The sequence below is a fragment of the Lissotriton vulgaris genome, chromosome 6, assembly GCF_964263255.1.
Source record: "Lissotriton vulgaris chromosome 6, aLisVul1.2, whole genome shotgun sequence".
In the NCBI taxonomy this organism is placed as follows: Eukaryota; Metazoa; Chordata; class Amphibia; order Caudata; family Salamandridae; genus Lissotriton; species Lissotriton vulgaris.
Genome location: NC_141694.1, coordinates 1806025703 through 1806314060, shown reverse-complemented (window position 1 = coordinate 1806314060; position 288358 = coordinate 1806025703). Strand labels below are relative to the sequence as shown.

The following is a 288358-nucleotide window of genomic DNA, read 5'->3' as shown; positions in this document are numbered from 1 at the left end:
TGCAGCCGGTCAATCAAGTATTGGGGCGCTCCAGCATAGAGGCTATTAGCATAGTCCAGGTGGGACGTGATGAGGGCATGGGTAACTGTACGGCGGGAATCCAGAGGGAGATAGGGGAGGATTTTTCTAATCATGCGCAACTTCAGGAAGCAGGCAGAGGTCACTTTTTTAATCTGAGTCTTGCATGAAAGGGAGTCGTCAAACTGAAAGCCCAGGTTACGGGCCGAGTGGACGGGAGAGGGAGCGGGATCGAGTGCCGTGGGCCACCACCAGGAGGAGGGGATGGGGTTTTTCTGGTTAAAAAACAGCACCTCTGTTTTGTCTGCATTGAGTCTTAGATGGTTTTCGGACATCCAACCACTGATGTTGTTGAGGCACAAGCGGAAGTTGGAGAACGCGGAGTCAGAGTGGTCTCTGAAGGAAAACACTAGCTGGGTATCATCAGCATAGGAGACCACCCTGACTCCGTAGGACTCCACCACGCCGGCCAGTGGGGAAAGATAGATGTTAAAAAACAGAGGGCTGAGGGCCGAGCCCTGTGGCACACCGCAAAACAGGGGTTTTTCCTCCGATTTGAAAGGCCGCAACAATACCCTCTGACTTCTTCCTGAGAGGAAGGACTCGATCCAGCTAAAGGCAGTGCCGCCAATGCCAGTCTGTTTTAGTCGGTCAAGGAGGATGGGGTGAGATACCGTATCGAATGCAGCGGACAGGTCGAGGAGGACTAACATGGCCTCCTCGCCCCTGTCCACGCACTCCCGGATAGTCTCCGAGACTTCCAGCAGAGCCGTCTCCGTACTGTATCCCGCCCGAAATCCAGATTGTGAGTCGTGCAGTAGTGAGTTGCTTTCCAAGTACTCTGTGAGCTGCAACTGCACGGCTTTTTCCAAAACCTTTGCAGGTTTGGGGAGAAGGGAAATGGGGCGGTAGTTGGAGAAAACCGTGGGATCAGCATCTGCCTTTTTTAAAATGGGGATCACCAAGGCTTCCTTCCAAGTGGTAGGGAAGAAGCCATGGTGCAGGGAGGCATTCCAGATGGAGAGGAAAGAGTCGGCTAACGACGGGGCCAGTTCACCCATAATTTTGGCAGGAACAGGGTCAGAGGGTGCACCAGACTTGCAATGGATAAGTAGTCTGATAGCATCCTCCTGGTTGAGTTTATTAAAGGCAAGAAGGGACGGTAAGGCAGAGGGACTAGTTGACGGAGGCCCGGGTATTGGCCCTTTAGGGAAGGAGATGCAGAGCTTATTGATTTTTTCGAGGAAGAAGTCCGAAAGTCCTTCGCACAGGGTCTGGCTAGCTGAGTTCTGAGTGGTCCTGGCCGGGGGATTAATGAAATCTTTAACGATGGAGAAAAGGATTTTTGAGGAGTTTTTGGCTTTGGCAATTTGGAGCGAGAAGTGATCTTTCAAGGCTATTTTTTTATGTTTGAGAAATTTTTTCAGGGCATCCTTGTAGGCAAGCTTAGCTTCAGGGTCGTAATTTAGTCTCCACTTCCGTTCGAGTGCTTTGCAGCTGCTTTTTTCCTCACGGAGAGAAGTGGAGAACCAGGGAGCGGAGGGGCGAGATCTAGTGGAGGCAATGATTTTCTGGGGAGCAATGTGGTCAATAGCATTGATGAGGGCGGTATTAAGCCTGGCGATATTTGCGTCAATATCAGGGGATAAATGATCCGTCTGGAAGTGGAATACCGGGTCCAGGGTTGCGCATGTGACTTTGTGCCACTTCCTTCCCAGCTCTTTCCTGGGCGCAGGAGGGACAGATTTCCGGTCTAAGGCCAGAGAAAAGGGGATGAGGTAGTGGTCGGACCACGTAAGGGGAAGGGAGGGGGAGACGGTGATAGTGGAAAAATTAGCAAAAATAAGATCTAAGGTGTGACCCGCCACATGAGTAGGACCGGTAACTAGTTGAGTGAAGTTAAGGCTGTCCATGATTTCCAGCAAATTATTCGCTTTTGCGCAGAGGGGGTTGTCAACGTGAAGGTTAAAATCACCTAAAACTAGAAAGTGTTGATGTTTAAGGGATAGATCTGCCAACTGGTGGGTGAGAGCGGTAAGAGAAAGGGAAGCAGCAGTGGGGGGGTTATAGATTAGTGAACCAGCCAGTATAACAGCCGCAGAATCGGATACAGAGAAGTATAGGGCTTCAATGATACCAATATTGGTAAGTTTGGTGGTGGTCAGCTGAAGATGAGATTTAAAGATGACTGCTAGTCCGCCTCCCGATTTACCCCCAGCCCGGTTAACACATTTTATGTCATAGCCTGAAGGGATGGCTAGATAGATGTCCGGAGCGGAGGAGTCAGTTATCCAAGACTCAGTGAGAAATAAAATATCCCACTCCTCGGAGGAAATCGACATCCAGATGTCATTGGCATGACGGGGGAGAGACCGGCAGTTGACCAGGCCTGCTTTCAGCATCCGGTGGTTGGATGCTGGGGGCTGCGGCGTGGGATAAGAAAGCAAATGGGAAGGGTAGGGCGGGAGAGTAAAGTTGCATTGAGGGCAATAAAAAGGAGCGGATTCTAAGTGGATAGGGTTGCAGGGGGTTGTGGCCGCACAGAGGGAGGGATTGAGTAAATGAAGTTGGGTGTTGGTCCAGCACCTGTGACCAGAATTAGCGGCACAGACAGGGGGACTGGCCCTGGGCCCAGTCCAGGCCCGGACGGGCCCAGACGGGCTTGCCTTTGGCGCGCTCACGGCGCGCCCGCTGCGCCCGTCCGCTGCGCTTCCTAGCGAGGCACATAGTTTATGCCTGAGGGGGAGGGCGTCACGGGGGCGTGGCCAGCTGAGGTGGGCGTGTCTAAGGACGCGCCTCGCCCTCGGTGATGGCAAAGAATGGAGATCGTTGCAGCGCTGAAGACGCTGTTCGAGAGCAGGGGTGAGTAGGTAAATTCTAAAAACACAGTGAATCACAATCAATTTTAAAAGAGCAAGGTTCACTCCCGGCTTCCGCCTCAGGAGACTCGTCGTTCTATTGTGTCGCGCTATCAGCTGCGCACACTTTTGTAGTCAGTATCAGGGGGCGTGGCCAGCTGAGGTGGGCGTGTCTAAGGACGCGCCTCGCCCTCGGTGATGGCAAAGAATGGAGATCGTTGCAGCGCTGAAGACGCTGTTCGAGAGCAGGGGTGAGTAGGTAAATTCTAAAAACACAGTGAATCACAATCAATTTTAAAAGAGCAAGGTTCACTCCCGGCTTCCGCCTCAGGAGACTCGTCGTTCTATTGTGTCGCGCTATCAGCTGCGCACACTTTTGTAGTCAGTATCAGGGGGCGTGGCCAGCTGAGGTGGGCGTGTCTAAGGACGCGCCTCGCCCTCGGTGATGGCAAAGAATGGAGATCGTTGCAGCGCTGAAGACGCTGTTCGAGAGCAGGGGTGAGTAGGTAAATTCTAAAAACACAGTGAATCACAATCAATTTTAAAAGAGCAAGGTTCACTCCCGGCTTCCGCCTCAGGAGACTCGTCGTTCTATTGTGTCGCGCTATCAGCTGCGCACACTTTTGTAGTCAGTATCAGGGGGCGTGGCCAGCTGAGGTGGGCGTGTCTAAGGACGCGCCTCGCCCTCGGTGATGGCAAAGAATGGAGATCGTTGCAGCGCTGAAGACGCTGTTCGAGAGCAGGGGTGAGTAGGTAAATTCTAAAAACACAGTGAATCACAATCAATTTTAAAAGAGCAAGGTTCACTCCCGGCTTCCGCCTCAGGAGACTCATCTGCCTTTGTCGACCCTTCCCCTCCTACCGTTCAATGTCATCTTACCTCCATTCCCCCCCTCACTGAGGAAGTATTCCCCAAAGTAAAGTCGGGTTCTCCGGCATACATCTGTCCGGCACGAATCCTGCAACAAATCTACTCCTCTTGTCCCGAACCCCCCATTACTTTCCTCAATAGCTCCCTAGCGCAGGGAGTAGTGACCCATGCGCTCAAATCAGCCACCATAGTGCCCATTTTAAAGAAGCCTGGCGCCGACCCGTCCATCTCAGCCAACTACCGCCCCATTTCCCTGCTGCCCTATCTGGGCAAGGTGCTGGAGCGCCATGTCACCGCGGTACTCAGCGCCCACGTAGAGGTTAATGGGGGCCTGGCCTCCCGCCAGGCCGGCTTCCGCCCTAGGCAGTCGACTGAATCAGTTGTGGTATCGGTCCTAGACAACCTCAGGAAGGGTATGGATCATAACAAACACCAGGCGCTGGTACTCCTCGATCTCTCCGCCGCCTTTGACACGGTGGACCATACCATCTTACTGTCCCGTGTCAAGGCGGCTGGAATTGAGGGATCAACCCTGGTCTGGCTTTCCTCCTTCCTGAGGGACCGCACCCAGGCGGTCCAGCTAGGAGACTTCACGACCACCTCACTCTCCGTCACCTGTGGTGTTCCCCAGGGCTCTTCTCTTTCCCCCTTACTGTTCAACCTTTATATCTTTCCTCTCATTTTCACACTTCAGCAGCTGGAGGTCACCGTGTACAATTATGCAGATGACCTCCAGCTCATCTTTGATCTATCCTCCTCTCCCCTCTAACTTCCAGTCCACAATGATATTCATCAGGGACTGGATGAACCACAACCATCTCAAATTGAACCCGGATAAAACCGAGTTGGTTCTTACCGGTGGTTCCTCCAGTCCCTGGAACTCTCTCTTCTGGCCCTCCTCCCTTGGTCCCGCCCCCACTCCTTCCACCACGGTCAAAACACTGGGTGTCAAAATGAACAACCAGCTCACCCTCCATTCACAAATCAGCTCTGTAGTCTCCTCCTGCTTCCTCACCCTCCGAACCATCCGTACTGTCTCCCGATTCTTTTCCCCCCAGGCACTCAAGTTGATCATGGCGGCACTGGTGATATCGCGGCTGGACTATGCCAATGCCCTTTACAACGGCATCCCAGCATACAGCCTGCGGAGGCTCCAGTTGGTCCAGAACCAGGCGGCCCGGTTGGTCTATGGTCTCCCACGTTACCACCACTCCACACCCCTCCTCAGGGAGCTCCACTGGCTTCCTGTTAAGGAACGTTCCCTTTTTAAGACCGGCTGCATGGTTTTCCAGGCCCGCCAAGGCACCGCCCCCGCTTTCATTTCCTCGCTAATAAATGAATATTTTCCCACCAAAGAGCTTCGTTCTTCTTCAAAGTCTCTCCTTCAAATCCCACGCTTCAAACGTAAAAAGTGGGGTGGGACCAACTTTTCTACCTTAGCTCCCACTTTTTGGAACTCCCTCCCCGACCACCTTCGTTCTGCCACTCATTATGTTTCTTTCCGCAAAGACCTAAAAACCTTCCTTTTCAAACAGGCCTTTTCCGTGTAATCTTCCCCTTCGTGCTCTGCGACAGGTTTTATTTTGCCTCTGTTGCCGAACACCCCACTAGCGCCAAGAAACCGTACGGTGCACGTTGCGCTCTATAAATGTTTTAAATTGGAAATTGGAAATTAGCTTCAAATCTATGATTGAAATACCTGCATACATTAACAGGATCCAAAGAGCACAATTCTCCAGGTGTCTTGTATTCAATATTTAGTTTATTTTGATTTGCCTCTTGAAGAAATTGAACTAAATCATCCCAAGCATATTCAGCATAGCTTAGAGTAAGGAACCATGTAGGAGTTCCTAGGTTCCTTAGCATACATTTAAGTTCTCCATGACGACGTTACCAGTTCTCATTAGTACCACGCTGACACGCCATGAGATTACTTAGCTGAGATTCCAAAACATTATCTTTCTGCACTACTTTATCCATGAATTCCTTTGCCGAAATATTTTCCAGATGTACACCTGTTTTCAATATATGGTTTACTGCATAAGAAAGTCCAGACAAATCACTCTCAAACAAAAGATTAAACAAATACGGAATAAATTGTCGAAATCTTGGATCTTCTGCATATAATCTTGATGTCCGGTATTTAGATGCAGGAATCTGCACAGGTCGGTCAGCATATCGTCCTCCTTTTCCTGTGGGAAACAATTGTGGGAAGCAATGAGCTTCTAAGCTTTTTTCCCATACACTAATGGGACTTCCTTTGGCTTCTTTCATTTGGAATAACTCTATAGTATTCCCCATCACTTATTTAGAATGCAGTGAATGAATACTATAATGTTCGTAGATTTCTTCAGTTCTGGACACATCCACTTTTTCAATTTGTCCAAATGGCAAGTAACTATCTTCTTCTACAGTTATTTCTTCTTCTCTCACATACAGATTTCTGTAATATTCATTATTTTTTACCAGATACAACGTTGCCTTTTTCACTTTCTTAACATCCACTAATTCTTGCCAGATTTTCTTACTCTTAGTAGGAACGCCATTAACAAGAATAACTAAAGGCTCATCCTCTACATTTTCTACACCAATTGTTTCAATATTGTTCTTTAAATCTAGAGGCAAATATACAACTCTTCCCTTTAATCCCCTCTGTAAATCAGAAGGAGGCAATTTTCCTGTCTTAGGCTCCATACAAACAGTAGCCTGAAATGGATGCACACATTGAATACGAATAGATAGGTATTTAAATCCATAAATTCAGAAGGAATATTTACCAACTGAAGATTTTTATGTGGAGATGAGGCAAGCTAATGCCCAGAGCCATCCTCTGCTTCCGGGTCTGCCGCCTCTAACCAGTGAGCCACACCACTCCACTAACTCCATAATATTACTTATAAGAACAGAGGGACGATTATGACGAGAAACGTGAGAAAATTAAAGTACTTACAACAAGAGAGGAAGAAGTATGAAACAAGGGAAAATATAACAAAAAAGGGGAGTATAAACAGACACTGCAATATAACCGTATAAAGGAAGTATGAATAAACTGGAAAGTATCAATAGGTAAGGGAGACTATGAAGAGAAAGATGGAAATATGAGGAGAGAAAAAAACACTATAAGAATAAAAAAGAAACTAAGAAGACAGATGGAGCACTATAATAAGACAGAGAAAGACTCTAAAGAAAAAAGAAGGAATATGTGAAAAGACACGCAACTATAAAAACTAAAAACGAATACTAGCAAAGGACAGTGTGTATAAAGACAGAGAGAACAGTTCCAGAAGAGAGCACGAAGAATGTGGGGAAAAGTGGAGCGTAAGGAAAAAAGGGATGTACAAGAACAGAGGATACAGTCTGAGGTGAAAAGAATGAGTACAATCAGATGGAATATTATGAAGAGTGAAAAGTGCATTAGGAAAGTAGCAGAAGTATGACAAGAGAAGCAAATATAAACAGAGAGAGATCAGTATGAACACACAAAGAATATGAGGAAAGTGCTGCAGAGTGTATGCAGGGAGTCAAGGAGGGGTAAGAGAAGAGAGCAAATAATATCAACAGATTTAAAAAGTATAAACGGAGATGACAGAAAATGAAAAGAGAAAAGGAATATGAAGAAAAAGAAGAAAATATGAACACAATTGAAGCCCATGTTAGATGTGAAGGACATCTAACATGGGCTTCAATTGGAATTCCATAAAGCATATTATCAAGCCCATTATCACCGCTTTATCTGCTTTATCTGCCCCTTGATGCCCCTTGGGGCTAAGTTTTGCCCGGTATAAAAATGCCATTCATTCATATCTGCAGTTTTCTGCCGATAAAGCGGCGAAAATGTTATCACCTGTCTTGATAATATGCCCCATAATTCCTTAATGTACAAAGATGCACCACACACATTCCCATACAAGTTAGCAACTCACCTTTCAAATTGATTTCCAGATTGAGACGAATACCACTCACACAGTAGATATTCTGTTACAGAATCTCTCTAGTTCACTGTTTCCATCAAAACCACGAAATGGAACATGTTCCCTTTCATTTTACACATACATACATATAAACAACCAACTAACATCCTTCACACATTAATTAAAAACGAAAAACACACATTTCTATTGCTTGAACATTGCACACCTTTCCAACTGACATAACTTTCCAACCTACCCCCAACAGATCATGCAAAAATCAACTGTCAACAGAGGTCAAAAGTTCAGCACTGTATAAAACACTGCTCCTCAGCAATTTTAGACTACGCATAAGCACTTACTTATAAGTACCAAAAAAGGGAAAAGGTCTCATTACAAGCAACCAACTTATAATCACATAAACTTGATAGATATCTGAAACATATATATTTTTTATAGATTACGTACACTTATGTGAAATGACTTTCAGAATTTGCACAGTACACATACACTAAATATACTGCAAAAAAAATAAAAAGTAGCATCTATCACTAATTGTTTTCAATCCCCGGGGCTCAAATATAACGTTCATGACTGTGGGGGGAGCCCCAAAACCCCCACGTCGAAGCCGGCTCCCTGTGTCCTTTGGGAGCCGGCATTGCTTTTTGTCAGAGAGGTAAGCTTACATGCTGCTCTCTCAGACGAAAAGCAATATGCTATCCTACTTGAAAGAGAACTCTCGCCCTACCATAGCAAACAGCAGTGTCCCAGGGATAGACACCCCATAACACTACAGCAGCCGGACCTGTTAGGTGGTCATCCCCACACCAATCAAAGGCTTAACAAAGCCCATCCAAAACTTTGACCTTGCAGATCATTCTAAACTCCCCTAAGCAGTCCTAGGGAGACTGGAAGTCCTATAGCAAATAACAAACTTTTCCTGTCAATCTACAGACTCAATCTACACACATATACAAATAAATAACAAATCACATGTATTCCCCCATTAAATCAAAACGAAATACACTTTTATATGGCTTGAACTTTTGCACCCTTTCCAACTGACAAAACTTTCAACCCTTCCCCCATTCCACAATCTGTCATTTGCCATAGAAACACTTCAGAAAATATCTAACTCAGCACGAAGGTGAAAAATTAATCATACATTGTTGCAAATTAAAACAGCACATGTGCTTGACTTGAGAATATACCAGCTTATCTTATGTAATGTTCATTTCTATCAGTTTTTCTAAACCAATAAAATCAGGCTTTTAAGAAACAGAAACTTGCATCCTAGCTTAGTGTAGAATATTGTCAAACAACCAATCATTTCTTTTCTTTTTTCAAAACTGTATGTTGTCCACCATTTTAGAAAAATCTTACTTTTCAAACTGCCATTTCATTTACAGTCACCTTCAGAGTGCATCCAGATCTCTCTTCAAGATGTTTACAGTGTGGATTGTGGGACACAGCTATATTTTCTGGAGTCAAAGGTACGCAAAACAGAAAAGAATTCCCAAAGACCTAAGTTTACCAAATGTAGACATTAAATGGATTGAACAGAGAGGATTAAAGTGGCATCAATTGATGCCATTGGTGAAATCTTTTTTACATCTCCAACACCCTGACCTCATAATTGTACACTGTGGTGGCAATGGCCTAGGCACTTTGACTGGGGTAGGTATGGAAATGCTTATGAAGGACACCTTTCATCAATTGATGACACTGTTCCCCAAATATATGCCAAAGGCAGAAATGGAAATGGTCCAACCACTATTGTCCACAGTGTAGGAGAGTAGGGTCTGCTATCCTATGGTCACCCCACATTTTTGCTTCACTGGTTTATGACTTAATGTGGCTGTGGACCTGCTAATCAGACCAACAGCCTGCTGTTCTCTCTCTAAATTATATGCCAATGCACTCTAGGTGCATTACAAATTGGATCTGGTTCACCTTATAGACCCCTGTAACAGTGTACCCCAGGTACCCAGGGTATAGGTGCATCCAAGGCCGACCAGGGGCTGCAGCATGTATTATGCCACCCCTGGCCTGGCCTCCATATTTGACACATTTGGCTGATACATCAGCTGGGGTAAGTTGGTGTAATCACCTCTTACTTAGATATAGAATACCTGTATCTAACCTATCTGGACACATGTTAACCTATAAGCCACTCCTATGGAAGGCCTCGACAATCCTGGAGGCAGAGTGCGTGGTTTCATGTGAGATGGTGCTCTGGCACGAGCTGAGCCCATCTGCAGCTGTCGGGAACAACTCCCTTAGCTGTTCCTTGATATTGCCATACCATATACTCTTAAGTGCATTATAATGCTTGCGGTTACTTGCTAACTTTGGTTTGGCTTTATCAAAACATGTCGAGTAAGGTGTCATACGAATTGGGATACTACCCCCTTGCCAGTTCTGGCAACGGGGGTAGCATTCCACCCTTCTAGAGGGACACAACATGTACATAACCTGAACCCCCGTTAAAGTTAAACTCGAGCCTCAGCATCACAAAATGGATGCTGCCACCACAGACACAAGTCTGACCTCCTGCTGCTGTGAGTCCTTCCAGCAAGGGAGGCTTGGACAAAGGGTTTCCTGCCTTGGGAGGTGCGAGCACCACCCCAGACAGGATTTTGTGTATTGGATAGGACAGGGCTGAATAGAATAAGACATGCCTGGGGTACACAAGGTGTCCCCGTGCATAAGCCAGTTCAAACCGGTGCTGGGGCTTTCCAGCCCCAGTCCTGGCACAGAGTTGGACAAAGGGAAGGGGGTGTAACTTCCCCCCTTCATTGTCCCACCCAGAGGAGGGACCTAGCAGGTGATCCGGCCCCCAGATTAAGAATAAGAGTAGGAGCTGTGTCCCAAGACTTCAGATCATCCTGAACTCAACTTGAAACTAAGAAGAAAACTGGACTTCGACATTCTGCTGCACAGAAGACTGAAGAGCATCTCCCTTGTGGCCAAGGAGTGACCACCCTGTGAATACAGGCACCATCCAGCAACTCAACGTCTGCTTTGCCGCCACCTCCCACCAGAGACTGAGCCCAGAGCCCAACAAGATCCAAACTCCCAGACATCTCAGAGCCCGATGCACTGTCCCTGAAAAGAAAAGACCCGTGGATGTACTGAGAGACATGGGACCGGCCATCTCGAAAGACTCACGAGAAGCTGACTGCACAGCACCCGAGGCACCCTCGATGCTGTGCTTTGAGTTTTGAGAAGCCCGTCCACCGAGCAGCATCTGCACCGAAGATCAGCCCCCCAGCATCTCCACGATCTGCGTGGGGCCCTTTTGCATTTTGCCACTCGACGCCCCATCCCGGTTACTAGTCCGTTGCCTAGTGGCCATCTTGGCAACAAAATCCAAAATCTACACCACTGGTCTGGTTGCTCCAGACTGGCCCTCGCTCCTGTAAAAAGGAGCACCCCCTCTGACCTTGCTGGTCCGAGTGAGAAGCTTGCATCATTTCCTGCGTGGCTTGCATTAGCCAAGGCCTGTTTGCTCCGATCACAAAGTAAACACCACCATCAGCTAGAGCCTTCATAAGACAGCTCGTGGCGGATGCCTGGACATCCTTGACCTCTTCATGTCCACGTGGCTGCAGAGACAATCTTCACTTCTTCGCCTGTTTGCACCCGACATCGCCTGGTTCCACCGACCCGGGAAGCTGTTGCAGTCGATTGTGAAGGCTCCTAGTGACACGACCAAGCCAACTGCTGGCGCGTCTTATCAGAAAACGTGGATATTGTTCTCCGCCTCATTGTTGAAAATACTGCCTGGATTTATACGGAACGACGAGTTCCTTCACGGATCTTGACTGCAATCGTGTTTTTATTTACCTTCTACCGGCCGTCACCAACAGCGTGCAAGCTGACTATCGCGGCTATAATGGCTAGGAATAATTAGGCTTTATTCAGTCCTGATGATGATCCCTGTAACCTTTTAATGGGATCGAAACGCCGTCGACAATTACTACACCATATCCTGTGTTGTGTATTAATTACTGTAATTTCGGTAATGGTGTGAATGAAAATTCTGTTATTGTTATATTACCGAATATAATAGCTCTAGCCTAAGAATCTTGCTCTATCTTCTGTCCACTCTGCTAACCATGGCAATCTGTAAATATTTGGGTACAGGCTTGTGCCCATCTCAAAGAAATTGTTGAAGGTATTCTTTCTGGATATTGTTGTTGAAAATTAAATATTGGACCGCTGCCCGGCTGGGCAAGTCAATATATAATATAGTTTAAATTGTGTCTGTATTGAATCTTGCTTTGAAATTCCTCCATGCATGGGACCACTGTTGCTCACACTATTGCATTAGCCAAGGCCTGTTTGCTCCGATCATGAAGCCAACACCACCATCAGCAGAGCCTTTGTAAGACAGCTCGTGATCGACGCCTGGACGTCCTCGACCTCTTTATGTCCACGTGGCTGCAGAGACAATCTTCACTTCTTCGCCTGTTTGCACCCAACATAGCCTGGTTCCATCCTGGTTCCACGGTAGTCACTGGCTAGTGACTTTGAACATTGTCCCCTCTGCTTTCAGGTCTTCACCACTTCAGATCCACCCTTGGATCCACCGGAACTCTCCTTGACAACCCGCCTGCAGCATCTTCATCGACAGGCTCCATAGACCAGCGCGACAAAACCCGACACACTTTGAGACATATGCACCCGCTTCCGGTGGGTGAGGTAAACCTGGCACTCCATTGCTCCTGTGTAGCAATACACCTCTAGTGTCTATGTTCCAAGTTGCTAGGTTCTAGGTCATCCGGAAGGTTCCCTTTTCAGTAGCTTTGTAACTTTTACGCACCTTTGACTTTACATTGGTGCATGCGTGTGCTTTAAGCGCTGCTCCCGAGTCCCACGGGCCTTTCCCGACTTCTTCACTGTTAGTCCAGGACAGCTCCAGCGATTCCCCAGGCGCTAGGCCTACTTCCTTTTCGATTTGTGGTACTTATACCACTATTTTAGTATATGGTTTAGGTGGCCCCTAGGGCTCATCCATATTGTGCAACTTTTGTATCTTTAAACTGTGTTTTGTTTTAACGCATTGGCTTCGATGGTCTTAAAGAGTATAGGGGATATTTGTAGTAAATAAATATATATATATTTAATATATATCTGTGTGGTGTCCTTTCATTTGGTATTCAAGGGGATTGTGTATGGTAAAACAGCTTGCTTCACATACCTTTACAGAGTTTAGCCTAGGACTGCTTTATCCACGCTACTAGGATAGCTGGTCTATAAGGTTGACTTACAACCAATCATCATAAGGGTTGCTTGGCATGGTACAAGGTGATCACTAGAACTAGTGAGCATCATATACCAGGCCAACTTCTCACACACAGACTGAAAAAGTTAGGAAACATGTGAATAAATCTGTTTCTGCCTTTCTCCGAGACTATAGATTGGGGTCCATCTACCACAACAATCTACGTTTCAATATGGATGGCATCTATCGAAGAGACGGTGTACATTTTACAAAAGAGGGAAAAAGTGTATTCTTCTTGAACTTTAGGCTCTGCATTGGTACTTGCTTGTAGGTACTAAAATCTCCCAATAAACAGAAGGGCTCTGTTTAGAGCCACCCAACATCTAAACACATACACTTCATAAAGACCTGAAAAATATTCTTCTTTTTCTTCCTTCAGTACGCTTATGGGACGACTTCCACTCTTCGCACGGTACGTCGTACATACGTGCTTGGTACGCGTACCATAAATCAACCATTAAAAAACAGCCTTTATCGCTAATTTTTCATAAATCCAGATGACCCCATCCCCCGGGGCTCAAATGTAACCTTGCGGACCGTGGGAAGACCCCAAGGCCTCCTCGGACCCAGCCAGCTCCCCACTTCCTGCGAGAATTGTCATTGCTTTTCATCACAAACTGCAGCTTATATGCTTACATTCTACCTTCAAAGATGATTTCAATACTTACACATTTTATAAAATAATATAGTACTGCATGCTAAAGGAGAAAAGTCAGCACAATTATATTAGAATAGAAAATACAAAAAAGAAATACTTCCACACTCAACAAACTCATAAGCAGACTTCATAGTTTAATTTAAAAGCACGCTACCACAACTAGTTTTTGAAACACATTATACAATAAAATACGTCACAAAATAGGCTACATACATGGTGACTGTATTGTAACATCACATACAAAAAAGAAAGCCACTCCTGCGCTATCAGGAAAACACTACAACACTATAAAGCCCAAATTTCCATTGTAGTGATTTCTTAGTTGCAGGTCTAGTTGTTGGATCGACACACACACTCCCATATGACTGGTATACACCCACACCACACCCATTCAGCGTATCTGTCACTACACACATGACCCTGTGTATAAAAAAGACGGAGCGCACGTGTTGTACGCCATTTTAGAGTTGTTCCCAAAGCACCAAACAAGGGGCCCACTACTACATGCGTGACCTCTTTGGTCACTGAGTTAGTGATGCCCGAAGCACTGAGCAAGTGAAGAACCTGTGATGATGATAATGGGAGCACAAGTATGTTGTTAGCCATAGAGATATCAAGACTCTGCACCATATATGAGACTTCTTTGTTGGAGAACGGGACTACTTCATGCAGAAGGTGTCTTTTCCATGAAAAGGTAAGCAGTGAGGCTTGACTATGCATCGGAAGGAGTCAAAGGGTTGTAGCTGACTACATATAAAAATGCGACTTAGTATTTTAGATGAATGCACTCCTACATAATGTATTAATTGACATGTTTATTTGTTTTTCCCAATAGCAGTTAAGTTTTTATAATCTCTGAAATGTCTGGAATACATTCACAATCCAAACAGTTCGTAGAAATCTGACAATCAACGTCTATAAAAGCGTGATATTATCTAACTCCAAATTAATATAGCAAGAATTACCAATAATAAGATCTTTCTTTTAATATCTTTTAGATCAGAGGTCTTCAATCTGTGGGGGGCAACCCCCTTTGGGGCCATGGTGTAATGGAAGGGGGGTGCGCATTCCCCATGGATATTCCGTGCATGTGTACTCCGTGACCTTCAGCAGAGTCTTCGCCTCTTGCTGTGTCTGCACGCATACGGGACAGGGAATCAGTTCTAAAATTATTTTAATTAACCTTTTTTTCTCTTCATGAAAAATTGTTTTTCTTTGACTTTCCTTCCTACAGCTGCCTGTGACAGTGTGAAATATCTGTACACTGCCCATGCCTTGAGCACAAAGTTCCCCGGCCCTTGGGATGGAAGTGTAGATGTCCAACCAAGTGAGGGTCTGCATTCCACGGTATAGTGCCTACAAGCTTGTTTATGATCGTGGGCCTGGGTCTCATGTTTATATGCATAATTCTTACATTAACTTCCATCATCCAAGCGCTTTATATTCTGCTCATAAAAAGAGAAAATTCAAACATGAAAGAAAAAAAGGTAATGAAAAAAGAATAGCAATAAACCATTACGAATAACCTTTTACCAGTAAAGAGAAAAAAAAAACATAGCTTGAAGTGATAGCTCACCGATACTTTAACAACATTTAGAGAGTAATAGCTCAGCTTCTTTAACATCAGTAAAGTTGTATGTATGTCCATCTTTAATTACTTTGAGACGTGCTGGTTCCTGAAGGTATACCTGCCCACCCGCCAATTTGAAAGGGTCAATGAGTTGACGCAACTTCCATCGCTTATCCAAAGTAGCCTTACTGAGGTCGGATCTCACAAAGAATGTTACATTTTCTATTGTCAAAGTGGAATTAGGTCTTGCTTTAATAGATACTGCCTGCCTAAGAAGGAAATTGCCAAATAAATCAAAAAGGGGCGAGGAAATGTACTCTCTTTGTTTCTAATAATTATCTGTAATCTGTGCACTCTTTGAAGTTGTGAGTCCCAGTCCCAGTCGGCCAAGTCTGGAAAAGCCCTTTTGAATATTTTAACCACATATTCACGAGGGTCCGATCTCTCTGACCCTTCTGTAATGCCAAAAAGTCTGAGGTTTTGCCTCCTTTGTCTGTTTTTCATGTCTTCCAGTTTGCTTTGAGGGCCTTGATCTATGCTTCATGCTGATGAGTTGAAGCCTCTGTGTGAAAGGACAATTCCTCAACACCAACCACCCTCTGTTGAAGCACTTCGATTTCTTTTGTGACTCCTCCAAGCTTGCTGGTCACCTCTAGTAGACAGTTCTGCATTTTATTATTATCCTCCCTTAGTTGGAGAAAGTGCTGCTGCGCTTTCTGCCGATGTTCTGTTAGGGTTTTCAGGATTATAGAGAGTGATGAGGACTCTGAAGCAGCTGGAGGCATCGTGCATGATATACTAGCCGTGTCCTCTACTGCCGAAGTTAGAGATATGTACGAGTTCAGTGTGCATGTTTCCGAGCATGATTCATTTGCTGCTACTGTTATTACTGATGTGATTATAGTGTTATCATTTTCAAGTTGAGGCTTAGTCCCAACCGTAGAAGTTGTATCAGACCTGACTGATGCAAAACGTCCTGCAGGCAAAGCCGGGGAAGGAGCGTTACAGTCAGCAGACTTATAGGAAGCTTTCAAGTTTTCCCCATCAGTGGGGCTGGTCCCTGAAGAGCACAATGCCATATTTTTACCCCCCTTTATCTTGTATCCACTTTCGCAGAGGGCTCTAATCTCTGATAGACTTTCCTTGTGTGTTTGAAGAAGTTATCGAAGTAGAGATAACTGAGATATTAATGTTCTTTACTTTCTTCAATTTGTTTTTTGCCTCAGATCTTCCTTATTTGCAATCTGGTTGTTTGGCCACATCAGCGGGAGATCCATTTAGTTCTTCTTCATCTTCTACGATCTCTTCATACTCATCATTAGAGTATTCCACAACCCTCTCAGGGATATTAATAGCACTTTTCGTGATACTGACCATACCATCCGTCGCTCTTTCAGAGTGCTCAGAAGGAACAGCTTTGGGTACCTCCGAACTAAGGTTTGCAAGGACTACCCCCGGTTCTGCTTCTTCACCATTCGGCAAACTCTCAGCGCTCTCTAATTTCTCCGGAGCCAAATTGCGCTCAAGCGCTGTCTCACGGCTCAGTAATTGGCCTGTATTACAGCTGCGAACGTCAGCAAGTTCTATATTCAGATCATTATCAATACCCCCTTAATTATCATTATCGACAGCTGCAACATTGTTATGTGTTCCCAACATACTAGAGGTAGGTGCAACATTGTTGCCCGCGTTATCATTAATGACAGAGTCAATCTTTACTTTAGCCGACAGAGTCTTATCCAGGGCAACAAAAAGAGGGCGACGAATTAGCTGCTGCTTACCGACCTGTGGGTCCAGATTACCGGGCTTCCCAAGCTTCTCAGAGGTAGCAACCGATAAGTGAACCGCACCCGCTGCTGCTGTTTTTCCAACTACATTGGCCTCATTATCAATTCCTTCAACCGTCGCTGAAGCTTACGTCGGGGGTCCTCTCCCGGCCCGAGTGGACCTGGGTAAATTTTTTGGTGCCATTCTATTGGGAGTCAAACGGGTTTCCTTCTCCGCAGCACCCAAAGCGTTTGATGCGTTTGACACGAGTGCAGCCTCTGAGAGTATGGGTGGCCCCAGACCAGAGCAGCCGAGCCATGAACCAGGCAGCCTCCTAGCACAGCACAACGCCCCTGGAGGTCGGACGCCTAGTCGTTTCCAGCCATATCGGGCACGCAGGAGCAGCAGCAGCAACATCAACCAGTTGGAAGGAAGTAGAAGTAGGAGTTTTCAAATCCGCTCTTCTTTCACTGAGTTCCTTTTTGATTATGTTTCTTAAAGTGTTCTTATGCGTTCTCCTCGAGCAGCCATAAAAGGGTATTCTTCTCTATTAACATCGAGGAATTAGGGAGACCTTGCAGGAGCTACCACTCCGCGGCGTCTTCAGTCCGCCATCTTGCTTTCCTCCATCACTAATCATAATTTCTATGGCAAAATGAAGCCCCTCATTTTGTTCCTTTACAAATTAAATGTTTTAAATGTTACCATTTTATTCCAATCAAGATGGCTTCAGGTGTTCCATAGTTTTGTCATAACTCAGACTAATAGTGATCTAGTTGTTTTTTCGAAAACTCTGGGACATTATGCCAATGGTCTATACTGGGGCTACATCGGGCTGATATTTGTGCTACATTTGGGCTCGTTTGTCTCTGGTGGCCATCTTGGGAGACTTATTTGTTATGAAGTTTCCTAATTTCCTCATTTACTACAGTCTCCTCAGAAGGAAATACTTTCAGTATTTTACTTTGGTTCCATCAAGACTACATTCAGGTGTGTCAAACATTTGCCATAAATTCTGAATGTTAGCACTCTAATTGCTCATTAGATCACTGTAGTAAAGCTACTGCTCACCAGGGAAGTCTGCTGCTGGTATTCAAAGTGCATATTTCAGTCTGCATGTTAGAAGTTTTTATGAAATAGAAGAGGATTTGAGAAGTCAAAATGTGCCCTAATTTTTCTTTCTGAAGCACTAATCATAATTTCTATGGCAAAATGTAGCCCTCCATTTTGTTCCTTTGCAAATTAAATGTTTTAAATGTTACCACTTTATTCCAATCAAGATGGCTTCTGGTGTTCCATACTTTTATCATAAGTAAGACTGTTAGCATTCTAGTTGTTCTTTAGAGCACTCTGGGACATTCTGTCATTGGGCTATACTTGGGGTACATCTGGGTGATATTTGTGCTACATTTGGGCTCTTTTGTGTCTGGCGGCCATCTTGGGAGACTTATTTGTGATGAAGTTTCCTAATTTCCTCATTTACTACAGTCTCCTCAGTAGGAAATACCTTCAGTTTTTTACTTTGGTTCCATCAAGAAGGCATTCAGATGTGTCACACATTTGCCATAAATTCGGAAAGTTTGCACTCTAGTTGCTCATTAGATCACTGTAGTAAAGCTACTGCTTTACTACTTTCAATGCTGCAGGTATTGAAAGTACATGTGTCAGTCTGCATGTCATAATTGCTTTTAATGAAATAGAAGAGTCACTCAAAATGAACCCTCACTTATCTTTCTGCAGCACTAATCATACTTTCTAGGGCAAAATGAACCCCCTCATTTTGTTACTTTTTGAATTAAATGTTTTAAGAGTTACCACTTTATTCACATCAAGATGGTTTCAGGTGTGCTATACTTCTGTCATAAGTAAGGCTGTTAGCAATCTAGTTGTTCTTTAGAACACTCTGGGAAGCTATAGTAGAACACAAAGGAATCAACTTACAGTCTCTGCCCTTGTTGGATGTGCATGTGTTACTGAGAATGTCAGACTTCATTCTCACACGACTGAGAAAGATAATGTGAATTTACAGAAAATATACTCTCAGTTCAGCTTATAGATCACCTTCGAAACCTTTGTGGGAAAAGCATGAGAAAATAGTTTTCTCTCAAACATGATTCATGATATCCGAGCAGAAGGCTTTTCCACATGGTAAAATCACCTTAGAACACACCACAATTCTTAAAATGTGTACGGTACCATCAACAAATGATTTATAATGTAACTAAAGTGTTAAAACCTTCTATTAACTGCAATACTTTTTAATGAGGTGCTATCATGTATATTGGTTCCAAAAGGGCTGCCAACACTTCTTGGATGTAGTGTATTCCTCAACCCTCTCAGGGATATTAATAGCACTTTTCGTGATACTGACCATACCATCCGTCGCTCTTTCAGAGTGCTCAGAAGGAACAGCTTTGGGTACCTCCGAACTAAGGTTTGCAAGGACTACCCCCGGTTCTGCTTCTTCACCATTCGGCAAACTCTCAGCGCTCCCTAATTTCTCCGGAACCAAATTGCGCTCAAGCGCTGTCTCACGGCTCAGTAATTGGCCTGTATTACAGCTGGGAACCTCAGCAAAGTTCTATATTCAGATCATTACCAATACCCCCTTAATTATCATTATCGACAGCTGCAACATTGTTATGTGTTCCCAACATACTAGAGGTAGGTGCAACATTGTTGCCCGCGTTATCATTAATGACAGAGTCAATCTTTACTTTAGCCGACAGAGTCTTATCCGGGGCAACAAAAAGAGGGCGACGAATTAGCTGCTGCTTTCCGACCTGTGGGTCCAGATTACTGGGCTTCCCAAGCTTCTCAGAGGTAGCAACCGATAAGTGAACCGCACCCGCCGCTGCTGTTTTTCCAACTACATTGGCCTCATTATCAATTCTTTCAACCGTCGCTGAAGCTTACGTCGGGGGTCCTCTCCCGGCCCGAGTGGACCTGGGTACATTTTTTGGTGCCATTCTATTGGGAGTCAAGCGGGTTTCCTTCCCCGCAGCACCCAAAGCGTTTGATGCGTTTGACACGAGTGCAGCGTCTGAGAGTATGGGTGGCCCCAGACCAGAGCAGCCGAGCCATGAACCATGCAGCCTCCTAGCACAGCACAAGGCCCCTGGAGGTCGGACGCCTAGTCGTTTCCAGCCATATCGGGCACGCAAGAGCAGCAGCAGCAACATCAACCAGTTGGAAGGAAGTAGAAGTAGGAGTTTTCAAATCCGCTCTTCTTTCACTGAGTTCCTTTTTGATTATGTTTCTTTAAGTGTTCTTATGCGTTCTCCTCGAGCAGCCATAAAAGGGTATTCTTCTCTATTAACATCGAGGAATTAGGGAGACCTTGCAGGAGCTACCACTCTGCGGCGTCTTCAGTCCGCCATCTTGCTTTCCTCCATCACTAATCATAATTTCTATGGCAAAATGAAGCCCCTCATTTTGTTCCTTTACAAATTAAATGTTTTAAATGTTACCATTTTATTCCAATCAAGATGGCTTCAGGTGTTCCATACTTTTGTCATAACTAAGACTAATAGTGATCTAGTTGTTTTTTCGAAAACTCTGGGACATCATGCCAATGGTCTATACTCGGTCTACATCGGGCTGATATTTGTGCTACATTTGGGCTCGTTTGTCTCTGGTGGCCATCTTGGGAGACTTATTTGTTATGAAGTTTCCTAATTTCCTCATTTACTACAGTCTCCTCAGAAGGAAATACTTTCAGGTTTTTACTTTGGTTCCATCAAGACTACATTCAGGTGTGTCGAACATTTGCCATGAATTCTGAATGTTAGCACTCTAAATGCTCATTAGATCACTGTAGTAAAGCTACTGCTCACCAGGGAAGTCTGCTGCTGGTATTCAAAGTGCATATTTCAGTCTGCATGTTAGAAGTTTTTATGAAATAGAAGAGGATTTGAGAAGTCAAAATGTGCCCTAATTTTTCTTTCTGCAGCACTAATCATAATTTATATGGCAAAATGTAGCACTCCATTTTGTTCCTTTGCAAATTAAATGTTTTAAATGTTACCACTTTATTCCAATCAAGATGGCTTCTGGTGTTCCATACTTTTATCATAAGTAAGACTGTTAGCATTCTAGTTGTTCTTTAGAGCACTCTGGGACATTCTGTCATTGGGCTATACTTGGGGTACATCTGAGTGATATTTGTGCTACATTTGGGCTCTTTTGTGTCTGGCGGCCATCTTGGGAGACTTATTTGTGATGAAGTTTCCTAATTTCCTCATTTACTACAGTCTCCTCAGTAGGAAATACCTTAAGTTTTTTACTTTGGTTCCATCAAGAAGGCATTCAGATGTGTCACACATTTGCCATAAATTCGGAAAGTTCGCACTCTAGTTGCTCATTAGATCACTGTAGTAAAGCTGCTGCTTTACTACTTTCAATGCTGCAGGTATTGAAAGTACATGTGTCAGTCTGCATGTCATAATTGCTTTTAATGAAATAGAAGAGTCACTCAAAATGAACCCTCACTTATCTTTCTGCAGCACTAATCATACTTTCTATGGCAAAATGAACCCCCTCATTTTGTTACTTTTTGAATTAAATGTTTTAAGAGTTACCACTTTATTCACATCAAGATTCAGGTGTGCTATACTTCTGTCATAAGTAAGGCTGTTAGCACTCTAGTTGTTCTTTAGAACACTCTGGGAAGCTGTAGTAGAACACAAAGGAATCAACTTACAGTCTCTGCCCTTGTTGGATGTACATGTGTTACTGAGAATGTCAGACTTCATTCTCACATGACTGAGAAAGATAATGTGAATTTACAGAAAATATACTCTCAGTTTAGCTTATAGATCACCTTCCAAACCTCTGTGGGAAAAGCATGAGAAGTAGTTTTCTCTCAAACATGATTCATGATATCCGAGCAGAAGGCTTTTTCACATGGTAAAATCGCCTTAGAGCACACCACAATTCTTAAAATATGTACGGTACCATCAACAAATGATTTATAATGTAACTAAAGTTTTAAAACCTTCTTTTAACTTCAATACTTTTTTATGAGATGCTATCATGTATATTGGTCCCAAAAGGGCTGCAGACACTTCTTGGATGTAGTGCTGACAGCTAATCAGATGTAATGATGAGATGTGTGGTTAGGCTCAGCACAGAAATATATATATTTTTTTCCTTTAATATCTACAAAACTACTGAACAGATTTACACCATTTAACAAAAATACAGCAGTTCGGGCTGTATCTGCGACTAAAAGTTCCTATGGAAAATTGCATGGGTAAAACACATTTTGGGACCCACTTTTTCCTCAGCCCCCACTTGACAAATGCCCCTGAGACTTTCAGGATACGACAGGTGCAGAGAGGTGCTCCAGGCCACCCCCATTTTTTACACCTCTCTGCAACACAGCCTTATGGCACTTACTGGAGGTACCTGGTGGGCTAGTTGGACTCCAGGGATCCTCAGGATTCAAAGGGACCCCTCAACTTAAAATGCACCACAGGGTGCATTTGTACAGTGGACTGGTGAAGGTAGGGGACGGGGCCTGAGGTGATATGTGTGCAAACATGCCTTGTCAAACGTTTTAGCGTTTTAAGTTAGTGAAATAATTCCTCTTCAATCCTGAGGTCCCCTGGGTGCCAACTAGCCCACCAGGTACCTCCAGTAAGGGCCACGGAGCTGCGTTGCAGAGTGTTGTAAAAGGGGCATGGCCTCTGAACACCTCTCTGCAATGCAGCTCCCTGGCACATACTGGAGGTACCTGGTAGGCTAGTTGGCCTGAGGAAAATAAATTTTATATGGCCAAGAATGTCCCCTATCGTGTACCCCAACGTTTAATGTATGTGCATGATATCCATGCATTTTCCCTCTATGGCCGAAATGATGACGCCTCTGTGTTTACATTTGCGTCCAACGTTAACATGTCAGTTACCAGGCCCTCCATGAAAGAAAGGATAATTCTGCTTTTAAGCCTATGTTGCAAATGTCTTTACATGGTGCACGTTTAAAATATCAAGAAGCACCCATTTTGAGGCTCCGCAGGGCCAGGACACGAATCCAGGCCTAAAGCCTCCTGAAACACTCTGAAAACTGCAGCCCCGCCTGCATCCCTGACCTTTCCCTTATTTCCTGCTCAGCCGAGAGGTGCCCGGCGCAGCCTGGCCTGGCCTGCGAAGACAGTGTTATGCCTACAGTTATCTGTTCTGCTCCACAGAAACACATTCCTGCCTAATGAAAAGGAGAAACATATTCTGCCTGCAGAAGATAGAGTCCAGTCTTTCTGTCTCCATGCAAGTGATTTACTGAACCAGTTTCCATAGAAGATCCATAGCCCCACGCAATACATAAAGAAATATATGCATACACCAGCCTTTAGTGATGAGCTGCCTTTGCCCTGATGGCCTTTAAATCAAGCAACATGTACTCCAAACATAAGATACCAGATAATGCCAAAGGTACAGGTCGCTCTGACATCCTAGACTCTCCTCCTAGTGCTAGAAGTCAGCGCCCCCCAGCTCTCCCCAGTCACACGTCATGACCAGTTTTGCGCGCATAAGTAGGTTAAAGGTTCCAGCTGCCCATGCAACCCCCTCCATGTATCCACCCACTTATGACACCTCCATGACATCTCAAGTGTACGCCCTCATGCACGCCCACATGCTCTTATCTCTTTCTCTTTCTCTGCCTGGAGCGCTCCTCCTTCTCTATGTACGAGATTCAATGTATAAATATTGTACCCTGTGAATAAAGTTCAGAAGACCCTTCCTGAACCTTAGTGGTGATGGAACAGATTCTCCGCTAACCCGGGTTATTGTAAATAAAGCCCCTTTGAATCAGGACACCACAGACTCTGCTTCTCATTTAATGCATGAACTATCCTTTAAGTATAGAAATTATGAAAGGGTAATATTTATTTACCACAGGCCCCCAGGGGACCTCAGGATTGAAGAGGTATTAATTCTCCAACTTAAAACGTGCAGACATGTAATCTCAGGCCCCACCCCCTTCCTTTCTCCATTGTGCAAATGCGCCCTGTGGTGCATTTTAAGTTGAGGAATTAATTCCTCTTCAATCTTGAGAGTTCCTGGGGGCCAACTAGCCCACAAGATACCTTCAGTATGCGGCAGGGAGCTGTGTTGCAGAGAGGTTTTCACAGGCCACGCCCCTTTTTACACCGTTCTGCAACGCAGTTCTGTGGCACTTACTGGAGGTACCTAGTGGGCTAGTTTGACCCTAGGGACCCTCAGGATTCAAGGGGACTTAATGTCCCAACTTAAATCCTGCAATGGGGCGCGTTTACACACTGGTTAAGGAAGGGGCCCATCCATCCCTGAGGTGACGTGTGCAAACACGTCCAGTGGCGTGTTTTAAGTTGGGGAAAGATTTCCACTTTAATCTTGAGGGATCCTGGGGGCTAAGTAGCCCACCAGGTGCTTCCAGGAAGTGCCACTGCGCTGTGGTGCAGACGGTGCGCCTTTTTTCATCGCTACGCAGCTCTAATGGGCTAGTTGGACACTACAGACCCTCAGGATTGAAGGGGAATTAATTCCCTAACTTAAAACTGGCCACAGGGCAAGTTTGCACAGTGGTGAAGGGAGGGGATGGTGTAGGAAACTGGCTCTATATGTACTGGACCAAAGTAAAATCAGCCAAACGACGAATTCCGATTTACTCACCTATTATCAGGAGAGACCTCAGTGCTGCATCTTTGAGCTCAGTACTGGTCTTGAAAAGTAATTCTAACCGTACTTATCAGTAACTTGAATTTCCTTCAATAGGCTAACATTGACTGGTTTCATTTGGAAATTCTTCCAAGTGTGAAGTTTTGGAATTTTAAAATATTAATCTAAAATCAGCCGAACTATGAATTCCAATTTACTCACCTGCTATCAGGAGAGACCACGGTGCTGTATCTTTGAGCACAGTACTGATCCTGAAAAGTAATTCTAACCGTACTTACAAGTAACTTGAATTTTCTTCCATAGGATATCATTGCTTGCTTTTTGCTGAAAAAGTTTCTAAGTTTCGATTTTTTACACTTACAAATATTTCTCTATAATCAGCCAAACTACAAATTCCGATTTACTCACCTGTTATCAGGAAAGACCTCAGGGCTGCATATTTACTGCCAGTACTGATCCTGAAAAGTAATTCTAACAGTACTTACCAGTAATTTGAATTTCCTTCCATAGGCTAAGATTGACTGGTTTCACTTGGAAATTCTTTAAGTGTGGAGTTTTGGAACTTACAAATATTCTTCTAAAATCAGCTGAACTACGAATTCCGATTTACTCACCTGTGATCAGGAGAGACCTCAGTTCTGCTTCTTTAAACCCAGTACTGATCCTGAAAAGTAATTCTAACCGTACTTAACAGTAACTTGAAATTCCTTCCATAGGCTAACATTGACTGTTTTCACTTTCGAAATTCTTCCAAGTGTGGAGTTTTGGAATTTTAAAATATTCCTCTAAAATCACCCGAACTATGAATTCTGATTTACTCACCTGTTGTCAGGAGAGACCTCAGTACGGTATATTTGAGTACAGTACTGATCCTGAAAAGTAATTCTAACCGTGCTTACAAGTAACTTGAATTTTCTTTCATAGGCTAAAATGGACTGGTTTCACTTGGAAATTCTTCAAATTGTGGAGTTTTGGAACTTACAAATATTCCTCTAAAATCAGCCGAATTACGAATTCCGATTTACTCACCTGTGATCAGGAGAGACCTCAGTGCTGCTTCTTTAAACCCAGTACTGATCCTGAAAAGTATTCTAACCATACTTAATAGTAACTTGAAATTCCTTCTATAGACTAAGTTTGACTGGTTTCACTTTGAAATTCTTCTAAGTGTGGAGTTTTGGAATTTTAAAATATTCATCTAAAATCAGCCGAACTATGAATTCCGATTTACTCACCTGTTATCAGGAGAGACCTCAGTGCTGCATCTTTGAGCTCAGTACTGGTCTTGAAAAGTAATTCTAACCGTAGTTACCAGTAACTTGAATTTCCTTCCATAGGCTAACATTGACTGTTTTCACTTTGGAAATTCTTCCAAGTGTGGATTTTTGGAATTTTTAAATATTCATCTAAAATCAGCCGAACTACGAATTCCAATTTGCTCACCTGTGATCAGGAGAGACCTCAGTGCTGCTTCTTTAAACCCAGTACTTATCCTGAAAAGTAATTCTAACCATACTTAACAGTAACTTGAAATTCCTTCCATAGGCTAACATTGACTGTTTTCTCTTTGGAAATTCTTCAAAGTGTGGAGTTTTGGAATTTTAAAATATTCATCTAAAATCAGCCGAACTATGAATTCCGATTTACTCACCTGTTATCAGGAGAGACCTCAGTGCTGCATCTTTGAGCTCAGTACTGGTCTTGAAAAGTAATTCTAACCGTAGTTACCAGTAACTTGAATTTAGTTCCATAGGCTAACATTGACTGTTTTCACTTTGGAAATTCTTCCAAGTGTGGATTTTTGGAATTTTTAAATATTCATCTAAAATCAGCCGAACTACGAATTCCGATTTACTCACCTGTGATCAGGAGAGACCTCAGTGCTGCTTCTTTAAACCTAGTACTGATCCTGAAAAGTAATTCTAACCATACTTAACAGTAACTTGAAATTCCTTCCATAGGCTAACATTGACTGTTTTCTCTTTGGAAATTCTTCAAAGTGTGGAGTTTTGGAATTTTAAAATATTCATATAAAATCAGCCGAACTATGAATTCCGATTTACTCACCTGTTATCAGGAGAGACCTCAGTGCTGCATCTTTAAACCCAGTACTGATCCTGAAAAGTAATTCTAAACCTACTTAACAGTAACTTGAAATTCCTTCCATAGGTTAAAATTAACTGGTTTCACTTGGAAATTCTTCAAAGTGTGGAGTTTTGGAACTTACAAATATTCCTCTAAAATCAGCCGAAATATGAATTCGGATTTACTCACCTGTTATCAAGCGAGACCTCAGTGCTGCTTCTTTACACCCAGTACTGATCCTGAAAAGTAATTCTAACCGTACTTAACATTAACTTGAAATTCCTTCTATAGGTAAACATTGACTGGTTTCAATTGGAAATTCTTCTAAGTGTGGAGTTTTGGAACTAACAAATATTCCTCTAAAATCAGCCGAAATACGAATTTTGAATTTACTCACCTGATATCAGAAGAGACCTCAGTGCTGCATCTTTAAGCGCAGTATTGATCCTGAAAAGTAATTCTAACCCTACTTACCAGTAACTTGAATTTCCTTCTATATGCTAAGATTGACTGGTTTCACTTGGAAATTCTTTAAGTGTGGAGTTTTGGAACTTAAAAATATTCCTCTAAAATCAGCCGAATTACGAATTCTGATTTACTCACCTGTGATCAGGAGAGACCTCAGTGCTGCTTCTTTAAACCCAGTACTGATCCTGAAAAGTATTCTAACCGTACTTAACAGTAACTTGAAATTCCTTCTATAGACTAACTTTGACTGGTTTCACTTTGAAATTCTTTAAGTGTGGAGTTTTGGAACTTACAAATATTCCTCTAAAATCAGCCAAACTACGAATTTCGATTTACTCACCTGTGATCAGGAGAGACCTCAGTTCTGCTTCTTTAAACCCAGTATTGATCCTGAAAAGTAATTCTAACCATACTTAACAGTAACTTGAAATTCCTTCCATAGGCTAACATTGACTGGTTTCACTTGGAAACTCTTCTAAGTGTGGACTTGGAACTTACAAATATTCCTCTAAAATCAGCCGAAATACGAATTCGGATTTACTCAAAGGATATCAGGAGAGACCTCAGTGCTGCATCTTTGAGCTCAGTACTGGTCTTGAAAAGTAATTCTAACCATACTTAACAGTAACTTGGATTTCCTTCTATATACTAAGATTGACTGGTTTCACTAGGAAATTCTTTAAGTGTGGAGTTTTGGAACTTACAAATATTCCTCTAAAATCAGCCGAATTACGAATTCCAATTTACTCACCTGTGATCAGGAGAGTCCTCTGTGCTGCTTCTTTAAACCCAGTACTGATCCTGAAAAGTAATTCTAACCGTACTTAACAGTAACTTGAAATTCCTTCTATAGACTAAGTTTGACTGGTTTCACTTTGAAATTCTTTAAGTGTGGAGTTTTGGAACTTACAAATATTCCTCTAAAATCAGCTATACTACAAATTCTGATTTACTCAGCTGTGATCAGGAGACACCTCAGTGCTGCTTCTTTAAACCCAGTACTGATCCTGAAAAGTAATTCTAATCATACTTAACAGTAACTTGAAATTCCTTCCATTGGCTAAAATGGACTGGTTTCACTTGGAAGTTCTTCAAAGTGTGGAGTTTTGGAACTTACAAATATTCCTCTAAAATCTGCCGAAATATGAATTCGGATTTACTCACATGTCATCAGGACAGACCTCAATGCTACATCTTTGAGCTCAGTACTGGTCTTGAAAAGTAATTCTAACCGTACTTACCAGTAACTTGAATTTCCTTCCATGGGCTAACATTGACTGTTTTCACTTTGGAAATTCTTCCAAGTGTGGAGTTTTGGAATTTTAAAATATTCATCTAAAATCAGCCGAACTATGAATTCAGATTTACTCACCTGTTATCAGGAGAGACCTCAGTGCTGTATCTTTGAGTACAGTACTGATCCTGAAAAGTAATTCTAACCGTGCTTACAAGTAACTTGAATTTCCTTCCATAGGCTAACATTGACTTTTTTCACATGGAAATTCTTCCAAGTGTGGAGTTTTGGAACATACAAATATTCCTCTAAAATCTGCTGAACTATGAATTCCGATTTACTCACCTGTGATCAGGAGAGACCTCAGTGCTGCATCTTTGAGCTCAGTACTCGTCTTGAAAAGTAATTCTAACCGTACTTACCAGTAACTTGAATTTCCTTCCATGGGCTAACATTGACTGTTTTCACTTTGGAAATTCTTCCAAGTGTAGAGTTTTGGAATTCTAAAATATTCATCTAAAATCAGCAAACTACGAATTCCGATTTACTCACCTGTTATCACTAGAGACCACAGTGCTGCATCATTAAGGCCAGTACTGATCCTGAAAAGTAATTCTAACCGTACTTACAGTAACTTGAATTTCCTTTCATAGGTTCATATGGCCAGGATGCCCGTCACCCCCTCCCAACACCATCCCCAAGGATGGGAAGTCGGACACAGGCTTGAACTTCTGGAAGGCGGGAGGGAGTCACCCTCCCGGCCGTATTTATTAAAATATGAAACAAAATTTAAAAGATAAATAAAAGTTTCATAATCATGTACAATTTTACATTTATTACATTTCGATGAAGACATGTTCTTTGGCTAACCTTAACAGATGTCTAATACAAAGGTTTCCTAGCCGAGTCTAACATCCTGCAAATGCAACCATTCTAAATTAAAATTGTACATCCTAGCATTAAGGGCCAACGGCAAGGTCTTAACCGGTGTCAGATCCCTACTACCAAAACTCTCACCCTCACGGTGTGAGTGGCGCATGCGCAGAGGACTCTACCCTCATTGCCAACTGTAACTTCCCTTGTCGTGGTGGGGGCCCCCTTTCCACTCGACGCCATCTTAAAGGTCGTCCGAGTTCCCGTGTGAGGTATCTGTAGGAAGGACAGCGTGGACTCCCCCCCCATCCCCACACTCTCTATCCACCGTCGCGGATATCCGGCCCCCGGGAAATTAGTAGGAGGGGCATATAGCCACCTCCTCCCCTGGGAGTGGCCTATGGCCGTCTCCCCTTAGGCGACCCATCCTTAGTGGGTGCCGCCTCCCCCCGGGCGCTCCCATCCATTCTGGGTGGCGCCCCCCTCTAGGGACCTTGAAATTACTGCTCACCGATCATGACCTTACCGCCCGACCAAAAATAAATACGACAGTTGTTCACCTACTAAGGAAGTAAAAATTCAGCATTGCCTAATTGTATCATCGACTGTTTACTCCTAAAAAAGAAAAACAGTATCCTACAGACAGAAGTCACATCCTTAACCTAAATATTCCTTACTTTTCTACAAAGGAAGAAAGGGGCCTAACTCAGTAAAAAACTTTATTACAAAACAAACATTGCCATAAGGGGCTGGTGGGTGGGTCAAAATTGCTGCTTGTTCCGTCGAGGGCTCACGAGCAACGGGTGGGTGCAGCCTTCAGAGCACAGGAACAAGAGGACGCTTCTTCAGATTCCCGCTCTATTTATTCTTCTGCGGGAGGGCGTGTACCCTCCTCCGGTACGCCTTCTGGGCGTGGTCATCGGTGTAGGTGTCTAGGACAACCCCTCTTGGGCGGGAAAAGGCACGCCCCGGCTACGCCACTTCGGGCATACCAGCCGAGACACGCCCCACGTCCAAAATGGTTTCCTGGGAGGATCGGGGCACCCAACCATACGTTCGGGGGGACCGAGTGGTCGCCCCTTTCCATATGGCCGGGATGCCCGTCACACCCTCCCAACACAATCCCCAAGGATGGGAAGTCGGACACAGGCTTGAACTTTTGGAAGGCGGGAGGGAGTCACCCTCCCGGCCGTATTTATTAAAATATGAAACAAAATTTAAAACATAAATAAAAGTTTCATAATCATGTACAATTTTACATTTATTACATTTCCATGAAGACATGTTCTTTGGCTTACCTTAACAGATCTCTAATACAAAGGTTTCCTAGCTGAGTCTAACATCCTGCAAATGCAACCATTCTAAATTAAAATTGTACATCCTAGCATTAAGGGCCAACGGCAAGGTCTTAACCGGTGTCAGATCCCTACTACCAAAACTCTCGCCCTCACGGTGTGAGTGGCGCATGCGCAGAGGACTCTACCCTCATTGCCAACTGTAACTTCCCTTGTCACGGTGGGGGCCCCCTTTCCACTCGACGCCATCTTAAAGGTCGTCCGAGTTCCCGTGTGAGGTATCTGTAGGAAGGACAGCGTGGACTCCCCCCCATCCCCACACTCTCTATCCGCCGTCGCGGATATCCGGCCACCGGGAAATTAGTATGAGGGGCATATAGCCGCCTCCTCCCCTGGGAGGGGCCTATGGCCGTCTCCCCTTAGGCGACCCATCCTTAGTGGGTGCCGCCTCCCCGTGGAAGGGGCCAATGGCCGCCTCCCCCCGGGCGCTCCCATCCATTCTGGGTGGCGCCCCCCTCTAGGGACCTTGAAATTACTGCTCACCGATCATGACCTTACCGCCACAAGCCGGATAGTTGACCGACTATCCGCCCCCCCCTACTCCTCCTAAAGGTCATGCTTCCTCAAACCCCTTAGCCATGCTATGAAGTCTCCTATGAGTAAATCATTCCCCTCCCTAGACAGGTGAACCCCATCATTCAGATACATGTGATCACCCCGAATACACCCATGAGGAATGCTATGCATCTGCGAAGAGCGAAACAATCTACCAATTTTATTGTTAACCCTTTTCACTGAATGGTTCAGAACTGACACCGAAAGGCCCCCCCGCCATACCTTCCTGGGAATCATGTGGTACCAGGCAATCATGCACCCCGGGATTCTTTTAGCCAACCAGCTAACAGCAGACAAAACTTGTTCAAACAACACTCGTCTACCCAGTGTCACAAAGTCATTGCCCCCCAGGTGTACTATGACTACAGATGGCGGTGACCTTTGCCGCCCTAAGAGACCCTCAAAAAATGACTCGAATTGGTCAAAACAGAGCCCGCCCTTCCCATGGAAGGCCACTCTGTACCCGTATTCCCCAGCTGCGTGAGTCGCGTCACCTGCTTTGAATACATCCCCGGCGCGCCTCACATATGAGTGGCCCACGACCCATACCACTCTCTCTCCAGACGATGATCCTTGACCGCTGGTCTCCTGGTGCTGGGTCGACTGCAAATTCCGCCCCGCGTGACAGGCTCGCGAAACTGTAATTCAAACAAAAGACAAGAAGCGTGAGTGCATGTCAATTGATCTTTACAACATGTGCAATCGCACATACCTTTTGAAGCAATTCGAGGACCATCGTCCCAACTGTTTCACTTCCTCCGCACTCTGACCCCTGGCTGTAGCCTCAGTAGCAGCCCCTATCCTAAAGGAGTGGGTCCCAAAATCGCACGGGTCCATGCCCGCAGCAGCGATTGTCAGTGCTAGCACCCTCTGGACCTGAAACCTCGTCAGTGGGGTGCCATCCTTGTGCCTCAGCAAACTCCCCCCCCATGTAGCCGCCCTTAGTGCCAAGTATTCCTCTATACACTTTATCGGGCACGTGGGGGACCCTCGCGCGCGCTGCACGACAACACTATTTTCCATAGCCCCCTGGTCGGTCTTGGACCTGGCTATCGAGACCAACATCGAATCACCCCTCATTTGGACATGATCCCTGCGCAAGCCTCCCTCAACGTCTTTCTTATTCCTTGCGACCAGTTCGCTCACCCGCATAGCCCCATGGAACGCTAATGCGAAAGCTGCCCGGAACAGAACTGCTTCGAAATGGGAGGAGCATGTCTCGTCTAGTTTCGCTAGAGTAGAGACAACCTGTCTAAGCCAATCTGGCGCCTCGCATCTTGCTTGCGACCCTCGAGGCGCTGCCAGCCGCGAAGGGCCTTCTTAACCAAAAAGGAACCAGTTGGGTCTTTTATGCCATGCACCTGCGCCATGAATGAAATCGCCGCCTTATGCCTACTGGCCGTTGCCGCTGATCGGCCTTCTCTGTGCAGCGCTACCAGGAACCCCAGGAAGGATTCCTCCTGACCCCAGTTCTGATTCCCTGTCGGACCCAAAAATGTGCAATAGGAACAAAACGCTCCTTTGTATGCCTTCCTTGTCCTGGGGGCTAAGCTTGCTGCCACGAGGTCTTGTAATCCGGGGCACCGATTAGCCAAAGTGCTTCGGGGAATGGTGCCGCCACTAGGTCCGCTGTAGGTAGATAACCCCTGAACGCCTGCATATGTGAACGAGAGAGTGCATCAGCTGCATGATTCAGTACACCCGGCACATGTTTCGCCCTGAACTGTACATTCAGTCTCATGCAAAGTAGCACAACTTCTTTCAACAATCTCAAGATCCATTTGCAGCGTGCTGCCTGTTGGTTAATGCATTCGACAACGGTCATATTATCAGACCAAAACACCACTGAGCGGTCCCTGAAATCGTCTGGCCATGCCATCAGAGCAACCCAAATGGGGAATAACTCCAAGAACCCAATGTTACCTGTGAGACCGCTGGAGTGCCACCATGTCGGCCATGTTTGCGCCGACCATCGATTACCAAAAATGGCGCCAAATCCCACGCTCCCCGCTGAGTCAGTCCACAGACCTAGTTCATCTGAAGACGCTGGCGGCTTGTTCCACACGACTTGACCGTTGAAGTCCGCCAGAAATGCCAACCAAATGCGCATATCCTGGCGAACCTCTGCAGACAGTCTCGTACGGTGGTGTCCCTCTTTGAGACCAACCATAGCTTGTGCAATAGAGCGTGAGAAGGGGCGGGCCATTGGTATCACCCTCAAGGCAAAGTTCAGCTGACCCACTGTTTGTTGTAACTGGTGCAGGGTCACATTCTCCTTGCCCAGGCATTGCATCAAGGAAGCCCTAAACTTGGCCACTTTTTCCATCGGTAAACGGAAACATCCCTCCACCGAATCGAGCTCGATTCCCAGAAACTCCAGTGAAGTAGATGGTCCAACCGTCTTACCTGGTGCCAACGGGACTCCAAACTCCCTCATGAGGTTGCAGAAGTCATGCAGCGCCTGCTCACATTTCGTATCGCCGGCTGCTCCTAAGAACAGGAAGTCATCAAGATAGTGCATAACATGCCTATGCCCTGTGGCCTCGGTGAATGCCCACTCTAAAAAACAGCTGAACATTTCAAAATAGGCACAAGAAATGGAGCAACCCATAGGCATGCATTTGTCCATGTAATAACTCCCTTGAAATGCAAAACCTAGCAAGCGCTGATCCTGTGGGTGTACCGGGAGCAACCGGAACGCAGATTCGATATCTGATTTCGCCATCAGCGCCCCGGGGCCCAGGCTATTTAACATGGCCACGGCATCATCGAACGATGCGTACCGCACTGAACAAACTTCTGGGTTAATGGCCTCGTTCACCGAGGAACTTCTCGGAGCAGACAGGTTATGAATAAGTCTAAACTCCCCTGGGTCTTTCTTCGGGACAACCCCTAACGAAGAACAGATGAACTCCGCCACCGGCGGGCGATTAAAAGGCCCTGCCACTCGCCCTAAGCTGACTTCTTTTTTAATTTTTCTCTCTGCCACGCTTGGGTTGCGCTGTACCGATAACTGGTTTCTACAAAAGGAGTCCCCCAGAAAATCCCCCGCCGGGATGTGGAAGCCGTGTAAGAATCCCTTCCTCAACACCCCAGCGGATACATGATCAGGGTATTTGTTCAACCAAGGAGTCATAGCCATGAGATCAACGGGTGTAGGCAATCGGTCACAACGTTCTACCTCACTCCTGCTTGGACCCTCCTTTTCCTCCCGTCCCGCTATTTTTAGATCTACATGAACTCTCCGGGTGTGAGGAATTGCCACAGCCCGCACATACATGCTTGAACCTACATGTTCCCTGCGGTCTGTTACAGTTGCCTTGATTGAAGCCCCAACAGACCCCCTGCTTGCCGCCATTCCCGACGGTTTTTTGCTGGTAATCCCCACCGGTGCCCGCTCGAAAGGGCACCGTGGGCTTTTGGCGGGCGACCCCTGACCCACTCCCACCCGGCGAGGATGTACCTGCCGCCCCTGGCAGGAGCTGCTTGTGCCATGACACAGAGTCGAGGCAATCCCATGTCAGAGAAGCATCATATTCTTTCGCTTTCCGGAATTTCATGTCATAACCTTTCCATTCCTCCCCCTCATACATTGCATAAAAGTCCATAATACGATTTTGATAGCAAGACAGTTCAGTTAACGCCTCAGGTTTACGTTCCCCCATAACTGCAGTAAATATAGAAAAGGCCTTAACCCAATTCGTTACTGTCTCATCCACCCTGAATTCCGCCATCTTGGCGCGCCACACGCTCGGGTGCCACAAATCCTTCTGGGTTTTAGCATATTCCATCTTGCAATGGTCAGTTAATAATGAAAACATGTTGACATATTTGTCTCCCCATATTAACTCTTTCGTGGCCATAGGGATGTGCTGTGCCACCTTCTCCCGCCTTGAGGGTAATGAACCCTCCCCTGCCATTGGCAAAGCGAGCTTACCCGGTTCGGTCGTTGTTCCCGCTGTTTTCTCGTGACCAACTGCAGGTCCCAACGGTGCCACCTGTGGGGAAACAAGAGGAAGATTCGCCTTTGCGGCATCTCTCGACTGCCGCAATTGCTCGATTAGTAGCTTGGCCTCTTCGGCCGTGTTTCCAGGTGCCACTGCACCCCCTGCCTTCTTATTGAGCCATGCAGCCAAATGGATGGCCAATTCGGGAGGCATTTCCTCATCGTTAGTGGGAGTAATCACTACCGGGATCGGCTGACCCGCATCTGGGATTGGTACCGGGTTGTCTGCCGGTGTGACAGGGGCGACTGGGGGTACCTCTGGGACCGGAACCTCCCCTGAAACCGCCCTCTTCTTGACCCGCTTCCCTCTACCCCCGGGGACGACCCTCGGCAAGGCCGGGCCTATTACCTTCTTAGGGTTACTGGGATTGCTCAGTGCAGCCAGCTGTTTTTTGACCTCCGCCAAACCTCGACCGATCGATTGGACTTGTCCGAGTTTCCGGTCCATGCAAGCCATCCGGTTCGACAATAGGCGTAGCACCTTATCCGTCTCGGAACCCTTTCCTGCTTTCTTGCCAGCCATGGTTTCGAGTATCTGCTCCTAGCCGATCAACGAGGTCCTGGACTCTTCGACTCCAAATAACTGAAAGAGAAACAACTAGATTACAAGTTCTCAAAATTGCTGCTTGTTCCGTCTAGGGCTCACGAGCAACGGGTGGGTTCAGCCTTCAGAGCACAGGAACAAGAGGACGCTTCTTCGGATTCCCGCCCTATTTATTCTTCTGCGGGAGGGCGTGTACCCTCCTCCAGTACGCCTACTGGGCGTGGTCATCGGTGTAGGTGTCTAGGACAACCCCTCTTGGGCGGGAAAAGGTGCGCCCCGGCTACGCTGCTTTGGGCATACCAGCCGAGACACGCCCCCCGCACAAAATGGTTGCCCGGGAGGATCGGGGCACCCAACCATACGTTCGGGGGGACCGAGTAGTCGCCCCTTTCCACATTGACTGGTTTCAATTGGAAATTCTTCTAAGTGTGGAGTTTTGGAACTTACAAATATTCCTCTAAAATCAGCCAAACTACGAATTCCAAGTTACTCACCTGTTATCAGGCGAGACCTCAGTGCTGCTTCTTTAAACCCAGTACTGATCCTGAAAAGTAATTCTAACCGTTGAAATTCCTTCCATAGGCTAACATTGACTGGTTTCAATTGGAAATTCTTTAAGTGTGGAGTCTTGGAACTTACAAATATTCCTCTAAAATCAGCCGAAATAAGAATTTGGATTTACTCACAGGTTATCAATAGAGACCTCAGTGCAGCATCTTTAAGCCCAGTACTGATCCTGAAAAGTAATTCTAACCATACTTACCAGTAACTTGAATTTCCTTCTATAGGCTAACATTAACTGGTTTTACTTGGAAATTTTTCGAAATGTGGAGTTTTGGAACTTACAAATATTCCTCTAAAATCAGCCAAACTATGAATTCCGATTTACTCACATGTCATCAGGACAGACCTCAGCGCTGCATCTTTGAGCCCAGTACTGATCCTGAAAGATAATTCTAACCGCACTTACCAGTAACTTAAATATCCTTCCATAGGATATCATTGCCTCCCACCCCTGTTCCTGTTTAATTGTTTAATAGTACTCCTGTGAGTCATTGAGCTGACGAGCTCTTGGATGAAGCACCCACATGCCTGTGAGAGCTACCTGACCTGAGAAAGATGTTGGCAGCCTACTCGGCAAACCCCAAATTTCAAAGACTGTAATGTCTACTGATGACAGTTAAAGAACCAGAAACACGTGTCTAGAGATGAGCACTATATGCACCAACTGTGGTGAAACACTTGAACGCTCTTGAAGCAAGCAAGGGGCGAACCTTGCTGGGAGGTGAAGTGGTGTGCTCACACCCCTGTTCCTGTTTAATTGTACTCTCGTGAGTCATTGAGCTGATGAGCTTGTGGATGAAGCACCAACATGCCTGTGAGAGGTACATGACCTCAAAAAGATGTTGCCTCCTACTCAGCAAGCCCCACATTTGAAAGACTGTAATCTCTACTGATGACGGTTAAAGATCCAGAAACACATGTCTAGAGATCAGCACTATCTATGCCAACTGTGGCAAAACACTCGGACACCCTTGAAGAAAGCAAGTAACTGAAACTGCATTTACCACAATGCCAGGGGCGAACCTTGCTGGGAGGTGAAGCGGTGTGCTCACACCCCTGTTCCTCTTCAATAGTACTCTTGTGTGTCATTGAGCTGACAAGCTCATGGATGAAGCACTTGCATGCCTGTGAGAAGTACCTGACCTGAGAAAGATGTTGGCAGCCTACTCAGTTTACCCCAAATTTCAAAGACTGTAATCTCTATTGATGTTGATTAAAGAACCAGAAAAACATGTCTAGAGATCAGCACTATCTGCGCCAACTGTGACGAAACACTTGAACACTCTTGAAGCAACCAAGTACCCAACACTGCATTTACCACAATGCCAGGGGCGAACCTTGCTGGGAGGTGAAGCGGTGTGCTCCCACCCCTGTTCCTGATTAATAGCACTCTCGTGAGTCATGAAGGCGACCAGCTCGTGGATAAAGAACCCTTATGCCTGTGAAAGGTACCAGACCTGAGAAAGATGTTGGCAGTCTACTCAGCAAACCCCATATTTCAAAGATTGTAATCTCTTCTTATGACTGTTAAAGAACCATAAACATGTGTCTAGAGATCAGCACTATCTGTGCCAACTGTGGCGAAACACTCAAACACTCTTGAAGCAAGCAAGTAACCAAACCTCCATTTACTACAATGCCAGATGCAAAGTTTGCTGGGAGTTGAAGCGGTGTGCCTCCACCTCGGTTCCTTTTTAATAGTACTCCTGTGAGTCATTGAGTTGGCGAGCTGGTGGATGAAGCACCGGCATGCCTGTGAGAGGTACCTGACCTGAGAAAGATGTTGGCAGCTTACTCAGCAAACCCTAAATTACAAAGACTGTTATCTCTACTGTTAACAGTAAAAAGAACCAGAAACACGCGTCTAGAGATCAGCACTATCTGTGCCAACTGCGGCCAAACACTTGAACACTCTCGAAGCAAGCAAGTAACCAAACCTGTATTTACTACAATGCCAGATGCGAAGTTTGCTGGGATTTGAAGCGGTGTACTCTCACCCATGTTTCTGTTTATTAGTTCTCCCATTAGTCATTGAGCTGACGAGCTCGTGGCTGAAGCATACGCATGCCTGTGAGAGGTACCTGACCGGAGAAAGATGTTGACAGCCTACTCAGCAAATCCCACATTTGAAAGACTGTAATCTCTACTGATGGTGGTTAAATAACCAGAAACATGTGTCTAGAGATCAGCATTATCAGTTCCAACTGTGGCGAAACACTCGAAGACTCTTGAAGCAAGCAAGTAACTGAAACTGCATTTACCACAATGCCAGGGGCGAATGTTGCAGGGAACGGAAGCGGTGTGCTCACACCCCTATTCCTCTTCAATAGTGCTCTTGTGTGTCATTGAGCTGACAAGCTCATGGATGAAGCACCTGCATGCCTGTGAGCAGTACCTGACCTGAGAAAGATGTTGGCAGCCTACTCAGTAAACCCCAAATTTCAAAGACTGTAATCTCTATTGATGATGATTAAAGAACCGGAAAAACGTGTCTAGAGATCAGCACTATCTGCGCCAACTGTGACGAAACACTCGAACACTCTTGAAGCAACCAAGTACCCAAAACTGCATTTACCACAATGCCAGGGGTGAACCTTGCTGGGAGGTGAAGCGGTGTGCTCCCACCCCTGTTCCTGTTTAATAGCACTCTCGTGAGTCATCGAGCTGACCAGCGTTGGATGAAGAACCCTTATGCCTGTGAAAGGTACCAGATCTGAGAAAGATGTTGGCAGCCTACTCAGCAAACCCCACATTTTAAAGACTGTAATCTCTTCTTATGACTGTTAAAGAACCATAAACACGTGTCTAGAGATCAGCACTATCTGCCCCAACTGTGGCGAAACACTCAAACACTCTTGAAGCAAGCAACTAACTAAACCTGCATTTACTACAATGCCAGATGTGAAGTTTGCTGGGAGTTGAAGCGCTGTGACTCCACCCCGGTTCCTTTTAAATAGTACTCCTGTGAGTCATTGAGTTGGCGAGCTGGTGGATGAAGCACCGGCATGCCTGTGAGAGGTACCTGACCTGAGAAAGATGTTGGCAGCTTACTCAGCAAATCCCAAATTACAAAGACTGTTATCTCTACTGTTAACAGTAAAAAGAACCAGAAACACGTGTCTAGAGATCAGCACTATCTGTGTCAACTGCGTCAAAACACTTGAACACTCTTGAAGCACGCAATTAACCAAACCTGCATTTACTACAATGCCAGATGCGAAGTTTGCTGGAAGTGGAAGCGGTGTACTCTCACCCATGTTTCTGTTTATTAGTTCTCCTGTTAGTCATTGAGCTGACGAGCTTGTGGATGAAGCATACGCATACCTGTGAGAGGTACCTGACCGGAGAAAGATGTTGGCAGCATACTCAGTAAACCCCAAATTTCAAAGACTGTAATCTCTACTGATAATGGTTAAAAAACCAGAAACACATGTCTAGAGATCAGCACTATCTGCGCCAACTGTGGCGAAGCACTCAAACACTCTTGAAGCAAGCAAGTAACCGAAACTGCATTTACCACAATGCCAGGGATGAACCTTGCTGGAAGGTGAAACGGTGCGCTCCCACCCCTGTTCTTGATTAATAGTACTCCTGTGAATCAAGAAGCTCACAAGCTTGTGGATGAAGTACCCACATGCCTGTGAGAGGTACCTGACTTGAGAAAGATGTTGGCAGCCTCAGCAGCAAACCCCATATTTAAAATCCTCTAATCTTTACTGATTACGGTTAAAGAACCAGAAAGACGTGTCCAGAGATCAGCACTATCTGCGCCAAATGTTGCGAAACACTCAAACACTCTTAAAGCATACAAGTAACAGAACTGCATTTACACAATGCCAGGGGCGAACCTTGCTGGGAGGTGAAGTGGTGTACTCCCACCCCTGTTCCTGTTTAATTGTACTCCCGTGAGTCATTGAGCTGACGAGCTTGTGGATTAGGCACCCGCATGCCTGTGAGAGCTACACGACCTGAGAAAGATGTTGGCAGCCTACTCAGCAAACCCCACATTTGAAAAACTGTAATCTCTACTGATGATGGTTAAAGAACCAAAAACATGTGTCTAGAGATCAGCACTATCTGCGCCAATTAATGGCGAAACACTCAAACACTCTTGAAACAAGCAAGTAACTGAAACTGCATTTACCACAATGCCAGGGGCGAACCTTGCTGGGAGGTGAAGCGGTGTGATCCCACCCCTGTTCCTGTTTAATGGTACTCCTGTGAGTCATTGAGCTGACGAGCTGGTGGATGAAGCGTCCACATGCCTGTGAGAGGTAGCTGACCTAAGAAATATGTTGGCAGCCTACTCAGTAAACCCCAAATTTCAAAGACTGTAATCTCTACTGATGACGATTAAAGAACCAGAAACACGTGTTTAGAGACCTCGCCTAAACTAATCTTCAAGGAACACAGTTGACCAGCTGTATAGTTGTCATTAACATTTGGGGGTGTGGCATATACTTTGGAGAAATGATCTTCCCTCTGATTACTCGGGATAGTACAGCTAATTGTAGATAATTGGTTTCCCATATTACGCATAGTTTTCACTGCAGACCAGACAGTCGTTCCATTCTTCCCTACTGCAGAATCAGATAACTCCTCCCAACGCTCTATCAAAATCGCTGCCTTACGATCCCCTATTGTGGATTTGTACTTCTTTCTTGCCACCCTGACCTCCATTTGACATCTGGGTTTTGCACTCAGTGCCTTACATAAAGCCCTGTTAGCAGCTGAGCAATTACTATCAAACCACCAGGGATCCCGATCTATTCTTTTGTTGGGGACGATTAGAAATGACTTCATAACTGAGCACAGATTGGTAAAGTCTGTTATTACCCTTAGATTATTCCCATCTGAGAGTGTGCATGAGTCGATCAGATGCTGATGCTTGTTTATAACAAGCTTGACTATGCTTCCACTATCGACCCCCCTCCATTTCAACCTCAAGTTATTTGTGGCGGGGGTGATATCTCTGGCACCTAGTGTGCGAGCAAACACTGGGGAGGGACCCAATCTAATATTCACCACTAGTGCATTATGATCCCCCAAGGCGGTTTCTAGAACTTTAGCCATTGTAAGACAATCAATTAACTCAGGTGACATAAAGATATAATCAATGGTGGTAGAGTGGTCTCTGCCGCTGAATGTCGGAACGTAATTGATTGTAGGGGTAGGGCTTACGTCCATGGCATTAGTTAAAATATGCTCACGGATTAAGCAATTCAAATCTATACCCCTTTTTACTGCTCGATCAGTTTGGATATTTACCTCATTTAATCCAGAATTTAGAATCTTTGCATTAAAATCCCCGGCAAGGATAATCCTAATACCCATACTTTTATCTAGTGAGTCGGTCACATCAGACAGAAATGTAAAAAGTTCTATAACATTTTTATTTGGGATTTAATAGAAGTCATTGTTATAAAAATTAATCACATAAAAAGGGACCTTTCTTTTATATTCAATGAACTGAATATTCGGGCTTTTAGTTGGTATTGTCTTTATACTGCCACCTGCAGTTATCCTAATGCCAATTAGTAACCCGCCCGCGGGCCGACCAAAGTCAGGCTTGGTTGCAATTACGCTGTTACAGTAAAAGCCATCCATATGGAGATCGGTAATAGCCCATGTCTCCTGAAACATTATTATGTCTTTATCAGATAATATCTTTAACCAGTCTGGATCCGATAATCTCGGTTCCAACCCTGCAACGTTCCAGCTAAGGATCCTAAGGTCATTTTTAGTTGACTTATTTGGACATGATTTTCCAGTTTTCCCATTTATAGCTGCCTCTTTTAAAGGCCTATATTTAACTGACACGCTATCTACACCACTCCCAGGGCTTTCGATTGCTGCAATCTCCATGCTATTTATCCCTATAACTGTTGGGCGCTGTGTGGTAAGCGCTGCAGCTACATCTACTTAACTATCCTCAGGAGTGGGCTTTGGGTAACTGTCGACCATCTGATTAACTCTTCCGTTAAACTTTCTAGACCCCTCCCGATCTCTGTTGGGGAACCCAGTTGGTACTGTCTGTCAGTCGACCATCTCCAAGCAGCTATACCTGTTAGTGGTCGGAATCCCCTGCAGGTTTCCATAAATACTCCATCTCTGCTATGGTTCCCTCCCCACTCTCCCCAGACTCCTCCCCAATCCCAGTGGCCTATTCTGCTCCAGTTCCCATCATAATCCGGCCCAGCATGACTTCCAGGGGGATAGAAGAAGGAGAGTTGTTTAGTTTCAATACATTCATTACACCCTTGAGTTCTCCATGAGCATATATAATCTGCTGTGCGTGGATCCTCAAAATTGATTATAACACAATCGCCCTGGGTTCTTTTCCTCTCTTGTCCCACCTAGGGCACTCTACGCACCATTAGTATCCTGCTTGACCAATGATGAGGAAGAGGTCGGTTAATGTTGAGCCAGTGTTGGACTTTGTTCTTTAGTGACCAACTAGGTTCATCCATATGATCCGCCACCTCTGGCACCCCAATCATGACCACCACGAATGGGCTTGCTTCTGGATGCAAGTTAACTGCGAGTCTGCCCTCTTTTACTCCCCTATTCCAGTCCCTTGTTGGGAGTGAGGTGGAGGCCTTAGGTGTATTATCTTTCTGTCTGGTAAGCACAGTGGGGTTTGCCGGTTTGTCTGTCGTTTTCTTAACTGGGGCCAGCGGAGTCTTTGGCTTCGCATTTATATTTACCACTGGGGCAGGTATTTTCTTAGCTAATGAGCTAATTAATTATAATATTTTCTTAGCTAATGAGCTAATTAATTATAATATATTAATATTAATTAATTATAATAATTAGGTTTAGACCCCCCAGCCGTTAATGCCCCATGGATGGGAGGATTTTTGGGGAGGGCACTCAATTCGGCCAATTGTTTTTCTATATGTGTAAGTCTGGTCTCTATTGGAGACAAATGGATATTAAAAAGCTCCCACATTTTTGCTAGCAATTGGCTATTTACTTCGCAATTGTTACATACTCCGCCCAAAGTATCCGAGCCCTCTACACTTCCTGTGACTAAGACCTCATTTGTCACATCTGAGTGTGTTTTTCCATTGCCATTCTTTGGGAGGTGGTCTGGTCCTTTCCCATGCTTTTTCTTTAAGGCACAGGTCTCCTTAACCTTTGGTACATTTGTTTGTTTCACTTGTTTCCGTATGGCACCCTCCCTCCTTCCCCTTAACTGCCTCGTACTTATGTCATCTGGTGAGAGATTGATAACTAATTCCAGGGACCTTTCTAGTGCCAAGCTTAGTTGTGAGTCTGATAGAAGTTGTGACGCGGACAAATCAACCTCATTTGGCATGCTATGCCTGTCTGCGCGATTATCTACTGTGGGGCCTGTATCCTTAGCCTGTACTGGGGTTTTGGCTAGCGCAAGAGATCCCAAGGATGAGCGTTTAGCCAGAGCTAAATCTTGGGAAACTCTGCGCTCCAGAAGGATGATACCTTGATCTATGGCTTAATTTGCCCTTATAATAAAGTTGTCTAATGGGCCTATCAACTGTGCTCCACCAGCAGCCGTTTTGCTTCTGCTACCCCTTGTAGACATAATACAAATAATTTAAGTATACGTTTCACAAATCTTAGCTGTTAATATTTAAATGGGAAGAGCATCCGTACTGAATACTAAGTATGTACAAGCAGAAGTAATGAAGAATAAAGAGAGGGGGCCCGGTCCGGTCTTAATCGGTCTAAAACAGGCTTAAACTGGCCTGCCCTTGGCCCGGGCTTAGCCCGTGGCAATCCTGCGTGCTCCCGCGACGTGGGGGATGGTCCAAGAATATAAACGCCTCCTGGCGCGATTGCTGGTATGCGACTTCCGGTCGCAGGGGCAGCTGGGTATGGTAGTTTTCAGCCCCCTCTCGCTCTCCCCCACTCGGCGGCGGCACTCGAGATGTGGAAAGTGCGGCAGCGGAGGGAGAGCAGAGACAGCAGCGCAGAGCAAGGCAGCACTTCGAGCCTGGTGGCGGCCCCAGAAAGAATCAGATACAACTGTAAGTGTGTCACCAGTTCTCACAAAAGAGTCCCTGCTCCACAGGGAATGGTCCAAGAATTTAAACGCCTCCTGGCGCGATATGCCGGTATGCTACTTCAGGTCGCAGTCGTAGCTCGGTATGGTACTTTTCAGCCCCCTCCCGCTCTCCCCCACTCGGCGGCGGCACTCAAGATGTGGAAAGTGCGGCAGCGGAGGGAGAGCAGAGACAGCAGCGAAGGGCAAGGCAGCACTTTGAGCCGGGTGGCGGCCCCGGAAAGAAGCAGATACAACTGTAAGTGTGTCACCAGTTCTCACAAAAGAGTCCCCGCTCCACAGGGAATGGTCCAATAATTTAAAAGCCTCCTGGCGCGATATGCCGGTATGCGACTTCTGGTCGCAGGGGCAGTTGGGTATGGTAGTTTTCAGCCCCCTCTCGCTCTCCCCCACTCGGCGGCGGCACTCAAGATGTCGAAAGTGCGGCAGCGGAGGGAGAGCAGAGACAGCAACTCAGGGCAAGGCAGCACTTCGAGCCTGGTGGCGGCCCCAGAAAGAAGCAGATACAACTGTAAGTGTGTCACCACTTCTCACAAAAGATACAGATATTCACATAGTTTAATCACTATCCAATATATTTAGTGAGACACTTTAAATTAGTCACTTAGACAGTCAATCACAGTGCTACTAAATTCTCCATCCAGATATTTATAATGATATTTCCACTCATTCTCAAGGCAGATTGCTTTATATATATAATACATATTTAACTAACGAACCAAACCACATTCACTGGATGATGTCATCATTGATGTCATTTGAGATGTCTTCAGTGATGTCATCAGTGATGTCACTGACCATGTCATGAATGATGTAATATGTGACATTATCAGCAGTGGATTGCGGGCGCCCGAGTTATAGTGAGTACAACTAACTTTAACTGAGGAATTTTAATGGTTTTGTACAAATGAAATGTCCAGCTAACTATAAGAGCCCTGAAACCTATGTTTTTTTCAGTGTTATATATATATATATATATATATATATATATATAAATGGCTTCCGGAACAAGAGCATTCCGCTCGAAACGCGTATGGCACAATTACCGTTGTTGGAGTGCTGGTATAATGCTTGTGCAATCCCCAGATTAAAAGGTGACAACTCGACATGTGTGGCTCCTTCTTCCGAGGCAGCTCTTTCTTTTGCTACTAGCGGCTGCCTGAGCTGCGAAGGAGCCCCACTGCCTATCATAGCAGGTCTGCAGAGTAACGAAGATAGACATCAGCAGAGCATCGAGGCCAATTTATTGGATGTAATACTGCCAAGACTGAAACAAGGTTACTTTTCAACATCCCACTTGGGTAAAGAATTTTGTGGTATGGTTGCGCCCATTGGGGAAAGTATTTTAAGTGGACTGCATCACCCAGGGTGCACTAGCAGACTCGCCCATTGGGGCTGAACATTTAAACCTTGGTGCAGGGCGCTTACTCCATGCTGCCTATGCTCCTGGTACTCCAGTGAACAAGAGCATTCCGCTCAAAATGCGTATGGCACAATTACCGATGTTGGAGTGCTGGTGTAATGCTTTCGCAATCCCCAGATTAAAAGGTGATAACTCGACTTGTGTAGCTCCTTCTTCCCAGGCAACTCTTTCTTTTGATACTTGCCGCTGCCCGAGCCACGAAGGAGCCCCACTGCCTATCATAGCAGGTCTGCAGACTCAGGAAGATCTAGACATCTGCAGAGCATCAAGGCCAATTTGTGGATGTAATACTGCCAAGACTGAAACCAAGTTACTTTTCAACATCCCACTTGGGTAAAGAATTCTGTGGTATGGCGGCGCCCATTCGGGAAAGTATTTTAAGTGGCCTGCATCACCCAGTGTGCACTAGCAGACACGCCCATTGGGGCTGAATATTTAAACCTTGGTGCAGTGCGCTTACTTCTTGCTGCCTATGCTTCCGGTACGCTAGTGAACAAGAGCATTCCGCTTGAAGCGCGTATGGCACATTTACCGTTGTTGGAGTGCTAGTGTAATGCTTGTGCAATCCCCAAATTAAAAGGTGACAACTCGACGTGTGTGGCTCCTTCTTCCGAGGCAACTCTTTCTTTTGATACTAGCGGCTGCCCGAGCCGCGAAGGAGCCCCACTGCCTAACATAGCAGGTCTGCAGAGTCACAAGGATCTAGACATCTGCAGAGCATCGAGGCCAATTTGTGGATGTAATACTGCCTAAACTGAAACCAAGTTACTTTTCAACATCCCACGTGGGTAAAGAATTTTGTGGTATGGGGGTGCCCATTGGGGAAAGTATTTTAAGTGGACTGCATCGCCCAGTGTGCACTAGCAGACACGCCCATTGGGGCTGAATATTTAAACCTTGGTGCAGTGCGCTTACTTCTTGCTGCCTATGCTTCCGGTACGCTAGTGAACAAGAGCATTCCGCTTGAAGCGCGTATGGCACATTTACCGTTGTTGGAGTGCTAGTGTAATGCTTGTGCAATCCCCAAATTAAAAGGTGACAACTCGACGTGTATGGCTCCTTCTTCCGAGGCAACTCTTTCTTTTGATACTAGCGGCTGCCCGAGCCGCGAAGGAGCCCTACTGCCTAACATAGCAGGTCTGCAGAGTCACAAGGATCTAGACATCTGCAGAGCATCGAGGCCAATTTGTGGATGTAATACTGCCTAAACTGAAACCAAGTTACTTTTCAACATCCCACGTGGGTAAAGAATTTTGTGGTATGGGGGTGCCCATTGGGGAAAGTATTTTAAGTGGACTGCATCGCCCAGGGTGCACTAGCAGACACGCCCGTTGGGGCTGAACATTTAAACTGAACATTTAATCCTTGTTGTAGACAAATTCATTATAAAAATCAGACCAGGTTAGTTGATCTATATGTAAATAGTGAGAAGGAGAATAATAATCAGTAGAAGGAATTTGCAACTTATTTGTTGGTAGAGAATTGTTTTGAATTTGGTTCCGATCAACGTATTTGTAAATATTGTTATTATAAAGTAAATGAAAACAAAATGCCTGCTAGAGCTGTACATAATAATCTTGAGTTGGTAAATATTCCTTCTGAACTGATGGATTTAAATACTTATGAGTCTATTCTTATTCAATGTGCGCACCCATTTCAGACTATTTGTTAATATGGAGCCTAAGAAAGCGAAATTGCCTCCTTCAGACTTACAGAGAGGATTCAAAGGAAGAGTTGTATATTTGCCTCTAGATATAAAGAAAAACATTAAAACAATTGGTGTAGAAATTGTGGAAGAGGAACCTGTAATTATTCTAGTTAATGGCGTTCCTACGAAGAGTAAGAAAATCTGGCAAGAATTAGTGGATGTTAGGAAAGTGGAAAAGGCAATGTTGTATTTGGTAAAAAATAATCAATACTATAAAAATGTATATGTACGAGAAGAGGACAGTGATTTGTCAACTGGACAAATTGAAAAAGTGGATGTAAAAGAAAGATACTGTTTCGGAATCCCAGCTAATTAATCTTATGGCATGTCAGCGTGGTACTAATGAGTATTGTTACCGTTGTCATGCGGAATTGAAATGTATGCTAAGAAACTTAGGAACTCCTACATGGTTTCTTGCTCTAGGCTGTGCAGAGTATGCTTGGGAAGACTTACTTCAATTTCTTCGAGAGGCAAATGCAAACATAGAAAATATAGAATACAAGACACATGGAGAACTGTGCACTTTGGATCCAGTTAATGTATGTAGATATTTCAATCATAGATTTGAAGCTATGATGTCTTTTATCACAAACAAAATAAATCCTCCTATTGGAGAGGTTATGGATTTCTTTTGGAGAAAGGAGTATCAAGCAAGAGGTGCTCCTCACATACATATGCTGCTATGGATCAAAGATGGCCCAAAATTTGGAACAGATTCAGATGGCACAGTGATGAGTTTTATTGAACAATATTCTACATGTGCTGTACCAAAAAGTACAGAACAAAAGAATTTAAGACATCAAGTCTTACGGTTTCAAACCCATTGTTGTGGAAAATACTGTCGTCGAAAGTACAAATCTAAGGATAAGTTCTACACAAAATGTCGATTTGGATTTCCACGTCCAGTAATATCAAAAGGAAGAGTGAACAATTTTATGTCATCTTTGCGACATACTTTAACAAGAAAATCACTGAAAAATACCTACAACTTTAGAAGAAATGAAGAGTGAAAATACATAACTGACTATAACCCAGTTGTTTTATCCATGTGGAATGCTAACATGGATATTCAATATGTTGCAGACAACTCCATTGCTGTGGATCGATATGTAACATCTTACATTACTAAATCTGAAAAATTGGAACTTCAGGAAATGTGGGAAGAAATTTCTAATGAAAATAGCCTAAGTAAGAAATTGTACAGCTACAGTTTGAAGATGTTGTCTCATCGAGAAATTGGAGCATATGAATGTTCAGATCGCTTATCATCTGCAAGTCTATACTCCAAATCTAGAACAATAATTTGGGTGAGTTCAGGTCTTGCAAGAACTCGAAACCGAGTTTTGAAATCCGTACAAGTAATTGAGCATTTAGAAGAGAGAGAACCAGACAGTACTGTCATATAGATATATTTTGCCTATATGCTGTGTTAAGTTAGCATGAGCTTATTAGGAGTTTAAATGCCATTTTACCTTTCTGCTGCTTCTGCACACAACACATTTCTGTTGCTTTAGCTTTGAGCCTAGTAGAATGTTTTGATTCACGCGAGAATAATATGTTGTTACTCTGATATCAGCCTTGCGTGGTGAGCTGTGTCTGTACAGTGAGTGCTGAAACCTTCAAGGATATCTCAACACAGTGGTTGTTGTAACGTCTGATCTTCGCACTTTCCTGGACATAACATACATGCAGCTGTGGCCATATTCTGGCTTTAGATGAGTTTTATATGGCTTTGCACAGAGCATACACACACACACTTGATGGTGCTTCGCATGCAGAGAGCTGGTGGAAGATGATGTGATCCCTTACCACTAGGATCTGAGGTATGGGCCCGCCCTGCTAAAACCCAAAAAGACCTTCTTAGGTATAAAATAATATACTAGCTAGGGAGGGTGAGAATAAGGTGTTAGTGAACCCTATTCGTTTTAGATATTTTACCATGCTTTCACCTTTTGTGTTCTATGGACTAGAGACTATGCTGATTACTTTGTTTCTTATAAAATGTTTGCTTGTATTAGCTAAGATACTGCACTTGAGAACACTGCATTAGTAAATAAACATTTCAAATGTGCACGCGTCCTCATTTACTCCTTGTTCTGGATTGAAATTATTGTATAACGAAAGAGTGTTCATGTGTTCCACGTTACCTGAGGTGTACTAAGTCCATGTTCTGGTTTGTCTAAGCATTGGGAGTCTGTGATAGCCAATGAGACACTGTAGCTAGTCTGGTAGGGGATTTTGGGTACTAAGGTGAGTTTTGGTACACCCTAATTCACTGAGGTTCCAAGTCTTTATGTACAGTTCTGTATGAGAACGGAATCCCTGCGACATGGCGCCCAACGTTGGTTGTCTGATAACATGACACTCGAGTAGTGCGGTATTCAGTCCTTAACACCTTCACCATTGTTTCCGGTTAATGGTGGTGTTGGACAAACCTACCTATATTTGTATAGCTCTTTTCAAGCTTGAATTTTTCTAAACGGTTTCCTTGAATTACTACCCAGTTGTGCTACAAGGTTTACTTTGTACCTCTTTCTTTCTGTGTCACTATGGCCGCGGTGAACATTCCGCAACATAGTCGCATTGCAGTGCGCAATCATTTGCAGAATTATAATATTTCCGTGGATGGCATGGCCGTGATTATGGTAGTGAGTGCAGAGGTGGCTTACCCTTACGAAATCTTTTATTCGTGAGTGACCTTCCCGACTGTGAACCCAAATACTAATGTGTTCGACACGTACACTCCCACTGCTGTGCCACAGGAATATGCTCCATATAGGGCACAGGAGATTCCTATTGATACTTGGCAGCACCGCATTTGGTTTGATGGCACCCTACCCCATTCTTTGGCAGCTTCGAGGTTAGGTCCTTTGTCCATTCCAGGCACAAATTCGCCTGTTTTGGCTGGATTTACGCCTCATCCTCAACACGGCGCATGTTCCGTGGTTGAGTTAAGACGACTACATCTAGTCGCAATTAGCGTGATTAGGGGCCCCGGGTGGTGCAGCGCTTCCTGCCGGACAGGGTGGAATGAAGTTCAGTCCCGTTATGGTCAACGCTGTGAAGGGCAAGCGTCCCCAAGATAAGGATGATTTTCCTTTCTGGCTTGCCGAGAAGTTTGACCAGCTAGAAGCAGTATTTCCTAACACGACTCCTGGTGAAAAACACAGGATTCTGACAATTAGCTTACCGAAAGACTTGACCCCTGAAATTGGTGACTGTGAGGCCTGGGCTAAAACATTTGTGGCGGTCTATACGAGGTGTTACGGCTCTCCATCTATGACTGTCCTGCCGACAGTACTTAAACGTGTTCAGGATGAGCACGGAGCTGAGGCTGCTGTTGAATTGGGTATGCGCCTCTGTGGCACCTGCGATGTAGTTTCCGATCTCATACTTGCTAATGTCAAGGGGGATGCGGTAAACTTTCAGGTGGCCAGTGCTTTGCAGGCCATTCCCGATAAACCCTGACAGTTGGCGAGGAATATTGTGGCGGCTTATAAAACCGTGGGCCGCAATAGTAGGGGTCTCAAGCCTTTTTCTACTAAAGAGAAGAAATTACCCCAAGGGCAGAAGTCAGAAACTGAAGAACAGCCCAAGACCAAAAAAGAAAATTGGCCGAAAAAACAGAAACAGGGAAAGCAACAACAACAGAAACAGGAGTCCTGCGTCTCCATTGCCTGCGCCCCCAGAACGTATTTATGACTTGCGCAATCGCGCGATGATAAAATCACTTGATCGATTTAAGGTTTCTGATCAACGCTCTCCTTGTTCTTTTCAGGAGTCATCGGCCTCATCGACCGGTGGTGGTGGAGGAGGTGGCAGGCGTCAGGGTGGCCAGAAAGACGGTAAAGGCAAACAGGACGATTCTACACCTAAGAAACCCCAGTTTCAGAAAAATATGGTCGTCGCTTTAACAGCGAGATATGCCACAGATAGTGAGAACGCAGTTTCGGAATCAGACATGGGCTCTGCCTTGCTGGAAGCGCGGCGGAGATTACCATAGTGCGAGAGGCCCTGCGTCCACTACTGAAGGTGACAGCGACTGCCCGTTATGTTGTTGTGGAGACAGCTGACACTAGAGTAGATCCCCCTGACCGACTTTATTAAATACTCTTGTTCATTGAAGGTGACATACAATGTACCATAAAAGGGGTCTTTTGGGAAAATCTTACAACTACCTATGACATTTTGTTAGCGGAGGTTGACTGGCCCCCACCTTTTGTTCTCGCAGCTCCAAGAGAGTAGGAGGGGATCCTCCCCAGTTTCGCGCACACGGTCTCGAAGGAGCATGCGCTGAATTTTGCAGAAGAGTGGGCTAGAGCCCTTGCAGCGGCTTTGTACCGTACACATTGTGGATGGGATCAATTTTCCCCGCACCACGAGATACCTTTGCGGTCGCAGCCACAGCCTCAACCTCAGTACCACTTAAGACGTGAAGCTAAGGCTTTCGTTGCGGAGATCCTTGAACAATTGGAATATCAGGGAGTGATTGAAACTTGTGTGTCACCAATGAATAACCCTCTTTTCACTGTGACCAAGCCTGACGGTTCATATCGTTTTGTATTGGATTACCGGCATTTAAACTCACATTGCCGTACTTGTGCAGTACAGAATACTCACGGCTCTATCTTAGTGGATAGGCTTGACATTTCCAACGGTTTTTATGCCCACCATTTGGATGGTCTGAGTTCCCAATGGACCTCCTTTACTTGCGGCGGTGTCCAAAAACAATTTTGGCATTTACCAATGGGCTATAAAACAGTCTAGGGGTATTTGCTGCCCGCATAGTCTTTCTCTTGGAGAGAATCGACCCTGATGCATGCTCGTATGTGGATGACATTTATCTCACAGACGACAAACTTTGGAAGCATCTGTGTCGAGTTAACCGCATAATTTGTAGCTTTGCAGACTTACAAATTCAACTTTGCAAAGTCGCACATTGCAGAGTACACAGTGTTGTTTCTGTGCTACGAGCTCAACAATGAAGGTCGAGGATTGGCTCCTCACTTCTTGGAGAAATGAGCACAACAGCACGCTCCGACAACTCTGAAAAAATTACAGTCTTTGCTGGGTTTTTTTAATTTTGGAAGGACATACATTCCGGAATATGCCCAGCGTATCAAACCTCTGTATACTTTGATACAACCTACTTTTACCAAATCGTGCTGCCTGCCAGAGCACTCGGCTATACTGCAATCTTTGCAGGCTGATTTACTCGCTTCTAAATACTTATTGACTTGTGACAACCACACCAACCTGGTGAAAAGAATCATCCCTGGGACGGTGGGTTTCACATACCTTACTTTTAACGAAGGAGACACAATACCTATTGCCTACAAGTCACACTTGTACACTTCGGCTGAAATGCGATTTTCCACTGTGGAGAAAGTTTTGACGGCTGTGCAGATGGTGATTCTTAAGGAATGTGCACTGTCACAGGGAAAAAGCATGTTGATTGGTACCCCGTGTCCTGCTTTGGAGGCAGTTACGAAAGCCAGTGTTCCTAATCCTAAACGTTTGCACCCTTAGTGGATACAATAGGCTGCTTCTTTGACATCTCCAGATGTCACGTTTATTTTTGATGCCTCCTTACGGTCGCAGGACTTTTTGCAGTATGAATTTGTTCATCCTGCTCCGTTGGCTATGCGGCCTTTGGAGGAGTTCCATTGCATCATATACACTGCTGATTCGGTGCCGGTTGCTCATGGTTCTAAACACGCCTACGTTTCCGCATGCGCCATTGTGGTAGGTGCCATTGTGAACGATGAGTTCAAGTCCAGAGTTGGCACAAGCAGACACTAGGGGACTGCGCCGCAAAATTAGCAGAGCTTCATGCGCTGATGCTTGCATTGGAGTACGCTGATCCTAGTGTGACGACTCTGATTGTGAGTGATTCTTACTACTGAGCTTAAAGAGCAGTTGCCACTGGTGTTTGTAATTCATACTCTTGGTCATCGGCGCGTTTGAGTACGCGCTGTTGGCAACTCGCTTGCTGATGAAGCAGCAAAATCAGCAGTATTGAAATATTTAATTGTGTCAGGATTCAGCGCCTAGCAGCAACATGTATTCCCCAGTGTAGAGAGAGACCTGGAGTACAGGCTAGGGTTAGACGGGTGAATGTGTGGTTTCCTTGTTAAGGCTATTAGGGAATCGTGTTTGTAAATAGTCCTGAAGTGATTACTGTTCTCATATAGTATTTAGTTAAGTACAATGTCAATCCTGTATGGGCGCTCCTCCTAAGATGGCCGCCGTTCCGGGGCGCACAGTTGCTTTAGCGTAGTCTTGCTCTAGTTTACCTGTGGAATTGCACGACCTGCGTGTGGCGCACTTCAACGAAGATTCACCTGAAGAAGCACCTGTTTCCTTTGACTCCGCGTCTATTTTCACGGCGGGAGTTCTGAGGAAAATTCTTAGTTTCCTAGTTTTCGTGTCTCATCCAGAGAACCGTCGGTCCTTACCGAGGACAAAACAACTTTGGCAGAATTCGTCGACTTTCTGAGGAATATTGACAGACTTGCATTGTGTGAGCAGAAAATTCCTCCAACGTCAAGAAAGACTTCCACAGAGGAAGCAGTCAGTGGCAACGAAAGGCCTTCAGGAATTCAATTCAGTAAGACCATTGCCTTATCATTGCTGCGACAGTTGGCCTATTACCTCCCTTGCACTTTTCCTCTCCTTTCCTACCTCTTGTTACTACCTTGCTTCCTTTTTGCGCATTGAAGAATTCTCTTGGCCAGCAGCTAAGTACTTGAGCCTTGTGGAACTGTATAACTGCCAAGAACAGAACCCCCTTATGCAGCTGGAGTGAGAGAAACTCAGGTATTTAAGTTACCATAGGAGAGAAGGAGTAAGAGAGAAGTCCTAAATAGTACAGAGAGAGTAATTGAGTTATTCTTGTCTTCCAGACAAAATTCATTGAGTTTTCTCACACAAGAAGAGTAGCGAAAACCTTGCGCTCCACTGGTAGGATAAGTTTCTTTATTACATACAGTGTAAGAATAAGTAGACTGTAGTGGTTGTTTATTTCTGTTCTCCCATTTCTGTGCATTAGGCATTCGAGGAATTCCAATCAGAAGACGCCCGGGGTTAACCAGAGAGTGCCAGTGTAGTCCCAGTGCAGGAAGTCTCTTCTCTTCCACTTCCCCTTTCCCCTTCTTCCCTCTGTTAGTGAGTCCTGCTCTTATAGCGGGGTCACTGGTGGAGGGGCGATTGGGACTAGTCTTCTATGCTGCTTTTGCGAAGTCATTCTGGAGGATTCTGACAGTTTGAAGTGCCCAAGTATTTTTCTTCGCCCGAGCAGTATGGCTGAAGGGGTGGATATGAAGACCCTGGGTGACATACTAGAGGGAATTCAAAGAGAGTTAGGCGCAGTTCGTGAGGAGAATAGAGTGCTAGCACAGAAGGTGGATGGTTTGGTTATGGGTAATCCTACTCAGAGTATTCCTTTGCCCAGTGTCAGTAACCCCAGCTCTAATCCTAAGACCGTAGCACAGGTTATTCACTCTGTTTCTCCGTTGATACCGTTAGCAGCTCCTGAAAGATTCACAGGGGATCCCCAGAAGGCTCAGCTTTTCCTCACTCAGTGTTCCTTACATTTCATGTGTAGACCTACTCTTTTTCCTAATGTTCAATCCAGGGTTGTGTTTATCCTTTCCTATCTGGGTGGGGTTGCAGCGAATTGGGCTATGCCTTTGATTAGTAAGGATGATCCCCTACTTAGCGATTTTGACCGATTTAAGAGTGAATTCCTTAGAATCTTTGATAGGAGAAGGATTTCCCAGGCCACCGATAATGAACTGCTAGAACTACGTCAAGGATCTAAGGATTTGATTTCGTATCTGACACAATTTAATAAATTGCTTTTGGAAACTAATTGGCCAGAAGAAAAGAGAGCGGCGCTATTTTACCGAGGATTGAAAGACAAAATTAAGGATACTTTAGCTCAGGTTCCAAATCGCCCTACTGAATTGTCTGCATTGGTGGATTTGGTTTTAGAGTTGGATTTCCGCCAATCTGAGCGTAAGGGTGAAAAAAGGAAGGATTGGAAGGCTCCGATACCTCGCTTCGATCGAACTCGGTTAGAGAAAGGTTCAGGAGGATCTTCAGAGGTAGAGCCGATGCAGATTGGTGCGGTCAGAGGACCCTTGAGTCAAAAAGAAAAAGAACAGAGAAGACTAAAGAAATTTTGTTTGTATTGTGGTGGCGCTGGTCAAGACCCACCATCAGTAGGCGGAGTCGCTCTGGTGGTAGAAGAGGATAAGACGGCTCCCGTTTCTCATTCCATTTTGAACACTTTGCAAACCTTGACACCGCATGTTATCTTACAAGTGACCATTCGTTTCCGAGAGACACAGATTTCAGGAGTGGCTATTATGATTGACTCAGGGGCTACTGGAAATTTTTGCGACATCAAATACGCTCGTAGGATGGGTATTAAAGCCATTCGCAAGGAGAAACAAGAACCAGTGAGAGCAGTGGATGGCTCCAATTTGACCTCTGGACCAATCACCAGTCATACCGAAGAAATTACATTGATTCAAGCTGATGGTCATTTGGAATCCCTTCAATTCAATTTGATAGACGCACCTCAGTTTCAATTAATTTTGGGTCTACCTTGGTTGACTGCACACAACCCCACAATTGATTGGGAGAGGCGTACAGTAAGCATGCAATCACCTTTTTGTTCTGAACATTGTTATGGGCCTCATGAACACGTAGAAAAACCCACTAAGGCATCTCTTTTGTCATTTGGAGGACAATCTATCAGAGTGATCACCTCTGTTGATATTCCTATAGAATATCGAGATTTGGAAGCCGTGTTTAGTGAACAAGAAGCAGAAACCTTACCTCCTCATCGCTCATATGACTGTGCCATTGGTTTAGAACCAGGGGCCAGCCTCCCTTGTAGTCGTATCTATGCCTTGACCGAAACAGAGAATGCTCATCTCAAAGAATACTTGGATCGATATCTTGCCAATGGATTCATTCGTCCCTCTCAGTCGCCGGTATCTTCCCCTTTGTTTTTCATTCCAAAGAAGCAAGAGGGAGGCCTGAGAACTTGCATTGATTATCGAGCAATGAACAAGGTTACCATCAAAAACAGATACCCTTTGCCTTTGATTTCTGTTTTGCTGGATCAAATTAAAGAAGCACAGATTTTCACAAAACTGGATTTACAGGGTGTTTACCACCTTGTCCGAATGAAGGAAGGGCACGAGTGGAAAACTTCCTTTTGCACCCGTTTTGGTCTATTTGAGTATTGTGTGATGCCATTTGGGTTGTGCAATGAACCAGCAGTTTTTCAGCATTTTATAGACGACATTATGAGTGACTTGATTGATAACATCGCTATCATCTATTTAGATGATATTCTGATTTATTCTCAGAATCCACAGGATCATATGAAACATGTAGGATTGGTGCTGGAACGACTACTTGCCCATCATTTGTATGTGAAATTGGAGAAATGTGTCTTCCATGTCAGTAAGGTGGAATTTCTTGGATTCGTCATCTCTCCTCTTGGAATCGTTATGGATCCTGGAAAGGTGCAAGCAGTAGAAAAATGGCTAGCTCCATGTAACATCAAGGAGATCTAGAGATTTTTAGGATTTGCCAATTTCTACCGTCGCTTTATCCAAGGTTTTTCTCAGTTGATCTCCCCACTTACTCGTTTGCTTAAAAAGGGAATAAAATTCAAGTGGAATTCGGAAACTGAGAAGGCCTTCTCAGATCTCAAGCAGAAATTTGTATCAGCTCCTATTTTGCTTCACGCCGACCCGGAGGAACCATTTTTCGTGGAAGCGGATGCTTCCGATCAAGCATTGGGAGGAGTCCTGTCGCAGCGGCATTCAAGAACTGGTCAACTAAACCCAGTAGCATACCGCTCAAGAAAATTAAATTCTGCTGAATTAAATTACATCATCATGGAAAAGGAACTGTTAGCAGTAAAGGACGCTTTTGAAGATTGGAGGCACTATTTGTTGGGGGCCAAACACAAGGTGACGGTATTCTCTGATCACAAAAATCTTCAGTTTTTGAAAACAGCTAAGACCTTGACACCTCGTCAGCTTCGTTGGTCTCTTTACTTTGCAGATTTTGACTTTGTAATCACGTATCGTCCAGGTCCCAAAAACGGGAAGGCGGATGCCTTGTCCCGTTTGGATACTGAAGATTGTGAACATGCAGTGGAGCCGCAACCCATCATTCCGGGAGCCAAGATCATTTGCACTCTTTCCATCCCAGACTTCCAAGAAGAAGTTCGTAAAAGTCTGACTCAGGAGGAAATTCAACAATGGAGCTCGATTGGAAAAGAGAGACACTGTCAACAACAGTTACCCTATTTCAAAGAAGCACAGTATGTTCCCACGACGGCTCTTCAGCAGAAAGCTCTGCAGCTTTGTCATGATCACCCCATAGCTGGACACAAGGGAATATCCAAGACTCTGGATTTGGTGCAAAGATACTTCTGGTGGCCTGGGTTGTCCTCTCAAGTCAAAGAGTATGTGCAGTCTTGTGGTTTATGTACCCAAAGTAAACCCAGTAGACAGTCTCCTCAGGGGTTTTTGCAGCCACTTCCCACACCACCTCATCCTTGGCATACTATCTCCATGGATTTTATAGTAGATTTACCTGTCAGCAAGGGGTTTGATACCATTTTAGAGGTAGTAGACACATTCTCCAAGATGAGCCATTTCATTCCTTTGGTGGGGGTTCCAACAGCTCCAGACTTAGCCCGGGTTTTCAGTGAGAACATTGTGAGACTCCATGGGGTTCCCAAACTAGTGATCTCTGATCGAGGCCCTCAATTCATCTCTCATTTTTGGCAAGCTTTCCTCAAAGGCCTAGATGTAGAGACTAGACTTTCCACCAGTTATCACCCAGATTCCGCTGGCCAGACTGAAAGGGTAAATCAAGAGTTAGAGCAATACCTCCGATTGTTTTTGATCGATTAAGGTGGCGATTGGGCAGAACGGTTGTGGATGGCAGAGTTTGCATGTAATAATGCGAGGAGTGCATCAACTGGCTACTTTCCGTTTTATTTAAACTCTGGTCGTCATCCTAACCCCTTTGTAACTAGAGACAAATTGCAAGTACCTGCTGTTAAGAATTTACTTTCTGACATTCATTCATTGCACAAGTCTGCAGAACAGAATTTAGTTAAAGCTAAAACGTCTTATAAAAAGTTTGCTGACAGGAGTAGACGAGCTCCCCCACAATATAAGGTAGGAGAGTTAGTGTGGCTATCTACCAAGAACCTCCGTTTGAAAGGGAATAGGAAATTCCAACCAAGATTTGTGGGCCCCTACTCTATTGAAAAGGTTTTGAGTCAGCTGACTGTGAAATTGAAATTACCTCCTACAATAAGGATTCATCCTGTATTTCATGTGTCCTTGTTGAAGAAATCTAAGCCACAAGTACGTTTAACTAAACCACCAGAACCAGTACAGATTCAAGGTCATGCGGAATATGTAGTCAAAGACATTCTTGACTCCAAGTTTAGAAGAGGCACTCTTCATTATTTGGTGGACTGGAAAGGTTACGGTCCTGAAAAAAAATCGTGGGAACCAGATTCTAATATCCATGCTCCTCACATAATTAAAAGATTCCATGCCCGTCACCCCAATAAACCAAGACCGATAAATCGGTTGTTGAGAGGGGGTACTGTCAGGATTCAGCGCCTAGCAGCAACATGTATTCCCCAGTGTAGAGAGAGAACTGGAGTACAGGCTAGGCTTAGACGGGTGAATGTGTGGTTTCCTTGTTAAGGCTATTAGGGAATCCTGTTTGTAAATAGTCCTGAAGTGATTACTGTTCTCATATAGTATTTAGTTAAGTACAATGTCAATCCTGTATGGGCGCTCCTCCTAAGATGGCCGCCGTACCGGGGAGCACAGTTGCTTTAGCGTAGTCTTGCTCTAGTTTACCTGTGGAATTGCGTGACCTGCGTGTGGCGCACTTCAACGAAGATTCACCTGAAGAAGCACCTGTTTCCTTTGACTCCGCGTCTATTTTCACGGCGGGAGTTCTGAGGAAAATTCATAGTTTCCTAGTTTTTGTGTCTCGTCCAGAGAACCTTCGGTCCATACCGGGGACAAAACAACTTTGGCAGAATTCGTCGACTTGCTGAGGAATATTGACAGACTTGCAGTGTGTGAGCAGAAAATTCCTCCAACATCAAGAAAGACTTCCACAGAGGAAGCAGTCAGTGACAAAGAAAGGCCTTGAGGAATTCAATTCAGTAAGACCATTGCCTTATCGTTGCTGCGACAGTTGGCCTATTACCTCCCTTGCGCTTTTCCTCTCCTTTCCTACCTCTTGTTCCTACCTTGCTTCCTTTTTGCGCGTTGAAGAATTCTCTTGGCCAGCAGCTAAGTACTTGAGCCTTGTGGAACTGTATAACTGCCAAGAACAGAACCATCTTATGCAGCTGGAGTGAGAGAAACTCAGGTATTTAAGTTATCATAGGAGAGAAGGAGTAAGAGAGAAGTCCTAAATAGTACAGAGAGAGTAATTTTGTTATCCTTGTCTTCCAGCCAAAATTCATTGAGTTTTCTCACACAAGAAGAGTAGCGAAAACCTTGCGCTCCACTGGTAGGATAAGTTTCTTTATTACATACAGTGTAAGAATAAGTAGACTGTAGTGGTTGTTTATTTCTGTTCCCCCATTTTTGTGCATTAGGCATTCGAGGAATTCCAATCAGAAGACGCCCGGGGTTAACCAGAGAGTGCCAGTGAAGTCCCAGCGCAGGAAGTCTCTTCTCTTCCACTTCCCCTTTCCCCTTATTCCCTCTGTTAGTGAGTCCTGCTCTTGTAGCGGGGTCACTGGTGGAGGGGCGATTGGGACTAGTCTTCTATGCTGCTTCTGCGAAGTCCTTCTGGAGCATTCTGACAAGTTGCAGCAGTTACACGGTCCAAAAGTAAGACTGATGATGATATCTTGGCAGCTGTTGCTGCCACTGAGAATGGAGGTAAATATCCTAAGGGGTTCCCTTCAAAGTACTCATACCACTTAAGTCCCCATAAATTTCCCTATGTGAAAATACCTGAAGTTGGGGAGAGATTGATTCCCAATTCGGATCGCAGAAATATATTGATCACAGCGGCCCATGAAGGAGTTGCGTCTGCGCATGCGGGCGTTTCAGCCACTGTGTCTCAATTGCAACAGCGTTTTTGGTGGAGGGTGTAGGAGAGTAGGGTCTGCTATCCTATGGTCACCCCAAATTTTTGCTTTTTGCTTCACTGGTTTCTGACTTAATGTGGCTGTGGGCCTGCTAATCAGACCCACAGCCTGCTGTTCTCTCTCTAAATTACTGCCAATGCACTCTAGGTGCATTACAAATTGGAACTGGTTCACCTTATGAGCCCCTGCATAAGTGCACCCTAGGTGCCCAGGGCATAGGTGTATCCAAGGCCTACCAGGGGCTGCAGCATGTATTGTGCCACCCCTGGCCTGGCCTCCATTTTTGACACAACTGGCTGATCACTCAGCTGGGGTAAGTCGGTGTAACCACCTCTTACTTGGGTACAGTATGTCTGTGCCTAACCCTAAACTGGACACACATGTTCCTATCAGCCACTCCTATGGAAGGCCTCATCAATCCTGGAGGCAGAGTGCTTGGAAATATGTGAGATGGTGCTCTGGCATGTGCTGAGCCTGTTTGCAGCTGTCGGGAACCACTCCCTAAGCTGTTCCGGGATATTGCCATACCATATACTCTTAAGTGCATTATAATCCTCGCGGTTAAATGCTATCTTTGGTTTGGCTTTATCAAAACATGTCGAGTAAGGTGTCATACGAATTGGAATACTATCCCCTCGCCAATTCTGGCGACGGGGATAGCATTCCACCCTTCTAGAGGGATACGACATGTGTGTAACCTCAACCCCGGTTAAAGTTAAACAGAGCCTCAACATCACAAAATGGACGCTGCCACCACAGACACAAGTCTGGCCTCCTGCTGCTGACCGAAACTCGGCAGATGGTGGCCTGGACAAAGGGTTTCCTGCCTTGGGAGGTGCGAGCACCACCCCAGACAGGATTTTGTGTATTGGGTAGGACAGGGCTGAATAGAATCAGACATGCCCGGGGCACACAAGGTGTCCCCGTGCATAGGCCAGTCCAAACCGGTCCTGGGACTTTCCAGACCCAGGCCTGGCGCGGAACTGGACAAAGGAAAGGGGGTGTAACCGCCCCCCTTCCTGGTTCCTCCCAGAGGAGGGACCTAGTAGGTGATCCACCCCTCAGATTGGGAATAAGAGCGGGAGCAGTGCCATTGCACAGCAGATCATCCTGAAATCAACTTTAAACAAAGAAGAAGACTGGACTTCGACATTCTGCTGCACAGAAGACTGAAGAGAATCTCCCTTGTGGCCTAGGAGTGGCCACCCTGTGAACACAGGTACCAACCAGCAACTCGACGTCTGCTTTGCCGCCGCCTCCCGCCGGAGACCGAGCCCAGAGCCCAACAAGAACCAGACTCCCAGACCTCTCAGAGCCCGATCCACAGTCCCTGCAAAGAAGGGACCCGTGGAGGCACCGAGTGACGTGGGACCGGACCTCTTGGAAGACACTTGAAAAGCTGACTGCGCAGCTTCTGAGGCATCCTCGACGTTGTGCTTTAGGGATTTAGAACCCCCACTACCGAGCAGCCCTTGCACCGAAGATCAGCCCTCCAGCATCTCCACGATCTGCGTGGGGCCCTTTTGCATTGTGCCACTCGACGCGCCATCCCGGCCACTAGCCACGTGGTCAGCGGCCATCTTGGCGACGAACCCGAAGATTTACACAGCAGGTCTGGTTGCTCCAGACCTACCTAAGCTCCTGTGAAAAGGAGCACCCGCTCTGACCTTGCTGGTCCGAGTGTTAAGCATCTTTCACCTTCTGCCTGGCTTGCCTTTGCCAAGGCCTGTTTGCTCCGATCGAGGTGCCGACACCGCCAACAGCGAGAAGCCTGCGTGGGACAGCTCGTGACCGACTCCTGGACATCCTCGACCCCGGGTATCCACGTGGCTACAGAAAGAAGCTACCCGACAACGCCTGTTTGCACCCAACATCGCCTGGTTCCGATCTGGTTCCACGGTAGTCACTGGCTAGTGACTTTGAACATTGTCCCCTCTGCTTTCAGGTCTTCACATCTTCAGATCCACCCTTGGATCCACCGGAACTCTTCTCATCGAGCCGCCTGCAGCATCTTCAGCTCCAAGCACCATCGACCAGCGTGACGAAACCCGACACTACTTCGACCCTGTGCACCCGCTTCCTGTGGGTGAGGTAACTCGGCTCCGCCGGTGCTCCTGCACTGGTACACATCCCAAGGGCCTGTGTTTTAAGTTTCAGCTCCGTAGGTCACTCGGAAGGTTCCTAACTTTCTAACTTTGTGCTTTTTACGCACCATAGACTTTGTATTGAAAAGTGCGTGCACTTTGAACACTGCACCCGAGTCCCGTGGGCCTTTCCCGACTTAGTTATTTCCAGTCTCGAATAGCTCCAGCGATTCCCAAGGCCCTAGGCCTCTTCACTTTCCTATTGGTATCTCTTATACCACTTTCTTAGTATATGGTTTAGGTGGCCCCTAGGGCTCATCCATATTGTGCAACTTTTGTGTATTTTAAACTGTCTTGTGATTTAACGCTTGTGCTTCTGTGCTCATAAAGAGTCCAGGGGATTTTATAGTTAATAAATCAATATATATTTTCAATATATATCTGTGTGGTGTCCCTTTCATTTGGTATTCAAGGGGGTTGTGTATGGTATAACAGCTGGCTTCACATGCCTTTCAGAGTTTAGCCTAAGACTGCTTTGTCCACGTTACCACTAGGATAACTGGTCTACAAGGTTGAATTACAACCATCATCATAAGGGTTGCTTGGCATGGTACAAAGTGATCACTAGAACTAGTGAGCATTATATACCAGGCCAACTTCTCACAGAGGGGACTGTACAAACAGACGCGTGATTATGTCCTTCAATGTGACATTTGCCAGCAGATTAAGCCTTCAACTTCTGCGCGTCCACCCCAAACACAGTTGTTCATTTCTAATAAACCACCAGGTTGTGTTTATTTAGATCACTGCGGTCCTTTTTCTTCTGATACTGCATATAAGTACGTCTTAGTCGCAGTTGATTCATGCACACGCTTTGTGGCCTCACCGCAGCTCTGATTCACAGACTGTCATAAGAGAATTGCGTGTCTTTGTAGGGATTTTTGCCTGTGGTACTTTCCATTCGGATCAGAGTCCTGCTTTCGGCTCTAAGGCGTATAAGGATGCCATGGCTTAGATTGGGGTCCAAGTCAAGTTTTCGTCTCCATACAGACCTGAGGGTAATAGTGTAGTGGAACGAGTGAACTGTGACTTAAAGCAATTATTGACGGCTCGAGTTATAGGCACTGGCAGGAACTGGCTGGCCGATCTCAATGGCATGCAGCGTGCTCTTAATAATCTCCCTAGAAGGTCTCTGCATGGGCGGACCCCATACGAAATGCTTTTTGGTATCAAGATGTATGTACCGGACCTTGACGGTCTAGACTCGGTGGCTGTTGCTTGACGTAGGTGAACATTGCAATGTTTTACAGACTCTACAAATGACAAGAGACAGTCTTGCAAAGGAACATTTTCCCTCCACTTCGGATGATGCGTTGCAGATCCCGGTAGTTGGCTGGCTGCCCCAAGTTGGAGAATTGGTTCAGGAGAAGATCGATAACAAGAAAGAATTTGGTCCCTCTTACCGAGCTCCAGTTCCTGTGTTTGGAGGGAAGGGAACAAGAACAGTCATTTTACAACCACTTCCAGGTCGTAAAGAAATCAGGTATATCTCCATTGACAATGTCAAGAGACACAGAGTGGCTGATTCTTCTTAGTATGACACCAGCAGTTTCCTTTCCTTCTATTGTGAGAAATTCTGTGTTGACCACTGCTTCTGATCAAGTGCCTGAGGTGGCTCTCGAGATGCCTGCAATTTCTAGTCCTTTATGGAGTACATTGCCTGGTACTCAAATTGATGAAACTGATTAAACTTATCCAACTGACTTATTGATGCCTGATTTGCAAACTCGTTTGGCCACTGAATCCAGATTAAAGCCCTCAAGGATTAGAGTCTATGCAACATTATTTAAAAAAACATTTTTTGATTCCCCCTTGGACATCTATTTGGCTGGTTCTTTTTTCTATTTACCTTTTTATGTCAATTTGTGTTTTATTTTTTACGAATCGTGAATGGACACTATGTCGAAGAAAGAACGTGCATTCGACATCTAAATGGAACATTAGCACTCCATTCCTCATCACAGACTGCACACAGGTAGAAGAGAGACTTGGCTTTTGTTAACATCACTGCTTGGCCTGTTCTGGATGGGATTGTATGGGATGCTGTTAAATTTCAAATCCATGGCCCCACTGAGGTTATAAATGTCCTTTATGTTTCTTAAAGTTAACATGGGGGATGTGGTCAAACAAAACATACGTTCTGATGATTGGGATGTTCAGGCCGTAGAGCCTTTGTTTGCTGATTTGAAATATTATGCGGCCTTTGATGCTGAAGATTTATATTTAGAATCTGCTAATTATGGTGATTTGTTTTGTTTCAAACATTTTGGCAATCACTACCTACATAAAACTAATTCCAGGAGGAGTACTGTAAATTATACACAGTGGGGGAATTTCCCAGCTCCTAAGCGAGGCAGCTTGAGTACCTTTTTGTGTCAGCACCTCCCTCCGTGCACGTAGCGGCACCCACGCAGAGGGTGCGGCAAGGCGCGATGGCAGCTCCACACAGTCCTCAATCCTCCTCAGCAGGCAGAAATGAACAAACGGGCTCCTCCTCTAGTGCCCAGAAAAGTAAGTGTCCTAGGGAATGAGGTGAAGATGGGCGATTTAGGTGCCAATGGTGGCCAGTGGGCGGGGCAGGGCACGAACGCTGACCAGGTGTTGCGGGTCACGCAGGGACTCCTGGCAGATGGAGTCCCTGCAGCGTTCCAATGGCCGACACCAAGCACGATTCACCCCCACACCACACCAGTGGCTCCAACAGTGTCAGCACCTCCCTCGGTGCGCGAAGCGGCACGCGCGCAGCGGGTGCGGCAAGGCGCGATGGGCAGCTCCACACAGTCCTCAATCCTCCTCCGCAGGCAGCAATGAACAAATGGTCTCCTCCTCTAGTGACCGGAAAAGTACACTTATTTTACTGATTTTAATCAGTCCGATACCGCTTCGTTTTATTTTAGAATGACCAAAGTTAGACTTACCAATACTAAGTTATTGTACTTGAAGTACTTTCTAGACCAGCTAGATGTTAAAGGCTACGAGTTGTGGAAGGAATCAGTTGACCTTAAATCTGTTTGGGGTTCTAAAAGTTGGCAGGTACAAGGCACTGAGGCTTTGAACCATGCATGTCTCATCCTAAATCATATGTTATTTTTGAATTCTACCATTTCACACACAACATGCTTTGTATTGGCTCCTTCTAAAAAATTAAATACTCCTTCCTTCCCTGATTTGGAAGAATATTCTGGTTGGGGTAATACTACAACATTTTTGATTAAAGAGTTGCAAACTCTATTGCAAAATTTGTCCTTTAACATATCCAGTTTGGATCCCAAGGGCTGGTTGCTGTGGCACAGAAGTGCTGACTCGGGCCAACATCGTTTTCTGGGTATTACTGATGGCTTTACACAGGTCAGGTTAGATCCCCGTTTTGAGAGTGACCATTCTGTAACTACCTATTCAGTGGGCAACTTATGTCAGAATTGGCTCAAACATTCTACCTTGGCGTCAGTTAAACTGCATTTATCTAAACTGACTGACGATGTTGATTTGACTGATTTCATTAAATGCCCGGCTAGAGGTAGATCTAGAAGATGGATATATGCAGTTTACAATGAAATCTGGAAAACATCACAGATTGAGGCGGCTACCCGCCTTAGGGCTATTGATCAAGCTAATTTAGAAAAAGTGCTTGCAGTTGTGGATAATAGCATTAACACGCTTTCTTCCCGCATTTACATGCTGGATAATATTGTGTCATCTGTTGATGATATTGTGCAAGATGATGTGTCTGTATTATAGCATGGTCAAAATCAATTGCGTTCTGTTAAGCAGTTTGCGTGGACCCTGCAGACGCTGAAGGCCGGGAAGGTGCATTGGAATTACATGAATGTCTTGTCTCTTTTTGGCCCGTTTAATTTGACTGATAAGCAACGTTTGATTTCAATGAGGGATGCATCTTTTTCCATGTTACACATTGAACGATTGGAGTCTTTACCTTTCTCGGTGGCGGAGGCCACTACTGCAACGTGGCTTATCCACGGATTAATAACTTTACCATTTGCTCTATTCAAATTTACCTATTGTATGAAATATTTTGCCATTGGTAGATACGAGCCTCTCGGTAGTTCCTATCTCCATGAAGCTTGGTTGCTCCCTTTTACGTACAGATGCCTTAGGGAAGGGAAGGAAGTTTATCTCAACGGTGAAGAGTGCAATGAAACACCAGATCACTCATTAATGTGTAGACATATACACGGTTCTGGCAATCAGGAACAGCCTAATTTAGCCTGTGTTTTAAAAGGTACCCCCGTGCCCGCTATCGTCCCCACTTTCACATTGCTGGCAAACGGCAGGTATTTACTTTGAAATAATGAAGATTGCTGTGGGTTATTAAAAGGCATTGCTTATGTGGTTATAGTCAGTGAACGTGTGGTTTGCTGTAAAAATATGTTGTACCACCCACGCATGGGAACTTGGATGTTTCCATCTGGCCGAGGATTCTGACCTTGACGGCAGAGTTCAATAAGATGAGCAGAATAAGAGCCCTATTGTCACAAAAAGAAGTTGCCCTGACATCTGCTTGTGAAACATTTGTCCTTCACGTAGCTAACACCCGCACAGAGGTGCATGCTTTATTAAATACTGACCTACCATTACATTTCGGTGAGCTGATTCATACAATCTTTAACTCATCCTCCACATCAGGGCTGGCACACTTTTTTAAAGTAGTAAGCAGTGGTTTTGTGACTTCTTTCCAAAAGATATTTGGAGTCATTCCTGCTTTCTTCAATTCAATCTTTTCCAGCCTATTTGGTGGATTCCCCGTTTTGCTGGCGCTGGCTGCAGGCTTTCTAGTGCTATTTTGTTTTATTATAAATGGATGCACGTCCTGTGTTCCAAGACAAACTGTCGCGGTTGGCACTGTTTCGCAACAGGATGCTTGAATACTATGGAACGCTGCCACTCGCCACCTTAAGTGCAGCATATGGATTATCATTTCAATTTTCCTATTTCATTTGTATCCAGCCTGTCTTTCATTGCCTGAGCTGCGATTTCGACTGGGCCCTGGATTTTTGTCTCTGCAATATGGTGAATTTTAAACAGCTCATGAGCCCCTTAGTTGCTCATGAATTGCTTTGTTCTGACGGAGGGATTATGGCCTTTGCAGCGATGCATAGAATACTGGGTCATTGGAATGTATTCGCAGCGGTGCAAGATTTCTTGGCACACAGCTTCATTGTGAACCCGCTGAGTTGTCCTCTGTTGGTACTAGAGGCTCCGGTAATTGAAGAGCATGTATGATCTTTCCAGCTATTAAATTGGATGGCTGAGTTATTTTCGGATGATAACAGTGACTTCCTTTTGGAAGCAGTTGCTGCTTATTTTGCATACTCGGTATTAGGCTGGGACGTATCCAGGCCCGTGATATCATGGAACGTTTTCGTTAATAAAAAAATGATGATGAACCTTTTCAGTCTCGGACCTATTGACTTTGTTTAAAGTGAACACTAAATTGTCATGCTAGTGAGATTTAACTTTTTTGGCTGACAAAAGTATTTTTCCTCACCTACTCAAATTTGAACCGATTATTTTATTGAACTCTGCATTTCAACATTGAGTACCTTATCTTATCTTATCTTATCCTTGCTCGGATAATGGGAGGGTGTCATATAGATATACTTTGCCTATATGCTGTGTTAAGTTAGCATGAGCTTATTAGGAGTTTAAATGCCATTTTACCTTTCTGCTGCTTCTGAACATGACAAATATCTGTTGCTTTAGCTTTGAGCCTAGTAGAATGTTTTGATTCACAAGAGAATAATATGTTGTTACTCTGATATCAGTCTTGCGTGTTGAGCTGTGTCTGTACAGTGAGTGCTGAAACCTTCAAGGATATCTCAACACAGTGGTTGTTGTGAGGTCTGATCTTTGCACGTTCCTAGATATAACATACATGCAGCTGCAGCCATATTCTGGCTTTAGATGAGTTTTATATGGCTTTGCACAGAGCATACACACACACTTGATGGTGCTTTGAATGCAGAGAGCTGGTGGAAGATGATGTGATCCCTTACCAGCAGGATCTGAGGTATGGGCCCGCCCTGCTAAAACCCAAAGAGACCTTCTTAGATATAAAATAATAAACTAGCTAGGGAGGGCGAGAATAAGGTGTTAGTGAACCCTATTTGTTTTAGCATTTTACCATGTTTTCACCGTTTATGTTCTATGGACTAGCGACTATGCTGATTACTTTGTTTCTTGTAATATGTTTACTTCGCAGTGTGTAGCTTAAAGTCTCCCCCCTCACCCCAGCCTTGAATGCATCCCAGATCATGTTGACAGGTGCTGAGTTCCAATTGGTCTCCCAGAATTGAGGAATCCATTCTTGCATATGCCTAATATATCCTGGCTCTCTCAATAAGCTCCTCTCAAATGTCCAAGTGCTACTTTTGCCCACACCCCTATTGATCAGCGGAAGACTTAGTATAAGTGGATTATGGTCCGAAACTAGCCTTGGCAACCTTTCTAAATGGGACCCACTCACTATTGAGCTTGAAGTAAGGACATAATCTAGCCTTGATACCATTCTATGTGGGGCTGAGTAAAACGTGCTCCCTGTCCCTATGGGATTCTTTTTCACCCAAACATCCACCAGAGCGTTATGAGTCACCATATCATGTATAGCATTATACGTTCTCCTCTTTCGACCTGCATAACCTCCTCCTTTCAAGAATCCCACCCCATACAAGCCATTAACATTAAAATCCCCACAGCTTATTATAGGCTCCGGCCACAGTGCAAGTTCTGTATCTAAATATTCAAACATTTCAGGTTCATCATCATTCGAGCCATACACTGATACAATTGTAAAACACCCAGCCAGTGTCTCTACCTCCGCTATGACCCATCTTCCATCCTGGTCCTCCTTTTTTCTCTTAAGTTGGACTGTCCCCTTCTTAGCTAATATTGCAACTCCTTTTGTTCTAGTTTCTTGTTTTGTATGTGCAAGAACGTCAAACCCCATCTGCTCCAACAAGAATTTTTCTTTTCCAGGAATGTGTGTCTCCTGCAAGCACATTATTTCTAGCTTAAGCATTCTTAATAATGCAGCCACTTTCTGCTTTTGTCTCCATTATTCAGCCCACATATGTTCAGGGAGATAATCCTTAATGCCATTTATGTTTTCTAGCATTTCCTACTTTTCCCCCCATCCACAGGGTCCTAATCCTGTGTTTGTATACTGTTGTCAATACTACTTTCTTTCTACTTTTTTGTGCTTTTGTCCATTTGTGCTGTTTTTTCCTGTGTATCACCAACCCTCCTTCCCCCCCCCTCTACCCTCTCCCAGCAATGCCCCCACACTCCCACCCCCCTTCTACAGGCAAATAGGTCAAGCATGACCTATATGTGACTGCTGTGTGTTGTAGAGTCGCCTCCCTCTCTTCCCTCCTACTCATCCTCCCGCACCTCTGCCCTGATGCCCAAAGCTTATATAGCCTTCCGTCTTTCTGATGCTGTATTTAACTTTTTCTAAGTTCTGTCTATTTCTTTCCTCTCTCTTTATTCAGCTCAGTAAGATCTGATAGATATTTTCCTGCTTTTATTTCTGAGAAAAACATCCTAGTAACACCACCTGTGATAATCTTTAGCTTTGCCGGAAACATTAAGTAGGCTTCTGCCCCTTGTCGCTAGAAGGGCGCAGTTAGCTGTCTGAGTCGCCACCGTCTCTCCACAGTGACGCGGCAAAAGTCCGGTCGAGCAAAAAAGGTTACTCCCTGAGCTGATTTTTTTGATCTGGTCTGTCTTTTTCAATAATTTCCTGTCTTGCCAAAAAATTTCCGCAAAATACCAGCAAAGGTCTAAGCAAATTATCCTGTCTACAATCTTGTTTCTTTTTGTTTATCAACGGGAACCTATGTGCCCTTTGCACCTCTAGCACCCATTGCCATTGAGCCTCTGGGAAGGCATCTTTCAGTAACTTAATGACAAAGCCCCTTGGATCCTGTCCCTCCACCCCTTCCTCTAGTCCCAAAAGTCTCACATTATTACGCCTCTGGCGATTTTCAAAATCCTCCATTTTCCAATGCAAGTCCTCCGTTATTTTCGATTGTTCCATCATGAATGTCTGCCAGTCTGTGACCTCGTCCTCTAACCTGTCTGTTTTTTCTTTGACTTGAACTACCCGCTCTTCCACCTCCTCATACTTTTTGTTCATTCTTCTTATTGATGCCTGTAATTTCTTAGTATCGTGCCTAGCTCTCCGACTCTCCGCTCTGGCTTCAGCCTGCATTGTTTTTAGTTTATTATACAACATATCCATTGTTATCTGCTGCGGATTTCTAATTTTTGCCCCTCCTGTAGCTCCAGCCTCTCCTTGAGTGCCCTCCTGATACATACTGGAGGTTGCCGAGTAGTCCCATAAGAGTTTTTTATTCGTTTTATCTGGAGAACCTTCCCCTCTACCTCCTCGTCCTGCCTGCGGTTTCCTCCTTTTTTGTGTATTTTTACCCTCTAGCCAACTGCTCCCTTCCGTATCAGTACTCATTTCTGTGGAAATTCCACCTTCCTCCTCACTTGAGGTGGAGTCTGTGCCCTCATTCACAGAGAAGAATTCACCTTCCCGGTCTTTCTGTGAGTCAAGGCTCACCAGACTCCCCCATTTTGCACCCTGTTCCTTAATCACATCTTTCAACATTTATTCCTCAACCTGGAGGAGTGCATCCAGCAACTGGGCATTGTTAGAGCCCCCTGCCCCCTCTGCTGCGCTGCTTACATGTGCTTCAGCACCCCCGGCTTACCCGTTGTAGTTGCTTACTGCTTGCGTCCTCTGTCTCTCCCATCTCTGCTGCTCTCGCCGGGTGCACGCAAGCAGAGCTTCCTGGTTGCCCAGCAATCGAGACGCTTACGTCGTCGAGGACGGCTCCCACTGCCTTCGCATCTCTGTCAGCGTCTGTATCGGGGATTTCGGCCGGCGGCTGTTTTACCGGGTTCCTGGATGCCAAAGCTTTCGTTCCAAATGCTTTGGTTACGGTAGGCTGTCTGTAGCTGAAGTCTTTACTGTCTTTAGTAGCAGCTGACCTGCTATTCCGTGGCAGTGGGCCGTGATCTTTATTTGGTCCTTGAATTGACAGCGGAGCTTCGCTCGATTGTGCCGGTTTGTATTCAGGCGTTTTTTCCCCCTTCTCAGCTTTCTTCTGTTGTGATCTTGAAGGTCCGGTAGTCACCCCTTTTGGTTAATGTCGGAACTTTCGGTATTGTGCCTGTTCCTAGCGTTTTAGACGCGCTGCCTCCTACTAGCACCATCTTTTCTTTCTCAGTTCTGCCCTTTTGTGCCATTTTAAGGAGGTTGCTGCACGTCGCTTCCCAGTGTTCTCTTAATGTTCTAAACACTGCTCGGGCTCGATTCTTCCAGCTTGTTCTGACTGCCCTTTGCAGCCCGTCTCTATGGCCGTCTGCTATCCACAGGATCACCTGCATATCCAGCTCTAGTACTCCATCAAGGTATCAGGGTATCAGGGCTTCATCCTTCTCCTGCTAGTTGGGAGAGGGAGAAAATGCGACTGTGCTCTACAGCCCACTGGCGGCCATCTTGCCCTCTTCCTCCTTCATCTATCCGATTGTCAGGAATTTCTAATGTATATGCTTGTTGTATTGCAAGATGAAGGTATAGATATTGAATTTTTTTGGGGGATTTCTTATAAATGGCAACATGATTGTGACAATTGTTCGTTTTCATGTACTACTAAAATAGACACTGAAAGATTTATATCTTTGACTTTACCATACTGCAAATCAGTGCCTTTCAATAATCTAGTTAGAGAAGCAAATCAAAACATGGTCTGTACCCAATGTAACTACCAAATGTTATCAACATTATTTTTACAAAGATATGGACAGTATGTCATTTTAATGCTGCAACGATGCAGACCTGATGGAAGAAAACTGACAACTTTAATAAAAAAAATGTGGCTTCTCAACTATAAATATCAGGAAGAACTTTTGTAACTGTAGCAATTATTTTCCATGATGGTTCTTTTACAACATCAGGACATCACACAGCTTATTTAAAATGTACAAAGGCTGAACTCATTGTAATGATACTCAATTGATTTTTAAACAACGTTTGCCTTATGGCTTACCAAATTCTTACCTAGTGTTTTTACAACCAAAATTTTAGGGAAAATAATTGGCCTGGGAAAATTACTGCTGTTAAGAAAAGGTAGTCTGGTGTTGAAAAGTACTTTGTGAGTGAGGGTGATCAAGTTAAAAAAATTCTTGTAGTTGACGTAGAGGTAGTGTAAGTGTATCAGATAATGGGTGATGTGGCTTTCACAGAAGATGTTGATCATCAGTGAGGCAGAGGTGTTTTAGATTTGTTGTAGTTGGAGATGTTGGTGACATTTTGTATTCCCTTGTAGAGGTTTCTTTTAATGGTATACAGCTCCTTGCTAAGATAAAGGATGAGCAGAGTGTCATCGGCATACCAGATGATGTTGAGATTCTGATAGCATGCTAGTTGTTTAACCCCTTTGATGCTCATGATGAGCTCAGCTCGTCATGAGGTATACCTCTAGAATGCGCACCCATTAACATTATGGCCCAGCACAGGAGGAGATTCTCTCAAGCAGCCAAGGTGTTAAGGTTCTATGTACATGATAAATAGCATCGGGTGGAAGTATAACCATTGTTAGATGGTACAAAAGATATTGGTGCTTTTGATTGAGAAGGTTGGGAAAAAGAAAATTAAGAGTACTATTAAGTATCTTCCAAACTGAGGATTTTACACATACTATTTGGCCATGCGGAAAAGTATCTGAAACAAGAAATGACTATTTCGGGTTAATGTTGTTTGCATATGTTTGTACATAACTTTATTTAGAGTGTATAAAAAAGAAGTAATAATGTTTTGTTACTTTGTGATTGTTAGAGATTTCCCATATTTACGTAAGAAATTTCCGTTTGCAAAAACATTTAAGATATGTTTTTTTCAAAATTTTACATTATTAATGAAAATGTTGAATGGGTTTTTTAAAGACAATCTTATTGATTGTCTTTTTTTTTGCCCGCTGTTATATGATGAGTACTATTCAACTCACTGTTTTCAGTGAAATTCAATATATCTGAGAACAGCAAAATAAGATACAAAACATATTGCACAAATTATTTTGTATTGTGAAATATATATTATAACTCAATTTTTTCTTCTCTTCCACAGATACTATATTTATAAAAAATACATTATTAACTTGTCATTACTTATAAGGTAAGTATGATAAACAAAAAACACTTTTTCATCAATCTCTTACTTCTCTTTCCCTCTTTCCCTATCTTCACTCTCTCCCTTACTCCCCTTCCTTTACTCATCTTACTCCCCTTCTCTCACTCTCCTTACTCTCCTTCATTCACCTTTAAACTACTTCTCTCACCATCAGTACCCTTCCCTCACCCTCACTCACCTTCTCATGTTCCCTAGTTCCCCTCTGTGTCCCTCACTTCTCTTTCCTTTTTTCTTCCATCACTACCCTTCTCTTGCTCTATCCCTCACTCTCTTCTCACTACCCCTCATTCTCTTTCCTTCACACCATCCCTCACTCACTTTCACTCACCCCCCGCTCACCCGTTGTAGTTGCTTACTGCTTGCGTCCTCTGTCTCTCCCATCTCTGCTGCTCTCGCCAGGTGCACGCAAGCAGAGCTTCCTGGTTGCCCAGCAACCGAGACGCTTACGTCCTCGAGGACGGCTCCCACTGCCTTCGCGTCCCTGTCAGCGTCTGTATCGGGGATTTCGGCCGGCGGCTGTTTCACCGGGTTCCTGGATGCCAAAGCTTTCGTTCCAAATGCTTTGGTTACGGTAGGCTGTCTGTAGCTGAAGTCTTTACTGTCTTAAGTAGCAGCTGACCTGCTATTCCGCGGCAGTGGGCCGTGATCTTTATTTGGTCCTTGAAGTGACAGCGGAGCTTCGCTCGATTGTGCCGGTTTGTATTCAGGCGTTTTTTCCCCCTTCTCAGCTTTCTTCTGTTGTGATCTTGAAGGTCCGGTAGTCACCCGTTTGGTTAATGTCGGAACTTTCGGTATTGTGCCCGTTCCTAGCGTTTTAGACGCGCTGCCTCCTACTAGCACCATCTTTTCTTTCTCAGTTCTGCCCTTTTGTGCCATTTTAAGGAGGTTGCTGCACGTCGCTTCCCAGTGTTCTCTTAATGTTCTAAACACTGCTCGGGCTCGATTCTTGCAGCTTGGTCTGACTGCCCTTTGCAGCCCGTCTCTATGGCCGTCTGCTATCCACAGGATCACCTGCATACCCAGCTCTAGTACTCCATCAAGGTATCAGGGTATCAGGGCTTCATCCTGCTAGTTGGGAGAGGGAGAAAATGCGACTTTGCTCTACAGCCCACTGGCGGCCATCTTGCCCTCTTCCTCCTTCATCTATCCGATTGTCAGGAATTTCTACAGTATATGCTTGTTGTATTGCAAGATGAAGGTATAGATATTGAATTTTTTGGGGGGATTTCTTATAAATGGCAACATGATTGTGACAATTGTTCGTTTTCATGTACTACTAAAATAGACACTGAAAGATTTATATATTTGACTTTACCATACTGCAAATCAGTGTCTTTTAATAATCTAGTTAGAGAAGCAAATCAAAACATGGTCTGTACCCAATGTAACTACCAAATGTTATCAACATTATGTATACAAAGATATGGACAGTATGTAATTTTAATGCTGCAATGATGCAGACCTGATGGAAGAAAACTGACAACTTTAATAAAAAAAATGTGGCTTCTCAACTATAAATATCAGGAAGAACTTTTGTAACTGTAGCAATTATTTTCCATGATGGTCCTTCTACAACATCAGGACATTACACAGCTTATTTAAAATGTACAAAAGGCTGGACTCATTGTAATGATGCTCATTTGATTTTTAAACAACGTTTGCCTTATGGCTTACCAAATTCTTACCTAGTGTTTTTACAACCAAAATTTTAGGGAAAATAATTGGCCTGGGAAAATTACTGCTGTTAAGAAAGGGTAGTCTGGTGTTGAAAAGTACTTTGTGAGTGAGGGTGATCAAGTTAAAAAAATTCTTGTAGTTGACGTAGAGGTAGTGTAAGTGTATCAGATAATGGGTGATGTGGCTATCACAGAAGATGTTGATCATCAGTGAGGCAGAGGTGTTTTAGATTTGTTGTAGTTGGAGATGTTGGTGACATTTTGTATTCCCTTGTAGAGGTTTCTTTTAATGGTATACAGCTCCTTGCTAAGATAAAGGATGAGCAGAGTGTCATCGGCATACCAGATGATGTTGAGATTCTGATAGCATGCTAGTTGTTTAACCCCTTTGATGCTCATGACGAGCTCAGCTCGTCATGAGGTATACCTCTAGAATGCGCACCCATTAACATTATGGCCCAGCACAGGAGGAGATTCTCTCAAGCAGCCAAGGTGTTAAGGTTCTATGTACATGATAAATAGCATCGGGTGGAAGTATAACCATTGTTAGATGGTACAAAAGATATTGGTGCTTTTGATTGAGAAGGTTGGGAAAAAGAAAATTAAGAGTACTATTAAGTAACTTCCAAACTGAGGATTTTACACATACTATTTGGCCATGCGGAAAAGTATCTGAAACAAGAAATGACTATTTCGGGTTAATGTTGTTAGCATATGTTTGTACATAACTTTATTCAGAGTGTATAAAAAAGAAGTAATAATGTTTTGTTACTTTGTGATTGTTGGAGATTTCCCATATTTACGTAAGAAATTTCCGTTTGAAAAAACATTTAAGATATGTTTTTTTCAACATTTTACATTATTAATGAAAATGTTGAATGGGTTTTTTAAAGACAATCTTATTGATTGTCTTTTTATTGCCCGCTGTTATATGATGAGTACTATTGAACTCACTGTTTTCAGTGAAATTCAATATATCTGAGAACAGCAAAATAAGATACAAAACATATTGCACAAATTATTTTGTATTGTGAAATATATATTATAACTCACTTTTTTCTTCTCTTCCACAGATACTATATTTATAAAAAATAAATGATTAACTTGTCATTACTTATAAGGTAAGTATGATAAACAAAAAAAACTTTTTCATCAATCTCTTACTTCTCTTTCCCTCTTTCACTATCTTCACTCTCTCCCTTACTCCCCTTCCTTTACTCATCTTACTCCCCTTCTCTCACTCTCCTTACTCTCCTTCATTCACCTTTAAACTCCTTCTCTCACCATCAGTACCCTTCCCTCACCCTCACTCACCTTCTCCTGTTCCCTCTTTCCCCTCTGTGTCCCTCCCTTCTGTTTCCTTTTTTCTTCCATCACTACCCTTCTCTTGCTCCATCCCTCACTCTCTTCACACTCCCCCTCATTCTCTTTCCTTCACACCATCCCTCACTCACTTTCACTCACTCCCCTTCTCTCACTCCCCCACTCCCTTTTACTCACTCCCCTTCCTTTATTCCCTCCCTCACTCTCCTTTCCTCAATCCATCTCTAAGTCTCTTCCTCTGTCTCAGTCCCAAAACTGCCTCACTCCCTCACAGTCCCTCCCTCTCCCTCTCTTTCTGTCTCTCACTGTCTCCCTCTCTTTCCACCACTCTTCCTTTTCTTTCCTCTCTCTTTCCATAAATCTTTCTCTCTCACTCACTACTTTTTCCTGTCTCTTACTATGCTTCTTTTTCCCTCACTCGCTTTCCCTTACCCTCATATCCCTTCCCTCACTGTCACTGCCCTTCACTCAATCTCACTTTCCTCTGTCTCACTCAGTCTAACTGCCTCACTACCTCACTACCTCTCAGTTCTCTGCCCTTCGCTCACCGTCACTCCCCTTCCCCCACTACACTTCCTCCTGTCTGAATCTCACACCCCTTCCCTTTCCCACTCCGTTTCCCTCACTCCCCCTCACTCTCCTTCCCTCATTGAAATCCGACTCCCCTTCCCTAACTCCCCTTCCCTAACTCACTCCATCCCCTCACTCCACTTCTCGCTCCCTCACTCCCCATCTCTCACTTTCCCTTACCCCCCTTTTCTCATCCTCATACCCCTTCCCTCACTGTCACTCCACTTCTCTTACCTTCACTCCCCTTACCCTGCTCTACTTCTCCCTCTCCGTCTCTTACTCCCCTTCCCTGTCTCCGTCTCCTGCTCCCCTTTTCTCATTCCCCCTCCCTCACTTTCCTTTCCTTACTGCCCTTTTCTTACTCTTTCACTCCCCTAATCTCCCTCCCCTACCCTTAGTCCCCTTCTTTCAGTCAATCTTTGACTACCATTTCCTCACTCACCATACTCCCCTTTCCTCACTCATTCCCTCAGTCCTTTCCTCCCCTTCACTTAGTCATTTCAGTCATACATTTATACACTACACATTAATTTGTAACAAAAAAAGTAAACAGGTAACCAAAAACTGCTCAACAGGAACAGGAACAAAAATAATAAAAGAAAAAAAATAGTTGCGGGGGCATGTGTGCTGCCTCTTCTTTAGCCCAATCAAGTCGATGCTCTGCTCTCCGTAACACAAGATTTTGTTGCAAAAGTTGCAACGTACGTGCAAGTCTGCAAAATCCAGCCAGATGTCTAGAGCACTTGTAGACAGAGATGCGTCCGAAGAAGATGCACTGGGGACAGCAGCTGCAGGATTGTCTCTGATATGCTGAGTTGATATCCAAGCATAGTTGTTAGGATGAACATTTTTTAGATGACGCACCATAGTATGAATACTAAAGGAATAATGTTTGGTGGGATCACCTCTTGATAGAATGGAGACACAGATTTTGCAAGTAACCTTTGGGGCATTTACCTTTTTTTGCTTTTCTGGGTATGTAAAACATTTCCAAACAAAAGACTCTTGTTTTCTTCACCTTTGGTTGTTCAGTTAAATACTCCACATCAGAGTCCGAAGATTCCTGTGGCTGCTGCTGTTCTGCCATTTTAAAATCTTGATGAAAACACTGAAGATGCTTCTCCGAAGAAAGTGAAACAGATTGTAAGGGAAGTGGGTGGGGCTTTTAAGGATTTGGAAAAGAAACAACTATAAAGCAATAAAAAGTGTTGTTTTCAAGTCACATGACTTTACGTGCGCGCAAGGTGCGCGCAAGTTGCGCGACCGGGGCACGCACGAGTCGGAAATTAATGACGTTTTACCCGATTTTCGTAAATGCTTTTAAAGCTAATATACGGTTCTTAAAAGTCAAAAATACTATTTTTACAGTTATGTCACAGAATGTCTTGGGTTATTATGTACATTACATTAACAGAAATGACTTTTTGGAATGAAATTTTTTTCGCGGGGTGCGTGCAGCGTGCGCGCATGCGTGCAAAAATCATGCGTGCTCATTTAAAGCACATAAAAAAAAGATGGCCAGAATCATTTAAAAAAAATAAAAAAATAAGTCAATAAATACATAAATAAAAATTAAAATTTAAGTATTGTAAAAATTATAGAACATTTGTATAATGGCAAATAAATATAATAATTGATAAATTTTAAAATTAGCATTTAAAAAAACCTTAGAAATTCACTTTAAAAACGACAGGTTTCAGGCACGTTATAGTAAGGAATTACCATTTAAAAAACCTTTGAAATTCACTGAAAAACCATAGGTTTCAGCCACGTTATAGTAAGGGATTAGCATTTAAAAAACCTTGCAAATTCACTGAAAAAAACATAGGTTTCACACACGTTATAGGTAGCTGGTCATTTTACTCATACAAAACCTTTGAAATTCCCCCTTTATAGTTAGTTCAGCTAACTATTACTCGCGCGCCCGCAATGCACTGCTGATGATGTCACATATTACATCACTCATAACAAGTCAGTAACATCACTCATGACATCACTGATGACATTTCAAATGACATCACTAATGACATCATCCTTGGGAAAGAGTGGCAGACCTCCTCTCACTCTGATATAACCTTTGATACATACATTCAAAAATAGAAACAAAAATGTTCAAGAAAATGGAGATACCAATACCAGTTACAACAACCTATTCCAACATCTACTCCCACATCCACTCATTCACCAACAGTTCTATATAGTCACTCATACATGTATTCAATCATCATACGTACTCATACACCTATACATCCTGGTACACACCGATACTCATCCATAGAGTTACTTACACACATACTCACACATGCAAATAAACATCAATTTACTTGCATATACAGCTATACACATAAACATACACATACTGACTCTTTTAAACGATCACTTATAGAAACACATACTTAGGTAGTGTAGTTCCTATATTCCCAATGGGCTCTGCGCATTGGAATAACATAAACAATAGTTTAGACGTAGGACTGAGGTTGACTAGGTCTCTATTGAATATGTTAGACGTAATTAGGTATGCCTGCTAGCTCAGAGGTCTCTAGAAACTTTCTCGAATGAACAGGAAGGAGTTAACTTTCCTGATTAGACAAGAAGGGATTAGTTTCTGACAACCGCATAAACGTGACAACTTTGCTCCCCCTAGAACAAGGAGTATATCTCCAGAGTTGTGTGAAAACAATAGATAGCTATTTCACTCAGTCAATCGTGCATGCATAGTTTCACCAGAGTGCAGAGAAATAGAGAAACAGGCGTTTTTAATAAAAGTTGTTATTTATTGAGCAGTCTTCTTTCTCATGCAAGAGAAATTAATTGCCACAATTGCAATACTTATCATGAAGTAAAGTGCGTACAGTAAAAGGAGTATTATGAAATAATACTGTAAAAGCATTTATATAGTTTCTGAGCCATATGATACTTAAAACGGATAAAATATATACAATACATACAATGATAAAAGTTGACTAAAAGTACTCAACTGGTGCTTCTAAAATACGCCTACCCAGGTGCACCTAACCTAAGCCTAGTAAGTGGGAAGGAGTAAGTGAGCTGCAGTTTAAGTTAAGTTAGTTTTTGCCAAGAATCTGAATCAAGAATTCTTTAAGGATCTAATCAGCTCCCTACCTTGGTTTGAGAATGAAGGAGGTCTTGTATCTCTTTCTCAGGACTCGATCTCCCAGCAACCCGCAAGGGTGACTGGAAACACCGGAGCTGGATTCCTCGGCAGGAGAAAAGACAGTGTCTCTCTCAGTACATTAATGGGAGGGTCGGCTTCCTTCGGCACTCGCATCAGCTGGGCTTTGGATAAGTAGATAGCCGATCTGCTCCAAATCACCGTGTGTTTGCTTAAGGAAAATGGTGGTATATTTATACCTGGAAGGTGCCGTGTTTGACGTAAGGTTGGACATAAGATGTCACTAAGAACTGTCACTAAGAACTGGCAGTTCTTTCAGGACTCTCAGGAGTTCTAGGACAAATCAAAACAGAAGCAGGAGGAATTCCCGGGCTGTTGGACGCTTGGTTTGTTTAAAGAACGCGTTGTACTTTCTAGGAGTCTAGGGAAGTAGCCTTGCCGTATTTGGACTGCATTGGCTATGACTAAATATGGATTTGATTCTTATGCCTTTATAAGGATATGATTTGTTATAACCACATAAGGGCATGAATCAGGAATATTTAATTAGGGTGCTAGATACATTCACAACACCCACTCCACGTATAATGTCCATCATTACTAAATACTAAGCAATATATAAACATATAAGTATGCATGTGTTTTCCAGCCCACCCCAAAATACATAGAATGCATTTGAAATGGTATAGATACACGAAAAATGAGTATTATACTGTACGTTTTCAAGCAGTGGTATCATTCAGATAACATTTTTGTAGTGCATTATAATCTTCACTGAATGAATCACGAAATGTACATTTATGGAATGGCTCTTAATACAGAAGAGAAGGTCGAGACCATTTCATCACATATTTATACAAGATTGTACATGTGCCAGAGGCTGATTCAAAATATTGTCTCTAGAGTCTCTAAAAATAGAAGTTCTGTTCTCTAAGAATAGTTTTACTTTAAGCAGAGTACCATGTGCCAAAAAAAGGTAAATATTTTGAAAATTGGAAAAAATAATTTCGCTTTCATGGGAAAAACAGTTCCAAATGTTTTCACTAGTGTTGTTTATAAAAAACTGAAGGCCGAATTCAGGGTTCAGGGATTGCTGTGTGCTCGCTGTTTCAAAAGTTATTCTCGTTGTTAGGAGAGAACATCAAATCAGATAGACTGGTGAAAAATTCATCTACAACAGTAGGTGAAAGTTCTACCAAGTTTGAAAACGCTGAAATAGTGTATATGTGAGAATCATTGCCATAATCGATTTCTACATCAGCAATGCTCACAGAAGGTTGTACTTCACCGCCACCTAATCGTACTGGTGAAGTCTCAACGAATGCAGTCATCAGAATAGGTAGCCGCTGGGGACAACACGTTGCATGAGCCGTTACCGAATCAAGCAAAGCATCGAAATCCATTGGTATGCTGATGGTAGTGTAAGACAGGCATCCAACATGCATTCTTCTCCGCATAGCAGACATCGAAGCACAGGTAAGATGCAATCTTGCCAGATTGGTCTGAATGAAAGAAACCAGGTAGTATTTAGATCTCTTAGCTGGGCCAATCCGAGGAATTTAGTGATCCGTTCTCGGTATCGTATTGCTAGGACCATTTCTTCCATCGTAGCCTGAGTTTTGTCTGTGACTTGGCTTGCCATATCGGAGCAGAAGGAACAAAAATAACATTCTTGCTAGGAGTCCCAAAATAAGAGGCAGGCCACCAAATAGAGAATGCACAAAATTCGGGAAGATGCCCAGAACTGTTTCAAAAGGTGCTAACAGTCCCAAAAAAATTGCCTTAAATTCATGTGCGATGCCACTGGTATCTGACATGTTTAAGATTTGCCTTAACATTTCTATGAAATGCACGGGGCAATTTGTCGATAATAGGGTATGTATCTCTGCCGTTGTCCTTGCAACTTGCAGATCATACGTCTCTTTGGACGAGGTTAAAGACACAGTTGTCTGTAAAAGAATAGACTTCATTCTGCTTAAAGTATCAATTCGAATAGAAGAGATATTCACATAAGGCCATATTGCCGCCTCCATGTCCGGATTGTTGTTTGGATACAATACTTGCATACAACAAATGACCCTGGAAGTAACGCTCACGAGATAGGCTTTTCCTGGCATCATGCCACAACAGCTGTGGTCACTTATTATAACGTAGCTACATTTGGAAAGTTGTCTGAAAAAGTGCTCTATCTGTGTAGCAGGGGTGCTGTGCAGATGACATGAAAGGTTGTTTGATGAACCTTTGCAGGCTCCATGCAAGTTAATTCCTTGACACAGAAGTGTACCGCTTAGTCATTTTTTACAATTGTTATCACTAAGAAATACCTCTTTTTTCCCTCACTATAACATCTATGTGTATAAGGTAAATTCCAGGTTGACTTGATGTATCCTTTACCCAACCTTTCATACAGGCCTGCTGGTATATACTTTTGGCAGTATTGAAACTGAAAAGTTGTTATCGGGTTGTAATGGTGCCATGCATTATCCATTCAATGACAGGTCTTTCTGACTTTGTCAATGGTAATATTTATATTTTTTCAACGCTCAGCACCGTATAGTCTGCTCCTTTTTGTGCCAAACTGATTTGTTTATCAGTAAGGTTAAAGATATAAAATAATGACGTTATGTTAATTAGACGACATGGCACATAGCCTGAACGCAGGTTTTGCAACGTCCAGCCTAGCTGTACAATAGAACGTAATTGGGACTGGCCATGTTGTAACATTAGCATATCCTGTTCTATTATATCAATAGCAGATGATACAATGCTGTCCAGTGAATAAATTCTGGAGGACAGAGTCGTTAACCCATTGTCCACTACAGAAAGTGATTTTTTCAAATGAATACGATCAATTTCTCGTATTTTTTCTGCAGTTTCAATTTGTTTTAATTTCCAAGCTTCATTATAAGCTGCGTATATACAGGCGTACATGAAACGTTTTTGACGCTGTTTGCAAGGTCCCATTATGAAATCTCGCAAGTCAGCACCTTCTTTAAGTAAAGTCAAGTGTTGCTTAATTTCAGGCAGTGTGGATTTCTGTAGCCATTCTAGGCAAAGTTTTCCTACACTGTATGTTGTAATTATCCCTGGATGTTGTCTCTGGGAATATCTTGAGTCTGGCCTATTCTGTTTGAACCCCTGTATTTTGTTCAGGAATTTATCTTGACAGTTATTAGTATCTGTGGGCCAGATCAACCACTTGTTCCAATCAGGAATAGTTCTATTTTGTTTTAAAATATAGGACAAGTCTAACCCCTCATCTGTAGTGGTGTTTCTATCAGGCATAGTCTTTGGTATAGACAAGTTGTTTAAATCTTTTATCTTGGCTAGTCCAAGACAGGTTGTTTGCTGAATGGTGTCATTCAGTAACATTATTTGTTCTGGGATCATGCAGGCTTTAAATAATGATTCTAAACCTTGTACCTGCCATTCTTTTGTACCCCAGACAGTTTGTCTCAATGTTGTTTTTCCAAAATTCAAAACCAAATGTAGACATTTTTTCATAAAATTTTTTACAATGAATCAGTTTAGTATTTGTCAACATGTTTTTCGTTCCTGTCTTATTTAACATTTTGAAATAAAACATTTCAGGATCAGTGACATTAAACCCTGAGAAGTATGGGATTTTTTTTGAACTGCCTTTTGGTGGAGTTGGACAATGTTCCCACTGATTATAACTGAATACATTTCTAGGATTAGCAGATTTATGCAAATAATGATCCCCAAAGTGATTGAAGCAATACATTTCCTCATAATTTGAAAAACCCTGTAAATAATCATGTTTTGTAAATGTTGCTGACATTTCTAAATCTGAAATCATATTATTAATATTTTCAAAGTCCCAATCATCAGAGAAAGTAATAGGTGATACAAAGTCACTTAAAGAAATCTTGAACTGGTGTGGATATTTCAAGAGTTCAACCGGGCCATAAATTTCGTAATCAGATTTGTCCCATGCTTAACCACTAGGTATAGGCTTTGCTGTAATGTTCACTGATGATAGTTCTCTTTTTTCGATGTGAGAAGATCTGTGAGGCTTTAGGACAAACTTGATGTTCTGACTTGCTGTGTCCATTGTTCTATATTTTCCATCAATACATCTACCCAAACTTAAAACCAAGATGAACCAGAGAAGGAGGAAAAGTACACCTAACACAATCCATAGTTCAATCCATGGTGAAATCAGATATGTTTCTCCAAGTTGATGAAAGAGTTCTGGAATTTTTTCTTTGAAAGTTTTTGTTGCTGGTTTGTCTCCATGTTCACTTGGATCATCGGAAAAGTCATCGAAGTTGATAAAGTAGCCAGATGCAGTTCTGTCAATTGTTTGGATGGCATCAGGATTGTTATTAATCTTTGGATTTGTTTCTGTTACATTAGTGCTACATTGTTGTAGACAGGTGTTTCTGTTGCAATTTGGGTTTCAAGAGGCACAAGTTACATGGCTCTGTTGCATAGTCCTTTTTTTATTCACTGCAGGTTTATCAAAAGTGATAAGTCTTTCAATTTGAACCTCTTGGATTGTAGCAAGATTTGGTCCTCTGCTATTTCTTGGGAGTCCACTGGGCCTTCTACTTATTATTGGCCACATGGTTGTGGTTTCACCAGGTCGATTGATACAACTCAGTTCTCCTTTTTACCAGAAAGTGGCGGTAATGCTACTGATCTTGTTCCGCTGACAGCTTAGACAGGTACTGCTTTTCTGTAAGAAGGTCCAAATTCCTTCTTCACCGCGATCTTTTCTCTGACCAGATCCCCAATCTTTGGAATCCAGACAGGTCTTGCTGGGACAGGTGTTTTTTCTTCAGTGGTCTTTGGCTTTAGTTTTTCGTTACTTAGACTTCTTCTTGTTTCTTGTTCCTGTAAAACAGCCAAAGGATCTTTGATATCAAAGGTTTTTTGTTTCACCACTGAAGTGTGACAATCCAAATCCTGGATGATCATTCTAGTACCAAGCAAAAGTTTGTACGGAGTGATACCTCCTAGAGAATTTCTTGGCAGATTATTAAGACTACGTTGGACACTTATTAGATGTTTGACCCACCCGTCACCCGAACCTAATACCCTTGCCATTATAAATTGCTTTATGTCACGATTTTTTCTCTCCACTACCACATTTCCCTCAGGATGAAATGGACTAGAATACCGCAATGCAATGCCCATGCAGGCCTTCGCCTCCTTGTAAGCCCGAGAGCTAAACACAGGACCCTGGTTAGAATGTAGCATGCCAATTGTGTATGTGCCGATAAAGGCTCGCAAATCTTTTATAACAGTTCTGGTGTCAGACGAGCGCTGGGGCCACATCCAAATGAATCTCGTACAGGAGTCCACTGCGACCATGATATATTTATAGTTTCCATCCCTTTGTAAGGGACCACAGTGGTCCAGGTAAACACATGCTAATAGGTTATCTGAGATTAGAAGGGGCGTCTGTGCTGGTCGTTTCACTGTTGATACTTTCATTTTTTGGCATATTTCACATTCTAGAACATAGTTTCTAGTCTGTTTTCTCATGCGTGGCCACCAATATCTCTGTTTTAATAATGATACTGTGGCAGAAACACCAGCATGTGCAGAAGCTAGCCCTTCGTGTGCCGCTAGAATTAGTCCTAACCTGTGTTCTGTGTTTAGAACTGCTCTATCCCCCACTCCAGGGATTTGAGCAAACGGAACGTTGTTTGCATCTGTTTTGTATGAGTACTTTACTGGAAAGCCTTTCGGGAGTGTCTTACCACTTTCTTTTACTGAAGCACTGACAGCTTGCATTATCTCGCTGTCTATTTTTGTTTTCGACCGAGTAATGGCAGCTATGGAAGCTGTTTGTACAGCTGCTTTCGCGGCCTCATCAGCCAATTAATTCCCTGCAACGTGATGACTCTGTAAAAGAAATACTTGTTCCCAATGCATTTTATGCTTGATTGTGCCACCTTTTGCATCTTTGAAGTTGTTTTGAACCCAGTTCTGCAAGTATTCATTGTAAGACTGGACACAGTATTAAGAATTGCACACTATTAGTGTGGGGAATTCGCGATGGGTATTTTCAAGTGTCATCTTAAAAGGCTGTAGTTCAGCTCGCTGAGCTGTACAGTCCCAGAGTGATTGAGTTTTAGTGACCATCGGTCTAAATTTTCCTACGTGCCAATGACCTTTGACAATCGCGCACGCAGCACTATAAGCTTGTTTACCCCCAACTGCAGGTTGTACTGAGCCGTCTTATATATATTATACAGCCGTAATGTTCGAGAGGCAGGATTTCGGTCGGCAGAGGACATTCATATTCGTATTGGAGAAATTCTTGTGTTTTTAAGTTAGGATCAAATTTGTATACTACGTCTGGTGCAGCAAGAGAATTAACCCATTGTATCCATCTCGGATGTAACGCTTTAGCATTTGGAATGCCTGCTCTTGTTACTGCTTCTAAAGCAGGTACAGGTGTAATGATTATTATACGTTTACCTTGTGCAAGGGATCTTTCTTTTGCTACAGCAGTTTGAACCGCAGTATGAATTTTTTTTAGTAGAACTGAATTTCATTTCAGCTTGTGTGTACAAGTGTGATTTGTAAGCTATTGGTACCGTTTCTCCCTCATTAGAGGTCGGGTATGTGAATCCGCATCTTCCTGGGATGACTTGGATTACAAGGTTGCATTTGTTTGCGCGTGTTTGAAGTTTTGTCTTAGTTAACATGTCTCTCTGTAATGATCTTAAAATTTCAGTGTGTTTTTGAGTCCAATTAATTGGTTTGAAATCCGTTTTTTTAATTCGTAGAGAGGTTTAACCCTCTCTGCATAATTTAGAATGTAAGTTCTTCTGAAATTCAGGAAACCTAGAATTGATTGTAAGTTTTTCAGCGTTTTTGGAGCTTGGAGTACTGCACACTTCTCTAAGAAGTTGTCTGCCAGGCTTTTGCCTTCCCTTGATAATTCATATCCTAAAAATAGGACAGTTAAATGGGAAATTCATGATTTTTTAAAGTTGAATTTGAACCTTCAGATGCGAATCAAAGTATAATGGTGTTCACTCTTTTCAAGTGAGTCTACAGGTCATCGTCTGTGAGATAGATGTCGTCGACATAAGATAATGCCTCATCATCATATATTTGTAGTAACTCCGTTACCCTGGCTAAAAATAATCCTGGGCTATTTTGGAATCCCTGTGGGAGACAACAAAATTGCTTTTGTGCCCCCATGCTGGAGAAAGCGGTCAAATATCTTCTTTCTGGTGCTATGTTTTGACAGAAGAAACCATTTGAAATATCTAATGTTGTTTTATATTTTTTGCGTACAATGTTATTCATTAGTGCTGCACTGTGTGAATTTTGTACTTCAAAAGTTTTACAGCAGGAGTTTAGGTGTCTCTAGTCCAAAACTAGACGATATGAATTATGTGGCTTGGAGACAGGAAACAAAGGATTGTTCATTTGTGATGTGCATGTTTCAATACCCCCCTGATATTCAAGTTGATCTAAGATTTCTCTGACTTGTTTTTTAGCTTCTTGCTTAACAGGATACTCCCTCTGTGCAGTAGGTGGATTTTTAAATGGATTTTATGGTGAGGAGAATCCTCATCCCATCCTATATGATTTTTATATAATGCAGGTGCTTCGGCCCCTGCCCATTTTCTAGCAAATGTGTATTTTGTATGAATTGGAATGTGATTTGAGAAGGCAGGCATAATAATTTCTTCGCCATGTGGGCACTCCCTGAAAAACTCTGGTGGCCAGTCTTTCTCTGCTAGAAGGATATCATAGCCTTTAGATAGATTCTCCCAAAAGAGACCTCTTATTTTCCTCGTTTTGTCCCCCTCTATACGTAATGTTATTTCATATAGTTTATGGGGCACACTAACTCTGGTGTCTGCTGTTTCTACTTGAATGTATTAATTCGTGTCCACTGTCTCCAGAAGATTCATCAGGATCTTGCGAGCTATGGTCACTTCTGCTGCCCTGTCTAGCATTGTCTGGGACCACTCTCCTTTTTTCAGTTGTGTCCTCAGAATTCTCTGCATGTTTTAATTTAATACTGGCTACCTTCTTTCTGGGAAATAGCAATTTTTTACTTTGATGAGCATGTTCCTTGTCTTTGGACTTGACGTGCTCTTCTTTGTGTTCTGACCGTCCTCTTGTTTCCTATTTCTGTGAAGAAGTCTGAAAAGATCGAGAAGGACGTGTATCAATATCTTGATATCTGTCAGGTTTTCTTAAATTGTCCCTATTTCTGAGGTTGTATCTTTTTTCAGAGGGCTCCCTTTGGGGAGACTTGCCTCCTCGTTCTGGAAATCTATCTCTCCGTTGGGGAAACCTTCCTCTAGACTGATCTGTTTTTCTCTGGGAGTGGTTTGTTTATTACCCTCCCACTTCTTCTTTTGAGTAATTAGATAATTTTTAATGAAAGTCTTTTCAGGATTTTCTGTTAGTTGTTTTAGTCAGTAGGTTGTAATGTCAGCTATTAATTGAACTAAATCTCTATATGCTTTTGTTAATTCTTTTATTTTAACTAAGCGTTCTTCGCTTGACATTTTTTCAATGTCTGGATGTGGTGTGCAGCTGGCTAGAACCGGCCATGTGTCTCCTGGTCTACCTAGTGGACCGAGCCTGGTAATGTGATTTTGATGTTTTAGGGCGCCATTTAACCAAAGCAGGTGGTCTTGGTATGTTAGTGGAATTTCAACGTCCTCGAAGGGGTCGTATTCCTCTGGGGATTCCTCTATTTTGTTATAGTGGAACTCGCATGTTACAGCATGTGCTGCTGGAAAATGTATCCAGGAAATAGAATACCTCTGTCTGCCGATATTCATGGGCCTCTACCACAAATATGACTGTACCACCTCTTGGTGATAATCCATTTTCTATACGTTTCATAGTTATAGTTTTTCTTATATTGACTGGGATGATGATAGCATTCGGGTCATCATTTTGGAGACTTGTGTCTTCCGCTAAGAGTTGAGCTGCTAATTTAACTCTCTCCCTTTCTTCCTCACTATCTGACATTTTTACTGACTGAAAGTTTGCAGAGTATCTTTTGAGGAAACAAAGATTAGGTGCACAATATTTTGGAACACTGTATCCTTCAACGTTCAGGTTGAAGGATACAGATGAACTTTCAGGTTGGTGGCAGCTCCTGAGGTTCGCTGGGGGGATTCTGTGTCAGTGTGCACTGTTTTATCGCTTTTACTGCCAAAAGTATTTCTAGCGCTTTTTCGCTCTTCTTGTGGCCTCCCTCGCCCCGTTCCACCACGGCTGACTTTGCCGTTTATGTGGAGGGCGAGGCGCCATCTTGGGCTGTGTTTTCCTGGAGCGAGGCCGGAGTTAGTGGTCTAGCTCATTTGGGGAGGCAGGGCATAACATGACAAGCAGCGCTGGGCTCGTGGTGAACTTTCAGGTTGGTGGCAGCTCCTGAGGTTCGCTGGGGGGATTCTGTGTCAGTGTGCACTGTTTTATCGCTTTTACTGCCAAAAGTATTTCTAGCGCTTTTTCGCTCTTCTTGTGGCCTCCCTCGCCCCGTTCCACCACGGCTGACTTTGCCGTTTATGTGGAGGGCGAGGCGCCATCTTGGGCTGTGTTTTCCTGGAGCGAGGCCGGAGTTAGTGGTCTAGCTCATTTGGGGAGGCAGGGCATAACATGACAAGCAGCGCTGGGCTCGTGGTGAACTTTCAGGTTGGTGGCAGCTCCTGAGGTTCGCTGGGGGGATTCTGTGTCAGTGTGAGCAGCTACACCTTGGAGCTCGCTATTAACAGCAAAGCTTGTTCAGCTATTTCAGAGAGCGTGGGCATGATTTAGATGGTGGCGCCATAATAACTTTTAAAAAACTGTCACTCACCACTCTGTGCACTGTTTTATCGTTTTTACTGCCAAAAGTATTTCTAGCGCTTTTTCGCTCTTCTTGTGGCCTCCCTCACCCCGTTCCACCGCAGCTGACTGTGCCGTTTGTGTGGAGGGCGAGGCGTCATCTTGGGCTGTGTTTTCCTGGAGCGAGGCCGGACTTATCGGTCTAGCTCATTTGGGGAGGCAGGGCATAAAGTGAACATGTATCCCCGGGAGCGCAGCAGGAGTGACGATGGCGCGCCAAAGCTGCGCCTAAGGTAAGCCTGTCTGCGCCCGTCCGTGCACCGGCAGCGCACAGTGCCAGATTTTCTGTTGCTGCAGGGACTGATCCTGGGGGCTCACGCATTACCTATAGAAGAGAGTTACTATATTCCCTTAATAAATACTCATATTGCAACATCTTGCCCTGGAATGTACTTCACTCTATGGCACAGACTTGCCCAGCATGCCAGTTCCAGTTTAGAAGCTCTACATCTTCCTCAACCCCTCCTGTTGACACTGACCCTCACTCCAACATTCACGCTGCACTTATTAATGCTCGCTCACTAGTCAAGCACACGGAGGAGGTCCATGAGCTGATCATAGATGAATCGCTTGACCTCTTATTTATCACAGAGACATGGCTTCGTACTTTCTGCGCTCCAGTGATCGAGCTTGCCATTCCCCGGGGGTTTAAGATAACAAGGCTTGACCGGTGTTCTTGCAGAAGGGGGGGTCTAGCAGTGATTTACAGGGACAAATGGTCTTTGATGAAGGAATGTACAGGGGTTATTGTTGAAGGAGAAGCTCTGGAATTTTCGATAGCTCTTTCTCCGCAATTTACCTTGGGTGGGATGTTGATCTATCGCCCCCCAGGTCCTCCTGGCTCCTTCATTAAATCACTAGAGGAGGTGATCAACCCAGAGAGCACTGAGGTTCCCTAAATTTCTACTACTAGGAGATTTCAATATCCACGTGGAAATCCCGACAGCCCCAAGGACCAAAGATCTGAGGGACCTCTGTGATTTTACTAACCTAATCCAGCAGGTTCATGACACTACCCACTTAGGAGGCCACTGTCTAGATCTTGTCCATTCCAACTTTAATATAACATTAGAAACCCCACGCCCAGTCACTTGGCCTGACCACTTTTTGATTTGTTTCTCATGGGATATTGAAAGCGCCCGCATACGGGGACAGGAGTATCATTGCCCCCTCCAGCCGAAAATTAGTATCCCTGCCTTAGCAGATGCACTGGCCCACACTCACACAGCCGAGGACCATAATATAGAGGAAGCAGTTGAGAACTTCTCAACCTGGATAAGCTCCACTATAAACACTTTGCTCATCCATCAGGGAATAGTCGTTCTAGAGCCTCTCCATCCTCTCCCTGGTATACGGAACATTTAAAAACTTTAAAGCTTGGTTGTAAGGAGCGGGAATGGGCCCGGCGGCAGGAATACTGCCCTGTAGCCAAGGCGGAACTCCGAGCAGCGCAAAAAGAGTACTATCCCGCCATTAAGTCCGCCAAGGGTGACCACTTTACGGCTAGAATTAGCAAGGCCAAAAACAATAGTAAAGAAATCTTCGCTATTGTGCGGAGTTTTACGTCCCCGGTGGCAGAAACCTCGTCGGCCCCTACATCTGCCGGCTGGTGCGAGAAGTTGTCCACTTTCTTTATAGAAAAAATTCAAAAGATCCAAGCCAGCCTTAAGCTTCCCGCTCTGGTCTACCCTCCTCCCGTTCCGGTTGACCAGGACCATAATGAACCATTCCAGCTCCCTACCACTTTTAATATTGCGGAGGCGATGGACGTGATGTCCACTTTTAACATTGCTGAGGTGAAGGATGTAATATCCATCTTAAAAGCACTTAAGACCGGTTCCCCTGCGGACCCTTGTCCTGCCAGGGTTTAAAGTGGAGTGGCGGAAGTAATTGCTCCTATGGTGACAACCTTGGTTAACGATTCTTTACAATCAGGCGTGATGCCTCACCAATGGAAACACGCAAATCTCCTCCCTCTGATTAAAAAACCCTTGGCAGATCCTCTGATTCCCTCCAATTACCGGCCCATCTCCCTGCTCCCAGCTTTAGCTAAGGTCTGTGAGAAGGCTGCTTTGAGACAGCTGGAGAAGTTCGTGGAGTCCTCTGGGGTGCTTCACCCTGCCCAATCTGGCTTCTGAACTTCTTTTAGCACCGAGACTGCGCTCGTGGAGGTCACTGAGGCCATTAGAGAATGTCTGGACGGGGGCGGCAGGGCGGCTCTGATTTTATTGGACCTCTCTGCCACGTTTGACACGGTACCCCATTCCCAGCTCCTCTCCAGGCTGTCGGATGTTGGCATCACGGGCGCGGCCTTAAGCTGGGTTAAATCTTTTCTCACAGACCACTTCCAACAAGTATGGATGCCCCCTCCAACAAGTATGGATGCCCCCCTTCCACTAATCCAATAATATGGTGAAAACAGGAGTCCCCAGGGGTCCACCTTGAGCCCCCTGCTTTTTAACACCTTGGGTGCTAAGGGTTTTCCCCCTCCGGTGCTGGATTCCCAGATTCCCCATTGTTCATGACAAGGTCAACTCGTCATAAGCACAGGGCAGGTAAAACCCATGACGAGTTGACCTTGTCATGAGCACTGAAGAGGTTAATGTCTATATGACCCCTCTCATCTACCTGGCGGAGAGTTTGGGTACCAAAATAATGGCCTACGCCGATGACACCCAACTTCTCTTCACAAGGGATGATGGTGACCTTCATACGGAGGGTGTCCAGCAATGCCTGTCCACGGTATTTGCATGGCTTGCCCGGGCCAGCCTCAAGTATAATGAGGAAAAGTCTGAAATACTCTTTTTCGGCCTACCACACGTTTTTCAAACAGAGGATATTGAGGCAAATGTGGAGCATACTCTCTTCTTAACCTATTGTATTCTTTGACACAATCTAGATCTGCACAAATCTTTGTCTCATCACACTCAATCAAGTACAATCCTGATACAGTTCTGACTCGTGATAATGCCACATATGCCATACCCTCTTTAAACACAGATCTTCCAATGTTCACCAAAGCACTATCTACACTTAAACCTTGAGATTTATGATTTATGATTTGTCATTGCGTATGCCAAACAAACAGGAAACTGTTTTCGGCGGACATATAAGTCTTTTACAAGCAAAAATCTAGCAGAAAAACGACTGATTTGTTGTACTTGCTCAATGCCATCAAATTTTGTTTTTAAAAATTCAATTCCATCTCTATTTCTATAATTCACAAAATCAACAACATAACCCACTGCTCTATTTACCAGACCTCTTTCAACATTTAAATTCCTTCTCAAAATGATACGACAATTTAAACATACATTCAAAGTCTTTTCAAAACCAGCTGTTTTAGATATACTTTTTTCTAATGAATCCAATTTTGTTTTCAAATTTTCTGACAAAACAATTGTTGCACCCATATGCTCTATTTTATATATTGCTTCCAGTTTCATAATCTCTTCATTTTCTAACTTTAACATTTTGTTGTTGAAGATGGAACATTCTTGCAGAGTTGGCATCAAACATATCCCAGATTTCTTCTCAGTCATTTTTTAAAAAATATTCTCTGAAAGAATGTTTTCATTTGGATACAAATTTGAAATTAATCGAGCATGTAAAGCTTCTTTCCCAAGCTCACTTATTTTTCCGATTCTTACATCTTGTAGAATATTTTTTAATCTTCATCCTTTGCCTGTCACATATTTTGATGCAGTTCAGCATATTTAAAATGTAACCATATATTAACGTTCCCAATGCTTCCAAGGGACTTCCTGGTATCTTCATGCATGAGCATTTTAAACACTGGTTGTCCTTTTACTGGAGTCAACTGCAGTAGATCTCCAAAAACAATAATGTGTTTTCCTCCAAATAACAGATCATACTCTGTTCTAAGAATTTCTTGCATTCTCAAATGCACAAAAGCAAGCATTAGATATGAGACCATGCTTACTTCATCAATGATAAGAAGTTTCATTTTCTTCAGGAGTCTGGAAACTTCAGAACATGCATCTCCAGATAGCTTGTTGTAATGCAATTTATTATCATGCTCATTAATGTTATGTGCTGCCAGTCCAGTTGGAGCGGTTACAACACAAGACAGCGGTGATTCAGTCCTTTTCTGCAAATAAGTTGCAATGGCTTTAATCAGAAAACTTTTTCCTGTTCCCGCTTCTCCACTTACGTACAGTCGAACAGGCTTAAATGATGTACATGAGCACACTTTTTTCTCATGTCTGAATCCATGTTCAATCTGTTCTGTGACTTCATCATATATCTTTTTCTGCTCAACGTTTAGTTGCTTTACCAAATCTTTTAAGTTAACTACATCCTCTTGAGCTTGTTCCATAGCTCTTTCCACCTCATCCATGGCAGTTGCAGCTTCATTTTGGATAATTGTTCCTCCTAGTGGATCCTGACTCAATATAGTAGAACTCTGACTGTGTTGAGAACTGTCTCTAGCAATCTCTTCAGCAATTGTGGTTTCTTGCTCTATTTCTTCGTTCAACATTTGCAGATAATTTGGAAAAACAGGACATTCTATGGTATCCTTAGTTGCATTAAAAGAGTCTACATAACAGAGAAAATCTCCAAGTAGTTCCTCTACTGTACGCCATGGCTTAAAGAGTTGCAAAAGAGCTAAATAGTAAAATTCTCTTTTGTCTGGAGCTTCACAACTCAATTTTGGATGACTAATCAAATGGCCTTTTCTCTGCTTCACTAGACATCCTTCATACCCAATGACAGCATATTTTCCATTATTGATATCTTCTGTGATGTTCCTCTTATAACTGTAGTTTTGCAGAACTTCATACAAACAAGTGTTCTCAAGGTGAGTATTTCTATTTGGATAGTATGTATCCAACATGTTTGTCCTCAAAATATCTGTACTGTTTAGTTCTTTCTCCGCCAAATATTCAATTTCTTGGACAGATTTCAAAACTCGGTTTCGTGTTGCAGCAAGACCTAGACACACCCAAATGATTGTTCTTGATTTGGCATAGAGACTTGCTGATGATAACCGATCAGAACATTCATATGCTCCAATTTCTCGATGCGACAACATCTTCAGACTGAAACTGTATAATTTCTTGCTTAGACTCTTTTCATGTGAAATGTCCTCCCACATTTCCTTCAGTTCTGTCTTTTCTTTTTTTGTGATGTAAGATGTCACATATCGAGCCACAGCAATAGAGTTGTCAGCAACGAACTGAATATCCATGTTAGCATTCCACATGGACAAAATCACTGGGTTGTAGTCGTTGATGTACTTGGACTCTTCGTTTCTTTTTAAATTGTATGTATTTTTGGGTGATTTCCTCGTCACAGTATGTCGTAGAGATGACATCAAATTATTTACTCTTCCCCTAGAAATCACTGGTCGTGAAAACGCAAAACGACATTTCGTGTAGAACTTTTCCTTGTTTTTGAATTTTCAATGACAGTACTTTCCGCAACAATGAGATTGAAAATGTAAAACTTGTTGCCTTAAACTGTTTTCTTCAGTAATTTTTGGAACAGCACATGTTGAATATTCTTCAATGAAACTCATCACTGTGTCATCCGAATCAGTTCCAAATTTGGGTGCATCTTTAATCCATAACAACATATGTATATGAGGAGCAGCTCCCGCTTAATATTCCTTCCTCTAAAAGAAATCCAAAACCTCTCCAAGGGGAGGATTTTTTTGTTGGTACTAAAAGACATCATAGTTCAAATCTATGAATAAAATATCTGCAAACATTCACTTGATCCAAAGAACACAGTTCTCCAGGTGTTTTCAATTCTATATTTTGTATGTTTCCATTATCCTCTCATAGAAATTGAAGTAAGTCGTCCCATGCATACTCAGCACAGCTAAGAGTGAGGAACCATGTAGGAGTTCCTAAGTTTCTTAGAGTCCATTTCAATTCTCCATGATGACGGAACCAATACTCGTTTGTTCCACGCTGACATGCCATGAGATTGATTAGCTGAGATTCCAAAATACTGTCTTGCAGATTGACTTTCTCAATAAAGTCCCTCGCCGAAACATTTTGCAGATGAGCTCCACTTTTCAGTATATGATTACCTGCATAAGAAAGCCCAGACAAATCACTTTCATACAGTAGATGAAACAAATATGGAATGCATTGACAAAACCTTGGATCTTCAGCATATAATCTTAAAGTCCGGTATTCAGCTGCAGGAATTTGAACTGGTCGATCGTCATATTGTCCACCTCGACCTGTTGGAAATAACTGTGGAAAACAACGAGCTTCCAAACTTTCTTCCCATACACTAATAGGACTTCCTTTTGCTGCTTTCATTTGAAACAAGTCAATTGCATTCCTCATTACTTCTTTGGAATGCAAAGGATGAACAGTATAATGTTCATATATTTCTTCACTTCTAGACACATCAACTTTTTCAATTTGGCCAACTGAACAATCACTGTCTTCTTCTGTAGCTGTTTCCTCTGCTCCAATACTTACATCTTTATAGTACTCATTGTTTTTGACCAAATACAACGTTGCCTTTTTGACTTTCCTAACATCCACCAAATCTTGCCAGATTTTCCTACTCTTTGTCGGAACCCCATTAACTAGAATAACCAGAGGATCCTCTTCTACTCTTTCTACACCAATTGTATCAATATTTTTCTTGACATCTAGAGGCAAATAAACAACTCTTCCCTTTAATCCTCTTTGTAAATCGGTAGGAGGTCATTTCCCTATCTTAGGCTCCATGCGAACAATAGCTTGAAAAGGATGGACACATTGAATCAAAATTGATTCATAAGTATTTAAATCCATCAATTCAGAAGGAATATCTATCAACTGAAGATTATTATGAGCAGCTCTAGCAGGCATTCTATTTTCATTTAATTTTTTTAAACAATAATTACAAATACGCTGATCAAAACTCAAATCAAAAGAATTCTCCACCAACAAATAACTTACAAAATCCTTCCATTCACTATTATTTTCCAATTCACGTTTTGCATATAAATCAACTAACCTAGTCTGAATCTGATAATGAGTCCGTCGACAACACACACAAGTTAAATTAGGCCTTTCACTAGATTTCACCTTAAACTTGGTAATTTCCTTGTCAAACTTTTCTGTACTTGAAATCTGTACATTGACTTCCACATTAACATCCAATACTATATCCATTTCTACACTGTCCTCTTTGTTCCCAAAATAAAAAAACTCAATTTCTTCACAAATAGTCTTCACATCTACTTCAGATCCATGCAAAAGAACAATGTTTAACTGTTTAAGCTTAAGTTCTTGACTTTTTGCATAATACAACCTTCTCACTAATTTCCTCACCTTATTATGATGCACTGCTAACATCCTAAAATGATGAAAAACACTCTGACATACTTTTCTAGAAAGACAAGCCAGTTAATACCCATGCAAACCTGTGTTTTCTCTCACTCTGCAAGGATCTAACTCTTGCAAGATCTTCATTTTTTGTTTTAGACTTTTCTTACTATATGTACGTACGAGATTTCGAAGCAAATCGATTGAATCCTGTCGCACACTACAAATACTACTGCACTTCCATGTGTACACTGGACCCTTAGTACGTCTCCCTAAAACTTCATCAGCTAACACCTCTTCTGCATCTCTAGACACAAGTTTCTCTTTTTCCATCACACAACCATCTTTCACCTCATATGCACGACCACTGGTGTCAACTGCATGCACCAAATCATTTTCCTGAAAGTAACTCTCCTCGTTAAAAAATGGCTCAGAACTTGAACTATGCATCCATTCTCAAGAAAATACTTCACAAAAATTAGTCTGATTGATTATTCTTTTCCATCTACTGTTCGATTTGAAAACATCAATTGCCTTATTAAGTATCCTAATTCTATTAATTACTAAAATAAATAATTTTTTCTTAACTTCAAAAGCCTGATCAACAATCTTCTCTACACTTTTCTTTTTCTTGAAAAAAGCAGCTCTCTGTTTACCTTTCTTTTCATTTTTTAGCAAATTTAAAATGACCCTATTGCGAAACATTCGTCTACGAATGTCCCTAAATTGATTTAGCCTTTTATTGCTATCCATGTTCTTCTCTCCTGCTAAAATAGAGACATTTTTTGAGGGCCTCTCCTTCCTTTTCAAATGTGCTCTCTCCTTCTGGATCTTCACATTACCGTTAACATTTGTTTTTGTTTTACATATGTTGCGAACAAAAGACTTAGTTGTCTTACCAGGACCTTTTTGGGTGTTTTTTGAAGAACCTGTTGTAGAGGATTCCTTTAATTCAGTTGCTAATTTTGTTATTTTCCATATGGTATTTTTTCTTCTCCTTTGCCCTGACGGCATTTTTGTTTTCTTTCGAAATGTTTATTTCAATCTGTGGTAATTAAAAAAATAACACATTATAGACCACTATTAGCAAACAACAAAGCGATCACAATAAGCAAACGATATAAACACTAATTTGCAACATATCTAAGTTTATACCACAGCAACTGTATAACTAGGAGTAAGACAAAGAAAAACAGCTAGAGGGAGTAACACAAAAACACAGAGAGACTCAGACAAAGAAACAGGTAGAGGGAGTAAAACATACAAAAGGACTAAGACAAAGAGAGTGTATAATATGTTGAAAGACAGAAAAAGGATGTAATAGGGAAAGGGAGTAAGTCCAAAAATGGGAGTAAGTCAGTAAAAGGATGTAACAGGGTATAAAACAGAGAGAGGATTAACAGGAACTAACACAGAGAGAGGGTGTTAGAAGAGAAAAGGTTGTAAAAGAGACTAAAACAGAGAGAGCCTGTAAAGGAAGAGACAGAGAGTAAGTTTCAGAGAGAGTGTAAGAGGAAGTAAATCAGAGACAGGATGTTACAAGAAATAGGACAGACAGCGGATGTAACAGGAAGAGAGAAAAAAAGTCAGAAAGAGAAAGAGAGACGGTATAAAACATCTTTTTAGAAACACAGCGCAGGACCTATGTACAAGCATTCAATTTCACTACTGAAACCTCACTGTTTCCCAAAATACAAATCCCCTATCTAGCAAATGTTCATAGCAAGCATTATCAAAAAGCAAGACAGAAACCAACAGCAAAGAAACTCAGAGCCTTATTTATGAAGGCCTTGCGTCACGGGTGCGTCACTTTTTTCCCATGTTAAAAGTGACGCACCGGCGCCACAAGGCAATCATAAATAAGGCCCAAATGTAAATACTATTGATTTGCCCCCAAAATCATTTTTTGAATAACATTTTAGAAATACAGCGCAGGACCTATGTACAAGCATTCAATTTCACTACTGAAACCTCTCTGTTTCACAAAATACAAATCCCTTATCTTGCAAATGTTCATAGCAAGCATTATCAAAAAGCAATACACAAACCAACAGCAAAGAAACTCAGGGCCTTATTTATGAAGGCCTTGCGCCACCGGTTCCTCACTTTTTTCCCATGTTAAAAGTGACGCACCGGCGCCACAAGGCAATCATAAATAAGGCCCAAATGTAAATACCATTGATTTGCCCCCAAAATCGTTTTCTGCATAACATTTTAGAAACACAGCCCAGGACCTATGTTCAAGCATTCAATTTCACTACTGAAACCTCACTGTTTTACAAAATACAAATCCTCTATCTTGCAAATATTCATAGCAAGCATTATTAAAAAGCAAGACACAAACCAACAGCAAAGAAACGCAGGGCCTTATTTATGAAGGTCTTGCGCCACCGGTGCATCACATTTTTCCCATGTTAAAAGTGAAGCACCGGCGTCACAAGGCAATCATAAATAAGGCCAAAATGTAAATACCATTGATTTGCCACCAAAATCGTTTTTGGAATAACATTTTCGAAACACAGCGCAGGACCTATGTACAAGCATTCAATTTCACTACTGAAACCTCTCTGTTTCACAAAATACAAATCCCCTATCTTGCAAATGTTCACAGCAAGCATTATCAAAAAAGCAAGACAGAAACCAACAGCAAAGAAACTCAGGGCCTTATTTATGAAGGCCTTGCGCCACTGGTGCATCACTTTTTTCCCATGTTAAAAGTGATGCACCAGCGCCACAAGGCAATCATAAATAAGGCCCAAATGTAAATACCATTGATTTGCCCCCAAAATCGTTATTTGAATAACATTTTAGCAACACAGCACAGGACCTATGTGCAAGCATTCAATTTCACTACTGAAACCTCTCTGTTTCACAAAATACAAATCCCCTATCTTGCAAATATACATAGCAAGCATTATTAAAAAGCAAGACACAAACCAACAGCAAAGAAACTCAGGGCCTTATTTATGAATGCCTTGCGCCACCGGTGCGTCACTTTTTTCCCATGTTAAAAGTGACGCACTGGCGCCATGAGGCAATCATAAATAAGGCCCAAATGTAAATACCATTGATTTGCCCCCAAAATCGTTTTAGAATAACATTTAAGAAACACAGCGCAGGACCTATGTACAAGCATTCAATTTCACTACTGAAACCTCTCTGTTTCACAAAATACAAATCTCATATCTTGCAAATGTTCATAGCAAGCATTATCAAAAAGCAAGACAGGAACCAACAGCAAAGAAATTCAGGACCTTATTTATGAAGGCCTTGCGCCACCGGTGCTTCACTTTTTTCCCATGTTAAAAGTGACGCACCGGCGCCACAAGGCAATCATAAATAAGGCCCAAATGTAAATACCATTGATTTGCCCCCAAAATCGTTTTTTGAATAACAATTTAGAAACACAGCGCAGGACCTATGTACAAGCATTCAATTTCACAACTGAAACCTCACTGTTTCACAAAATACAAATCCTCTATCTTGCAAATGTTCATAGCAAGCATTATTAAAAAGCAAGACACAAACCAACAGCAAAGAAACTCAGGGCCTTATTTACGAAGGCCTTGCGCCACCGGAGCGTCACTTTTTTCCAATGTTAAAAGTGACGCACCGGCGCCACAAGGCAATCATAAATAAGGCCCAAATGTAAATACCATTGATTAGCCCCCAAAATCGTTTTTGGAATAACATTTAAGAAACACAGCACAGGACCTATGTACAAGCATTCAATTTCACTACTGAAACCTCACTGTTTCACAAAATACAAATCCCCTATCTTGCATATGTTAATATCAAGCATTTCCCAAAAACATGCCACAAACCAATAAGAAAGAATCTCAATCTGCTTCCAAATCTGAGGTAATGCAAGTGACATCATTCTAAAAGGTTCAAATATATTTATTTAATGAAGTAAACACTATTAATTTCTTCTCAAAAATATAAGCCATCCATTTACCCCCCAAAAAATTTTAAATAACTTTTTACAAACACAGCACAAGTACTATGTACAAGCATTCAATTTCACTACTGAAACTTCACTATCTGCTTTCAAACAAGTCTCTATCTAAATTAAATGAATCATTACTTACCTTTACAAATGCTTTGGGAGATTGAGAACAGTGTCAGACACACACACCAATTTTTCAGAGCAAAAGGTGTGCACTCAATACACTAAAACCAAGACTGGCACAAAAAACCTCTAATTCTACACACATATGCCTCATTTCAACCAATCAAAACTCTTCCCTCACTATTTTCAAACCAACACCCTTTCCCCTCTCAAACCTTTCTATCTGTTACCATAGCAACTCCCTCCTAACTGAACTCCCAGGTTCAAAAGTTTATTCTACAATGTTGCAAATTAAGTCAGCAAGGATGTTTGACCTCTCAATACACCCGCTTATCCAGGGCATTATTGCTTTTATTGACTTTTTCTTAACCATTCAAATTGCTTCTTTCACACAACACAACCATACACCCTAACCTTCAGTGTTCAACTATCTGAATCCACCAATCATTGCTTGTGATTCAAGAGCAGGGAAACTCCACAATTATTTTTTTGTAAACTCCTACTGTTCCAACTGCCATTTCATTCCCACACTTCATCTGACTGCACTTAACCTTCTCTCATCATGTATTCTGTGTGGATTATTGGACATAGCTACATCCACTGGGCTCAAAGGTATGCAGCTAGCGGAAATTTTCACAACCTTGATTTATCAAATGTGGAAATCAAGTGGATTGGCCAGAGAGGATTGAGATGTCACCAATTGATACCATTGGTGAAAACCTTTTTGCATCTGCCAAACCCTGACCTCTTAATAGTGCACTGTGGTGGAAATTACTTGGGCACTATGACTGTGGTTGGTCTGGAAATGCTTTTAAGGGACACCTTTGATGAATTGATGACACTTTTTCCACAAATTGCCTTGGTATATTCCAATATATGCCAAAGACAGAAATGGAACTGGTCCAACCAATTTTGTCCACAATTTGAGAAAGCACGGAAACATGTGAATAAATCTGTTTCTGCTTACATGAGAGACTATGGAATGGGTTCAATATACAACAATAACTTGCGTTACAACATGCAAGACATTTAGAGAGGAGATGGTGTGAACTTCTCAGATGAGGGGAAAAGAATATTCCACCTGAATTTAAGACTGTGCATTTGAACCTATTTGTAGGTACTTATATCAGCCACAGAACCCAAAGGCTCTTTTCAGGGCTACCCTACCTCTGATCACTCATAATGATTTTCTTTTTCTAACTTTTTTCACTATTTTTCACCAAAGTACGCTCCCCGGTACGCTCCCCGGTACGCTTCCCGGTGCGCGTACCGGGCGCTCCCCCGTGAAAAATTTAAAAATGTTTTTTTGGGGGGGATATAAATGGGCCTCCTAAACCCCCCTCAGAAAACCTAGAGGGTCAAGAAGTGTCTACCGCGCCCCCTTCTACCTATTCCCAACGTTGTTTGTCCTCCATCTTGTGTCTCAATTCTACCGAAACACACGCGTACCGGGGCGCGCACCGGTACGCGTACCGGAGCGCGCACCGGTAAGCGCTCCCTAAAAAAATGTGGGAAAGTAATTTACATAAAAACCACTGGAGACACTTACACCAAATATACAATAGGTCCTACTACATAGCAGTCCCTACCATTTACCCAAATTTGGTGGTATTCCATTGAGCCATTTGGGCTGTAGCCCTGTCTAAATATCCTGAGGTAAATTACATGACAAAAACATATATGAAACTGTTTGAATTTTCAACCAATTAAAATGTTACTTATGTGCTGACATTTGATTAGTTAAGTACATGAATATATATGAAAAATGAGAGGGAAACACAGCCACTACCTAAGGTACATTTGGAAATAATTTTGACAGAAAACTTCAACTACTTTGAAATAGGTAAGTTGTTAATTTGAAAGGAGAACTATGTTATGCACTTTAAGGTAATTTGGGAAAACGTTTTCTGATATTCATATACTGTCCCTCTGTAAGAGTTACAGATTGAGATAGGCTTCTCTGTAATAATTATGGATTGAGTTCGGCTTCTCTGGTATAATTATGAATTTACTTAGGCTTCATCACAGTCACTTTTTAATAGTTCTACTTCCTGCCTGAAACCATAAACTGCCCAAAGATAACTTCACTGTTAAAAACTCACAAGTACCTGTCTGAACTTAAACCCAACAGTGCCCTATATCTACTGATATATTTATTTTTTATGCAATTTACAGCAAGAAAATGGAAGGAGAACAAAATAAAAATAATATTTCATTTGAAATTAATATGGAAAACAATCCTAAGGAAGACATTGATGAAATAGACTTTTTGGATCACTCTCTGGACCAAGACTTACTTAATTGCGTAGAAGAAATTGAATCATGGAATCCAAATGAGGACATACCTGACGAATTAATGTTGGAAATTCTTTTAGATTTTGAAAAATCACAGCAATAAATTTTTATTTAAAAATTAAAAACTGTTTGAGACATTATTCTTTTTTATATGTAAGTTATGAAATAGTACCAAAACAGATATAATATAAAGTGAGACTTAAAATATACTGTGCAACTTTTTTATGTTACATAGTAATTTTGCTCATAGTTACTTCCATTCTCCCACTATATTATCTCCAATGTGTATTTAACATCTCTTTATCATCTCCTGCCTCCATGTTGTTTCTGCTTTCCTGACAGACTATGGTTTGAATTCCATATACCACAATAACTTCTGTAACAACATGCAAGATATCTACAAAGGAGACGGTGTATATTAAATTTTAGACTCTGCATTGGTATCCACATGCTGGTAGTTAATTAAAAAAAAAACAACAAAAAGAACAATTAATAAACATACAATTTTTGAAAAGTCTGTCATTCTTTTTTCCCCATGGTACATTCCCTGGTGCGCTCCCCGGTGCGCGTACCGGGCGCTCCCCCCGCGCTCCCCCCGCGCAAAACGAAAAAAAAATAATAATTTTGCCCCGCGGGGCCCTATTACAGCCCCCACATCAAACCTAGGGGTCAGGGGGTCTACTCTGCCCCCTTATGGTCATTTCCCCCTTTTTTTTGCCACCTCTTCTGTCTCGATCCTACCGAGACACAAGATTGCGGCTGCTCCGGACTGTTTCGAATGTTAACAGACAACTGTAAGCCAATCAGCTTTCCACGCGCAAGTCGCGTAGCGGGCCCGGTGTTCTCCCCGGTGCGCGTACCGGGGCGCGCCTATAGATATATATATTTTTTTAACCTAAATTACTCAAAATCCACTGGAGCACATATCTTGAGACATAGCAAAGGCACATCAGGCTACCAGTCCCAACTATTTTGCCAAATTTGGTGGAAATCCATTCAGCCGTTCGGTCTAAAAGTGAGTTTGAGCGCCCTATGGAAATTAACATGGGGAAAACATGTTTTGGGACCCCCCTTTTATCTTGGCCCCTGCTTGACGAATCCACCTGAAACTTTCAAGGAAGAACCGGAGCTCCGTGAGGCAGATTTGAGGACATTTTCAGGCAGATTCGTCAACCGGCGCCAAAGTAATTCCAAATAGAATTTTGAGATTTTGCATTAAAAAAATCCTAACTACCTAACTATAACTACCTACTGGCGACCGCCATTAGGTAATATATATATATATATATATATATATATTACCTACTGGCGATAGCCAGTAGGTATATATAGTTAGGATTTTTTCTCTATGGAACTTTTGAAAATTCTATGCCTAATAACTTTGGCGTTTGTGGACGGAATTGGCTGAAATTTTCAGGAAAATGGCACATTTTGTTTCTGAGCAGCTCCTGGAAATTTGGGGGGGGGTTCGTCAAGGGGGGGCTGAGAAAAAAGGGGGGTCCCAAAACACGTTTTTCCCATGTTAATTTCCATAGGGCGGTTGGCCTCACTTTTAGCCCGAACGGCTGAATGGATTTCCACGAAACTTGGCAAAATTGTAGGGACTGTTAGCCCGATGTGCCTTTGCTAGGTCTCAATATATGTGCTTCAGTGGATTTTGAGAAATTAACGTTTAAAACAAGATATATATCTGTAACAGCGCTCCGGGCAGCGCTCCGGTTCGCGAACTTTTCGCGTATCGGAACTTTGCGAAGCGAAGCTGATTGGCTCTCCGGTGTCTGTCAACATTCTAAACAGTCCGGAGCGGCCGCCATCTTGTCTCTCGGTAGGATCGAGAGACAAGAGGAGGCCAAAACAAAGGGGGAAATGAAGGAAAGAGGGCAAGGTAGACTCCTTCTGACCCCCTAGGATTGATGAGGGGGATATTATAAAGCCACGCGGGGCCAAAAAAAAACCAAAAAAAAATCCGATTTTTTCGCCGTAGAGACGCGTCTTGGTACGCGAACTGGGCAGCTAACCGGGCAGCTAACCGGGAAGCTAACCGGCAGTGTAACGGGAGTCTGAGGAGAAGCTGATTGGCTGTTATCATTGTAAACAGTCTGGAGCGGCCGCCATCTTGTCTCTCTGTGGGATCGAGAGACAAGAGGTGGAAAAAAAAAGGTGTAAATGAATGAAAGGGGTAAGGCAGACCCCTCCTGAACCCCTAGGATTGATGAGGGGGCTATTAAAGTTCCCTGGGGGGTGAAAAAAAAAAATTGCGATTTTTCGCGGTAAAGGTGCTTCCTGGTACGTTAACCAGGCAGCTAACCGGCAGCGTAACGGGAGTCCGACATATTGTGTTTTTTGAACGTTTGTGATATGTGCACGTGTGGATTTTGTTTAATTAAGGTTAAAAAAATATATATATATCTTTAAGCGTGTTCTGGCGCGCTTACGTTTTGGGTTTGGTTTGCGCTGCAGAGACGATACGTCACGGTTATGCGATGCATCATGAGGCGTCTCACGGGCTACGTGATACGTCACTTAATAAAGAATATATTTTACAGCTATAGATATTAGCTTTTAAAAAACCAATGAAATTCACAGAAAAAACCATAGGTTATAGACCATATATAGTTAGGAATTTGCATTTACAAAACCTTGAAAATTCACTGAAAAAACCATAGGTTATAGACCATATATAGTTAGGGATTAGCATTTAAAAAACCTTATTTTATTTGCACAAAACCATTGAAATTCCATATATAGTTAGTTGCACTAACTATATATCGCAGACCCGCAATCCACTGCTAATGATGTCACATATTACATCATTCATGACATGGTCAGTGACATCACTGATGACATCACTGATGACATCTCAAATGACATCACTGATGACATCACTGATGACAACACCCAGTGACTGTATGTTTCTGTAAAGTTAAAATATGTCTTACATATTGAAGAATGAGTGGATGTATAAGTGTCTGGATGAAGGATTTAGTAGGTGCATGACTGACTGTATGAGAGAATGATTAAATGTGTCTCACTGAGTGCATGGGTTAGTGATTAAAGTGTCTTAATTTGGCAATCATTATTTATGTTCTTCTGTAAACTGCTGCATGTTTAAATCAGTAGCTATATCAGTAACTATATGGGTTATTGAATGGTTGCCCAAGTATTTGTATGGGAGACTGAGTATGTGTGTGGGTGGCTGGGAGGTGTATAACTCTGTGCATAGATGTGTGAGCAGTTGATTCCCTAGGTGTATGGGTTCAAAAGTGCATGTAGAAACAGCTGTATGGACAGTTGACTGTGTGCATGAGTATATTGGTGAGTGAATGGATATCTCAGTTCTACATGTCAAAGTAAGTACATATGTAAAACACACTCCATGTGAGAGTTGACATATATAAATAACTGAACATAAGAGCCAGTGAATGTGAGAGTGGCTGTATGAATCATTGTGAACTTGTATCAAGGATTGTATACGAGAGTAAATATGTGTTAGTATATGTTTGAATAAGTAAGGTGTGTATAACTGTATAGTTAAGGAAATGGAGATGTGATTGATTCTTTGCATGACTGACTAGGTGTGTGAGTAACTCCATGGATGTGTGACAGTCTGTGAATGCCTGTTTACACTGAGTGTATCTAAGGTTATATTAGAGTCTGAAGATGTATTATCACATAAATGATATCATCAGTGATGTAATCAGTAATGTCAAATGAGATGTCAGTGATGTCATCAGTGATGTCATTTGAGATGTCATCAGTGATGTCATCAGTGATGTCATTTGAGATGTCATCAGTGATGTCATCAGTGATGTCACTGACCATGTCATGAATGATGTAATATGTGACATCATTAGCAGTGGATTGCGGGTCCGCGATATATAGTTAGTGCAACTAACTATATATGGAATTTCAATGGTTTTGTGCAAATAAAATAAGGTTTTTTAAATGCTAATCCCTAACTATATATGGTCTATAACCTATGGTTTTTTCAGTGAATATATATATATATATATATATATATATATATATATATATATATATATATATATATATATATATTACCTACTGGCTATCGCCAGTAGGTATATATAGTTAGGATTAATTCCCTATGGGATTTTTGAAAATTCTATGTCTAATAACTTTGGCGTTTGTGGACGGAATCAGCTGAAATTTTCAGGAAAATGGTACATTTTGTTTCTGAGCAGCCCCTGAAAATTTGGTGGGGTTTCGTCAAGGGGGGGCTGAGAAAAAAGGGGGGTCCCAAAACGCGTTTTTTACATTGAGTTTTCCATAGGGCGGTTGGACTCACTTTTAGCTCGAACGGCTGAATGGATTTGCACGAAACTTTGCAAAATTGTAGGGACTGTTAGCCCGATGTGCCTTTGCTAGGTCTCAATATATGTGCTTCAGTGGATTTTGAGAAATTAACGTTTAAATCAAGATATATATCTGTAACAGCGCTCCGGGCAGCGATCCGGTCCGCTTACTTTTCGCGTTTCGGAACTTTGTGCGCAGAAAGCTGATTGGCTCTCCGGTGTCTGTCAACATTCTAAACAGTCCGGAGCGTCCGCCATCTTATCTCTCGGTAGGATCGAGAGAGAAGAGGTGAAAAACGAAGGGGGAATTTATTGAAAGGGTGCAAGGTATACCCCTCTTGACCCCCTAGGATTGTTGTTGGGGTTATTAAAGGGTCCCGTGGGGAAAATAAAAAAAAAAAAAATTTTCACGGTAGAAGCGTTTCCCGGGCCGCGAACTGGGCCGCAAACTGGTAGCGAAACGGGAATTCGCCATTTTGTGCTTCGTTTTAATTGTTTAGAGACAAAAATTATCGCCGCACATCGGCCACAATGCATGAATATCGTTGAAAAGTCAGCGATATTCATGCATTATCCAGCAAATGCTCTTAGCCGTGTTATCCACCTTCCATTGGATAACATGGTTAAAAACTGCTCTGTCCGTGAGCTTTTTTTTTTTTTTTTTTTTTTTTTGGCTGCGTGACGTTTGTTAACGTTCGATTCGATGAAATCAGGAAGTGTTGACCACCATTTTGTCACTGCGAGTAAATATTTTGTTATAAATGAATCCTTATTGATAAACATTGTCTGCGCCATCTTGCGTTTTGTCCAATGCCACAATTTTGTCGTGCACGGCAGCCATTTTAGATGCCTTGACCAGGGCCACTCTCTGCACGCCGCCGATTCTCAGCATGGCTCCCCACCCTCGCACGCATCTCCCCCACGCAATGGTCACCCCCGCTCTCTCTCTCATGCATGGGCCATATACTTCCCCCATCTGCGCTGCTCTTCTCTGAGAATCACACCCTGTGCCCGCTCGACACCTCCCTTTCACCCTATTCACTACCGCACCCTCTGACACTCCTCTTCCTCTGTGTCCGATTGTCCAGGCCGGACCTAGGCTATCACCTAGCCCTGCGGATGTAGTTTATGGCCCCAGCTGTAGAGTATCCAGACATGCCAACCCTCCCGATTCAGGCGTGAGACTACTGATTTCAGTGCTAGTCTTTCGCTTCCCGATTCCTGCAAGGAAAAACCCGGGGGTATATTACCAACAACTAGCGGTAATTTTTGTCTCTAACTTGTTTAGAGACAAAAATTATCGCCGCACATCGGCGAATTTTATCGCACATAAACCTTGCTATTAGCAAGGTTTATCGCAAATGCGATAAAAAACGGCTGCAATGCATGAATATCGTTGAAAAGTCAGCGATATTCATGCATTATCCAGCAAATGCTCTTAGCCATGTTATCCACTTCCCATTGAACAAGCGCATGGTCTTTTAAAGATGTGTGAAGTACTCGGGGCGGCGGTGTGTGTGTGCCCTCTTTCAGGAGCGGGCGGGGGGGCACTGCCAGCAATTTGCAGGCCAGGCAGTGTTCAACACGTGCATCACCCTTTCTCTGCCTGCTATTGCGCTCCATGCTTCGGAAAGGTAAGAAAAAGAACGTGCATTTGAGTTTGAAATGTCCGATCTTGTAGCAGTACACTTGCAAAGCCCACACATGACAATAACCCGATTCAAGGCCCCATTCACCCGATTTTTTAAAAAAATATAGTACTCCAAGACAGTTACATTTTAAAACTTTATTAACATTTTAATATAACGAACGCAACAAAAACTGTAAATATATTTAACCATTTTTTTAAATTAACCTGAACTATAACGATAACAACAACATCAACAATAATATAACTTTTATGCCTAAATTACGCAAACATTTAGCTAATCTGCTAAAGGGGGGAGTCGCAATTTCTTTACAATAATCAATAATGAAAAATCCACATCAATAGGGTTGCCCGTTTTCTCGATGCAGCACTATAGTGCAATATACACAGCACCTGGGGTGTCAAGAGTGAACAGGTCTTTCTTTGTTCCTTAAGATGTTATCTCCGAGAATGCTGATGCATTGGTGTCTGTACACTTCTTTGTCAATTCTGTCAAGATGATAACTGCTTTATAAACAGACGATATCTTTGTTTAGTCATTAGTGTTAAGTGTGTCTGAAACTACAGTGCCCTTCTGTTTTTTTTTCTTCAGGCTCTACAGAGTTTTGTGTGTTGTTCTTTTGAGCGACAATTATTCCAGAGGTTTCAGGTTCACTTGTTTTGTCCTGCAGTGAGTTAACAGCTTTAGAGAGTTCATGTTTATTTGCTATGTCCTGCTGTTCGTCAACTGCTTCAGAGACGTCAGCCTCATTTTTTATGTTTCAGTAGATCCTGGACCTGCCCGGCCGCGCCCAAAATGGCGCCGGTGTAAATGGGACTCGTAACTGCTTGTTCTGTACTGGTTGCCCAACCTTGATATCACGAGATACATATGCAGTTTTGAAGCACATGGCGGAGGCTTGTCTGCTGTAGTGGGGCGCCCCTTTATCGTTTCAGTCGCCATTCCGCCCGCTTTTGCTACACTGTGCCTTTTCCGCCATTCAGCTGTTTAGCGCCCGCTCTTACGGCTACAGCGTCTCGCTCACCATGTAGTTGAGTTGCTCCCACTCTTGCGGTGCAGCGATAGGCGGCTGCCACAGGACTCTTAAAATGGCAGCCGGCTCTTCGGATTTGGGCCTGGTCCAGTAAAATGGCCCTGGGACACCTTGGAACTCGGACGCTTGTCTGCCAGGGCTTGGGTTCCATTCTCGAAAGCGTCCCCTCAGCCTTGAAGATTGTACAAAAGTCTTGGGGGCCCTCGACTCCCGCAGGCTTCCCGTGGGGAGCGGCTGCCATGATTGCTTGCGGAATGGCCATGACGGAGCTACGAGATGGTGGTGCTCTCATGGTGACGCCAGCTTCAGTCTGAAACATCCAGAAACAAGGTGGGGCTTTCATCGTTTGGGGAAAAAAAATGTTTTAATCCAATGAAAAATGTTATTTTTAGGTCACATGACCTAGTCTTACATAATTAGGAAAAGAAAAGTAAAATGAACCAATGAAAAGTTTTATTAACAAGTCACATGACCTGTTATGCTTACGTTACGCGCTGCGCGGCGCGCTCTGGATCGTTTCCGGGAAGCTGCGCCTTGCGCACCGGAGCACTTCCGGGTGCGCTAACGCGTCGCGTCATATGACACATTACGCGACAATGCAGGTGCAGAATATAGTCAAAATGTCTCCACCAACCAGCGGTCGGAATACAACCGCTTTCAGCAGTCCAAAAAGTTCGGTCAAATCTTAAGAGCGGGAGCAACTCAACTACATGGTGAGCGAGACGTTGTAGTCGCAAGAGCGAGCGGTAAACAGCTGAATGGCGGAAGAGGCACAGAGTACCAAAAGCGGGCGGAATGGCAACTAAAACGGTAAAGGGGCGCCCTACGACAGCGTGTCTTCAGGTGAAACGGATTGTGGGACAAGGTCCAGAATGAAAGATTCTTCAAAAGGGAAAAAATTCCGCCGGACCCCGGGAGCCGGCCGCCTATGCCGGGGGCGATCTCAGGCCTCACCAGGGCAACACGACTTGGGGAGGGGGCAGGAGCCAAGCGCCCCCTCTCAGTCCGCGCCATCTCACCGCCCCTCGGGGGCCTCCGTCAAGCGGTTTAGGGAGGCACCGTATCACATTGTTTTCCAATGCAGTCAGGTCCACAAATGGACCCCACTTACTTTGAATAGTGAAGCTGCAGCAGGTGCAAATAAGGTTTAAACAGTGTTACAAGAGCTGCTTAGAACTCTGAAGTATGGCACTCTACAACCAGGACATATGCCATTTATGTAAGGCAGTGACATGGAAGCAAGTCAGGGACAAAAAGCATGAACGAACATTCACGTATGAAAATCTTATTTGGAGAAGGGGTAGAATCCAAACGCCCCCTGCCAGTTCGCGCCACTACACCGTATGTGGAAAATCTGAAGCCATCATTCTACAAACTCTCAACGCTTGTTATCAGTGCATGAGTTTCATGCTCGATCGATTGAGCTAGCCGGATCGGGCAATAAAAAGTATAAAATAGTTATGTAAATAGTTATTTAATAAAATGTTTTACTCTGTTTCTTTGCTGGTGTGTTGTGTATATTTATAATATTTGCATAGGGTTTGCCGTTATTTTGGGCGGTGTGGGTGGCGGAGTCGAGCTGTTTTGCAGCCCTCATGGTGTGGAGCTCAGTTCATTTCACTATTTTCGTATTTCTCATGAAGGGTTATTCCTAATGTTTGTATTTTACCGAGGTCAAAAGAGATCGAATTAGTGGTCTACTGATTTTGCTCGATTACTTTTATTTTTTTACACGATTTTTTACTATCTGCAAAGACTAAACAGAGTATTGCGACTTTGTGCTTGTTTGTAAATAGAGAATGATCCAACGAGAACCAATTGTAAAACAGTAAATGCTTGAATAATAATCAATCAAATGGAGAGACAAGCAGGTACGACGGATTACAACAGGGGTAAAGGTCTGAGTTAACTACCGTTCACTATCTGCAAAGAGAGAGTACTACTAAGAGAAAAGTGGGGAGTGGGGGGGGGGGCAGCGTTCAAAGCACATCAGCGTGCATAAACACGAAAACGTTTTTACCTATCACGTACTTGACATTTGACAGCTTTTGATATTTGCTATTAAAAAACCATTGAAATTCACAGAAAAAACCATAGGTTATACTCCATATATAGTTAGGAATTTGCATTTACAAAACCTTGAAAATTCAATGAAAAAACCATTGGTTGTAGGCCATATATAGTTAGGGATTTGCATTTAGAAAACCTTATTTTACTCGCATAAAACCATTGAAATTCCATATATAGTTATAAGCGCTAACTATATATCGCGCACCCGCAATCCACTGCTGATGATGTCACATATTACATCATTCATGACATGGTTAGTGACATCACTGATGACATCACTGATGACATCTCAAATGACATCACTGATGACATCACTGATAACATCTCATTTGACATGACTGATCACATCACTGATGATATCATTCATGTGATAATACCATGAACCTCTTCAGACTCTAATATAACCTTAGATACAATCAGTGTAAATAGACAGTCACTCATCCATGGAGTTACTCACACACCTAGTCAGTTATGCCAAAAATTAATCACACCTCCATTTTCTCAACTATACAGTTATACACACCTTACTTATTCAAACATATACTAACACATATTTACTTTACTCTCTTATACAATCTCTGATACATGTTCACAATGATCCATACAGCCACTCACACATTCACTAGCTCTTATGCACAGTTATTTATAGATGTCAACTCTCACATGTACTGTGTTTTACATATGTACTTAATTTGACATGTAGCACTGAGATATCCATTCACTCACTAATACACTCATGCACAGTCAACCGCCCATACAGCTGTTTCCACATGCAGTTTTGAATCTATACATATAGTGAATCAACTACTCACACATCTATGTACAGAGTCCCAGCCACCCATACACACACACTCAGTTTCCCATACAAATACTTGGACAACCAATCAATAACCCATACAGTTACTCATATAGCTACTGATCAACATATGCAGCAGTTTGTAGAACAACAGATATAATGATGCACAAATTAAAACAGTTTAGTCACTAACCCATGCACTCAGTGAGACACATTTAATCACTCACTCAATCAGTCAGTCATGCACCTAGTAAATCCTTCATCCAGACACTTATACATGCACTCATTCTTCAATATGTAAACCATGTTTTAACTTTACAGAAACATACAGTCACTGGATGTTGTAATCAGTGATGTCATCAGTGATGTCATTTGAGATGTCATCAGTGATGTCATCAGTGATGTCACTAACCATGTCATGAATGATGTAATATGTGACATCATCGGCAGTGGATTGCGGGTGCGCGATATATAGTTAGCGCTTATAACTATATATGGAATTTCAATGGTTTTATGCCAGTAAAATAAGGTTTTCTAAATGCAAATCCCTAACTATATATGGCCTACAACCAATGGTTTTTTCATTGAATTTTCAAGGTTTTGTAAATGCAAATTCCTAACTATATATGGAGTATAACCTATGGTTTTTTCTGTGAATATATATATATATATATATATATATATATATATATATATATATATATATATATATATATATATATATATATATATATATATATATATATATATAATACATATGCCACAGCAGGATCCCAGGGGTGCCACCATCCAAAGAAAGATATATCCACTCATTCTTCAATGCAGATTGCTATATATATAATACATATTTAACTAACAAACCAAACCACATTCACTGGATGATGTCATCAGTGATGTAATTTGAGATGCCATCAGTGATGTCATTAACCATGTCATGAATGATGTAATATGTGACATCATCAGCAGTGGATTGCAGGCGCCCGAGTTATAGTGAGTTCAACTAACTTTATATATTAAAATTAGATATGAAAACTCACTCCAGCGTTTTTTTTATAAAGGATGAAAAGAAATGGGGCCAGGATCTAGCCCTGGTGGACCCCTCTCTTCAAAGTAAAGTAATGAGTACCTCATCCATTACACCATATCAAACTGAAGCAGTAAGACCATCATGTAAATCAGGCAGGACGGCAACAAGAGTGGGCTCAACCCCTATAGATCCCTGCACAGTCCAGAGCTTAGCTCCATCAAACCAATCAAATGCTGAGCTGAGGTCCTTAAAGGCCATGTATATTGCACCCTTGTATATTTAGAGATTTTCAAATGTAGATTCAGATTCTGTTCAATAGTTCCCCACCCTGGCCTGCAGCCATATTGAATCTCAGATAAAACCTTCTGTTCTTTTTACCAGGTAGTAAGTTGTCAGGTAACACACAGCCTATGAATGTAATCACCATATCTACCAAAGAAATAGGTCGATAGCAGGTGGGGTCCATTCTATTCCCTGTTTTAATTTTAGGAACTGTGGAAGGAGAGATGCTTCAAACCACCTGGCGCTTGTGGCATGTGGCGTTAGGGCAATGGGGCCGAGGACTACACGGCCCACAACACCGTGAGGGAACCAGCGAGAGCAGCAGCCCCTCCCCTCTGACACCGGAAGATTTTTCAGCTCTTCGTGCCTCCTGCTCCGCAGGAGACGCTTCAAAACACCCGGCGTGTGTGACTTGTGGCGGTAGGGCAGCCGGCCGAGGGCTACACGGCCCACAACACCGCGAGGGAACCGGCGAGACCAGCAGCCCCTCCCCCAAGACACTGGTGGGGTATTAATTCAGAAGGAACAACAAAATAGAAGGGGGCTCCATAAAGGGTTCTTTTTTTAGGATGCTGGCAGGAAAACAGGGGGAAGAACAGTAGAATAGAAAGCAAGAACTACCCTGCCAGGGTTAATTGGACGCTTCAGAGCCGATGATACATCAAACAACTTCAAGTTGTTTGATGTATTGTCGGCTCAGAAGCGTAAAATTGTGTCACCCCCTCCCTTACCCCCTGGATCCTTTGATGGGACCGTCCAATTAACCCTGGCAGGGTAGTTCTTGCTTTCTATTCTACTATTAATTCAGAAGGCCCATCCCGCCCGCGGGACGCTCGCGGTCTGGCGTCAGGCTTAGCCCGGGCAAAGGGCAGGCCGTCTGTGGCCGTCAGAGGCCGAAGGAGGTCTGGCCGGGCCACCCCTCTAACCAAGACAATGGGTAAGTGAAAGCAGCCCAGTAATGGGGAACAGGAGGGTAAAAAGGCAAAGGTGCAGAGAAAGTCTGAATCCATTATCCCCTATTTAATGTCAGCAGTCGGGGTTTTAAGTAAGGAGATTGCAAATGCGGAAAAGGAATTGGGTCTGGATCTCCCCACTATAGAATGTGATGACTCTGATATTACGCTGCCCATGCCTGTGCCCAATGTTCCCCTGGAGCCCGTAGTTGTGATCACCCAGCCCGCGCTCCATCCTACGCCTGTGGTTGAGCCTATAAGTGGCTCAGCATTAACGAAGGTTATAGACTGTTCTAATGACGGAAAAACATCAGCCCCTTGTCACTAAATATTTCGGGGAACCGCATACGCCCAAAGAAGGCTTTTAAACAAACAAAACGCGTACTCTTGACTAAAGGTGCTGATATAAGTATTCCTGAACATTTGTCTGACCTAGTGGAAGAAATGTTTAACACGCGACTGGAGCCAGTGCTTGTAGGCACAGCCAAGGACATTGTGGACTCCCTTAATACCTGTGTTGCTGGTCTGTTGAAAAAATTTGAATATATTGACCAATTTATCAATGAGTTTAGAGGGCAGAAAGCTCTGGAGAGAGAGTCCCAGGTGGATTATATAGTTAACTCTAAGGCAAAGAATGGTCAACAAGGTACAATAAATCAACCACCCATGACAGTGATACTAGTACTCAGTTCAATGGGAGAACTGGGACAACTGGTACTATTCACCATCTTGCAAAAGGTAACTTACCGCGTAGAGAATTCCCACGGGTAGGAACAACTGATATAATCAGTGATATGCCCGCCAGGCCTTCTTCTGATATTAAAAGATCTATTCACTCACGTGGTACTACCCTGGATCTCCCTCCAGAAGCTGCACCTCTGGTGGCTGTACTCACAGGGGTTCCCCCGCTAGATGATAGGGAGGTTGAAACAACCCAAGACCTCCTTAGGAAGTCTAGACACTGGTGCAATGAACTTAGCAGCGGTGGCCCAGATATCTTTACTAGTATCAACATGGCTAGACGGGTGGGCTGGGTTGGGCGCTGCACAAAAAATATTGGAGGGGATTGTATTGTAGTCAACTTCAAAAGGAGCAATGTGGCTGATAGGCATAGACCAATACCATTGGGTTATTTCTATTGTCCATGCATTGCACATACAAAATCTCATGCCATACAACCATTATTGCCTCCCCAGTTGAGTACACTATGTGGTCCCAAATATAATTACGATGTTCCCAGGAGTAAACTCGCACGAGGGTCCTCATTGAATGATGAGTGATCTGTATCTGTTCTTCCACAAACTACTGGTAATCCCTTAGATCATTGTGACACTGATGTAGCCCTGGTAAACCATTTCTCCCCGTTAGCAAATCTGGAGGACAATGATTGACTACATGTCCCAGCCTTACATTTGAATGATCAACCTATGGTATCAACTAATGTAACTATATGTACATTTATAAGCTGAAATGTTGTTGGTATTAGACAAAAGAGTAGTGATGACATCTGGCTGGATTTTATGTAACAATACCACATAATTGGCCTCCAGGAAACTTGGGATACATCTAAGTTTTTTAGTATGGATGGCTTTATAAGCTTTGTTGTTCCAGCAATTCCGGCACTAGGGGGTAGATCAAAAGGAGGTTTAATCCTCCTTATTTCATTAAAATTGAATGGTTCCCTGAAAACGCTGGAGTCAGGCTCGAGTAACATTTTAATTGTTGAATGGGTCATCCCAAATCGGGCTGATATTTTATTAATTAACTTTTACAATGCCAGTGAGAGCGAGATAATTAACCAACATTTAGGCTCCCTGGATGGTATATTAGCAGACTATAAGTCAAAACGTAACACTTTATTCGAGATAATTATCATGGGTGATTTTAATATTCACCCATGTAAATGGGACTGTGTTTTAGATAATTACCAAGGGCCCCCAGGCATTGCGGTCCCACACTTTAACATAGTAGGCAAGGTGTGGCCCAGGAGGACCTCCTAGCTAACAGTAAGAGCCCCCAGTCATCTTTTTGAAGCAGGTATTAGCAAGGGGGAGGAGAGGGTCCCCACATTTGGAGGCAAAGACCCTGGAACTGTCATTGATTATATTTTTATATCTTCTGGTATGATAACTAGGGTCTTTTTGTACAAAGTAGTACCATCTGTGTTCAGTGACCATAACCCGGTTATTCTGGAGCTGGTTATGGATGAAGCTATTGATCCAAGAGCTATGGAGCATGTAGAGTTGAGTGATATAACCACAATGGATCAGGGCAGAAGGTTAAAATAGGACAGGGTGGTCCCTGAAGCCTTCTGTGAGGATATTTTTATTAAGGCTGAGGCTAACCTGGCCTCTTGTCTAGATAGCACTGCCCCTAGGGGGGAAATTATTGATGCTTACGTCTCCATATGTGCCCAGATCGCAAATGATCTAAAGGATAAGCTCAATGTTAAGCCTGTTTGGATTCAAAGATGGTTTGATACTAGTTGCACCAAAGCCCATGGTGATCTTCGTCTAGCCTTGAAGAAGAGACCTAGAGATAGGGACTCTGTTCGCAGGCTGAATAAAATGGCTATTACTACTCGTAAGCAGGAGATCAAAGATGAGGCGTAGAGCAACATTTTATCCACTGATGTTCTACGGGACAGTAGTAAGTTTTTGAAAACTATCAACCATCCTTTTTATTCGGGCTGGATAACCCAATCTTGGATTGTGTTATCCCTGATGAACATTGGCTCTCACACTTTAGTGAGATTTATGGTAATGTGGGCCCAGCATCTGTAGAAAATCGTATGGTGTTTAAGCAGTCATCACCCCTTCCAACATTTGAAGTGGATGAGGTACAACAGGCAATAAAAGAAATGTCTAAAAATAAAGCCCCAGGCCCGGACGGCGTCCCTGCGGACCAATATAGTACCTACCCTAACTTCTGGAGAAAGATCCTTACTAATGTTTACAATGCCTCTAGTGAAAAGGGGCTTCCAACATCCTGGGCCACCTCAATTATAATCCCGGTATTTAAGAAGGGACAGAGAGGGAACCCCTCCTGCTATAGACCTATCTCTCTGATAGACTCTGCTGTTAAAATTCTGGGCAGAGTCGTTTTACATAAACTGGGAGATTGGCTAGACGAAAGAGGGGTCCTCTCCAATCTTCAATATGGCTTCAGGGAGAAGAGAAGCACATTAGATCAATGCCTGAACCTGCATCCCCTGATAAATAGATATACATTGGCCAAAGAGGGATCCCTTTACATGGGGTTTATGGACCTCTCTCCGGCCTTTGATCTGGTTAACCGGGAAAAACTCTGGACAATTTTGTTGAACCTAGGCATCGATCCACCCTTGGTCAATTTGTTCGCTGTTTTACACCAGGGTCTTTTAGCTTCAGTCAGGGTTACACAGGATGGTAGATGCACCAGTCATTTTAGCTCAATGAGCGGAGTTAGGCAGGGCTGTATCCTGGCCGCCCTCCTTTTTACTTCATATAATAATGCATTGGAGAAATCTCTAGAGGGGGCCTCTTTGGACATACCGCGGGTAGGAGACTCGGTAAACCCGGTTCTTCTATACGCAGATGACGTGGTTTTACTGTCCCGTACTGGCCTTGGCCTCCAGAGGTTGCTTGATTCCTTTGGGGATTTTATGGGATCTTTGGATTTGAAGGTTAATAGTAAAAAGTCACACGTTATGGTGGCTGGTAAACGTCTCAGGAGCCTAAAGCCACGTCCCTTTTTTGTAAGGTGCTGAGGTAACCAAGGTCCCTGTTTTTAAATACCTTGGGGTACTTTCTGATGAAAAGGGTACCTGGGGTCCTCAACAGATTACCAAAAGTAACGCTGTAGCTAAGTCTACTGCAGCATTGATGGGTTTTGCAAAGCGGTTAGGAGCAACACCGATGGAGGCACTCTTGAATGTTTATAAAGCTAAATGCCTGGCCATAGCCACATATGGCACCTCGGTTTGGGGTTACACATCCCATGAGAAGATCCAAGTGGCGGAAAATAAATTCCTGAGATCCCTGTTGGCAGTCCCCCAATCCACCCCTACATTCTCGTTGCACACGGAATTGGGATTGGGCTATGTAACAGATCAGCTGAAAGTTGCCCCACTGACATGTTGGCTAAAGACATGGTTGAACCAAGAAATCACACTGAATCACCAGATTATAGGTGACTGTCTTTCTCTGGATAGGGCTATCAGGATGCCCTGGCTAATGTATATCAAAGCAATGTTTACTAAACTAGGGCGTCCCGAGCTCTACACCTTACCAGCCTCTATTAAGGAGGACATAAACTGGACTAAGAAAAACTTCTTATCTTTGTTGACATTGGAATGTGAGGAGTTGGAGTTAAAGAAACCATGGGTTAAAGCTAACTATTTAATTTTAACTTCACCCTCACTTGAGCCATATTTAAAAATTGTTACCAGACCTTTCCATCGCCATCTTTTAATTAGATTTCGGTTCAACTTAATCCACTTGTCCCTTGGCGTTTTCCAATTTGGTGTAAACCTGAAAACAGCAACACTTGCAGTTGTGATAAGTTTTCTAAACAAGACACAAGGCATTTTATCATGTTCTGTGACTTCTATGCAGAGATCCTTAAAAAGTTTTTTATGCCAATTTTCAGAGAGGCGGGCTTCATACAAGTTAGGCCAGCTCTCACTTTTCTCCAGATGCTAAGCAGTACCCAAGTTATTTTTTCTGTTGCTAGTTTTCTGGTGGCTGTTGTACAGATTAATAGCAAAAGATCAACTGTAAAGAACAACCCTGCCTGCCTTTTATCAGATTTTTATCTGATTTGTATCTGATTTGTATCAGATTTTAAATTGTTTTCTGTATAATGTTTGTTATAATCGACTGATTGTATATACTGATATGATTGTTTTTACATTGTCTTTTATGATTTTAAGTAATCGAATAAAGTTTTGTGACTGACTGAAATGTGGAAGGTGTTTTATTAGTAGGTGTAGTTAGATACGTACAGCCACAGTCACAATAGAAGAAACATTCAAGTTATCAATAAAATACTCCCTTGCTCAAAACCTTGGTACCCGGCTGCTAGCAGGCAGGCTAAACTTAGGAGACAGGTGTGTAAAGCATGTAAAAATACCAATAAGTTAAATACGTGAGACACAATATAATACAAATTCCACCACCAATTTATTAACATAGAACATCATTTTTTAAATAAAATGACTCCAAAACAGCAACACCCCAATGTAGGGGGCTGGAGATATACATTTTTAAAGATTAACAGGCACATGCATCAAGCTAAAAAGTGCTCGCAAAAATAGCGAATAGCTATTTGCGAGCGCTTTTTAGCATTTTCCAATGCATCAACCAAAAATCCTCAAATTGAAAAATAGAGAGTTGCAAAATTAGGGAAACAAGACATTGCGATTCCTTAATAGCGATAAACCAAACATGCGATCGCAAATTAAGAATCGCTAAAATAAATCGCAATACTATTCATGAAAAATCGCAAATAGCGATTTTCTAGCAAATTAGCAAGTGCAGATTTTGGGGAATCACAATCAGCTGGTATTTAAACTGACCCATGAGGCCATAGAGGTCTTTCACAACAGTAGCACTCTACGCATTTGCGAAGAGGATGAGGATTCATGTAGCAGGCCAGGCCATAAGGAGAATACAGGGGGAGGATCTTCCGACAACGCATTTTTCAGGGACAGACAGCAGAGGCAATATATGAGAAGTGCAGGCTGAATGCTGCAATGATTCATTACGTAATAGCTAAATTGGAATCACTAATGCAGCGCCAGGCACTTAGGACCCATGCCATCCAAACTCATGTCCAGGTGCTATGTTGCCTGCACCTACTTGAGTCAGGCAGTTTTCAGGGGGTAGTGGCAGTAGCTGGAGGGGTATCACAAAGCTCCTGTTCACGGTTCTTCAAATCCTTCCTGGCAGCCATGATGAGTGTGATCCACAACCACATCACCTTGTCAACAATCCACCAGGAATTGAGCCAAACCAAACTCGTAGCACAGTTTCCACATGTGATCGGATGAATAGATTGCACCAATGTAGCCGTATGTCCCCCAGCAGAAAATTAGTATATCTTCCCGAACCAGAAATCGTATCACTCCATCAATGTTAAAGCAGTGTGCAATGCGAAAAACATCATAACCGACATTGTAGCGCAATACCCTTGAAGCACCCTGGAAGCACCCGTGATTCATACATCTTTTGACATATTGGCATTCACACATGTCTGCTCAGGGGTGAATTTGGCGAAGGACACCTGCTAGATAAATATAAATACTTATTCACATTACTAAAGTATGAAATCGCAATGCATACCTGACACTAACACTTTGCTTACTACCCTGTAGGTGACAGTGCATACACAGTGAGGAACTAAATCATGACTCCATACTTAAACCCAGCCACCAAACAAGAACAGCACAACGCAGTACACATCAGGACACGTAATGTGATCGAACAGACATTTGGATTGCTCAAAAGTCGCTTCCACATCCTGCATAAAACTGGAGGAGAAATGCTGTACCAGCCAGAAACCTGCTGTAGGATAGTGGCTGCTTGTGCAATGTTGCACAATATAGCAACATGGAGGGGTATCCCCATAGAGGTGTCTGACACGGAGGACAACCAGCCCCCGGCACTCCCACGACAGGCACATTTGGCAAGTTCAGCGGACAAAGGAAACGTGCAGACATCACACAACATTATTTCTGGGGTATGTAATGATGAGACACAACACTTAATTGCAGGGAAAAAAAAGTCTTTACTAGCATGTGAACTGGTACTGGTGTTTAGATAAACATAGATGGTGGGTATTAGCACAATTACTGCATGCACTAGAGGACAAATGAGACACACAATGGACTTGATACTCAGTCACTATGAATGTCTTGGACATGGTTACGTCACCATGGAAAAATCAGAAAGTATAATTCTGTTTAGCGCTTCCTCCTTCGCACACCCAAACTTCTCTCGCCTGCATCTGCATCATCACTCATGGATGCAGCGGTAGGTGTTGATCTACGGGTACTGCATCTCCTGCCAGACTTGACTGGCGCAGACATGCTGCTAAGGCTGGATGCCTCACTACCCTCTTCCCCTATAACATTGCAGTGCTCACCAGTACCAGCCGCATCTGTTCAACTGCAGTGGTTATTTGGCCAAGTGCTTTGGCCACATCCCCATAACAATGGCCGATATCTATTTGCATTGCCACCGACCTACGTGATAGCAGTGCAGTGCTGTTGCATAACTTGTTGTTAGACCTGGTATAGCCAGCCAAGCACATCATGCACTGGCGATGCCTCCTCCTCTGTGTGTTGTGTCCCTCCTGCATCACACAAACCAGCTCCTGCTTTTTTTTGTTTTTCTGTCTGTTTCCTTCCACAACTGCTATAGTCAGTTCCCCCACACACGCTGCCATGACTGATATGTTCTCATTCATCTTAGTAATTTGCCGATTATATCTCCCATATGTCTCGCTTGCAGGCGCTGCACCCTCATCATCTGGAACTCCACGCCACCCCACAGATTGGGAGTTTTTGCTTCCTGTGCCCCGATGCGGGCCCTTGACCTGCGTCTTCGAATCATCCGGACATTTGTCTGAGGTTCAGTTGTGGGGCTCACACTAGGCTGGCTTGTCTCAGGAGCTGTTTCATGATCCTGATCTGTCTCCATTGGCTGCAGAGGTGTGACTGTGGCCCTGCGTCTTGGCGGGTCCTGGGGTATGCTTGGTGTTGTCACAGGTTTCTACATGGCAGCCTCTACAGTAGCATGTGTGCTGTCTCCACATTCACTGTCATCAGTGTCTACTTCTGCAGCATCTGTGGTGTGAAACAGTGCAGAATTAGTTTGTGTTGGTGCTAATGTTGTGCCACAATAAATTACTTTACATTTAGGCTCTCCCAGTCTCTAATCACTGACTGTAAGGCATTTCTGTGACATTTAGGCTCACAATGTTGATTTTGACTACCAATTTGGTTCTGCAGCTTACAAGTCCCATAATGTAAATGTAAATGTAAATGTGTTTGTATTTATATAGCGCCTTCTACCCAGAGGTCTCGTAGCGCTGTATTCATACCGCTGTGGAACCCTTCCTGGCTTTCCTGTGAGATGTCCACTCCTGGGCACCCCCAAAGTGAAGCCAGGCATCCAAGCGCTGCTGGGGCCGTTGTGGAGATTAAGCAAGCTATTGCCCAGAGTTGCAGAGTGGGACCCATGATTAGACTAGGCACCGAGGCGAGAATTACCAGGTCCGGGGAGATTGAGCCCACGAGCCGCCGAGGCGGGACTTGAACCTTGGTCCCGGGCCAGACCTCTGCATCAGGGTCTGCCACTCTAACCATTGAGCCACACTTCTACAATGCATTTGGGTCCCTATGTAAAATGCGGACTGGAGTTTATTACTGTAATTTTGGTGGTTACCTACAGATTGGGCGCAATTAGTAAGTACATTGATTTGTATATTTGAATGCATCGTACCTTGTGTACTACTGGCCACCCCAGATGTATCCAGCTGCGATATTCTCACCACTGCTTCTGGCTGGATAGTGCCCTCAACCAGGTCTTCAAGGGCTGTGTTGTCTGGGACTGTTGAAGTTCCTCCTCCGGTCCCCTTGTCCTCCTTCAGCCTTTGTGCTATCTGATCCTTGGCACGGCTACGCAGGTCGTACCATCTTTTCTTTAAGTCTTCTATGCTGCGGTGTGTCACCCCCACAGCATTAACTTTGTTCTTGATCCTGTTCCATATTCTTTATTTTTCTACTTCAGGTACTTTTAGTGAGAGCTTATCAAGGAGCTTATCATAGCTCTTTGCCACCTCCTCAACGAGGTACTCGAGTTCCCCCTCACTAAACTTTAACTTTCTCTTCCTGGTCACTTCACCTTCGTCTGTTGTTGTTTGGGACATGTTTTCTTTCTTCAGCTGTTAGCAAACCACAGTTTGTATTTTTAACTCTCTTTCCCAGCACCCTGCTTCTGGCTCTCACTTCTTCTGTGCACAGAAAGCAGCATGGGCTGATTGACTTCCTGGTTGTGAGGTCATCAGCCTGCTCCCAATGCAACTCTGTCTCTCCTTATTAGCGAGATCGCACTTTGCGATCTTGCAATTTGCGATCTCGCTAATTGCGAGAATATAGGTGTTCTACATTTGCGATTCTTTATTTTGAAATCGCTTTTGTATTTAGCAATTTTTGCAGATTCGCTATTTTCTCGTAATCTGCATCATGCATAGGTAATAGCGAGTCCTTATTTACGATTCCTTAAAAATCTCAAATAAGGATTCTCTATTACTTTACTTGATGCATGTGCCTGTAAATGTGAACATTTGCTTTTTAGTTTTTAAAAGCAAAAGTGCCACATGGGGACATCTGGTCATGCCTGATTGGGATAAAGTTACAGACCGACTGCTATGGAGCGCAGCTCAGTACAATGATCGGTAGGGCCCAGTCAAAATTTTACCTTTGCACTTATTCATTTTTTTGCTTCTTTTTGTTTCAACGTTGAGGAGCTCTCTTCGGGAGGCCAGCTTTGGGTTTGAATATGGTGGCTGCCTCAGCGGGATGCTGAGGTCAAAAAGCTCCAGAGCTTCAGCGGGGCAAACCTGAATTTCAGATTGGGTAACGGTTCAGCGTCACTGGCTTGACTCTTGATGGTGGGTCAGTCAACTTATGAAGCTTTTTGGTCAGACTTCTCCAAATGATCTCAAACCTCTGGAGATGCCTTTAGTAGGTATTTTGGGTTTTTGACGGGTCCACAATACCAGTCACAGTTTCAGAAGCTCCGAGTTCCCCCTTGGAGAGTTGGGACTAAAGTTCTCACAATGCACCGGGCCAAATACTTTAAACACAGCGGAAGGTGGTCAGCTGCTTTCTTCTTGGTGGATATAATAAAAGGGGAGCTTTTTAAATTGTTGCTTTGACGGAGTTCACTTCTTAAACTCTTTGTGCCAAGCAAAGTTCTTCTTTTGCAGTAGTTCCAAAGTGTGTAGCAGGTGTAGTCATTTGAAGTGCAGTCCTCTTGGTGCAGGCCAGGTTTCCAACAGGGCAGTCATTCATCTTCTTGTTTCTTCAGGCAATGATCTCAGTTGCTTGGCTGCTCTACCATATTGATGCGAGCTTCTGGGCTGGCAAGGACGGTGGTACCCCTGACCAATGGGGTGTGGTTGCCACCATTTCTGGTGACCTCTTCCCGTGAAGTGTGGCAAATTCTTGTCCTAGAAAGCACTGTTCATATAAGTCTAAAATGGAGACAATGTCTCCTGGAGCATTCAATCTGGCTAACCCAACCTACAGCTGTGGCTAATATTCCTTAACACGCCCCTTCCAGCCCATCTGCTAATTAAATTACAGGTGCTCCTGGCTCCTGGCTGGGGGTGCAGGAAGTTGGGGTGGGCCTGGCTTGTGGCCTTACTGTCATTCTCTCTTTGAAGACCAGTTTGGCTACCAATCCTCCTTACTGCCCTGTGCTTGGCAACAGCAGATCTCCTCCCACGGGCTGTCTCATTGTTTTCTTTCAGGCCACTTCATACCTCATCAAGTAGCTTGGCTCAGCCTGACAAAGGCTGGCCAGTCAGGAAAGACTACTTTAGAGCTGGATTTAGTCACATTAGAAAAGCAAGTTCTGTAACTTCTTTTCTGTCATGGTTATAATGTCGAACCTTGGCAAGCTGTTAGATTTGTTTAAACTAATATTTATCACTTTGAAATATTTTTTTTGTTCTCTCCTCTTATTAGTTAGACTTTACTAAAGTTAAATAAAGTCCTCCCATGTTAGCCTATGCAGCTAAAGCACTACAATTGGGAAAAATGAAATTGTCAGTTCACCACAGCATATAAAACTTGTTTTGTAATGTACCTGCTTTCAGTTACAAGGCACCACACCCCCAGACCCCCTAGCGGATACCTTATGGGTAACATATGTAAAAATAAGGTATTATAAGACTTTTGAAGTACCTTTAATTCCAAAGTCGATATTGTAAATACGTTTAATTTAAAAACAGACTACAATCCAGGGCTGACTTTACAAATGACAGCACGCAACACAGCAGTACAACCTTAAGTGCATTAAATCTGCTAGGCCTCTAAACCTACATGCCCTAACATATTCTAGGGACTTATAGGCAGGTTGTCAGTACCTATTGTAATTACACCAAATTGTCATCTACCATTTAATCGGAGAATGGGCCCTGGGCCTGGTTAGCAGAGCCCAGGGTACAAACAGATTCAGTAACCACCTGTATCACTCAAAAAATGGGGGTGATCATCGCAAAAGGGATGAATTTCTCACATTTCAATTGGCCCTTAAGATGAGAAGGGTCCACTCCAAATACTGGGGTTCACTCCAGGTTGAGATAATTCAGTAGTTGGGAGGGATAAACGCCTGACCCTGGAAGGGACGGAGGCAGAATCCCATTGCAGACATCCTAAACACCTCTCCAGCTTTGAGAGGTCAAAGAACTTTCTTGCCTTTGCAGGGTCGAAAGACTTTCCCTGATACATGCTCCCCTTAAAGATGTAGTGGCTCTCCCTCCCCTTTTTGTGCAGGTTTTTGTGGGTCTTGTGAGGACTCTTTGTTTTTTAATCGTGTTTGTCCAGGCCTTTCCCCTGGGAGAGGACCTGTCTGTCTTTATTTTCTTTTGATCACCCCCTGGTGTTGATTGCTACTATTCTACACCCTCGGACTCCCTTTAAGAGGGTGGGAGTGGGCATGATTGATCACCTAGAATCACCCACAGCTTCAGGAAACAGATATATTTTGGTGGTATAGGACCATGCCACAAGGTATTGTGAGGCTATACCCATCAGGACAGTCATTGTTCCTTCAGGGACTTGGGCCCAACTATATTCACCAGATTGGGTTTCCCAAAGGGCGTGGTTTTAGATAGAGGCACTAATTTCATGTCTGCATGTCTGAAAGCTAGTTGGGATGAATATGGTGATATGTACAAGTTCACCACCCCATATCATTCCCAGACTGATTATCTTGTGGAAAGGTTCAATAAGACTCTGAAGGGCATGATCATGGGTTTGTCTGACAAACTCAGAAGGAGATGGGATATTTTCAACCCATGCCTACTGTTGACCTCAGGCTACTGGCAGATTTTCCTCAGTCAAGGAGCAAAGGAGAGGTCAGTATTCTCTACACCAGAGGGACATTACCAGTTCAAAGTAATGCCTTTTGGTTTAAAGAATGCCCTGCCACCTTCCAAAGGTTGGTAAACAGGCTCCTGTCTAGGCTGGAACAGTACAGTGCAGTTTATCTGGATGATATAGCTGCGTACAGTTCCACCTTGGGATTTCACCTGAAGGGAGAGATGCAGACCCCTTCAACAGGCAGGCCAGACTATCAAGCCCAGTAAGTGCAAAACGGGGCAGAGTGCAGCGGTGTACCTGGGTCACCTTGTAGGTTGAGGCAACGGACAACCATTCTAACCCAAAATAGAAACTATTATGGATTGGGTAGCCCCAGCAACCCAGACACAGGTCAGGGCTTTCCTTGAACTAACTGGGCACTATTTAAAATGTATTCAAAACTATGGTGCCACTGTGACTCGACCGGCCAGAACTCACTCCAAAAAGCAGCCCAAGAAAGTAAATTGTACTCCAGAGTGTTAGAAGGGCTTTGATATATCGAAAGGCTATATGTTCCGCACCAGTAATACTGCCCCTGACTACAAAAAGGAATTTATGGTTCAGACAGATGATTCAGAACAAGAGATTGGGGCAGGTTTGGCACAAGTAAACGAAGAGGCCCTAGATCAGCAAGGTGCCTTCATTAGCAAGCAACTTCTCCCCAGTGAACAAATATGGACTGGCATTGATAGGGAAACCTTTGCTGTATTTTGTTCCCTGAAGCTGAAACCATACCTGTTTGGTACTCACTTCCAGTTTCAAGCTGACCTCTTAGTTTCTTTTTTGTTTAAATATTTTATTAATTTTTAGCATAAACGCACAGCACAGTACACAAAGAAAAAAGGAGAATGAAAGCACACATTTAAACTAGACTACAGTAAATGCAAAATACAACAAAAGAAGCAAAGACTAAGAACTACTTATTGCGGGTTCCTACACACAACATAGAACAAAATCAAAAAAGAAAGACAAAAAAAGGACAATAAAAACCAATCTACTAATCTATGTATTCAACTCCCAGACATACCCTTCTTCCAAGTCCGTATCTGTTCCAAGATTTTCTTCCCTAACATCCTTGCCCTCCTCCCCCTTCTGGCATATATGACTTTTTCTAAATTATAGACCTCCGGGAGGGTAGCCAGCCACTGTTGCATTGCCGGTGGCATTTTATCCAGCCAAGTCCTAGCTATCGCGAGTCTCAGAACTCCCATGGCAACAAACAAAAATTCCCCATGCATACTATCCGAATCTGTACTAACGGCAAGTAATATCAAAGGTGGTGTAAGGGTGTTATTAAGCCCAAGCGAACGGCCCAGGAAACCTTCGATGTCTTTAATAAGTGTGTGTAGCTGTAGAAAATATATGTATAATATCTGCCTCTGGTGCATTACATCGTGAGCAGGTGGTCCCGGCGGTTCCTCTCCACTGGGCTATACGTGCCGGGGTATAATAGAGACAGTAAATTGTCTTGTAGTGCTGAGCTTGTAAAGAGGCAGAGCATAATACTGAGCACCCTAACTCTAGAGAGTCTTGAAAGCAGTCTGCCTCGATGTTGAGTTTATTTGCCCACTTATCTCCTTGCTTTTCCATATCATCTGGTTTAACCGCTTCCAGGGCTGCATACAAGCTACGGATTGAGCACTCCCCACCGCTCTCTATGGAATCCAAGATGACATTTTTAGCAAACCCTTCAGCCCCTCCCTTCCTTTTACTTAAAAAGCTCTGAATCTGAAGGTATTTAAAGAAACTCCTCCTGTTTATGCGAAATTTAGCCTCTAAATTAGAGAATTGAAGAAAACCCCTGTCTGGTCCCAACAGGTCCCCTATCTTCACGATCCCCTTACTTAACCAATCTGCCATTGTAGAATCAGCAAATATCAATGGAGATAAAGTTCTATTTTTATAAAGCCGCATATAGCTATTAAACCTCCCTATGCCACATTTCTTTAGAAAGGCAGTTCAGATATTATCGTCAGCTCGAATGTCTTGAAACTTGTCCTTTTGAAGTAGGAGTAGTCGGTGGAGCTAAGAAAGGAGTTCTCTGTGTCTGTATCAAGAATGGTTGCATATACCTCAGTAGAAGTGGATGTAATTTTAGGGTCTGTCCCACAACCTCCCACCAAACCTTGCATATACTGCAGTGCTGCTGCCCAATAATAGAGTCTAAAGTCGGGGGCCCCCCAACACAAATTGTTGGTGTTAGTTCCCCATGCAGTAGACGCTCTGCTAAACCAAACGAAAACCCAGTACTTAACGAGTGCACGTTTAACAGGATATGAGCTAACACTGTTGGCGCCACATATCACACTGAAGAGATGTGCTACTCTGAACCCTGCTACTTTATTGCCATATCCAGTTGCTGAGGGCCAGGAGGAAGAACACCATGATTGTGTTTTCCTGACTGAAGAACAAACAAAGGGTCGTGTTGACCTACAGGATATGCCACTTCCAGATGTGGATGGGGAACTGTGGGTTGATGGATCGTGTTTGAGGCTGCCAGATGGTACAACTTCCGCAGCATACGTGATCACGACACTTAAGACAGTGGTAGAAACAGCACGAATACCACAGAAATCAGCCCAAGCAGCGGAATTGATAGCCCTAACAAGAGCATGTGAATTAAGCGCTGGTTTATGTGTGAACATTTACACTGATAGCCGGTATGCCTTTGGACTAGCGCATGATTTTGGCCTACTCTGGAGAGAGCGAGGATTTTTAACTTCACACAGAGTGCACATCATGCACGGAGAACTAGTGAGTGATCTCCTGAATGCGTTACTATGTCCTAAGAAAGTGGCGATAATTAAATGCAGTGCACATAAGAAAGTGACAGACAAAGTAGGACAAGGAAACGCCTTTTCAGATTGCATAGCGAGGGAAACTGCTATGTTACGCAATGCCTATGTAGTGAAATCGCAGGCTGAGCGATGGCATGATGCTAGAGAGGAGATATTAGACATTCAGAAATCGGCATCTGTAGCAGAACTCGCAACGTGGGCAAAGGAGGGAGTGTTGGATGACGAGGGTTGTTGGAGAAGCAAAGATATGGAAATTGCCTGCAGCTTACTTGCAAGTAATGGTTCAAATGACACATGGATTGGCACATGTTGGAGCTCTCGCAATTACTAAATTGCTTACGCGAGTCTGGGAGCATCCTGAGATTGCCAATACGGCCAAAAGAGTAGTGCAGACCTGTCTGATATGCTTGCAGCACAATCCTGCTAAAGGGACGTATACTCCGAAAGGAGGGTTTGTTCCACCTACTGCTCCATTTGAAGTGCTACAAATGATTACATCCAGCTTGAGCGTTGCAATAACCTTAAGTATGTCTTAGTGGTGGTGTGTGCTTTCAGTAAATGGATTGAAGCCTTCCCCATGAAAGATAATACAGCGCTGACAACAGCAAAGGTGCTGCTCAAGGAGTACTTCCCGCGCTATGGTGTTTGCAAATTTTTGTGGAGTGATAATGGTCCTCATTTTGTTGGGAAAATTGTGCAATACGTCATGAAGGGATTAGGAATTCAGCAAAAATGTCATCCTGTATTCCATACGCAGTCAGCAGGTCTGGTGGAAAGATACAACGCTACTTTGAAGTTGAAGCTAGCAAAGATCGTGGCATCCACGTCTTTGAAATGGCCGGATGCTCTGCCTCTGGCATTGCTATCTATTAGATAAGTGCCCCATTCCCGAACTGGCCTTACACCTTATGAAGTGGTGTTTGGAAGGCCTATGAATATATGGGGAGTTCCTAAGCCTCGATTGTTACATGATGTGCCTTGTATAATGATGAACGATTATTTGGCACGATTAACAAATGATTTACTTTCTATTCATCAACAGGTTCGAGAAGCGCTCCCCGACAATTCTATTGGAGAGGCTCACAATCTTTGTCCTGGCGACCACGTGATGGTCAAGTCCTTTGAGAGAACAAGCAGCTTGGAGCCGAGGTGGCGTGGCCCCGAGCAAGTGCTTCTAGCGACTCGAACGGCTGTGCGAATTACAAACAGGAAGCGATGGGTGCATTCGACTCATTGTCGTCGTGTCTCTCCGGACCTGGTGAGCCCAAATGTACTGTCTGATTATTGAAACATCTTGGACGAGGAGGAGAGCCCAGCTATTACGTCTACTGAATCGGAGGGAGCCTTCCCGGACCACACAGTCTCTGGTAGAGAGAGATATAATCTACGACCAAGAGAAGCAGTTGTTTTGTGCGAGACTGGTTGAGTTACCGCTCCAGTTTTGTGAAACGGAAGCCGGGAATATCAAGGGGGGGGGGATCAGTTCTGCCAAGTGTAGCGACACCCGTCTTGAATCTCGGAGAAGAAACCAACGGCTACCTCGGAGCTCAGCACTCATATTTTTATTTTTTAGTTGCTTTTTCTTCTTTTTGAGACATTTGTACTTTGAACTATGGCATCTACTACAATGCGAAATAAGAGACTTCTTGGTGCAGTACGTTTTGTTCTGACAATTGTGGTGATAGTAGTAATAGCTTTGGTGGTAGAACTGCTGGTGCCGGCAAGAGAACATTTATTGCCTACTACCCCAATTCCATATGAACATTTTCATTTCACTTTGCCCTATCATGAAGAAAGACATAGACAGACTTATCTAAATAACAGTTTTATTCAAATTTTGCATCATACCCATAATATGACAAACACTTCGAACTGTTGGGTCTGTGGAATGTTGCCTGGACATCAAAAGAAAGGAGGCACTCCGCTTATTCCTCTCCCTTTTTCCCACAATGGTTCATGTAATGCTTGGTATACTCTTTTGTTCACTTTAAGATGGCCGACAAAAGGTGGACTACTTTTCCGACTCAACAAGGTCTGTTTCAATGATCGAGATGGTTATCCACAAGCTAAAGGAACTAAATTTGAATGGGAAAAATATCGACCAGATAATGTATCCTCGCCACGTATTTATACTAACCAAAGAAATGTAAATATGTCTAGTCTGTATGTGATTACAGTCATTGATACAAAAGCAGAGCTATGCGTTCGAAATAAAGGTACAATCCCAGTAGGAAGAAGTGAATGTAACACTACTCTCACCTTTGTGGCTTCACAAAATACTTACTTTATTTGCGGAAATAAAGGTTATCACTGTCTCCCTATAGGATGGTTAGGAACATGTCATATATCCTTTGTATTACCTCCTGTGTTTATTGCCCCGCCTATGTATCATAATAAATATGTGCTCTACCACGATTTTATATTGAATAGAGTAAAGAGAACATTAGCCCTCCAGGAGATTGATCAGACCAATACTTCTCTGCAGCAGTATGTCGATTTTAATTTAGGCCTCTTCTCATTCGTTGGTGCTGCCTTAAATAGCAGAAAAATTAGATGAATGACACGTGTTGTAGAAGCTGTTGCTAATGAGACAGTTTTTGATTTAGGGAACTTAACTGAGGAACTTCAAATTACCAGAATTGTAACGCTTCAGAACCGAATGGTTCTAGATGTAGTGTTAGCTGATCATGGGGGTGCATGCCGCATTATCGGAAGTAGTTGCTGCATGTATGTACCAGATAATTCACCCTCTGTATATGATGCTATTTCTAAGTTACACAAGATAGCTGCTGAAATACATCCTGATAATGGCACTTGGACACTTTCGGGTTGGTTCTGGACACTGCTTAGTACCTGGGGTTGGAAATTGTTAACTATCTTATGCGTAATTATTGGAATATTATTCTTCTTATGTTTATGTATCCAGTGTGGCCCTATGTTATGTTCCTTGTGCCTTTCTGCTTGCATTTCATCCAAACGAGCTATTGTTAAGAATGAACAAATGATTCATAAAGAAGTAGCAAACATAATGGCAATCAATAATGATGATGAATATCCCGATTATGTCCACTTTGAGGTAGCTTCAGCTAAACGCTAAAAGGGTCGTCTGTCGTAATTTGACGGTGATCGGGTTAGCGTTTTAGCTTTGCTACACAAATTTCCCTTATCTTGACTAAAGTGTTCGAAGCTATTTTGAGAACACTGGCGTCCATTTTAGATGAACGCGCTGCCTCATGGTCAGCCTGCCCTTTTGTCCTTTCTCTGTACCACTGACCACCTAACTTGCCCAGCAACAGGCTATTTTTAGAACTGATCAAGCTTGCACATGCGTAGTCAAACCCTCTGTATTAGTAGACAGTCATCACTTAGGAATGTCCTTTCAAACTGACCAGTGGTGTTGTAACCCCTCCCATGAGTTGGCTGTGTTCCAAAAATGACCTCATATGTACCTAAACTGAGCAAATGTGTTCCGCCTACTCTTTTTATTACTGTAAAACTGTATAAAAGATGTCTCGCACCGATGTTCGGTGTGATACTTCTTGCATTGCCGAAGGGTGTTGTAGGAATGTACCACCACCCCATGGGGTCTTAATAAACTTGTCTTTTGCATTTTCCAGTTTCCGTGCCAACGTCTGTATTATGGTGTAGCGGGTTTTGCGGAATATGTAGGCCTGGAGAACCCAATACCACAGTGTTCTGCCTACATTTTAAAGAGTTTCTGGTCTGCACAATGAGTAGGATCCATTTAGGTAGAAATGATCTATGTCCCATGTCTCTTGACAGCAAATGAGGTCATAGTCATTCACAAAACACAGTCAATCTAGGTTTAACAGTTTTGAGCAGATACCAGCAACAGCCCATGAAAGCAACCTAATGCTGTGGTATAAAGGAACACTAATTATGGGTGGAGATGAAATTGACAATCGGGACTTGGGTTGGACTTTGCAAGCAAAACACCTTAGATTCCCATATGGTGCATGGAATTAGGGATACCAGTATAAACCAGTCAATCTTTTTATCGGGTTGAAGCAAGAAATTTGTATTTGTTGCTTGTTTGTATTTTGTATATAATTGGGGAATTAACACCAGCAACAAGAAGTGATTCAGAGGGCATACAAAATTTCTTTTAAAAATTCCCTAATGGCAGAGCTTTGTTGAAACTGAGTTTGTAGGCTAATGTAGACAGGAGTTGAAGTAAAATTCTCACAGCAATAGTATGTTTAAAATGTATTTTCACACAGTTCCCTGGTTATTTCTTTGCATGATTGTCAATCCAAGGGGTCCTTTTAATGGAGAGGATGTTTGCAGATGGATCATATGTCCTCTGCGAGTTCTTTTTGAGACAGTAAGCAGACTTAATTTTTAAAGCAAGATGGTCTTTCATCTGTAATTGTGCCAGCATGGGAACATCCTTCAATACAATAACATAAGGGGTAAATTCTTGGGGGGAGCTGGAGGTAGACACTGCTCACTGGATTTTAAGGACAAATCAAGTGCAGTACAAGCCCTCATAACAACCTGTTAATGTCAACCTAGAGATGACAAATTCATGGCATTTACACCTTGTGCTTCGGGTGCAATTTGTACAGTTGTGCCCAGTTCTCTAGGTGCAAGGGCTGAATAGTGCTGCTCTTGTGGGGCTTACTAGTATCACAGCTACGTACTTTAGAATCATTGTTTAATTTATTGTCGATCAACTCTAATTTATCTAGGAGTACTGTGCAAGACCCTCACACTTTTCAAAACATTTGGAACAGTATTCTTTTAATCTAGACTCCAAGGCTGCCAAATCCATTGAAGTAATGTTCCCCCAGGTTCTAACTTGCATCTTGCGGCAATTTCTGGTATCGGCCTACAACATTTCTGGGTTTTGACACCATGGAAGTATAAGAGAGTCTTTTCGTTTTAAGAGGGAATGAGTTGGGTAGTGTGGTGGTTGCTGTTGAAATATCTGTTGGAGGTTCAAGTATTACACGAGGGTTCCATCTATTAAGTATTTGAGATCTTTTCTGACTCGCCCTTCTTCATTCCTGGAGTTTCCTATATCAATGCCTGGATCTTCTGGTTTCCCCGTGCTCTCGATGTAGTGACTTGTGTTTATAAGCTGTGGCTCGACAGACAGTTGAGACAATTGTTCTTTAACAGTGTGCGCCCTAACCTCCTCCAGCTGAATTCAGTGTTAATAGCCCACAACACATAAGTCAGATAATTAGTAAATGACTCAGTTGGTGTGATTTGTTGATGTTTTCTTCCCAGGGAGTAAATTGATGTTTCTCTTACCCATGATTAATGAATCATTTGATCAGGAACAAGAGGACTATAAAAATAAAGGGTTACCTATGAACTTGATGTGTTTTGCTCTTATCAGACCTCTTTAGAGAGGCTCCCTTGATTCGTTATCATGGGTAAAAAAATGTAGTGTTACCCCTCATTGACACCTGGAAAGAAAAACAAACTCTCAAGGTATGGGGATTATTAGTTTTTTTAGAACAAACTCCTGCTTTGGGAGTTTGTTTCTAAAATACATTTTTTTACAAGTTTGGTGGATGGCATCAAACCGATGGCGGACATTCGTCAAACTATTTGTACATTGACTTTGACGATGGTCCCTTTCAACATACAGAGGTGACTGATTGGTGGACGGACATCTCTAAATTTGGGAGACAACAGACTGTCAGGATGGCAGAGGTAATGCACTCCGCTAACTGATACTGACGGAGTACTGTCCTTCAAGATTTAAACCTGGCCAATAGTATTCCCTCCCAGGCATGTGAGTCCAACAATGAAAGCAAGTTCACCAAAACCCAGAGAAGTGTGAAGGTGCTCCACACATTTCTACAATATTCTGCATAAAGATTTCTAAAAGGTTATTGGTGGGTAAGTTTGTATTTAACGGTTCTTCTTTCCACTTTTCCATCTATCCTCTAAACCTGATGATCTCATAATACATTCCCTATCTTAATGAGATATAACTTCAATATCACTTTCTGTGGAGCTTGACAACAGGCCTCTGCTACAGGCTTTAGGAAGACCTGACCAGATGTAGAATGCCAATATATAGGTTCATTACAGCTCAATGATGAACCTGTCATTTGAAATGGCCATTTTTTGAGTGGCTGCCACCTTTTTTAAACAGTAATATTATTACTGGAAAATATTAAAATAAAATGAATATTAGGCTGACTGTATTCTGTCAGGCATTGTTCTCTGATCGCTAGCCCGTGAAAAGGTGTGAGTTAATTTTTTTCTAAGTAAAATATCTGTAGCAAGCTTTATTGGTTTTACGCATGTTGTGCAAGTCCCAAAAAAAGTATGCAATATGTGTAATCTCCATGTGCAATTCACAGCACCCCTCTTGAATACTTGAGTATTGCACACAATCAATCTTTAAGGAAAGTATTAGGCCATGTGATGGGAGGGTGGGTTGGAGAAAGAGACATTGCTCTCATCTCTTCCTTCTCGAATACTTACTGGCTAGGGTGCAATCAGTCATTTAAGATGAGTGCCTCTGCAAACCAGTAGGTCTCGGGCAGAGTCACATACGCATTTGTGAGGGGTATGTCAGCAAAGAGAAAAAGCAGCTATACAAATATGGAGTTATGCAGATGTTGAATAAATGTCCCAAGCTGTCCTGTGGTGCTAGGGCAGAGTCACCATGAGGGAGGTAGGCTTAGCTTGGTGCAGGATTACCCATGTCAGTCCACTTTCCTCTAGATTAGTGCTAGGTACCCAAACTGGTTTTCCTGCCAGAGGCACACAACTCCCCACACCACCCAAGCCTGTGTCTCTGTAGTGGGAGCAGTTTTCACACTGGGCTTCAGCTGGATTGCTAATGAAAATTTGCCTCCAGGGGCATCAGGACAGGGTAACTTTTTAAAAAGTTAATTTTCCTTAATATTAGTCACCCTGAGCAGGTATTTAGTTGGGTATGAAAACAATATACCGGTCTGTGCAGGATTGCTCATGTCCGGACAATCCCTCTGGACTGCTACTAGAGCTTGGAAAATATAAGTTGCATTATATGTTGTTGTCTCTGACAGGCTATTTCTTTGAAAAGAGTATATGTTATACACAGCCCCACACAAATGCATACATATAAAGTGAACAAGAGTGTAAAAAGAAAGGGACTTATTAATTGATGATGATGGTAGTCCATCACAAGTAATATTTTCTCTATCTTGTTAGGTCAAGTTAAAGGACTCAGTGGTCTAAACTTGAACTCAATCCATGGTAGCAATAACACAGAGGAGGCATGCTGTACTTAGATAAAACAAGTAAAGCATTTAGGAATATCAAAACAGTTAAAAAGTAAAAAACACAACATAAGAAAAATAGTGTATAATGTAATGACCAAAATGACAAAAATCCAATCAGGTGAACCAGAGATATGAATTGTAGAAGATTTAACTAAAAATAGTGCCAAGAGGCACAAAGCACCAATGCTCTGTGGTCACTGCAGACTGGGACGTTGGTTTCTCCTCTGACATCACAATTAAGTGGACTTTTAATAAATATTAAAAATAGTTGGTCAATCAGTTATTTAGCAGGTCCCTAACTGGAGAAAGGAGAATGAATATTTAATACTATTTCCTTAGTGTTTCCCTATGTGGCTGCCAGCCTCACAACACTGAAAATAGCTTTTGGGTGCGTGTCACAGTAAGGCCATGATAATGTTACATTTCTACATGTCCTTCATTTAACTACCATGTAACCTGCCTTGTGGTTTACAAGGCCTACATAAAGGTGACTTATTATCACTAAAAATGAAGAGTTTCTCCTGTCAAAAAGGGATATTTTGGCAGGATGGGCTGCAGTTTTTTAAACGTCAGTAGCCATGCTACAGTGGTAAGCCTGACGTCATGTTTGCATGATCACACTATTGGATGGTAAAGTAGTTCTGCATTCTATTTTACTTTCCATGCCTTGGAAAATTGTGGGCTACACAAACTATTGCCTTTCAGGAGAGTTATTATTATGCCAATGATGGCTCAGCCAATTTGACACTTTTTGTGGGTCAGAACATAATCTCTGGACAGAGGAATCTCAGTGTGAAGAGTCTAAAAACAAACAATAAAATAAAACAGGCAAAAAGGGAATGTCACTCTAAAAGGGCCATTTTCTCACATCCAGGACAAGACAAATAGATTGTGATTCTGTTAACATGTATTACCATCTAGTATAGTCACAGAAAAAGTGGTGTTTTAGGGGTGGATTCCGAATTGGGAAAAACCACTCCGAATAGCCGTTCGGAGCGTTTTTCCCATACGAATCTTACCCTGCAAAGTCCCCCGTACGTACGACGAAGTACGATTCGTACCAAGAGCTGGACTCCGTACAAATCGTACAGAGACCGTATGAATCAAATCCCCGTACGAATCTCCCTCGGAACCCGCTGTACGCGTCATCTGGATGGTTCGCGTCTGCTTTTTCCGACCCGGCAAGTACGATTCGTGTCGGGTACGCACCGTACAACCTTTTTTCTACGGGAGCTGAAAGCAGCCGTAAAAGCAGAGTTCGCCCCGAAAGAGGTACAGAACGCCCCCCCCCCCGGATACGGTGCGTACACCCCACGATCACGGGGTGTATGCACCAAACGCTGTGATCTTGGGATGTACGCACCGTACCCCATGTTCGCTGGGTGTACGGTGCGTACACCCTGCGATCGCGGGGTACGGTGCGTACACCCCAAGATCGCAGGGGTACACACCGTACCCCTGCTATAATGGGGTATACGCACCGTACGGTGTGTAAGTGATTGTGTGCTATTCTGTATGAATCGCCCTTACCTGACTTGGACTGTAGGAATCGCGTCCTCATACCCCGGTCCGGATCGTACTAGTCGGGTCGTACGGCATGTGTACGAGTTGTACGTTTCACTGTTTCAGCCTTGCAATACGTACGGATCGTGACGATTCAGACGGATTGACGGAATACGGATCGTACTACGTGACTTGAACGGATAAGTATGAATCGTATGGTGATGGCTCCGGATAAAAATCGTACTGACGTTTTTTATCCAGTACCGGAATCGGTACCTGAGTGTCTCAGTTTTCTTTCAATTTCTCTATTCAGTTTGTGCTTACATTATGAATACATGCATTACATAATACATCTAATACAATGGAAAACCCTTTACAGCTATATATTCATTGAATTAAACTGAAAGAAACATTTCAAAATAATTTTGAATCAAATTAAAAAAATGAAGAATATAGAAATGAATAACAAATATTTTAGTGCGGTAATTTGAATTAGCAGTTTGTTTCAGCAATTGCAGAACAACTCATGTGTATTCAATACATTGATTCAATAACTCACTAATATGCAATTTTCTGTGTAAGTGTCATTGAATATAGCTAATAGGGATTTGATGAAATCTCTTTAGTTGCCTATATTTTGTGATTCCGGTGTACCAAAGACCTGTACTTCACAAAGCGTGAGGAACTCCTCTCGGTTTCCTATAAGGATGTTCACATAACGGCCCACCATTCCATTACATTCAAACGTCTGGGTACTCCCAGCTGGGATACTGGAAATGTAGCTGCACCTGGGGAAACCAATAAAAAGGCAAATCTGAATTAACCTTATTGATGTTTGAAAAAATCTTCCTTCCTGTGTTTCATCAATTTATCCAAAAGCTGTTTGAGTACAAGCATTGACAAAGAGTTTATGCTTGATTTTTGGATTGTTCATACAGAGTGACACATGACATACATGCACACATAGAGCAGGCACACGTCCATAGACTGACATATGTGAATCATTTTCTTCAAGTTCAAGTGACATCAGGGTCAAACTGTGAAATATATAGGCACAGGCACCAAAATAGAATTGATCCGCCATTGATGAATTAGAGAGGTAAAGAATTTGGCCCACGTTTGTGTAAATTGGTGCCGTTTTGAACTTGTAAAGACATGCTGTGTAAGTGTGTCGCATGGTAAGCAGGATTGCATGGATTTGAGCTTAATACAGGCAATGTTTCTTTTATCATCAGGAAAATCAACAGTAAAACATTGGCCTAGCAGACCACAAAACGGGTCCACAATAAACAAAACAAGCATTGGAAATTTCAAAATGTCTGTCTTAAAAGAATGCTGTATGGTAATGTGAAGAATTACAAGTAAATTGCATCGCAATTCATATGTATTTGTGTGGAAGCAAAGGACAGTGAAATAATTCAAGGGTTTGGTTAAAAGGCCATGTGAAAGTTGCATTGTCAAGCCAGACCTAAAAATCCATGTAGGTTAAACACTTCTCTCCTCCCATCTGTGGTGCTGCCAGAGTACAACAACTTCAACTATCTAGTTATCTAAGACACTTTAATAGCATTACAATGGTATGTGTGCCACTGAAAGTCCAACTGAGGCTTCTGGATAAATCAACAAAAGGATCACAGCTATCTTGTGGGCCTGCACTTTTTTGTTGAAGCACATAACTTCTGTCCAACCAAAACATGCACTCCTGGCTCCCAACACATGGGAGAAGCCAAAACCCCTCTCTAGTAATTCTCAGCAGCGTTGTCATGCCAGACCATACAAACCAGCCCACACACTGACATGTCAGACCAACCGATTGGGCATTACCTGGTTGCCCTATAGGCCAATACGACCCTCACTGACATACATTTGAAATTACACACACACAAGTACATTTACAGGGGTCAATGCAAAGAGACCAATATCCATAAGTAATCCTATAAACCTACATAACTATGCAGCTAAAGAAGTGCATCAGCAAAGCATTGCATGATGGGCAGTGGAGACAAGTAAGATACATAAGGGGAGTTGTGGGATGTGCAGCAGTGCAGCAGAGGGTCACAACAGGTGAGCAGAAGGGGATGTACAGCAAAGCTTTGCTGTAGAGGCATCTGAGAGGAGAACTAGGTGGTGTGATCTAGAGTAACACGCAGCGATGTGCTTCAGGGGAGCACTGTAACTATTTGGTGCCACATGGGCATGTCAGGTACTGTGCATCAAAGGTCACTAAACTTCAAATAGGGCTCACTGGGTTTTTTGCATCAGAGGAGCACTGAATGATGTGATGCAATGTGCTGTAGAAGCTCCTGGTGAATGTGTATTGGGGTTGAATTGTGATGTAAAATTTAGATACAAGCTATTGAGCAAGTTACTTACCTTCGGTAATGTCTTACCATAGTAGAGACTCTAACTAGCCTCAGATCCCTTATTTAAAATATTCCCCAGGTGTCAAACTGAATCCTAAAAAACTTTAGCAGTCCCCATGCACACCTGTAGGTGGTGTCTTTCGGCTCTGCGTGGAATCGTCACCATCATCCATGAGGGAAGTGACATGCACGGTGACTAAATAATCCCCACTCCAGCATGCTGGCCTCAGATCTTGACTGTTTTTCCGCACCACAAGCTAAGACCAAACTGAAAAGAAATGACTAGTGTGCCAGTATGAAGTCCAAAAGCATCTCTTAAGTGTTAGATACACAGTTCGCAGAACAGGGAGGATGGGAGAACCGGCAAGGAATTTGCGGCTAGATAGTCTCTACCAGAAAGGCATTACTGAAGGTAAGTGACTAGTTCATCTGATAAAGACTTCTAGCCACAAATGTCTTACCATAGAATAGATACCAAAGCAATCTCTCCCCAGAGGTGGATCTGCTGACTGTTTTATTAAAAAGTCCTGAAGGACCGAACGGGTAAGTGTTCATCACGCTGGACCTGACTGTCTAAGCTTTAACGTTTGACAAACGTGTGCAGTGATGCCTAAATGGCTGCTTGACAGACGTCCAGAACAGGAACTCCTTTTGCTAATGAGTGGTTGCAGCCTTAGATCTTGTTGAATGAGCGTGCATGCCCACATGGTGTTGCTTCTTGGCCGTGGTGTAGAGAAGATGATCCATCTAGAGATGGTTCCTTTGTGAACTTCCTTGCCTTTCTTCATACCTGAAAAGTCCACAAAGAATTGAACGTCCACCTGGAAGTCCTTGGTTTAATCAATGAAAAATGATAGCACCATTGTTGGGTTCAAAAGGTGGAATCCCTTGTCTTCCTTGTTGGGGTGAGGGGGAGCAAAAAAGGTAGGCAATGTGATGGTCTGACACACATGAAAAGGGGTAATCACCTTTGGTAAACAAGTGGTATGGGTTCTAAGGACCAAATTGTCTGAGAAAAAGGTTGTATACAAGGATCAACTGAAAGAGCCTGCAACACACTAACCCTGCAGTCAGATGTTATTGCAACATGAAAGAGGGTTTTGATGGTCACCAGTATAGGAAGGCAGCTGTGCATAGGCTCAAATGGTGAACACATGAGAAAGGTAAGAACTAAATCAAGATCACATTGGACAGAATGAAGGACGTTGGAGGAAATGTGTTGTAAAACCTTTAGGCAAAGATTTGCGACAGGTGACTTGAACAGGAAAAGCTTTTCCAGCAACCACAGGTAATTGGCAAAAAGGTACCCTTTAACTGTGCTCAGAGCAAAGCCTTGACAGGTAAAAGATGGAGCAAACAAAAGGACTTCTGACAAGGATTTAGACAGAGGATCAACAGGTTTGGTACCACACCACAAGCTACAAATGTGTCCCATCAGCAGGTGTAAATAATTTTCCATGGTAGAACTGAAGGATGCCAGGATAATATCACTCACCTCAGGAGAGAGATCAAACACCCTCAGCTGTTGCTGCTCAGTCTTCACACATGTAGGTGGAGAGTGTGCAGGTTCAGGTGCAAGGCCCTGCCCTGTTCCTGTGAAAGGTGGTGAGGCAGAATATCAAGTCAAAAATGTCAAATTAACCATAATATCGAGTAAAAAATATTGTGGAATGGAAATATTGAGTGCAAGAATATTGTTGTCAAGAATATCGATTTTAGGGTAAGTAATATTGATAATTAAAATATAGAAGTCATTAATATCGTTTGAAAATATAGTTGTTTAAAATACCGTTTTTTAATTATTATTTTTTAGTATGTATTTAAAAGTATATGACATAATATTTTTGTTTAATTATTGTTTGCTTCTTGCTATATTTATTGAATTTTTTATAGTTATAAAATGTTATATAATTAAAATGTTGTGTTTTTAGTTCTGTAGTGGGTTGTGGGTTTTATAGGGTGGGAAGTCATTTAATTATAATACATTCATGATAATTTTTTCATTAATATTATTTAATTGATATTTAAGTTTGTTAATTGTGTACATTTTATTCATGTAAATGTTTTTTTAAGGGTTGTGGTGTTTATAGGGGTGAAGGGTGGAAAGTAATTTCTTTTTAATTATGTATTAATTAGTTGTAAATGAATAGTAATTAATTAATTGGTAATTTATTGTTAATTGTGTAATTTTGTTTATTTTTAGGTGTGGGCTGTGGGGTTATAGGGTTAAATGGTGGGAAGTAATTTATTTGTAATTTATCAATAATTAGTTATTAACATAAATTGATTATTTGACAATTAATTATGCTAATTGTATAAATATTTATTTTAGGTGTGGGGTTTATAGGAATAAAGGGTAGTAAGTGATTTATTTTTAACAATTAATTAATTGTTAATTAGTAGTATTGATAATGTTGTTAATTGTTTACATTTTTTAGGTTTGGGTTCGGGTTTCAAAGGGTGGGGAGTAAATTATTCTATTTTATTTTGTTAATTACTTTTTAAATATTAATAATTATTTGACTGTAAATTAATTAATATAATTCTGTTAATTGTTTTTTAGTTACATTTTAGGTGGTGTATTTGGGGATAATATGGGTAAAGGGTGGGAAGTGAATTAATTTTAATGAATTTGTATTTTGTTTGTCATAAACAATATTTGTTTAATTGATAAATAATTATGTTAATTGTGTAAGTAAGTCTTTTTTAATTTTGGTGTGGGTTGTGGGTTTTGTAGGGGGATGGGAGGGAAGTAAATTTATTTTACATTTTTATATTAAATATATTAGTATTTGTTATTCAACATACATTTTATTTTATTTTTTAATATTTTCATTTTGTTTAAGATATTTCATTTGTTTTTCATGTTTTACTGACTGAAGTGGGAATTGTAAGTTGTACCCCTTCACAATCCAACAGTCCTTTACTGTTGCACTGACTGGAGTGAGAATATTACATTTTACCCCCCGCAATCCAACACTTTCCCTACTGTTGCACTGTAGTGGGACTTTTATTATTATTTCTATATTTATTTAGCCCAAACATTTTTTTTTATGTAGTGGCAATTTTATTAGTCATTTATTTTATGTTGTAATTTATATAACTGATTTATTATAATAATATTACAAAATGTCAATATTTTTCGTTTGTAAATTATTTGTAATTAAATTGTTATGATTTTTAAAATTGTATTACATTTTAAACTATTAGTTTATCTATGTGTTTCTATGTATGTTCATATATAAATATGATATTCACTGAAAAAACCATAGGTTATAGACCATATATAGTTAGGAATTCGCATTTACAAAACCCTATTTTACTCACACAAAACCATTGAAATTCCATATATAGTTAGTTGCACTAACTATATATCGCGCACCCGCAATCCACTGCTGATGATGTCACATATTACATCATTCATGACATGGTCAGTGACATCACTAATGACATCACTGATGACATCTCAAATGACATCACTGATGACATCTCAAATGACATCACTGATGACATCACTGATGACATCTCATTTGACATTACTGATCACATCACTGATGATATCATTCATGTGATAATACGATAAACCTCTTCAGACTCTAATATAACCTTAGATACAATCAGTGTAAACAGACACTCACAGACTGTCACTCATCCATGGAGTTACTCACACACCTAGTCAGTCATGCAAAGAATCAATCACACCTCCATTTCCTCAACTATACAGTTATACAAACTTTACTTATTCAAACATATACTAACACATATTTCCTCTCTTATACAATCCCTGATACAAGTTCACAATGATCCATACAGCCACTCACACATTCACTGGCTCTTATGCACAGTTATTTATATATGTCAACTCTCACATGTACTGTGTTTTACATATGTACTTACTTTGACATGTAGCACTGAGATATCCATTCACTCACCAATACACTCATGCACACAGTCAACCGCCCCAACAGCTGTTTCCACATGCACTTTTGAAACCATACATCTAGTGAATCAACTGCTCACACATCTATGCACAGAGTCATACACCTCCCAGCCACCCACACACACACTCAATCTCCCATACAAATACTTGGGCAACCAATCAATAACCCATATAGTTACTCATATAGCTACTTATCAACACATGCAACAGTTTACAGAACAACAGACATAATGATGCACAAATTAAGACAGTTTAGTCACTAACCCATGCACTCAGTGAGACACATTTAATCACTCACTCATACAGTCAGTCATGCACCTACTAAATCCTTCATCCAGACACTTATACATCCACTCATTCTTCAATATGTAAGACATATTTTAACTTTACAGAAACATACAGTCACTGGATGTTGTCATCAGTGATGTCATCAGTGATGTCATTTGAGATGTCATCAGTGATGTCATCAGTGATGTCACTGACCATGTCATGAATGATGTAATATGTGACATCATCAGCAGTGGATTGCGGGTGCGCGATATATAGTTAGTGCAACTAACTATATATGGAATTTCAATGGTTTTCTGTGAGTAAAATAAGGTTTTGTAAATGCGAATTCCTAACTATATATGGTCTATAACCTATGGTTTTTTCAGTGAATTTTCAAGGTTTTGTAAATGCTAATTCCTAACTATATATGGTCTATAACCTATGGTTTTTTCAGTGAATTTTCAAGGTTTTGTAAATGCTAATTCCTAACTATATATGGTCTATAGCCTATGGTTTTTTCAGTGAATATATATATATAGACATACATATATAAACATATATCATCTGTATATCTATATAAATACAAACATAAATGCATGCATACATATACTTATATGCATACAGATGCATGTTATTTACATGAAAGTTGAAAAAACACTAATAAAAGCAAAGCTAAAAAGCCACCTCATTACAAACAGAATGGCTTTAACTTAAACGAGGGCGAGATCTATTGCATTTTCAATGCTTGTTTACTTTGGTTCCATCAAGAAGGCATTCAGATGTGTCACACATTTGCCATAAATTCTGAATGTTAGCACTCTAGTTGCACATTAGATCACTGTAGTAAAGCTACTGCTCACCAGGGACGTCTGCTGCTGGTATTCAAAGTGCATGTTTCAGTCTGCATGTCACAATTTTTTTAATGAAATAGAAGAGGATTTGAGAAGTCACTCAAAATGATCCCTAATTTTTCTTTCTGAAGCACTAATCATACTTTCTATGGCAAAATTAACCCCCTCATGTTGTTCCTTTTTAAATTAAATGTTTTAAGAGTTACCACTTTATTCCCATCACGATGGCTCCAGGTGTGCTATACCTTTGTAATAAGTAGGACTGTTAGCGCTCTAGTTGTTCTGTAGAACACTCTGGGACATTCTGTCATTGGGCTATACTTGGGCTACATCTGGGTGATATTTGGGCTACATTTGGGCTCTTTTGTCTCTGGTGGCCATTTTGGGAGACTGCATGTCAGAATGTTTTAATGAAATAGAAAAGGATTTGAGAAGTCACTCAAAATGTGCCCTAATTTTTCATTCTGCAGCACTAATCCTACTTTCTATGGCAAAATATACCCCCTCATGTTGTTTCTTTTTAAATTAAATGTTTTAAGAGTTACCACTTTATTCCAATCAAGATGGCTTCAGGTGTGCCATACCTTTGTTATAAGTAGGACTGTTAGCGCTCTAGTTGTTCTTTAGAACACTCTGGGACATTCTGTCATTGGGCTATACTTGGGCTACATCTGGGTGATATTTGGGCTACATTTGGGCTCTTTTGTCTCTGGTGGCCATTTTGGGAGACTGCATGTCAGAATGTTTTAATGAAATAGAAAAGGATTTGAGAAGTCACTCAAAATGTGCCCTAATTTTTCATTCTGCAGCACTAATTATACTTTCTATGGCAAAATATACCCCCTCATGTTGCTTCTTTTTAAATTAAATGTTTTAAGAGTTACCACTTTATTCCAATCAAGATGGCTTCAGGTGTGCCATACCTTTGTAATAAGTAGGACTGTTAGCACTCTAGTTGTTCTTTAGAACACTCTAGGAGGCTGCAGTAGAACACAAAGGAATCAACTGACAGTCTCTGTCCTTGTTGGATGTACATGTTTTACTGAGAATGTCAGACTTCATTTTCACATGACTGAGAAAGATAGTGTGAATTTACAGAAAAATATGCTTTCAGTTTAGCTTATAGATCCCCTTCCAAACCACTGTGGGAAAATCATGAGATATTAGTTTTCTTTCAAACAATATTCATGATATCACAGCAGAAGGTTTTTTCACATGGTAAAATCACCTTAGAACCCACCACAATTCCTAAAAAGAGTATGGTACCATCAACAAATGATTTATAATGTAACTAAAGTCCTAAAACCCTCTATTAACTACAATGCTTTTTAATGAGGTGCTATCATGTATATTGGTCCCAAGATGGCTGCCAACACTTCTTGGATGAAGTGCTGACAGCCAATCAGATCAGATGTGTGGTTAGGCTCCGCCCAGATATATATCTTTTTTTGAACCTAAATTACTCAAAATCCACTGGAGCACATATATTGAGACCTAGCAAAGGCACATCGGGCTACCAGTCCCTACAATTTTGCCAAGTTTCGTGCAAATCCATTCAGCCGTTCGAGCTAAAAGTGAGGCCAACCGCCCTATGGAAATTAACATGGGAAAAACGCGTTTTGGGACCCCCCTTTTTTCTCAGCCCCCCCTTGATGAAACCCCCCCAAATTGTCAGGGGCTGCTCAGAAACAAAATGTTCAATTTTCCTGAAAATTTCAGCCAATTCCGTCCACAAACGCCAAAGTTATTAGACATAACATTTTCAAAAATCCCATAGAGAAAAAATCCTAACTATATATACCTACTGGCGACCGCCAGTAGGTAATATGTATTATATATATGCATTTACATTTTTTTCATTCAACTCTTTAATAATTTAAAGACTAGAAGGAGACATATCGTGTACACAGCAAGCCGCCTAAAACCCTACAATGGGCCGGCCGTGGAGTTTGATGAGCGTTCAATATGCATAAGAGAGACATTATAGGACATTGCATTAATATTGGAGTACACAGCAAGCCCCCTACAACCCAAACAGAGCCGGCCGGGTCATGAAATGATCGAATGTGGTAGACACAATTTTAGAGCTCCTTCATATAATAGGACCAACAGAAAACAAATTACTGCCAAGGGAGGAAGATATACAGAAGAGAGGAAGAAGAAAAAGAGGGTGGGCACAGGGCCACCTGGGAGCCAGATGAGAGAGAGGTAGGGGGAAGAGACAAAGCATGGGCGGAAAAGGATTTTGCTTATTTTCTGTAAATTTGCAACCGCGAACTCTCGCAAATTTACCGAAAATCTGCAAATTCGCACGCAGCGGATTTTTTTTCTTGGTGATACAATATTGCGGCGTGCGGCGTTCACTTACCGTCATTCAGCATTTGCCGAGTTGTTTTTCCTCGATATTTTGCGAGTGCTGCACCATTTTGGATCTTTCTGCGGGATCCCACATGAGTTTGGCGACGCATTGCGAGAGTTCGCTATTGCGAACATGTAGGTGCGCCGGGCAGCAACAATCTCGCACTAGCAAAATTACAAAATTAGCAATTCTGCAAGCAGCATAGACCTTCTGAAAATGATTTTTATCAGAATAACTCCTCAGGTTGACATTTGCCTGCACTTTTAAGGATTTGAGGCCTTTTGACTTTCTTAGGATCACTTTTGGATTAGAAATCAACTTTCACAAGTAAGTTTGTTTGGGGCATTACAGTTGCTGTTCTGCAGAAAAACGAGTTTTGCAAAACTGAAAGCACTCAGCAGGTGCAAAAGTTCACTCATCATTAGTAACCATTCCCTGTAGTACTTCCTGAGGGGCCCCTCCAGAGTTCAGTTGCCTATGTTTGTTTGGGGCATTACAGTTGCGGTTCTGCAGAAAAACGAGTTTTGCAAAACTGAAAGCATTCAGCAGGTGCAAAAGTTCAAACTCATCATTAGTAACCGTTCCCTGTAGTGCTTCCTGACTGGGGTCCCTCCAGAGTTCTGTTGCTAGTTGCAACAATTCTATGACCCTGCTCTGACCCTCACAACAGGCTCATAGAATTGCTACAAGTAAGCCACAAAGGTCCAGGAAATTTTTTTTTCACTGCAACAGAAAGCAAATTACAGATAAGGAAGCAGGTGCCAGACTGGAATTTTAAAACAGTGACACATTAATAAATCCACCCCAAATTAATTCATGTCAGTTGAAGCAGGGCAGGTGTGCTTGCTTTTCCCCCTCATAATCTACAGTGATGAACCAGAGGGTGGCATTGATGTACCAGAGGGTGGCATGGGTGAAACAGGGTGGCAGTGGTGAAACAGAGGGTGCTGTGAACCTGTGATGATGAACCAGACGTAGAAACACCACAGTTGCGAGCCGACAAGTAAGTTCGCAATTGCGAACTGGTACAAAACCCTCGCGAACTGGCAGAAATCCTTGCGAACACACAAAAAAATCTGCAAATTCGCGAGATATTCGCGGATTTTGCGGATTGCAAGTTCGCAAATATGCAAATTCGTGAACACCAGATTCGCAAAATTCGCCCATGCTTAGAAGAGACAAGCAGATGAAAAGGGCACAGAGTAGGGAGGGGATAGAGCCCAATGCATGATCTATTGTGGTATTTAGCTGTTTGTTTCATCTTCACAAAAGGCAGTGGGACACCACTCGTGAGCACGGCATGCCGCTTATAACCCTTTGGTGGGCCGGCCGCATACATCAAACAGCTTATCGAAGAGCAGCCATAATATGCCCAACCAAGCAACATGGCAACAGGGCTACACAGCTAGTCGCTTCCAGCCCATAGCGGACAGGCCACAAAAGAAAGCATTCACATAATCAAGTCCCAAATGTGAGAGGAGCAAATAGCAGGCCTAAAGAGGAGAGTGAGAGATAGGTGTCCTGATAGATAAAGACCTCACTCTTGCCCCACAGATAAATCAGGTGTCTTCAGCCTGCTTTTTCACTCTGAAGGTCCTTCGGAAGATCCTACCCTTTTTCCCTTGCTCCCTGAGGAAAACGGTGGTCAGAGCTTTAGTGCTGTCGAGGTTGGATTATTGCAATGCTCTACACTTGGGAGCTTTTCAAACCCCAATCTCTTCAAAATGCGGCCGTAGGAGTATTGCTCAATCTTACAAAGCACTTTAAGGCCTTGTGCATAGTCCACAAAGCCATTTACGGAGGAGGGGCTTATGATTTACAAGCCCTCTTCCCTTGCTATGATCCATCACGCTGTCTCAGATCCTCAAACACTGGATTGGTACTCTGCCCCAGGAAAAACAGAGTAAGGTGGCGGGGAGTGCTTTTCACACCAAGCAGCTAAATTGTGGAATCAATCAATCAATCACAGACATTTCTATGCGCGCTACTTTCCCGGAGGGTCTCAAGGCCCTAGGGGGGGGGGGGGGAGAGCTGCTACTGCTCGAACAGCCAGGTCTTGAGCTTCTTACTGAAGGAGAGGTGGTCTTGGGTCAGGCGTAGGTCGGTCGGAAGGGAGTTCCAGGTCTTGGCGGCCAGGTAGGAGAAGGACCTTCCTCCTGCTGTCGTTCTCCGGATGCGGGGGACGGCGGCGAGGGCGTGGCTGGCTGATCGGAGTTGTCGTTTGGGAACGTGGAAGTTGATGCGGTTGTTGAGGTAGCTAGGGCCTTGATCGTGTAGGGCTTTGTGTGCGTGGGTGAGGAGGCGGAAGGTGACTCTTTTGTTGACGGGGAGCCAATGCAGGTCTCTCAGATGTCCGGAGATGTGGCTGTGTCGTGGGATGTCGAGGATGAGTCTGGCTGAGGCGTTCTGGATCCGCTGGAGTCTCTTCTGGAGCTTGGCGGTGGTTCCGGCATAGAGGGCGTTGCCGTAGTCCAGTCGGCTGGTAACGAGGGCCTGGGTGACCGTCTTCCTTGTCTCTGTGGGGATCCACCGGAAGATCTTCCGTAGCATGCGCAGGATGTGGAAGCATGACGAGGAGCCGGCGTTGACTTGTCTGGTCATGGTGAGGGAGGAGTCCAAGATGAAGCCCAGGTTGCGTGCGTGTTCTGTCGGTTTGGGTGCGCTGCCCAGGGCGGAGGGCCACCAGGAGTCGTCCCAGGCGGAGGGCGAGGAACCCAGGATGAGGACTTCCATCTTGTCTGAGTTCAGTTTCAGGCGGCTGGTCGTCATCCACTCGGCTACGTCTTTCATCCCTTCGTGAAGGTTGGCTCTGGCGGCGGCGGGGTCGTTGGTCAGGGAGAGGATCAGTTGTGTGTCGTCAGCGTAGGAGATGATGTTGAGGTTGTGTAGGCGTGCGATGGCTGCGAGGGGGCTCATGTAGACGTTGAAGAGGGTGGGGCTCAGCGAGGATCCTTGAGGGATGCCGCAGAAGCCGCAGAGAGGTCTAGGAGGATGAGGGCCGCTGTTTCTCCGTTGTCCATCAGGGCTCGGATGTCAACGGTGGCAGCGATGAGGGCGATCTCGGTGCTGTGGTTGGCTCGGAAGCCAGACTGTGAGGTGTCGAGGGATCCATTTGTCTCGAGGAAGGCAGCCAGCTGCTTGTTGACGGTCTTCTCAATGACTTTGGCTGGGAACGGGAGGAGCGAGATGGGGCGGTAATTCTTGAATTCGGTGGGGTCCGCTGTAGGTTTCTTTAGTTGGGCGCTGAGTTCGGCGTGCTTCCAGCTCTCAGGGAAGGTGGCGGTGTCGAAGGAGGAGTTGATGATGTCCCGCAGGTGGGGTGCGATGACAGCGTCGGCCTTGTTGAAGACGTGGTGGGGGCACGGGTCGGTCGGGGATCCGGAGTGGATAGAGTTCATCGTGCGGATGGTGTCTTCGGTGCTGATCGGAGTCCAGGTGCGGAGGGTGGTGGTGGGGGGCGGTGGTTCGGTTGTGGCGTGCGTCAGTTGAGTGCTGAAGCTGTTGTGTATGTCTGCGATCTTGTTGTGGAAGTAGGAGGCGAGGGAGTTGCAGAGGTCTTGCGATGGGGTGATGTTGTTGTTTCCGGCGTTGGGGTTGGAGAGCACTTTCACGATGTTGAAGAGTTCCTTGCTGTTGTGTGTGTTGTTGTCCAGCCGGTCCTTGAATGCAGTTTTATTAGTGGCGCGGATGAGTTGGTGGTGCTTCCGGGTGGCAAGCTTGAGGGCGGTCATGTTGTCCGGTGTTGGTTCCCTTCTCCAGGCTTTCTCGAGGGCTCGGCAGTTCTTCTTGGAGCTCTTGAGTTCGTCGGTGAACCAAGGGGCCTTCTTGCTGCCAGGTCTGCTAGGCGGGGTCCTCAGTGGGGCGAGTTCGTCCGCGCAGTTGATGATCCACTTCGTGAGGTTGTCGGCGGCCTGGCTGGGGTTCGCTGACCTGGCGGGGGGTGCTGGCTCAGGGAAGCGGCGAGCTGGTCGGCTGTGATCTTGTTCCAGCTTCTTCGAGCAACCGGATGCTAGTGGTGGTGGATCGTCGTTCTTCTGAAGGTGAAGTGGACGCAGCTGTGGTCCGTCCAGTGGAGTCCAGTGGCGTGGCTGAAGGCGATGTGTTTGCTGGATGAGAAGATGGCGTCGAGTGTGTGTCCAGCGAGGTGGGTGGGGGTGGATACCAGCTGCTTGAGTCCGAGGTTGGCGAGGTTGTCGAGCAGGGTGATGGTGTTGCAGTCGTTGTTGTTCTCCAGGTGGAAGTTAAGGGTCCCCCAGGAGGATGTAGTCAGCGGAGGGGAGGGCATGCGGGCTGACGAAGTCGGCGATGTCCTTGCTGAATTGTGTGCATGGTCCCGGGGGTCGGTAGATCAGGGTGCCTCGGAGGGTGGTCCTCGGGTCGGTGCCGATCTGGAAGTGTAGGTGTTTTCAGGGTGTCGTCGGTGTTGGTCGTGATGTGGATGGTGTCCCTGTGGATGATGGCGATGCCTCCTCCAGTCTGTTTGACGCGGTCTTTCCGGGTGATCTTGTAGCCCTCTGGGATTGCGATGGCGATGTCGGGTGCTGAGGAGTCGTTCATCCAGGTTTCCATGAGGAAGGCGACATCAGGAGCTGTGGTGTCGAGGAGGTTCCAGAGTTCGATGGCGTGCCTGTGGACGGAGCGGGTGTTGATCAGGATGCACTTGAGGTGGTTGCTGCTGGTGATCGGCTTGGCAGGTGCTGGTGTGGGGCAGGTCCGGATGCAGGTGAACTTGCAGGCGTTGCAGCTGAAGGGTCCGTGGGTGTGCTTCGGGGTGGCTCGGTAGCATCCAGGGATCCTGCCGGTGTTGAGTGTGATGAGTTTGGTGGCGTTGTAGGACAGTTGGGTCGTCATCCGTCGGTGGAGGCCGGGGGTCCTGGCGCTGGGCGCGGTCCAGGCGCGGACGGGCGCAGACGGGCTAACCTTTGGCGCGCCTTCGGTGCACAATCGGCGCTCCCGCTGCGCGTTCGCACGGTCGCCATATATGGCGAAGTGCGAGGGAGGGCGGGGCAGCTGGGAGGCGGGAGCGGGGAGGGTACAGAAAAAAAAAAAGGGGCGTGGTCAGCGGCGGTGGCGGGAAGCGGGAGGCGGGTAGGGAGGAGACGGGGGAAAAAGCAGGCAGGATTTACAACAGTGAACAGTAAATACAAAGAAATACTAACAGTGCAGAGGGGCTACGCGCTACGGGGGCAAGACAGGCAAGCAGGCAGGATTTACAACAGCAAAAACAGTAAATACAATAGAGTAAAATACAAGCAGTGCAGAGGGGCAACGCCGTGGGAGATCGCGCCGCTCGGTAGCAGGGGGCGCGGTCACGGAACTGTCTTCTGCCACCACTCCGACTTCAATCTAGTAAGACACTTTTCAGGAAGCAAGTAAAAACATAGATTTAGAAATATTAAGTCAGTCAGTCAGAGATGTCAGACACAGAGGCAGGCACCTTCCTGCCTATCAGGGCGTGCGAGATAAAGACGTGGTCAATACGTGAGTATGAACGATGTACATGCAAATAGTTGAGTAGAGTGAGGTCCACCAATTGCTTTTTCAAGGCGGAAGACATAGCCACCGCCTGGTGGAAAGATCCATCACTAGGATTCAGGTCGGCATCCCACACCAGATTAAAGTCGCCTCCTATGATAAGAGAGGGATCCACCTGCGGCACGTGTTCCCTCAGCAGAGCGCGATGGTAGGGGTCTTGTGCTTGATTAGGCGCATGTATATTGCACAGGGCGAGGGACTGATGCCCCACCTGAACCCCTACTTTAAGAAAGCGACCGTTGTGGGTGCGTATAATTTTAGATTGCCCCTGCCCGATGCCAGATCCACAGAGTATTGCCACACCAGCTGTTTTGGAGGAGGCCGATGCCATCGGGGATGAGCCATTTGGGGTACTTCACCTTTAATCAGGTATGTCTCTTGAAGGAGGATTATATAAGGTTGCCGTTTATTAGGAGAATTAAGCCCCTTAACTTTGAGGGAAAGAAGTTTCAGACAAGGGTTGAAGGCAAGCAATGGCGCAAGCAATAGTGCCCCAGGAGGAGGTGGAACAAGACATTGGTGAGAGAGGGGTGGATTAGAGGACCACTGCCCCAGAGAGCAGAAGTAGGACCACAAGATCCCTCCCCGCCCACCACAGAGAAAAGGAGAAGACAAAGAGAAGAGGTAGAAAAGGAGGGACAGAAGACAAAAGCGCAAAGAGGAGAAAAGAGCAATATACACTAAAAAATACAACATTGGCCAACACTGCCACAGTATCCTGTTCCAGTCAAGAGGTAAACTTAGTCCTAGGGCATAGATCATACATGAGAAGTCTATCCTTCAGGCTTCAAGCATGGGGGCAAAGGAGGCATGCCATCAAAGTGAGGGGCCAGGAATTCGCCTGGCTTGGGGTGGGGTCACAGGTCATCGGCCCCAGGCCTCAGGTGTGGACAGTGTATCATTGCAAAACAGTTGCAAAGGCATTTCCATGCGATCATGGTGTAGGGGAACAAGAGACAGTTGAAGAGCGACTCTCTTCCATGGAGCGGATGTGCTGCATAATTTCCTGCTTGGCTTGGGAGGCCAACTGCTCCCCCGAATGGGACGCTCTCCTGTGACCGTGTACCTGGGACCAAGACAGCTTAGCAGGCTCCTTGATACAGGAGGACATGCGGGCTGGGCTGGGCAGCAGTGTAATGGAGATGTGCAAGAGTTGTGCCGTTTCTTGAAGGGATCGTACCATCCGGCGTATAGACTCCCATTAAAAAAAGACTGTGAAGCGATGGCCCCATTGATACTGGATGTTCAGGCTCCACAATTTGTCTGTTACCGGCTTGAAGTCTCGACGTCTGTGCAGCGTGGTAGGGGCAAGTTCCCGGAAGAGTTGTATTGTGGCACCTTTGAAGGTGAGTTCCGGTTTAGAGCGAGCTACCTTGAGAATCGCCTCCTTCTCAGTAAAAAAGTGGACCCTGGTCAGGATGTCAGGGACGGACCCGAGACTCGTGTGCTCATTCTAGGGCCAGCAGGGAGGCATCATCGTTGCCCCAGATTTCATGTTAACTGCAGGTCGATGTGCTGCTCTTCCAGGGTGGCCAGTCACTGCCAAAGCTGTTCTTGGTCTTCCGTTCGGGCATCCGACATCCTCATGAGGCCCTCTACTTACTCTCCTAGGTCGGTAACCTCTTTTCTGAGTTCCCGCACACAGGAGTGAACTTCTGATCTCAAGGAGCCTATTTCGGACTTGAGCTCCGCCATGCAGTTCGCCATGATGGTTTGTGCGACTGGCGCTGAGTCATCACCGGCCGGCACCGCCATAGCACCTGAGGTACCCGGGCCCGGCTCGTTCCAAAGTGCAGCAACTGTGTTGTCCTTCTGGAGTGTCACCAACTCCTTCCCCGGCTTAGTGCGAGTCATCTCCCCCTGGGATCAAGCATCCCCCAGGCTCCGATGAAGCAGCAAAGGCAAGCGAGTGGAGACTCTGAAATTCGACCAGGGAGGGCTGAGGTCCCCGGGTGGCAAGTTGCAGTCCGCCGCTAATGTCACTGCACTCAGCAATCCACTGACTATGGAAAGGAGAGGTGGATAGACAATATTGCAGAGGACAATGCTACCACAGAGGTCTTGTCACCATGTGTTTCCCCTGCTACGCAGTCAGAGCATCGAAGCCAGGGTCGCCAGGGTTGCCAGGTTCCACACCACGGGCAGCTGTAGGAAAGACAGCTGCAAGTTAGGGGCCCAAACCATGCCACAGCACGTGAGATGGTGGGTAGTCGGCAGTGTTAGAGTCACTAGTTGTTGAAGAGCGGATGATGTATCCACAGCGGCCTCTAAAAAGCGGGAGGCTGCAGGGAGTGTTGCCAGCGGTCACACCCCAGGCTAGACGTTGCCCGTTCAAGCCAAGGGTCCATCCACCAAGCACTCCAGTGATAGGATAGCACACACCAACCAGAAGGAGCCCGTTCCCGGGAGGTCGGAGCTAGAGGGGGTAAATCAGAGGACTTTTGGCAGGGATCTCTCACCTCCGAATGCCTCCGAATGCCTCCAAGTGCTCAGATGCACAGGGTCTGGGGTGACACCGGGCCAGATCTCAGGCAGTGTGCAGCTGCATATTGACACATGCAGTTGGCGGGGGACCAGGCCCCAGTAGTAGCATGTAGGACCCAGCCCCAGAAAACACCTCCAGTTGGGCCACAGCATACAGGGACATCCCCGCCCCCATACCTCACCTGCACAGAAAGTCAGCCTCCATGGGATCCAGGAAAAGGGCGGTGTGGGTGAGGTTGGATGCAGCACATCACGTCCCGGCCACAAATCTGTCAGGCCACACAAAGGCCCAACCCCCACAGGGCCACCCTCAGCCCCTCCAAGGGAAAGAAGCCACCAAGTCTCCTGCCAGGGCACCACCAGGCCCCTGGGTTCACCAGTTCCCACAGAGGGGTGCCGCAAGATTGATATGCTGTGGCCGTTGGACAGGACATGGAAGCCGCTCTGGAGAGGAGCTGGGTGATCAAAACAGAGGCACCAGGGCAGCCCAAAAAGCAGCCCCAATCTCGTTTTAAGGGCCCCCACACAGGGCCCCCTTCCACTGGTGGCAGTACCAGCAAGGCCAGAGAGGGCTAGCAGCGGCGTGCAGACAAAATGGCATCGGCAGCCGCAAGAGGCCAAAGGTCCACGCCTCAGCTCCAAGGCAGCCCCGGTCCATGTCTGCTCGCCAGGGGTACCCCAACCGTTCTGCTGTCCCCACGCCCCGAGTTATGGCGCCGATCACGTCTTGGCCCGCTTTCCAGGCAGCTTAAGGCAGTGGCTTATGGGACCTTCCTTGGCACACGTTTCACGCCATTCGCGTCGAGACCACGCCCCCACATTTACATTTTTAAACATACATTTATTTATTATAAGTGTTAAAATATACTTCTAAATATATTTTATTCTGATAAATTAATGTTAGTATTTAATACATGTTTATTTTAATATTTTAAACTATATTTATTTAAAAATCGATATTTAAAGCAACTATGGTGCATATTAACAAGGTAGATGCGGTCGAGCCGGGGACCTTGAGGTTTATCGGACAGAGGGCAGATGAGATACGGTCTACAGGCCCCTCCACCCAGGCAGACCATGGGGCATAATATTGCTACCTAATAAATACAGCAGAACAGCGTTAACCGTATATATGGTTGAAAAACACACACATTAGGTGTGTTTTGTACTAAATATTTTTCTTACTACCTAATTTAGGTTCTTTCACAGGAGTGGTACACTTGAGGCTGGCTAGGTCAGAATCTCCTTCAGTTCCCAAGGTGATACCCACTACCCCCTTGGTTTGTGGACCAGCACTGCTAGCTGTACTAGTGGGTGCAGTTGCCTTAGGGGCTGCAGTGCTGGGGGCTCCACCCTTTTTACACTCACTTGTCCATTGAGAGGTGTTTTTACAAGTTTTACACCAGGGTTTCTTCTGACCTTCTTTCTTCTTCTTCTTGGAAGTTTGGGACCCACCCTCTGTATCATTTTGGGGCCCTGTTGAAGACTTCTGGTCTTTAGCTTGCTGCTCCCCACCCTTCTGGTCTGTTTTCTTCTGGTCACCACCCTGGTTCTGGTTCTGGTTCTTTTGCTTAACTCTGGTTCTTACCCATTTATCTGCCCTCTTTCCCAATTCTTTGGGAGAGGTCAAATCTGAGTAAACCAAATGTTGATGCAACTGCTGGTTCTGAAAATTATTTAAAATGTGTTCTCTCATCAGCAAATTATACAATCCTTCATAGTCTGTAACCTTGCTTCCCAGCAACCATCCCTCCAGAGCCTTAGTGGCACACTCAACAAATTCAGACCAGTCCTGAGTCTGTGTCTTCTGGGTGTCTCTAAACATTAACCTGTACTGTTCTGTGGTTAAGCCTAACCCATCAATCAGAGCACTCTTCAGGACCAGGTAGTTTCTAGAATCCCCATCACTAACTGTGAGGAGTCTGTCTCGGCCTCTACCTTCAAAGGAGAGCCACAAGATTGCTGCCCACTGCTCTTGAGGGATCTGCTGAACTCTGCAAGCTCTCTCCATTGCAGTTATCCATTTATGGATATCATCCCCAGCTTTGTAGGGGGGCACAATCTTACTCAGGTTTCTGTTATCAAAAGACCTGTCTTCATCCTTGTGGATATTGCTGCCACCAGTGGGTTCTATTACCCCACTCTCTCTAGGCTGTCTTGCTCTAGCAAGTTTCTCCTTGGCCAGGGCAACCTCTAACTCTTGCCTCTGGATCCTAAGCTCAGCCTCTCTCATCTTGGCCTCATGTTCCCTTCTCTGAGGGTTAGTCATCTCCTTTCTGGAGTGACCATGAGAGCCTCTAGAAGCATGGGAGTTGTTAGAGTCACCTGAGTGAGTCCTTCTCCTCCTAGGCTTCTGGTTAAGTCCACCTGGGGGTCTGAATGGGTTGTTACCTGATTCAGTCCCAAATAGGCTTAAGTTTGCCTGGTTAAGTCTACTGACCAGCACCTGACTATTTCTGTCATCATCTGACTCAGTGCTCCCCCCTTGTGTCTCTTCTTCCTCTTCCTCCTCATCTACCTGATGAGCTCCAGTGATGGGGGCTTCCTCATCTACCAGGATGATAGGGACAGGGGTGTCTATAGTGTCATCCTCTGAAGGATGGCCTCCTTCAGCATCCCCTGTGGGGTCTGCCTTAGAGTTCTTTAGAGTCTCAGACTGATCCAAGATCTCTCTAAGGTGGTCCGTGGTAGGGGAAGGCCCTGTCCTCAGACCCCTTAAGACACAAAGCTGTCTTAATTCCTTAAAGGAAAAAATAGCAAATTTGGATGGTGCCCTTGGAGGGTCACTCTCAACAGGGATGTTCCCAGTGGAACCCTCTGCTCCAGACATTGCTCTAGTGTGGGTGGATGTGTTGCAATCTACCTACACTGGTGTTTACCTACTAAACCTATCTAGTAGTTGTAGTCAGGGTGTGCTACTCCCTTTGCTCTACAACAACTAAGTTCAGTAGAACTTAAGTATACTAGTCTTAGTTTATATGTACCTAGCAGGTACCTGTATGATCTTTCAAATGATAATCTCAAAGATTGTAATGGTAAAACAACCGCAAGGTCAGATCCCAATCCGCTGCTCACCAATGTGAGAAGTTGGCCTGGTATATAATGCTCACTAATTCTTGTGATCACTTTGTACCATGCCAAGCAACCCTTATGATGATTGGTTATAAATCAACCTTGTAGACCAGTTATCCTAAAGGTAACGTGGACAAAGCAGTCTTAGGCTAAACTCTGAAAGGCATGTGAAGCCAGCTGTAATATCAATCAATCAATCAAGACATTTATAGAGCGCACTACCTACCCGTAGGGTCTCAAGGCGCTTGGGGGGGGGGGGGGGTGCCGCTACTGATCGAACAGCCAGGTCTTGAGCTTCTTCCTGAAGGAGAGGTGGTCTTGGGTCAGGCCAAGGTCGGCCGGGAGGGAGTTCCAGGTCTTGGCGGCCAGTTAGGAGAAGGACCTTCCTCCTGTAGTGGCTCTACGGATGCGTGGGACGTGGCTGGCGGATCAGAGGTGGTGTTTGGGAGCGTAGAAGTTGATGCGGTTGTTGAGGTAGCTCGGGCCTTGATCGTGGAGAGCTTTGTGTGCGTGGGTAAGGAGACGGAAGGTGATTCTCTTGTTGACCGGGAGCCAGTGCAGGTCTCTTAGGTGTCCGGAGATGTGGCTGTGTCGTGGGATGTCGAGGATGAGTCCGGCTGAGGCGTTCTGGATGCGCTGGAGTCTCTTCTGGATCTTGGCGGTGATTCCGGCGTAGAGTGCGTTGCCGTAGTCCAGTCGGCTGGTGACGAGGGCCTGGGTGACGGTCTTCCTGGTCTCCGTGGGGATCAACCAGAAGATCTTCCGAAGCATGCGCAGGATGTTGAAGCACGAGGAGGAGACGGCGTTGACTTGCCTGGTCATGGAGAGGGAGGAGTCCAGTATGAAGCCCAGGTTGCGTGCGTGGTTCGTCGGTTTGGGTGCGGTGCAAAGGGCGGGGGGCCACCAGGAGTCATCCCAGGCGGAGGGCGAGGAGCCCAGGATGAGGACCTCCGTCTTATCTGAGTTCAGTTTCAGGCGGCTCGTCGTCATCCACTCGGCTACCTCTTTCATCCCTTCGTGCAGGTTGGCTCTGGCGGCGGCAGGGTCGTTGGTCAGGGAGAGGATCAGCTGGGTGTCGTCGGCGTAGGAGATGATGTTGAGGTTGTGTTGGCGTGCGATGGCCGCGAGGGGGCTCATGTAGACGTTGAAGAGAGTAGGGCTCAGCAAGGATCCTTGAGGGACGCCGCAGATGACTTCGGTGGCCTCTGACTTGTACGGTGGTAGGCGGACTCTCTGTGTTCTTCCGTCGAGGAAGGAGACGATCCATTCCAGTGCCTTCTCCTGGATTCCGACGTTGCTGAGGCGCTGCACTAGGGTGCGGTGGCAGACCGTGTCGAAAGCCGCGGAGAGGTCTAGGAGGATGAGGGCTGCTGTTTCTCCATTGTCCATCAGGGCTCGGATGTCGTCGGTGGCGGCGATGAGGGCGGTCTCGGTGCTGTGGTTGGCACGGAATCCGGACTGCGATGGGTCGAGGGATCCATTCGTCTCGAGGAAGGCAGCCAGCTGTTTGTTGACGGTCTTCTCAATGACTTTGGCTGGAAACGGGAGTAGAGAGATGGGGCGGTAATTCTTGAGTTCGGTGGGGTATGCAGTAGGTTTCTTGAGTAGAGCGCTGAGTTCGGCGTGCTTCCAGCTCTCGGGGAAGGTGGCGGTGTCGAATGAGGTGTTGATAATGTCCCGCAGGTGGGGTGCGATGACAGCGTCGGCTTTGTTGAAGACGTGGTGAGGGCAGGGGTCGGTCGGAGATCCGGAGTGGACGGAGTTCATCATGCGGACGGTGTCTTCGGTGTTGACCGGGGTCCAGGCGCGGAGGGTGGTGGTGGGCGGCGTTGCTGCGGTCGTGGCGTGCGTCGGTTGAGTGCTTAAGCTGTTGTGTAAGTCCGCGATCTTGTTGTGGAAGTAGGAGGCGAGGGAGTTGCAGAGGTCTTGCGATGGGGTGATGTCATTGTTTCCGGCGTTGGGGTTGGAGAGCTCTTTCACAATGTTGAAGAGTTCCTTGCAGTTGTGTGCGTTGTTGTCCAGTCGGTTCTTGAAAGCCGTTTTCTTGGCGGTGCGGATCAGTTGGTGGTGTTTCCGGGTGGCGAGCTTGAGGGTGGTCCTGTTGTCCGGCGTGGGTTCCTTTCTCCAGGCTTTCTCGAAGGCTCGGCAGTTCTTCTTGGAGCTCTTGAGTTCATCGGTGAACCATGGGGCTCTCTTACTGCTGGGTCTGCTGGGCGGGATCCTCAGAGGGGCGAGTTCGTCTGCGCATTTGCTGATCCACTTCGAGAGGTTGTCGGCGGCCTGGCTGGGGTTCGCTGAGCTGGCCGGAGGGTGCTGGCTCAGGGAAGCGGCGAGCTGGTCGGCTGTGATCTTGTTTCAGCTTCTTCGGGCAACCTGTTGCTGGTGGTGGTGGATCGTCGTTCTTCTGAAGGTGAAGTGGATGCATCTGTGGTCCGTCCAGTGGAGTTCTGTGGCGTGGCTGAAGGCGATGTCTTTGCTGGATGAGAAGATGGCGTCGAGTGTGTGTCCGGCGAGGTGGGTGGGGGTGGACACCAGCTGCTTGAGTCCAAGGTTGGCGAGGTTGTCGAGCAGGGTGCTGGTGTTGCAGTCGTTGTTGTTCTCCAGGTGGAAGTTGAAGTCCCCCAGGAGGATGTAGTCAGCGGAGGGGAGGGCGTGCGGGCTGACGAAGTCGGCGATGTCCTCGCTGAATTGAGTGCGTGGTCCCGGAGGTCTGTAGATCATGGTGCCTCTGAGGGTGGTCTTCGGGTCGGTGTGGATCTGGAAATGCAGGTGTTCGGCGGAGGGTGGGGTGTTGTCGGTGCTGGTCGTGATGCGGATGGTGTTCTTGTGGATGATGGCGATGCCTCCTCCCACCTGGTTGGCGTTGTGGTCCCTCCGGGTGATCTTGTAGCCTTCTGGGATGGCGATGGCGATGTCGGGCGCTGAGGAGGCGTTCATCCAGGTCTCCGTGATGAAGGCAACGTCAGGGGCTGTGGCGTCTAGGAGGTCCCATACACAACCCCCTTGAATACCAAATGAAAGGGACACCACACAGATATATATTGAAAATATATATTGATTTATTAACTATAAAATCCCTTGGACTCTTTATGAGCACAGAAGCACAAGCGTTAAATCACTAGACAGTTTAAAATACACAAAAGTTGCACAATATGGATGAGCCCTAGGGGCCACCTAAACCATATACTAAGAAAGTGGTATAAGAGATACCAATCGGAATGGGAACAGGCCTAGGGCCTTGGGAATCGCTGGAGCTATTCGAGAATAGCAGTGACTAAGTCGGGAAAGGCCCGCGGGACTCGGGTGCAGTGTTCAAAGTGCACGCACTTTCCAATGTAAAGTCTATGGTGCGTAAAAAGTACAAAGTTAGATAGTTAGGAACCTTCCGAGCGACCTAGAATGCTGAAACTTAAGACACAGGCCCGTGAGATGTGTACCAGTGTAGGAACACTGGCGGAGCTGAGTTACCTCACCCACAGGAAGAGGGTGCACAGGGTCGAAGTAGTGTCGGGTTTCGTCACGCTGGTCGATGGTGCTTGGAGCTGAAGATGCTGCAGGCGGCTCGATGTGAAGAGTTCCGGTGGATCCAAGGGTGGATCTGAAGATGTGAAGACCTGAAAGCAGAGGGGACAATGTTCAAAGTCACTAGCCAGTGACTACCGTGAAACCAGATTGGAACCAGGCGATGTCGGGTGCAAACAGGCGTTGTCGGGTAGCTTCTCTCTGCAGCCACGTAGACACTGGGGGTTGAGGACATCCAGGAGTTGGTCACGAGCTGTCCCACGCAGGCTTCTCGCTGTTGGCAGTGTTGGCGACCTGATCGGAGCAAACAGGCCTTGGCTAATGCAAGCCACGCAGGAATCGAAAGATGGTTAACACTCGGACCAGCAAGGTCAGAGCAAGTGCTCCTTTTCACAGGAGCTTGGGCAAGTCGGGAGCAACCAGACCCGCTGTGTAGTTTGTCGGTTTCATCGCCAAGATGGCCGCTGACCACGTGGCTAGTGGCTGGGATGGCGCGTCGAGTGGCACAATGCAAAGGCCCCACGCAGATCGTGGAGATGCTGGGGGGCTGATCTTCGGTGCAAGGGCTGCTCGGTGGTGGGGGTTCTCAGTCCCCAAAGCACAATGTTGAGGATGCCTCAGATGCTGCGCAGTCAGCTTTTCGAGTGTCTTCCAAGATGTCCAGTCCCACGTCACTCGCTGCCTGCACGGGTCCCTTCTTTGCAGGGACTGTGGATCCGGCTCTGAGAGGTCTGGGAGTCAGGGTTCTTGTCGGGCTCTGGGCTCGGGCTCCGGCGGGAGGCGGCGGCAAAGCAGACGTCGAGTTGCTGGTTGGTGCCTGTGTTCACAGGGTGGCCACTCCTAGGCCACAAGGGAGATTCTCTTCAGTCTTCTGAGCGGCAGAATGTCGAAGTCCAGTCTTCTTCTTTGTTTAAAGTTGATTCAGGATGATCTGCTGTGCAATGGCACTGCTCCCACTCTTACTCCCAATCTGAGGGGTGGATCACCTACTAGATCCCTCCTCTGGGAGGAACCAGGAAGGGGGGCGGTTACACCCCCTTTCCTGTGTCCAGCTCCTCGCCAGGCCTGGGTCTGGATAGTCCCAGGACCGGTTTGGACTGGCCTATGCACGGGGACACCTTGTGTGCCCCGGGCATGTCTGATTCTATTCAGCCCTGTCCTACCCAATACACAAAACCCTGTCTGGGGTGGTGCTCGCACCTCCCAAGGCAGGAAACCCTTTGTCCAGGCCACCATCTGCCGAGTTTCGGTCAGCAGCAGGAGGCCAGACTCGTGTCTGTGGTGGCAGCATCCATTTTGTAATACTGAGGCTCTGGTTAACTTTAACCGGGGTTAAGGCTACACACATGTCGTGTCCCTCTAGAAGGGTGGAATGCTATCCCCGTCGACAGAACTGTCGAGGGGATAGTATTCCAATTCGTATGACACCTTACTCGACATGTTTTGATAAAGCCAAACCAAAGATAGCATTTAACCGCGAGGATTATAATGCACTTAAGAGTATATGGTATGGCAATATCCCGGAACAGCTTAGGGAGTGGTTCCCGACAGCTGCAGACAGGCTCAGCTCATGCTAGAGCACCATCTCACATATTTCCAAGCACTCTGCCTCCAGGATTGATGAGGCCTTCCATAGGAGTGGCTGATAGGAACATATGTGTCCAGTTTAGGGTTAGGCACAGGCATACTGTACCTAAGTAAGAGGTGCTTATACCAACTTACCCCAGCTGAGTGATCAGCCAGTTGTGTCAAATATGGAGGCCAGGCCAGGGGTGGCACAATACATGCTGCAGCCCCTGGTAGGCCTTGGAAACACCTATGCCCTGGGTACCTAGGGTACACTGTTACAGGGGCCAATTAGGTGAACCAGTTCCAATTCGTAATGCACCTAAAGTGCATTGGCAGTAATTTAGAGAGAGGACAGCAGGCTGTGGGTCTGATTAGCAGGCCCACAGCCACATTAAGTCATAAACCAGTGAAGCAAAAAGCAAAAATTTGGGGTGACTATAGGATAGCAGACCCTACTCTCCTACAGTGAGCAAATATCCTGAGTCGATTCTGGGCCGCGAGTTCGCAAGTGCCTTAGATGTTTATTCAATTGATTTTTTTGTTTCCTTAAACTGTTGGTGAACCACCCTACCCCTGCTGGTCTGCCTGCTTTACAACCATTTTTTGAGAATTCTTTGTTTAGGTCTTGAGCAAAGATTTCCCAAGCCTTTATACATGATGGATTGACCTTAACCCCTTCCATGCTGATGACGGCCCGCATCCGTCATGCATTACAGTGCTCGTGTGCTGATGACGGCTGGGGGCCGTCATAAAGCCATTGATTCTTTAAAAGCCTAGCACACGAGGAAAATCGGCCCAGCATGGAAGGGGTTAAAAGTCTGGTTGATAAATTCCATGAAATCAGGATCTTCTAGTTTTGAGCATAGGCCATTTACATTCCAAGAGCAAACATTACACCAGTGGTCCTTTGTTTTAACTTTGGATGAATTTGTTCATGCCGTACATTGGCAGGTTATGGCTGTGTTCAGTTTCCTTTGCCCTGTGTGTTTTCCTGCTTCCGGATGGGCGAAGGTTATAGTGATTTTCCTCCCCTCTTGATTTTTGTCAATTCTTGGGCTTTGGTGTTCTGGGCCTTTCGCGCCTCTCAACAAGCCCTCTGATGACTTTGATTGTTGAAGTGAGGTTGGGTAGCAGGTGGGAGCTGTTTTTTTTTATTCTATACCCCATTTGGCAAATGAAACCTGCTGCTGCCAGATTTGCTCTGTGATGGAATTATCAACAAAGTTTACTATAGTGATTTCTCGACTAGATGGGTCGGGATTTGGTCTATATTCAACGCTTTCAAGATTGCACTTCTCGATGTGATGCAGAGATGGAAGTGCCTCGAGCAGTTTTAATATTACGCTTCTATTAAGGATATCATGGGTTCCCCTCGATACGAAATGAGGGATGAAATGCAGCTTGTTGTTGTAGAGATTTGTGCTGTCAGTGGAGACCAGCTCGATGTCTTGGCTCATTTTAAGTTCTTTTCCCTCTAAGGGTTGTCCCGTGGTGGTTGGGCGAGGATTCTGAGCGTTGCATACAGTGTTATGATCAGGTGTATCATTGTTCATTGCAGTCGTTGGAACACTGTTTTCCATGTGGATCCTGTATGTTTTGTCGGCGGAGCTCCCGTCCTTGCTGACTCCCTCATTGGGCCAACTTTCGTCATTTAAGCTGGTTATAACAGATTCTATCGTGTTGCGTCTGGGAGTTCTTTTTGAGTGCGCTGAGATGTTATATGCCGATTCTCTTTCTTTTCCACTGGTTTGAATATCTTGTATACGTTTGCTGGCTGTGAACGTTCCGTTGTTGGTTGCTTTTGAATTGCTGAGGTGGTAAGCTAATTAGTAGATGGGGTCATGTTGACCTCAAGGCTTACTTTCTCAGTATTTAATATTGGTGTGTCGTCTTCACTTTGGGTCACATTTGGTTCCGTCGTGGTGCCGGTTACGCTTGGTGCATGTCTTGTTTGTTTTCCCTTTCTAGCCTTTCGTAGGCTTTTTCTCTCCTGTTTCGATTGTGGGGCTTTAATATTTGCTTCTTTTTCGAGTGGCTCATTGCGATGGTCAACTGACGGACTAATTGAGACGCCTGTGTTGTCCGAAACGGTTTTTGATAGTAATGTTTTTGTGCTTTCGGGTGTTAAAGCACTGTTAGGACCCCCATCTTTTACGTTGTGCTCTTTTGGGGGACTTGGATGAACCTGATCCATTTCCTGCTGGGTTTCTTTGAATTTCTTCGTCGGTGGATTAGTCTGTGTTGAGGTGTCCCGGGCGACCCCCAATAGTTCAGAAATTAAGTTTGGAACTACTGCTAGTTGATCTATTATTTGCGTGCAATGGCAAATGGCTATGGCTTATTAGGTAACTTGTTTCTCGATCTTGCTGCACCCTCTCTATCATTTCATTAAGGTTTTGCAGCTTTTGTTCCACCCCCTGAACGTGGATAGCTAAGATGTTTAACAGATCCACTTGAGCATCTAGCTTGTCTGCATGATAAGTCATTGCTTTACTGATGGTGTCCAAAGTGTTTAGCAAATGGGGCAAGACTGCTGAGGGCGGTGAGCTGGCTGCCTGTACCTATGTTGGTGAATGCTCTGGAGAAAAAAAGTCAGGAGAGGCTGGAATTTCGTATATTTTTTCCCTGTTTTGCGACTGCGGCACCGTGGGAGAATTTGAGATTTTTTAGACTAAAGAATGAGTCATTAAGCTGCCTAGAGGGTGGTGATTTTTTACTGCTTTGATGGACAGAATCCGATAGGTAATGTAGCAAGGCTGATTGGTCTTGCTTGTTGGTTTTTGCTTTGACTGAGTCGTTTGTGAGTAGGGCCAGCGGGCAGCATTTGTATGTTTCGTAAAGGGCTTAGAATGCCCGTACTTATCTGATGTATTGAGATGACTTCTTTGTTACGGTAAAGACCATTGTGGCTGAGTAACAGTTATTGTTGCCCCTTCGGCTGTGGTTCTTGGAAAAGCGGATGATGGTGTATTTGTGCTTCTATGGTATTGACTTTGTGGGTATGACCACCTTCCAAAAGGGGTTGTATTTTTGGGATTTGGGGGCCAAGGGCTTCGCCTTTTAATGAGTGATCCAGATCTAGTCCAGTTACCCAGAGTTCTGCTTTTTCGTTTTCGCCACTCTTGATGCACTTATCGTGAAAGATATTCGTATCGGCTTCACTTAGTCCATCAATTGTGTCAATGCTAAGACTGGTGTCTTGAAAAATGTTGAGCTGTTTAGCGTCGCCGCATTCCTGGTTATTTTTTGCTGTTTTTGTTTTTGTAGCCACTTTTAAGAAGTCGGTGATCAATGTCCGTTTGCTGCTATTTGGGCAGGAGTAGTGCCTTGTGGGTGCTGATGGTATGCCCTTCTTGCCGCCTTCATAAGTGACAGGGGGGCTGTCTTTGCGACTTTTTTGCTAACAGTTGATTTTACGCTTGAGAATCCAGGGGAAACTACAATGCCCTGTGTTACGGCTTCCGTCGCATACTGCTTGTCGCTATTTTTGGGATTCAGTGGGGGGCAAGTGCCTTCTGTCTAGTTTCCCGTCCTCCGGTTTCTTCTGTGTAACAAGTGCATGCATGAATTTAATGACGCTCCCTTGGGCTCGCTTTAAATGGGCCTGCCTCCAGGAAACCAGTGCTTGGTTTCTATGATGGTCCCTTGCCTTGGGATTTCCTCTTCCTGTTTCCTTACCTTGTTCCTTCTTTAGCGCGGTCCACAGCTGTTGTCCTCTGGCGGGCTGGCTGCTAATATCCCCACCTTCCCTCTTTTATATTTGTTTTCCTTGGATTTTTAGTTTTTCAGAACATTCGGTGGGGACTTTTTCTGATAACGGGTGAGGAAAGGGGACACGCGGCTGCGTGTTCCATCAAGAGCTTGGTGTATTGACTTCCTTGTCTTTTGTAGACAAACAGCCTTGTTGTGTATCTTTTGAGCGGTTTCACGAAGGAGCTGAACAACGGCCGTTTTTTGTGCTACCTTCGTGTTTTTAGAGCACAGGGGTTTTTTGGGTGTCTTCCTAGTTGTGTGGATACCTTTTTTCCCCTATTTCTTTCTTTCTCTTGTTTATGCAACCCCCTTTGTTATTCTCGGTGTTTTCCGAGGGGGCGTGGTTGGTCTGGGTTACCAAGTGGAGCAACTATTGGGAAGAACTGAAGTTTTGTTTCCTGTTTTGTTTAAGCTACTCCTGAGCAGTGACTGGGGTAAGCTAGGAAGTAGGTGGGTTCTTGTGTATACTTGGTACGTATTGGAAGGGTTAGGTGTGTCTAATCTTGTTCACCTTTATGTTTAAGGTCTCAGCTGGGGTCAAGTGGTCCACCACCGAGGGATCCGAAGAGACACGCTGCATTCCCCAAGATCTGGTGTTTCCCTGTTTTGTTTACCCACCCTCTCCCGGCGTCGTGGTTTCCATCACCTGGAGTAATACCAGTGGGTGTTGGAGAGTTATCGCGGGGGTAGGGGATTTGTACATTCTTCACTCCTGCAGTGTTTGGCTGATTGGCGGGCGGAACAGCTATTTGTTTGCCTTGGCTCCGTAAAGGACATTCCTCCCTGCACAGTTCCTTATGTGGTGCTGTTGTCCTCCATGACCAGCGCCTTCGTGACCTCCGATTCTGTTTCTGATTCCCTCCCCCTTTCTTTTTTGTTTTTTTTGGGATTGGGTGGTGATTTTGACTCCCCCCCCCTCGTTCTTCCGGACCTCATGATTGAGTTGTTGCCCACCCATCTTGCAACTTGGTGCTGTGGCGAAGATTTTTTTTGCTTAAGTTGAAGCTGCAAATTTTTTCAGTTTTGGGGAGGGTCGTTAATAATATTATTATTTTTATTTTTTTTTGCAAATTGTTTAAAAATTGTGTTTTCAGTTTGTTTGTTGTTTGTTGGTTTATCTTTGTTTGTTTTATTTTCTGTCAATTCGCCCTGGATTAGTCGCTCGCACACTCAATGCAACACTCCACCCAGGTTGATTAGAATACGCGGGGGCGCCAGGATCGTCAAACTGCCAAGACGAACTCAACTGACACAAGGTGTATTCCAGGGGTCTTCTTCGTCTGGGATGACAAAGCAGGGCTACACACTGCAAACAATGAAGTGCTCCTGTAGTATGCAAGACTTTAAAGTGCTCCCAGCTCCGTCCGCACACCAAGCTGAACAGTGAACCGGACAATGAGCTGCTCATCTATAAGGACAATCTTTGCGGTGCTTGTGGTGCTCCTGGCTCCTGCCACGCACCAACATGAAAGACAATAATGAGGCACGGCTGCTGAAGGCTGTCCTATTTTAAAATAGTGCCCGCAGAGTCTCACACACGCTACCTACAGGTAAGTCCCAATTAAAACTGCAGAACAACACTTCAATAGTGTTTTCCGTGCTCACGGCTCCTGCTGCGCACTAAGACGGTTTATTAATATGGCTAGACTGTGTTGTTGCTTTTTCGGGGCTAATGCGGTGTTCGCACTCCTTCCGCACCTCAAAGAGGTGTCAGTCAGCACTAATTTGCTCGATCTCTGCAGGTATGGCAGGAGATGATGGTGCTTGCCGTGCGCTGTGTGCTGAGGGGGAGGGAAGTGCTCCTCATGGCACCTGCAGCTCACGGGCCGCTCTTCGCTCCCACAGCTGCTCGCCTCACCTCCTCTCACGGTGCCCGCAGCTGCTTTCTCCTAACCGCAGCACTCCTCCACACTCTGCTCGCGGCTCCCGCAACTCGTTACCTGCAGGATAACAGGAATGGCAGGACTGGCGGGAATGGTGGTGCTTGCTGCTCCCGTCGCCCGCACCACACGCCGAAGGGGAGCGAAGTGATCCTTGCGGCTCCGGCACACACCAAAGAAGGGAGAGAAATGCTTGCGGCCGCTCTTCACTCTTCACTCGCGGCACCCGCAGCTGCTCACTCCTGGCTCTCTCCCAGCCACAACACTGCTCCGCTCACAGCTGACTGCTTACCACGGGGGCTCTACGGCAGCTCGAGGTGAAGTCTACCTGCAAGAAGCAGTGGAGCAGCCTCCTCCACCTCCTTACTCGAGTAAGTGGCTGGCTGGCTGGCTGACGCGATCTAGGGATCATATATGGATTTTTGTGCTGCATATTAGCAAGGGCCATATCACCGCTTTAGCTGCACTTTTTGCTGCTAAAGCGGCAATATTTTTATCGCCCTATTAGCAAGCTGTCGCTAACAGCAGTTAGCGACAGCTTTTAGGCAATAGCAACCGGTTTTGGGGCCCGCTTTGCATGTCAGCAATATTTATCGCTAATGACATGCAAAGTGGGCGTACCCAAACTGTCAGCGACTGAAAGCAGTCGCTAACACAGCCATCGCCTATTAGCAAGGCAGGCATAGCGATAAAAAAATCACGCTAAGCGCATGCTATGACCTAACTCCTGCTAAAAACATGACTTACCAGCTTATCCAATGGGAGGTGGATTCTCAGGTTAAGTCCCCATTGGCGTTAATGAATGAATATCACTGGATTTCCACGCATTTCGCAACTATTGCTGGATATTTTAGCACAATGGAGATAATAGCAGGTTTTCTCCGATAACATATCCAGCGATAGGCAGTGATAACAAAAATGCGCTAAGGACATTTAGCGATAACTATCGCTATTTCTTGCTAATATGCTCATCTATTTTTTAAAACAATATGCTTTTTTAGATCTTTTGTACTTACCTTTTTAAGTATAGACAATCGATATTTTTGTATCCTATATTTTTACCTCTATTATATGTCACTGAACTCCGGCGAAAGGAGATCCTCCCGAAAGGGCAGCTTGAGCAGTATAGATCCTCATGCTCAGGAGTTCAGGATCCCAGACTCTGCTTGCCCAATCCAGGGCCACTAAGATGACTTGGGCCTGGCCTTTCTTGAAATTCTTGAGAGCTCTGGATAGGAGTGGTATTGGTGGAAAGATGTATAGGGGTCCTGAGGTCCACTCAAGACAAAATGCTTCTCCGAGCAAGAGCCTCCTTGGAAACTCCGGCGCGCAGAATTGCTAACATTGCACTTTCTCAGTGGTAACACACAGATCTAACCAAAGTTCCCTCTAATCTTTAAAGAGACCTTGAACCACCTCGGGATGAAGACGTCATACATTATCCATCAGGCATCAACAGCTGAGTTTGTCTCCTCTGGTGGTTAGGAGGTGGCACTTACTATCCTTAAATCATCAAGAGCCAAATCCGCCTTGGCACCAAAAGAGATAGTCCCATCCAAGGGCATGTCCGTAAGGGATGCCTAGAGATCTTCCAAAAAGCCAGTTGTGTTCAACATGCATGACACTGAAGCACTACCATGGAAGCTCCAACTCTATCCAGCGAGTTGGTTGTATGCAATCCACATTTGATGGCGAACTTTGTCGCATCGCGACGGACATCCTTTACGTCCGCCTGGAGATCGCGCTTAATTGCAGCAAAGTCTTCACAGAGAGAAGAGGGATTCCAGAAGGAGCAGCTTACCGGTGCCCCGGGGCCCTCATTCTCTGAAGTGCCATCCGTGCGTCCCGGGTCCGCCTGGCTTCTGGGCTTTGGGATAGGCTTGACAAGACATCCTTCACAGAGCAATCCGTTCTGCCATTAGGGACATAGCAGGTGCACGTTCTGGGCTTGCCGCGTGGATGGGAATGGAGTACACACAGGGGGCTGCAGGGAAATGCCAGGAGTTGGCTACAGTCCATAGGAGCGGACTGTATGGTTCTACATGCAACCTTGCAGGGGCCCCCACCGGCCCGCGGTGCCCCAGGTGCGGAGAAAAAGGCAGGAGCGTTCTGAAGTTGGTACTAGAGGCCTGGACGCTTGCACTGGTCTCTCACCGTGGGTGGGCAGATGACCCCCCAGTGGAGATCTGAGTTGCCACCTCTGGCCAGGAACCCCTGCAGCCGAGTTGGGCCGTGCGGCAAATGGGTCAGGCCATGCTACCGGGGCCACCAGGACACTGTGAGCAAAGCTGACTGGCTAGCACTGTGTGCTGGTCTGCAGGATCAACGGGCGCTGTCCTACAACCCCCTCAGGAAGCTTGTGCTGACCAGCAAGCGGGGGACCCTAACATGACACCGCCACCTTGTGCGCTCACCTCCCATAGCCTGAGATGCCAAATCCAGAACACAGGGGCCTACCAGGCAGGCAAAGTAGAGCGTGCCTTCCCTCTTTCTGCTGCCACCCACCAGGATGTGCCACACTGCTCAGGGTCCTCCAGCTGCTCCTCTTGTGGGCCCCAAGCAGGAGGTGCTGTCCACTGTGTCTTGGGCACCGGAACCCATGAAGGGTATCAGGCGCAGGGTCCCCGTCCCCAGCTAGGCAGCAAGGATAGGGCCTTCATCCTGCAGCCGTACTGAGGCCTCGCGTAGATGGCACCGCCCATGCCCCACCGCAGGCACCAGGCAGGCTCTTCCTCTGTGCCCCGGTGGATGGCATCACCGGAGACTGTGTCGCGGCAGCCCAGGAGAGTCATGGGGGCCACTGCAGCTAAACAGCAGTCCGCTATGGGCCTGAAAAGTATAGTGAGCCCCCCAGGTGGGTGGCCACCCTACCACGAGTGGCTCCCGTGGCTGCATGCCCAGTGTTGCCCCGGTGGCGCGCGATCAGCGCAGCAGCGTAGAAGTCACCACCTCGGTCTGTCCATGAGGCAAACTGTGCTGAGTGTTTCCCCGGCCAGCACAGTTGCTCCTGTCCAGCTGAAGGTGCAGAATGGGCCCCGAGGGAGTGGAGAGCTCCGAGTATGCATCCTACTGAGACCCCACTATGAGTACACTGTTTTGAGAACAGTGAGTGAATGAGTGTCTGCAAGAGTTGCTTGAAGGTAGTAACTAGAATTTGATTTTGCTTAGTAGGGGATACCTTTTTGTTTAAATGTACCTCATTTACACATGCAGGTTTTCCATATTTACGCATGGTTTAAGCTTAATCCTGTGAGTTTTTGTGTTTTTGGGAACCAGGTACCTCCAATTTTACTAGCTCAACTTTTTACTGGTCCTGGTCTGGATTTACCAGTGTGAAAGAATCTAACCAAATTTTTCTAGCCAGAAAAAAAATGCTGAAAAATCAAATGAGACGTTGGCTAAAGCAGCAGTCAATCCTCATGATTCTTTTTTCTAAGAGAGTGAAGCATACAGTGCTTTCCTCTGCTAAAAAGAAAACTCACCTTCCCTCTCCTACTCCCACTCCTGCACGCCAGACGCCAAGCACTGGCCCTGCATACATTTACCACCTGCTAAGAGCAGGTTTAAATGTAAATGCACTAAAAACACATGTAATAGGGAATTCTAATTGGTTTTATGGCCCTATATCATGAAGTTTCAATCGTGAGAGGATGGTACTGGCCAGTTTTACTGCACGGAACTGTAAAATCACAAATCATCCTAGTACCATGCAACTTGTAATTAGAGCCATAGTCCTTGTGTCTGTGACTGGCCATTGGAGTTGGCTTTAGGTCATATATCTTGAAAGGAGGTTGCTCCTCAGTTCTTGAAGGTGTCCACGATTGGGTTAAGTCGCAGCTCGGCTTCCCTTCAACCTTAGATGCTCATGGACTTGCTTATAGACTTGGTATAGGAATGGTTTGCGTATCAACTACCAGTCAAATACTCTTGACTTGGGGTGCGAGGTTCACCTTGACTTGAAATGATCTGCCACCACCTCCTACTTTAGATTTGCAGTCATCCTCAAACTGCACTCAAAGTCAATGTCTGCCTAAGGAAGGAAATCACCTAAACCCATTGTGCAGATAACTAACCAGAATGCATGTGATCTCTACAAGCTGAACTTAGACCTCAAAAGAGACCTTGCAAAACATTCAACAGAAAAATCTGAGGCTTGTCAGTGTTATTAGGGTTGTCAGCCCCATTCTATGAAGATGGGAAGAGACAACCTACCTGAAGCCCCCAGCCAGCCAACGTTCTAGACTGTGCAACTTATCTATCGCATCGTACTGCTAGAAATGGGCCAAAATGTTCTAACCCTTTTTCTACACCACAAGGCTCAGAACGTGATCAATATTTTCTCCTCCTGTCACCAAGTATGAGTAAACTTGTTACTTTAAATATCATGGCTAACACTAACAATGGTACATACGATAGTCAGGGAGGAAATGGGACAATGTTTTCCCAGTTGGTAATTGGTTGACTTCAACCTTAGGTGGATACAAAAGCCATTCCTCAGTATATATGACTAACGTCCCAAGACTTAAACCAAACGAAGCCTACAGACTCTTTGGTGAACAAAGTGACACATTGGATTAGAACACAACGCATTCCATATGTTCACAACTTTTGAAACACAGTCAAGCTGCAAGAGGAATTCATCAATCATCATTAGCTGATGGTCTATTAGATTTAGAAGCTCATTCATGTCCCCCAGCAGGTTCCAAGATTCAATTCAAATGATATGTGGGCCATCAATCAAACACAACCATCCTTGCATGTTCCACAGAAAACAGGCCCAAGGTGGGAAGGAAAGAATCGGAGCTGCCATTGGGAAGGTAATTATTCCTAGTGGTTGCGAGACATCTCCACTGAGAATGGTGTATTGACTGAAAGGCCCATTATTACCCACTAGGTTGACTAATTTGAGTATTCCCACATGTCCATCTGTCTGTGACTATGCAAAAGCAACCTATAGCGATGAACACATTCTATCTATCTGTGAGAACACTGTAAGTAACATAGACAAATTCCGCTAAGTACCAGCAGTCTATCATAATGTCAAGGCTATCTGCTTACCAAGCAGATGCTGATGAGCTTACCAGAGAATATGTTGGGACAAGTCAAGAACATTTTATTACTAATACATCTCAATACCCAGACAAAAGTAGCATGTTACCTTTAACAGTGTGGAACATATCAGGCCTTCAAGGGAAACTTGCAGATTGGGGTCTTTTGTACAAGACACATGGGCTTTAGAGTAACTCTATATGCAGCAGTGTACTAACTATTGCCTTGAGGCAGTTCCATTGAGGGCGGGTCGACTGTCAGTGGGCTATTTATCTGAGTAAAACATGTCCAATGTTAAAAAAAAAACTAGAGCTTGGTAGCAATGATATACTGAGCCTGCGTATTAGTGGCAAAAATAGCAGCATGGAAAATATGTACAATATCTATAACCACACTTCACTTAGGAATACTGACTCACTAATGATAAGCATTGCTGTGTCCTGGAGGAGTTAACATTCATCGCAGAAAGGGAGGATGAGGCAAGGGGCATCCAGAGGGTGGAGGCAAAACTACTTAAAAATGGGTCGGCAGCTGCCATTCCGTTGCTGTCCCTTACCCTGACTCATGGTTTGCGTTTCGGCAGTGGTCAATTCAGGTCCGACTACCAACTTGCTCTCACTTTTATAAGAGGAGATAGTAAGAAACAAATTTACAATATTATCTTAGACTTCACCCTTAGCCACAATGTCTCATACCTGTACAGATAGTGATCATAATGCCATAAGGTTGACAATGAAACAGAATTAGTTTAAAACTGACAAATATATTGTTTAAAACTCGCCAACATAAAAAAAGCTAAAAAGGAATTTTTTACCACAGCCATAGAGGAAGCCAAACAGAAACAGCAAACAATTTTTAACATAGTCAAGTCTTTCACCCATCCCAAAGCCCTCTCACTCGAAATTCCTCCATCCCAAACCCTCCGTGATCAAATAGCCGATTTTTTCATTGAGAAAATCAATAATATCCACAAGGACTTCCCCCCCCCCCACTTTCCTCACAGGAAGTCGTCACCAAGTTACCCACCTTGGGTATCTTCTCAGCAGTCTCCCTGCTGCAAACACAGAAGGCTATTATGACCTGTAGATCGGGAGCCCCTACAGACTCCTGCCCCCCGATCATCCTTCACCATCTCATCGAGGCTGTCAACCCCACAATCAATGCCATTGTCAACGAATCCCTTAGCTCAGGCATTGTTCCCGATGAATGGAAAAAGGCCATCGTTAAGCCCCTTATGAAAAAACAAAACATATCCCCAACAGATCTATCGAATATGTGCCCTATCTCCCTACTTCTGGCACTAGGCAAAATTCCAGAGCAGTTAGTACACGAGGAGTTAAAAGCCTTCGTGGAAAACAATCACATCTTGCACCCACAGCAATCAGGTTTTCGCCCTGGCCATTCCACTGAAACTGCATTGATCGAGCTATCGAACTCCATCAAGTTCCTGCAGGATGAGGGAAACAAGCAGTACTCATCCTGCTTGACTTAACCGCAGCATTCGACACCATCTCACATGCCATTCTCATTAATAGAATGTGTGAGATTGGTGTAACAGGCACAGTATTAACTTGGATAACATCATTCCTATCCAACAGATCCCAAACAGTCTCATTAGGCCCCTTCCTCTCTGGCGAAAGACCCACCCCATCAGGAGTGCCTCAGGGGTCCATACTTAGTCCACTCTTTTTTAATATCTACATGGCCCCCCTCCTCACCGTGATTGAATCCCATGGAATCCTCGTTACATCTTATGCTGGCGACACTCAGCTCGTCATCACCATAGATAAAAAATGCACCGATGCCGCCCTCAGATTCCAGAACTGTCTCTCTCAAGTCTTCTCTTGGCTCAACAATAACCATCTTAAGTGCAATAGTGCCAAAACGGAAATCATACCCTTAGGCAAAGACATCCTCTTCTCCCCAAAAGACTGGTGGCCTCAAAATTCTTAAGCCCCGCCGAGTGCGGTTTCCTCGGCCCGCAACCTGGGAGTCCATTTCGATTCGTCCCTCAGTTTTGACGATCATGTGCGCATTACTGCGGGATGCTGTTTCAGTCTTATAAAACAGTTGAAGAAATTCTTTGACTTTCTACCCATTTCAGCTAGGAAATCAGTCGCGGTGGCCTTAATCCTATCCCGGCTAGATAACTGTAATGGCCTTATGGCAGGAGTAAAGAAGTCCACTCTTAAGAAACTGCAAAGCGTTCAACACGCGGCGGCCAGGCTTGTTCTCAAACTCCCTAGAGGGTCCTCAGCCTCAGCAGCCCTCAACACTCTTCATTGGCTGCCTCTCCACAAAAGAATCTTCTTAGAACTCCTGGTTACGGTTTTCAGGGCCACTAGAAATACAGGCCCTTCCTACCTCTCTAAACGCTTTTTGCACTACACCCCATTGCGACACCTGAGGTCATCAGGAGCCAACCTGGTTACTGTTCCTAGAATTAAGTTAAAAACGAAGGGAGGAAAAACGTTTTCATTCCTGGCAGCAAAAGCATGGAACAGCCTCCCCTTCAACCTCAGGCACGCCCCAACAGAAAGCCTTTTCAGGTCTCAGTTAAACTTAAGACAAAAACTTAAGTTTAACTGAGACAAAAGCAAAACTTTACGCTTGTAAATATCATTTGTGAACACCGAAAGACATAAAGTTAGACGTTCATCTCAGTTTACCTTTGTGAATCAGGCCATTAGTGCCTTAACTGTAAACACACAGGGCACCAAGCCAAGTACCCTTCTTGTCCTAAAAACAAACCCACTAGTACACCTCCAATGGTTGCCATTGTAGGCCTTGAGGATGATGCCTCAGATGAGAAAGTCCTTATGGTGTTCAGCTAGAAGATGGGACCAAAAGGAGAGTTGGAAATTCCAAAGGAAGCAGACACTTCCATTACCCACTGGTGAATGGAATCCCAGCCATTGCCCTGAGATATACCTGGCCCAGTCAGGTTCATACGTCTTTATTTCGATTTTTAGACCATAAAAGACTTCATAAACAGTACATACATAATTCATAAAATACAATACATTATAAAGTTTCCACAATATTCATTAAAAACGTCATCAGTCCATTACAACTTAATTAAATTTACTTTAGAGACGTACAAATGTTCATTCCTAATGAAGATAAAAAGTATCATCTAATCATATAACTGATGGGTGCCTAGCTCTGATAACCCATACCCACCCTAAAAATGTTGCCACTCCTATGGTCACACATTCGGAGGTGTTGGATCTTAAAACCCAAAGAGCTTCCATGATCCCCCGTAACTTTATCCTTTTGCAAATAGGTTTGAGCCATTTACGCCGGGGAGCAATGTAAGCTGGACAGGCGAAAAAAATGTGACCTATAGATTCCTTTTGGCCATTACAACAAGGGCAGAACTCTGTTTGTTGTCCATGCCATTTGTATGTGAACGTCCTTACTGGTAATGAGCCAACTCTAAACTGATGATGGAGTTTTCTATCCAAACTTTTGGTGATGCTATCCCAATATGACTCAAAGCAAAAATCTACCTTATGGCTCAAAAACAAGCCTGTCAGGTTAGCAGACTGTGATAACGTGACATATTGTTCTTTTACAGTCGCCCAATATCATAGTTTGAATTCTTGCTTTGACGGAAAAACATTGTTTCCCGGATCTGACCACTGTAAACTTAAGCCCAGTTTTTGTAATGTGGACTTCCGAACCAGGAACCACGGGAGGTTACCAGACCCCATAATTGATCTTAGATCTAAGATTTTGTTAGCAAATAAGACCAATTCTGGTGTGGACCATATGCATCTCCACAGAGCTACCATCCTAAAACGAGCTAAATCTTTGATAGAATGACAGCCCATATCCAAAAGAAGGGGTAGTATCGGGGTAGATTGTGGGAGACTAACCAAGTTGCGCACAAACTTATTTTGAATTTTATCTAGAGGGGCAAGATCCACAAAACCCCATAGGATTGCAGATCTTATTTTTGTGTTGTATATTTTTATTGCTGGTAATATCCTTTTGGTATGTGAGCAACGTTGCTCCTTAACCAAGCACCCCATTAAGCGGGCAGATTTTAGGCATAAGGCCTCAATCTGTGGCTTCCACCGCAACCTGTAATCTAAAACCACCCCCAAATAAGTCATGACGTCCACCTGTTCTAGGTCAGTGCCATTCATACTGACATGGCTACATTGTGGTTTATTTTTAGTTAAGACCATAAATTTCATTTTTGAGACATTTATCTCTAAGTCATTAATTTTACAGAAATCCATTAACTTATTTATGGCAATCTGTAACCCCATCTGGGTTTTTGCCAAAATCAACGTATCGTCTGCAAAAATAAGCAGAGGAAACTTTCTACCTCCCAGGACTGGAACGTCAGTAGGTATGTCTTCTAGGAACTGCTCAACTTGATTAATAGATAGTAAAAACAGGGTGGGAGCAAGTACACATCCCAGCCTTACACCGCGAGTAATGGGGAAGGGCTCGGTCACCTGGCCCTGCCTGCCCCGTCTAACTCTTGCAAAGTTGTTCTCATGCAATCTTACAGTTAGTTCCAAAAGTTCTGGTGGAATTCCCATTTTGCCCAAAGCAACCCACATCTTCTCTCTCGGGACAAGGTCAAATGCGGATTTGAGGTCCACAAACGCTACGTAGATAGTGCCCCCTCCTAAAAACACAACCTTTTAATATATCAAGATAAATCTTAACACTTGGTCGATTGTGCTAGTGCATGACCTGAAGCCCGCATGCATCGGGGATAGTATATTATCCTTGCTCATCCATGCCTGTATTTTTGCCAAAATCATTCTTGCTATGACCTTCTGCAGGGCGTCTATAAAACTGATTGGGCGGTAGTTCCCCGGTAATGATCGGTCTCCTTTTTTAAAAACAGGTAAAATTTCCGCTCCTCTCCATGAATCTGGAACCCTAGCCCCATTGGCGATGGCATTAGCTAAAATTGTTGTGTATGACACCCAATTATACTGGTCGCATTTAAAGAGATCTGCCGGGATGCAGTCCATACCTGGAGCTTTGCCCGCTTGGACCAAACTTAATGCCTTCTCAGCCTCATTAGTGTCAAACACCACTGGCGAACGTTGCGTTGAAGGCAAAGTCGACAGGGCTATCTGTGCTTCTCTTGGTACCTCATCCAGACCACAGAACTGGGATGAGTAATGGGCCACCCAATCCTCGGCAGAGACATAGTTAGATGGTATTTGTGAGTCCTGGGTCCTTCCCCATTTCACAACCTGCCAAATTTGTATCTGATTTGAAGACAAGCAGGCTTCATACAGGTCCTGCCTCTGACAATCGTCCCAAGTTTACTTCACCTTTGGACCTTCTTATAGTTTAACCTTTCCGCTTTGATGTCAGATGTCACCCTGGTTTTAATAGCCTTTATCAAGGAGCTATGGGCCTGGCAGCAGGATTTATCGTACCATTTGGTACTAGGAAAGACTCCCCCAACTTTCCCAGATGAACCGGGCTTTGTGAAAAGAGTTTTCAGATTATCAGTTGCTCGTGTAGAATGCAAATCTGCTCGAGTGGGCCTGAGTTTGCAATCACTGTCTTGGCTCTATTAACAAAAGCTGAGACTTCGTGGGATATTTTATCAAGGGACACTGGGTCTTCCAGGACCCTACACCAACGAACCCTACGACAATCGTTTGTTAAGATGGCCTCAGCTGTCATACAGTTAGATGCGTTTGTTCTGCCGAGCCCCCCCTCAATTTTCAAACTTAGTGTCAGCGGGTTATGGTCGCTCTCGGGTTGTGCAGTAATTACCATATCGTCTAGAACTGACCAGAACTCCATTTTGATTAAAAAGTAGTCAATCCTACTAGAATTTGTTCTATTATCAAACGTTACCTGCCCAATTTTATCAGAGTTGCTCGTCCATTGGCTGCTCTTACGCCCCACTCCAGGCACAAGCCCAGCCAATGTATAGCTGCCTCAGTGACCCTTTTAATAGGATTAAGGGCAAGGACTGGTACATTCCATAACTGGTCAACCTCTCCATAACTGTCTTCACCCTCACTAGGCAGAGGTTCGAAGGTGCAGTTTAGGTCCCCTGCCACTATAATACATGTATCCCTCCCAATTGAATCCAATAGATAGTCAAGGTCATCAATAATTGCTGGGCTCCGCTCGCCTGTTAAACCCCTTACATATATATTAATTATAAATATATCCTTTTGATTTTCCCTGCTAAGTTTTAATCCCAGGATATCCATGTTTTGGACTATCAATTCCTGTGGCCTATAGCCAAGGGATTGTCTAATCCAAATTATCAAACCGCCAGATGGTCTACCCTTTTGCCCCCTGATGGCTGGTTTATAAAAATTAATATAACCTGTACGAAAGATTGGGTCAAGAGCCCAACTTTCTTGGAAAATTAAGATATCATGCTGATCTATAAACTCTCCCCAATCAGCCCCATCTAATTTCCCCTTCAGTCCTGCAATATTCCAGGAAGCTAGTTTAATCGATGGTTCCTGTTTTGTAGGTACATTTGTGTGGCTTTGGTTAGTGGCCCTCCGGGGATTGCCTCTTGATCTCCCCTTCTCCAACCATCGGCAATCTACCTGCCGAATCGTCTGCCACAATACCACTTTTGCACACTTCCACACTGTTTCTCCCCCCCAGCAACTTTACCACCACCTCATCTTTACTACAATGTCCTGGGGCACTGATTTCCACCACCTTGACTAGAGATGGACGAGGAACCTCTGGACTACTAGCTGTATTGCCCACACAGCTATTATCAGCTATCTTGCACAAAGGTCAATCAACCTCCTCCAGACCACAGAGCGGGTCATACCGATTCGAAAGAAGGGGATAGAACGGAAAATGTGATGCCAGACCGGGGGATACCTTCCTCTAGGTCTGCTATTTTGGTGTGGTGGACTTTGGTGAGATAGACCACTAGGCCTATGAATTTGGGGATAGAAATAAAATCCAGCACCCAAGGATCCCTGAAACTAACTATAATGCAGTCCCCCTCTAGATCTTTTTGACAATTCCCCACCCAATTTACTCTTCTGACATTAAGGATCGCTGTTGAGGACATAGGTGGGAGAGTTCTGTTTTTGTTGAGCCAGAATTTAACCTTGTTGTGGAGATCCCTATGTGGTTTTTCTACTTTCCCTTCCTCCAGAGGAACAACCCCAGTAAAGATAATAGTGTAGGGTGCTGATTCAGGTGGCAAGTTAACACATGGAGGCTTAGATTTAGCAGGCTAAGAATCCAAATGACCTTGTCCCAAAGGCGTGGTTGCTTTAACTATCCCCCTAGGGGCAGGCTGTGTTTTAGATGCCGCACCTTCTTCTGGCGGTTTATCCTTATTGTCTTTAGTATTGTCCTTGTTTTTTCCCTGCCTTAGATGTTCTTGTCGGGGCAGCAGGGATACTGGATTGGCAGTTGGCCCTACCCCTTTAGTATGATTATTAGGCTGTTTCTGACTTCCAGATTGGACATCTCCTGTAATAACAGTAGCTCTGGACACCTTTTCCAACAGAACCGTGTTTTCTCTAACTAGCATCTCCATCTGGTTCATTTTATCATTTAACAGCCTTGTCCTATCTAACAATGGCATCATTAAAGACTTCATCAAAAATTCTATCTTGCCCAAGAGGATGTCATCAGTATTGTTGGAAGAGGGATGATCGATGGTTTTTAGAACCACAGGCGTATTGGTGGGGGTTATAATTGGATCTAGAGTTGATTTAGTTGTACACTTGTTTTTAGATAACTTCGCAGTACCCCCCTTCTGAACTTTCTCTGCCCTCTTCCTCTTACTAGATTTGGGTCTATGCGGTAATTCCGTAATTGGGCTTGTATCCCCTGCACTAGATATAGAACTAGATGTTATAGATGTTATAGAGCGCCCAGTCACATTATGGTACATGACAGGTTGGTACTCTTAAACCAGTACATCCCAGGTGAGACTAGAAGAGTCAGGGCTATCCCAGGGTAGGTTACTGTTAGGCCTGTGGCTTTAGTGGCTTTAGTACCCCTTGAAATAGTCTGACCCCTTAGATGTAGAAGGGTGGTAGTCAGTAGAGGCCTCCACCCTTGATTGTCTCCTTGCAAATGACAAGCCTAGAGGTTGGTCCGAGCTCAAAAGAGGTACTGGCCCAGTGCCAGTCCTCTCCCAAGGATTCTGGAGGTGATGAACCTGCACTTAGTACCAGTAGGCCCCAAAAGCAGAGAAAAGAAGGCAGTGAAGAAAAGGTGGGCAACTTTTAGCCAAGTTCCAGTAAGCCAAGGAGCTTCTGCTCCAGAAGGGGCGACTCCCTTGGTGGCAATGGTGTAGCCCTACCTGCCCCACAAGAAGTCCTGACAAGTCATGTATCTGTTAAGCATGAGAAGGTGGCTCCTCAGCTAACAGAAGAGAGAACGGAAGGAGGGTGTTTGCTACAGAATGCAGTAACCCCTCCATTCTTAAGGTTCACACAGACAATCTGAACCCAAAAAAAAATGTAAGTTTGCCCCTTCGCTAAGAAGAGCTAAGGGTGTAGCTCTGGGCACTGACATCTGTCATTGGCATCTTCTGGGTTTTAGCCTTTATAGCTGCACTGTCCTTGGCATGGTGGTCTGACCGCCTGTCCAAAAAGCTAGGCCACCTGACCCTGTTGGTTATTGTGGGGTTACTCCAGTTGTGGGTAACCTCTTTGGGTAAGATGAGGGCTACCTTAGCTACAATAGGGTTGGCAGAGGTAGACATATCTGATACCAAAGCAAAAAGAATGGGAAAAGAAACTAAAGAAGTGTATTTTAACGTTGGTCCTGACACTGTTGAGGTAGGTCTGCTTTCCAAAGAAAGTGACCTGGACAGGAGGATGCAAGGCAGAGTAGGCCCTGCAACAATCCAGCCTATTTTCTTACCCTTCCTCCCCTGATAGACTAAGAAGACTCTCCCAGGTTGTGGCTGAAGTCTCCTGGCCTGTTGGCTGGGGTGGGGAGGACTTGTGTAGGAAACTGGGTTTTTTATGTAGTACCCACCCATATTGACTGAAAGTGTGCTGGATACATGCTAACCAGGGCTCCAGTACCAGTTGTATGTCCCTAAGCTGCACCATTGTTCTACAGTTTGTATCACTTTAGCCCCTAGTAAGTGGTACCCCTAGTACCAAGGACCCCAGAACTAGAGAGGGCCTCTAAGGGATGCATCAATAATTGTGCCACCCTAAGGGGCCCTTCTCCAAGCTCATTCAAACTGCCATTGCAGATGGAATGTCTTGGTGGAGAGAAAACTGAAGAGTAGACATGGCACAGACCTCTGTGTGCAATTCCAGCACAGCAATGCATGTGATATAGGTAAGTCACCCCTACTGAAGGCCTTAAATCCCTAGGGTAGTTTGCACTATACCCCATGTTTGGGCATATCTGTGTGAGCGGATACGTCCATGTAGCATCTAAGCATAACCTGCAATATCCCCAGTGCACAGGGAAACCACAATGAGTACATGGGTTAGACACTCTTGATCATGAGTTCCCCAGCTCCATGATGATTCCACTTTACCCACAGATGCTTGGTAGCAAACATTTGGTCTTAATAAACCGACAATGATTCTAGTGTTCGATTTGTTAATAAATGCACCCAGAGGGCACCTTAGAGGTTCCCCTTGAAAACCTACCTACTGCTAGTGTGTTTGCCGACTGGTCTCAACCAACCAACCACATTAGACAAGTTTCTGACCTCCTCATATGAGGGCCTTCACTCTTAGAGGCCAGGAACAAAGCCTGCTCTGGGTGGAGGTGTTTACACTTGCTCCATGTAGTGTGTGCATTCCAGCACAGTAAACTCCAAAGGCTCTACTGCCTTTGTTCTGTGGCTCAGGACTCTCCATTTAGTGGAGGTGCCCACCCACCTGTGTGACCCCACTTTTTGGCAGGAAGACAGGTGGAAAAATTAAGGAGGTGTGCACACATTCAGCCAGCACCACCCCTAAGGGGACTAGATTATGTGAGCCCTGTTTTTTTGGTTTCCTCCGTATTGTTTTGGGTGGACTTAGCTTTCTAGGGTCAGGGTTATGCCCACGTCCCACAGGGAGGGGTCTAAAGGTAGGCTGCCACATTGGCTACTAGCTGTCACTTCCCAGAAATATCCATAAATTAAATACTTAGGTGGCACCCTTGAACCAAAGAACTCGGATTTGACAGATCAAGAGAAGATGGATGAAGAAGACTCACTGCCTGGCGGGAGCTGCAGAAGACCAGTGAATCTTTTGCACAGGTTGCTTGCATCTCTCTTGACAATCACAACAGAGTGACTTGTCCTGCAAGTTGGAGAACAACTGAAGTCTTAGGTAGCCTGACAGCAGTACACCTACAATCTCCCTTGGAGTAGAGGAGCTACTCCCCAGCAGTTCACAGGCATTGACAGTCAGTGTCCCGTCCACCACCTTTCAGTCCCCCAGCTCAACCGAAACCTCAAGCGAATAGGCAAGGTACTCTTGCTCTGGAAGGTCAGATCTATTACCCCACCAAGTTTGAAGACACCAGGACCAACCAGAGCCACTCTGCACCAAACATGAACAGTGAGAATCCAGCCTGGATCCTCACTACACCACAACAGAGCAGCCATCAAGGGACACCAGCATCACTGAGACCCCTCCCAGAGTGGCTCAGCTGTCCTGGTTTTGCCCCTGCTAGCAGTTTGTCATTAAGTGCTAGGATCAACCGACCAATCAAATCTGCACCCAAACCACCCGGCCTTGCGACTGACACTCTGGCTGTGCCTCCTTGCTCCAAAAGCCCTTGTGACCTAAGCACCCATTTCCCAGCTCTTCAACTTCTTCCCAAGTCCCCCTATGCATCCTGTTTTTAGATGGCCCTCTTCTTCGCAGCACCCAGCTACCAAACTCATCAGCATTCTGCTCCTGGTGGAAACCGGGCAGTTCATGAAGAAGTGCTGATAGTGCTTTCGAACTTGGCTCCCTGCAACTCTAAACCCAGAAGGTGAACCCCTGAAACTGACTGTACTTCCCTATAATGCAGACGTGACTTTTCCTTCCATAGGACTGCATTGTGCGTAAATGGACACAAGTTTGAACTGTTTGCTCAATTGTGAAAATTGATATGGAAAGAGTACTTACCTTTGAACGAAGTTCTTAGTTTTAAAACATATATAAAAAGAAGTGTTATTTTTCTAATTCAGTCTTGGATTTATTCTTGGATTTATTATTTGAGTTTGCGTCTCATTTATTGCCTTTATGAGTATAACAAATACTTAGCACTACCCACTGATAAGCCACACTACAACAAAAGAGAGCATTAGCATTTAGTATTATCTACTTTTGCCTCTGTCAGACAATTGGGGACCCACTGATCTCTCTTCACAGTGTACATCTTTTTAGTACACTTTAAAGAGAGCCAGATTCCTACAGGCTGAAGTCATCACCATCTATAAAAAAGATGACAGGAACCTCCCTAGCAACTATAGGCCAATCAGCTTTATTGACAAGATTATGAGTAAATCCAGTCGTAAAGTGGGGGCAGGGGCAGGGGGAGTGGGGACCCTTGATGCCTATCTCCTTCGGGCAGAAATAGCAGTGGATAAAGAGATTGAGCTTGTAGAAAGGAGGCTCTCAATTGATCCTCTTTGCTTACTTTTAAACTCAGGTCCTAATTCCATAAAAAGAGGCGGTATTGCACTGCAGGGTTCCCCGCAGGCTTACTTAACCCCTTCGGATAACGATACTGTACTGGCCACTAATTCAAGTAATTTAACATGTCCCCTCATAGTGAGTCCCCCACCTTCCCCCCTATCACCCGCGCCAGGCAACTAAGGGCTACACTAGGCTCTAAGAGTCGCGATCCCCCAGGGAAAAGGAAGACGAATAGTGCCCTCAAAGGAAGTAGACACAGTGCAAAACAGGCCAAGAAAGCGAAACCCACATCTGGGTTGGGCTTACAACACGAGACAGTAGCTAGTCAAGTGATTGCCCCCGTTACTTCAGGTGGGAGTAATCCCATTACTCCTGACCCAGTTGATACCAGGGGGGTCCTTAACGCAGTGCTACTCAACCTATTGGAGGACAGGTTGAGAGCTCTAATCTCTCCTGTTATGGAAAAGTTGGTTCTGACTGCCATAGACTTGGGGTTCTTGAGGAGCTTCTACTTAAATATCGATCCTCTCATACTATTATACACATCCCTAATAATGGTCCAAGTCACAATATAATACCAACAAGGACAGGCCCCAGTAAAGCACCAGTGGTCCAAACGGTCTTAACCACCAACATCACAGCCCTGGTCATAGCAAACAATATAGGAGCAATGTCAAGGGCCAGGGGTCCAGTTGGGAGATTCGATCCTTTGACTAGCGGCTCTATCAATGAATCACCTCTCCATCTCCCACCTGAGGCATGCCTGTACACCATTATACTGGCTAATGTTCCAAAACTCCCCAATGGTGGAGTAGAGCACTGGTTGTCACTTAAAAACAAAGCCCAACACTTTTTGAACACTAAAACAGTTCTGGGACAACATCTCTTCAAGAACTTTAAGATGGCAAGAAGGGTGGCCTGGGTGGGGAAAACTAGGAAAAATTTATTTGGAAGGGGATTGTGTTGTGGTGAACTTTTCTTCCCCTTTACTGTTGGATCAAATATTGAGACAGGCAGGATCAAACAGGATACACAACAACTCTAATAACATTCTCCCATTAGGCTTTTTCTATCCCCCTACTAATGTACCAGGACTGGCCAGGAGAAAAACTAATGTACAAGTTACAAATGATTTTAGTATTCCAACACAAAACAGATATGAGTCACTTACCAACCTCGAGGAGATTGACTGACTGGATCATCCAGTATCAGATGTGCTCACTATGTCCAGTAGATCAGCAGTAAACAAGGGGCCCCCTGTATCAAGTCCCCAAGCTAGGGTCACTCATGTAGGGACTAGGATCCTTAGTTGGAACATCGTCGGGCTAAACAACAAGGCAAATGACCCAAAGTGGAGGGCTTGTCTCACTGAGTGTGACATCATCGGGCTCCAGGAAACCTGGGACATTAAAAGTACCTTCCTTTTGGATGGGTATGCAGCCTTCTAGTCACCAGCAGTTGCTACCCCTATGGGGAGGGCTAAGGGAGGGCTTTTAACCCTTATTTCATTAAGACTAGAGGGTATCTACACTAAGGTGGAGACAGGTACACCTTACTATTTGGCTGTTCAAATTTCAACTAAGCTCGCTGGTATTTGGCTTATAGTCAATTGTTATGATTCCTTTGATAAGGCTTTTTTTAATGAGCATTTAGTCAGTCTATATGAATTTTTGGAATTGTATAGTAAAAATAACACAAACTGTTATTCAGTTATAGTGCTGGGTGATTTTAATGTTCACTATTGTAACAAAAAATTGCTTTGTTTGAGACAGCTTAGGACCCGCTGACCAAGAGAACATACATTTTGGGCATTCCCCACAGGGTTCCCATTTAGAAGAATTGGTGGGGGAAAATGACCTGATTTATCCAAAACAAGATAAGGGGGAAGTCCCTACTTCTAGAGGCAAAGGCTCTGGATCAATCATTGATTACATCTTTGTCAGCTCTGCTGTGGCAAGCAGGGTAAGCCAGTATAGTGTCTCCTGGTCTACCTATAGCGATCACAACCCGGTAACGTTGACCTTGGTAGATGATCTAAGGAAAAAAGAAAAATCTAAAATGACAGTTGCGCTCTCATATGTTTAGAGTTCGTAGTAAGTTCATTCAATAGATGACGTGGTAAGAAAGACATCTAACCGAACGGTGAAACATGAGTTCAATAGAGCGTATTATGTGCAAGGAGGGTGGTATTTCTGAAACGAAGGGAATGCAGGTATTTCTCGGGGGGACAATCATGGGGTGTAAGTTCCCTAATGGATTTTAAAATTATGTTTTTAGCACAAGAGTGAATTTCATGAAGCTGAAACGTAAATGATAGTGTGTATTGTTGATAACGCTGTAATCAGACACTGATGGTTTATTCTGAATTTATTAATTTGCAGTGACCCCTGACGAAGGGCTGATGCTACAGCCCGAAATGCATTGGGTTTATAATAAAAGAAATGCTGCTTCGAACTACCTGTTGTATTTGGATCTTATTTCGGTAGAGGCCTGGATGGGCACACAAAAGTATGAGAAGTTTCCAAAGCACATTTTGCTATGCATGTGGATTTGAAAATGTAAACTACTTCAGATAAAACGCGAATGAAAATGGACAAACGTTTGAATAATGTGAAATGGTGACAAGTTGTGGATTTAGTATCCATCCATGCAGTGCATCTGGGAGTGGAGCGTGGATTCTGCGCTCCCCACTTTCATGTATTTAGAAAAGGGATGGGCACGATAGATCAATGCTCAAATCTGCAGCTACTAATAGGGAAATACACAGTGGCGAAGAAGGGAGCACTCTTTTTGGGCTTCATGGACCGGTCCTCGGCCTTTGACCGAGTGAACAGGTCAAAAATGTGGTCCATTCTTCTGACCATAGGAGATGACAGAAACATCGTTCACTTTTTAGTGGACCTGCATAGGGATTTATCCGCTACTGTGAGGTATGATCAGCAGGGTAACAACACTGAAGGAATACCAATTGCTAATGGCGTTAGGCAGGGGTGCATTTTGGCGCCACTGCTCTTTACAATATATATTAATAATTTAGATTCCACTCTAACTGCCTCTTGCAAAGATATTCCCTGTGCAGGGAAACGCATGATACCCGCAGTACTATATGCAGACGATGCCACACTTTTAGCCAGAACAGCGGTAGGACTCCAGCTACTTTTAAATTCCTTTGTGGCTTTCATGAGATCATTGGACTTGAGTGTAAACTTCTCCAAATCACACGTAATGGCCATTGGTCAGAGAACCTTGAAAGTTAAAACTCTTTATTGCAAGGGGAATATACTTACCAGGGTCTCGACGTTCCCATATCTAGGAGTTTTATTTGATGACCAGGGTACATGGGGAACCCCCATTTTAGAAAAAAAAAATCCTTATCAGAGCCACATCAGCTGTCCTTGGTTTTGATAGGAAACTAGGAGCGAGGCCAATGAAGGCCCTTTTTCAAATATATAGAGCTAAGTGTATATCGCTTGCAATGTATGGGGCTGACTTGTGGGGCATCAAAAACGCTAGGGTCGTTCAGACGGTTGAAGATAGGTTTCTTAAGAATATCCTATCCATCCCGCAATCAACAGCCAATTACATCGTCCATCAGGAATGTGGAATTGGCTTTGTTGAAGATGTAATCGCAGTGGGACCACTGCTGAAATGGATAGTGACCTGGCTAAACCCTGATTTGGTGTTAAATCATGACATCCTAAAAGACTGTATGGCACTAGATCGTGGGCATTGTATTCCTTGGCTCAAATATGTTCAGAAGTTGTCAGATAAGCTGGGTAGATCAGAACTATATAACTCTCTGGAAAAATTATTAAGGGGAGATATAAAATGGGCCAAGGAAACATACCTGCGTATAGCTACCGTGGCCAGAGAAGAGAGAAAGCTTGAAAAGGCAACTGTAAAGGCTCATCAGTTGCGGAAAACTACACTGTCAATGGAACCATACTTGAGTATTGTCACAAACCCTAATCACCGTTTCTTATTGATTAGATTCAGACTAAATCAATTCCATTTTCTTCTGATAAGGTAGGTTGGAAGAGGGCTGAAGATCTTGGGACTTGTACCGGTAACAACTTCTCTGGGCAGGACACTATGCACTTTATGTTTTTCTGTGAGCACCTTATTGACATCATGAAACGCTTTATTTTTCCAATTTTAGCTAATAAAGGTTATATGCAAGTTAGGCCAGCCTTACTCTACCTGCAAATGTTGACAAATGAATGGGAAATCTTTAATATTGCTAATTTTCTCGCCGCAGCCGGAGGAACTCTAAGGAGAATAATCTAATACCATAAAACTATGTATGTCTCTCATTGCTGTGTTAAGATGTAATCAGCATTAACTGTTTTAGTCATCGTTTGTATATGTATATACTTGAACATTAATTGTTTTTTATATATTATGGTTTTATATTTGCTGATAATAAAGTAAATTGACTGACTGACAGCTTTAAGAAAGTTTTCTGCCATCAAGTGCTTGACCGCTTACACAACTGGTTGGAAAAACATAAGGTTCTCACCCACTTTAGGCAGGATTTTGTTCTAAAATATTCATAATTTACCAGGTACTGGTTTTACGACACAGAAATAACCATATGTTCTTTTTCTCCTTCTACAAAGTAAACACAGGGAAATCTTGTTCTTGGTTTTCTCTTCATTTAACTTTCAGCTTAGCTTTGGACCAAAGGGGTCCGCGATCCTTCACCCTCCTATGGGGCCTTGAGCTCCAACATTTAGAGTAAGCAATACTAATATGTATTTCTAGCGTGCTCAGATATACCACTTGGGCAGCACTCTAAACCTATTACATGTAATGTTTTTATGCATGAGGCAATTTGCCTTTTTGCTTTGTGCATTTGTTTCGCTATAGAATGTCATATATCTCTTTTCAGGCTTTAGCTAGCAAGGCCAGCTCGCAGTGGAGTGTGTTCATCTTCACCCCACACAGTGGATACACTCCTACCACAGCTTGGTAAGAGTGGAGCCCTCTTTTGCTTACACCTAGGTCCTGATGAATGCCACGGACCCACCTGGGCCACGGGCAGAAACATGTCGACCTTTTGATATTGGTGGGGGGGACAATTATATCCCCAATACACCGACCACGTTTTTAGAATATCATACATGTGCCAACACTATTATAATTAATATGACGCCTGTAATGGATTTTTAACTCACGTTTTCTTTATTTGGGCCCCCACTTAGCAGGCGCAGGGTTTTGACGCAGCATTGGCCTAAAAGTGACTGAGTGAAATCTTGTAGATTTCACTAAGCTACTTTTAGGAGGCGTTCCTGCTCTGGAACGCCCCCCTTGCGCCGGAACGCCTCCCAGATGCGTCACGTTGTAAATGCCCCGCACCATTGCGCATCTTTTGCGCCGCCGCTGTGTCACAAAAGTGACGCAACGGTGGCGTAAAAGAGGCACAAGGGGCTTGTAAATCTGCCCCCAAGTTTTTGGAGGGCGAGGACTGGTCAATGATGTAGCATGACACTAGGTGGTGTGTGAGACCAGTCCTACACTTTTTGTGAGATGCCTACACTCAGGGAATAAAAAATTTTTTCACTTAGCCTCTTCTTTTCCGCTAGGAGCAGCACTATTGTGTTTGGAAATGATGCATGAAACCACAGGTCAGAGGTCAGATAAGTGTGGCCAAAAATCGTTAAGCAAAAATATAATCACTTGCTTCATAGGAAAACAGATGTATGTAAAACGTTTTTAATAACGTTTTAAGTCTGACAACAGGAAAACCACTGAGGGGGTTTCCGCCAAAGTGAGATGCAAGGGCCATGTGGCTCATATCTATATGTGCTTTGTTTTTAGGAAATTTTTGTTTGTGCTGAGTTTAATCTACTCATTTGTGACGTACATCCTATGCTTGAAACTTTTTTCTCTTGTGGTTTCGAGGAATAAATACAGCTGATTCTAAGCTGGGGCACAGACATTGAGTGTATCTCCCTTGAGGTGAACTGATCTCTCCTGTAGTGACTGATCCTCACTGCAGTATTGTAATAAACCCATTTTCTATTGTCAACTTGTCATTCTTGGTGTTTCTTTAATAGATATATTTTCTCTAACATTTTGGCAGAGTTCCAGCCAGGAGTTCCACTTCTTCTCACCTGGTGCCATGTCCTGAAATTCCTCCTGTCCTCCTGAAAAGATTTGCGCAATTAAAAGAAGGTAAGAAGACTCCTGTTGTTAGGTCTTTCACATTTCTCTGGGACGGTAGGAATTGGGTGTTGGGATTTTTAAACGGTGAGAACAGTGCGAATTTCGTTCCTTTTACTTTACAAGTGACATGTTGACAATAGACTATGTTATATGTTATTATTATATTGTATTATTTCTATGTTGAGAGATGCATGCATGCTTTAAGAAGGACTAGAGTTCCGGTGGGCAGTCCGGAATGTACTAGGGGACCTGACTCAAGAAGTCAGAAGTGGTCAGGGTAGAGTACTTGAGACTGGGTAACCAGTCTATGTTCTAACAGGCAGACATGTCAAGTCATCCCAGGTCGTAAACCTGGACGTCACAGTTTGTAGTTACAGGCAGTGAAAGTCCTCCTTGTGAGGCCAGGAGAAGTGACCAACAGTAATGGCTTTTGCCCTAGTACATTATTTTTGCAATAGAAAGTAGTTTTAGAATAGTCATTAATTTTAGAATCAATGAGTACTTTTAAAATGTATTAACCCGTGTATGTAAATATGAATTGGAGTGTGGCCACAAATTAATGTCGTATTGTAGTTTTATGTTTTTGTTATGTAGTTAAGATTTCATATTTTGTGAGAAATATTTCTAGAAAAGGATTGTATTTAGACAAAGGGGATCGCCGCATGGCGGTGCGGCGATCCCCTCTCCCCTTGCCTCCCGGTGGTGTGGGGGCGTGATCTCTCGGTGTCCAATGATTACGCGGGAGGCGTGCGCCACACCACCAGTCGACCGACGCCCAATCCCTGATCCAGGAGGCATGGTGCAGTCTTTCGGGTCAAATGGGCGGGCGTCGAGGGGCGAGGGGAGGGGGCGGCCCGCCCTCTCCCCGCGTCCCCAGAAATAAAGGAGGGGGAGTGCTCAGTTGGCCCTTCTTGTCGCCTGACGCTCCCCCACACTGGTCGTGCCCCGCGCTCGGGGCCTCCTAATTTTCTGTTTTATCTTTCAGGTCAAGGATTGCTGCTAGGAGTGTGTGGTAGCACGACATTAGAAACAGACAGACGGAGCGTGAATCGTACAGGCCAAAGCGTTCACGTGGTATACCGGTGTACAGTGGATCTGTAGAGTACTGGACGTAGGACGTAGGACGCGCAAGACATCGACAGTAAGAGGAGAGCAGGGGGCTTGCATTTCCTTGCTTCATGTGGCCGGGTGGGTCTACGTTAGAGTTTGGCCACCCCTAACATTGGGAATAGCCGGTGTTGCGGTCGCAGTTGCGTGGTGCTCATAGCCCCCTGCGCATCATCCGTCTCGTGAAGGTACAGGGTGCACGGGTTGCGAATCCGAGCAGTAAGCAAATCGATCAATAGACAAAATGCCGGGAGCCAAGGGTGCTAAGGGGACAAAAATTGAGTTGATGTTGCAGGCCATGATGCGTAAAATGAATTCCATGGATAAGAGATTGGATAAGGTTGACAGCCTAGGGGCTAGCGTGATGGAAAGGATTGATGATATCGCAGGCCCACACGCTAGACCGAAGCAGCAGATTGCTGCACCTTTGCTGGAGGGGGATTCCAACTCCTCGCCTAAAAGGAGCAAGTCCAAGAGATCGAGGTGCAGTGCACCCGCTCATGCACTGTGGCTGTGCCCACTACCCCAGAGCCGGTAGTCCCGGCTCCCATGGCACCGGCTCCTGCCTTGCCATCAGGGGCCCCTCCTCTCGGGCCGGCGCCGCCTGCCCCAGTTTGCCCACTTCCGTTGCTTCCCGTGCCGGCACCCATGGGGCCCCCCCGCCGGTGGTGCCGGCAGCAGTGCCGGATTGCGAAGCTCCGATCCCACCCGAGCTAACTGCGCAGATAGCGGCTATACTTCCATGGCTGCAAAAGGGGGGTAAAATGCCCTCAACACTAGACCATGCCGCTGAGGCGGCCAAGATGGTGGAAAAGATTAGGGTGGGAACAGTTGCGAGTGCGGATGCGGCCTCTGTTTCTCCTTCTGCAGGTTTGGATGCCGCTCAACCGAATGGAAGCGACGCGGGACCGGCCCCGGTGTCCGGTAATGGTAAGGAGGTAGCCCTACCTCTCTTAGGGGACGGTACGATCCCGTCTAGGAGGGAAAATTTAGCGCAACAGGTTTCTCGGGCGGTGAAAGAGATGATTTGGGCGGGAAAGTACATATATATTTTCTCTTTGCTATTAGACAATAGGGAAATGGAAAATGCCAAAATGCTTAAAGAATGGATGCACCCTAGCGTATGGAGAGTACAGTGTACGAAGTTTAGGGTGGAGAAAACTCTGCGCAATTGGATCAGGGCCTTCTCCATCCTGATGGCTATCACTGTTGAACGCCCTCCAAATGTACATGCGGCAATGGCTTGCTATCAGAGCAGGATTGTAGGGTGGAGCGAGCCGTATCCTGGGGAGGCATGGAAGGAATATGATATTAATTTCAGGAAAGTGAAGGAATTTGACTTGTCATTGTCATGGGACACTGGGACAAGGTTGACTCGCTGTCGTGGCATAAACAGTTCTCAGGGAACACGGCCACTGCCCAGCCCACTAGCGTAGCCAGTGTGTTCCCCGCTAAAACCCAGCAGCTTTTTCTTGCAGCGTCGGGGAATGAGTTCCTGGGGAAGAATAGGGGAGGCGGCGGGGAAAGGAAAGGTGTGTGTTAGGACTTTAATAAGCGCTCCTGTACGAGGCCGACCGGCACATGTAGATTCAGACATGCATGCGCAATCTGTGGTCACACCTCCCATCCCGAGACAACATGCAGATCAAGAAGTGGTAATCAGAGTCAGAGAGGGGGAAGAAACCAGAATAGCGTAGGATGCATGGTTAGCCCCTCCCCCGTTAATGTCCTGGCAATGATCCCATGGTTGAATAGATACCCAGACCACGTTGCAGCTGCCTTACTACAGGAAGGTTTCTCCCAAGGTTTCCGGATCCCGGCTGGGGGATACACAGGCAGTGCGCACTGTAGGAATCAGTTATCAGTACAACATAATCCTGCAGTAGTTATGGCTAAGATCCAAAAGGAACTGTCCTTGGGCAGGATAGCTGGGTCATTCCTGAAGTCCCAGTGCCCGATTTTGTGTGTTCACCATTGGGTGTAGTCCCCAAGAAAGAGAAGGGTGAGTTTAGACTGATCCACAACTTATCGGCACCGAGAGGGGCGTCCTTGAATGATGCGATAGACCAAGGAATTTGTAGTGTGAAGTATGCTTCCTTTGACCAAGCAGTAGAGCTATTGTGGGGGTTGGGGCGGGGCACTCTCATGGCCAAATCGGATATTGAATCCGCCTTTCGTCTGTTGCCGGAGCATCCTATGGACCACCACTTACTTGCTTTCGCTTTCGAGGGAAAATTTTACATGGACAAATGCATGCCTATGGGTTGTTCGATTTCTTGTGCATACTTTGAGACTTTTAGCTCTTTTTTAGAGTGGGTCATGAGACAGTCCACGGGCCACAAACAGGTCATGCATTATTTGGATGACTTCCTTTTCCTGGGAGCGGCGGGGACTCGGTAGTGTGCCTAGGCATTGCAGGAATTTTGCATGCTCATGCGGGCTTTCGGGGTCCCGCTAGCGCCTAGGAAGACGGTTGGCCCGTCCACCTATCTAGAATTTTTGGGTATCGAGATTGATTCATTGGAAGGGTGCTTCAGGTTACCCAAAGACAAAGTGTGTAAGTTTAGGGCGGCCTTGCGCCAGTGCCTCCTCAAAGAGAAGGTTACCTTGCATCAGCTACAGGAGACAGTGGGTCAATTGAACTTTGCATTGCGAGTCATCCCAATGGCACGCCCCTTCTCTAGGTTGATTGCCCAAGCTATGAAGGGTTTGAGAGAGAAACATCACTGCACTAGGCTGTCAGCCGAGGTTCGCCAGGATATGCGGATATGGACGGCATTCCTGGAGGATTTCAATGGCAGGGTAGTGTGGCCGGGCCCCCCCACGACATCAGCAGAGTTGGGTTTATGGACAGACGCTGCTGGTAGCGTGGGCTTCGGCGCCATCCTGGGAACCAAGTGGGTCGCCCAGAAATGGCCTGAGGAATAGGGGTCGTGGGGATTGACCACCAACATCAGATTCCTGGAATTATTCCCGATATGGGTAGCACTGATGGTCTGGCCGGGGCACCTTAGCAATCAATCGGTGGTGTTCTGGTCGGATAACATGAGCGTGGTAGAATGCATTAACCAGCAAGCGGCACGGTGTCCATTCATATTGCACTTGGTAAAGGAGATTGTGCTACAATGTTTGAAATGGAATGTGACTTTCAGGGCCAAACATGTGCCAGGCGTTCTCAACAATGCAGCTGATGCCCTTTCTCGCTTTAAAATGCAGGTGTTCAGGGAGCAGCTTCCAGCAGCAGACCCATCACCAGCACCTTTTCTGGTTGCTCTCTGGCGGATTGGTGCCCCAGACTACCGTACCTCGTGGCATCTAGCTTGGCCCCCAGGACCAAGACAACATATGAAGGGGCGTTCTTGTCTTACTGTACTTTCTTAGGGCGCAATTGGGAGACTAGCTGGGCACAGGAGGACAGTTTTGTTGCATACCTAGAGTTGATACACAAGGAAGGGCGCTCGATGGCCGCCGCAAACAGGCACAGGGCGGCAGTTTCCTTCTTCGCACAAGCCAGGGGCGTAAGGGACCCTACGAACACGTTTGTAGTGCGCAAGGCTTTGAGGGTCTGGTGTCGCATACAGGGACACTCGACAGATTCGAGAAAGCCGATTGGGCTGGTAAGGCTCACAGCCCTGTTGTTAGCACTCCATGGCGTCTGTAGCTCGACATGGGAGGTGCTGCTTTTCAAAGTGGCGTTCACACTAGCGTTCTATGGGGCTCTAAGAATAGGCGAGCTAGTAACTGCATCAAAAGGTGCCAAAATAGGAGGCCTTAAAGTGGGCTGTGTGGTGATCCAGGATGATACAATGTGGGTAACAATTCAAAGATCGAAAACCGACCAGGAGGGAAGGCGGGATACCATAGTACTTCACCGGCCTCGGACCAACCCTTGTTGCCCAGTCCCGCATGTAGAGGCTTTTAGAAGGCAGCGGGAGGGTACGCTGGGGGGGGCACTATTGTGTCACACGGATGGTACATCTTTGACCGGGTATCAGTTTAGGAGAGTCCTGGAGCTGGCGGTCGCAAAAGCAGGCCTGGATCCCACGGAATTTGGTTCCCATTCTTTCAGAATCGGGGCAGCAGCTGAGGCAGTTGTAAGGGGACTCCCAGTCGAAAAGGTTGAAAGGATTGGGAGGTGGTCTTCAGAGTGTTACAAACGTTATGTACGTATTGACATGTTGTGACATAGCCAGATGTCTCACACTTGGTATATCTCGGTCTTGCAGTTTCTCGAACCTGTCACGCGGGAGAGGAACTCGCCGAATGTCGGTAGAAAACATCAACTTCGCAACACGAGCAACAAGAAGATCAACGGACAGTGGTGACTTGGATTGTGCGCCACTCTTATGTTCGGTGCGCAAAAAATGTATTTCTGTCAGGTGACAGGATGAGAAGGGCTGAGGAAAAGGGGTTCTCCGTTTCCTTCTTCGGGAAGGGGGGCTTGGACATTAGGCAGTTCAAGGAATACTTTGTGGAAATATTATCTCAGCAACCCGCTCCCCCGTCAGTGGTGATACTTCACCTGGGGGAGAATGATTTGACCAAACTAGGGAGATGCATCCTGATAGACGAAAACATATCCACTGCGGGGTGGGTTTCTAGGACATGCGCGGGTTGCACGGTAGTCTGGTCGCCACTTATTCCTCGTTGGCAGTGGCGAGGGGGGACTTGGTCAAAGCGTTGAATCACTCGGTAAAGAGTATCAACACACAGCTGGACAAACTGTTTCGAGCCCCCCGGTTGCAGACGATTCCTCAGGGGTGTATTTGGGGGGAGCATTTCTACCTGCGGGACGGGGTGCACTTGACTGAGGCTGGGAATGTTCTGTGGTTGAACAACATATTAGCATGGCTAGAGGGATTTGCGAGGTGAACATGACCTTTCTGAGGAGTAGGAAGGGGGGAGGCCAGATCGTCGGGTAACAATGCTGGCCTGTGGCGGTAAGGTCATGACCGGTGAGCAGCTATTTTAAGGTCTGAGGGGGCAGCATCATCCTTTGGAGGTGTCCTCCCAGGGGGAGGAGGGGTCACTGGCCCCTCCTAGAACTTCAGGGGCAGCTGGTAGCGCAAGTTAGGGCCCTCCTTCACTGGTTAAATGGAGTTCACGGGGTGGGTGGACCGAGTAATTAACGGGCTCGGCTGCATGGGTGGACCGAGTAATTAACGGGCACAGCTGCATGGGTGGACCGAGTAATTAACGGGCTCGGCTGCAGGGGTGGACCGGGTAATTAATGGGCCTGGCTGTGCATGCGCACCTGCGTAAGGGCGCAGCTTGTAAGACCTGACACCGGTTAGCGACCTTGCCATATGGCCATAAATGTTGGTATGCAAAAATTTGCAGATGCAGATATTAGATTCGGTTACGAAACAAGCTGTATTAGAATCTTGTCAAGAGTACTCCGGTAGTCAATTACAACAGTTCCCTGAATTAATTATCCATCTTCATAACAGTAAGGTTGTAGGTTTTTCTAATGGCACTGACCCCGGTAGACATCCATTACCAGTACCGCCTAATAATCCCTTAATGTGAGAAATCCTTGAGCACCTAGGAATTGACACCACATCACCTTTAGGTCTAAGGACAACATACATCGATGTAATAACATTAGATACTTTAGAAGAGTAGATAATTGTTCCAAAGAATTAATTGGAAAAATGTTTAAAACATCCTACAGGGACCGACCGCCGATAGCGGATACTTCCCTTGGCCTGTACTCCCTCCCCCCAAATCTGCTACTGCTGATCCCTTCAAAGAAGAATGGATATCACCATAGCCATATCACAGTTCCTCATTATTATGCTTATATAGTCAGCCGGGACCCCGCTCCGAACCTCCCCCACCCCTGTCTGTTGTTCACAGGTTCACGTTTACCCCATTACCAGAGAGTAGGCCTCTACACAATAGGAAGCACATGCACAGGCACTAATCAGTGAGGTACGGCAGAACAGAGTGGGGGGCATTACATCAGCCCATACCCCTGTGTGAAACTCACCTATACTGTAACACGGCTAAACCTTAGGTCAGCTCCACTGGGGTTTAATGTGCGTACTAACGATGTTGTTTCTTATCTGAACTATGAGATGTATACTGTGTGAGTCGCTCCATAACATGTTTAAATTGCCTGCACACCCATGTATTCCCGACATAATGATTTATTAGCCAAAACACAATGATGTTCCATGTGCTGATGAACAAAAAACAAAACTCTCCATGAAGAAATGTAAAAAAAAAAAAAAGAATAACTACGCTGACTAAACGCAAGCATGTACAAAACCTTAAAATGTAAATGAATGACCAATTATTGAATAAAGGATAATAACCATGAAAAAAAAAACATTCTAGAGGGACATAGATGAATATCTTGAGGATATATAGCAGTTAATATTTAAGAATGTTCTCTTAACGCAGAACTCAGTACATTACAATATAAAAGTATTTCAATATTGCAATCACATTTTGAAATAAATATAAAAGTAAAATAAAATATTTAATCAAAATGTGTAGATAGTTTAAGACATTAGTTAGACTAGTATCTGCATATAGTTTCACTAACCAAAATAAACTGGAATATTTAGAAGAATGTATGAGAATAAGTAAATTGAAAAGGAAGAAGAATAACTTGTGTTAGTGAAAAGTATGCAAGGAGTAGGAAACGGGTTGATCTCCAGGATAATGAGAAATAAGTAGACGGATATGATCATATGAAAGAATTTAAGAATTTAGGAAAAAAGTTTAAATAAATACAAGTATTAACTCAACAGGCATACCTACCTGTCAGAGACAGGGTGGTTTTGGAGGTTGGGGAAAGAGAGGTGGACAATTAATTAATGAAATAGATACTGATGCATTGTCCAGTGTAACCTCTATATTCAAACATAAAGACAAGGTCCTCCAAAGTTCCATGGGGTACTGTAGAACACCAGATTGAGGTATACTCTGAAAACAGAGACCAAATAGGACACAACTCTACAGAATGGCACATGGCTACAAACTACCACACATACCTATGGCCCCAAGAGTCAGGTAGTTCTCCCATTCAGAAGAGACACAGAGGCAGATCCAAGGGCAGCATAAAGAAAAAAGTAGTAGATGCACAAGGTCAGAGGAGCCCAAGAGGGAGACCACAAAAATGTCCAAAGCCAGAGGGTCCTAATGATAATAAAGCAGAAGAAGGGACATTGGGAGAAAACAAATGTCCTCCTCATTTGACTCACATTAAGATAGCTAATTGTCATAAAGACAACACAACTGTCTATTTGCCTATCCCATTTCAGATCCAGGCAATGATATCTATGACAAGGAAACATATTCTAGATGAGTGAGGGTATGCCTCCTATAAGCAGTGGAGAAGTGTGGCTCACTGGTTAGAGGAGGCATACCCTGAAGCAGAGGTCAGACCCGTGACCAGGGTTCAATTCCCGACGCAGCAGGGTCTTGAGCCCAATTGTCCACGGACTCGATAATTCTCGCTTCGGTGCCCACTCTAATCACGGGTTCACACTCTGCAACTCTGGGCATTAGCTTGCTTAATCTCCACAACGGCCCCCCACGGCGGGATGCCTGGCTTTCATCTTGGGGATGCCCAATACGAGTTATCTCACAGGGAAAAGCCAGGACGGGTTCCCAAGGCAAGGGCCGAGATGCCCTAGGGTAAGTCGAGCGCTATATAAGAACACACATACATACAAATACATACATACAAACACAAGAAGTCCCCATTCCAGGCAGTGTTGTATATTTTTTAGATGGGTTTCAATAATAGATAGGGACACAGGATTGAGACACACAGGTGCAGTAGTGGTCAAAGCAATGTTGTATGACTCTTCCGATATATTGCTGATACCAGACCAGATAACGTGGTCACCTTATTACTTAACTCAGGTTGCTCAACTAGTAATTATAGTGCCAGCTTTAAAGAAGGGAAACGGGAAGCAATAGCCTTATACATTGATTTAGGCTATGTTACTGCAGTAGTGCAAAATGGCCCCTTATTAACACACATACTATAGTTTTGTTAGCTAGTACAACATCGCCACCTTCAGACCCATTGGAAACACAAAGACAGGAACAGATTTAATATATAGAAAGATACCCAAGCATTGCTATTTGTAAGTCCTAAATCAGCGGCATTTCCCTTGGGACACTGCTAGAAACAACATGTCTCTCTACATATTCCAGGATTGGTTTGTTTGCAACTTACATGAGATGACCACAATGTAGATAAACACCTGTACTGTGTACCAGTAGGGTTCATAAAACCCCACCTTTAAAGTAACAGTTTCTACAGTACCTGACATTGAGAGCCCTCCGGAAGAAGGGTGGAGAGGAGACAAGATGGTGGACTGACGCCGTCTCTAGTAACGGTACCCGGAGGCTCCTGAGATCGGATCTCTCCTGCTAGATTATGGTGTATTTGTCTAGCAGGGAGATTGTTTCCTGAAAGCACATATGAAAGGCATTGATAAATGAGAGTGCTCCATGAGAGAAAGAGAAAAGAAAAAATAACCGGCCCAAAGACCTACCAGTGTTTGATGCAGACGATGTCCTGAATCTGCTTCAGGTGCTCGTCATCTGTGTATGTGGCTGTCGGGCTCCCAGTCTGGCGTTCTCCATTTCGCTGCCACATCGGTTCCATCCGCTTCTCAAGCAATGCTTCACTCATGGACATGGCACCATCTAAAAGTTCAGCTCAAGGGGCTCGTGGGACAAGCCGTCAGCCGGTGAGTGCAGCACAAGCGCCAGCGCAAGAGCAGATGCATCAGCGGGGGCCTTGGATAATTGCCAGGCAGAGAGGGAGGCCGATACAGCTGAGAATGTGGACACCACGAATATCACGGATAACGCGGACACTCACAAGCCAAACGAGCAACTGGGTAAACCAGTCGTGCAGTCAAGAAAATCTGCAGAACTTACTGACATAGCTACAGAGTTTCCTAGTGGCAGTAACATGGTGGAAGCTATTATAAATGCCATTTTTAACAAGCAACCAAGTTGCACTGCACCTGCTCTCCAGAACCCTGTGAAAACAAATCAGCAACAGCTTTCTCACACTCGGGCGCAGACTTCAGAAAATACAGGCAACATGCTTACAGGAATAATCGAGATGGAAGAGACTGAAGCTCTAGGGATAGAGACTGAGGCTAGGATGGAGGGAAATCACGAAAGAGAAACAAATGGCGAGAATTGTATGAATGTTGGGAGCGGAGATACCCCCCGACAATGATTTAGAAGTGCAGTGCGCTGAAATGTTTACAGACATTTCAGAGGGTTTTGTTAGCTCTGGCAATGACGTTAGCAGTCTTAAAACCCCTGAGGGGGTCCAGGATGAGGGACAGCATTCTAGAGATCAACCAAGGGATCAACGACCTCAAAGAGAAGCTAAGAAGAAAGCACTGGTATCGGTGACTCCTTCAAAAAATAATTTTAAGGCCAAAATTACGAAAGACCCAAAGAAGACGTCAATTACTACTAATGCAGGGTTGGGGAAAAAGAAAATAACACAAGCCAAGGAGTTATCAGATATCTGCCCTATGAGGAAATGGGTTCAGGCTAAAGGAGGCCTGAAAAAAAGTGATTGCCAGACTGTCGTAAGTGGGATAAACTGACGGAGGGACTGAAGGAGGATTCAACTGAACTATGGTAGTTAAAGGTACAGACTGTTCGACATCTGAACCAGACTCAAATGCGGTAAGGTTATCTGGCGGATATCATGAAGTAAGCAACGGCGGGATATCCCCAGCGTCTGGTCCCCCTTTCCCTCCGTCTTCATTACCTCCAATATCTCCACTCTCTCGCATGTCTCACACAGATGAGGATCTTCAGAATAATGGGGCTCAGGGCAATGAAGCTGCAATACTCTCAATGATCTTACAAACCTTGAAGGATCAAATGGAAGAAACAAGAGAGCTTTTCACTCAAGTTAGGGCAGACAATCACAATATCCAGCAAACTCTGAAAGAGGCAACGGAGAAGGTTGGGGATTTGACGGAAGAGCTAACAGAGCTCCAGCAGAGAGTTGCTCACACAGAAGAGACTACATCTAGAACCACAAACTCAGTCTTACAGCATGAAGACCAAATTATAAACTTGCAACTTAAACTGGAGGATCTAGAACACAAGCTGAGAAACAGAAAATACCCAAACAAACTGATAAAAGAAGCTAAGAAACGAGCGGCAAACAATAATAGGGAAGCCCTATTAGAACCAAAGGAGAGAACTCAACCTGAGAACAATAGACCCATTTGCATCACTACATTTAATCAAGTTTCTAACAGTGTGTCCAAAATAATCAAAAAACATTGGCCAATACTCAACAGCGGTGGTTTAACCATACCAACCCCGATGTTCAGCCATAGACGGGGGAAAAACTTGAAAGATTATTTGGTACATACCCGTCCCACATCAACAACCCAAACAGTAAGATCCCAACCATTACCGGATGGACTTTTCCCATGCAACAACTGTATCGTTTGTCATTTGACTTCCCCAACCAAAACTATAACCTTCAACAATACTACGAAATGGGAACTAAAGGGATTTTCCAATTGCAACACCAGTGGAGTTGTGTACCTGATAACTTGCACATGCAACCTACACTATGTGGGAATGACCACTAGAAAGGTCAGTACCCGCATAGTGGAGCACAGAAGTAACATAAGGTGCAAACGAGCCACAACCAGAATGACCACCCATTTCATTGAACAGAACCATACACCAAATGATCTGACCTGGGTGGTTATAGAGGTAGTGAAAAACAAAGACAACCTGGAACGAATCCTCCATGAAAAAGAGCAAAGATGGGTGTTCTGTCTGCACACGGATACCCAGGGACTCAATGATGAAATCCCATGGGGGGCCTTTCGCCCCTAGGCCAGCTAAAACTGTAAAATGAACTGTGAAAGAGTAAACCAAAACCGAAAGTACTCATTTCCATACTACTGAAACACTAACTCCTTCTTTTCCCAGAAAGAAGATAGAGATACTGAGCTGATTGCATAAAAATAGCATAAAAATGTACCCAACCACGGATAAGTCTTTCCAAAATCATACAACACCCTCCACGGCTTTTCAAAATAAGACAGGTAGAAGTCCTTATGACAATACAACCAACCTATCCAGTGTTTGAAAACACCTTGTTTTTTAGAAACTCGTCTTTATAAATATGGTTGAGTTCTAAACAACCTTCTCTCCCAAAAACTAATTAAAAACATCATTCATCCGTTCCTGAATACCTGTGTTCTAAATTACTTTATAAGTATGCCTCCATATTAAGCATCGCTCTAAATTAATTTACATCCTTCAGTTCGGCATAAACCCGAAGTTATACTCGAAACTCCTCTACACTCGCGCCGAGCGCGATGACATACTCCCAAGATGGCCGCCTAAACCAGCGCTCTAGTCAATAGAGAAACTCCGGCAACCCGGAAGCGCGACCTATCTAAATACACCGGGAATCCCGTTCTGCTTCAGTATGCGGTCGGGTGAGGAAGCATCAGGTAGTACCGAGCGGGTTTGCCGATAGGAAGTAAGTGCAAAATGACGCTATATTGCTAGGATACCGGCTACTTCAGAAGGAAACATAGAAAAGGAGCCTTTTTAACCCTAACCTTGAACCTCCTTTTTCAGCAATGTTTCCACGAGGCGTTCCTGCCCTTGCCTAAGACCATGGGGTGTAATCAAACACTCGTTTATGTAAATATACCATCTGCCATGTTATTATTTTGTGTGTATATGTTGTGTGTCTTGTCAATAGTCACATTTAAGTCTGTATGTCTTGTGTGTGAAACCACTAAACCACTTGATTCACAGTGTTTTATTTTTCCAAACCGGTTTGAAAACCAGCACGCACCAGTATGGTGCCCAGGGCACACCCACGCCCTAGATAAAGTGAGATGCATGTGAGTTGTTCCCCCTTTTCCGGAAGGGGGTGTTTACCATTAAACAACTGTTATTCTCTTTTACAGCATTCCAAGTAAAATACAAACCGTATGTACAAGAACACGCATGTTTTATTATTAACAGCGTATAATATAAATAATTAGTATTTATTTTTACAACACCTTTCATTTGAATACAGGAGTGGCAATACAGGGCTGGACCCTGTATGGTCCTGATGAAAAGCTTGGGGGAGCTTGAAACATGTTGACCAGAACACTGATCTAGCTCAATTAAAGTTAGAATACAGTGTTACCCCTTTTTAATTTTTATACCACACTAGGAGCGAAATAAATTGTTGAGGCCCACTAGCACGGTATTTTTAATTTCACACCCACTCCACCATCACCACACTTGCACCACACAAAGTCATCTCACAAAACCAGTGCTCCAGCGTAGTCGCCTTGTCGCAGCACGCCCCTTTTCGTAGAGAACTGGGATGGCCCCAATGATGAAGCATGTCACCGTGGGGCAAACCCGGTGAGTGAGGGGACTCTAGAAAGAAATTTTTCTTTCTTACATAATTTGGTACACACTGACTTAGTAAGCAGTAACCACACAATACCTACCAGGTCTCTGGACCCTGCACATAGGGTTCCTGTATTGCATATACTGACGGGAGGCCGACCTGGTTTGGTCTAAGCTCCTTCTCCCTCCTTTTTTGTTGATGGATCTAGAACACAGACAGAGGAGACAGCATTTAAAACTGTTTGGAATACCTGAAGGTCAAGAGGGAGCTGATCCTAGAACCTATATAGCCTAGATTTTGCAAAAAGCTTTCCCTGATGTCGGAGATTGGGATTGGGACTCCCAGATCCAAAGGGCTCATAGTATACCAATCATGCAACGCTGACCAGATTCTCGCCATCCAAGGCCGTTTTTGCTCTACTTTGGCAACTTTTTGCTGTGACAAGCAGTCTCTCTAAAAGCTGGTCCTATATCTCTGATAGGTGTTGATTCTTTTTCCATATTCTTCCGCTCAGACTTTTGTAAAGCTACTACAGACAGAAGATGGCAATTGAGACATTTAATCAACCAATTAAAGGACATGGGGGCTCAAGTCTCGCTTGAAGATTACAAGAGGGGGCAAACTTACTTCCTTTTCTCCAAATCAGATCTGAGTGAAATGTTGCATAAATGGCAAAAAGAGGGGATCGCTTAGACCTAGAACACATAGGCATTCTCTCTTTTTTTTCTCTTATCTTTATCTTTACTATTTTTTTGATGACATAAAGCGGGGAGGTGTTATCTAAAGAGTCAACTTGGGGACTGGGTTCTAGATGGCTGCGATTCCAATGGCAGCTGTAAGAAGAGGATGGTTCTTCCTTCTAGAAGCAGGGTGGGGAGGTTCAGGGTTGGGGGACTGGGTGTTGGGTGGGGTCACGGGTGGGGTAAAAAAAAATAAAAAAAACAACATGAGGATATCACGAAGCAAGGGGACAAAGATTAGGATGGCTACAGAAATAACTAATAGGGAAGAAAGCAGGTGACCACCAGCGAGATGGAATGGGTTAAATGTCTAGCATGGAATGTGGTAGGCTTGAATAGTAGGAATAAGAGGCGGCTAGTCATGGAAAACTCAAGATGTATAATCCACAGATAGTCTTGCTATCAGAAACACACATTTCTCATAAAGATCGAGGCTTACTTAAGCAATTAGGATATGATGTAGTTGTCAGCTCCGACCAAAGTGCCTCAATACGGAGAGTTGCTATCCGAAAACATAAGCGACTTAGAGCTGATGTCGGCAAAGCAATTGCTGATAAAGGGGGCAGATGGGCTATAGCACAGATAGGGATAGAAGGTCGAAAATATGTTTTTTGTGCACTCTATGGCTCAAATATAGATAATCCTTCAGTTATAGATTGGGTAAATATAGAGCTGCTGAACTGGGAGGGGGAGTGGGTGGTACTAGGGGATTTTAATTGCATTATGAACTATGGGATTGACACCACTAGGCGATGGGCTTTTCAGAGGATGCGGAAGACTCGTGCTGCAATTAAGGAATTGGGACGACTACATGCTATTAAGGATGTGTGACGGGTATTACACCCAAATATAGCAGGCTATACCTACTACTCGGCCGCACATAAGTTATGCTCTCGAACAGAAATGGCCTGGGTGTCAGATAAAATCCTTGGATCAAGTACTATGGAGATCTGTCCGAGGGTCAATTCTTACCACATTCCCATTCTTCTTTCATTTAAAATGTCAGGGGAGAGAAAGAGACCTAGGCCTTTTTCTTTACCAAGATATTTACTATCAGATGAAGACTTTGTGGCTCAGATAAGGCAACATTTGAAGGAACTCCTTGAAATAAACATCGACTCAGCCTCGCCTACTGTAGAATGGGATGCGTGTAATGCCAGTATTAGGGCATTTTCCCAGAAATTTATCTGGAGAAAGAATGATGAGCGTAGGAAGGAAGCAGAAACGATTATTACAAATATTCTCATGGTAGAGAACCAACAGACAGAGGCATTATTAAGGGGTCTTCAAATGTAGAGACCCTGGGATACACTTTAATTGACTTAAAGTCTGCATTGAAAAAGACATTTAGGAAAAATAACATAGTAAAACTAAAAAAAGATTGGCTATCTCAATATGGGAGTGGTAAGAAATAGGGAAGATCCTGGCATATAAGGTGGCAGATAAGCATGGGCAAATTTTGCGAATTTGCAATTCGCGAATTTGCGTATTAGCGAATTTGCGATTCGCAAAATCCGCGAATTTGCGGATTTTGCGGATTGTGTGGGTAAAGGCTGTGCGGGAAAACGGTGCACAGTGCTAGTGTGAGGGGCAGGGCCAAACGGGCGAGGCTTATATGCGAGGTCACATGCCTGTTGTGTGCATAAAAGGACAGGCACGGATCAGAGAAGCTCGTGGTCACAGGAACTGCACAGGGATTGAGCTCGTGAAAGTCAATAATGCAAAGGCCTCCATCAAGCATCATAGCTATTTTTCGATGATAGATATGGGGAGAACGCACACCTGCCCAGCCTCGACAAAACTCACATTTTTGGGGGGGCTGATTAACTTTGCCATCACACCAAAGAGCGCCGGGGTCCCTCGAGTGAGCTGTCCATCAAGTGGGTAAAGGGCGCGAAGACGGTGCACACCACTAGTGTGTGGGGAGGGGCCAAACGGGCGAGGCTTATATGCGAGTTCACATGCCTCTTGTGTGCATAAAAGGACAGGCACGGATCAGAGAATCTCGTGGTCACAGGAACTGCACAGGGATTGAGCTCGTGAAAGTCAATAATGTAAAGCCCTCCATCAAGCTTTATAGCTATTTTTCGACAATAGATATGGGGAGAACGCACACCTGCCCAACCTCGACAAAACTCACATTTTTGTCCTGTAACTATTTTAGGATGGCGCCGGCAAGCTGCCCGCGCCATCCTAAAATAGTTACTAAATTAGCACCTGCTTTATTTGATCTATTAGTGCTTCCTGTTGAAGCTAACTTAGTAACTATTTTAGGATGGCGCTGGCAGCTTGCCGGCGCCATCCTAAAATAGTTACAAGTTCAACAGGCTTGAACTTTTGCCCCCAAATCCGCCACTCGCGGATTTCGCGGATTTTCAGTAAATTCGCGGGAGTTCGCGGATCGCGGATTTACCGAAAATGGGTAAAAAAGGCTTGCCTCCCTGGGCACGGCCCAGGGAGGCAAGCCTTCCCCCAGGCCCCAGCAGTAGCATGCCCCTGGTAGGATTCAAGTTAGGAACAAGAACATTTTGTAAGGGGACACAGCCCCTATTTTATACAGTAAATTCCTTTGTCTAGCAGGGTGCAGGCAATGTGAGAACCAGCTACAACTGGTTATAGAAACTCCTTTCACTGGCCAGGCTAGGGACATCAGACGCACCACAGGGGGTGGAGCCAGCATTGTGTGGGGAAAGCCCACCCCTATTCAGGCCCAGGTGTAACCGTCCCCTCACATCAGCATGCTAATCACTCCATTCACCACCGGGACAGACCTTCCCAGACTCTTGGAGCCAGGCTCACCAGCCAGCTTCAGCCAATCACATGCCAGACACAAATTACACAAATATGCCAACTTCTAGAAGTGGCACTTCCACACTAGACACATTCATGCCGCATACATCATTACGCAGCATTCAATCTCACGAGTTCATACATACCAAACTCGACCCTGCACTCCCCACACATCAGGAACTACCATGGGCATACAAATTCCCCATCCATTCCTATGAGAGGGCAGGTCACTCTCACCACACACACAGAGAGCTCACGCACTTTACACTGTACCACAGTGAAAAAGTGCGCAGAGGCCTAAAATCACCAGCACCAAGTAACAGAAACAGGCTAGGAAAAACCAAGAAGTTTCGGGGTGAACCTGACAAAAAGGGCCAGGTCCAACACAGCCCCTGTCTGTGCCAGAAACCGGTCCTCTGAAGTTTGTTTCCAGTCCAGGGAAGACATGGCTTGGCAGTTCGGGCTGGACTGTTCCCATGAGGCACAGGGTCAGACTGATTTGCATATAGCCATTTCTGAACTGGGTTGGCAGAGTGGGCTAATGAACGGTGATGGATTAAACCCAGATCCTTTGACTGGGTGTGAGTGTTTGATTGATTCAGATGCTCCGTCCATCACCACCCCCTTTTGTACCGCTTTTGGCCGCCATAAGTGTGGCAGGGTATACTCAGACATGAGTCCCTTGTTCACTTTGCCTCTGGATTCAAGCAAGCCGGGCTGAAGACGGCTGGAATGCCAGAAACCGGTCCTCTGAAGCTTGTTTCCGGTCCAGGGAAGACATGGCTTGGCAGTTCGGGCTGGACTGTTCCCATGAGGCACAGGGTCAGACTGATTTGCATATAGCCATGTCTGAACTGGGGTGGCAGAGTGGGCTAAAGAACGGTGATGGATTAAACCCGGATCTTTTGACTGGGTGTGAGTGTTTGATTGATTCAGATGCTCCATCCATCACCACCCCCTTTTGTACCGCCTGTCTGGTTTTGAGCCGGGGCTAAAGCATTGGGTACCAAGATGGCCTGGGTAGTTCTATTAGTCTGTGCTGTAGAGCCACCCCCTTTCAAAGTAGGAGGCTGAGGGATAACAGAGGTTGCCCCTTTGCCAGACTGACCAGAATTATCCCCCCCGCCATCACTACATCAGTACTAGGATCAGTTATGCTATGAGCTAAAGGTGTTTTTGGCCAAACAATAGTGGCACTGTGTCTTAGTCCTGCCTGTTTCTGGGCTTGTACAAGCGAGAATTCAAGACACACTAATCTATTTTCTATAGAGTCCACCCGCTCATGTATTGGGTGACATATTTTCTTAAAAGTACCCTCCAGTCTTTTCCAAAACAGAGGGCCCAAATACAGATATGCTTCCTTCCCCACAGTTTCTGGGTGGCTACCATGTCCGTCTTTGCCAAATAATCCAGATTGTATGGAGCTAGTTAGTGTGGTTACCACTGGATCCTCTAAGAGAACAGTGTTTTTTGCACATTTTGCTTTTCTCCCCCAGCATGTGTATGGGCCCCAGGACTCTTTCTTTTTGCTGGCGCCCCCCCATTCTGCTGAGTCAATCCTTGTTTTGCTTGGTATGCCGACCGAGTTCTCATATTAGGAGATGGGGCTCTGTCCGCATCACTGTCAAGACCCCTACTCCTGGGAGAGACCTCACACGTATCCAGAACAATCACTGGCTGAGGTGATAGAGCTCTCGCTTCCACTCCCGATGGAGGAAGCGTTCCTTGGGAGTCAACATGTTGGCTTATCGGCTATCTAGCACTTGCCAGGGGGCCTATAGAAGATCTTTTATCAAATGCTTTATCCAAGAATAGTCTTTTCTCTGTAAGTTCTATATCCTTTGTCAGGGCTGATGATACCCTAATGAGGAAATTGTCTAAAGTGCCCATTAATGAACCACCAGTAGATTTCCTGCCAACTATTCCATCTTCCGGCAAGGCAGCCATACTTGCTGGAAACAGTTTCACTCTAATATATTGGCATACAGTATATAGTACACCTGGGGTCTAATATAGAGCACTAACCTTATGCTGATATATCAATTGAAAGGGGTGGCCTGTCCTGTCCTTGCCCGGTCTTGAAAGGGCTTAAACGGGCCCGCCCTTGGCCCGGGCTTCGCCCAGCTCAGCCCACGCACGTCCTGCGATGGGGGAGGCGTTCCGGTCTTTTACAAGCGCCTCTGGGCGCTTGCGGTGACGTCGCTGGTGCACCCTGCCTCCCGGGCCACCTGGGAATGGTAATCTTTCTCTGGTCCTCTGCCATTTCTCTCACTGCACTAGGAGGAACTGGAGCCCAAAAGGCCATGATAAGCCCTTGCCCTCACGGCTGGATTCGACCGTTAATGTGGTAAGTTCGAGCAAGGCAGTAACAAACAGTAACAAACAGAGTCATTAATGAAGACATTCAGATGAAACCGGTGATGAGTCATACTGGGAAAGAAGGGAAGAATCCCCGGAACATAGAACGAGACATGAGAGGGAACAATATTTAGACCGCAAAGTCAGAAGTGTAAGAGGTAGATCCCCAGAACAGAGAATGAGGAATGAAAAATGGAGATCCTTAGATCGAAGCATGCAAAATGACAGAGACATGAGAAATTCATATTATGAGGAGAGAGTGTACAAGGAAGATGTGCTTCCCAAACTATATGAAAGTCTCTACCCTGATTTGTCTTGGGCGCAGAATACATGTAAAGATGATTAGGAAATAGGTCAAGCTATAATTAACCAGCTGTCAAATGGCCAGAACTGACATTTCAACTCGGATATAATGGAGGACACCTGTAGAGCCCATATCGATAAAATGTATAATGTAATCTCTACCCCCAGTCCCACAATCCATGGGATGCAACCTGAGAATGGGGACCTCCAAGCAGCTGTGGATCCAGTCAAGCCACGCTCACAGGCATTTGTTAGCCAGTTCTCGCAAGATACAGAACCTAAGATCCGAGGGAGCCCCAGGACCCAACGGTCTGCCAAATGCCTTTTTTCGGCAGGATCCATCATTTTGGAGCGGCATTCTCACCCCACCCTTTACACATGCTCTTGCAATTGGCTCCATTCCAGAGTCAGGGCGAGGAAGCATTATAAACCCCATATACAAATCAGGCCTTCGTTCCGACCCCTCCAACTACAGAATGATAGCACTAATCGATGTTGAGGCTAAGATATATGCATACAATTTGTTGCTAGACCTAGAGGATTAGGTAGATCGAACAAACTTGATTCCAAATACACAAACGGGATTTCGGACAGGAATGAGCACACTTACAAACAACTCCGCCGTAACTCTCCTAGCAATCAAGCTTATGCAAAATCCTGCACCTTGTATGCATGCTTCATTGACCTCAAGGCAGCATTCGACAACGTTCCGAGGGCAAAGTTATGGGCCAAAATGCAAAGTTGGGGGGAACACACCAAATTATTGGAGGCCATAATCAACTTGTACTCTCACACGTGGGTCCAAATTAAGAAAGGTGACGGGCACACAATAACCAAAAAGATTCAAACAACCAATGGACTAAAACAGGGGTGTGTTCTGGCTCCCTGCCTATTTAACATCTATACCGCAGACTTCGAGAAGTACCTCCAACTCACAGAAACTGACCCCCCAAATTTTGCAAAACATTGATACCTAGTCTCCAATACGCGGATGACATAGTTCTTCTAGCCCAAACACCGATAGGCCTACAGAGATCAATATCTCAACTAGATGCCTACATTACTTTAGCCCAACTTTCAATCAATCATCAAAACACAAAGGTGCTATGCTTTTCAAAACATCATAAAATCAAGAAAAAAGATACATTTACTTGGAAGCTAGATGCAAAATCAATATCCCTGATGGACTTGTATAAATACCTGGAGTTTTATCTTGATCATAATCTCAATTTTAAGTCACAACTAGATCAAGGTAAAACGAAAGCGAAATGACTTCTCTTCGCTTTTAAAACTGTTCAGAAGAAGCTACCAGGTTGCTCAACAGGGTATCTCCTTAAACTAATCGCTGCTAAATTCCTCCCCTGGATATCCTACGGGTCAGAAATTCTGAAAAGAAAAGATGCCACTGTCCTAAACCTAGCACAATCCAGCCTTTTCAAAAGACTGTTGTCAATTCCACATCACATCTCTCAGGCTCAAATTCGACCGGAATATGGACTCAACAATCAGATACCTGCTAGACAAGGGGCAATGGCTAAATATTACTGGCGGATGAGGGTAGCTGAACACAACACTCTGGCCCACTTCTGTTGGGAAGAGATAGAAAAACAAGCCAGGTTACAGAATAACATTTTTACCATCCTAAAAGAATCCCTCCGGGCCTTACAGCTCGAGGAGGCATGGCACACAATCTCCACATACTCCGGATTCAAAACTGCAGCAAATAATGCAATTAAACGGGTGTCGTTACTAATGGACAAAACTACCTCCGCGAGGAAAAGTCACGCATGGGGAGTGATATAATCGTATCAGTCGTTAAAACTCCAAGCATACTTATCCGAACAATTTGCACAGCACAAAAAGCACCATCTGACGCTGCTGCGCCTGGGCTCTTTCCCCACGAAAGACTTAACTCCGAAATGGAAATGTAGCTGGCTGACCAAAGAATGCCGACTCTGCGGACAAGGAGAAGTATCACTGCTACACCTTTTATGCATTTGCCCCTCACTACTAGAAATCAGAAAAACACTGCTCCGGGAGTTACTGAGGAAGGCACAAAAAAGGACATGTAGAGGGGCAGTCATACAATGTCTCGGAGGCTTGTCAATTCAGCTATCTTGTAGAGCTATAACTTTCTGGAAAACAGCAGCAAAAGAACTGGACAAAAAAAATACAAATGAATTAACTGGAGCAGTCCAGAACTGAACGGCCTGCCTAATCTTCAAATAGCATCACTATCTCTTATTTTTAATTGTTCATAAATTGTTATAATAATATTTTATTGTACAATCTGATAATTTTTTTATCTTACTTTCAACGACTGTGTCACAAACTCATTTTTTGCATTATCAAAAACTCCCAACCTAATTAACAGTATAATATGGTGAAGTACATACCCTTTTATGATTTTTAATGAAATCAAACAAAAGTATTATGACTGACTGACTGAGGTCAAGCTATGGTACAGAATTGGGCTCTCAAAGATAATAGACCCTATGTGGATATAGAGATTTATTGGAAACATCATAATTTACAGAGCCCTAGTAGTTAAGGGAGCGGAGGCCACTTTAGTATATGGTAATCCCAAGAAATGTAAACAACAGTATTTCACAATTACAGGTTTAGGTGGTAAATATACTCCGGCAGTGCGAACTAATCTTACATTAAAAGTTGGAAGGATGCCAAAAAGAGAATATAGTGTATTAGTTGTGCCCCTTTTTGAATATATCATCCAAATTGACTTTGTGAAGGGAATGACTTTGTGTTTAGATGACGGGTTCTATCAGTTCGGGACAAAACGTTACATTTCAGCTAACGCAGTGAGAGTAGGTTGTTTGAATATTCGTCCTGTGAAGGTGCCTCAGATGACCAAGGAGATTTCTATGAAACAGTACAGAATTCCTGGTGGGCATGATGAAATCAGTGCCACAATTCCAGATTTAATGGATGCAGGAGTGATGGTTCTAATTACTACTGCTTGGAAAAATCCCGTATGGCCGGTGCGCAAAAGTGACAATTCGTGGCGCATGACGGTGGATTATCGTGAACTGAATAAACATACACCATCTTTGACTGTTGCCGTCCCTGACACTGTTACTTTGATAGAAAGAATTCAGAGACATACAGGGACTTGATATGCGACTATCCATATTGCCAATGCTTTCTTTTCAATACCTATAGCTCCCGAATGACAGGAACAATTCGGTTTTTCATGGCAGACAAATGACATTTCGAAGTTTGCCCCAGGGCTATTTACATAGTCCGACCATATGTCACCGGCTGGCGGCAGAGCATTTAGATGAGGTACCGGTAATTCCTGGAGTACAGTTTTGTCATTACATTGACAACATAATGATACAAGGTAAGACAAGGTAAGACACAAGAGCAAGTCCAAATTCAGTTAGATCGAATTGTAACTCATATGCAAAGCAAAGGATGGGAGATTATTCCTGATAACTTGCAAGATCCAGCACAGAGTGTAACATTTTTGGGTATCCAGTGGCATCAGCAAAATCGAGAAGTAATTCCTCAAGTGAGACAGAAAATTAAAGAATTTGCAGTACCCCGAAACATAAAAGAGACTCAGAGGTTCATTGGTTTGTGTGGGTTCTGGAGACAGCATATTCCCCATTTAAGTCAGATTTGGGCCCCTTTGTACAGAATCACTTGAAAGAAAAATGTGTTTGAGTGGGGTGAGACACAGCAGACACAGCAGACAGCATTTGAATTGGCGAAAGAGGATATTCAGCATGCTTTGGATTTGTGGTCGGTGCGAGATGGCAATGTTGATTTGAATGTGACTGTACAGGGTGCATATGCACATTGGAGTTTGTGGCAAATGAAAGATTGATAAGTGAATGCAGGGGGTGTATCGCCTATGGTTTTGCCATTTGCTCGCAGCATGAGATGTTCAAGATCCTCTATAAGAAGCTGACCAATTTTTGAGGGAGCTGCTGTTAAATTGGTTCCCTGTTGCTTCTGATGGGCCAAGTAGATGTAAATTAAAATCTCCTGTCAGTATCATATCCTGTGTATTTACTTCTCTCATGCAGGACTCTACGAAGAACCAATTGCTTTGAGTCATTAGATTTCCTGTTAGGATGTATGTATGTATTAATTATTACTATCTCCTTGTGCCTGTTTCCTGATGGCCTCTTTATGGAGGAGATTCTAATAGCAATAGATTCCGGTGTTGTTAAGGCCACTTGATGGGATGAATTTATGCAGATGTTGCTTACGTAGGTCACCAGACCTCCCTGCAGATGGCCAAATCTTGCTTGTATTAAGAGCTGGGGCATAGAACCGCAAATATCCTTGTAGTAGTGGTGGATCCGTCAGCCATGTCTCCTGGAGAGCATTGATGTGGAATGACATTAGATAATTCATGATGGCGCGGTCAGACAACTTGCTCTTCCGCCCGTTGATGTTCCAGGAGAATATCCGTAATACATTTATTTCATCTTCTGAGAGATTATGCCTGCTATTTGGTCATTTGCTTATTTCTTGATTGAAACTACTCTCAAAGGCCATCCTGAGTCTTCGTAGCAGGGGCCTTGGTAAGATGATTCAGGTGATAACTCCCTTTATCCTGAGTCTGCCTCATGCTGACCGGTGAGTGACCCCTTGCCCCTCTCAATTTCAACTTAGTGGTGTTGGACCGTTCTGATGTCCGACTGTCCCCTTGGCTCTTTAATAAAGGTGCTGGATAACCAGGTTTTATTTGAATTCCGGCCCCATGTTGTCCATGTGGTCTCACCCCCCTAAGGTCTCTATGGCTGATAAACTCTACTGAATCCAAGACCGTTGAGTTTACCTCCATTAGTGAGGGTATATGTGTGAATAGGCGAAGAATGTTCAACCAACTTAATATGTCTTGAGCCCCTCTTGATCTGTAAGCTGGTACAAATTCTAGTGTTTTCACATTCCTATTGGGATCCTTTCCTAGATTATCTGATTGTGGTCTGTTAGTGGACTCATGGGTGTTTGTGCTTGCGTTAGATGACATTGTAATTGCTTCTGGCTTACTCTGGGCATCTGGAATTGAGTTTGTAACTGGCCCAGCACGGAGCTGCCCCATTGATTCCGCGCAGGTGGGCTTAGTTCTTAAAATTCCATGTTTAGGTTCTATATGTTCATCTCCTCCAGTTTTGGATGCAGGCAAGGGCGGATAGATTAACACCCTTTCTATTTGCTGGTCAAGCTGGATTGCAGAGATAGTGATTGTGGAAAATGTATTGTCTTTAACTGTGGTTCCTGCAGATGTTCGGTTGAGGCTATGACACTGTATGAAAGATTCCTTTGATTTCGTTTCACATGGCAGTAATTGGTGTTCCACTTCTTCCCTGGGTAGATTGAGATCCTTAGGAGTTCGGGTTCCTCTTTCTTCCCCTGATAGTTTTTGTTGCAAGCAACCCCTGAGGGACGGCTCTTAATTCGAATTTGAGGCCAACCCTTGCCCAGTGCACAATATACTTGATTGTATGTTGCCCTTTTCTTCTGGAGAAGTCTGATTAGATAAGTCAGGTTTTACAGGTGGTGGATGCTTGAAGAGACAGGCAAAATCCTCCTTTTTTGTGCTTGTTTTTGATTCCTGTCTTTTCTCCCCTGAGTTCGCCTTTGTTTGGCTTTAGAAGTTACTTTTGTTTCAGCCAGCTCTTTCTCTGAACCCCGAGAGAGTCCGCTTACTGGTTTCTGTGTCTTTTTTTTACATATCCTGTACTTATAGGGTTTGAGGTAGGGTTTATCAGACCTGGATCTCCCATGTTGTTTGTGACTGTTCAGTGCTTGACCTCAGCAGGGTCGGTTGCCTTCTGGCTAGACTCAATGTTTTTCCATGCTGACTCTTTAATTTGGGCACACAAGTCCTCCAGAATCGGGGGAAGAGAGGTGAGTTTATCAACTATTGGGCCACAGCCACAATGTATCTCCCGGTCTTGTAGTTTCCTATGTGAGCTCTGAAAGAGCAAGTTCTAGGTGGCAAGTTTTTAATCGATTACCACCACAAAAACTGCCAATGTGTTTAATAAGGTTAACTGGACATCCATTTTGTCCCACTGATATTGGAGCGCTTCCACTATAAGTTACACTGTCTTGAGTAAGCTAGCCCAGGCATTTTCAGAGTTCAGCTGTTGATGAACATTAGTTCCTGAATCAGGTGTCGGTGAAGGGCCTCGCTGCCATGGAGCCCTTTCAGCTCTATGTTCACTGATAGAGTGTTCTCTAATGAGGGGGAGTTTTGGAAGTTCAGTCTGAGTTTCACCAGAGTTTGTTGTGTATTGTTTATCAGTATATTATCCCAATCCCCCTCATCCAGCTTATGTAATTCCTTCACATTTTCCAACCCATGTCTGAGTACCAGTTCAGTGGTGTGAGGCGTTGATGACAATAATTGACGGGGATTTGGCGATGGCGTCCAACTGATCCTTGATTTTTTTAATAGCGATAGGTGATGTACCTATCTCTATTATGGACAATTCCTTATTTGTAGTACAGTTATTCCATATTCCCCTACTGAACATTCTCTCTTCCTGCTTGTCCTTGTTGTTTCTTCCAGTTTGTCCAGGAGGCACTGCCATCTTATTTGCTGTTTCTAGGTTGCCTAGTGAAATTGCTTTTGATATATCGGCTACTGGATGATCCTCTGGCCATAGTTTAGTTTTTCTTTTCGCAACTAACGTTGAGGCAAAAATGCTATGTGATTGATGTGCTGGTTTGTTCGGCCCGGGACGCTTTTTATGCCAATTGTTGCGCTTTGATCATTGGCTGGAGTCCTGTTCTCCCCGTTCTCCGATAGTTTGAGTGGTGAAATCGGAATTTTGAGGTCTTGTGCTGCGATTGAACTTGATAAAAGGGTGTCCCCCGGGTTTTTTAGGAACTGAAATTTTGTATAGATCTTGAGCTGTGACCATTTGTAGCAATTCTGGGTTAGACATGCCTCCAGGTTGATGTCACTTGTAGTAGGACCCATGTCAGGGGATAAACTGCCTGCTCTAGGTTTGGTTTTAATGAGTGACTCGGCCATGCAGTCCTTGAGTGTTGAAGGTTCTCTTTTGCGCGTACTCATTTTTGTATCCTTTTTTGTTCTACATGGGCACCCTCTGCCAGATCTCATTTCCTTTTTAAGGGCAGCGGCTAAATCGTTGGTTATCATCCTTGGCCTTTGCCTTTGCTAGTACTATGCTCAGAGAGAGTGGGCACATACAGCCTCTCACCTCACCTCTCCTCCTCTCCACCTCTCCAGGCCATGGCACTCCTCACGACTCCTCCATACTCTGTCTCCTCTGTCTCCTTCCCAGCTTGTTGGCCACAGTGGCAGGACTGGCAGAGCTGGCGGGGATGGTGAGACAGTGGGGACAGCGGCTTGTAACTGTGGCAACTCTCACCATGTACCACAGGGAGCAAGTGCGCGTGCAGAGTACTCCTCGTGGCTCCTGCCGTGCAAAGTAGGGGAAGAGATGTCTACGGGACCACTCTCATTCGTGTCACCCGCTCCCCCTCTAACTCCCTTTTGTGCACCAATGGCAAGGAAAAGGGTACTTGCGGGACTGCCTGCTGATCGTGGCTCCACAACTACCCGGTCCCAGCTCCCTGGCACTTTTCCTGCTGCGGCACAACCACTGCTCACCAATCCCCCCCGCTCCTTGCTGTCAGTTCCTGCGGGGGCTTTGGGATAGGGGCTTACTCCTCACCGGCTCCTACTCCTCTCACAGAATGGCTCAGTCCACAGAATGGCTCAGTCCAGTGCAGCCTGGACGACACGACAAGGAGTCCAATAAGGAGAAAGGGCCTGTGCGCCTAATCCCCTGAGTGCCACACTACAGGCAACACTGCCACCTGGGAGGGGGGGACCAAGAAAGTCAAAGAGGCAGGCAGGGGCAAAACAGGGGCAAACAGGGGCAAAACAGGGCAAAGCGAGGGCAAAGCAGGGAGGGGCTGCAGGCTGGCTGATGGATGAAGAAGTCGCCGCCCGCGCCTCACTGCACCTCACCTCTGAGTCGGGCAGAGATGCCGCAAGCCAACTGAAACCGCAGCGCACACAGCGGACTCAGCGCTTGACACCAGCAGACCGCAGTGCCCACTGTACTCGTGGCAAGCTTGAACGCCGCATTGCCGCTCCGATGCCCCGCTAAGAAGATGGTTTGAAACTGAGGCCACCACAGGCTGAAGCGGGCTGAAGGAAGCCTGAAGGAAGCCTCCTGTCCTCCTGGCCGGCCGGCAGTACAATACTGCATGCTGAGTCAGTGCAGAGCGGGATCACTCCGAAAACCAGTTGTTGACGGGGCATTGAGTACAGTGTGAATCAGAGCACCGAAATGAAGGAGGCGATCAGTATTAAAAAGCGCATGCACCTCAGTGCGGTTGTTAGCCAGGTGAAGGACAAATATTTCACGAGAGAAGGTTAGGGCGACCTCTTTTTGAGACAATAGATCCCTTATTCTGCACATCTTGTTGAACTCTGCTTTCAAGGTTGGTATGGAAGGCCAGATGGATATGTCAAGTCTCCCATACAGGGGCAGGAAAAGCACATTTTTACAACAAAATACACATTGGTAGACAGTTACAATGTATGGAATCCCTACTACATTCCGCAACATGCTGCATTATTTAAAAGCAAATAACTACTGTTAGCTAGTTATGTGAAAGTTGGTGTAATAGCTGGTACAGGATTATCCTTTAAATTGCAAGCTAAATTTGGTGTGTGAACGTTGCACGCACCATGCAATTGTATATTCTTGCAAACTAGTGAGTGATAAGGTGTAGAAGTGCACTCCTCTCCTTTTAAATAAACCTCTTTACCCTCTCTCAGGCACCTGTATGTGAATGGGAGTGACCAAACTTCATGGAGAAAAGCGCTACCCAATAATTCATATCTGCCTAAGGCATAGTGTTTCATACATGAACTGAACCTAAACCAAGGAAAAGGTAGCGTGAATAACCCATGAATAAGCCACACAGCCGAATTGCAATTCGGCCACAGAAAATGGTAAAGGTACCAACTTCTCATTATGCAAAAGTGAATATGTAGCATCCTTCATGGACATAAACTGTTGTTTATCAGTCAGATTAAATGGTAAAAACAAAGATGATGTATTCATGTAGTCACAGGGAACTTTCCCAGCCTTCAATGTTTGTAAAGTCCATGCAAACTGCATTATAGAATGCAATTGATTTTGACCATGGTATAAAACAGACATGTCATCCTGTACAAATCCACAACAGCTGAAACTATATTATCTAACATGTAAATTCTGGAAGAACGAGTATTAATGCTATTATCAATGACAGCAAACACTTTTTCCAAATTAGCTTGATCAATAGCCCTCAATCTAGGGGCAGCTTCAATTTGAGATAATTTCCGAACTTCGTTGTCAATAGCATAAACCCATCTCTTGGACCTGCCTCCAACAGGGCCCTTGACAAAAACATTCAAATCAACATTGTCAGTCAATTGGGACAAATGAAGTTTAACTGGCGCTAAGGTGGAATGTTTAAGCCAGTTTTGACATAATTTGCCTACTGAATAGGTAGTAACAGAATGGACGGTTTCAAAACGGGGGTCCGCCCTAACCTGTGTATAGCCTGATCTCAGACCCAGAAAACGATGTTGGCATGAATCTGAAGTTTTTTGCCATAATAACTATCCTTGGTATCTAAGTTAGAAATATTGAAGGATGCATTAGTAATTAGTGACTGTAAACCATCAAGGGGCATATCTGTGTGATTGTCCCAGGTAGGATAAGCACCTAGATCAGGAATGGTAGGGGCATTCATTTTTTAATGAAGGAGCCAATCCAAAAGAAGTGGTTTGAAAAATAGAAGAATTCAAAAACAACATGTAGCTTGGAAAAAGGCATGCACGATGCAAAGCGTTGTGCCTTGCACTCGCCAGCTTTTAGAACCCCAAACAGATTTAAGGTCAATGGTATCTTTCCACAGCTCATAGTCCCCTATATCTAATTCATCCATAAAGGACTTTGAATATAGTAATTTAGTGTGTGTAAGTATGACTTTAAAAATGGAATTAGCAGATATTTTGAAATAAAATACTTCAGGATTGGATTAACTGAAATCTGTAAAATATGTAAATATTTTCAATAAAGTTTTCGAACTACCTTCAACGGGAGCTGGGCAATTTCCAATTGTGTATAATTAACAACATTTCTAAATGTATTCGCTTTATGCAGGAAATGATTGCCATAGTGCTGGTAACAGAACAACTCTCCATAATTCGCTGAGTCCAAGTACAAATCTTCAGCATCTAAAACAGCATAATATTTAAAATCAGAAAAATGAGCCTCGTCAGCTTGGACAGCCCAATCATCAGAGCGTATGTTTTGTTTTACAACATCCCCCATAGAAACACAAATTAATCACCTCTGTAGGGCCATGAATTTGAAATTTTACAGCATCCCATGCAATCCCATCTAACACAGGCCAGGCAGTAATATTAACATAAGTCTGGTCCCTTGTGAGAGTTGAATAAATTGATGTACATAGACAGCATTCATTTCCCTTTTTCTCTCACTCCTCTCCCTGTGAACACCATGAATGCCATAGACTATTGACCGTATCACTCCGCCAGTGGGAGCCCATACCTATATGCATATGCACAGCCATTCTGGGCACCATGGCCTTTTTACCCATTGGAATCCCCGGCTTCCCTCCTGCGCGTATCTTGCACCCCCTCTCTCATGTATAGACCATGAAACCCTTTCCCTTTGCGCGACCCTGACGTGAAAGGCAACCCTCCTGCTTGACCCAGGCATTCCCCATTTCCCTCTCGAAGAAGCATCCTTCGCCTCAGCTGACATAGCCCCCCCTACTGTATCTGACTGCCCCTGTTCTCCCATGTACAGGTCATAGGATCTCTCTCTCACTCTCTCTCTGTGCGACTCTGACCCTGCGCGCACCCTGACCCCCTCCCTCTCCTCACATGGGCAAGTCATAAACCTTCTTCTTCTGCAAGACCCTGTCCTTGGGAGTCACGGCCGCGCCTGACCCACACCTCCTTCCCTTCCATGAATGCCCCTCTGTTGACAAGCCTTCCTGCAGCGCTCGATTGTCCACGCGGCATGAATACCACTCCTTTGATGACCCCTTCCCCCGAGTCCGGCTGACCACACATGTCCGAGGCCATCGCCTAAGCCAGGAGATACCATTTACTGCCCTTATTGTATGCCTAGCCACCCCACCCCCTGGGCCATGATCAGGCGTACACATCCTACGAAACACTCAGCTGCGTGATTGCCCTCCCCTCTTATCAGCAGGTCAAGGGTCCCCATTGTGAACGTATGTGGAGTAGGATCACCACGAGGATTATAGGGATGTCTTTCTTTTGCGTCATACTGTCCTGATTGTGTTATCAAGTGTTTTGTAAGATATATCAATTTTTAGCCGCCTCATTGTGGAATTCCCTCCCTCTGACTCTGCGACATAGTAAGGACCTTCTTGTTTTCAGGAAGTCATTTAAAACTTTTCTTTTCTCCCAGGCTTATGGTAAACAGTGATTGTATTTCTTTTATGTACTGTTATGTTGATTCTCTCACCAGCGCCAAGAAGCCCCCGGGCGTATGTGCGCTTAATAAATAATAAATAACATAACATAACATAACATAAAAGCAAGAGTCTCAGCTCACTTGTTAGAGCACCTCCCGAAAGACACTGTGTTTCGTGTCCGAAATGACTGGCTCTCCTCATGAGAATTAAACTCTGTTCTTGATTCCTGCCTCCAGCGCCCGTCTCTTTATTTGGTAATTATTCAACATGGGAACTAAGAGGCGGTTTGCGCCAGCGGCCTGGGCATCGATAGAATTATGGGCTCGTTTTCCACAATTGGCGTCCCAACGCGGGGCCCATCAGTGACATAGGGTTCGGTAAGAGAGATCCAGACGAAGAAGTGAACGTCTAAAATGATCGGAGTATACCTGCCTTGAGAGGGCCCTAGCCTGGCTGCCGATCAAAAGAACTTCACCAATTCTGAAAGGACCTCTCTTGAGTGACCTATTGTCCTGACTGGAATCCCACAGGAATGCTACATGGAGTAAGAGAACAATCAGGCGCTGGAGGAGGAAGACGAAGAACTGTCCGTATGGTCCGGTCCGGGTAAGATTAAGTAGGGTGTTTTTACGCCTGATTGGTAGGGTGGTTCTATCCACCTGATTGATTGATTGATTGTATTGAAATCGGTATTTGTATACTGATATTGTATTGGTTGGTATTGGTTCATTTAGCTTTGAAGGCTACTTGACATATTGGTTCTCTTCTGGAGAACGAGACATTCTCTGTTTGCAAACAGCGGCGAATAGGAACGTCGTCCCTCTTTGCAGATAGAGAAGGGTAGGTAATGCAGACTTTTGTCCCCGTTGTAATCCGTCATGCCTACTTTTCTCCCCACTGATTGTTTTGAAATCGATTAATAATCGATTGTTGCTCTTTGAGATCTTCCCTGTCCACAAACAGAGACGAATAGGAATATTCTGTTCCCTTTATGGATAGCGAAGGGCAGGTAATGCAGACATTTGTCCCCGTTGTAATCCGTCATGCCTGTTTTTCTCCCCATTGATTGGTTGGTTGCCTGGACATTGTTGTCCCAGGAATTGTTTCGTTTGAGGTATTTTCTATTTGCAAACAACGCGAAATAGAAATATTCTGTCTAGTCTTTGCAAGTAGAAAAGGGTAGGTTATGCCCCTTTGTGAATTCGTCAGTCCTACCCACTCCCCACTGGTTGGTTATTGGGGGGTAGCTCGCATGGTCCGCCCAGGAGACTACCCTTATGGAGGACATATGCTCTCTACTCATGGGCCATTTAGTAGAAATAGACCGACTGGTCCGTCCAGGAGGCTACCCTAGTAAGTGGAAGTACATCGCTCGGTCTGTCCAGGATGATACCCTAATGAAGGAATATATGTTCCCCTTTTTGATCGATAATCTCGTTCCACCCCGGACCATTTATTGGAGGGAACTCGTCTGGTCCGTCCAGAAGTACCCCCTAGTGAAAAGGACACATAAAAATATGAAGTGATCACCGTTCCCTACTAACAGAAGACTTTAGCTCGAAACACGCTAAGGAAAAGAAAGAAAATAAAAAGAAATCAGGCTAAGTCAGTAACCCCCTGATGAGCTTTTGACTTCACCAAAAATAAGAAACATTAGAAATAGTTCGTAATAAGAAATGTAAAATGGCGAAAAGGTTTGACAGCAAAAATAGCCACGAGGTAGCTAGGCTTCACTGCCTGTTCCTGCCCCCAACATGTCTGCCTCATTGCCCGCCACGCCCAAATAACGGTCACACGAAATAGAAACAATTCAATAGGTACCTACCCCCATTCCGGAAGCTCCCGAAGTGCAACAGGTCCGCGGTTACGCCCATCCGGAAGGCGAGGCCTCGAGGCACGAGGGGCTCGCCTGGCCATGGTCGGTAGGAGTTGATGTTGGGCAGGCGGTCCAAAGGATGACAAGGACCTCTCCATCTTTTCTCTTCTGCCGCCCTGCAGGCCGCGGGGAGAGAGGGGGCTGTCTTGCCTCGGCCACCGACCACCCCTCTCTCTCACCCGATCCGGCTTTCGTCGAAGGCCGAAGCCAAGGCGAGAACGGCGGCAAGTCAAGTAGTCCCGCCACATGTCAAATTCCTGGATAGTTACAGGTAGTGCCGCCACATGTCGACGCCTGGGCTGTTCCAGGTAGTCCCGCCACATGTCAAGAGAAAGGAGGGGGGGGGCTGTCTTGCCTCAGCCGCCGACCACCCCCCCCATCTTCAATAGCCGGCACGGCCAATATCGAAACGGCGGAGCCGAGGAACGGCGCGGGGTCGCTGGAAGGGGGAGGCGGCGCAAACGAGCCTCCCCCACCTCCCTCCAGGTGGAGGCTTCCAGCGACACCCCAACACTCTTTGCTTAAAGAGGGTCAACATCAAAAAGCGGTCTTTTGCCCGGGGCGGGCACACGCTCCATATCGTCTCTCCTCGACCTTGAAGATTCTATAAGAGCCGGGGGGCCCCCGACCCCCTGCATGGGTGCCCCCGCCCCCTTCACTGGGAACCACGGCATCGACACTCCTGCCGGCGCCAGCCTCGGATTGGAAATGGCTAAAATGCAGCCACGGCACAGACTTGTTCAGTTCCGGAGGAACACCAGAATGACCCGGTAGGAAAAATTGTTGCCGCCCCCCCCCCACTCTTTGACTAATGGTCCATATTTGTTAGACTGTTAACCACATAGCACAGAACTTTTTGAACTGCCAACGGAAGGTTCCGGGCCAACCATGCGAGACTAGAGACATTCTGACTGTGCTGGAACTCGCCTGACCCCACCCAAAATGGCGTCGACACAAAATGAGACGTTTTGAATAAACTTTGTTGCACCCTGATTGCGCAAGCTTTTTGCCCCGAGATATATATAACGTTTTGGATAATGAAAGTAGATATGAAGGATATTGAGTATGTGCTTGGAAAATGAATTGACTTAGGGTGGGTACTGATTATGAGTTGGAAAATGAATTGGTGTAATTTAGGTAATGAGTGAACATTGGATAATGAATTTATGAATTTATTAATGATGAATTACTGACATGCATCATGTTTGCTCTGTAGGGGAGTTTAATACGATTTTATTGCACTGCCGCACTTTATGCAATGAACTGCCACCAGCTTTGTTCTTCCTATGTACAGTTCCAATCTGCTCCATGGCCAGTCCACTGGGTTGTAGGCCTGTATTTATACATCAACACTTTTTATTAAAAAGTATTTTGAAAACGAAGGCATAGTTGTAGCGGTTGCATTAATGAGTTTTGAATGTATTACTACTGTGAGCAACGAGAAAGGATGATGAAGGTTAAAGGTTAAAAAGGACCCGATATTTAGCAGTCACACTATGTGTCACAGGCAGCCGGAAAAGTGCTTTAGAAGCCCTAAAACGACACCACAGAAATGCCACCTGACCGCCAGCCTTGTATCCGATCAAAAGGGGTTACGACCAAGTAACTTATGTAGGTACGCAGATCGTCAATGATTATCTGTCTGACATCACTGGTCCATCTGGGCTTAAACGCCGTGATGGTAGAAAAATGCACTACGTGGAGATAGGTCGAGTATGTGGTAGGTAAAAACATTTCCGGATTACTGCATGTTGATGAGGTTTGAATATTGCCCCCCACCCCTTCTTTCTCCTCCCTTCTGCAGGTCACGTCGGAACCTTGGCTGATGTATGGAAGGACGATGGCCGAACCGCCAATGAGAAGGGGAAGAAGGGAATATGAGCATGGTCCTTATGACAAATAAAAGTTTTTAAAAGACGTAGACTTAAACATGACTGTTCCTCCTTAGAACATAGCAACTGGGAGGATGGACTGACATAGAAACTGGACAGGTACTGAATGACGAAAAATTGACTAGAAACGACGCGTTACATAATGTAACTGGACGTTTTGACTAGGTAGGGAAAGGACAAAGAAAAATATACGGGTAAGGGTTATCACGGCACCACCCGTCTGGGAAGTTAGAAATGTTGCTGGTGTTCAAAATGCACTGCCCCCCTTTTTCTCACTCTTATAGATGTAGTCAAGCTGTCCGACTGTTCTCCCGATCAATACTTGCCGTTGCCTCAGCCTGGAGAACTTCCCACCAAAGGAGGGAACTGGAAAATGGTTCGAGATCCAACCATGGGTAACTAGCACGACCAGGTTAATTTCTGATCGACCAACCGAGGTGTGAGTATTGGTAATTGGGAACGCTCGCAGGCGTGACAAGCGAGAAGGGAAAGGGGGGAAGGGTAGGAAGAGCTAAGCACGTAGATAAATAGGATAGTAAAGATACGTAGGATATATATAAAAACAGATCTTGTAGGCTAACAACTGTTTCCTGTCTTGTCGTGAATGTCTTGTATATGTGTAATGCATGTGCCGTCTTCCCTGTCTGAGTTTGTGTGTGTGTAATGTACGGATTTATGTCTTCCCTCTGTCTGTATTTGCGTGTTACCTGACCTTTGCTGTTCTGTGTTGTAAGCGCACTAAATGACCTATTTTCGTACACGTCTCTCTCTCTCTCGCCACCCCCTTATCTCTCTCTCTCTCTCTCTCTCTCTCCCTCTCTCTCTCTCTCTCTCTCCATGTCATACGTGTACCGAATGGCTCGTTTAGATTGCGGACGACTCTCACTCTCTATGAGAGTCCCCCTATTTCCTCTCCCTCTTTTTGGTAAAATTGTGCCCCACCGGCACCAGCCTGATTTGACACTTATTGAACGCGAAGGTGTTCAGCAAAATTGACCGAAACTAAAATGATTGTATCTCGCCATATTACTGCCTCTCCTTTCTGCAAAATTATGAACTTGAATTGGCTGAGAAGGAAAGGACAGGTAAGACGACTAAGGTCCCCCAAATCTGGCCATTCATAGGGGAACTGTATGTCAATGGCACCTTATTTTTCCGTTCATCAGAGACGAACGCCAACGTCTAGATTGACCCCCAATGCCCAGATTGTCCCACCCCTTCGCACCCAAGCGCGAGCGCCCGAAGTATACCCTCCTCATTTGATAGACCCCAGCTGCTGTCCCGGGTATAAACATGATGACCATGAAAAGCTGTTGACCCCCGAGAAACCCTTGTTTTGCCCGACTCATGACGATAGCGCCCCCGCCCTGTGTGAAAAGATTAGCCAGTCCTGAAGGGAAATGCTCCGCAATGTTGAATATGATGTAATGCACAGTTGATGGAAATATTATCTTGTCCTCACTTGAATTCTAAATGGGCCGATGAATAAAACTGCCATAAACTCAGTAGGAATGCTGACACATGCACTGCTTGGTAATAGACCTCTGACTGTGACCGATGAGCATAAAACTCTCAGATGCGTAGAATTGAGGGAGGAATTCATATGCGTAGATATCTTCTTCTGCCATTTCTCTAAAACGTTGTCTTGTACCTATTCAAAGATTCACGATCACCGAAGGAGATGGGTCAGATGTGGCGTACAACCTGACTGCAGATCTTGGGACACGTATGACATCGACCAGAGGTGGAGCTGCAGAGCAACAAGATACGGGACAAGACCGCAATTTCAACGTGGAAAATGAAAAATGACGGGCCGCCTTGAAGCCCTCCGACTGCTAACCCACGTGTGCCTGGAGTCTCCGTCCACCTTCTTTGGGCCCGATTGATGGGCCTGCCTGCTTGTTATCCTTTGCTCCCTTGGTCCCTTTTGTGTGTCTCAGGAACTCTGACCCAACTCCACTCTCTCTCTCTCTCCTATCGACTATTTGAACCACATTCACCCTCTTTCCCACGTGACTTTTTGCCAAAGGAAAGAACTGCATTCATATGGGAATAGGATGCTGCTACAGAACTATAGGTGCCGAGCATAAGGCGCCGCCAAACGGATTGTTTAGGGAACAGGACTGTGGTCTAACAGCAGAGGACTGACCGCACCCTGCAACACGTAAGGATAGAACCGAGCTGGACCTATAGCTCCACCGCCGGTGCTCAACAGCGCCAACGAAAGTACCCGGATTAGAGCCTACCAGTGATGGCTCGCTGATAAAAATACACTGTGACGAAGAAATCTTGTGTATTGAACTGAATTCCGCTCTCAACTACCTGGTCAAAACTGTTCATTGGTCACATTTTTAAGTTAGACAGATTTATGCTATGTAGTGCGTTTAATTGTCAGGAACACCACGAAATGTAATTTCCTATGTGCTGCATTCTGCCCATCACCTCGACTGTCTATGATTGTACGTCAAATGTTATTATCGACAAAATGCTAATTCATCAGCGATGCCTGTCCATCTGTAAACCCATCGATTGCAAAAATGACTGCTGTTATGTAAAAAGGGGCGACTGTGAGAGTTGAAAAAATTGATGTACATAGACAGCATTCATTTCCCTTTTTCTCTCACTCCTCTCCCTGTGAACACCATGAATGCCATAGACTATTGACCGTATCACTCCGCCAGTGGGAGCCCATACCTATATGCATATGCACAGCCATTCTGGGCACCATGGCCTTTTTACCCATTGGAATCCCCGGCTTCCCTCCTGCGCGTATCTTGCACCCCCTCTCTCATGTATAGACCATGAAACCCTTTCCCTTTGCGCGACCCTGACGTGAAAGGCAACCCTCCTGCTTGACCCAGGCATTCCCCATTTCCCTCTCGAAGAAGCATCCTTCGCCTCAGCTGACATAGCCCCCCCTACTGTATCTGACTGCCCCTGTTCTCCCATGTACAGGTCATAGGATCTCTCTCTCACTCTCTCTCTGTGCGACTCTGAGCCTGCGCGCACCCTGACCCCCTCCCTCTCCTCACATGGGCAAGTCATAAACCTTCTTCTTCTGCAAGACCCTGTCCTTGGGAGTCACGGCCGCGCCTGACCCACACCTCCTTCCCTTCCATGAATGCCCCTCTGTTGACAAGCCTTCCTGCAGCGCTCGATTGTCCACGTGGCATGAATACCACTCCTTTGATGACCCCTTCCCCCGAGTCCGGCTGACCACACATGTCCGAGGCCATCGCCTAAGCCAGGAGATACCATTTACTGCCCTTATTGTATGCCTAGCCACCCCACCCCCTGGGCCATGATCAGGCGTACACATCCTACGAAACACTCAGCTGCGTGATTGCCCTCCCCTCTTATCAGCAGGTCAAGGGTCCCCATTGTGAATGTATGTGGAGTAGGATCACCACGAGGATTATAGGGATGTCTTTCTTTTGCGTCATACTGTCCTGATTGTGTTATCAAGTGTTTTGTAAGATATAAAAGCAAGAGTCTCAGCTCACTTGTTAGAGCACCTCCCGAAAGACACTGTGTTTCGTGTCCGAAATGACTGGCTCTCCTCATGAGAATTAAACTCTGTTCTTGATTCCTGCCTCCAGCGCCCGTCTCTTTATTTGGTAATTATTCAACATGGGAACTAAGAGGCGGTTTGCGCCAGCGGCCTGGGCATCGATAGAATTATGGGCTCGTTTTCCACACCCTCTTCATGATGTGTGATGAGGAGCGGGGTGCCAAAGTTCCATCAATTGATCTAATTGCAGATTTTTCTGTGAGATCATGTCCGTTCACTAGACGAAAAAAGACAACCACATATCCAATTGACATGAACAAAAAATAGATATGAATACCACCCAAATGTAAGTCCAACTGGGAATAAAAAATACATTTTGAACTAAACAGCAAAAATAGAAATTTTCAGTGGGGCACTAGATGTTGTAGAGTTAGTGTCAAATGAAAAGCATGACTGGCCAACTGCACTTGTTTGCACCCCAGGCAACAACACATCTGTGGGATAAGTATACTCAGTATCTTCATGGGGACCAGCAGGTGGTGGAGTCAATAAATGATTAGTAACTGTATGCATCTCAATGGCAATGTCAGGCCTATTTGTATTTGCCGGAGCCAAAACAGAATTTCTCAGCATTGCTCGACAAGAGACCGCTGGATTCATACTAAGAAGAATCAGCCACTCATAGTAGTTTGACATTGTCAATGGAAATGTACCTGTTATCCTTGCACCAGGAAGTGGAGGTAAAATGACTGTTCTTGCACCCTGCACGCCAAGCACTGGAACAGGTGCACGATAAGAGGGGCCAAACTCCTTCTTGTTCTTCACCTTCTCACAGACCAGGTCACTGACTCGAGGTAGCCAGCCAACTACTGGAATCTGAAGTGCAGCATCAGTTGTGGAGGGCAAGTGTTGCTTTGCAAGACTGTCTAGATTCTGTAACACAGCAGAATGATCATCTATGTCAAAGGGTGCGGCCGACGCTGCCATGTCTAGACCATCAAGGTCCGGGACAAACATTTTTATGCCAAAGAGCATTTCGTATGGGCTCCACCCACCCAGAGACCTTCTAGGGAGATTATTAAGTGCACGTTGTATGTTATACAAATGGGCCAACCAGTTTATGCCAGTACCTAAAACCTTAGCTGTAAAGTATTGCTTTAAGTCCCGGTTCATTTGTTCCACAACAGAATTGCCCTCAGGCCAGTATGGGGATCAAATTTTGAATTGGTCCCACAAAAACCTCATAGCTTCCTTGTACGCCTTAGAGGTGAACGCTGGACCCTGGTACGAATGGAGGGTACCACATGCCAAAATTCCCACAATGACACGCAAATCCCTGATGACAGTTCGAGCATCAGTACTCCTTTGTGGCCAAACCCATAGAAAGCGTGTGCGAGAATCCACTGCAACTAAGATAAACATATACGCAGTATCAGAGTAGAAAGGACTGCAGTGATCTAAATGAACACTCCCAAGTGGTTTTTTATATATGTACAACTGTGTTTGAGGTGGAAGTGCAGCAGTCGAAGGTTTAATCTGCTGGCAAATGTCACAAGTAAGGACATATTCACAAGTCTGCGCCACCAGTAACGTTGTTGCAAGAGAGTAATAGTCACTGAGACGCCGGTATGAGCTGAGGCCATACCTTCGTGAGCGGCTGTTATCAAAGAAAGCCTGCGGTCCGCATTGGGAATCAATCTGTCAACAATGTTGTTAATTTTTACACAGGGAACTTTATCAGGACTTAAATGATAAGAGTATTTAGATGGGAAACTTCTAGGGTAAATATCTCCCTTCTCTGTCGCAGCAATAGCTGCAAAGATGTCATCATGAATCTTACTTTTAGATCTTTTGGTTGTATGACGATCCGTAAATAACAATCCAATCGCGGCTGTTTGCATCGCGGCCATCACATCGCAAAGTCTTCCGCATTGGCCGTTTTCTTATCGCACGTAGTTGAGCCGCAAAAGCGGCCATTTAATTGGATCGCGTGTCACATCGGCAATTTTACATCGAGCGACACGACAATGCGATGTTTGAGGGCACACTTGAATAATCTTTTCAGCCAATGGGTTGGTGGGGTGTGGGGGGTATATTTGGTATTGGCCGCCGTGCCTTCAGCTCTTTGTGCCTGTGTCGTGACCCTGTGGAGATACTTTTAAATTAGTAAGTGCCGTCTGTTGCCCTTGTATTTCGTGCCCTTCTTCCTGCAGATTCTCTTGTTTTTTGTGCCCTTCTGCGCTTTGTTTGACACTTTTTTCATGCCCTTCAGTGCTCTGTTTTACTCTTATACTTTTTTGTGGCCTTCTGCGCTGTGTTTCCCTCGTTTCCCGTGCTCTTGTGCCCTCTGATGGTGTTACGCTCATTTTGAAAGCCTCTCTTATTACAACCAGCCATGTTCAGCGAAGCTTTTCCGAAAGCCCATCTGACCTGTCATTTGTACCATAAATGCCTCTTTTAGTTCCCACAGTGTTAATAACACAGCATTTTTTTAATAACACAGCGTTGTAAGGACTCTTTTATTATGAACAATGGCAGAGGGGACATCCCCAAGACCCTACGCGATTGCAGTGGAGATATGGCATGCCGAGCACAGGCCCTGCACATGTACCAAAACCCCCTACAGCACCGGTTAGCAGAAAGACAAGTTAAGTGGCACTGACTTCTTAGTGAAGGTTGTAAAAGGCATAGCAGATAAAATTGTACTCGTAAACACAGATGCAGAATTTATACAGTAAAGGCAGAGGCGCCAGCCCTTTTCTTTCGCACGTAGTTGCGCCCTCTGAGTCTCTCGTTTTCGTGCCCTTCTGCGTTCTGTTTTACTCCTTGTTCATGGCCTTCTGCGCTCTGTTGTACTAGTTTTTCTTGCCCGTCTGCCCTCTGAGTCTCTCGTTTTCCGTGGCCTTCTGCCCTCAGTTTCCCTCGTTTTCCATGCTCTTGTGCCTTGTGTTGCCCTCGTATTTCGTGTCCCTCTGCCCTCCACTACTGCCTTGACTTCCTGCTGGTCCTCAGTACAGGACTCAAATAAAAATAAAACTCGAGGTTTGCCTAAGCATGGATGTGTAGTTTATTGTACATCCGATTATGCCTCAGCTGCAAAGGTTTTCATGCATTTTGAAGCCTGTGTTCGTACTGCAAATAAAAGCTTTGTATTTTAGGACATAATTACACATATTTCAATTATTTGACAGTTTTCTCTTTACATTGTACACATGGACTTTTTGTATTCATTTATTGTCATGAAAATATACAATTACGTATTTTCAAAATGTGTAATATGTAGTTTCCCAGTATTTGGTTATCACGCTTTCTGTACGAAATGCCACCCACCATTGTGACATGAATTGCACACCCTTTCTTGTTCACTGTGATACTTACAAATGGGGGGGGGGGGGTACAGAGCTATGTGCATTTGGTGAATTAATATAGCGTGAACTTTACCCGAAGGTGTCAGAGCGCTTTACATAAGAACCAGTTGCAAAACATAATGACTTTGGAGTACACGCGTTACATAGAAGATACAAATCACAAAAATGTGCAAATGTACAGATGTAGTCACACAAAGAAGAGACTGTTGCTTATAGTTCTCTATATACATAGGGAAGGGATATGAATGAGAATGGTAGAGTACACAGGTTTCCTGCATATACTAGTGAATACAGTTATCTCTATCTACAGAAAAGCAGCATTATATTTTGAGGGGTCAGAGGGGGATGCAGTGGGTGGTGGATGGATGGGTGGATGTGTTGGTGGATGGATGGGTTGGTGGGTGGGTGGGTGTATGGTTGGTGGGTGGGTGGGTTGGTGGATGGATGGGTTGGTGGGTGGATGGGTTGATGGGTGGATGGGTTGGTGGGTGGGTGGGTTGGTGGGTGGATGGGTTGGTGGGTAGATAGGTTGGTGGGTGGATGGGTTGGTGGATTGCCTAAATTGTTGACGCATTCGCTGAATATACCCTACGTTTGACTAATATCTACTTTGTCACTTAAAATAGGCGGTCACCACCGCAAACCTTTGTGTGGATTTCCACACACTAACTACCAAGTCATTCCCAGTTTAAAACAACGATACAGGTACACTAATAGGATTTCGGCCTAAGTATGACAACATTAAATTGTTTTGCGAAGCAACTGGCAAATGTGTATTTGAAACACCTAAGTATTAATCCCACCGCAAACCTAATTTTTTTACTATCTGTTACAGAGTTGGAAACTTACCGGAGGCGCAAGGCAAGCAAAGATTTTGAGTTTCTCCGCTAAGTGCAGCAGAGTAGCAGAAAAGGTAATAAATTACCGTTGTCACTTTAAGAGTGAAGCAATGTGATTTGTTGCCAAATTCGATATGTTGTGCTAGAATTAATATTTGTCCATTTCTGATCCCACCCAATAATGTGTTTGGTTATTGATGAAATAAATGGCATTTTTTTATATTGTATTAGCAGTAGTGTATGCATTTCGTGACCGGCATTATCAAAAATGTGTGTATTTTTATAATGTTCAAAATGCATGTTTATGTCTTGTTCCTACATCAAATGTCTTTCTTATTATCTCTAAAATGCATGTTTTTTGGGGTTCGTACAGAAAAATTCTTCCTTATGGTCTTTACAATGCATTTTGTTTGTTTTGTTTCTACATCAAATGTCTATCAAATTATTTCTAAAACGCACGTTTTTTTGGGTTCCTACTGAGAATTTCTTTGTTAGTGTTTATAAAATGCTTTTTTTTTATTTGTTACTCGAGCAAATGTCTTTCTTATCATTTTTCCAATGTCTTTCTTATCATTTTGGTAATGCTGTTTTCTTTTTTTTCTACAGCAAATGTCTGATACAAAGATGGCGAAATATATCACGTCAAGCAGAGGAAACTGCCTACTCAAACACAGCGGCTATATATATTCTAAGGAGAGAAATTCTGAACCACGGGGTCATTGGAAGTGTGTGCAAAACTACTCTAGGCATTGCAGAGGAGGAGTGGTTACTCTGGGTGAGTCTGTTTTAAGAAGCACAGACCATAACCACGCGGCCTCTGCAACTGCTATTGAAGTCAGAGAATCTATAAATGAAATTAAATTGATTGCAGGCAACTCCAATGACCCTTGTGGTGCAATTTTAAGGGAGGTATCCCAGCACATTACGGAACATGTGGCTAGTAGTATGCCTGCCATCCCCAACTTACATAGAATGATCCAACGCCAGAAACACGCGAAGGACCCAAAACTCGTGGCACCACAAACTCTTGGGGATATTACAATTCCTGTTCAACTCTGTGTTACTGTTTCCAATGAACCGTTTCTTATGTATGACAATGAAAATTGTCAAAAGCGCATTCTAATATTTAGCACTCCCCGTAATCTCAACCGCTTGGAGAACAGTGATGTGTGGATGATGGATGGGAACTTTCAAAGCACGCCCACCCCTTTCACCCAAATCTACACCATTCATGGGTACGTGAATGACATTGTCGTCCCTTTAGTATACAGTTTACTACCAGACAAACAATCTTCAACGTATACTGAGTTTTGTCAGTCCTCAAATCCAAAATCCCAAACAAAAGTCCAAGAAAAGTAATAGTGACTTCGAATTACCCATGATAAATTCTATAAAGAAATTGTACATGGATATCCAAAATACAAGGATGTTTTTTCCATTTTTCTCAGGCTGTTTGGCGTAAAATTAAAAAAACATCCCTTATTGAGGATTATGTGTCTGATAGTAAACTACAGTTTGAGCTTAAAAAACTATCTGGAATTTTCTTTGTTCCTCCTAATAGTGTAGACGAATACTACACATCGATTACACAGTCTGAATATTTTATGGTAAACGACGAAAAATTGGCACCAATATTAAATTATTTTGAAGACACATGGATTGGGCATCTAAGCAGGTCGGGTTGCCGGAGGAAACCACATTTTCTTGTGGACTGGTGGAACTTGTACTCCACCTGCTTAGAGGGAGGCACAAAAACAAACAATGCCATAGAGGGTTGGCACAACTCTTTAAACAAAAGTATTGGGAAAGCGCACCCTAATTTCTACAGTTTTCTTGATATTTTGCAAAAGGAGCAAAGTTACCAGGAAATGCGCATCTCACAGTGTTTAGCAGGAAATCTCCATCAACTTTTTTCTCAGCGTTCTAAGGAAATGTCTGCCCAGCTTTTGGCAGTATTACAATTTTTCACCTTGTCTGTGCCACCTGACTACCTATCTTCCATCGCACATGTACTTAATTCGTTTGGGTAAAAAATATGGCACTGGATGTTGTGTACCGTAATCCTATCTGTAAATTGGACACCCTATCTTGTTTACATTTTTGGGGGGATATGTACCATCCTTAAATTCTTAAAGGATTGTGTCATTGTTCGTGTTTCTTATTTTTGTTTGCTATTAAAGACATATTCATTTTTGAAGTATTTGGTATTAATGCAATGTTAGGAAAATCATAAGTATTTGGTATTATACGAAAATTAAAAGCTGCTAACTTGTTTGAGTTTTTTGTATTAATGCAATGTTAATACAATAAAAAGGTTTAAACGTGTTCTTTTGTATGTGGTATAATTTTGGCATGGGTCAAGGGTACTTTTCACAATGCATTTTCATCCATCCACCCCCCACCCAGCACTCATCCATGCATCTGAGAGAGCGCAATTTGAATAAAATGTATATCCGAGTCATATTTAGAGGCATATCGTATAAACGTAGGAATGAAATGTATATCGAACGTGAAGTTGACGCTTATAGCATGAAAGTTAACAGATGTGACCAAAGTAATATAGGGAACATAACTGTATTCACTTTAGAATGTATTAGATTTAGAAGGCCCGTATACGTAGTGAGCTAATGTAGAAATGCTTACGAACAGAAGAACGTGCAAAGTGAAATTCATGTACGTGTGTAACTTTAAATGTAGAAACGGCGAGAAATGTAACATGGAGAAATGTGCAGAGAGCATACACATAACGATGTAGCAAATGAGAATATAAAATTATATTCTACGTAATTTGTATTCTATGTAAATGTATTCACATATAAGCAAGGTATTTGCTAAATGCGATCATATATAAATGTATCTTAAAGGTTATACTGCGTAGAAGAAGTTTGTAGGAATGTTAGAAGAGTTTAGGTCATTTGTGATTATAACCTGACTGACCAAGAGTTCGCAGGAGTGTAGTCTGCTGTTGGTAATTTAGTGGGCTCACAGGAGTCATGAATAGCCTCCACTTGAATGTGAGAGCCGAAGAGTCTAGTTCTTGTTAGATTTAAGGTGACAAATGTCGGACGAAGTTTATTGCCTAAACATGAGAGGAGACGATTGGAATTTGAGTCTTGTTTTAAAATGACCATTCACAGGACCAAATGAGGTTAAAAGTACAGCCGTAAAGAATAAAAGTTCTGATAAGGTGATAGATTTTGTTCCGAAAGTGTCAAAGGTAAAGTTGAATGAAGTTACCAGCAAGAAGACGAAGATGGCGTCTAAGGAGAAAGGTCAACTTAACGGACGACGAAGAGACGAAGCAATGGAAAAAGCTAGAAGATGACCTCACGGGGAAAGTCCGTGGTGGGCGTCGAAGGGGCGTTCCACCCACACTGTGATTGTGTATTTTAGGGACAGCACCCCGGGGAGAAGATAGCAAGAGCTCAGCGAAGGCGAATTGCTCAGAGCGAAGGTGCAGATGGCCTGAGAGTTAGGAGCGAGCGCTGAGAAAGATCAGAGCGCAAGAGAGCAGTAGGCCGAGGACCCTTAGAAGAGCGGATGGGTAGGCAGAGAGGGTACTGCTTTTTAGACTTAAGTTACCTTTAGAGGCTAAGAGAGTTTGAACTTCTTAGGGAGTCAAACTGCTGACACCTTTTTTTAGGGTACTAGAAACTTGCGAAGTAGGGATGTCACTTAGTATAGAGTAGGGACAGATTTAACTTGTATTTCTTTCTTTCTGTAGATGACGCAGAAGAACCACTTCATATCGATGCTTTTTAATTTGATGATTTTGGAACTGACTTTAATTGTATTTGGTTGTAGACTGAGGTTCTTTAGGGAATATATGTTCCTATTAGTCCCTGTATATTTGATGAATTTGATCCTGAGAGGATTGTATATGCAACTTTTCTTAATTTTATATTAAACCTTTTAATCTTTATCAGTTGTAAGTGGTTCTTCAGAGTGGCGTCAGTTAATGGGGTTTATCAAACCTATGCAGGGGCTGTCTTTTACTCAATGACAGATAAAGATCGATCCAAAATTGTCGAATGAGATAAGTTATCAAATTGATCATAAAAGATATTAAAATCTCATTCCCCGCACATCCATCCACCCATACACCCATCCATCCATTCATCCACCATCACCCACCCATTCACCCATGCATCCATTCACCCACCCATCCACCCATCCTTCATTCATGCATCCATCCACCCATAAACCCATCCATCCATCCCCTACCACCATCACCCATCCATTCACCCAGCCTTCATTCATGCAGCCATCTACCCATAAATTCATCCATCCATTCACCCACCATCACCCATCCATTCAATCATCCAACATAAGGCATTTGACTGTATCGCCGATCCATTCACCTATCCTTCATGCGACCATCCATTCATCCATCCTCCATCCATAATCCATTCATCCATCCTCCATCCATAATCCATTAATAAAAATGTAATTTACCGCTGCACTTTTAAGGTTGGAATCCAGCTGTCATTCATGCAGCCATCTACCCCTAAATCCATTCCTTCATCCACGAATCCATCCACCCATACACCCATCCATCCATCCATTCATGCATCCATCCATCCATCCATCCACCATCACCCACCCATTCACCCATGCATCCATTCACCCACCATCACCAACCCATCCACCCATCCTTCATTCATGCTTCCATCCACCCATAAACCCACCCATGCATCCCCTACCACCATCACCCATCCATTCACCCATCCTTCTTTCATGCCGCCATCTACCCATAAATCCATTCCTTCATCCATGCATCCATCCACCCATACACCCATCCATCCATCCATTCATGCATCCATCCATCCATTCATCCCCCATCACCCACCCATTCATCCATGCATCCGTTCACCCACCATCACCCACCCATCCACCCATCCTTCATTCATGCATCCATACACCCATAAACCCATCCATCCATTCCCTACCACCATCACCCATCCATTCACCAATCCTTCATTCATGCCGCCATCTACCCATGCATCCATTCCTTCATCCATGCATCCATCCACTCATACACCCATCTATCCATCCATTCATGCATCCATTCATTCATCCACCATCACCCACCCATTCACCCATGCATCCATTCACCCACCATAACCCACCCATCCACCCATCCTTCATTTATGCATCCATCCACCCATAAACCCATCCATCCATCCATCCCCTACCACCATCACCCATCTATTCCCCCATCCTTCATAAATGCAGCCATCTACCCATAAATCCATCCATCCATTCACCCACCATCACCCATCCATTCAACCATCCATCATAAGGCATTTGACTGTATCGCCCATCCATTTACCCATCCTTCATGTGACCATTCATTCATCCATCCTCCAGCCATAATCCATTCATAAAAATGTAATGTAGTGCTGCACTTTTAAGTTTAGCATCCAGCCATAATCCAGTAGTAAAAAAGTAATGTAGCGCTGTTTTGCAAGTTGATAGGAGGCTCGAACTGTGGTTGACAACACCAAAGTCGGCAGAGCTATCCGTCAGGCTATATGTTAGCCGTGCCGTTTTGTAACTATTTCTGTTTATATACAAGATATGTTAGCTTTTTTTTGTTTTTTTAATCCCTGTTTCCGTGGTTTTAGGTGTTTTCCCCCCTTTTCCTTTCTTTGTTAGTTTCTGTTTTGTAGTTCCATCGTTTATATACAAGATACGTTCGCTTTTTTTGGTTTTTCAATCCCTGTTTCCGTGGTTTTAGGTGTTTTCCCCCTTTTCCTTTCTTCGTTAGTTTCTGTTTTGTCTCAATTCTTGAGTTCCAATAGCATAGTTCAATTTTCCGTTTTTCTTCAATTTATGTTAGTCCGTGGTTTTTCTACAATTTATGTTAGCCCGTATTTTCCGTTTTTCTTCAATTTATGTTAGTCCGTGGTCTTTCTACAATTTATGTTAGCCCGTGGTTTTAGGTCTTTTTCCCCCCTTTTCCTTCGTTAGGTTAGCCCGTGGTTTTAGGTCTTCCCCCCCCCCCTTTTCCTTCGTTAGCTTTTGCAGAATTCTTGTGTTCTAATGGCATTTTAACATCGCATGCAATGTAATTGCATGTGATGTTAATGCCATCGCGCCGTTGTAGCATTCGCACAAAAATGCTGCGATGCCAACTACAATGCGATGTAAGCATCGCGGTGCGATAGCACCGCGATGTATTTACATCAATGTCATTGGTGTTTTCCGATCTTGTAATAGCTGGTACTAAATATGTCGCCACTGCAGTTTTCGCTGCTTCATCAGCTAAACTGTTACCAACAGCGTGTACTCCTATACGCTCGTGACCAAGAGTATGAATTACATTCACGAGAGGCAGACTCTCTTTAAGTTTTGCAACTCGAACCCAAAGCATTTTATGTTTGATGGTGCTACCTTTGGAATCTCGATATTCATTCTGAGTCCAAAAGAATAAATTGTCGTTGAACGACTGAACACATTAGTAAGAGTCACTTACAAAAAGAGTAGTCACACGGGGATCAGCAAACTCCAGTGCAAGCATCAGAGTACATAGCTTTTCCAACTGGGCAGTAACGTCCCCTAATGTCTGCATGTGACGACATCGGACTTGAATTCTCCATAAACAATGGTACCAGTCACTATTCCGCAGGCCGCTGAATAAGCATGCTTAGATTCCGTCGCCAGTTGCACCGAACCGTCAGTATAAATGATACAATGGTAATCCTCAAGCGGACGCATCGACTGAAGAGCTCGGTGAACAAATTCATACTGCAAGAACTCCTGAGTTTACAATGAGGAGTCAAAGATAAATGTGACATCTGGAGATATCAATGAGGTGGCCCATTATATCCAACGTGGATGTAAGGCTTTAGAATTAGGTACACTGGCCTTCGTCACTGCCTCAAGGGCAGGATATGGTGTCACAATAAGCATGCTTTTCCCCGGCGACAGCGCTTTTTCTTTAAGAATCGACATCTGAACAGCAGTCAACACTTTCTCAACAGTAGAAAAGCGCATTTCAGCCGAAGTGTACAAGTGTGGCTGGTAAGCAATAGGGACTGTGACTCCCTCATTAAATGTTAAGTATGTGAAACCCACTGCGCCAGACACAATTCTCATTAAGTGGTTTGTGTGGTTATCACGTGTCAATAAGTATTTAGATGTAAGAAGATCAGCTTGCAAAGCGTGCAGAATAGCTGAATGTTCTGGCAGCCAGCAAGATTTGGTAAAAGTAGGTTGTACTAAGGCATATAGCGGTTTGATACGCTGGACATATTCGGGAATGTAAGTATGCCTGAAATTCAAAAAACCCAGCAAGGATTGTAGTTTTATCAGAGTTGTCAGGGAGCGCAAACATTCACATTTCTCCAGGAAGTGAGGTGCTTAACCTCGTCCTTCGTTGTTGAGATCGTAGCCCAAAAAACAACACTGTATACTCTGCAATGTGTGATTTTGCAAAGTTACATTTGTAACCGAAGTCCACAAGCCTAACAATGATGCGGTCAATGCAACACAGATGTGGCTATAATTCGTCGTCTTTGAGATAAATATCATCAACATACGAGTACGAATAAGGGTCAATGCTCTCTAACAGAGAGGCAACACATGCAGCAAAGACACCTGGGCTGTTTTTACCGCCCATGGCTAATCTTTTAAACTGCTTTTGTTTGCCGCCAGACGTAAAAGCTGTCCATTGACTACTAATAGAGGACAGGTTATGACTATAAAAGCCATTTGAAATGTCAAGTGTGGTTTTAAACCTTTTCCTCACCAGACTATAAATGAGGGCAGAACTGTGGGTATTTTGTACCACGCACGTCCGACAGTGAGAGTCCAAATGCCGATAATCCAAAACTAGGCAGTACGACCCATCAGGTTTAGTTACAGTGAAAAGAGGATTATTCATGGGTGACACACATGTTTCAATTACGCCTTTATATTCCAATTGTTAAAGGATTTCCGCGACGTGAGCTCTCGCTTCTCGACGAATGGGATATTGAGGTTGTGTCTTTGGCATTGACCGCAATGGAATCTCATGGCATGGTGATAGTTTATCCCAACCAAACTGAGTACGGTACAACGCTGGTGCAAGCACCTGAGCCCATTCTTCTGCAAAGTTCTGAGTGTGCCCCTTCGGCACACTGTGCGTGAAAGACGGGAGGATTACCCTCCTCCCTTCTTGAGCTGCCAAAACGAAAGGTGGGTGCCAGTCCGCCTCTGCTAGCAAAATGTCATAAATAGAGGTCAGATTTTCTCCAAAAATCTCTTTTATTGTATGTTGCATTTCACCTTCAATTAAAAGGACTGTATCATATAGTCTGCCAGGGGGAGCCTCTCCAGTGTCAGCAGTTTCTACGGTAATGAACGTGTCAGTTGCTGTCACATTCAGATATGGATGCAGTGCTTGCCACACTATTGTAGCCTCTGCTTCGCTGTCTAGCAACATTAATGCCCATGTCAGGTTCCGAAGCTGTGTTCTCACTATCTGTGGCATACCTTGCTATTAGTGCAGCAACTTTCTTTTTCTGAAACTGAGGTCGTTGATGTGGAAAGTCGTCCTGCTTGCCTTTACCTTCATTATTAATAACAGGGGGTACCCGGTAAACCAAAGGACATCTGGGTGAGGAACATGAATTACAAAGAAGGTGATGCCAAGGTGTTTTCTTCAAGAAAATTAATTATGAGAACAAGAAATAATAATTATCTGTCTCGTCACAACATCAGTTGTATGATATATATCTGTCATCTATTATAACGTTCACGGATGGTTATTACCAGCAATTACAAAGACAAATAACTTAAACGACAAAACACAACAAAACAGTGATTCGGTTTGTGAATTATTTTAAAGATCCTTTTTTCATTTTATACATTCTTAATATAAAACAGTCAACCAAACAATATTCAATCTTGTAAGGAATGACATGTTTGAATCCAAAAAACCAAATATTCAATTCTAGATCCAGGTGGTCCAAGTGTCCTATTGTTGTGGACCCTCAATCCAAGGTTTGTGTAAGATGCCCAATGATTTATTTACAAGGAAAACATGGCAATATTTTTTCTTAGCCTAATTTCCTTTTCGGACACCAAACTATCAAGAAGCACGGGAAGCCAAACAAAGTTTTTATGGCTTCAGAACCAAATAATGCTCTTGGGGAATATATCCACACAGTCTCCAAATCCAAACAGGTGCCGAAATAGATAATAACTGTTGACGCGTTTCGGCCTTTCAATTACTTATAGGCCTCATCAGGACAAAGGGCAACATTTCTTTTAACTGATCCAAGATGTTATTATCCAAATAACAAAACCAAATATGGGTAAGGTCGTCCAATGTTGCGGATATAGTTCAACAATGTCACTCAAATCCGGGCGAACTACATATATTAGGCACACCTGTGCAATCCAGGTTTCTTTAGAATCTCATAAATGTGATGTAATCACCGGCATCTGCAGGGTATCCAAACCCACATTGCATACGGGAAACGAGCAAGAGTCTCCTAACCCTCGGCGTGTATTTCAGCGCGGGTGAGGCTGCTCACATCCATGAGGGGCACCCCGACCTCTGCCCGATCACCTCCACCAGCTTGTGAGACCGATGTTTCCTCTGAAGAATGAGGAGAACGTTGATCAGGAATCTGAAATCTCTCAGGAGACCTAATTCTTGTGTGATCCTGCAACTCATATGTTCGTTCAGTAGACACTGGTATCGGTGACGCAGGACGTGACCCTTGTTTCTGTTGCTGCTTCCTCTGTTTTTCAGTTTTCCAATTTTGTTTTGGAAAAACAGGACGGTCCTCTTTAGCAGACTTAACCATTTGAGTTTGCGGTTGTGCTCTTGTTTTAGCAAAAGGCTTAACACCCAAACTATTGTGGCCAATGGTCTTATAAGCCTCCGCAATAATCTTCGGTAACTGCAGGGGTTTATCGGCATCGGCGACGAGGCGCAGCTCATTCAACACTTGAAAGTTAAAAGCATCCCCTTTGACGTTAGCAAGGATGAGATCAGCAACAACGTCAAACACGCCAACAAGTCTCATGCCCAACTCGACCTCCGCCTCCTGACCGTGCTCATCCTGAACACGCTTAATCACGGAGGGCAGTACAGCCATATACGGTGTTCTGTACACTTCGCGTAGATTGCTGCAAATACTTTACCCCAGTTCTCACAATCTGTCACCTCAGGGACTAAGTCTTTCTGCAAACTAATTGTGAGAATCCTGTGTTTCTCCACAGGAGTTTTAGGAAATACTGCTTCTAGCTGGTCAAATTTCTCAGCAAGCCAATAAGGTATATCGTCCATATTCTGGGGGCACTTGCCCATTAGCAAATTAACTATGACCGGACTAATAGAAATTCCGGCCAGTCAAACAAGTTGTGTTGCAACTCCAGGTGCCCCCACCTGGAGGTTGTGTGAGACGTATTGCACTCAAGCCCTATACACCACTATCAAGGCGGTATGTAGCAGACGTAAGTCATCCACCGGCTAGCAAATAACGTGGATGAGGTGTGAACGCGGCCAAGACTGGCCAAGTGGCCCCAGGGATAGACAAGGAACCAAACCAAACCGGAGTTATGGTGTGGGGGAGGGCACCATTGAACTAAATACGATGCTGCCATGCGGAAATTAGAATTTCCTGCGTCCTATATGGTGTGTAATTCTCAGGAACTGCCGTAGGAGTGTAAGAGTGGAACGTGTTATCATCCACATCCGCTTCAGGAAACATAACCCAAGAGTAAAAAAGCTCATAGGGGAATGATGCATCGGCACTCACTACAATGATCACTGAAATTAAATCGTCGGACACCCCAAAATTCGTCAGATGACGCCAGAGTGGTACACGACTATGCGTTGCTATATTAACTTCAGCCATAAAGACGCTGAGAAGAAAAACAATCTATACAAAATTGTAGCACAAAAAAGGGCAGGAATTCAAAATGAAACCTTTTTAATTGTCAAGCTTGAATGAACCTATAATTTATTCATATAGGTAGGTTAATACGTCACTTCTGTCAACCGGAAACAGGAGTGAGGGTGTCGTGGACAAATATAAGTACTACTACTAAAGCGTCTCGAATAAAATACAAAATGTTAGGTGCTCCATGTTGCAGGGATTCTGTTCATGCACAGAATTGTGCACAGGAAACCAGGACTTCAGTGGCGGTGTACCAAAAAACTCACCTCAGTACCCAGAACCCCTATCCGACTAGCTTCAGTGTCTCATTCATTCTCTGTACTACAGCAAAGCTACCAATGATTAAACAACCCAGAACAAGTGACTTAGGTTACTCTCAGGAATGGTGGGAATCAGGAACACTGATTTTATTATTATTCAGTCCACAACATGAGTAATCAGAGACACTGAAAAGTTTAAAATGTTTATTTTAACTATGTGTTCTAATATGCAGTATTTTGGCTAACATAAGCAGGCACATGATTAGAAATAAAACCATCAGCATTGTTATAATTCCATAAAACACAAAGGTAGAAATAATATTGTAATGATAGTGGAGACAGGTCCTATAACGCCTTGTGTACCGCCCTCCCCTGGCTAGAAGCTACTTTTATAATAAGAGAAGGTCTCTAGGTTTGAATGGGGAACCCCATCCCTCCAAGATCAGCTTAGGTGAATCACATCACAGGATCAGTAATGCTCTGGGTACAAGGAAAGGTTTTCTCCAAGTGCCAGTATCATGCATGCAATGCAATATTAAAGGCACCTGAGTTTCAGATATTTGCAGCTGTGTGCTTGTTGTGTCTACAGTGTGGGCCGATCAACCTGAATTCAACAGCATACATTGTTATTTGACCTTGAAGGCTTCTGCACAAAGTGTTCAGACTAAGGTTGCGGTGTAAGTCTAGGAAGGTGAAAAACAGACCGTTCTCCTGTAAAGAAAAAGCAAGCAAGCAGTTTTACTTATAATAACAGTTACATGTCGGGTTGTGTGCAAAAGCGGCAAAGCAGAAAAGTGGCAAGATGGCGTTTAACTTCTAAAACACTTATGCTAACATAGCAATGTGTTCAGGCAGAACCCTGTCTTCACTGCACCGGAGACACTGCTGAAGAAGAATCCGATCATCTAGAAGGGGAATGCGGAAGGTATTTGAGGAGGCACATCCGAAGAAGAGAAAAATTGAAGAGAGTAGTGCCAGAGAGGGGTGCGACGCTGGCGTTGTATCCAGAAGAGGTCACCTATACTGTCTTGAACCTGTCCTAATGCTTTGGGTCCTGACTGACCCAGGGGTCCCTATCCAGCCCCTTGCCAGGGGTTGGTCCTCACACCATTCTAGGTAAATATCATTTCTGTGTAGTATGTCCTTGTACTGCTCTCTGTTTCCACCCTTTCCGGGTTCTGTCATTTTCGGGTACAGTCATCATGAGATTTTAACTAAGACTTATTTGTCCTATTCCTGATTATTTCCACAAGAAAACGGAGTATGACATGTATTGGTATTTGACTCACAAAATTATTGATTAGATAAAACATTTAAAACTCTCTAGACTCTGTGGTCATTCAAAGAATAAAATTAACAACATTTCTACCTATTCTACCATAAATCTGATCTATTGACCAGAGGAAATTAAGACCTAAGTTGATATGGTAGGTAAGAATTGGTAAATTCAACGCAGAAATATTGAAATTGATTGCATCAGTAAATTACTGGCTTATGTGTGTATGTTAATGGGCCCAGGTGAGTATGGTAGTTTGTAAGTAACTCAAGCTGGAAAACCCGCTGCATCAGTTTTTCTTGGTAGCAGAGTTAAGGTTAGGTTTTAGTTAGTTAGGTAGAAAAATTGTGTATTGAACTATTGATTTATGTATTAACCAAAACCTGTATATATTGTTTTATGTTGTCTGGAAATTCCCGGAAATATTGAATAGTGGGTGGTAAATGGAAGCCATACTGCAGTGAGGTTACTTACCATGAAGAAGAAAGTGTGAAAAGTTATGTAGAACTTGAAGCACTGATTTAGGGATTATTTTATTTGTATAAAAGTGATAGGGGTTGCGAGCAAAAGAGTTTGCTGGTGAAACTTTGGTCTTATATCACCTAGAACGAGTATTACTGAAGGAGTAGGAGGTTCTTTGATGCTTGAGTGAAGAGTAAGCGCAAGAGGTTTTACTCGTAGTGTGTGAAGGGTAAGCAGAAAGTTTTACTCGCAGCATAAGAAATAGACTTTTCTTTGAATTTAGAAAATCAGGCACAGTAACGAATGGTTCTACGTTAGTGATTAATGAAATGTGTATGTAAAATTGTAAGAAATTAAGTTTTGCATTACCTTGTAAAAAGAGAGGTCAGTTGCGGGTGCTGCACTGAGGTCACTAGGAGCTGTGCTGGTATTGTTCGAGACAGCGGGCGTGCAGCTGATGTGAAATTGTAAAGTAGGGGTCAGTAGAGAGGAGCGATACTGACGTCACGGAAAAGCTGCGCAAACATTGGTTGAGCGAATAAGCAAAACAGAAGTTGCTTTGTAACAAGAATCGAAAACGCTCTGGTATTGGAGAAATATTAGAGTAAAAGCGAACATTTGATTAGTCATCAAAATAGATTTCTCACATTTAATGTGAGAATTTTACATAATTTACAAACTTGCATGAATGAGTTAGAAACAAGACCTAGATTGACCCAGTACAAAGTTTTAGAAGAATGGGAGATTGAAACATTTGAGCGTGATAGATCACGAAGTAATAGGAACTTGAGTAAATTTTATCCAAATTTCCTTGTGAAATTCGAGATAGTCAGGTGAAACAATGGAGACGAGCCATGGTGGTGGAAGGATTACATCCTGTAATAATGACAGAAGAACAGACAGGAAGGAAGTAAATGTACCGAGGAAACCAAACATTTAATGACAGATAGTTGAGATTCAGAAGATGATTATTTTGAAGATATTTTAAAGAAAAATCATTCTCCACTTTACCTAGAACAGTTAAATAGAACTACCCCAAGTGCACATTATTTCTGAAAACATCTTTAGTTCTGCAGGTTGTGCACAAGACTACAATGGAAAGGGTACTTCAAGAAAAAGAAAAGGAAGTGATAAATAAAAATAGAAGTGAATTAATTCAGAAAATAACCCATCTGAACACAAAAGCAGAAGCATTAACAATACCAGTGACTATAGGTCCAGTTGTTCCCTTATATGGAGATAATATAAATTGTCCCAAAACACCTTTCATGACTACACCAATCATGCAACCCTGAAAAGAAAATATAATAATTGATGATCAAGCCAGTGAATGTGAATCGGTAATTTCATTAATGGATTTGCCAATAGGAGGGCACAACATGATTCACCCAGAAAAGTCACACTAGGTTGTTCAAAAAAAGTATGAATTGACACATCTACAAGAACGAAAGGTACCACAATGGTAACCACAGAAGAAATAGGAAGACGGGCAAAAGAAATAGATAGACCAAAACCCGACCAAAAATATTAGATATATTCAAATTAAGAGTTGAATCGGAAGAGATGATAGCTGGGAATGTAGGAGTAGAAAGATTCAACATCTTTAGTGAGGAAGAGTTGTTATTCATATGCAGAAGCATCACCTGAAATGCAAAACTTTTTTATGAAAAATTAATGAAATTTTCCTAAGAAATGGGAATTGACATAGGGAAATCGAAAGTATTGTAGAAACCATATAGAGCAGAATTTTCTGATAAGGATTCAGAAAACATGGATGTGTCAGGAAGGAAATTACTGATAAAAGAGTTGTTGACACTGTTACAAAAATGGGGAAATTTAGATAGATGGAAAACTAGGTGGACAAAGAAAAAGGAAGAAGCTTAGGCGAATCGAACGACATCTGAGTATTTAATGAGAGAAACAGAAAAGGTTGAAAGACTGTGCCCAATGAGAGAAGTTCGCGGAGGAGGTTATGTACAGGTCCCATGGACCCGACAAGATAGTTAATCTTTTACGAATGGTTTCCCAAAGTTGAGAGAAAAACCAGTAGAATGGTACAGGCAAGTTGAAAGGTTTGTAAAGGTTTCAAAAGTTGTGTTGAATGATTTGGATGGTCAATTTGACATAGTTGTACCTGTATAAACGCCTTTTAAAGGTGTTCAAGCAGTACAGTGGGTTTGAGATTATAGGAGACAAAGACAAGACACATTTTGTGTATCGATTTGTGTCTGGATTAAGGTTGGACATATCGCAAATGATTAAGCAGCACATGTTGTGCTGGCAAGCGAAACCCATAGATGAAATCCTCAAGTACGCAACGTACTGTGGAGATGAAATCGATAACAGACAAAAGAATTTAGAAGAAAAAGTAATCTGGGCCCAAGTTAAATTAGCAGAGCAGCAAGAACTCCAGCTAAATAATCAGGCAGAAAGCCAAGGAAAAGGGCAAGGCCAAGGTGAAAATAGTGGGGGTAAACAAAGAGGGCGATTGAGCAGAGAAGGGGCAAAGAAAAGGTTTCCTGTAACGGGTGCGGAAAATTGGGGCATTGGAAAAACAAGTGTAAAATTATACAGAATAATAACACCAAAAATCAAAATTTAAATCCACAGATGCAGAATGAGGTGTTAACGAGGCAACCGCAGCAGGTTGTAAATCCACAGAGCCAATGGCCCCTTGCCCCTAAGCCAAATTTTGTCAAGTACAGTGTGGACATTAGATTCCAGGAAGGAAGTGGTACAAAAAATGTTGTATCACCACAGTTTCTTTTGCAAGATTCCTATTTTGACAATGATAAACATGGCGGTGCCTGAGAGGGGAGTAAGAGGAGTGCGTAGTTGGCGCACCCTTGCCGGTAGATCAGTCAGGTATTTATATAGATGGTAATGTTGAAGGGAATGACATAAAATTCTTGTTGGAAACTGGTATTACCTGTTCTACTGTGAGAACAGCAGACATCCCAAACTTTCAACCTTGGTGGGCATTTCTAATATGCAAATTAGGACCCCAATTACAAAACTAATGGAGGTATGTATTGGCAATTTTAAAGAGATGCATAAGTTTGTTGTGTGTGACTCAAGTCCCGTAACCTTACTAGGAAGGGATTTATTGTGCAAAATGAATTGCACAATATTCTGCACACCGGATGGTGTTGCAATTCAGACCTCCATTGAAGACGGTGTCCACAAAATGATGTTAGCCAAGCAAGGAACAGAGGTGAATGAAATGTTTTCCATGATGAGAAAAGACGAGCTACCAGATGAGGTCAAAACTACTGTAAATCTCAAAGTGTAGGATTTTACAGGAAAAGAAGTAGGAGTAATGGCAAATGTAGATCCAGTAAAGGTAACTGTGAAAGAGGCCACGCCCCCGACGCCGTCCTACAAATAGCGCTGATTACAAGCACCGCACATTGAGATAGACTCGAGCTCTTAGGGCGGAAGCCGAGAGCGTTTTTTAACCAATTTTAAAAATCTTACTCTTGTAATTACTGTCACTTTATTCTTTTGCACTAGGCACTCACCTGTACCTGCTTGTTGTCACGCAGTGGATTTAGCGCAGCCGCGGCCCCCAGAACTACCAACTTCTCCATACCACCATCTCGGCGAGGTCGGAGGCCACGCCCCTTTCTGAGGCCACGCCCCCCGCCGCCGCCCTACAAATAGCACTGATTACAAGCGCCGCGCATTGAGATAGACTCGAGCTCTTCAGGTGGAAGCTGAGAGCGTTTTTTAACCAATTTTAAAAATCTTACTTTTGTAATTACTGTCACTTTATTCTGTTGCATTAGGCACTCACCTGTACCTGCATGTTGTCGCACAGTGGATTTAGCGCTGCCACGGCCCCCAGAACTACCAACTTCTCCCTACCGCCATCTCGGCGAGGACAGAGGCCACTCCCCTTTCTGAGGCCACGCCCCCGACGCCGCTCCTCCACACCTATAAATAATGTGCATCTTTCAGACGCACAGCGGACGAGTGCAGCGGGCACGTCGTCTGCGCGCCGAAGGTGCGCCAAAGGAAAGCCCGTCTGCGCCCGTCCGCGCCAGGCCGGGCACTAGGGCACGCCGCGCTGGCCATCTCATCTCATACCCGTCTTAATCTCTCAGAGAGCTACAGCATCTTGCCCCTCCGCTGTCTCCTAACACCAACCGCCGTATACACACAGCCGGCCTTACGCGCCCCGCTCTACACCCTCCATGCGGACGCACACCTCCAGTCAACCCGTCTAGGAATGCTACTTCCATCAGGGTGTCATATTTGAACACCCGTTCTCTAGTAAAGCACTATGAAGATATTTTCATCCTGTTGACTGACAACAGCCCCGACATACTCCTGCTCACGGAAACATGGTTAACGTCAGAGTCCCTCCCAGATATCTTGGCGGCCCTCCCCCCTGACTATTACATTCTCCATGCTGATCGCCCCGGTGACCGGCCCGCGGGTGGGGTGGCAGCCATCATATCCAAGCGCCTAAATTCTATCTCCTCTCTTTCCCTCCCACTTCCTGAGATGGATAACTTACTTTTTAGCATGGAAACTGGCACCGGTGCCCTTACTTTCCTCCCCTTATAGCGGCCTCCACATCCTATGCCATCCTTTTCTACCATCTTGAGCGAACAACTGTCCAATCTACTTATGCAGCACTTCACTTTCGCCCTCTTCGGCGACCTAAACTATTGGTTCAATGACACTAACGCCGGTCCCCATGCTATAGAGCTCTTTGAGACTCTTAACAGTCTGAACCTCAACCAACAGGTCACCCAACCCACCCACACTAAGGGCCACATCCTGGACCAGATCTGGACCTGCAATCTAGCTCTGTCCCAGCCAGCTATATCCCCCTGTGTCTGGTCACACCACTACTTAGTAGACACCACCATCACTGTCGTCGGCCGGACTCCTGCTCCTCTGATGGCTGGTGGCTCCTCACGAAAATGGAGTACCTATGACTCCCAGGGCTTCCTCACAACCCTGGCCGACACCCGTCCAGTCTTCAACCCCTCCGATAACGTCAAAGGAATAGAACACAACATCGGATCCTGGCTGAAGTCGGCCAGCGACCTCTTTGCCCCCCTGATCAAATTCCCCCGCACTAGGCATCAAAACTCCCACAGGTGGTTCTCTGATGACCTTAAGCAACACAAATTAAAAACGCGCCAGCTGGAACATATCTGGAGACGCTATTATTCCAACTCAGCCAGGCAGTCTTACATGACTGCGTGCAGAGAATACAAAACTGCCATTACCCTAGCCAAAACGGAACACTTTTCCAACAGGATCTCGTCAGCGGTCAACAAAACAAAGGAGGTGTTCAAAGTCATGAACGAACTTACCACTGACGATAGAACCCTCCCAGCCCAGACCCCTACTCAAGGGCATGTGACAACCTCAACCTCTTTTTTGTGGAAAGAATTACAAAAATCAAAAACTGTATACCTCCCCTACCCCAGCCATACCCATCGGACACTTCCTCCGACAATCCCTCTACCCTCTCTACTTTCCCCACCCTGAACCCTATCTCATTAGTGGAACTCACCACTCGTGTGAAATGTGGCTCCCCTAACGACAGCTGTCCGCCATCTGTCTTGCGGAGTATCTGCCTCAATCTACCTGATTGTATTCTACCCCTGCTGAATGGCTCACTCAGCAGTGGCATCGTCCCTAGCTCTCTCAAGGAGGCCATCCTTGTGCCCCTCCTCAAGAAACCTGGCGACGACCCCCTGGATCCATCAAATTATCCCCCCATCTCCCTCCTTTCCTACTTTTCAAAATTAATGTATGCCCACGTCACCCGATGTCTGTCAAATTTTATCGAATCCTCTTGTCACCTTGAGCCCAATCAAGCCGGCTTCAGACCTACCCACTCTACGGAGGCCGTCATCTTGGCAGTCCTGGACACACTCAGGAGCAATGCGGATGTGGGGTCTCCCCAAGCCCTCATACTCCTGGATCGGTCGGCCGCGTTCGACACGGTACCACAACATCCTTCTTCACCGTGTCGGACAGGCAGGCATCCATTGTTCTGCTCTAAGTGGGTGAGTCCTTCCTGACCTGTAGAACTCAGGCTGTCCGCCTGGGCCCCTACACAGTAACAAAAACCCCCACGACATGCGGAGTCCCCCAGGGCTCCTCCCTTTCACCGCTCCTGTTCAACCTATACCTCCGGCTCTTGATCCACTCTCTCCAGAAATGGGACATCATTGTCTACAACCACGCCGACGATTTACAGATTGTCCTCCCGCTCAATTCACCCCATGCCATCAAAACATTTCACGCAGTTATGATCCACATCCAACATTGGATGAACCAGAACCAACTGAAGCTAAACCCCGGAAAAAATGAGCTCCTCCTCCATGGACTCAGTCATGGTCATTGGGGCCCGCAGTTCTGGCCCTCGGAGCTCGCCCCCCCCCCCAGTCCCGGTCAAATCAGTGAAGAGTCTGGGAGTGATTATCGACACCGAACTGTCCCTCAAAGCCCAAGTGGGTGTGGTAATCTCATCTTGTATGTACCAGCTCCGGAAGATTAGCAAAGTTCGCCACCTACTTCCGCTCACCGCACTTACCCAAGTTGTCATCTCACTTGTGCTTTCCCGTCTGGATTTCTCCAACTCCCTCTAGTACGGTCTCCCACAATTCCTGCTACACCGCCTTCAGGTAGTTCAGAACCAAGCGGCCTGACTCATTCACAAAACCCCCAGATGGCAATCGGCAAAACCTTTACTTCACAGACTGCACTGGCTCCCAATAGACCAAAGGACAGCTTTCAAGGTGGCCTGCCTCACATTCAAAGCCCTCCACTGTTCCGGCCCCGCATGTCTCAAATCTTTAATTACTCCTCATCGTCCAACGCGCAACCTCCGATCAGCTCATCGTCATCTACTCGTCACCCCCAAAGCTAAAACCAAGAAATTCAGTGGTCACAGCTTCTCCCACCTGGCTCCCGGGCTTTGGAATCTCCTCCCTCTCTCCATCAAATCTACCCCTTCTCTCCTGAACTTCAGGAAATTGCTTAAAACCCACCTCTTCCCTCCCCTTGGTTAAAACCACGCCACTCTCGCTTTTCTCCCTCACTCACTCTGTCTTAAAGCGCCAGGAAGCCTTTGGTGTCAGCGCGCTCTATAAATTGCACTTAAGATAAGATAAGATAAGATAAGATAAGAAAGAAGATGCTGTTTATCCAAATACCAGACAATACAAAATGAGGCAAGAAATTAAAGATGGTGTTGAGCAGAAATTGATCGATTGGTTGAGCAAGGCATTCTGGAAGAAATAATAAGTAGTCCTTGTAACTCACCCATAATTGTTATAAAAAAACTAACGGGAAATAGAGGGTGGTTCAAGATCTGAGAAAGATTATAAAGAGTGTCATACCATGTTGCCCTGTTGTGCCAGATCCAGCAGTAATCCTATACCAGATACCATGGACAGCAGGATGGTTTACCATAATTGATTCATGCTATGCTGTTTTCCCCATTCCATTGCATCCTGATAGTCAATTTTTATTTTATTTTACATTTGAGGAGCGTATTTACGTTTGGAATCGTGTTTCTCAAGGGTACACTGAAAGTCCTTCAATTTTTAACCAAATTTTGAAAAAATGTCTTGAATCTCTGGTATTGCCCAGACAATCAGTCTTAGTGCAATATATTGACTACTTATTGGTTGAGTCGAAAACCTGAAGTGACTGTGTTACTGATTCAATTGCTTTGCTAAATCATCTGGCTAAAGATGGACATAAAGTGACACCAGAGAAATGACAGTTTTGCAGAAATTCAGTCTAATATTTGGGACACCAAATAGAAAGAGGAGTTAGGAAAGTGACCACCGAAAGACTAAAAAATGATAAGACAAATGCGATTACCAAAAACCCAAAAAGAATTAAGGATGTTTCTTGGAGTCGTAGGTTATTGCAGGCAGTAGATTGTGGGATTTTAATTACTGGCCAAACCTTTGATACAAATGACCAAGAAACGAGCAAAAGATCCAGTAGAGTGGGATGATGAAAGCATGACAGCTTTCTTAAAGTTATTAAACTGTTTGTGTGAAGCACCTGCCCTTGGTAAGCCAGATTATTCAAAAGAATGTGCACTATTTTGCTACAAGAGAGATACTTGTGCACTCTCAGTCGTAACCCAGAGACATGGCCTAATGCGACGTCCTGTGGCATATTTTTCTGCTACTTTGGACCCCATAGCATCCGCATTGCTAGGTTGTCTAAAAGCTGTATCTGCAACATGCATGAATCTGGAACAATGCGAATCAGCTGTAATGGGTCACCCTGTAAAAGTGCACGCCCCACATTCAGTTGTAATTCTGTTGACAAGAACACAAACTCAGTATCTTACTCCTAGTAGATTGACAAAATATGAGCGAATTATACTGGGGGCTGAGAACATGACCATAGTCTGGTGTACTGTCCTAAACCCAGCTACCTGTTTTTCCCAGATCCATACCAGTAAGAGGTGAAAGATGAAGTCAAACATGAATGTCTCAACGTTACTGAACTCAGTACCAAACCCCATCCAGACATACAGGAAGAACCCTTAAAAGATACAGAACATGAGCTCTTTTTAGATGGCTCGTGTTTGCGCCATCAAGAAGGAGGATTGAGCGCTGCTTATGCTGTGCGTACATTGGCTGAATAGCCGAAGCATCCTATTTACCAGCAGTCAAGTCTACTTAACATGTCAACAAATTAATCCAGGTAGAAAACAGTAGTCAGCAAGGGAAGAATTGGAAAAGCAGAAGGTCCATTTGTAAGACTTCAAATTGATTTCATTCAGTTACCTGTTTGTCGAGGGCTGAAATATGTACTTGTCATAGTTTGTTTATTTTCGAAGTGGGTGGAAGCATACCCGACCAGGTGGAATGACAGCTTGACAGAAGCCAAACCCCTATTGAGGCAACTCGTTCCCCGATTCTGTTTTCCAGTAACCATTGAATCAGATAGATCTCATTTTAATAATGAAATAATTTGAATGATTAGTGAAGCATTTAAAATTGAACAAAAACTGCATTGCGCATGCCGCCCAGAGGCTACTTGAGTGGTAGAACAATTGAATGGCTCCATCAAGTCAAGACTGGGAAAGGTGTGTTCTCCCACCCCACTGGAGTGGCCTGATGCTTTACCTCTTGTCATGATGGGACTCAATAGTATCCCAGAAACAAATACTGATTTGAGTCCCCATGAAATGCTCATGGGAAGGGATATGAGGCAAGCATGCATACCAGGATACAAGCTGTTGAATATAATCTGATGATGAGAGAACACGTGTGTTCTCTCACCAGGTTGGGGAAGATGCAGTTGCCAGGCAGCCGAACCAAGCGCATGATCTGAATCCCGGTGACTGGGTAGTTGTGAAGAATCACACTTGCCATTCGTTCCTAGCACCAAGGTGGGAAAAACCACATCAGGTTATATTGAATACAACAACAGCTGTAAAATGTGCAGGCTTGCCTAATTATATTCATGCAAGCCATACAAAAAGAGTACCGACACCTGACGAAGTAGAGCCCCAACTGATTTGAGCAGTTGAGGTCGCTGATGGTTGAGCAGCTGAAGGATCACGAATAACAGATCCTAAAGCAGCTGATCAAGCACAACCTAGCACTAGTCTGGATGACTGGATCCCTCCCAGTAGTGGGTAGACCTTAAGTGATTGTGAGAACAAGAAGTCAAGCCCAATTAGCAAGACAGGAGAAGAGTGAGGACGAGTTAGAAATAGAAGAATTCTATAAGAATAAGTGAAATACAGTTGTAAAAGAACCTGAGCAGGACCAGATAAGGAAAGAACAAGCTACTCAGACAGAAGAAAATAAAAACCCCATCCACAAGTCTGAGGAGAGACAGATAGGTCTTAAAGAACACGACCAGACAGAAGAAAATCAAGAAACTGAGCAGGATCAGTTAGGAAAAGAAAAACAAGTTCAGGAAGAAGAAGAACAAATCAAAATGAATCCTGAACAGGGTCTGATTAGGGAAGAAGAACACATCCAGTCAGAAACGGCTGAGGTGATAAGCCTTGGACAAGGTCAGATAGAGAGGAATTCTGAAGACGGAATTAATCAAGCTCTCTGTTAGAGCTCCAAGCACTCCGGATACTAAAAATCGAATAATCCTGGTTAGTGGTAGTCAAGAAACAGAACAAACAGAACAGAACATATGAGTAACAGGATTACAGGTTTTCGAGTAACAGGATTACACACAAGAGCAAGGGCAAGAGGAAGAGGATTAACGCACCTCTGCGTCGGTTACCCTGACACAGACTAAGGAAGGGTCGAGTGCATCCACACAGCCTCTGAGTCTCTGCTGCTACCAAGGATCAACGATTGAAGTCGGTTCAGATGCTGTTGGTCGTGCCCTGGTTCGCATGACCCGGATCATCGCCGGGCGAGATTACGGGATACCTGCGGCGAGGTTGGAGCAGCCCTGGTGTCCCCCAGATGAGGCGGCATGCTGCGGACGATGCAGATGAGGTGAGCATGTGGAATGGGCCCCCCCTCAGGTGTAGTGGCAGGAAATTGTCCGGGCGGCAGAATTGGGGGCCGGGTGTGGCGGGAGCTAGACCCCTACGACCCACGGCCTGGGCAGTCAAAGTGCCTTGAAGCCGCAGACTGACCCGACATTGCTGCGCCGGTCCTGCAGCTGAGCCCCTCGTGGACCGAGGAGGAGGGAGCAGCCTGGAGAGACGTCAGGCTGCCTTGCTCGAGCTACCCCCCATCCCCACCAAACCGCAGGTACTACACCCCGACCTCAATGTCTAGGGAGTTGTGAGCGCCCGGGCTGAGAAAGGGACCTGAGCCTCTCCCCCAGAGGGAACGGAAGCTGCCCCGATCTCCCTACAGACAGAAGCACTGGGAGCTAGACGGCATGGAGCATCTCAGCCTGCTTTATAGTACTGGCAAAAAGAAGTTGATATTGAGCCCGCCCCCCGAGCTCAATACAAAACAATGAGGACAGCACATAATGTGATCGAATCCCATGAAGCGGGGAATACACAATTTATTTAATTACATAGCGACCTTGTTTCCACTGATACCCAACTGAACCCACAGCCACCAAAGATAGACATAGGACTGCATAGAGATAGATATAGGACTGCTTAGTTGTCTATGAGACCCCTCCACAAAGGAGGCAGCCATCTTAGAATGACTCTTCTACAAGGATGCAACACATTTCCGACGATCGCCCTACCTATACATTGCAGGCTAGAATCTATCGGTAAAGCTCTCTCATCATAATCTACCTCTAGCCATCCCTCATTCTACCTCACACCTAATGCCCTTGCTATATTCATTAGGGTTTGAGATCCACCACCCCAACCAGACCTGAACCTAGTCACCACCGCAGCCATTGCTTCCCCTTCCCATATTCACCCCCCAGCCCATCACAACGGACAGTTTGCACCACAGTAGGAGCACCACACACACTTTAGCTTCAGAGCATCTCCTAAACCCTGTCATAGCATGGAGCGTACGTGCACACATACCTACACCATCATCTACTCCCCCACCTATCAAGAAACTCAGCCAAACACTTTAAGCATAAGTTTATAAGACTTCACTTCGAAATACCCTTCGCAGATCCCTACTTCTCTATACACAACGGACACACAACCTCCGACATCATGTTCCATACGAAACGAAGGGGGCAATGGTGGAAAGAATTTCTAACCTTATTTGCAACCTCCTCCACTAGGAAAACCGCACATGGCCAAGTTATTTACATCTCCCACTCCCAGCTATTCCAAGCGACGGCAACCATCACCATCTACAATAACGGAACCGTCCTCATGTAATCCACAGACCATAGCTTAAACCGTCTGGATAACATCTTTCCCATTATCAAAGCGCAAGCATCTAAAGCCCAAACTGACATCCAGACTACCTACACAACCACTACACATTATACCCCATCATATACCCCCACTGGCAGCAACACCCTTTCACTATCACTATCCCAACCACCATCCACCCCCTCTGATAGCCACTCCCTACCACTAACCCGACCACCACCCCAGCCTTACGCTACGTCCAATCAGAACACACAACACATCACTCCATCAATCACCCCCCACATCTGTGTTTCTATATCACCGGCCTTTAGGCACTGTGGAGAAACAGGCCACTACCACGCCGCCTGACCCACACAAAATACTCCCACCCAGCACAACGGCAGCAGCATACATACCCCTAACCGATATTGATTCCCCCTTATTCACGAGCACATTGGCTCCCCATGGCAACACCCCCCCCCCCCCATAACAGGTAAGTAAAGGACATAATTAGCAAACAATAGGATATCTACTGCCCTAAAATGATCAACATATTGTATTTATTTGGAATGACGAGGAAGACATGTTATAGGAATTTATGTCTTGGTTGAATGTCTGCGATCCTAACCTAAGGTTCACAGAAAAGAAAAGCAAAACAGAACTAGAATTTCTTGATTTGACCATAAAACATGACAAAGGTCTACTTGTCATGGATCTTTTTGTGAAACCTAGTGCTCGTAATACTCTCCTTCATTGCAGCAGTTTCCATCCTATGACGCAAAAGAACAGCATACCCTTTAGTAAATTTTTAAGACTTAGGAGAAATTGCACACGCCTGACGAACTTAAGGTATTATTCCCTTACTTTGAAGGTCCTACTATACTGCAGGCATTGATGACCCGATAATTCTATTACAGACATGCTATATCTAAATGCACTATTGGTACTTTTTTATAGATCATTGGAGTATCACTGAATGGAAGCATTGCTAATACCCCAAATAATCAAATCGAATCAAATTAAACTGATGTATCATCAATTTCCTTCTTACCTATTGGATTTGTGTATGCAGTACTGAATTTATCCACAGACACTAGGGAGGGAACATTTTGATAACTGGCACCTTATTACAAGCTATACAGTATTGTATAAAAGTTAAAAGAGTATGTCTTGAATCTATGACCTTCATGACAAACTCATGTATATTTCTCTAAGTAAATAGACACCGATCGTTCAAACTAGCGAGTATATATGCATATTGCATTGGAAGTTTCTATTTAATAGGGTAATAACATAGTATAACATCAGCTCCACTTTGTTTTACCATGGACTATTTCGGGATAGAATGTGAATAATAATCACATCTCAGCCATGTTTTGCCCCATTAAGTTGAGGTTGCAAATAAATCCTGAAAGGGTTTTTTTCTCTCTACAGAATATAAATAGAGTCTCTGGTTCTTCCCTTAAGAGTCAACAGTGGAGGAGCTAAAATAGAAGTGATATCTTGAGATTAATTAACCGCATGAGGCATTTTATAAGTAAGTGATGATGTTTAACGAGAATCACCTTTTGATTAATTGGCTGTCCTCTATTTAGGATAGATATAAAATGAATTGATGATACTAAACTTTATACCCCATTTTCTTTTTCTTTTCTTTGGTTTCTTACTATTCTCCTTCTTCTGATTTTCGTTATTGCTAGGGAAATGTCATTTTACCTTATCAACCAATAACTCTTTATGTATTGAACAAATTGCTGATAATCTAATTTAGCTTGACTGTCTTGGAAACAATCATGAATCATAATGAACTGTAAGAAAGATGAAAAACAGAATGTATTAGTCTTGTTAAACTGTAGACAGAATCGAGAATTACGACATGGATGATAAAAATATTGAGTACATAATATACAAGTTATAAGGAACAATAATGAGAGAGAGATAGTTTCAAGTAACTGGTTATAAAAGCTACTTGACAAATAGATATGAATTATCAGTTACAGTCAGAAACAAGGACAATATATGTTTGCTGAAATGACCTAGTAGGTAATTTTACTTAAGAATAAAAATATATCATGTAATCACTCATAATAGAGAAAGGTTAGAAGCTGTCATACTCTAATAATGTAGAAGTCAAACTGACCCTGCCTTTCATGTACAGTAATAGATATAAAATAATTGACGTTTTCATATATATGTATAAACCAATAACTGCTTTAAAGTATGGTTACCAAGTGACTGACTTATTTTTCGTTTTTTTACAGATGTTTGTGTAATTTTTTGTCTTGCAAATGTTTGTGTCATATATGTAGGACCGTCACCTGATGAAGGCTACAGGCCGAAACGCGTGTTGTGTGGTTTAACGGCATATTGCCTACATCTGTAAATACATCGACCAAAATTACATTATGTATATGTTTTTTTGTGTTTTTGTTTGTTTATGTAAAATGTATGTGTCTTGAAAATTTTATGAAATAAGAAAGAAAAAAATAATGGATAAAATAATAATTTTCTAAAAATATCAAAAATAAATTATATTTCAAACTCATATTGTACCTATCATGTGCTCTATTTGAATGTCATTTGTTATACGAAAACGATATGTTGATCATTTTAGGGCAGTAGATATCCTATTGTTTGCTAATTATGTCCTTTACTTACCTGTTTGATTAGTCCCTACAATTAGCAAACTCAACAATACGTAGGGATCCCCTGTTTAAAAAACAACATCCCCCCAAAACCCACTGTCCTGCCACGCCATCCCCGCTACGTATTGATACCACTGGCTCCATCATCCCCCACCGCAGCCCACCTCCTCCAGTTCAGGTTCTAGAATATAGTAAGTGTCTTCAATTCCACAATGAAGACACACCGCCCCCTGAGCAGTCTAGGGACTCAGACTCAGTCACATTTCCCTCACCCTCATCCCATCCGTCTACTTCTTCAGTGTAACTATCTACATACACAACTCCTCCAGCTACATACATCCCCAATTTAGTTAATCTCCCTCACCTCTACTTGCAAGGCAGCCATCCATTTCCACTAATCACCCATCTATACCTGCAATACCCCCTCCACTCCATTCATACCGGCACCACACCACAAGCATGACGAGGTCACAATGACCCATCTATAGCCTCATCACAGCCTACAGCCTTACTCATAACCACGCCAGACCCCAGACTTGATGAGATCAAGATATCATTACATCATATCAAGGATGAACTCCTAGCATTTAAGGAGCTGTTATCAAAACAACCAGGGTTCACTAGACCTATAACACAGCCTAAAGCAAGTGGGCCCCTGAAGCACCCAACAGCCACCTCAAAACCTATGTTACCCAGTTGGAAATCTATTCCCTTTCGTAATAAATCAACCTGCCCAATCCGAAGCACCAACCCTCTCTCGGAGAACGATCTGCTTGCTTTACTTCACTCACATGCACCCGCTCTCCTGAACCCCTGTACTGCCCACCCCTATGACTATCGTAATTATCCCTCCCAACCCACACAGGACTAGTAAACATAATTCCAGAGGCGTCATAGACAACAATCTAAGGAGAGTCCCTATCACTCAGGAACCCACGTCCTCCCATATCACGCCCCGTCTCAAATGCATCCTCCTAAACTGTAGATCAGCCACTCGACACGCAGCTGACATAGCTGACCTCATTCTCACGCAAGAACCAGACCTGATAATGTCAACCGAAACCTGGTTAAAGGAATCCTCATCGCCAATCATTGACATTCTAGTACCCCCTAACTACGACATCATCAGACTGACAGAACCGATAGGACAGGGGTGGCATTGCCTGTATATACCAGAGCAATATCTCAGTTAACAGAGCAATTTCACCTGTATTCCCTTCCTGCAAATACATTTGTCTCAACATCACCAGTAATGGCAACCCATTATGCTCCCTACACACCAGATATCATCCGCCTTCACTGAGCACCTCATTGACATGATGTCAACAAACAACGCTCGCCAATATATCCAAATATTCCTTGGAAACTCCAATCTTCACTGGGACGACCACAATGACGCAGTGGTCAATAGTCTCAAAAACTTCCTAGACGACCTAGACCTCACCCAAATGTGCAACAGCCCTACACACAACAAAGGTGCAATGGATATAATACTCTCTAAAAGAGATAGCATTCAATCCAACCCTGTGACTAGTCAGACCACCATATCATTACCTTCTTTATCAAGGAAACTGTGAAATTGAACCCGGTTCAATCCATAAGACCTAAAGTCTGGAAAGAGACTTAAAAAAATTAACCCTAACACCTTAATCTCACCCAGTTACAATCTACTCCTTCCCCCTGCAGGAACTTCCGAAGTCAATCACCTTACTAATCACTACCTTAGCTCCATGACCACGATAATAAATGAGGTATCCCCACTGCAACTATAGACAGCCTCCATAAAAGACTCTAAGCCTTGGTACAATGGCATACTCAATGAAGATAGATGCTCTCTCCGAGCCTCTGAATGTACCTGGAGATCAGCTACATCTGCCAAGCACCTAAAAATCCTAAGGAAAAACAGAAATGCATACTTCAGAAAAATCAAGCGTACCAAAGCAGGCTTTTTCAGCCACCAACTTGATCAAGCAAGAAATTGTTTAAAAAAACTCTTCCATCTGACCAAATCCCAATCTAAGGATGCTGCCTAACGTCCACAACTCATAACGAGCTTGCAATCTAAGGCTGAAGAATTCTCAGCCTTCTTCACCCTGAAGACAGACACGATCAAGAATGACCTCCTCAATGACCTCATCTTACACACGGGACCGCACATGAAGACCTCCCAAGTAATCCCATTTGCTCCATACCATTTCCCATCAAAGCCCCACCTAAAAAATAATGCAGAGTGGTCTTCCTTTTCCACATATTCTAAAGAAGCCATATGCAAAATTCTCGGTGCCCTGTACCCAGCTAATCACTTCACCGATCCACTCCCTGCTAAAGCGGTTAAAGATTTACCTCCTCTGCCCCTTCCTCTCTGGACTAAGATCATAAACAGCTCACTTCAACAAGGCTGCATCCTGGACACCCTCAAACTGGGACAAGTCTCTCCCATTCTAAAGGAACCCATGGCCAACCACACAGACCTACACAACTACCCCTCTATCTCCAACATCCCTACTCTGGCGAAACTATTAGACAAATATGTTCACCTCCAGCTAACAAGGCATATTTACCACTTTGACCTCCTCAACAAACACCAATCTGGTTTCCGAGCGGGTCACAACACTGAGTCTGCAATGACTCATATAATTGATGGCGCACTACAAATCCTTGATCAGAATGAATCCTGCCTACTCATTCTGCTAGATCTCTCCTCAGCCTTTGACACTGTCAAACACGAAATCTTGATAGATCTTCTGAAGCCCAGAATGGGATTATCAGGATCAGTAATAAATTGGTTTATCTAATTTCTCCAAAATGTAACTCAACAATTCAAGGTCTACACGCCATGTCCAAACCGTCCCAGTAACGTTAGGAGTACCGCAAGGATCCTCTTTTTCCACAACACTATTTAACATTTTCATGGAACCTCTCACCGAAATGCTTCAAGCATCTAACGTGCACTACCACATGTAAGCAGATGGCACACAACTTTACCTTAAGATCCATACCTTAGAAGACATCAAACTATGGAATACAACGCTTAGGAATACCCAGATATGGTTGGCAGAAAACCATCTGAAACTGAATGCCATAAAAAACGAATTCTTGCTAATAGCTCCACCCACCCAAGTCCCCACAATGCAAGTCTGGAATAAACACATCCCAGCGCTCAACGTTCAGCCAATCATCGTTGACTCAGCTAAATCATTGGGAATAACTTTGGAGAGCAACCTCAATATGCAAAAACACATAAGCAATGCTACTAAGTGAGCAAATTTCCAGATAAATACATTGAGGAAGCTCAAACCCTTCCTGCCACACAATGACTTTAAACTGGCAGTACAAGCACTAGTTATCCCGAGAGTCGATTACGGAAGCATCTCTCTGTGTGGACTACCCAAAACTACAACGGCACCGCTAAGAGCCTCTATCAATGCTGCAGCAAGACTCATCACTGGTTCTAAAAGAAATTTCCACATCTCCCCGGACCTAACTCCTTGAACTGGCTACCTCTGGATGCCAGAATCTATTGGAAAATAGCATGTATGACACACAAAGCCCTGCATTAACAAAACTCCCAGCTCACTAGCACTGAAACTGACAATCTCTGGTGGGATCACACCTTCAAGAAGTGTGGAAACCCTACTGCTGAAACCACAAAGATTCAAGAAGAAGAAAACATATAACTGAACTTTCTCAGGGATGGCAACCAGAATTTGGAATGCTTTACCTCCAGAAACCAGACTGAACCCCTCGACTGCTTCCTTTAAAAAGGAGGTAAAATCTATTCTCATGGCCAAATTCACCTGATTTAAGATCAATGACATATCACGTCCTAATTTTCCCTCACTACTCCTCATCAGGACAAGGACCAACTGTGCCTTACAAACTGTATATGTATATGCCTTATCTAGCCTGTTTTAATGTCATAAGAACTGTATTTACTGTAAAGCGCTCTGATATCCGCATTGGTTTCGTTCGCGCTCTATAAAACTTTCAAAATAAATTTTAAAAAAAATACATAAACAATGCAAGCTAAAAGGGTCATGAAAGGTGATAATTGGACTAGTATTAATAAAAGACTAAAATCCAACCTTAAATCTATAAATCAAGAACCTGACCTAGTAAATGAAGTATCCAGCGAATCTGGACCCTCCACCGAAAAGCCTAGAAGAAGAAGTCCAAGATTGAAAAGACAGAAAAATAAATTCAAGGGTCCTGAAAGGACATATGTCATTCTTGAAGATTTTGAGAATCTTGAAATAAGTGGAGAAAGAATTAAATGCTGATCGAATTGACGAAGAAGTGAGATCAACTTGAAAAAAGACAACTCCCCAGGTTATATCTGGTACAAAATTTCTAAAGAGGGGAGATTTTTTTTTTAACCCAAAATGGCTGACCATAAAGTTGCTGGAAAACCAAAACAAAACGGTGTAAAAAAATGTTATGGAATATGTATATGTAGCATATTTTTAGTGCTCACAATATGGTTGGTACTAACAAGAGCCATCCCCTATTTAATGGTTACAAACAAACAGAACAGCACTAGTACACGTGAAAGAGTGGCTAACATTAAACAGGACAGAGTAGATTTAGAAGCATCAGATAAGGCAGATCTACATCACACTGTGAATAAAAATGATACAGATTTAAACGTTTTTGCAAACATATTAGTGCATTATGTAGAAACTATGGAAGTTAGCGATTGTTACGTGTGTATGAAATTGCCAACTTCAGTAGCAGAAGGTGTAACATATCATCATTTACTGTTAACATATGGTATTTCATGTAGTGTTTTAGCTAGTTTATTTTATCGAACTGGAAAATTACAATATTATTATTCTAACATAGATGTGATTTTTTCTGAAGTTCCTCTGCGAAAAAGCATAAACCCAGTCCTTAGTACTAGAGAATCAAAATTCATTGGTAATATTTTCTAATATTTTGCGGCCCTCCTGCAAATCCCTTCAGCTGCCGCCATCACCGGCGTGCACACAGGCCACGCCCCCTCGAGGCCACACCCCCCTTTACCTCACCTCCTCCCTTCAAAACACCATGTCTCACATCCTGAGTTGGATGAGCTGCAATCACCTGAAGCTCAACCCAGGCAAGACTGAGTTGGTCTTGCCTGGGCAGAGTGTACTCAGCTGGAACCCTGGCTTTTGGCCGTCCAGCATGGGAGCCCCCCCATCTAAATCGTCCTCGGTTAAGAGCCTAGGAATCTTCCTTAGCGAAGATCTGTCTCTGAAAAGGCAGGTCAGCGCAGTGGTGTCCTCCAGTCTATTTCAGCTGAAGAAAATTAAGAAAATTGCTCGTTTCTTCTCTTTGGAGGCGCTCACACAGATTGTTATCTCCCTGGTTCTGTCTAGATTGGATTTCTCCAACAGTCTCTATCTTGGGCTCCCGGTCGGCGAGTTAAAGCGCCTCCAGCTGATTCAGAATCAGGCAGCCAGACTCATTCTGAATCTACCTAAGAGGCAGTCTGTCAGACTGGGCTTAAAACAACTACATTGGCTGCCTGTTGAGCAACGGGTGGCTTTTAAGACTGGTTGTATTTTATTTAAGTCCTTACAACAATCAGGCCCCCTATTCATCAGAGATCTGTTTAAAAAATATGACCCCCCTAGGAATCTTCGCTCCATGCATAAACATCTTCTGACTGTCCCTACTTATAAAAGGAAGCGTCTTGGAGGCAGCTGCTTTGACCACCTTGCAGCTGCCTTCTGGAACTCCCTTCCTCTTCACCTTAAAATGTGCGGAAACATCCTTAGTTTCAGACACTCCCTCAAAACATGGCTCTTTTCTCAAGCGTTTTGATGAGTTCCTCTTTGCTTCCTGTGACTGATGCGTTGTGTCCCTGTCTACAGCGCCATGAAGCCCCTGGGCGAACGAGCGCTTTACAAATACATCTCAATATCAATATCAATAAATCATGTGTATGTGGAGGAAGCGCAGCGGACGAGCGCAGCGGGCGCGACGATTGCGCGTCAAAGGCGCGCTTAAGGCAAGCTCGTCTGCGCTCGTCCGGGCCGAGACCGGGCCTAGGGCCATCCCCCATACATCTCAAGCTGCAAAACCCAGGCAGTACAGTGCCACAACTCTCCTTGGACTAAGGCCCCATCAAAAGGAGTGCAGCCAGCATCTGCTTCACATAGAAAAAATCCCACAAACGTGCCCTATCTGCAAATCGACCCTTAAACCCAAGTTGGCCCTAGACCAGTCCCACGAGTACCGCATGTTCATGCTAACCTGTAGATCCCTACCTAAACATAGGGAGGAATTTGCACTCCTGATGGAAGAACGTATGCCAGACATTGTCTTCCTGACGGAAACTTGGCTTATCACAGACTCGGACCCGGCCCTGGTCACAGCCCTTCCACTCTGCTTCCAAATCACTCGTCAGGACCGTCCTGAGGGTAGAGGAGGAGGCTTAGCAATTATCTATAAAGAGCAGTTCCTCTGCCGAGTCATCCCGGACACTATCCCGGATTGCGAGAGCTTAGCCTTCAGTCTCGAACTCTCCCCTAACAACTGCTTCTCAGGTACTTTAATTTACCGCCCCCCAGGTCCCCCCAAGCAATTCCACAACCATCTTGCTTCGATTGTGGCCGAACGAGTCAGCACCTCTTCTAACTTCATCCTGCTAGGTGATTTTAACTTTCACTTTGACTCCGTAGCAGACCATACGGCAACCACACTTACAGACGACTTAGCAGCGCTGCAACTAATCCAATTTGTCAGTTCTCCAACCCACGTTAAGGGTCATTTGTTGGACCCAGTATTTAGCAACTGCGTAGATCTGGCAACTAGTCTACCAATCCCCCTCCCGTGGACTGACCATCTATTAGTCCCCTTTTCCTGGACCACATCTAGGCCCTTAACCACCAGACCCACAGTAAGAATAGCCAGACCCTGGTCTCGCCTTCCAGTCAAAAAATGGACCACCAAACTGGCTAGCAACCTACCTCTCCACAATGAGGACCCCTGCCTAGCAAACCAGACATACGAAGAATGGATCACTCAATCACTCGATCACTCCCTCCCCAAAAGAAAAACCACAATGAAACATTCCCATAAATCCGCTCCCCGGTACTCAGAGGCCCTTAGGGCAAGGCAACGCCAGTGTAGGCAAGCCGAAAGGAAATGGCGTCTGGATTTCTCACCAGGAAATAAAACTCAATACCGAAATTTAATCAAAGAGTATAAAGAAGAAATCAAAGCCACCCAAGCAGCACACTTCTCTAATAAAATTATTCTAGCTAAATCAAAACCCAGAGAAATTTTCCAAATTGTGAAAAATCCTACGAAGTTGCCACTTAGCCTGCTTGAGACCAAATCCACAGAACACTGCAACAAGATTGCAGACTTCTTCCTCCAAAAAATCAATAAAATCTATGAATGCTTCCCCCCCTTGCCCACCGCCCTCCCAGTTCAGACCAACACAACCTTGACACTCCCTTCATCCCAGCCTCTTCCCACACTGGACCACTTTCCCCCTCTCAATCTTGCGTTCCTGGAATCTGTGGCGCGGAAAGTTAAATCAGGCTCCCCTGACGACCCAGCCCCGCAAAGACATTGTTATGTCAGCATTCCAGGTCACTTTGCCCATCATAATGGACCTCCTGAACTCCTCTATCACCTCCGGCACAGTCCCGCCGGAATGGAAACGGGCCATGGTCCGAGCCCTGCTAAAGAAACCGAGCCTGGACCCCTCAGACTTTAGCAACTACCGGCCAATCTCTCTACTCCCTTGGCTGACCAAAGTCTTAGAGAGATACATCAACGGCCAACTGGTCGCCTACCTAGAAAACAACCACCTATTGGACCCCACTCAGACAGGCTTCAGACCCAAGCATGGAACTGAAACCGCCCTCCTCATGGTCACCGAGGAATCCAGAAACATCCTGGACCAAGGAGGATCAGTGGCAGTGATCCTCCTTGACCTAAGTGCGGCCTTTGACACGGTCAGCCATGACATCTTGCTGGATCGTATGACTAATATCGGTATCAAACACAAGGCATGGCTATGGTTCAAGTCCTTCTTGAAGGACAGATCCTTTTGGGTATTCGACGACGAGTCAATGTCCACTAGCAGACCATCAAGATGCGGAGTCCCACAAGGCTCCTCATTAAGCCCTGCGCTCCTCAACATTTATATGAGGCCACTGGCTGAGGTTGTCCGTCTGTTTGCAGTTAAGATCATTTCCTACGCTGACGACACCCAGCTGGTGGTCTCATTGGCGCAGGAAGCCAATATGCCAATGGGAAGAGGGCTCAGAAAATGTCTAGAGGAGGTAAAGAGCTGGATGTCTCCTCATCACTCAAAATGAACGGGGACAAGACAGAGCTGATGCTCCTGGGCCCTGCTGACCCTAGTTCATTCAATGCTCTATGGCCACCCTGTCTGGGCACCCCCCCGGCACCCAAGGACAACATCAAGAGCCTCGGGTGTGGCTGGACAGATCCCTTTCATTTGGCACTCAAGCCACCAAACTCTCGGCTACCTGCTTTGGCCTTCTTAGGATGCTAAAGAAAGTTCTCCATCTTTTACCCATGGAAGCCAAGCAGGTAGCCATCCAGGGTCTGATCCAGTCCCGCCTGGATTTCAACAACGCCTTCTACCTTGCTGCCCCAGATTATACACTGCAGAGACTTCAAACTGTGCAGAATTGTGCAGCTCACACACTACTTCAGCTCCCTCGTCGACAATCTGTCAGAGCCGGCCTGATCAGCCTACACTGGTTGCCAGTGCGCCAAAGAATCCGCTTCAAAGCCATGTGTATCGCTCACCAGGCTTTCTGGGACACAGGTCCCTTGATCACCCGTAACCTAGTCTCCCACTACCAACCAAGCAGAAACCTTCGATCAAACCAGGCCTTCATGGCCACAGCACCCAGAATAAAAAAGCCAGATCAGGCGGTAGGACCTTCACCCATAATGCTTCCAAGACGTGGAACACCCTACCCCTTCATCTGAGAGCCAACCCCAACCTCTCCTCATTCCGGAAACAGCTCAAAACATTCATCTTCAACTCCCCACAGTAATGCTTTGCCAGTCCTCTTGCTCTGTCTCTCCCCTCTGCTGGTTTCTAGCCCTTGGACGCCCCCGGGCAGCAATCGCGCTCTACAAATCCACATACAAATACAAATACAAATACAATGTAAACAATAGATTTATATGGAGCACATAAGCACAATGTAACATGCAAGTTACATGAAGAGGAAAATATGTTTTTGAATTTAGTTGAGCACAGGAGACAGGATTTCCAAAGAAGGGCCTCTGAACCAAAACCTCAGATACCTAAGTGGGCTGAGAGAGAAGACCTAATTGCAACTGGCAAGACTCATGCTGCTATGTCCCTGGACCTTGAAAAGAAAGGGAAATTCTGTCTCCATAGATTAAAAACAGAGTATAACCATATATTTATTGGTTCCAGTGAATGTGAACACATGTTCTTAGTTATTAGGGGATGGTGACTAAAAGGTGGAACAGATCCAGTATTTCCTGAATTTATTATGTATGTGGAGACAAAGCTTATTTTAGGCTGCCTGACCATTGGTACAGGAATTGGCTATTTTGGAATAGTATTCCCTAAAGTATATCATGTTAAAAGAATCACTGGAAGCAATAAATACAATACCAGACTAACATGCAACAAAAGAGTGAGTTTTTCAGAAATAGAAGGTGATATATAAAGTGCGTTGATAACTTCAGAGGGAGTTGTTTTGAATTCACGAAAAATCTGAGAATTGTCTACAGTAGCTGATTGGTTATCAACTGACACTGCTGGAGGATTTTTATTAATCAATGCCGAATTGGTTGCGGTCAGACCTATAGTTTTGCAAAATCGACTTGCTTTTGATATGTTATTGTCTAAAGACGGTGGTGTCTGTAAAATCTTGAAAGCGCAATATTGTTGCACTTATATTCCAGACAAAAGCGTTGAAACTGGAGGCTATATCACAAATATTACAAAATTCGAGGATAATTTAAAACCACTGGAGGTTGACAGTGTATGGAAAAAGCTAAGAAATAGTATTTCTACTATAGGTAGTTGGTTTTCTAACCTAGGTAAAAGAATTATAGGTCAAATAATGCCAATAATGGGAATACCCTTATTAGTTTGGCAAATGTTGTAGGAAAAGAAAATGTTATGAAGTGAATGAGAAGGGAAAGAAGAGAAAATATGATGAAATCCAGCTGGAAGAGATAAGAGGAGATATTTATAAAAGAATGAAAGGTTTACAATAAAAGAAAGAGAATGGAAACATTGAAACATGAGAAGAAGAAATTGAAATGGAAAATTTCGAAAGTTGGCATCTAATTTAGTGATTGAAATTAGTGATGGCATAAAATGCTATCAGAGAGGGGATTTATGGAGCAAGGTGTTGTATGAAAGTGACTTGCTAGGAAGTAATCCTCTCGAATAACGTGTAATACTGTAACCAACATGTTTTGTAAATATTAATATTGCATTACATTCTATCTACAGAATCTAGGGGAAGCTTGCCTATGTGTATACTAATAAGTAAACTGAGTGAATTAAAATGGCTGCTGAAAATGCAGAAATTTTCTGCGCATGCGTCTACTACATTTACGTAGTATGACGTCTTTTGCTTTGGGGGAAAATGTTGTAGCTGCGCAATAGCTAGGAAAACGGAAGCTTGAAACTCACATGCTAATGCACAAGCTATGCTTAAACTAAACCTAGCATATTTTATTAAATTGCTACTGCAATGGTTAAAATAAGTTAATGGGATTAGAGTAGAAATAAGTTGTATACGGTGCATTCATTTATTTTTGTATCCTAACATGTCTTTCTCTGACCTTATTAATAGTTTATATTTGGGCCTGGAAGGGTAACTGAAATCCCTATCCCACCTGACTTGTGTGCAAGCGCACCCAAACCCATCCCGAACCATGATGTATCAGTTGAAACTCAGCCAAGGTCGCTCCATCAAGAAGCGCTTGGGAACCTCACCTCTCGACCCGAAGAGGGGAAAAAAGAAGTCAAAATTTGTATACAATGTATAGATCCTAATGTGAAATGCGGGTGGGGATAAAGCTTGGGAAATTAAATTAAGGGGCGGGAATATTGAAAAAGTAACTAAAGAATAAAAGCATTACATTAGTATGGTGTGATGACCTCTCCCCATCTCCTAGCCCAATCAGAAGTAGGGGTTTTCACAAATATTGAAACATTGTGGGGGTAGTACATACACATAGAATGGTATAACTAAGGTAGGCTTAGTCAGTTAGAACACAGACGACACAGACCCGTCACAGACCCATCACCGACGCAGATGACGGCGGATGCCACAGAGTTCAGGGACGCTGTCCGAGCACTCTGATAGAAGATTTGAGAGAGAGAGAAAAGAGACAGAGACACTGCTGAAGAAGAATCCGATCATCTAGAAGGGGAACACAGAAGATATTCGAGGAGGCACTTCTGAAGAAGGGGAGGAATCTAAGAGAGTAGTGTCCAGGACGTGGTGCCACGCTGGCGTTGCATCTAGAAGAGGTCACCTATCCTGTCTTGAACCTGTCCTTATCCTTTGGAACCTGACTGACCCAGGGGTCCCTATCCAGCTCCTTGGCCAGGGGTTGGTCCTCACAGCATTCTAGGTAAATGTAATTACTGTGTAGTATGTCCTTGTACTGCTCTCTGTTTCCACTCTTTCCAGGTACTGGCATCATGAGATTTTAACCAAGACTTATTTGTCCTATTCCTGATTATTTTAAACAAGAAAACGGTGTATGACATGTACTAGTATTTGACTCACAACATTATTGATTGGATAAACTTTTAAAACTCTCTCGAGTCTGTGGTCATTCAAAGAATAAAGTTAAAGACATTTCTACCTATTCTACTAATAACCTGATCTATTGACCAGAGGAAACTAAGACCCAAGGTGATATGGTTGGTATGAATTGGTAAAGGTAAATTCAACACACAGAAATATTGAAAGTCATCGCAGCTGCAAATTACTGGCTTACCTGTGTATGTTAATGGGCCCAGGTGAGTATGGTAATTTATAAATAACTCAAGCTGGTAAACCCGCTGCATTACAAGGGGCTTGTAAATAAGCCCCTCTGCATTTAAATATGGTGGGAGTGCCATCGCCACGACAGAAACTGTGACGAACGCCAAGTTGGGTCCAGTTTGTAGATATGGTGAAACTTGTTGGCCTCCGGGAACCATTAGGAAAGTAGAAACAGTGTTTACAAGTGGTATCAGGAATATATTTATGAAACGTTACACCGCAGTCTAATAAAAAGAGAACTGGGACTAATGCAGATTGCAGCCCGGATTACAAATAATTGTATCCTCTATTGCATAGTCAGTCAAGGGGCGGCTCATAACACCATAAGATTTAACATTAAAAAAGAAGTTTCAAAACCACAAAGTGAGGTACCAGTGGCAGAGCCTTGTGTGAACCCCTTCGCTGCTCATGACGAGCTCAGCTCGTCATGCAGTACACTGGTCGTGCTCGTCATGAACAATGGGAAAAATTTAAAATCAGCACATGAGGAAAATCTCCCTAGCAGCCAAGGTGTTATTGACATGCTGACCAAGTATAATCCATCGATCATAAATTGCACAAAATCACAAAAGCCACTTCGGAATTTCAACCAAACGACCAGGTGCCTCTTAGACTCTGAGAGGGGGTCACAATACAAAAACTACAAACATATTCTAGAGTCTTACATGATACAAAAACCATACTTCGATTTCAACTTCAGCACGAAGGCAATATCATCTTACTTATGCTTCAGACTCCTCTACCTTTTTGTCAGTTTGACTCATGATGGAAACCCCCATGATTAAACAGCATGTGCCATGTTTGACGCTGGCAGGGAAACACTGGAACACATTATTGGTTTAAGTCCTGAGTTATTGGACATTCATAAGAATCTACTGAAACGTGAAACAACCATTATTACGGGGTCTTAACCACGCATGACCATTACCAGGAATACTTTACAACAAACATGCCTTTACCAGGCATGTCCGTAACTACAAAGCTTTTACCACGAATATGCCGGGGTAAAGGCATGTTCGTTGTAATGAATGGTAATGGTCATGGGTTAGGTACTCCGGTCAGGCGGGGAACTGCAGCAGAAGAAGGTTTTCTCCGGTTCTGGCCTCTCTGTCTCGTCAGAAAATGTTACTCCATTCAAAGTGTCTATTTAGCACCTTGAATGGATCGCCGCTTTTATCAGCAGGAAACTGCCGATAAAGCGGCGATAATGGGCTTGATAATATGCTCTATGGAATTCCAATCGAAGCCCATGTTACATGTATTTACATCTAACATGGGCTTCGATTGGAATTCATAGAGCATATTATCAAGCCCATTATCGCCACTTTATCAGCAGTTTCCTGCCGATAAAAGAGATAATGTAAGGCCCTTTCTTGATAATATGCCCCAGGTACGTTCTTGCGAGTGTGTCGCAACGGGATGCATGCCACTACAAAGGTAATGCCTTTACCACTCATGTCAATTGAGCACCTACAGGCCCTTACCAAGCATGCCTTTATGATGATATTATCGTGGTAAAGGCATGCGTGGTAAAGGCATATATGATGTAATAATGATCGTGCAAAATGCAAGCGTGGTAATGACGCACGAGTTGTACGGGCAGCAATGTAAAGGCACACGTGGTAATAGTATGCGTGGTTACATCATACCACCTACTGAAATAGATTTTTAATATGAGAGGAATAAGAAAAATATGTGAGGCAATGTATTCTGTTTTAGGGGCACTTGACCAAAACAAGAGGGACAGGCAGGGATATTTTGTAACTTTAGCAATTAGGAGGTGGGAATGTAAATCTTTGATGACTTAAATATGGGTACAATTAAAAGAAAAGGAATACATTTTTATGCTTTTTTGTATATATTTTTTAATTTGGGCGAATTGTCTGTATTTAATTGTTTGTTTTTCCTTTTTAATACATGTGTCATATATTGTAAAGGGTTTTAAGGAACTGGAACGATAAAATATGATCTGCTCAATAGGTTTAAAGGGGCCAGATTCAGTCAGGTTTACTCTTAGCACAAGTAGACGTGTCACAGCATCACTTAGTAGGTGACTAATTCTTATAAGTATGTTTGGGCAGAAATCGAACTCTCAAAATATGGCCCAGTTCCCTGAATTGCATGGGATTTAGAAGTGCACCAGTCATTAGTGCTAAAGATATACCCTGTGAGTGGAGCGGCATAAAGCAGCCCACTTCATATCTAGTGAGAAAGTCTAGATCACAATGGAACAAAATGAATGCAATAAAGGAAATAATAAGTTGAACTCTTGAAAAGTAGGGTACAGCTCATAAACCAGACCAGATGGCCTGAAGAGTGTCTTGTGTATGAGATCTGCTTTTTTCACATAATAGTCATTTAAAATTGTATATTATGTATCTGGGACAGTAAATACTTAATTTCAAGTTAGAGACTGCACGCATTACTCTCATCAAAAGGACGACTGAAGCTGCAAACGTTGGAATACAAATATCACAACACAGATCTAACTAACAAGCATCTGTTATTTATAAACGGCAACTAAATGTGAACAAACTTCTAACTTTACCTTTCATTGTCATTTCCATGGTTCCTCAATGAATTCCCGATGAGAATTTCTGCTCCATTGATCCTTGCCGATGCCTCATTTCTGTTGGTGATAACAATGGAATCCACTTTATATTGTCTCAATAAATCCAGCCTCCACCAGGGACCGAACTCTTGTAGTGTATGGGTGCAGGATCCATGCATATAATCGGCGTCCTGATTTCCATCTATTGCGTTGATTGCATATCCCATGCCACCCATATGAACACTTGACTGGGTGGCTTGACCACGCGGGGCCACATTCTCAACTGAAAGTAGACAAGTGCTTTAGGTTAGAAGAAACCTGTAGGGGTTACATCACTAGTATAATACTCAGCGCTAAAACATGCTTGTCTCATAGCATAGTTATTCATTAAAACATCTAACAGGTACACAGGGGTGTTTAGAAATCAGTGCCCCTACGCTGGAGGTTTTTACATCATAAATACTGCAAACAATTAAAGGCACGCAAGACATGCATAATAGACCAACGTGACCACTCACAAGGAAATATTTACTTGAAACACTTTAAAGGCTTTGCACACAACACTTGCCACAGATACCTGCACCAACTCTAGTGGTCTTAAGTAGCAGTGCATTGAACTCCATCCAAACTGGCCATGCTGTGGGACTGTTTCATTTTGCCAGCACATTCGAACTCCCAGGATATTTAAAATGACCCTGAACTCGTGATACATTACCCACAACCTCTATACAATGCATTCAAGTATACATATTTCAGTCTATGATTAAGTATCTCCTATCTACTGTTAGAAATATTATGCATTCATATTTTTGTGCAGCATTAACAGCATGCAGAATGTTGTTTTACACTCAATGGCATATGTATGCAAAAATATTGTACTATTATCTTTAAAACTAATTTCTCATGACATATAGAAGGTTGTTTTTCGGACCTTTGTTAAACAGGCCTCAATTTGGGCCTAGGAGTCATATTGTTCAAAATGGATGCCTTTTCCCTGCACATTTCACTATCTGTCTTTTTTTCAGTACACAATCAAGCATAATCAGGTTTGTTCATTTTCATAGGTATTTTTCTTCCTGGTCTTGATTAACCCTCCTAGGCCTAGCCTCCAAACTGTAACTTTATTTCAAAGTTGTTCCATTAGCTCATTGTATACTATTCATTCATAATAACCAGCTGTTCACGGATCAAGTTTGTCCCACCATCTCCGGATGTCATTAGTATAGAGTTTTCAGAATAAATATTCATGTAGCAGGATAGTGCTTAGGTTCTATGACAATATGACACTTAGTAAAGTTGTAGAGAAAGCAACACATTTGACCATACCATGTTGATTCAGCAGTTTTAGTGATCTCCAATTTGGAAGATAATATATAAAAACCCTCGGTTTTGGGGGGCTGAGAGAGCTTTCCTTAATGCTACACGGGATGCTGTCTGTTTCTCTCTTGAGTTTGCTGTCCACTTGGAACTTAGAATATTTTTGATTGCACACTTCTCTGTAATGCCATAATTTCTGAGAGCCTTCATGGTGATTATTCTGTTCTGCATTTTAGAATCTCTGTAATAAATCAGCTGTTCTAGAAATAAAAGTTTTTGAGCAGGCTGTTTTCATGTATTGACTGTAATTCGGATATGTGTGCTGTCTTGGGAGGAGCCTTGCCTCTGAGACACATTAAGTTTTGAAATTGAGGTTTAACAGTGTCTCCAATTCATCGAATAGTTGGTGTTCTGTGAAGGTACAATTTTGGGCTGTCAAAATTGTAGGGTCCCCCGCACCCACAAATTTGTGGTGGCAGAGGAGTGTTGCGAGTTAAGAACACGTCCTTTCTGCTTTAGAAATTTCCTTTTTAGGTCTCACCTTTTCCATTGGAAAATGGCAAGAATTCAAGTGCTCAAAATACTCGTCAAACCAAGGGTTTTTTGGTGCGGTTTTCTTTGAGTTCACGTGAATCACGTGACAAAACAAGCACGCGCATCAGCCTCCCTCCCTCCCTCCTAATTGCATTTTTTCACGGCCGCAAGCACATCAAAGGGCTTCTCCCAGCGTATGCTCTGCGGCTTCTCCTCCCCTAATTATTCATTGCTGGCCGGTGGCCGGCCGTACTTTCACTTTCCGGGCAGCTCCTATTTTCCGAGCGCTGATATTGACAACAGTTTCCCGTACTTCAAGGCAAGCGTGTGCACATATCATTTTGTATTTGCTAATAATTGCGTCCCTTTAATTGTAATTCAGGTATAATTTTCTTGTTAATCTAATAATTGCTTATGTTGAGCCGTCAACAAGGCTCGAACACTGGTCCTCAGCTCCTGAGTTGGCTGCTCTCACCGCTGACCCATAACCTTTCCCTATGAGAGCAGCATCCATTTTAAAGGCTTGTTTGTTAATGTTATTCTTGTTTTTTTGACATTTTATCACGATAAGTGGTGGCAGCGGCGTTGTTAATATTCTTCCACTCGCATGATTGTCATATTATTGTTTTGAAGACACTTACAGTTATTATTATAATTATTCTCAGGCACTTGTGGCTTTTCATCCCGCGCGCCATGTTCCAGTCTTGCGCTGCAACCACCCTCTCCTACATTCAGTACAGATATGGTAACATGGACAAATTCATTACAAATGTTTTTTGCTACACCACTATAGACTTTTGCAGTCCGTATAGGACACTTCATACTGATTGGCTATTCCCGAAATAAATAAAATATGTCCTCATATGCAAAATATGACCTCATATGCGCTGAAAAGCCCTTGCTTCATGTGCCAACACTGCCCTCTTCTGGCTTTTAGCTGTCCTTCTACATGAAAACATGTACGGCATCTATGATTCATTCAGCAGATGCGGGACCTGAACCACAAGTACGTGCCTACACACACATCTACCAAATCGCTCTCGGATATAGGAAGCCTACTTACAGTACTGATTCTAAACCGAAGACCAGCACAACACTAGCACAATATTAACTGCCCCCCCCCAGTTCCCTCAAACTCCCGCTGAATGTACACGGCCAATCAGAGAAATTATAGATCAGTAAGCGGTCCAGGGGCCCGCGATTGATTTGGGTACGGAAGGTTGCTCACGCCAGCAGTGGCCAGTGCAGGTAAGAGTGGTGGGCACAGTGATTTCCCGAAGGATGACGAGGGAAAATTTAATTATTTTCCCTCGCCACGACTCACCCAAACGTTAGGTGGAAATTGCCGCACTTTTCAGTTCAGGAGTCAAGTGCTGAGACCGGAACCTGTCAAGAACGAGCAAGAGAATCAAGGGTGAGATATGGAAATCACTGCCCTCAGAACAAACGCCCATCCTGATTAAAGTACGTTAATAAATCCAAACCAACTGGCTTACAGAATCTGTAAACCTTCACTCGCACCAAAAAAGCAAGCACGAGACTGGTGTGAGCATGGTCAGGCATCTTGTACTGCTTCATACATTGCCCGAACTTAGTTTCTCAAATGTTAGCACGTAATCTTTTTTTTATTTAAACCTCAAATAAACACAACAGGGCACGAGTTCGATCATGCCGCTGGCAGTGGAAACCGCGTGCCATTTCTAGAGTACCGCTATATTCTTTTAGTTCGCCTATTCCTTTATACCTCCGTTCAACCATATCGCATATTCCATCTTTCCTGTCTCGTGTCAGTAGCCTTTTAAGATCTGACAAGAACGAAGGGTTTTCACCCATCGGACTTCTAAAATTCTGTAACTTCTGCTTTACTCTGTCTTCCCTTCTGCGTTTAAATAACCTTCAGCAAAATGCATTTAGTTCACTTTGGTTGAGCTCACAGTGTACGCATGCTCTTTTGATTTTAGTGCAATGTAAACTATGAAGTGACTTCTATCTCCTATCCAGGTTCCACGTGCCTTGTCTTTTCAGCCCATTCTTGTCCATTTACCTCCAGTGTGTTCTTTTTTACTTCAGGCATTTATCTTTTCATCATCAGTTAGTTCCTTTCTTTATTTGAGTTGGTTCCTCTTTTGCCTCATTCTTTCTTTCCGTATTTTGTATTTTATCCTGAACGCCTTGTTTCGAGACTTTCTGTGATTACTTCTAAGCAGGTTCCCTCCGTTGTCACCGACCATTGTGCCTCTGTTCCTCAGTCTATGTCTGTGCCAGACCCTGTTCTTCGCTGTCTCACCTGAGCGTGTTCCCACGCCTCCACTTCGGCTCCCAGATCTATCTGCCCTGACATCGCCCGTGAGACCCCCCGGCAATCTGCAGGGCTGCGCCGCTCAGATAAAGGCACAGCGTGCAGAGTCACAGCAGCCAGTCAGCCTGTCTCAGACCCGGGGCCCTCCGTCTCCCTGTCTGCAGAGAGCTGCAGGCAGACGGGCCCTTTCACCCAGTCATCTGCTGGGACGCGCCCGAGCAGCGCCTCGAAGGCCTGCTTTGTGAAATTAGCGCATTGTGACAACACGTCGCCAGTCCTGCTTTGCGCTGCTCGAGCTTGGCCTTGTGGTCTGGCGAGGGGCCAATTCCTCCCTCAGTTAGGAGTGGGCACAATCTTCTAGGAAGCTTTAAGACAGTTTCTATACATTGCTAGACGCCTATACAAGGGAAGCTATCTCTTCAGCCAAATTATTCAGATGATTTTAGGGACAGTGTAAGACTGACCACAGTCAAACTACCTCCCCTGCGAGACTGCTGCTGTTCCCCACCCCGGATTACACACCATGGGCCATTCTCACCATACTCCATTCTCACCATACTCCATTCTCACTATACTCCATTCTCACCATCATCCATTCTCGCCATACTCCATTCTCACCATACTCCATTCTCACCATACTCCATTCTCACCATCCTCCATTCTCACCATACTCCATTCTCACCATACACTATTCTCACCATAATCCAGCTCCTATAAAATCAGGCCAGGGTGAAATTCTGATCACACCACTGAAGTTAGCCAAATTCCCATTACTTGATTTGGTGTACTTTTTTAAGTAACACAGCACCTCATATGGATAGATTGAAACCCTTAGGATGGGATTACTTGACATATTTGTCCACAGGCTCGTTCGCTTAAAAAATATCCCCTTAGATACTGTTAAGCCGAATGTTGCAATGTAGTCCGCGCCATTACTACAGTTTCTGTGTTAAATATTAAGGGACACCACCACATCACTCAGGGACACCAGCACACCACTCAGCAACACCACCACACCACTCAGGGACATCACCACACCACTCAGGGACACCAGCACATCACTCAGGGACACCACTACATCACTCAGGGACACCACCACATCATCACTCAGGGACACCACCACATAACTCAGGGACACCACCACACCACTCAGGGACACCACCACACCACTCAGGGACACCACCACATCATCACTCAGGGACACCACCACACTACTCAGGGACACCACCACACCACTCAGGGACACCAATACACCAATCAGGGACACCACCACACCACTCAGGGACACCACCACAGCACTGAGGGACACCACCGCAGCCCTCAGGGACACTACCACAGCCCTCAGGGACACCAACACGCACTCAGGGACACCACCACAGCCCTTAGGGACACCAACACAGCACTCAGGGAGACCACCACATCACTGATGTACACCACAAAATCAATCAGGGACACCACCACATCACTCAGGGACCCCAGGTAAAGTATCAAGAGCCCACACACCGTGCCCCCAATCAAGTAAAAAAAAGCCTGTTGCTTTTTCAGCAACCAGTCGCCAAAGAGGAAAAGAGGTGAATAACGTGGAAGGATAAACTTACCAGGCGGCTGCGAAGGGGGGGCCTCCATCATGTTGCAGACGGGGATTTGACTGGACACGGAGCATGCGCTAATAGGATAATGTGGCTGTGATGTGAGCGAGTACAGCCTGCTCCTCATCCTGACCTGCCGTAGTTTACGAATGTTGCTGGCGGCTAATTCCATCTAAGCTTGCAGCGCTTTGCTATAGGTGTCACATTTGCGAAAGTTATAACTATTGGCATTGTAAATGGCAAAGCTATTAATTAAGCTATTTTCAAAACCAACACATAAATAAAAAAAATTGTCATTTACAAGACCAATAGCTCAAACTTTCCTAATGCGAGACCTATTGGCAACGCCAGTGCTTGTTTTTCCTGTCCCTAGTCATAGTGAATATTCCTAGTGTATTTTGCTGTGTTCTTGGTTTGTGTTGCTGCTCCTGAACAAGTCAGATTGTAAGTATGTGTAGAGTCACATGATTCTGGTGGCATTTTGGTGACTGAGAGTTTTCTGGTGTGGTACTGAATATTGAGGTATGTGCTGCTGTGAGTGAGGTATTTGATTATGCAATGTTGATTTCGGGGCTCAATTAGAGGTTTGATTACTGTGATTTTGATGTACTATTCTTATTTGTGATTTGCGTTACAGAAGTTTTGGTTAGTTATGTGTTGGTTTGATTATCGAATTCGCAGAAATCCAAAATCACAAGATACTATTGTTGAACTTATCAATAAAAATATACTGTGGCTTTGAAGACACCACATACATTCAGATAGGGCCTTTTTCTGAATTAACCCGTTTTCCTTTTCAGGGGTTTGTGTGCCTAATTTAGGTTGGGGACATTTACCCTTTGGTGCACAAGAGTAAATACACTAGCCAAAAGTGACTTGCCACTGGACAGGAGTCTGCTTTAATGTGAATTGAATGTGACAAGTGCCACAGAGGTACTGGTTTTATTTGTCTTGTTTGCTAAATTTGTTTTCTTTTAACTTATTGATTTTTTTCTTATTTACATTTTAATTTCCTTTATTTGTGTTCAATGACATGGCCTGTGCAATTGTTTCCTAATTCATGATTAGTTAGCTGAGGAGTCGTGCTCGGATTGGTGAGATGTCACCACAGAAACATGATGTTGTTGGTTTGTTGCTGCCAGATTCGTGCTGCGATTGGCTGAATTTTGGTAATAGCCACGCTGCAATTTGCTGCTGTATCTGACCTTGACTCATTTGATTTCTGAATTATTTTGAGTGGGAATAAGGGATGCTATGTTGAAAAAGCCTAATCACCTAGCGAGGGAGAGATATTCCTGCGGAGCGTCCATCTGCTTATGAAATGATGATGATTTTTTTTTATATGTTGACCAGGATTTGTGACTGGCATGAAAATGACTTATAGGTTCCTTTAGAAGGTACCTTTTACATTATAAAGTATCTTGAGGAAACCCATGAATGATAGAAAGCTGTTACCTAGACCTACACAGTTTGAAGGATTAAATAAACGGGAGACAATGGGTAAAGAGAAGGAAAGAAAAAAAAAGTAAGAAGCAGGGGAAGGGTTTATTTAGATAGTAGCTGGAAGGCACTTGATATGGGTACAACTGCAGAGGGTATAAGTGTACAAGCACAGTGATTGATGGCACTTGCAGTTTCATGTGAATCAGTGAGGGCCTCACCAGAAAATACATTGGCATTTTTATTGAGTACTAGCAGAGAGTCTTCTGTGTTCTCTCCTGTTTCAAGTTGCAGGTCTATTGACGTTACTGTTTAGTCTCCAAAAAAGAGATCAATTTTGGACTTTTATAGAACGATTTTGGAAAAATATTGCAGGGATCAATTGACACAAATAGGTTGATGACAATGAAATGAATTATGGATGAAAAGTGGTACTTAAACAAAGACCAGCAAAGTGCATGAAAGAAGCATATGATAGGCTTGAGTAACTAGCAAATGAGGGGGAGGTTGATATCGGTAAAATTAGAAATGTACAGAGACATCGCAAAAGGGATTTGACCGATGATGACATAGAACAACTGGGCCTAATAATTTAACAATCCCACATTAGGGATCTGGTTGATATTGGTCAGGAGGGAAGGTGGAAGAAGAAGATTATTACTAAAAAGAAAACTTCAGAGGCAGGAAAGTAATTATAGGGGGCGTTTAGTGATTCCGAGTTAGGGGCAGTTTCAGAATGTCAACTGAGGGAAGTACATGGAGAGAATAATGTACATGTGCCTTCCTTGGACGAGAAGTATTATTTATACTTCTACAACACATTTTCCAGAATTGCCAGAGGAACCAGATAAATAGTGGAGGACGTTCATCAATTAACAAAACACTGGAAAATACTTCAGACTGATTTGGATGCAGTGTTTGAGATTGTTGTTCCTAGTGATTTAAGAACCAGCTAGCTCTGTGGCTGATATTGATCCATCTGAGTTGATTACTGACAAGTACAGTGCAGTGATAGAGCATTTGAAAAAGAAAGTGTCAGAGAACAAAATGAATCAGACAAATATTTTAAGAACAGTGCATGCTCAATATGAGAGGATAGGAGTTTCGTGTCTGCCTTTGTTATGGGATTAGGTTCTGAGCTTAGTTTGCATATTGAGTGAGTGATTGCATTGTTCAACACTCCGTCACTCATACCCTTTGGTTTTGCTTTGTCCACCCTAAGTTGGCAGGGTATGCCCAGACATGGGTCCCTTGCTCACTTTGCCACTGGATTCAAGCTAGCCTGGCTGATGACGGCTGTTTAGCCAGAAACCGGTCCCAGGATGCTTGCGTCCTGTCCATGGAAGACATGACTTGGCAGTTTGGGCTGGACTGTTGAGACACAGGGTCAGACTAATTTACATATGGCCATGTCTGAACTGGGGTGGCGGAGTGAGTTAAGAATGATGATGGATCAAATCCAGATCAGTTGACTGGGGGTGAGTGCTTGCATTGTTCAACACTCCATCATTATCCCCTTTAGCTTTGCTTAGTTTGCATATTCAGCAGAGTGTAATGTGCAGGGAGACTAAGGATATTGATGAGATCTTGAACTATGCTAAATATAGTAGTCAGTGGTTTGATGTGAAGCAGAACAAGATCAAGAAGAAGCTGATGGCTGCCCAGACAAATCAGTTTCACAGAAATTGCAGAAATCAGATGATAGGTTCTGACATGGGTTTAAAGTTGTTTACCAATTATGGAATGACAGGAGTGCATCTGATGCAAGGAGTGAGAATGGAAAAGGAAATAGTGCATGTGTAAGGTCGTGGAAGGGGAGAAAAGAATAATTTAGGAGTGAACGTTAATATTGATTTGTTGAACAACAGCACTGATTGTTATTTCTGCTGTAGACTTGAACACTGGAAGCGGGCAAGTAGAAAGAATCCAGTTCAAATCTGGTGGAGTCGCAATCTGTAGCACCAGGCCAACCAGCTTCTTTGCAGAATATTCAAAATGATGGGCTGTTCCTTATGTATATGCCCATAGCTCCAATCAATCAATCAATCAATCAAAGCATTTGTATAGCGCGCTACTCACCAGGAGGGTCTCTAGGCGCTTGGGGGAGGGGGGTCCGCTACTGCTCGAACAGGTCTTGATTTGCTTCC

General features: G+C 44.2%; 1 protein-coding gene across 1 annotated transcript; it reads right to left on the bottom strand.

Annotated features, from left to right (window-relative positions):
- Window positions 1–140659: 140659 nt before the first annotated feature.
- On the bottom strand, window positions 140660–287231 carry LOC147709544 (fucolectin-4-like). The gene is made up of 4 exons (XM_086926023.1): window positions 287204–287231; window positions 281679–281699; window positions 279030–279315; window positions 140660–140825 (listed from the first exon to the last, which is right to left on the bottom strand). The coding sequence occupies exons 1-4, from the start codon at window positions 287229–287231 to the stop codon at window positions 140660–140662; spliced, it is 501 nt and encodes a 166-aa protein (XP_086782149.1).
- Window positions 287232–288358: the final 1127 nt, after the last annotated feature.

What these genes read in the sequence shown, in the direction of transcription:
- LOC147709544 (XM_086926023.1), bottom strand. Translation starts at nt 287,231, where the DNA reads ATGCTCTATCACTGCACTGTACTTGTCA. An exon ending in GTCCTATACGGACTGCAAAA is followed by an intron (nt 279,316 to 281,678) that starts GTCTATAGTGGT and finishes GTCTACTTTCAG; the next exon opens with TTGAGAATGTGGCCCCGCGT. An exon ending in CATGGAAATGACAATGAAAG is followed by an intron (nt 140,826 to 279,029) that starts GTAAAGTTAGAA and finishes TGGTTTCCCCAG; the next exon opens with GTGCAGCTACATTTCCAGTA.